This window comes from Antedon mediterranea, chromosome 1 (assembly GCF_964355755.1).
Source record: "Antedon mediterranea chromosome 1, ecAntMedi1.1, whole genome shotgun sequence".
Classification (NCBI taxonomy): Eukaryota; Metazoa; Echinodermata; class Crinoidea; order Comatulida; family Antedonidae; genus Antedon; species Antedon mediterranea.
In genome coordinates, this window is record NC_092670.1 from 6,230,212 (window position 1) to 6,518,569 (window position 288,358).

General features: G+C 32.0%; 9 protein-coding genes across 17 annotated transcripts; 5 read left to right on the plus strand and 4 right to left on the minus strand.

Annotated features, from left to right (window-relative positions):
* Window positions 1–404: 404 nt before the first annotated feature.
* Window positions 405–29,835, plus strand: LOC140054820 (solute carrier family 23 member 2-like). Its single transcript, XM_072099916.1, has 14 exons — window positions 405–491; window positions 1,932–1,983; window positions 3,822–3,974; window positions 5,997–6,154; window positions 9,589–9,680; window positions 12,103–12,164; window positions 12,457–12,638; window positions 14,714–14,834; window positions 21,382–21,792; window positions 21,984–22,113; window positions 23,355–23,498; window positions 25,455–25,550; window positions 26,819–27,004; window positions 27,357–29,835. The coding sequence occupies exons 2-14, from the start codon at window positions 1,972–1,974 to the stop codon at window positions 27,431–27,433; spliced, it is 1,824 nt and encodes a 607-aa protein (XP_071956017.1). The 5' UTR covers window positions 405–491; window positions 1,932–1,971; the 3' UTR covers window positions 27,434–29,835.
* Window positions 29,836–29,895: 60 nt separating this feature from the next.
* Window positions 29,896–100,455, minus strand: LOC140054871 (rap guanine nucleotide exchange factor 4-like). Of its 2 annotated transcripts, XM_072099973.1 has the most exons (23): window positions 100,271–100,455; window positions 92,951–93,093; window positions 89,929–90,017; window positions 86,739–86,885; window positions 70,502–70,580; window positions 68,327–68,379; window positions 66,988–67,050; window positions 64,995–65,229; window positions 57,482–57,665; window positions 52,254–52,283; window positions 45,585–45,730; window positions 43,406–43,742; window positions 42,956–43,117; window positions 42,550–42,700; window positions 41,923–42,142; window positions 41,505–41,651; window positions 41,208–41,305; window positions 40,750–40,875; window positions 40,103–40,281; window positions 39,655–39,745; window positions 35,054–35,257; window positions 33,993–34,102; window positions 29,896–33,264 (listed from the first exon to the last, which is right to left on the minus strand). In XM_072099973.1, the coding sequence occupies exons 1-23, from the start codon at window positions 100,303–100,305 to the stop codon at window positions 33,195–33,197; spliced, it is 3,099 nt and encodes a 1,032-aa protein (XP_071956074.1). In that variant the 5' UTR covers window positions 100,306–100,455; the 3' UTR covers window positions 29,896–33,194. The 2 variants fall into 2 exon arrangements, with proteins under 2 accessions (XP_071956074.1, XP_071956083.1); XM_072099982.1 differs by lacking the exon at window positions 52,254–52,283.
* A 186-nt stretch (window positions 100,456–100,641) lies between these two features.
* On the plus strand, window positions 100,642–138,565 carry LOC140054830 (sorting nexin-13-like). 3 transcript variants are annotated; one of them, XM_072099927.1, is made up of 25 exons: window positions 100,642–100,771; window positions 106,063–106,178; window positions 107,108–107,222; window positions 111,513–111,602; window positions 112,205–112,326; window positions 113,236–113,354; window positions 114,770–114,880; window positions 121,088–121,260; window positions 121,821–121,968; window positions 122,571–122,686; window positions 123,276–123,369; window positions 124,514–124,710; window positions 125,697–125,804; window positions 126,201–126,365; window positions 126,860–126,974; window positions 127,457–127,707; window positions 128,102–128,212; window positions 130,729–130,860; window positions 131,274–131,297; window positions 133,811–133,858; window positions 135,898–135,957; window positions 136,487–136,632; window positions 136,896–136,964; window positions 137,500–137,612; window positions 138,096–138,565. In XM_072099927.1, exons 1-25 carry the CDS (start codon window positions 100,769–100,771, stop codon window positions 138,383–138,385), a joined length of 3,036 nt encoding a protein of 1,011 aa, XP_071956028.1. In that variant the 5' UTR covers window positions 100,642–100,768; the 3' UTR covers window positions 138,386–138,565. The 3 variants fall into 3 exon arrangements, with proteins under 3 accessions (XP_071956028.1, XP_071956035.1, XP_071956041.1); XM_072099934.1 differs by having other exon boundaries at window positions 107,108–107,216; XM_072099940.1 differs by lacking the exons at window positions 131,274–131,297; window positions 133,811–133,858.
* Window positions 138,566–143,388: 4,823 nt separating this feature from the next.
* On the minus strand, window positions 143,389–149,637 carry LOC140054852 (NADH dehydrogenase [ubiquinone] 1 alpha subcomplex subunit 10, mitochondrial-like). Its single transcript, XM_072099950.1, has 9 exons — window positions 149,356–149,637; window positions 148,765–149,005; window positions 147,821–147,952; window positions 146,641–146,727; window positions 146,244–146,365; window positions 145,582–145,716; window positions 144,980–145,065; window positions 144,531–144,639; window positions 143,389–143,932 (listed from the first exon to the last, which is right to left on the minus strand). The coding sequence occupies exons 1-9, from the start codon at window positions 149,491–149,493 to the stop codon at window positions 143,852–143,854; spliced, it is 1,131 nt and encodes a 376-aa protein (XP_071956051.1). The 5' UTR covers window positions 149,494–149,637; the 3' UTR covers window positions 143,389–143,851.
* Window positions 149,638–151,355: 1,718 nt separating this feature from the next.
* LOC140054860 (ceramide synthase 6-like) lies at window positions 151,356–180,640 on the plus strand. Its single transcript, XM_072099961.1, has 9 exons — window positions 151,356–151,525; window positions 159,461–159,697; window positions 160,172–160,280; window positions 167,428–167,520; window positions 169,327–169,455; window positions 169,782–169,888; window positions 170,658–170,814; window positions 171,792–171,891; window positions 180,045–180,640. The coding sequence occupies exons 1-9, from the start codon at window positions 151,356–151,358 to the stop codon at window positions 180,071–180,073; spliced, it is 1,131 nt and encodes a 376-aa protein (XP_071956062.1). The 3' UTR covers window positions 180,074–180,640.
* Window positions 180,641–187,737: 7,097 nt separating this feature from the next.
* On the minus strand, window positions 187,738–190,359 carry LOC140054884 (actin, cytoplasmic). The gene is made up of 4 exons (XM_072099994.1): window positions 190,224–190,359; window positions 189,767–189,926; window positions 189,016–189,502; window positions 187,738–188,890 (listed from the first exon to the last, which is right to left on the minus strand). The coding sequence occupies exons 2-4, from the start codon at window positions 189,890–189,892 to the stop codon at window positions 188,373–188,375; spliced, it is 1,131 nt and encodes a 376-aa protein (XP_071956095.1). The 5' UTR covers window positions 189,893–189,926; window positions 190,224–190,359; the 3' UTR covers window positions 187,738–188,372.
* Window positions 190,360–205,605: 15,246 nt separating this feature from the next.
* Window positions 205,606–233,645, plus strand: LOC140054892 (uncharacterized). Of its 4 annotated transcripts, none has more exons than XM_072100026.1 (8): window positions 205,606–205,795; window positions 211,169–211,226; window positions 221,395–221,641; window positions 222,315–222,500; window positions 222,750–223,625; window positions 224,242–224,346; window positions 225,699–225,756; window positions 229,729–233,645. In XM_072100026.1, the coding sequence occupies exons 3-7, from the start codon at window positions 221,458–221,460 to the stop codon at window positions 225,728–225,730; spliced, it is 1,383 nt and encodes a 460-aa protein (XP_071956127.1). In that variant the 5' UTR covers window positions 205,606–205,795; window positions 211,169–211,226; window positions 221,395–221,457; the 3' UTR covers window positions 225,731–225,756; window positions 229,729–233,645. The 4 variants fall into 4 exon arrangements, with proteins under 4 accessions (XP_071956127.1, XP_071956106.1, XP_071956110.1 ...); XM_072100005.1 differs by lacking the exon at window positions 225,699–225,756 and adding an exon at window positions 226,569–226,613 and having other exon boundaries at window positions 205,607–205,795; XM_072100009.1 differs by lacking the exon at window positions 225,699–225,756 and adding an exon at window positions 226,569–226,613 and having other exon boundaries at window positions 205,607–205,795; window positions 222,315–222,476.
* Window positions 233,646–233,776: 131 nt separating this feature from the next.
* LOC140054913 (leucine-rich repeat-containing protein 46-like) lies at window positions 233,777–246,631 on the minus strand. Its single transcript, XM_072100038.1, has 7 exons — window positions 246,505–246,631; window positions 244,103–244,193; window positions 239,404–239,512; window positions 237,390–237,546; window positions 236,931–237,000; window positions 235,799–235,971; window positions 233,777–235,578 (listed from the first exon to the last, which is right to left on the minus strand). Exons 1-7 carry the CDS (start codon window positions 246,623–246,625, stop codon window positions 235,412–235,414), a joined length of 888 nt encoding a protein of 295 aa, XP_071956139.1. The 5' UTR covers window positions 246,626–246,631; the 3' UTR covers window positions 233,777–235,411.
* A 3,353-nt stretch (window positions 246,632–249,984) lies between these two features.
* On the plus strand, window positions 249,985–271,182 carry LOC140046122 (NXPE family member 4-like). Of its 3 annotated transcripts, none has more exons than XM_072090674.1 (6): window positions 249,985–250,033; window positions 263,456–263,629; window positions 264,124–264,195; window positions 264,727–265,433; window positions 267,957–268,015; window positions 269,215–271,182. In XM_072090674.1, exons 2-6 carry the CDS (start codon window positions 263,564–263,566, stop codon window positions 269,982–269,984), a joined length of 1,674 nt encoding a protein of 557 aa, XP_071946775.1. In that variant the 5' UTR covers window positions 249,985–250,033; window positions 263,456–263,563; the 3' UTR covers window positions 269,985–271,182. The 3 variants fall into 3 exon arrangements, with proteins under 3 accessions (XP_071946775.1, XP_071946758.1, XP_071946767.1); XM_072090657.1 differs by lacking the exon at window positions 249,985–250,033 and adding an exon at window positions 251,690–251,850; XM_072090666.1 differs by lacking the exon at window positions 249,985–250,033 and adding an exon at window positions 259,083–259,111.
* The last annotated feature ends 17,176 nt before the right edge of the window (window positions 271,183–288,358 follow it).

A 288,358-nucleotide genomic window follows, 5' to 3' on the forward strand; every position in this document is an offset into this window, starting at 1 on the left:
TATGGAAATGTGAAAATCTTAATCTAATTTAATTTGTGGAATGCTTTTGTTGTAATTGTCACTTATAATATTGTTTTGGCGTGTTAAATCTTTGGGACCATGTTTTCACTACCCATCATTGTTTGAAGAATTTCCTAGTAACAGTATACACTAGTTTCATTTATGAAACATAAATGGTAAACCAATTACTGTACACGCCCAATACCAATGTTCTTACTTCGGCAATGGCCAATGAGAATCTTTGAACAAGTACGTCCGCCTTCTTATCCTTTATGGATTGTTCATTGACCAATCAACGATCGGTATTCCACGGTGATGTAAAGCGGGTGATTTGGGATTAATTGTACACAAAACAACTCGCGCCAAATAAACATCGTTTGGCGGTATACATTCATTCGTTGTGTTGTCTTAATGTTGTGTTGCTTATCAAAGCTGGGCGAACGTAACCCGAAAACTGTATTACTATTACAGTTTGGATAGATTTATTAAACGTAAGTATGTCGTTTTATGTATTATACTATAATATAGGCCAGATCCTAATAATAATGTTTATATTACACGAGAGGAAGAGGAGGTGAAACCATTATACCGTCATCATTGGATGGGACTTGTTATGCGCGATTTGAACGATTTGCGCAATTTGAAATTGCGCAAAAAAATCCTTGCGCAATTTGAAATTGCGCAAAGAATTCTTGCGCAATTTAAAATTGCGCAAGGATTTTTTTGCGCAATTTCAAATTGCGCAATCAACTTGCGCAATTTCAAATTGCGCAAGAAAATCTTTGCGCAATTTTAAATTGCGCTGCACAATTTGTAAATTGCGCAAGGTAGTTCTTGCGCAATATGACACCTTTGCGCAATTTGAAAACGAACTGTAAATTTTCCCATACATGGCTAGGCTAGGCCTAGGCAGAGGAGTTTAAAATTTAGTATTTTATTATATAAATAAGACCATTTCAATGAAGATAATGTTTAATACTCACTTTTTAAGTTTTTAATATTAGTTTAGCTAGGCCATGTAACCTAGTCAGTATCAGTAGTCCAGACCCTAGCTAGGCTAGAGTAGTAGGCTATAGCCGGCCGCCCGCGCCGCGCCCGCCTGGTGGAACACCACCGCTTCGTTTTCCTTCGTCGGTTCTTCGACGGTATGCTAACTTATAACAATATTTGCACTACTAAAATAAGGAAATGCAATATTTATCTTTAATTTTGAATCATTCTTAGAAATTACTATAAAAATATGGGTGTGCATGATTTCACAATCTGTCGAAAAACCTTGCGCAATTTGCAGATTACTTGCGCAATTTAATACGTTGCTTGCGCAATTTGAAACACATGTTTCAATTCAAATTGCGCAAGGATTTTTTTTGCGCAATTTCAAATTGCGCAAATCGTTCAAATCGCGCATAACAGACTTAATTCATGCATGGATGATATCAATTATTGTCCCACTGATAAAATAATGTTTAAAAGTTTTTTTTTGTTGTATATGCCTGTTTAATGTCTCATAATATTTATTTACTCTGACCAAAAATTTAGATTAAAAAAAAAAATTATTTAGTGAAAAACTATAATTTAAACAAAAAAATAGTCAATGGCTGGTTGATGTTTTTTGGTTAAATTTAACCATTTTGGCCTAATATTGTCTTTCGTAAGTGAAAACATTATTTTTCTACATTGTCCTATAAATTAATTGTGGAATATTTGTAGTGGAGTTCAGCACCCTGATCTTCTCCTGTTTATACCCCTGTTCACACCATGTAACTTGGATAACCTCCAGAATACTACTGTAGTAAAAAAATATGTTCCTTCATGTGTGTACAGAAGATTTATTTTATTCGCCGAATAGTATATGTTTGCAATGGTTGTATTTTTAAATACAAACAAACATTTTTTTGTAAACTTTTTAATTTTATTAATTGAATTCACAGAGTTGTTGATTGTATTAGAAGAGAAATACATTATTTCACAATGGAATACAAGGTAAAACCTATTTTTACTACATTTTACTTAAAAATCGTGGTTAAATACAAATTAACATTTGACATCCCGAAGGAATGATTTTTTTCTTGAGGCGAAGCTAAGGGAATATATACTTCCGTTTATTGTAAATTTGCCTATTTGGTAAAGAAGACAAAAAATGTTTTCTCCAAATTGGTTTACAAAACGCAGCATGGTGAATGGCTAACGAGAGTCTTTCATTATGTACTGTACTATTTGTGGTGTTCAGTAACTACAGTATTATAAATTTGAAATGTAACAATACCTAAATACACCCTTAGTAAAATGAATTCATCCTTTAAAGTTACAGGCGCAAAAATATGGAACAATTTACCAATTAATATTAAATCGGCACCAACAATTACGTCCTTTAAGGCTAGATACAAATCTCATTTCTTTTCATAAAAACTGACATGTATTATATTTAATTAAGTTTCTCTTTTGTATATTTTGATTAAGACAGGACCACAATGTAAAACAGATACACTGTTATCTGATTGTTTTATCCTGTATAAATATATTATTTATTATTATTATTTATACAGAAAACAATGCAAACAAAAAATGTCAAGTGAAATATAAATGAATGCGATTTTTACAGAAATAATGTCCAGTAAATGGTATATGACACGAAAGTGTCATTAATAATGAATTATAAATGGAATTAAATAGGGGGAAAACAATCAAAGGTGGTGGAGAGAAAAAAAACTACTATTTTATATGTTAGTTACTGTTAGTACTGGAGCCTAATGACTTGTTATTTAAATTTTTATAACATAGCAAATCAGCAGTAATTTTAGAAAAAGCAAAAACTACCTCGAAAAGAAGAAGCCCATCTCGAAAAAAAGTAAAAGTAATCTAAAAAACACTGGGTTTCTTTTCAAGATAGTATCGGCTTCTTTTCAAGATAGAATTTGAATATTAAAGCAAAAAGGTGATTTAATGCCAGATAACTTGTGATGCAGATATAAAATAGATATCGTGCAGTACATTCATTTTACAGTTTAACAATGGTATTTTGATCACAAATATGTAAAATTGGTAGGTAATGTTTCAAATATTATTAAAGTAGTACTTAGTAGTACAAAACAGCATTTTTATTTAAAAAAGAAGTCCCCCTCTTTTGTTTGCAAAAGTAATATAGAAAAATCCCATCTTGAAAAGAAGCCCACGGAGTACACTAAAAAAAGCTCATGGGTTTTTTTTTGGAGGTATTATGGTATGTTATACGAGGCTTCAATACAGTACACGGAAGACGGGAATCGACTGCCAAGCTAGTGTAATGATGTATTCAATTGCAAAGTAAACACGAGTCAGATTGTGCTAATTAAATTTGATTACAAGTGTGACATTCATAATTTGGCACGTGTTTGTTTTCCTTGAATTTCTAAGAAAAAAGAGTTGTAATAATTATAAATATTTATGTCCCTCTAGCCTTCAATTATTATTGCTCAAATATTTTTTATGTCAAACTTATTTTTGAGTGTAAACTTGATTTGCCTTGTTCGCATTGGATTTTAAATTTAATGATGTGTCAACCAAATCCATGTTTACATTTTGCACATTGCCCTTAAATTCATATTGTAGTTTTGGCTGTACTTTAACGGCATATGGTTGCCAACCACCACTATCGACATTCTGAAAAGAACCCCACAAATTAAGTCCAGTACAATCATAGTTTGAAAGTCTGTCTCTCATCAGTCTGATGGGAACACGTGAAAAAAGTAGCGCAATATTATTTGAAATATTTTCATTTTTACATAATGTAGGTGGTTCAGGTAATGAAATATAAGTGAAATATTTGCAAATAATCATTTTAGGAGACTAACGTTGATGGTGGTAGTATGGATGATGAGCATGAGACAACTGGAAAGCTAAAAGCAAAAGTTATCTTGGAGAATTTAAAGGGAGATTTGAGCTATGGGATTCAAGATGTTCCCCCTATTTCAACCTGTATGTTCCTGGGATTCCAGGTAAATTTCTTCAGGAATAATTATTAGCACATGTGACATAAATAACTTTAAAATAATGTTTTTAAATACTGTAGTATAACATATGTAATCGGTAGCGTGTGTTTGTTTGTTAGCAGGATTACTCAAAAAGTAATTACAAGATCTTTACCAAAATGAATATACATATAGATATGTGGTCAAGGACCATTCCATTAAATGTTGGGACCATTTGGGACCAAAGTCCCAATTCTGGACCACTTTTTAGTATACTTTTTCAGACCTGCTAGTGTTAAAAGATAGGACAGAATTTTTCAAAAGCCGGCGAGCAGTCTTAAAGTAACAAGTAAACTGTAATTGCATTTTCTCAAGAACTACTTGTCCAAAAAACTTCAGTTTTATACAAGAGGCAAGAGTTATAATTGGTTATCCGCACTTGGCGGATAACCTCTTGTTATTGTCAGGATCTTTTTTTTTTTTTTCTTTTTTTTTTTTTTCTATATTCTTCTTTCTTTCCACGAATTTTGTTCGCTGCGTATCTCTAATTCTGGCCAACATAAAGTTGTATAACTTTGTGAAAAGATTGCCCTGTAGCTGTAGATGTGCAAGAAACTTTTTTTTATGAATTTTGAGTCGCGCAGCGTAAGTTACGCGCGATTTTATGAATTTCAATGATTGATCATAGAATAAAAACTAAAAATCATTTTGTATAGAAACTTGGTGAAAATTTAAGTCATATTATGCGCTAACTTTCTATGGAGAGAAAATGGCATGTTTTATAAAAAGTTACGCGCGCACGCGCGTTTTAAATTTCAAATTGCGAAAAATCAATTTCTAATCAACTTTCTACGCGTTTCATGTCATTTTGAGCATTTCAAAAATTCCCACGCGTGCGCACTTTTTTTACGCGCCCGTGCGCACGTAGCGCAAAAACATCTTTTTTTTGCTTGATTTTTGTTTTTTCTGTCTTTTATAATATATTTACCAATTTTCAATCAATTTTGCCTTAAAATCTCGTCATACGAGCACGTAGAATTAAACAATTTGCGCGCAATTTTGATGAAAAAGTCCAAAAATTTGTCAAAATTATGCCTTTTTTTAAACAGTCATAGATTCTAAACTACGTGGTAAACTTTTTTATAATTACATATTCTGGTAGTAGATGAGTTGTAGATATCGAATCATGTATCAATATGGCTATCAGGACATTGTGACGTCATCGTATGGCCACTTGAATATAAAATATAGGATTTTTTTCTCTTTCGTATAGCTCATCACATTTAATAGAGCGCATCTCCACTTATCCGTATTCCATTGCCCTCCATTTCTTTATATTGTCTATGTCAATCAATTATCTTTCGCATGATTCACCATTTTAAAAATTGTTATGACGTCATCATGTGCAAAAGCGTCAATAACTTTGGTCACTTATTTTCACCTATTCTGAACTGTATGTAGTACGTATACGGTATATAGCGTATACCGTATACACTTTGACGTGACACAAAATAGAGAGCGCACTCACATTTTTTCAATGGCATAATCGTTTTTCTGCGCGCAATATTCCAACGTATGACGTGCACGTGGCTTTAGGACTGCGGATAACCTAACTCGTCCGTAGTGACGAGTTCAAATCTAGTTTGTGATTTGTTATTTTAAAACATACAGTAATTTGATTTAATGTGCATGTTTTTTGATGCGAGAAGTTTAAAAAACCTATTTTCAAATTCACTTGTTTGATTTTCGCATTGCTGTTCTATTGTTAGTCAACTGAAGCTATTGTTAATTGAAAGGCTTGTTACATAACCATTACACCAAACTCGCATACATATACTTGTAGTGAAATTAGCCTAAATTACACACAGCATTAAGACACACTTTCCGGTGACTAAATCTGATGTAGAAGAATATTACAGTAGGCACTCTCGGACGGGCTTCTTTCTAGTTAAAAATGTCATTTGTTTCACGTTTTTCGACTTTCCAATAAAATTACCACTGTTTTTTGACTGGCATCGTAAAAATGTTTTATGTTTTAATTTTTTTCAGCAATATTTGACGATGTTTGGCGCAACATTAGCCTTGCCGCTCTTGCTGTCAACCGTGTTTTGTATGAACAATGATCTTGTTGCCCTAAGTGAACTTATTAGTACAATCTTCTTTGTGTCTGGAATGGTGACTGTTTTACAAACAACATTTGGCTGCAGGTAATTTTTTTTAAATGCAGGGTATATGCACACCGCCTATGCTCAAAATTTGCTTTCTCAAAACTGGCGAAAGGTCAATCAGTTCGTCCAGCCCGTGTACAGTTACAAATAAAGTTATTTCCAATCACTCGTCTGTACAATTACTTCCAAACGGGAATCTTGTTTTTGATTTTGTTTTTATTCACTTGAGTGACGTGAAAAAAACAGCAAGTAACGCAATATCTCTACATTGTGATCGCTTGGGCTGGCGACAGCAGCGATGTTGTGGTTTACAGAAAACCTTATTCTGAACCAGGCATCACAGCCTAGGTGGACGAATGTTTGAGTTTTTAAATAAAAATTATTTTGCCAGTTTAGATATTTTTATTCTGCGTTATTTAAATGTACTGTGAATATGATGACGATATCATAAATTTGATTACTTAAGAAGAAACAAACTGGTGTTGTCTTTCGGGGAAGGCTTATTAAAATCCGAGCTGTTTAGAGAAATACTTCCCCCTCTTCATAAGCTGAGCCAGCTCGGTCTCTCAGATTCAACCGCTTTCTAGAAGTACCCCTTTGTAAAACCAGCAGACTTAGGTCGTCTCCAGTTCCCACCATGGTGGATATAAATAATAGGCACCACTAGCTCTTTTTTAGATATGTAATAAGTGTATGTTTTAAGGTTTTTTATTCATGTATGTTTTTTAATTTTATGGTACGATATCTAATTTTAATAAGATGTTTCTATTTTTATAGCAATTTTAACTAATTTTTATTTATTTGTAATACAATTCATTTCAGTCCTTGACTGTTGTTTTGTAATATATTTTTATATACCGAATAAAGGTAAAAAATTAAAATAAAAATTAATAACATAATTTTGTATGATATTTTGTACCATATGCTTCTCTTTAATATTTAGCATCTACTGTAAATGCAAGTGACACGTTCACAAAATTTACGGTATATACTATATATACAGGTAGCATACTGTAGTATGGTATAATAATAATAATAATAATAATAATATTTATTCGGTCATCAATGTAAAAAATAAGCAGGAATGAGAATAGGCTAAAGCCCAAACAGATTCTGCACTCACTCCATACAATACAAACAGTTAAGATAAAACCATATCCAAGAAAAATACAAATAAACTATACATAACATGAAATATAGTGTTTTGTTAAAGCAGCCTTAAATATTGAAATTGTTTGTGAATCATTTATGTCATTTGGTATTTGCTTACATAGTCTAGGAAAGGAAACAAATACAGAATTATGAAAAGTATTGCCTTTCGAATTCCAACGTAAAAGCCTACCCCGACATCTTTCACTAGATTTAATATACTCATGCATTTGAAATCAGCAAAATAGCAGCAAAATAGCATCAAAATGCTATACAGACTTAAAGACCCCTTCCCTGCAATTTTGGACGTTTTTTGGAAAATAATACATATATATCACTTTAAAAACATTAAACCATGTCATTCCTTGTCTTAAATGTACGTTTTATGGTAAATTATGATAAAAAGTGAGAAACAATGCACTACCTAAGTAGCTCGCGGCGATCGACCTCTCGTGGACGGTCTCAGGCCTAGCCTAGCTAGGCTTAGTTTTGTAGGCCTAGCTGGTAAACATCGGTAACGTACGAACATCGTACGCTAGCTATATACCTAGGCTGACGTTGTATAGTTGCTGCATTAATTGTCTTTCTATTTTTGCCAGACTCCGTTGATACAAATTGGGGAACACCCGGTATTTTCGCTGAAAAGTTAGGAGTCTTCCATTTGTTTTGGCTTCACGATCGATCGAAAAGTGGGCGAATTACAGGTGAAAAACAAAAATATCAATCCGCGCGCAATGCATTTTGGGATTTATAGCGGGCCGCTATAATTATTAAAATCGATTTATTTTTCACATTTTTAACCGTTTAAAGACGAAAAAAGTTATCGCAATAGGACCATATAGTATTATTTTTACATTAAATATAGTTTGTGATCTTAAATTAGATCTAAAAAACGTAGGGAATGGGGCTTTAAGTTTCCTAATTTCTTTCTCTTTCTAATTTACTGTAACTACAATAGAGGCATTGCTTAGTAATTTGTTTCTGTAAATGGTTGTGGTAACCTTAAAGAAAATTGTTGTACTGTAAATGCCATTGTACTTTTTAGAAACTGAGCTGAAATTTAATTCAGTCATTTGTCATTGGCTTTTTATCACTTCAGTTCCGTAGATAATTTATGTGATAATGTTTTTCAGTCATGCATCTTAAATGTTTGTAATTTATTTTATTTCACAAAAATGAAATGTTCTTAAAACTCATGTTGCACACATACAGTACACCATAGAGTATACAGTATACTGTATGTAACTCCCTGCACACACACTCTTACCAAAATCACTACGTCATTTTACCCATAAACACTAATTTGACAGCAAAGGAATTGCTTAAACTGACAGGTTACTGTATTAAAGAAATTGTGGTCATTTGGTAAACCATTGTGGTCCTGATTCTGATCATACGGTACTACCAAGATTGGTTATTCTTTTTTAAGTAAATACCGTACAGACAGTAGATTGTAAGCAATGCACGATCAGAGAAAATCCATCCCTGAAAATACAGTACCACTGGCGCAGTTTAGAAAATACAGTACAGTATTGGTATACTGTACAGCAATTCTCATACAGTAACCTGTACCAAGTGATTCAACCATTCAAGTTTACGTTTTAGTTATCTACCTATTACAAAAAAATATACAATCTCAAATATAGTTTACAGAAGATTTCTCAATGACCATCCTACATACTCAGTTAGTACAGTAATTCATGATGTGAATAAATTTGTTTAGATTAGGCCGGAAGAAAAACGCCAACAGTTGCATTTAAATTATCATTTTATTAGTGTACATAATGAATTGGCAAAAGATGTTTTCAAGAAAAGAAAAGAAAAGTAATTCATGATACCATAAATTATTGTTTATATTTATTATTAATATTAATATCATCAAGGTCCAATAAAAATGTATTCAATAATGGTTGACAATAATCATAATGGCTCGCAAAAAGTAAAAAAAAATTTAAAAATGTAACAAAAATTGCCCATTATTATTACAATCAAAATTAAAAGTACTTTGTATATACTGTATGTAAATTTTGGTTTCTCTTGACCTTGGACTAAATAGACACAATTATTGTTTATAATTATATGGGTATAATGTTTAATAATAGATAATTCATTTAATGAAACATGTTTCTATAATTAAAGTTAATTAATAAAGTGACGTGAGTTGACTTTGAGTTGACTGTAAATATAGTGATGAGGGTGGGTGGTTGAATGGTGTTTAATTGGCATTATGTCATCTTAATTACCATTGGTTTTCCCAATATACAATAAAGCTGTTAACTAATTTAATTAAAACATTTTGAAAGTTCTTTTTTGTTTGTTTACAGACTGCCAATTGTACAAGGAGGCACGTTTGTATTCGTGGCACCAACGATGGCCATTTTGAGTCTCCGTGGCGAGTGCCCTCAACCACTGCCTGGTTAGTAATTATTCAGTTGATTGATAACCGTAACAAAAAAATCACCCTTCCCTCTCCTTGGTTTGCAAAAGAAAAGAATCCCAGTCTCGAAATTAAGCCCACTTGGCTTCTTTTAAAGATAGTATGAGCTTCTTGTCGAAACAATAGGTTTATGTTAACATGAATGCCAAAGGAACAGAAATAAACAATTATAATACATGAAGAGTTATAGTAGTTGACTGAATTAATGCCAGATACTTGTGATACTGTACATATGTACATTTTAATGGTTGTGTTTATTATACATTTATTTTACTTTTGTCTCAAAAGTTCTATATTGTTTAATAGCAATTCACAAAATTGACAATTTATTTCAAAAAGTTAGCAAAAGTAATCTCAAAAAGAAACCCATCTCAAAAAGAATAAAACCAAACCAACAGTCCTAAAAAGAAAGAAGTCCATGGGCTTGTTTTCTGGGTTATACGATATTGTTGAACTTGTACAGTATGGAATTAACAATCAATATGTTGATATAAAGTTTGTGGTATATCATGTATACTGTAGTTCTGAAAAGAACTGTTGAGATACGTTTCTATCAATATGTTTTGTATAGCAATCAGAATTTGTTTAAGATTTTTTGTAATTATAAATTGACTGTTACTGGTAGTAGTCATAAACAGTAGGAGGATGTTTTGAAAATGATTGTCATTATTGTAATAATTCAATTTAACATATTGTTTACTCTCTCTGTGATCTCACAATCTATGATGCCCAATTACCTCAATAAGATAAATTTGCCATTGTTCAATTAAATATTAATTTTATTGATTATATTATCATTTAAGATACAGTATGCTACTGTATGGATTGCAATCATTTCATAAATTTATTCATAAATAATTAAATCACTAAAGTTTCATTCATACGGTGTCATTCTTCTTTCTTACAACCCAGATTTAATATTTAAACCTACTGTACCCCCTAACCTTAAACTACATGCCCATACTGTAGGCCTACAGTACATCTGCCTTTGAAGTACACTTGCTATTTGAAATCTGTACTAAAAAGAGCAATTTTTTAATGATGAATTCATGTGATAAAACTACCTGCAGTACTTTGTAAATGTGACGTCATATTATTCCATTCACATAAATTTTTAAACACTCCACGCAAATACAAAATACGTGCAAATTGTAAATGTTTGAAAGACTAGCCTTGAGCAACTTGTAAAGAAATGTTCATTAATCAAACACATGCTAATAGTCCAGAGAGTAAAATACAATCTTTGATATTCCTATAAAATTCTAATCAAATTTTATTTGAAAAAGAGAAAGAATGAAAATGCCATTGGAAATCTATAATTTATTTAAAATGGATTCAACAAACCATTATTTTTAATACTAAAATACATGGTTCCTCATTCATAACAGCATTGTCCCCTGAATGAATAAGGTTGTCCCCAGAATGGAGGTTTCCCAAAACAGGGGCTTTACTGTTGGCTACTTTAAATGAATTGAATTATGAATTAGATGTGCAATTAATTTAAACCAACTTTTGCAGGAAATATAATTATTTATAAAAGCAGGCCGTTTATCGCTAACAGTTAGGTTAGAAAATGGCAGTGATAATGGGAAAATTATAATATTAAAGAATAATTTAATGACATATTTAAATGATGTCACAGTGGCAACTTGTAAGATGTCCTTGAATTAGAATTTATTAAAAATTAAGCTATTTAGTATTTGTTGTCAATGTATCAATAATCAATGTGGGCGTTTGTGTACGTCAGCATGATGCGTCACAATATGCTTGATCATACACTTACAGTTTATTAAAATGGTGACAATCTTTAAATTGGCACCAAAACTCATCAGAGATATTCTTTTGCTGGTTACATTTTGTATTTTCAATTAAATTAGTGTATAAAGAAAAATTCATAAATGATACTGGGAAAAAATTAAATTAAGGGAAAAAGAAGGAATTAGGAAAGATGATTAGACAAAATCAGTACAACTTGCATTTAATTTTCATCAGTAGAACCCAATTCTACAGTAAGAAAAGAAGGTGGAGAATTCATTGGAAAGAGGGAACCTGTTTTTGTTTGCTCTTTATAGAAAAGAAAATAGTTTTTGTATTTCTTAATTGGTAAAATCTATATGAAATTGTAGTTTGTAATTGATGTAGGCCATTTCTAAAAAAATCCCCATTTCAGCTTTTTTGGCTGAGATATGGATTTGTATTGCTTTGAATTATTTTGATTATTTTTTATATTCAATTTTGAAATAAAGATAATGATATATAAACCATTCTCTCATTCAAGAAAAAGTTTAAAATATGACAATTGGTGAAGCATTTTTACATAAAAGATTAATGATTAAAAAATAAACAATCAATATTTTTTTTCATATCTCAAATTTATTATTCAAATAAACTTTCTTTTTAGAGAATGCCACACAATATGAGTTTGATACTGCTACTGAAATATGGCAGAGCAGGATAAGAGAAGTATGTTTTTTTGTCTATCAGACTTTTATTTAATATTCATAGTTTTTACTTATGAATTAAAGAGTATAAAAATACTCCATACAGGAATTTGGAAGGTGTGGGAGGGCAATTTTGAAATTGTGAGAAGAGCGATATGAAAAGTATGCTCCAAGGCATGTTTTAATTTTCAATACAGTGTCTTTGTGAGTGGTATTTATGGTGGCCATAGAAAACAAAAAGTGAATTTTACATTTACAATTGAAAACTGACCAAAAAAATTTACTTTCACTTTCGTAAATCAAAATCTTTTCAGATTCAAGGTGCAATAGCAGTGTCCTCTATCGTTCAAGTCGTCATTGGATTCTCAGGAATTCTGGGATTACTGATGAGATACATCGGCCCATTGTGCATCGCACCAACAATCGCCCTAATTGGTCTGTCTCTGGTTGAGCCAGCTACGTATCTGTCAGGACAGCATTGGGGTATCTCTCTACTGTAAGTAAATCAAGTGGTTTTAAGTAATAGTTGCAAATAAATTTATACAATTTGTTTTTGAAAATTAATTTGATATACCACGAAATCGATTAATATTTTTACCAGAGAAACCAGAAATCTCCAACATTTAAATTGAAAACTGACCTATACCGTTTCATTTCCTAATTTTCCATTATTAAACAAAACAGCACCGTGAAACTGAACTGAAGTGTGAATGTTATAACTTTCATGTGGTATAATCTGTACCTTTCAAAATACTATATTTCTCTATTCATGTTCATGAACTCTTTTAACATTAAGAAGTAAACAGTACATATAAAAAGCAGATTCTTAAGACATGATAGGCATAGATTACATACTTAGATGATTTACCTCATGTACTTAGCAACTAAGTTAATCGATTGCAATGTAGTTTGGTTGTGACGTCATCTATATCCTCATAATGAATGCCTAATCGTATATTCTATACACACTTTACTATGGATTTAAAAAAAATTAAATTCAATCATTATCAACTATTGTATAATTGTTGATGGTAAATAGTTTGTTGTTTTATTTGTTTACCACACACATTGTATACAAATAATAATAGAACTTAAAATGAAATATACTTTAAAAATAAAACAGTGTGTAGTACTGTAGGTCACCAAAATAAGATTTAAACCATTTTAAATAGGAGGAAAAGGAGAGAGACAGGGGTTGGGGAAGGAATTAATAAAAACAATATCTATAAAACTAAAATGTATATTTATATAACATATAATAATGGTATAAAAATAGTAAAAACAGAAAATTAATTAATTAAAGTCAAAACTCTCTATTTCTCCCTCCTGATTCTGAAAATGTATAAATAGTGATGAAATTACATTTAATGGCACTAGCTTCATCTCATTCATTATCAACTACCGCAAGTTGGTTAATGGACATAATATCACATTTGAATACAGCCTGATAGCTTTAGGTTTGAGACTGTTAACACCATTAAGCACTTAAAATGCTGTGTGAATAACTTTAATACAATCTACAATACTGTTCAATAATGTGATTTATTAAAAGAAATGGGGAGTAGCTATCATGTTGCTGAAGCGTTAGCAAATATCTATCTGCTTATTTAAAGACATGAATGGAAGAGCTTATATAAAGAGTGGGTGGAATATAGGCTTTGTGAATCTGCCCACTCAACACAACTACGTCTTTGAGAACATGTGACAAAGTAAAATAGACCAGTCCATCTTCAAATTCATGGAAATATTTTATCTATTGGATCACAATAAACATTCGTTATGTTAAATATAATTTCTCTTTCTGTGAAAATGAATAAAATTAATATTAAACTTGTCAACAAAATATGCCATATATTAAAAGTATAAAAAAAAAGAAAACAGAAAATGTATCAAATCAACAGAGCATCATTTCATCAAACATTTTATTTCATTTCATTTATAATTCATTCATTTATTTACTTATTTCGGATAGTACATGCATATACAAATCATACAAAAAACAAAAAGAGAAACAATTTCACCAGGAAATTAAAAATATAAACCAACCTACAATATCCTAAAATACCAATTTTTACCAATGCTGATGTAGGTTGGATTGTTGAAGTACGTTAATTATGGTTTGAATCAGACTATTACAACTGTCATGAATTCTGTTCATGTATAGAGTTCCTCCAATATTCATAGAATGAGGGAACCTTATTTGTTACAAACATCATGCTTGCGCTATTATTGTCGCAAACATATGTGAATGTGAAATTAAAACTAACAAATAATTATTCTGACAATAAACATTGGTAAATCTCATCCAGATACAGTAGGTCTGGATTTTAAGTGCTATTAAAAACAAATCCAGATCTGACTTGATAACGGAAAATTAACAAAATCCATATCATAGCAGCATTTGTATTGCGAGTTTGCTAGTAATATTCAGAGGCGTAGGCTATTAGGCTATTATGGGCGGGGAAGGGTATTTTTCATGGAAATGGGCTATTTAAAATCAAAATGCTCTGTTACATATGGTAATATCATTTCTTATCTATTATATATAATTCTACTGGATTTTTTTCACAGAACTATGGGATTGGTTGTTCTATTTTCGCAATATTTAAAAGAGTTGAATATACCGATACCAACCTATTCACGAGATATTGGTTTCAGCATTATTTGGTTTCCAGGATTTAAACTTTTTCCAGTAAGTATGAAAAATACTTCTGTAGTTTTCACTACAGTACCTAGCTAAACACATAAGTATACTTTGCATCTCCCATTCCCATAGGTGGTTCCAACTATGTCATCGTCAATAGTGGCCTAGAGAGAGGGTGGGTGTCAATAAACTACTTAACTCTAGAAATTAAAATAACACAAATTACCTCACCGAACCTCTTTCCTTTCTTCGTCATTAGGTTCGTATTTCTTGACAGTCATCGTGTACTGTGTGCTCAGCAATAATTATGGGCCCCTTACCAATAAATCTACAAATATTGGAGAAGATTTATGTTTTGAACCTGGCTGTAGGCCGTAAAATCAAATTTAAAATAGCATTTTCTACGCACATAAAAAGAGGCCAATGGGTATAAATATTGAGTGTCGATATTGAATAAAGATACATATAGTACTTTTAGGATATAGTACTTTTAGGATATAGTACTTTTAGGATATAGTACTTTCAAAAGTTACAAGCCTGTACTGTACAAATTGTACTTATTTGCAGATCATGTAATTTTCAAAAATTTCCTAAAGGTGACTAAAAAAAAAATATATATATGAATAGTTTTACCTATTAATTTAAATTAAATTAAATAAACAATTACAAAAATGAGGTCCCCATTTATGACTCACACCCTATAGTCCAGTCCCTAAGGGGAAATGATGTTACCATAGTGGATACAAGTGTGCCCTTTGGCATGTTGATAGAACATGATATGGAGATACCAAAACAAAGTTACTGGAAATCTGATTTGACCTCTGTGACCTCTGACCTCAATTTTTATATTTCTATCTTAAACAGCCATATCTCCGCAACGGGTTTGACAATTGAAATGATATTGGTGTCAAATAGATCAGAGGGTACATATTTATATTCGCTCTAATAGAACTTTTTCCAAAAAAACGACCAGAAATGTAATTTCTCAATGTTTTGACCTTTGACCTCGGCTTACTATATCTCAATAACTACTGATCAAAATTTCTTGAAATTTGTTTCAAATTGTTAAGAGCATACATATTTATATATACTCTAATTAAACATGTTCTTCCAAATCCACAGGAAATGTCATTTACTGACCTTTGACCTTTAATGTTTAAATATGTCTGTATCTCTGTAACCAAATGTCATAAAAAGTTCAACTTGGTGTTAAAATGTTCAAAATGTAAACATTTATATTAGCTCTAATAGAAGATGTTATCATATTTTTACTGGAAATGCCAGTTTGAGGTATGACCAGGATATACTGTTAAGCGTGCGTGTTTCATACTTATAATAATATACCTAAAATATAGATTTAATTGACCAGAACTACATTCAATATCCTATTTAGCCTTTTACAATTTTCTTAAAACTTAATGTTTAATTTAATTTCAATATATAATTCCATCGCATGGTAGGCCTACACCGTAAAAGCAACACTTAATATCAACAAAAAATTAGATAAACTTAAAAGTTAAATAACATTTTTAAAAAAGAAAGAAAATCAGGATCTTAAAGAAAGAAAAGAAGAATTAACCAATACGATTTGATACTCATAAAACATATGACCTAATTATCAATTTAATTGCTTGAAGTATGCTGAAAAAATAAAATGTTTGAAACAGTGAGGAAAAAGCGAAGAAAAGAAAAACATATGTTTAAAATATTAGAAATCTGAAAAGGATCAAAGACAAATTAATTACAAAGCTGATTTCTTTTCAAGAACATACTGTAGTGGAATATAAAAGGAAAACAAACCAGTGAACAGTCAAAATTACCATCTTGGCTTGATGAGGCAATAACACATCCAGCTCATAACACTATACAACAAAATCTTTGAAACCAGAAGAAATTAAGAGAAGCAATAATAATTATGCTTTAATCCACAAAAACATGACAAAACTGACATCAACCATTACCGACCAAACGAACATTATAACATTTACACAAATAATTTACAAAAGTAATCAAAAACCAAAATCAGAGACCGACTAGAAGTAAATAAACCAATATATAAGGCTTTATACAGTAGGACCATCTTATACAGTTTGTCAATCAACTAAAATAAAAAGGAAATGAATATAATAATAATAATAAATAACATTTATAAAGCGCAAGAGACAAAGGTTTCAAAGCGCTGTGTTTTCCAAGATCAGTGCAAGTAGTAGCGTGCGATTATGCTTCTCTGAAGAGATGAGTTTTGAGTTTAGTTTTAAATGTGATAACAGATTTTGATGAGCGTATTTCGAGTGGTAGAGTGTTCCAGAGTTTTGGGGCTGCGACAGCGAAAGCACGATCACCGTAAAACCGAGTTCTGGAACGGGGTCCAGGTTTTAGAAGAAGTCTGCTGGATGAACGAAGCGAAGAGTTGGTTGACGGAGTAATGATGTCACATATGTAGGCTGGAGCACATCCGTTGATGGCCTTATATGTCAGCAACAGGATTTTAAAACGAATGCGCTGATCAACAGGCAACCAGTGTAAGTCACGTAAAACGGGAGAAATATGTTCATGTCGTTTAGTGCCAGTGATAAGTCTTGCGGCGGAATTTTGGATTCGTTGAAGAGGAGACAGATAAGAAGTTGGTAGGCCGTACAGAAGCGAATTATTACAGTCCAGACGAGATGAAACAAAAGCATGAACAAGACGTTCAGTTGATGTTTTGTCAAGGTACTTACGAATCTGGCCGATCTGGTAAATTCCAAAGGAAGCACCACGGCAAACATTACGAATGTGTTCTTTTAAACCGAGGCTGTTGTCTAGTTGGACGCCTAGATTTCTGGCTGAGCTGGAGGTAGAGACACTAGTATCTCCGATATGGACCAAAGGAAATGATGATGCCTCACGGAACTTTGAATGAAAATGGATCATTTCAGTCTTGGAGTCGTTGAGCATGAGTTTATTTTGAATGGCCCATGAGCGAACATCTGCAATGCATGATTCAAGGCTGTTAACAGATTCAGAGTGATGTGTAGGTTTCATGATTAAATATAGTTGAGTGTCATCTGCATAGATCATATGACGAACTTCCGGGTGGGAATCAATGATGTTGCTGAGTGGTCCAGTGTATAAGATGAAATCGAGTGGACCTTTTACGGATCCCTGTGGTACACCCCAGGGTAGAGCGAACTCATCAGACATCGAATCACCCACAATGATTGCTTGTCTACGATTCTCAAAATATGAAATAAACCATTTCAATGCGGTTCCGCTTATGCCGTATCTTTTATGAAGACGTTGAAATAATAAATCATGATTGATAGTGTCAAATGCTGCGGAGTAGTCGAGTAGAATAAGTACCGCTTCATTACCTTTGTCTAAAGCAAGTAGTAGATCGTTTGTAACACGTAATAAAGCGGTTTCAGTTGAGTGGAAGCGGCGGTAGGCTGATTGGACTCTTGAAAACAGGAAATGTTCATCCATATATGCTTTTATCTGAGCAGTTGCAATTCTTTCCAAGACTTTGAAAAGGAAGGGAAGATTTGCTATTGGTCTATAATTTTGTAGGACGTTGGAGTCGAGATTTTGCTTTTTCAACAGTGGCATAACGAGGGACAATTTAAATGCAGATGGTACAGTACCTGATGACAGCGACATGTTGACGATTTTAGTGATATGCGGTAGTAGAGCGTCAATGCAGTTTTTTAGTAACCGTGTTGGAATTGGGTCAAGTCTACTGGACTTAGATGCGCTTTCAGCGATGACTTTGCGTACCGTATCTTCTGGTATTTGCTCAAATTCAGCGAAACTACTATTACATGACTCGTCGACGTTGACAGTTATTAGTGGAGTGTTTATGGAGTTAAGATTCTTGCAAATTTTCAGAATCTTTTCATTAAAGAAACAGCCAAACTGGTTTGCGAGATCCATTGAAGATGTGTGTTTTGGCAGAACAGGAGAAGAATCGACCGAGTACAGTTTACTTATGATGCGGAAAAGGTTCTTGTCATCCGCATTAGCGATTTCATTGCGATGATAATTGCATTTTGCTAGATCTAGCATATCTTTATATGCTTTGCATTCCAACTTGTACCTCTGTTTGTCGATATCCAAACCAGATTTCAACATTCTGCGTTCTGATCTCCGTTTGACGCACTTCGCTTCACGGAGTTCATTCGTGTACCATGGTGCCCGTGGTCTAATGGTGACCAGTTTAGTTGTTAACGGAGCATGTTGGTCAAGGATGTACTGCAATACATTATTGTATTGGTCAGCGAGATCGGAGACATTATCTTCCGGTGCGCAGACGAGCGGGGAATTCATTATATCTTCCACAAAACAATTTAGATCAATGTTACGAAGTTTGCGGTAAGAGGTTGTCCGCGTTGGTTGTTTAGGATGTGATAAATCCACAAAGCTGATGACAGCCATATGGTCGGATGGTAGTCCTTGTTTGACAGTGGTTTGTTTTTGTTTTATTATGTTGTCGTTTTTTCGAGAGATTAGAAGGTCCAGTGTGTGCCCGCTAACGTGAGTGGGGCCTTGGACGTGTTGATGAAGACAACTCGTGTAAAGCAGTTCATCAAATCGCTTGGTGTTGTTGTCCAAGAGGTCATTTGTGTGAATATTGAAATCACCAACTATCAGAAGGTTTTTGGTGCAAGAGACTGATTCAAGAAGTGATGAGAATTCAGTGATGAACAAGTCAAAGGTAAGTTTGTTTTTGGTCGATGGTGGTGGTCTGTAAATTGAAATCAAGTTAATTACAGATGAATTGGAAGTGATCTTGATATCCATATGTTCGAAAGACCGGAAACTTGTTGAAACATTTGGTGTTATTATCACCAAATCTTTGATTTAGAGATTATCAGAAAGCATTTGACTCAATAAAACAGGCATTACCATATATTAGAGGGAAATATTATACCTCAACAAATATTGATTACGATCGTTCAAAGAGAAGTTAAGAAAGATTAGTAAGACAAGGCAACACTTAAGATCTTCACTGCATTGGAAGAGGTGTTTAATCAAAGAGCTAATCTAAAAAATAGAGTAAATATCACGTTAAAGACAAAATAAACAGTTAATTTAACCAAAATCACATTGACTTCCAGCCTATTTTTTGCTTTGAATTACAGTTTTTTTGGGTATGCACTATATCATGTTTTTTCAATCCAATTTTTGGTGAAACTATTATGTGTGACATTAAAATTGCATATTCAACAAAAATATTTGTCAAAATTACTTTTGTCAGGGGGAAAATAAGTATATCTTTAATAGCATGTGATATTATTAGCAAATATTTCAAATGTAGTTTTAAAACTTTCCCATTACAAACAATTGCCATAATTCTGATAACATTACAATACACCCATCCTCTGGGACTTATTTTCAAATGTAGCTAAAAACTTTCCAGTACAATTCCGGCCATTTTGATGTGTATAGATGCATGCAGTAGCATTGGAAAAGCGAGAGAGGGGGAGGTGGTTGGGGTGATGGAGAGACACATATTTTTTACATGTTTGTCTACACTATAAACTAGTTTAACAAAAAAGGTGTGATGTGCCCAAATATGGTAGTGATATGTCATTCATCGTGTCCATGGGCACATCACATTTTTTTGTCGCATAAAAATGTTATAGTGTAGACAGAGTTTAACATTTGTGTAACATGTAACAAAAATATGTGTCTCTCCATCCACCCCAACCCCCTCCCCTCTCTCGATCTCTTTTTATAGATTATTAATTGCTAAATATATGCAAAACGATGGGTCATAGCTCAAAATGACATTTCCAATTGAATTCTGACAAAATATTTTGTTAGAGCAAATATAAATGTGTATATTCTAAACAATTTGACACCAAACTGAACTTTTTAGGACAAATAGTTACCGAGATATTGACATATTCAAACATTAGAGGTCAAGGGTCAAAAAAGCTTAATTTATGGTAATTTTTTGAAAAAAGTTTCTATTAGACTAAATATTAGATTTATTTTCTTAACATTTTGAGCCCATTCTCAAATCTCTGAGATTGCGTGTTATTGAGATATTAGGCAATCAAGGTCAAAGGTCAAACTGAAAAATAAAGCCTTTGCGGCCATTTTTGTACAATTTTTTTCATTATAGCGAATATAAATATATATCTTCCAAGCATTTTGAAAAAAAAATAAATGTAAAATGTCCATGCGTTGTCAAGATATGGCGATTTTTAGTTATATAATAGAAAAATATAAAAATTGAGGTCAGAGGTCACAGAGGTCAAATCAGATTTCCAGTAACTTTGTTTTGGCATCTCCACACTATACTCTACCAAACTGCTATACTGAAAAATTTGTATCCAGTCTGGTAACATCCCACCCCTTTTTCTCCCCTTAGGGACTGGACTACTACTCCGATCACACGCTACCCAGCCTAGAAAGTTTGTGCATATTTCCTCATCTTTATCGTTTCCAATGAATTAGTTTTCAGTATATCATCAGGCGGTTTAGAATTTATTCTGTGCCTGTGGTGTGTATATAGATATATAATATTTCGGTGGTCTAAAAAATGTGTAATATTTTATATTTGAGGCATTACTTAAACCTGTAATACTAATACCCAATTAATTTTCAGGTTATCCTAGCAATAATAATCTCGTGGCTACTGTCAATTATTATAACAGTAACTGGCGGTTTTCCCGATGACTCTAGTAGCTATGGTTACAGCGCAAGAACGGATGGTCGCCTTGGTGTTTTAGAGAGCGCAAAATGGTTTCGCTTCCCCTACCCTGGACAATGGGGAGTCCCCTCCGTGACTATTCCAGGTGTTTTTGGTATGTTAGCTGGTGTCCTAGCATCTATGGTAGAGAGCATTGGTGATTACTATGCATGCGCACGTCTCTCAGGTGCTCCGCCACCTCCAACGCACGCTGTGAACCGTGGGATTGGTATAGAGGGTATTGGTTGCGTGATTGCTGGTCTATGGGGATCAGGCAGTGGAACGACATCGTACAGTGAAAATATTGGAGCTATTGGTATTACTAAGGTAACGTTTTATTCACTTTTTTATTTTTTAACAAAGAGATATAATATTGATAAAAAACATTGTCTTTGAAATGTCTATATATTAACAGTCAACATTCTTTGGTTTGTATGCATATTTCGAGTAAGAAAGAAGTTTATTATTGGGACTGCTGTATAATGGTCAAATGAACATTTCTTTTGATTCACATCTAGGTTGGAAGTGTACGAGTTGTTCAAGTAGGAGGCCTAATTATGATTTTATTAGGTTGTTTTGGCAAATTTGGTGCTCTCTTCGTCACAATACCAGACCCAATTGTTGGTGGTCTATTTTGTGTAATGTTTGGTACGTAAAGTTCTTTCCAAGGTGACTTACTATACGTTTACAAAGATCAGATTCTTGTATATTACAGCAGAACAAAATTACATTATAGTCCAAGACAATTACAAAGCCCTATAATAAAAATATTGATATTTATTTAGTCAGCAATAAATAATAACAAAGGATGAGAAAAGGCTAATTACTTAATTAAGCTTGACTGTCTACACTATCAAACTTACACAAATATTTGGTGTGCCCATATATGGACATGATGATGTCATACCATTGGACATATTGAATTTTTTTTGTCAAACTAGTTTAATAGTGTAGACAGAGCTTAAGGCCCAAATATATTCTGCTCACTGCATATTAAAGTAAAACATTAAATTCAACAAAATAAAACAACATAAATAATACAAAGTGTAATATAAAAAAAAATAATAATATAAAAAGACTTCTACTTTCAAACAAGTTTTCATTTATTTTACGATTTTTATTTTACTTAAATTTATGTACAGTGCATTGAGAAGTTTATTATGCACTTAATTACTAAGGGGCTGCCTTAAATATTAAAATTAAAATAATAAAATAAAATTATTGGTAAACTTTTTTATGAATGATGCTTGCGAAATACATCACATTTAAATGTTTAATTTATTAACAAAAAATGTAAATAACAGGACTTTCTCAGTAATCCTCAGCAAAATTTAATGAATTGGAACACAATGTATAGCCAAGGTCAGAAAACTATATGTAATATATTAATTAAATTTTGTATAATCTTGTACAGTGATAACAAATTAACCAGAATTCCTTCAAAGCATAAATAATACTTGAAAATTATATCAATAAATTGATTTATTTCACTTTTTTAATCTAAAAATTATTTCGTCTCGCTTTTCCAATTCCTTGTCGCCATTTTGTTCTAATTAAAATTTATTAATATCCTGTTGATAAAATGATATTATTACATATTGTTGAAAATCTAACATATTTCCTGTGTTCATTTAATTAAGCAGAATTACTCCGGTGTTTTAATTTATGTCCTCAATAATTTCATAATGTTGTTATTTCAAGTACTGTATGTTATTGTTATTGAACAAAAATTTAATAAAACAGAAGGCAGCCAAGGCTAACAAATTAAAAATGTTATAACATGTAAAGATGTATTTGCCATCAAACATGAAAAAGAAAGTATAATAAAATCAAACTTTAAATCGGCCTAGACCATTTTGTAGTTTTAATAAAAGTTATCCTCTTTTCAGGTATGATAACAGCAGTAGGGCTATCAAATCTACAATTTGTAAATCTCAACTCATCTCGCAACCTATTTGTTATTGGCTTTTCTTTAATCATGGGTTTAATTATACCAAATTGGTTATCACAGAACCCAACTGCAATATCAACTGGTAAGAACTGTCAGAAAAATACAGCTTTAACATTAGTTAAGCTTCGTTCACACCTAAAGCAATGTAGTATACTGATGTGCGTCGCAACACAGATTAACATGTCTTGTGGCACAGTGGATACATGTGTCATAACACGATTTGACATGCCTCGTGACCGTGCATTGATATGCGTCGTAACACTGCGGATCAACATGCGCTGTGACAAGTTGGGTCCAAATGCACTGTGACACAGCGGGTTAGGCCAATCAGAACTAGCCGGCATAGGAGGAATTAGCCTAGAGGCCTTCATAAGTAAGGCCAATCAGAACTAGCCGGCATAGGAGGAATTAGCCTAGAGGCCTTCATAAGTAAGGCCAATCAGAACTAGCCGGCATAAGAGGAATTAGCATAGAGGCCTTCATAAATATGTTTGTACTTTAACAATCGTCCAAACTTATATTAATTTGACTTCCAATACCTTGTCATGCATTTTCACGAACATTGTCCCATCGATTAGATAAATGGTGTGTTACTATTAGAAAGGCCAGGTTACTACAGTATATAATAGAATGTTACTTATAGATGAGTGGTGGAAGCTTTATGGTACATCCATGAACAATTGAAAGGGAACAATAGTTTTACACCACATATCTGCAATACAATTCCAGCACCCTGTATTTAGGTTGATAGTATAATAAAGCTAACTGAACAGACATACAAAAAACAATGTCATATAAATCTGTTTGTTATTACTGAAACCATATTGACCATATAGTTATATATTTGATATTATTGCTCCACAAAAATCCTGTATAAAGTACAAAACTGTTCAGTGACAGCTTGCTAGAAAAGCCTTGTTCGCACTTGAGAAAGAAAGCAAGAAAAAACAAGTTAACTTTACCAAAAGCCGCACTAATTTCACATGATTGTCTATAGCAGAATTTAACTTGCATTAAAAACTGTGATTGCAGCCCATGATGAAGGTCATGCACTTGTGAAGTTGGGATTGGACTATTTACCTAGCATGGTAGCTTTACCGAGATTATGGTCACTTTTATCGCATTAGTCTTGGTTAATTTAACATCATCTTTCTACTAGTCTGTGAGATAATTTTATATTGTGATCTTATGTAATTGCTGTACCCTAGTACCATAGCCATGTTGTTTTATTGGGGGGTCAATTTTAAAAAGCAATGCTTATTTTTACCTCGCTCCTTTTTATTATACTATTATGATTACTCTGTATTCAATGTTTTAATTATGTGTAGAGAAACAAATAAACAAACAAACTTTAGTATTTCTTTGTAAAAAAGTCCATATTTTCGCCGATACGGATATAAATATGACTTTTTTTTTCTAAAAATGAAACCTGCGGTTCAAAAAGATATACATTAAAAAAAACCTGATATTCAGCTAAATCATTGATGTTTTTAAAAATGCTGGTACTTACTACAAAACAGATTTATGGAGTTAATAAAACAAAACCAGAAAAATTCACAATTTTATAGACTTAGTACTGTACTTAAACTAGTATTGTGCTGGTACACGATGTTTTACTATACACTTGTGGCCCGTTTTTTTTAAATCTATGTGGAATTCAATAGTTCACACTGCACTACCTTTTGCAGTGTCCAGTTAAAATTGGATGGATTGAATAAAATAATATGAACTTGATTGAATTTACTTGAATTAGAATAAATTTAGGTTTATTTCCTAGAAAAAAAAAGTCTGAAAAAGGGACGTTCTGCTTCACTTCTGTTGAGGAATAGAAATTTTAAGTCTAGAGCTACCATTTAATGACAAACTAAGTGTTCCTAAGAAAATATTGTATATTGTGTGAAACATTAATGTGTAGGCTATAGTCAACTGCTGGCATGTGGGTTAGTAAATTTACATCTACCAAACTAGTCCTAATGTACTAGCTATACTGTATTTTACACATACAGTACATTTTCAATGTTTTAATTTGTTTTTCTAGGTGTTACAGAGATAGATCAAATTATTACTGTTCTACTGAGTACAAATATGTTTGTTGGAGGTTTTCTAGGTTTTCTTCTTGACAACACCATACCAGGTAACATATTATTATTATTTATTTAAAAAAAAGCCTAAACCAAGAACCCTTAACACTCTATCACACTACAGTATGTACTGATATATACCATTATTTTGTAGCCACATGTTATACTTTTGCTGCTCCATTTCTTTCTTGGGAACAAACTTTCTGGACATTTATCATCTGCTCGGACTTACCATGAGCATCTTATTTTTTATGGAAACTGGCGCAATATAAGATTTCCTTATTATGATGATTTGGACAATCGAATAAGTTCCTTTTCTAGCCTCTCCGTAGGCCTGACCTAAGCGTCACTGTCTAAATTTATTCAACGATATGACAGAGTATAATCCACCCACTAATTTATAATAAATTTAAGATATTAAAATTTGGTAAATACATTGTTATTTCAACTCATGTGTAATCCTCTAATTTTCACCAAATTCCGTAACCAGGCTCCCTGGGACTATACTTAAAGTAAAAATGTTAGATGTGTCGTGTTCTTGACCATGACCGGCATTTAAATTAAGTTTTAAACCAAACATAGTTTCCCTTCTAGCTACATTGCAAAATCACTTTTCTTTATCACATATCAAGTCGGAGCAGAAATAATGGCCACCATCATATGCCTAAGAAACAATAATAACAATAATATATTATTGTTCTGAAGTACGAGGTGAAGTCACAACGACCTCTCTAAAGTCATTGATTATGAGAAAATAATCATAAAATCCTAGGACAGTAACAAATAACGATAAATAGATAAATATATATTTTTTTTCGAAAGAAAACAAAGAAATTAGAAACATTTTCATTCTATAAGCTATAGAATAACCATTCATACTGTCTTTGATGAAATAAAATGTTAATAAAATCCTATTAAATAATGTCAGTAAGAAGTATCAGTAAAAGAAACACAATATGTTATATATATTGTTCGATATTAATAGTCTAGTCATAAGACTCTTCAAAAAGTTAGTTATTTGGTTTTTTTTTTCATAAAAAATGTATTTTAATCTGTTTGTTGTTTATTGTGCATTTAACAGCCCTTAAAGGCCATCTGAAAGTTCATATTAAATAAAGAGGCAAAATTGTATACTCAATTTAGAGGTCGTAATTGTTCAATATACCTGTTTTTGTTTATACAGTAGTATACAAAAATTTCAATAGTGTGTACTATTTCATGCCATGTGACCCAAAATCATCCAATTAAAGGACAGGAATTTAGAGTAGAAAAGTCAAGTCTGTGAACTCTTCTCATTAGACAGACATTACTTGTTTTGCAGGAACTATTGAAGAAAGAGGTTTAACTAAATGGTGTGAACTGTACGGCAAAGAGGATGCCGACCCAGATGTGCTGGAGGAAGTATACAAATGCTATGAGTTTCCATTTGGCATGAACTACATCAAGAAATGCAAATTTCTTAAGTATGTTCCAGTCTCACCAACATTTACTGGATTTGCTAGAAAACGTAAGTACAGCTATCAGTTTCAAGGTTTTAGGTGATTGTGGCAATGGTTGCATTCTAAAGTAATGATTTAAAATCACTAAAAATTAATGGATTAGAGAGCTTTTGATTGCGACGACCTCGCCTATTCATAGGTCAGGTCAATTGATGTGTTGTTGGTCATCACCTGGACATAGGAACCATCAATACTGTGTCGCCTGCACAAGTGAAATGTTACTGGTGTAAATAGTGAATGAAAGAAGAACACTGTTTTCTTCCTTTAATTGTTTGGAAAAGTTGTGCAATGGTGTATAAATAACACTTAATTAAATGAATTTTCAATCTAACTATTTATTTTTCTTATATATCTTTTCAGGGTATGTAAAAGTGCAAAATAAGAAATCAAATAAAAACAACTGTATATCTCAAAACCAAGTTGAACATCAGGTATAATCACAATGTGACTCGTGCACAAACATAAATGTCTATCAAACACTCAATTAGAACATTACTTAAATCATGTAAAAACCTGTCTAGATGTATTATTGAAAAATAAAGACAATACGAAATTAATGTAGCTTCAATATATCTAGGAAAAAAAATGCATGATAAAAAAAAAACTCATCAGTTCAATAAAGTAGTTTTAAATTTAATTGACGGCGATTTATTTTAAAACAATTTGTCTTATAAATTCACTGCCCAATTTTAACTTTAGATTATTTAGATAAACGTACATCATTACTAATAATTTTGACCTGAGGTCAAACTGAAAAGAATGTAGGGATATTAAAATGTTTACTACAGTAATGCTGCAGTATATATTTATTGTTAGCTAATAATGTACAATATATAATTGCTCATTAAATAAAAACCTGGAAACTTGCAAAATCCAAATACCTTGCATCAGTATTATTATAAATTTCTTTAAAACACTGAATTATTAATGTTGTACTGTACTATAATTTAAATATAAATATTAATGGTGTATATAGAATATGTAATTGTAAACATTGATAAAGATGCATGGTATTAAACAAATATATATTTTGGAATTGTATCTATATATAGTAATCTGCAATAATTTTAAACACACTGGTTGGAGAGACTCGCCCCTTGGCGAGTTGTCTTTGCCAGCTCTTGTCTCTCTTCAGTGCTTCCTTTGTTTTGTATTAAATAAATAAGGAATGAATAAATAAAAGTAAGGTTAAGGTGATTGGGTTGTTTTTATTTCAAAATAAATCAATATAAAGGTCATGGGTCAATATATAAAATAAAAATATTCCTAATAAAATTACATACTAAAGTATAGGTTGGTACTATATAGAATTATTATAAATGAATTTTAAAATATTAGGGTATATTATGGTAATAAAAGCATTACAACATTGGAAATAATATTGTCCCTTGCTTTCCCGTTTTAAACTAATAATAAATATGGATTTTCGAAGCTGTATTAAATTTATGTTTTAAGTATTTTGAATTATTTTTATTTATATTTTAAGTAATTCATTCAATAGTGTAATGGAGATTTGGAAATAACCATAGTACTAGGGTTGTGTAAAAGATTTCTCATATTCACATATAGCTCACTTAGACTACAGTACTTTAGTCACAGCCAAACTTTAAAAATAAAGTGTTTAATATGTTTAAAAAAAACTACTATACAATGCATTTTGTCCCTCTTATATACATAGTAGTGTTTGAAAAGAAATGTTTTAAAGGTTTTAGTAGTACGTGTAGAAATAGGTTTGAGTGGTTTTACTTTATCTAGGCAGATGCTTTGATACCACACACATGTGACCAGGCATTATTTTAAAGTTAGGGTGAATACAATGTCATATGTGTCAGTGTTCCTAGGATGTTTTTAGATACAGCCAAATTTCACCCAGACCAAGATCAAAATTTATCATATGCAATATAAAGCACTATAAATGCAAACACTGTAGAGTATAGTTTCAATACAATTCTCCACATAGAGATTTCAATGTAATATTTACCTTGTTGCTGTCAGCCTCTTAAACTCCTGCTTGCAGAGGCTATACAAGCAGATAATAGCAGCTAAATGGAAGTTTGTCTTCAAAATTGTAATATTTACCATTATATGCAATATGGAGAACTGAATACACAAAAATATTATAAACTTGAATAATTAAACTAGAAAAGCAGGGTATTTTGTTAATTTGTGTGTATTTTATTTCTGTTTTATTTATATTTAATTTTAAATGTAAGTTTGCTATTTAATAGATATTTTATTATCCCAAAGGTTTTTTTATGTTGTTTCTGTTAATCATAAACTTTTTCAGATATTTGATAGACTTAAAATAAAAATGAAAGATTGTTTGGAAAAAGGTAGAAGACCATTGTGAACTATTAGTTATTATTTTAATTTTTTTATCCACATGGTTCAAATTTGTAAACGTAAGGTAAATGATAGACTGAAATTTGCCAAATCCCGACAATGCGAGGTCAAAGTTTATGTGACATCATGTTTCCCTCTCGCCTTGATTTAAGCGAATTAAACAGAATTTTGCTTTTCAATTACAATCTGTCAAATGCACAACATTTCAGGCTAAATTGATGGTATAGGTGCTCAGAGTTTTGCTCATATTTTTAGATTCTTCATCTAAATTGATGGTATAAGTGCTCAGAGTTTGGCTCATATTTTGAGATTCTTCATCGCACATAATATCCAGTCAAAAGCCTAGTGTAGATTTAGAGAGGTTTATTTATATGTCATAGTAACAGAATGCTTTGTAACTACAAGCCCAGTTGATACCCATATCTTAATTATACCAAATGAATTTATTTTTTTGTTAAATTATCAATTCAATTAAAAATCTATCATCTTTAATGTGCATGCATGTACTATTTTGACAATAAATAAATGAAAAAGCGAAATAAAGAAAGTTGTTTTATTTAATTTGTGTTTATTGCTTGCTAGAATAAAAAGCAAGTATCAAACAATTTGTTTTAACTAGAACTTGCATACTACGGTATTCTTAAAAATATTTAAACACAATTACAGATCACTGTCCTATCAGTAGTAATCCCCTATTACTATTTTCTGAACTACTTCTATCCCTCCACTCATCTCGAGTTGTTTGGAAAAACAAAAAATCATTTCGATACTGCATTTAGACTAAAGAGAGAAAATGCATTTCCAACACATGCATGCTCTTGGAGCACCTGGGATAGTTTTTTAAAAAATAGTAAAATTGAATGTTTACAGTTTCTTCCAAGATAAAAAAGTAATACGTTATTTCGTTCATAAAATCACCAAAGAAAAAATGTATATTTTAATACACAGGATTTAACTCCCAATTCTATTGATGAATTAATGATTTTTTAATACAGTATTGTAGTGCCATACACACTACTACACCTTCAATCAAATTCGAACTACAAACTTTGTACCTCCATGGATCTATTTAATACCTCCATAATGGATTTATTTAATAGCTCCATGGTATCTCTGATAGTACACCAACCCGGGAACAGTTCAAAAATTGAAAGTTGAATATCATCAATAAGATGTATTTAACTGTTCATTGTGTGGTCCGGGCACCACTATAATCCAGTTCAGGTTTAAATTATAACCAAAATAAAATTTTATTTTTTCAGAATAATGTTTTATTTGGTCAACAACATGATTCATGTTAAAATACATTTGCAGTACATGTGGAATTTTACTGCTTGATTTTCATGAGACATTAATCATTCTTAATAGTAATGTTTGTAAATAAATAATAGATTAATAATTATTATTAAACATTTAATCTATAAATAGGTTTATCTATACATAATTTTGAAATACTATTTTTATATAAATGGAATAATTAATTTAAAATTGGTTAAATTACATTTTTAAACAATGATTTAATATATAATAAATTATATTTACATTCAAATGTATATACAGTACACTCTCTTGATTATGAAACAAATTGCACATATATCATGCATACAAAGACTTATAATATATATAAATAAACATTGTTTCTGATATTTATGAATTCTAAACTTGTGTGAGTACCATAAATTGTCAAATATATATTCTTTGCGTGACCAAGGTTACTGAAAATAGCCGAAACGTAACAAGTAAGTACTTGACAACTGGTTTAAAAAAAAGTTAAATTTAAAAAAAATATATATTCTTAAGCTGTGTCTACACTATCAAACTAGTTTGACAAAAAAAAGTGTGATGTGCCCAAATATGGTAGTGATATGATATCATCATGTTCATATATGGCCACATCACATTTTGTCACATAAAGTTTGATAGTGTAGACATAGCTTTGATTGATTGATTGATTGATTGATTGAAATTTATATTTATACTGGGTAACCTCTTCAGTCAAAGACTGGTCTCCCAGAGGGTCCAGTTGGTGATCAGTGGCTGTGATGTACTAATACACCGGGGTAACCAGTCTGTCCACAAGACAAGCTCAGGTCTAGAAATAAATAGTCATTTTACAGTATAAGCTATATTCACACTTGTTCCTTTTCATGGAGAATGTATAAAGAACAGAATGACTCTATCTTCAGTTACATGTGTGAATGTGGTTTATAGTCATGTGTATTAATTCAAACAGTACACGTGTAGTCAAAGTGTATTAGCAAAGAATATACGTCAGAAAAATGAGCATTCTGTGATGTTACGCTTTTAACAGTTGGCCACCCTAAGGCAGGTGGATGTATAAGGACCTCAGACTTTATAAAAATTGAATGAATTACAATTATAATAATATATTTTTCAAATATTTAAACTTTGAATACTTTTTACACCACACTAAATTGCTTAAAAATCCTTATCAAGAAAATACAGAAAAAAAGGACTGCTCATTCTTCTGATACTTATTCTTTGTTAATATACAGTTAGATAAAAACACCTAATTATACATAACTAGAACTAAATAAAATCACTTAAAAAAAACTTAATAATAAAAATAATACACATGCAGTCATAATGTTAATTTATTTGGATGATTCTTGGTCCTCTCTTCATCATTTGTTGATGGATGTTAATTACAGAATCCAATATTTTTCGTTTGTTTGTATTTAAATGTTTCATATGATGCAAAATAAAAGATCAATTAAATTATATAACATAAATTATATACATTATATAACTTTATTAACATAGTATGTTCAAACAGCAACTGAAAAGATAGTTAATAGGCAAGTATAACATAGTATAATTTGAGGTAGAAGAGCCTTGTTTTAATGAGAGCCCGAGTTAAGCACATTTATGCTATATGTACAAATAGACATTGGCTTACTATCTATTTTAACATTATATAAACATTTAATTCATCAACTGTGTAATTGCATACTCCACAGATATGGTGCTTAAAATACAGTAAGCCAATTACTGTATACAGCATTGCTGAGTATACTGTAGTAAAATGCCAGTTCTGGTGTATCCTAAACTTTGTGAGCTCCAGTTAGGATACCATTCTGGTGTATCTTAACCTCCTTATGTACTCCAGTTAGCATACCTGGTGTACCCTGAAGTCTTGTCGGCTACAGTATGCATATAAATCTGCTTTGCTCCAGCAATAGTATTTACTTTGCATCTCAAAGTCAATCATGTGGTTATGTTGCCATACCCTAACGTCTTTTTAACTGTATTTAAATGTTCTGTTATGTTCTGTATATTTTGAACATTCCTGTACCTCATGTGATCCATTTAGCATACCAGAAAAACTATTCTGGTGTACTTTAAACTACACCATTCCGGTGCATCTTTAACCACACTCTCGATCATGCACCAGGTAGGCATATCATTCTGATCTTAAACAACATCCTGTGCCCCAGGAGGTATATCATGATCATAACCAGCATGGTGTTATCAAACTCTCAGTAGGAATACCTTGCCTTTCATCAATCTGGTGTACCTTAGACACATACCTCATACTCAGCTTCACTGGGCATACTGATGATTCTGCTGCTACTGTACTGCAGGTTTTAACTCTACTGTGTTCTATTGCATATGATGACTTTGGAGACTGAAGTACTGCATGAAGTTCCATATCGAAGAACTACACTTTCTTTTTCAGCTCCATCATTTACTCCATTTTGCTTAATATTTCTGAGGGTATCCATATTGCTTCTTGTACAACCCTGGTTTCTTTTAACTCCCTTTGCTCAATTCTCATATTTATTGCACCTTTAAGACTATACTCTGGTGTATAATCTAACATTCAAACCATCACTACCTTCGAGGCTCCAGTTTATGTGACATCTGGGTCAACATTCTTTGGTTGTCTATTACCTTTAATGACCTAAAAAAAACAAAAAAAAAAACATTTAAATGTGTATACATTTCTTTTTATTTTATATTGATATAAACTGTTGACTTTTTTTTATGTTTGATGAATTTATAAAACTTCTAACTATTATCAGAAGATTGTCCAAAAGTGCTTAAAATAAAAAATGAGGTTGAAGGAGAAAACAGATTAAATTACACAGAAATAAAAGGCTTTTTTTCTTCTGTTTAACATCGCTATTTTCTACAAAATCACACTATCTAACACTTGGTTCCAATTTATAACTATTTACAATAGTGAAGGTGTGAAAAGGGTATAAACTAAAAATCTGTATTGAAGGTGAACACTGAAACAAAAAAGCAGGGCTGGATGATTCTATGGAGACGCAGACACCTCTTTTGTTTTTGTTTGTTCTGATGAATCTTTCTTCATAGTGATTTAGTCCTTGTTATTATGTTTACTCTGTATTGTTTTGAATTTTCTGGAATTTATGTTTTGTTGAAATAGAATAAATTAAAAGGGGGCATCATGTTAATCTTCTATGGAAAGTGTGATCCATAAAAAAAATGTATTGTAGATGGAGAAGTATCCTAAATGATATTTAGGCTTAGAGTTTGCAGATGGTCTTTTTTCTCTTTCTGTTTGTACGTTTGTTGATATAGATGAATTTTCCGAAATAAAAGAAATTGAATTGAATAAGATTTAAATATATAATAAATTTTACAAATATTAAATAAAATAACCTTATGAAATGCTGTATTTCCATGACATTCTTTACAGGTTGTGGAGCTTCACAAATAAAAGGCTCACTCCGACAGTATTTGATTACACGAATTGTTGAAGCAATCATATGCTGAAAAACAAACAATATAGATCGTAAATTATATAGACAAAAGATATAAAAAACACGGAGCTATTGTTCAACATATTCTGCAGTTTTTGGTGAGCTCATAAATCAGTAGGATTATTTGATGGGTAGCACGCACCATATGGGCAAGCGACGGCTAGCACGCAATCTGTGGCAGAAGTTTACTACTAAACGCAATAATTGTTAATGAGAGTCATTGTTAAAACAAATTCCACAGTTTTAGGTGAGTTTGTACATCAACAGATATTGTTTGAAGGGTAGAGGAATACTGCAATATATTCGATGGCAAACATGCAATATGTAAGCAATAACTTTTAATGAATTAAGAAAAATGTCTTTAAAAAACTACTGTACTAACAATTCAAACATTTGTACTCCAGTATTTAAAAAAAAAGTTTTCTAATTTTAATTCTATCGAAGGGTGATCTTAAAAACAGGCTTGCCCCGCCCCTGCAGCTTGTCTCAACTGAACATGTTTTGGAAACTTGATTTGACTGGTTTAACCAGAGCTTTATTATGGTAAAAAGTTGTACGAATAGTTGTTTCTGTATTCATTTCTAATTCAAAATGTAAATGGTTAAAATGTATTGTCCCCCAAAAACATGAAAAAATTAAGATTGATAAAAAAAAAGACTGAATATGCCATTTTGTAGTTTTAATAGAGTTAATCACTTCTGTAGAAAAAGGAAATGTTTCCACTTATAATGACGCGGAGTACTGTAGAAAAGTTATAGATGGTGGTACAACAAGTTGATGTTCGAACAGTCAAAAACGTTGCATGGCAAAAATTCTTGAAATGTTTTCAGAAAGCTAAACAGGCATTAGACTAGAGCATGTTAATTATCACTATTAGATATCACCTTTTCGTGATGTGTAATTAACCAATCAAATTGCAAGAACACAATCAGGTGTAACAATATTTTTAAAATATATTACCATCTTTTCAAAATTTATAAGTCCATCAAAAAACGTTTTGTTGCCTTCATGTGCAAAGGTCATGTCTTTTGTGAGTAGCGGCATGAATGGAATGAGAGGGGATTCTAGCTTTGCAACTGCTAAACGATAAACTCGATGGTTTCTTGACGGATCCATTGTTGTCTCAAAATCTGCATACATTTTCCTGAATTTGCTTGGTAATTTCTACAGTGAAAACAGACGAAACTTAATAGTAAAAAATTGTAAAATATTTGTTTATCATTATATAACTTTGGTCTCTAATTAAAAACTAAAAAGAAATTGAAAACTCATTTTACTGTATACAGTACTATTAAGTATTTTTTATACAAAACGTTTCCACTATGAGGACGGGAGAACTACATTATATGGTTCACGTCGAGCACTCACTGTTGTATTTGCGTCATGTGTAAAAACCTAGCTATAGAGGCCCAGGGAAGAGTGGGTTGTTCTTCACTGAGGCAGTGTACACACAAATTAACAAAAAACATATAAATAAAGCATACAAATATAAAAAAAAATTATTTTATCTCTTTTAAAAAAAAGTAGTAAGTTTGAATTCCATTCTCGTGCTCCTCTCTTTCGTATTTGAGCAAGTCTTTAAAAGTGGAGTTTTCTTTAAAAACAAACTTTTGCAATGTAAGGAAATATTTTGGGTGTGGCTGAAGAGAATCTATTTCCAATAGTGTTAGATGTTATAAGGCTATAGTAATAGTAATACTTTACAACAGCAAGTTAAGTTGTAAAATTTTATGAGTGATCAATGACATATAACGTGACAGCGTAAGTTTATGAGTAAGTATAAAAAACAAGATATTTAATATCACTTGTTTATTTCTTATATTTCTATTAAATAATATAGTAGTACTTGAAAGCATTAATTTGTTCAATGTTTGACAGTTTTTAGTAACATATGATGATGCCATATTGTTATCTCTCACTGATGAAATATTGTACAAACAATTTTGATTGAGTTGGTAAAAGTACAATGCTTCCTTTTAACTAGATGGTACGCTCGCTTCGCTCGCGTACCATCTAGGTCGTGCCCACAGATGGTTCTCGAATACATAATAATTTCAGCGTTAAAAAACTGGCGATTTCAAATGTACGTACCGCAGGACAATAATACAGGAACGAATAAATAGACACTGTGATTTATATACTCAACTAAAATTAGCACCCTATTACTTCCGAAAGAGAAACTTGTCACAAAATAAGACCAATTGTTTAAGTCAAATTTAAACAAACTTAATTTGTGTTTTGTATGTAACATTAGGGTTGAGGGATGGGGAAGAGGATGGGTGCAAAGAGGAACAATGTTAAAATATATTCTTTATCCATTTAGTAACGAAATATTAATTGCTTTCATGTTTTACAAATAATATACCACTAAACACAGTAAAACATTGCGATGTAATACTTTGTTGAAACTATCACCGTCCTAGTCGATTGAAATAGTACAGCACATGTAACGATACATCACTACGACGTGTATATGTTTATAATATAATGTAAAACAATTTGTGAAAACCACCTCTATTCGGGGAAAATCATAAATTCGATTTAATCGTCAATAAATATTAAATTATCTAACTCAACTTAATTAGTAGGCCTAAATGGTTTTCAATTGTTTCTTAGAGCCAATTCATACTTAAGTTGGTTCCTACCCTACCCACCAAAGTTGTTCTGCGTTTAGGGCATGTGATGTACCGTAGGCCTATTTTCTACTGGTTTTACAACGCTACTCATGCCAGTGAGGGAAAGGTGATGATGTGGGTGGTTTAACTGCAATAATAAAAGATTTGTACATAATATACGGCGAGTGAAAACGCTAGCTCATTATCCGTTTAAAAAAAAATTATATCCAACCTCTGCAGCACAGATTGAAAACAAAAATGGATCGAATTTCGAGTATACAGTGCTGTACTTGCCTTTACGACGCCTGAGGGAATAGACACTTGTGAAACAGAGATTGGAATGTTCCATTTATCGCAAATCAATACATTTGTATAATTAATCGTATATTAAATCTATCAAAATAGTATTTTTTAAAGAAAATCGGCCTGTCTTCAACATTATGATGCTGTACTCTAGCTGTTCAACCATTTTTCAGCTATTAAAAACAATTATCGTAGGAGGAGATAGGAAAATGCGAAGCCTCCTCGTATTTTTGTGGCGGGTATTTTTCAAGATGGACATCCATTAGACAGTGTATACCACGATCGGAAAACACCCCTATTTGGGGCAAATCGTTGAACCTAAATTCGTTTTAATCGTCAATAACTAATTACCTAACTCAATTTAATTAGTAAACAGGGTTACATCAGATGGTTAAAATCAGTACCGAAAGTATGAACCAACTTTATATACCATCGAGTAGAAATTCTAGAAATAAACCGAGATTTACCGAATTTTGCCCTTACGTAAATTTATATATAGATATGTTCTTCTGATTTCTTGATCAATAAAATAACTAATAGTAATTCCATAGGATCCATTAGATTTCGTTATTACTAAAACATAAATGATTACATCATAGGAGATTACATTCCACAAAATCTCATTACTATACTGAATAATTTGTGCAAAATTAACCTTATATGGAAACATTATTACATTACTAAGACTAAAGCAGGGGTGCAGGCTGCTGATTAGTCAAAAAGCAGAAAATACTGTATTTTAACCATCATTTATCTCAGAAAATAAATTGTTTCCCTCCCTGAGACATTCGTTTGTTTTCCAGGCATTTTGGTAAAAGGTAACTGTAGCCTCTAAGAAAGGTTACCTTCTTTTGTGATTGCGATGTTCAGCGAGATAATGATAAACAAACATAACTGAGGTAGGCGTAGTAAAAAATAAACTCCTCTATACTCGGGGAATGGTGAGATCTCTGAACACTACCATTTGGATGGTATCCAATAAATAGTAAAGCTATACAATAATGATCACAATTTAAAGACCTGAAATCAGATGATGAAGCAGATGTTCATTCAAGAAATATAAGTGCCATAAGAAATATTTACGATTTTAATGTTGCTCCATAAAATCACAAGATGAAATCAATGAAATTTTAATTCAACGGTAGCAAGATGGCGCACTATATGAATCCAGCCTTGTATATGGAAAGGCAATAATGCTGTCTAAAGCTCTGTCTAGACTATCACATGGATTGAACTTTAAGCGGTGTACATGTAAAAAATAATTTGGCATCAATATCATCAATATTTTTTCTGAACTTTATACATTTAGATCTATGGTACTCAACAATAGGGAGGTTTCGCAACCTTACGAATACGATAATGAAAACGGATACGTCACACATTCTGAAACTTTTGAGCTGACGATCCCCATTTCATATTCGTAAAGCGTTTTCGTGTTGACAAATATCACCAGTCATATTCGTAACTACAAAACGAGTATAGTTTTTCCACAGTTTGCATTTGAATCATGAATGATTCATGATTATAATATAATTATAGATTTATTGAAAGTAATTTACTAAAGTAATTTACTAAAATGCCAGGTCAATTTTGATAAATAGCAGTTTTTAAAGTCCTCACTCGCTTTGATGTTACACTAGGCCTAGGCAGCCAAGCACCAAGCTTAAGCAACACGTACCTGCGCTTTGCTCAAATTTACCACAGTCATATTTTGGACGGCGCCCTCAATATTTTGTTGCCATGCGAAACAGATTTTTACTGGCTTACGAAAACGAATACGTGTGAGTGATGTATCCGTTTTCGTTATCGTATTCGTAAGATTGCGAAACCTCTCTATTAAATTGGACAATAAAATACACTAACATTTTTACCTCCGCCAAGGAGGTTACGTTTTCACCCCTGTATGTTTGTGTGTGTGTTTGTGTGTTTGTGTGTGTGTCTGTGAACAGCCTGGAGGCCACAGTTTTTATCCGATTCTCACCAAATTTGGCAACAATAATCTATGCCCCAAAAGCTCGGACGAGTTCGAATTTGAGGGGAAAAGGTCATAGGTCAAGGTCACAACTAACAAAAAACTATTTTACTGCCTAGAGACCACAGTTTTTATCCAATTCTCACCAAACTTAGCCACAATGATCAATGACACATCATATAATTGTGGTTAAATTTTGAAGGGTCAGGGTCAAAGATCAAGGTCCACAAAAAAAAAAAAAAAGAAATAAAAAAATAATAAAAAAAAAAAACCTCAGTGGGACTTGAACCAGCGATCTCAACTGTGAGAGGCTGGATACATAACCATTACACCTCACTGTCATCCACAACTTTGTAGTGTGCAGTTAACATATTTACACTTAGAACTAATAAAAAAAATGTTAAAAAAAAATATTCAGGGGGCATTTTATGTAGGGGAATTTTACAGTAGGCGGAGGTTTGTACTCTCGGAGTACCCTCTAGTTCTGGCTATAAATTTACGTTGCAAAAAGTTTGAAAACATTCAAATTGATAGTACTGTACTTTTGTTATATTAGGCTTAATATTATATTTTTTACTATTATTAAAACATATTTTCCTGGCTATAATTATTTTCATTATATTGTTTTGCAACTCAAAGAAATATCACACATGTTAAAAAGTAAAAATTACCTCCCACGTTTGAGAAAGTCTGCTAACTGCAATATTGCTAAGTCCCATTACTATTGCAAAGAATGAGTGCATGTTTTGATAATCTTTACAACTGGAAAAAAAGTAATAAAAATACATGTATATTATACGATAACAAGAAAAGATAACCAGAATATTTTGTGATATAGATCAAGCAAAACACATTGTATCCAGTGTTATGAGGCTCAGAGTCTGTGCCTGTACTTAAGCGTCAACACTACTTCAAGTGTTCTCAATGTACTTTAGTATAAAATACAAATTCATTTCAGTAGGGCAAACATCTCAGTAAAACTAACTAAGACAATTAAAGCGAGAATGACCAAAAGATTTGAATTGAATCCACCACTCTGTTAGTTCGACCAGGGAGGTATCGAACCAAAAAATATGATTATATTTAAATATATATATATCTAAAAAATTTAATACTTACTATGCAGCAATTTTGATAAATTTCTTAAGTAGTAACACTCGCTTATTAATGCTAGGAGTAAGGCACATTTCAGAAACAACCCAAAATTGCACTTCATTAAATCGCCGGATAAACATATCCAAGTTTGCAGTAATACGGCCAAATCTGTGCCGTCCAAATGTGTGATACACCAATTCGTACTGAAAAGAGTAAAAAAAGGATAATTTTTCTGATTTGTAGTGAGTAATACTTTTTAATAATTCATTATAATAAATTTTATGGAACACCATTGGAATTTCAAAATGTAGCATAAAACGCCTACAAATGTTGCAAAATACAGCTTCTCCTCTTTTTGCAGGAATTACATTGGCCCCCATGTCAGCCATAATAGGTTTATTTTAAAAATACTCCTGATCACTTTCAAGACCTTAAAAGGTAAAGGCCCAGCCTCCATGAGTTGCTCATGTGGTACTTCAACTCTATGGCCAAAATTGGAATACTGCCTTTTTCACAACATCTATTCTTCACCAATATTGATGAAAGCAGCGGAATTAAAGAAATGTTTTGTATTCATTAGATGGAGATTAAATATTCTATAAATGTTTTGTATTCATTGAATTAAAATATTCTAACCATTCAACTCCTAACATTCATTATTTGCATATTACCTCATGAATACAATTGAATAGTTCCCAGTCAAACAATGTCAATTGAAAGGCTACTTCTTTTGAACTCATCAGTTCAAAAGTTGCTATAGAACTTGTCTTTGGCCCAGCTTGTTCAGGCAATGATACCTACATTTAATAAAAGATAAAAACAAATCTTATTCCTCTGCAAAAGTTATAATAAAATAAATAACAAACAAACAATGAGTTTCTAAAATGGAAAAAGGTTCGTTCAATCCCTGGCAGTCAATTGTCCAATCAACTTGGATTGTGCTTACTTATTTGCTTAAACCATGCAATGCATCCTAAAGACGGTGGTACTTAAAAACCAAAACTTAGAGACATTTTCAACTTTACATTTCCTTTTGGAAATGTAGAGATACTTTACTACAAACTAACAAACAGTATGTAATTTATTATGGTCAAATTAATGGTCAAAAAGATGATCAGTTCTCACTCACCAGTGCGTCAATATGATCTCTTGAAGATATGAACAACTTGCCATTAAGACTGAGGTTAGAGGTCACACAGATATCAGATTCCTTTAAAACTATTCTTTCTGAAAGAGAAATTTATTAGAGCATTTAGATTGTCATCTACCTCATAACATTACAATGAATACCCCAAAACGAATGGACAGGAAAGAGTTATGAGAAATGCGCGAGGATAAAGCAACAGAGGATCGAAAGAATGGACATTCACGACAGCCAATCTGCTTTAAGTGGAGGACATCCACAGGTAAAAGTATAAATACAAACCTCCAGTAGATTTGACTTCACAGAGCACAAGATCATCTCCAACACACAACTTGTCTGAGGCGATATGAATAATGTGAGAACAAGTACTATCCATGGGAACACGTACTGTTGTGTACGTATGATCAGCACAGTAAACCTTGAATATATCTAGATGGAAACAAATGTAATTGTTAAAATGATACGATTACAAATTTATGTGCAGCACCTATAATTATGAGCAGATTGGCATACAAATCCTCATCTCTTTTCGAATAGTATACCAAGTTCTTTAACATGCATACAGATTGTGCAAATTGTATACTATGCTTTAAACCAGGTCTCAAACCCATGCCTCTCATGTGCTAGTCTTATTCCCTTTAGCCATTGCCCCATATCTATCATGTACAAATAAACCTTATTAAAACAATGTGATACCCACTTTCATGGGATGCCTTGATGGGCTTTCTCATTGGTGCACGCCCTTCGGATGCACAATAGTCGTTACCATGATGACTGTTCATAAAATGACGTGTTTTTCCACGTGAAGGTGATGCTTTGACGTTGGTTTCTCGAAACTGGACGATTCGTTCTACATTACTTAACTCAACTAGAAGTAAAGGGTAAGCTTTACTGTCTTCTTCAACAGCTGCATAGAGAGTCTGTAAGAACAAAGAAAATTGAAAAATTCAATACTGTTTTATTTTATAGTGGAGAAGCTTGGTAGTTCTATTTAGAACAATTTCTACTCCACCTCCTAAGTCTCAAATGAGACTTTATATTAGATAAATTATAGTTTTAATGTGAGTTTCTTGTTGTATGTACAGTATGTATATGAATGAGAAATAATAATTTGATCTTTGCAAAATTTTGTATATAGGAAATTCCTGTTTAGACCATCAATCTGAAAAGATTCTTCCAAAAAGTTGCAAAATCTTCCCTTATATTTAAAATGCATTTTCAAAAAAACTCCCACAGGCTCCCAGAAAACCAGTCCAAGGCTGTGCATTTCATAAATGCTTTAATGTTTATTAATAAAGTCTATGATGTTGAAAACTTTATTGAAAACCTCAAGAAATGCCATAATAGTAGCGTCCTCTTTGAAAGCATGTCCAGCTACGACGCTCCAATGCCACACCAGCTTCAACACACGTTGCTTGTTGTTCATCATGTAATCATGCTTCTCTTGTTCCGTGCCTAACACCATTAATGAATGATAAGTGATCACAAGTCAAGGAAAAATAAATGTTAATATAATCAAAAGGAAAAAAAATAAAATAGTAGAAGATCCAGGTTAAGAAGGAAGGTATTGGACGAGTCTAAACTGAAGAAAAAGATTTTTAATTTGAAAGTTCAGTCACAATAAAAGCAAATTTCTCGCTCATGCAGCCATAATGAAAGATCAGAGCAACTATTTCAATCTTATTGATGCACAAGGGAGAAAAATACTTATTGCCAACACTTGTAAAGGATATTGTTCCATGAGTGCTGGACACAGTTGGTTACTAGGCATAAAGACAATGTGCGTTAAAAGGAAGTCTTCCAGGAATGTATCCGTCTCATCCTGGTGACTATCAATCCTCGTTTCTAATAAATGCTCCAACATTTTTTCAGGTGTGCCTGCCATCACTGAATACCTGAAAAAGATTATTTAAATTTGGTGTATTTGGGGATGGATTTATGAATAACATATGATTGGCTTTTTTTTTTATAGACATTTTTTCTATGTTTTTCAATAACTTATATTTACCATACAATGTGATGACTTTTGGAGACTTATTTGGCTTATTTGAGTATCCACATATAGAACTAGTCAACCAAGACAATGTTAAATTTAAAGTTATTTATTATTTTATGTGAAACAATAAAATTAATGAAGTAAAAAAATCATTTTAAATAATATCTTTAAATCTAAACGTTCATACTTGTAATGTGTAGGCTTCCCTTCAGCTGCTTTCAACCTATTAGTTGGGATTTTCTCAAGAACTAGTACATCTCTTCCATGCTCCTTGAGCCGCACTGTGTTTGCTTCAACGTCTCGCAATATTCTATTAAAGTCATCTTTATCAACACGCAAAAACTGACAATTGTCTTCTCGTAAGATAATGGAAGCAGCACGTGGTGAGTCGTTTACAAGAGCTAGCTTGCCAAAGTCGTCCCCTTCGTGTAGAGTACACACAACACCTTTCCCGTAGATCTCAACATTTACAGAACCGTGCAAGATTATATACCAAGATTTGCCATCATCTCCTTGATTGAACACTGTAAAACCAAACAATAATACAATTTATTTTGTAAACTTTAAAAATGTTATCATTTAATTAATATTGTTTTTTTTAGAGTAGACTTAATAGGTTGTGTATAGTTCCTAGTACCCTTCATTTGTTTTACATGTATACACTGTTATTGGAAAAAGACAAAGAATGAAAAGAAACGAAGAAAAAAATAACACTAATTTTTACAAATGTAAATAAAAAAAATAAACAGTTTTAAAAAGCGGGAGAAGTAATGATAAAAAGAAGATAAAAAAGAAATAAAAAAAGAATGATAATAATAAAAAGGAATTTAAAGAAAGAGTAAAAAATATATATATAAATGAAAAGTAAAGTATTTTGAAAAGGGGGAAAAGTAATAATAAAAAGAAGATAAAAATAACAAAAAAAGAAGAAAAAGAAGATGACAAGAGAAAAGGAAGGAAAAAAAGTATAAGAAAAAATAGAAAAAGAAAAAAGAAGAAAAAATAAAGATGTTTCAATATGTTTCACAAAACATCAAACTGAATATTCACTAGTATGCTATTCCCTACTAAACATCCATTTATAAATGTATACACAAAGAAAGTCTATTATTAAAATAAAATAAAATATCCCTTTGTTCATATATGTTTCAAAGCTTTTAGTAAATTCTTCAGAACAGTGAATAGTAAAAGAAATTGATTCTTACTTAAAGTTATATGCTGCCATCTATAAATTAATGGCAATTACATTTGGTAATTAATTTTAGTTGTCAAGATAAACTATTATCCTAAACAGTATGACTTGGCTATTTATAGAATATACCGATTACTAAAGACTTAATTTAAAAAACGAAATGCATATTATGGATTTTTTCCTATGGCTATGTTTCTTTAATCATTTTTTTCTAAATATTGTTATATTCTCTAGTAGTATATGAAATATAATATTTACTTTAAAATAACTAAAAACACACTATTTGTAGTTATTAAATCAAAATTCTGCAATTTTTAAAAATAAAAAATGTTTTTGATAAAATATTTTTAGAAATGTAAGTATAGTTTTTTTATTACTTTTATTTTTTACATTTTATTCAAATTATTCTTTGTCTCTAGAGTCCTATAGCTTGAAGTGTTAAAATAGAAGTGAGTGATTACCTGGGCCCTGAAAATTCTACAGAGAAAAGAATACTATTTAAAAACCTACACATTTGATATATGAATAGCCGTCAATGCCATATGAACACCCCTTGGGATAATATGCTTAAATCTGGACAGAGAGTAGATGCATTTGCTTCAGGAACTAATGTTTGTAATGTACATTATTATTTAAAACTGCTTATGGACAGCCTTAAACATAGACAAATATAATCTAGACATCAGAATTTTCTCTAACCTAGCACTTTTCACATACTTACCCGTGATCGATCTACCAGGACAGTACAGTAGGAGATTAAAAGTGTTATTAAGAGAACCTCAAACCACTGAAAGCCTGGGCTATACAAAAGTCATGACATTTTCAGATAATTTTAAATGTCTCATTTTCAACTGCACAATGAAATTAATTAATTTAATTTTTTAACTGTTTTAATATTTGGAAATATGTTATCTTGTATAATATAACATAATTATATAGTTTGTAGCACAGCAAACAGATGGTAGATAGATAGACAAAAGCTGTACAAAAAACAGCAGAAGACAACAAGAACATACGGTAATAAACAGTTGGAGAGATCTTTCTGTAGATGGTTACAAATGGCAGTTCTTGAAATGAGAGATCATGGATCTTTGAGAAAAAAACATGTTATACCACCTAAAATGAAAGTTATGATAAGCTAGTGTTTGTCTCGACAAAATGAAAACAAACTTACACACTGTTCCTGCATTTTGATGCGATTCAAAAACAAGAACGCTTGCAAGTTCACGCTTTACCATCGTTGATAGATGTGCCAAAGCTTTGATGTGAAGCAACTCTTCGTAAATGATCTCCAGATCATCCGGACTCCTCTCCAGTGGACTGCAAGACATCAAATATCAAGGTTAAGAATTTATTTTAAATAATCAAAAAAAAGGTAACATAATGAAAATTTATCGAAATGTAATGACCAATTTAAAGAGTAGTTCTGGGTATAAAAAAAACCCTTTGCAACAACATTGATAATAATGACTTCACAAGCATTGTGAAATAAGCCTTTTTGACTTTTGTATGATGTTTATTATGTAAGATAGGAAATTCAGCAAAATTGACTGTCATTTCTTATGTAGCACCATCTTTGCAGAAACACTTTTTTTTTTAATGGAAATATTTCCATAATGATTTATATTCTTCTTTACTTAGTTGGGTTAATATCAATGTTGTTGCAAGTGTTTATATATTTTAACCAGGAATTACCCTTTAATCTTAGCTGTCCTTTACGATGCTTGTCACTGTGGATGGTTTTAAAATTAAAGATGCTTAACAAACAAAAAATGTTGAGTGGTTTTGTGTGTGATATGAATTTCTTATTTATTAGTTTTATTAAAATAAAAATTGGATGGATATTTTGATAATTAATGTTATTATAGAATGACACAATAGCAAAAATAAGAAACAATTAAAGCATGAAAAGCGAAGAAGTTACCAAGAAAGCAGATTCTAAAAATAACATTCAATCTATAAATCAAAGGACAGATTTGGAATTTGGTAAATATATCTGATCTGATCTTTGCTTAAAATTACAAATTTAATTGGCATTTGGCGTGAATAGGAGAGATACAATGCATTTAATTTTACCTGGTTTTACAACAATATTAGCAACAAATTAATCATTGAAATAATCAGACTACACATTCAAGAAAAAATGTAATTGCCAATTACTGAATCTAAAACACATTTGATCATGGGGCCCTGGGTTGTTTAACTGTTTTCGACTTGAACAGAAATTCTAGTACCTGTATATGAGATTGGAACCCAGTATTCGATGATTGGATCATGTTTAAACCACTGAACCACTTACAAAAAAAATACAAACACATAACAGAATCAGAAAAATTACGGTAACCAAATAAAAAGTCAAAATTGAATACATTTATTGCCTGTTTTTGCCTTTTAAATAAAACGAGTACAGTTTTAAATGAAGTGCATTTCAAAGTGAGTAAGGTTGACAGCTGGAAAGAGATGCTAAACGCTATACAAATACAACGTCTTCTACTAATAGCTTTCATGATATAAAACCAATTGCTTAAATTGAGGTCAGAGTAAAACAGAAATTGGCAAGACACTGCAGGAAACTAAACTGTAGCCAAAGGGGTAAAATGCAAATAAACAGCTTTAATTAAATGTATTAAATGAAATTAGGTGAGGGAAATACTAGATAGAATGTGTAATATATTATTAAACAGCCTTTAAGTATATATTTAATGTGACAAGGTGATATTTGACACTGAAGGAAAGATGGGTTAAAAGTCGTTACATTAAATGTTAGTTATAAACTGTTCAACACTTACAGAAAATAATTATCAATAGTACTGTAGGTTAAAAACGCAAAACGTGGGTTAAAATTACATAATTTCCAAGTAAGTAAATTCACTTGAATTAACACCACAAAAGAGAGAAAGGCCCCAATAATTTAACTTTTTTAAAAGTGTGACAACTTAAGAAATACATGAGGTTATTTTTTAATGAATGTAGCAAAGAATCAATAGTCTGCAGACTGTAATATTATTCACAGGAGTTAAGCTTTGGTTTTCTGATAATTCCATTTATGAGACATTCAATACAATGTGCGACAATTGAGAAATGGGGTCAGCTTCTGCTGAAATCTACACTGATACTTTCTTTTTGAAAACAACAAAAAACAAACTTTGAAATACATTTGACATGGCATATAAGAAAAACCTGAATAACTGTTTAAAAATAAGTTGAAGTTGATATAATCCAAAAACAGACCGCGTTTAAAGATGTATTGTCCCCCAAAAACATGAAAAATAAAGATTAATTAAATCAGACTTTGAATAAGTTATTTTGTTGTTTTAATAAAGTTAATCACTTCCGTAGAAATAAAAACTGAAAAAAATAATGTTTTCACTTATAAAATAACATGATAAATGGTTAAATTCAACCAAAAATCCTTTGGCTGGCAACCAATTTGGCTGGCAATCTATTTTTTTCAGGTAAATAAATTTTTTTCGATTCAATTTTTGGTCGAAGTCAATAACTATTATGTGACATTAAAATGGCATATTAAAAAAAAAAAATGTAAAAAAATTATTTTCAGGGGGACAATACATCTTTAAATGCTAAAAAAGCCTATTTTAAATTAGTGGGTTAATGTTGTTTTCTAAGATGCGATGAGATCAGGCAGTAAAAGGGTAAAGATACTAATTGACCTGATATGATATTAATAATAACTATTAGTGTTGTATTGCAGATAAAGGTTACATAACACAAATGATTAAGTGTTTTAAACCATTATTTTGAGAAAGCTATTTAACTCTTGTCACGAATCTGCTGCCAAGAAAATAAGGCAATTATTCTACTATTGGACCGACTATTTGCTCGCAGGTGAAATGTTCTTGAATATGATCAATGTTTCAGGCACCTTTTTAATCCTGGTTAAAAAGGAAAATGTAATTAATGTATTTTTCTCTAGGCAAATTGTGGGCGATGACAAGGAACTAAATAAAAGTATTTTCGTGGAAGCTTCAGTGACTGCCTAAAGGCTTGAACGTACGACCTAATGATTGAAAGCAATGAGACTTTACTAGTAAACCAGATGCTTATAAATACTTCAACAATATATCATTTCTTTTGTTTGTAATTCTCATAAAGAAAGATTGTTTGGGAAAAAATGCTTACTGCAGTCAACTAATTAATTTAAATCAACTTTAGATAAACAAAAAGAACCATTACCATAAGAACCACAGAATAGCTTCAGATAAAATCAAACTAGGTAGCTAGCTCAAAATAAATCAACATTAACACATATTGAGAATTCATCATTTCGATTTATATTGTATTCTTGAAAATGATCAAATAGATCGAAATGTCAAAACTGCACTTTTTGCTCATTTGAAACATCAGGAAACTGCTAAGAGGTCTAGCATAGTAGTAATACTAGTAGCCATGGGAGAAACACTTCATGCTATTTTCAACTAGAGACGAGCAATGAAACTGCTAGTAAACAGGCCTAACTATAACTTTTTTTATTTATTTTCATTACCTAGGATAGGTTAAAGTCTATCCCTTCTTCAGTTGCTTTACACTTCTATTGGTGGCCCTATTTGCAAAAACCACCCTTTAAAAAACCTGGCTATAAGATTGGTGTCATTGTTCAAACGACATTTACATTGGAATGAGGACAAATTTGGATATGAGGTCTCAAAGGCTAAGCCTTAAATTGTATTCTCATTAAATTATAATACAAAGTGATATTAATTATGAATGCAGGAGGAGACAGTTTGCTGTCAAAGTTACAAATTAATAAACATAAAATAATCAAATATTTACTACTAAATTAAAAATTGATTTGTAGTAATATAGACAAGAGTTTGCAGTTCTAGGCCTACTTTGTTTTATTTTTGTATTGATATAAAAAAATCATGAACAATGGTCAAGGCTTGTGTTATTAATATATTAAATATATCACCTTCATTCAATAAGTGTGCCACTGTTTCAAAAGTGTAGCTTCAAAATAAATTATTATTATATTAGCGTAGAGAATAGGCCTAGATATAAATGGTTATGAGTATGCTCTTTGAATTGTTAAACAAGACTAGATAATGTAGAACATGTTAAAACAATTATGGGCATTGCATGTTACAAGAGCAACAGATATATTGTACTGTAATTCTGTGAGATTAAATGTATACTGAAACAATTGCAAGCAATGTTCAGTGAATTTGTATATTAGTTCTCAATGCGTGTTATCAAACATAATTCAATGCCCATGTTGCTATGTTAGAACAGTCCTTTTGCTGGTATGCAATACACAGGCACGGTTATTATTAGATGCTATCCAGGAAAGAGTGAAAATTTCACCTGTATTGCCTAGCTCAACCATGTCATTTGTATGTTTTTAAGACCAAGCAGAAGTGCTAGTGAGTGAGCTACAGAGAAAATTCTCTTTATGTGTACAGGCTCATTGGAAAATTCTCTTAAATATCGCCATATTTTATTTATGAATAGTTATGACAGCACATTGGTATGAAAGGAACAAAGTAAAAACAGCATTACAGCATATTTTGTTTATTTATATTTTTAAAGGTATTTATACATCAATGCTTACAGCATATTACGATTTACTGTAATGCAAAAATCAATAAGTTCAAATTGTCAATTGGGAACAGTATGATTAAGAGAAGATAAGTATGAAAATTACTTAAGCTAAGTCAATAAATATTGAATTGAGAAGTTAATAAAGTGTGAAATTAATTTGTCAGAAGGGAAGATTTTTTAGAATATAAGGAAAATAATGTGTTAAATGGTAAGTTAGTTAAAATGTAAATGTAAAAATAAATTACATCAATAACAATTTTATTAGGAAATAACTTTTAAAACACCGCGCTATACTTATAGTAGTGGATACTGTGTGCAGGTGTGGATGGAAATACTCCATGAATTTTCCAACCCATCAACCCTACAGATTAAATTGTATGGAGCTACTGTGATATTCAAATTGAAACATCCTTCCCTCACCAGTGAAAGCTGTAATCACTATAAAAAGTGTTATTATGTTTACTCTGATTAGCCCTGGGCTCTCACTTTACGCTATCGCCATGCATTAGCCAGGCTTCTGATGAATGGCACATGATGGAAATTAGCTTTGAATAGCTACCATGTCCTTTCACTTGGAGTTTAAGGAGCTACCATGTCCTTCTACTTAAGTTTTAAGGGGCTACCATGTCCTTCCACTTGGGTTTTAAAAGGCTACCATGTCCTTCCACTTGGGTTTTAAGAGGCTACCACTTGTCCAATGACTAGTTCAGTAAGTCCCATAATATTTGAACAGAAAGCAGTTTTAGTTTTTAAAATTGCTAGGGTCAAGTACAACTTTAGCATCTTAGCACATAAAAACAACTCTTTATTTTAGACATCAAAGCAAAACTGGTTCCTACCTACCTCGCATTACTATAAATCCAGCCAACACAAAACAAAAACAGTATACAATTAAACAGTTAAGAAATTTAGTAACATAAAATCTGTGTTAATACACTGAATAACAATACTACAAAAGGTAAAAAAGGTCAAAGTTTAAACAATATTAAGCTAAAGATTAAAATAAATCAATTAACTAAGTGTTACAGTAGAAACGACAAAAGCTGTACAGTAATTCAATATAAAGCTGAAATATTCTCACAACACATGCACATTTGTTATTAATGAACTAAGCTCTACAGTAGAACAAGAATTAGAAGTGGAAATTTCTTGAAAAATCATACATTATCATTTCTAAAAAATGTTCAGATTAAAGTACTGTAGTTAGAAGGGTTTTAAAATCTGATAACATTCTCAAATTTTAAGAAAAAGAATACACTACATTAGGGTCAAGGAGGATAACTATGATTCCGTGCCCATCTATGTTTAACATCAAGAAAACATTAGCAACAAGGGTTTTATAGGTACTGAGGACAAACATTTCAGCTTTGGTTGGCCTACCAACATGGATTATTTCAAATACTACTCCAGATATGGAACTGCCATCATATTACTACACTAAAAAATAAAATTTTATTTATTGTATTCAAACTGCTTTTGTCCAGGGGTTAGAGAAATTTGTTTTTCTTAATGACAAATAATTAATTAATATAGAACCACATGGTATCTTTTTATATAATAAAAAAACATTTTAAATATATTATAACTGTATTATTTAGTTTAAAACTTCATCAAGGTCTAACTCTATTCATTATGTTAATAGCTGTTTGACGTGTTAAATCAGGGAGGTATAAAAATAAATAGCGTTTAAAATCATGCGGTACGTTATCCTTTTGCGTAATTACCTGGGTACCTGATGTTAGTAGAATGTTCACGTTGTTAATGTCTATTAATCACCAACCTCTCTTTCTCAAGAGACATATTTAAGAAGTTTTACGAGAAAATGTTAGTTTAACAGGCATAACTCTTAAAAACAAAGAAATTCATGCATTAGGACAAAAACATGCAGATACAAATATGGAATGAAGTGATTTGATTTTTCATGATAACTAGGATAACCTGACATGGCTGGTCAGGTGATTGGTCATGTGGTTTGCTAGCTGGGATCATACTGTAGAAGTAGGGGGATCTTTCATGAATTCAGTTTTTCAACTATAATTGGTTAAATTTGTTATATAAAAATTAACATATTAACATGAAAATAAAGATAAATATAATATAAATTATTTACAAAAAATAAAACTTGAAGAGAAAAATAGTAGTGCAAAATAATAACATTTGAAATCTGAGGAAGTGGGCCGGAAATGGAAAAACCATGCACAGAACACAACATGCATTTCACATTAAAACAAAATTGTAACCATGCAGGGAAGGATTAAACATGCATTTATTTGTTTGTACTTACTTCTCATGCTGCCATACTCTATGTGAAGTACTGAAGTAGTGAACGGAATAAATATATTCTTAGCATTTTTTTTAGATGTTACATGCAATAGTATCTGGTACATGCAGTGTATAAAACGCTGTGGACCTAGGTGCACTATTTTTACTTAAGAATTGCCAAAACAGTGTCTCAATTTTGAAGATATTATTACAATAAATATAGCAATTATATATATATGTTAATATTAATAATAGTTATTTAGAAAAAATAATCATTTAATAAGCATTGATTAATAATCTTACAATGTAGGCCTACCTGAAAAAAAAAACGAACATACTATCTGTATGAAGTCAATGTGTTTGAATGTAATTTAATTTTTATAGATATTATTTCTAACTATATTTTTTGTATTATATTCTATAAATAGAATGCAGGCATTGATATCCTTCAACTTCTGATAGTGGCACAGTATAGCGGGAGAAAGATATACTGGTTGTAGAAAAGAACGAGAGCGAACCATTATGGTTATAGCTAGAAGCATTTTTTGCATGTAGAAGACAAAGATACTGGTGATGAAGAACCATTGTGAAACATTATGGTTCTATAGCTAGAAGGCAAGCATTCGATCCTTTCAATAGTGGAACTATTTAGAATGAGAAAGATACTGGTGAAGAAGAGGAACCATTGTGAAACATTAAGGTTCTATAGCTTGAAGGCAATCATTTGATCCATTCACTTTGAATAGTGGCACTATTTACTATGAGAAAGATACTGGAGAAGAAGAGGAACCATTGTGAAACATTATGGTTCTATAGCTTGAAGGCAAGCATTCGATCGTTTCACTTCAAATAGTGGCACTATTTACTACGACAAAGATACTGGAGAATAAGGGCAACCATGGTGAACCATTTTGGTTCTATAGCTAGGAGACAAGCACTTCAAATAGTGGCACTATTTAGATTGGGAAAGATACTGGAGAAGAAGGGCAACCATGGTGAACCATTTTGGTTCTATAGCTAGAAGACAAGCACTTCAAATAGTGGCACTATTTAGATTGGGAAAGATACTGGAGAAGAAGGGCAACCATGGTGAACCATTTTGGTTATATAGCTAGGAGACAAGCACTTCAAATAGTGGCACTATTTAGATTGGGAAAGATACTGGAGAAGAAGGGCAACCATGGTGAACCATTTTGGTTATATAGCTAGGAGAAAAGCACTTCAAATAGTGGCACTATTTAGATTGGGAAAGATACTGGAGAAGAAGGGCAACCATGGTGAACCATTTTGGTTATATAGCTAGGAGACAAGCACTTCAAATAGTGGCACTATTTATATTGGGAAAGATACTGGAGAAGAAGGTCAACCATATTGAGCCATTTTGGTTCTATAGCTAGAAGACAAGCATTTGATCGTTTCACTTCAAATAGTGGCACTACTGTATTAACTATGAAATAAAGATATTAGTGAAGAATAACCATAGTGGACCATGGTTCTATAGCTACCATAGATAGAAAGCAAGCAATTAATACTCCTACCATAAATTTATGGGTACATTTATGAAACTTTCAGGAAGTTTCAGGGAGGTCAACAGATAATTCCAAACAAATTTGTAGGGTACACGTCACAGGCCCTTGGCACTGTGTATTTTAGAAAACACAGGATCTATGCAATTTAGCTAAGCTAACTAGAAAAAAATTTTAGACTTTAACCTTGCAATGTGGGATGAGCATAGATCATGTATATTTATACAGTAACACTGTCTAAAAGCGCAGTTGACTAGATGTCGCATTCAACAACTTTCATCTCCCCTAAGGATCCCTTCGTGTCAAACAGCTGCCACCAAACGGCGCTCATTCGTCTGTCCACAAAAACACCAAGTATCGATTCTGTGACAAATTGACGAAAAAAGGTGGGGAACTTATCTATAAATTGTCTAGCCATATGATACTCATTTAGTGCATGTACTTTATTGTTATTAAATCTTTGCTAACCTGGGTTCAACAACTCGGTCGCAAACTGATCAGGATATAAAATATCACACAAAGTAATTACATTTGAGATTAAATTGAGTTTAATGTGAACAGACGAATTGCCATTTATTATATGTCATAATGCAAGATTTAGTTGAGTACAGGGATAAATCACTGGCTTACGTACACTGTCAAACTGCATTAAGGTCTGGTTCAAATCAGAGCGTGATGCTATCAATAGTATGCACGTATGTAAAAACAGTCTAATATCTTTAACAAATTTTAATAAAACATTTGTTTTCATTTGTAAAGGTATCTTTGATTTAATAATTTAATAATAACCCGGCCCTCCATAGATAATTTGAACTATTTGTAATATTTTGCTTTGTGAGGGGTCTGATTGCGACAAGTTTATTACTTGTAAACCAGATCCTCACCAAAAAAAAAAGGGGGGGGGGGGTGGAATGTTATATTAAAATGTTGTATATTTATGGTACTATATTACACTTGTTTTTTCTCCTTGGTTAAATAAATATATTAAGCTATTACCTCTATTAAGTAGACACTTTCCCATGAAATAAATAAGCGACAATATGCTATTTTAATACTACGGTACACCCTTATCGAGACACAGTCTTAGGTACCAAAGGTGTCCAATTATCGGTGTTCTTGTAATGATCTTTGATTTTTTATCAATGCCTCAACATTTATTGGCTGGATAGTGTTCATACAGTACACTCTAATTAGCTAAATTTTGGTTCAAATAGTAAAATTACCAATTTTATGACATTTCTATCATAATCATCTTTACACATATTTCACAATTATATATGCACATATATATTGTGTTCATCGTTGGATGGCGTCGTAAAAGTTTGATCAGAATATAAAGCTCTGTGTATACTATCAAACTAATAGTGTTAGTTAGTGTTATTTGCCCAAGTACTGTATGGTATTGATATGATGACATCATCGTGTCTATATATGGGCACATCAAATTTTTTGTCACATAAAGTTTGATAGTTAGTGTGGACAAAGCTCAAGAGGCGCTGATATTGCTGTGTAAATTTATATGTTTTAATACAACCATCAATTATTATCTTATGGTTTCATAAACCAAGTTGAAAAAAAGGATAGTATATAATTTATAGAAAAAAAATCACCGAAAATATTTGCAGTTTGGTTGTCCGCTTTACTTTTTTTGTTTAGATTTTTGCTAGTTGAATAGTTTCAACAAATAAGAATTGAGTCAATAAAATTATCTTCTGCATATATTTTTATACTGGATTCAAGGTTCTTCCTAATACAAATATAAAACCATAAGTAGATCTTGAAGACGTTATTACTAGTTACTATTCCAGTAATAAAGAAATAATCTAACCAAAATTGTTTTTAGAATTAATATTCATTATTTGGCAATACAATTTCTGAAAATTGTTTTATAAGATAAGAAAATTTTTATGGAATGAAAATATCAAAAGAGACGATGTATATGGAAAAACTATAACTAAATTACTTGCAATAATATATCAATAATCTATTGTAATGACCAAATTGTAATATATATAATATATAATAATATATATATATAGTCTACTGTATTTTTTCTAAAAAAATATTAGTGTATTATTTATCACTACCATATAAATCTTAAATGTTTTCCAAAATGTTTGTTTCTGTTTTCATAGTTTTATTTAACGCTATTATTTTCTTGGTTCATGTATTTTATATATATTTATTTCTTACAAATCGTGGGTGAATTTTTTTAACAAAACTGAATTGAATTAAAATAAAAATAAAAATACAAACACAAATAAACTATAAAGGAAAGTATATTATTTAAATCACTGGTTATGCCAAAATAAAAATGTAAAATAAAAAAAAAATGAATGTAACATTTAAAAAAAACAGATACTGATCATATTTCTAGTGCATACTGGTAACACCTAATATCATTTACTTTTTTTTCAATCAATTTATGCAAAAAATGTACTTAATGTTTTAATGCTAAAGGGCATTTTTCATTTTAAAAATCCGGGTAGGTTCATTTAGCAGGGAAAAAAGTCACATAAGATTTGCATTTAAATGAAGTTATTTAGAAATCATATATTTCAATTCTATTGAGGACTGAAGTTCACAGAAGTTATCTTTCATACAAATTTGTAATTTTGAGAATCTTAGAAAACCTCACGACTTTTAAAGTAAAAAAACAAAGTTATAGCTTCAGATGTTAGATAATGATAAATGTTCAAGCAAAAATGTTATTTGTGATTGTTATATTTAACATTAATATAATCTAATTATAAATATATATATATAATTATCCATTTAATTATATTATTATTTCATTACCATAAACCTTAATCATATTATATCTCTTGACCTTTGACGTTATACTAAAGATTTACAAATAGTTTCTTTCCAGGAGGTATTATAGCCTTAAACATCATGTAATGTTTTTGTTTTTGAGTTTGTGTCGTGTCGTGTCCGTTGGATATTGTGCTCCGCCAACAGAGCAAACAGAATTTCTATGTTTTTTTTTCTTAAAACAAATGACAATACTATGATACTTGACTTGACTTGAAGAGAAGCTAATCCCTGCACAACTGAAAATACAGGACTTATCTAGCTCTCCTGTTCACATCATCTCTATCCATTGTTTATATAGATGTTTTAATATTGATGTTAAAGCTTGGCAACAGAAGTATGTAAGCGCACACCGCAAGTACTAAAATTCCAATGCTAGCAATACATTTTTAAAAAGTGATGAATATTCATAAAAAAAATGTTTGGGCTACAGTAGTGAACACCAGGATCAAGAAAAATTGTGTAAGTATATAAGAAAAAGTTTTTTAATCAAAACAAAACAAATCAAATTTGTTAAAACTAGAGATGTTCAATTCGTGTTTAGGCAAACTTTAAAGGCATGGAGATATTTTTTTTGTTTCGTTCACTGTTATTAGATTATATTACCAAAAAGATAAAAATGTTTTGTAGAAGAAAAATACTACAACATAATTTCAAAATAATAAGTATAAAATGTTAATAAAAATAGTAAAGTATACAGTAGTTTTTTTTTTTTTATAGTAATAACAAAAATAGATCATTATAATAATCATTATTTTAGTACAGTATTATTACTGTGTGATTCAAATATAAACAAAATTAGCAAATGTGCTCTGTTCTATGTGATGAGTTAATCACATCCAGTCATTAAATCACACTCACTAAGTCATTAAATCACACCTTAGTATTAAAAAAATGATGAAATACTTACGGTGTTCTTAAAATCATTCTCATCATTGCGTCCGGTCCCATCTGAACCAGCATTAATAGAACTTCTTGAAATTCCTCATCAGCTTCTCGTTTATCTTCAGTTGTTGGGATCGTACTATTGCCTTCGTCGTCCTCTCTGAAACGGTAGAAAAGTTCCCTATCACGGAATGGATGCTCCCAACAAACTGTAAAGAAAATAATAGTTATATTGCTAAAAATAGCTTTCCAATTTACATAATATTATACAACATTCAACTTTAATTTCAATTTTAACATAAAAAACACATTATGGATTAATGTTTAATGTAAGAATGTAACTTATATAAATGGATTTGAAATTTCAGACTCTGACCAATCTCAAAATAATTTAACAATTTTATTGAATACGTATTGAAATTCAATACAAGTAGGAATAAAAATAGAAAACATTGAAAATATTTGATTTTATATCTTATTCTACTTTAAAAAAATGTATTTATGTGATACAGAAATATATGTGTCAGCCTTTAATAAGTTACAAAAGTAAGGCACACTAAAGTTTCTCAAAAGGTATTCTACGTAAAGTTATAACACATATTATAATGCACCTGAATATATACTTTTACAGTGGAAACATAAGTGGATCATTTTGATTTATTAATATTTGCATATCACAATACATGTGTTACGGTCCGCTGAGACATACAAAACAATGACATATTAAATATATTACGGACTTGTCTAGAATATTAGTACTCCTATAATATAACAGTAATAACTATTATAGGAGATACAATATTTTACGAACTGACTAGATTATTAGGTACCCCGGGATCGATCGTACCCCCTATAATATAACAGATACAATATATTACGGACTGTCTAGAATATTAGGTACCCCGGGACAGATCGCACCCCCTATAATATAACAGTAATAACTATCAATCATAAGAGATACAATATATTACGGACTGTCTAGAATATTAGGTACCCCGTGACAGATGGCACCCCTATATAATAACAGTAATACAATATATTCTGGTAAAAGTTTGATCACACACACTCTGCTTTCTATAGACATTTTGAAAAATGTTGTTTGACATGAGGCTTTTTGTATGTATACAACCAACGTCGGATTATGAATCCATGAGTTGAAAGTTTCACACTCATGCTGTCAATGATAAATTGCAAATTTCATCCATCCATCACCCTATATTTTTTGCCTTAATGTTTCTCTACAAGTTTATCAAAACATTTTTATTAGAAATGAACTATCATTTTTTAGTTCTTCTCATCATACACATCACCATATTTATTAATAAACATCACTGATTCAGTTGTCACAAAATATAATTTCATTTGAATTGCCTCAATCATAATTTAATAGTAGATATTTTTATAATGAATTACGTTAGTTTTCTAATGATATTTCATATTATTTTAGTCTAAAAAATAAGAAAGTTTTATGAATGAACATTATGATTACTAAATTATTGCTTGATGCCATTGCCACAATCATTTTATCTGTGTATGGTTCAATGGTAATATTTAATTAAGATACAAAAAAAAAAGTTTTGTATACAGGTACACTTGGTTGGTAAAATGTTTATACTCTATTTATGTTCGTAATCCCCAGTTGTATTTTTGTCTGCTCATGCATTATGAATTTGAAATGAGTTTATTAAGATACTATTTTTATTATTATTCAATATTAGTTTATAGTTAAAATTAAAAAAAAAAAATTTTTGAAATTGTGTAATGACAACTATGCTAACATTTTTATATAGCATTATTGTTAATGTGATAAAATTGTATACCATTATGCATAATTATCAACAGATAGTTTAACGATAAATCAAATCATTACCCTGCAGACACTTCCAACTTTTAAAAAACAAAATGTCATAATTTGCTCAAGTTAGCCTTTCTTATTATTATTATTTCTCATCACACATAATTCTTCAGTGTTTTTATACTTCTCATCAGCGTGCTAAAATGTGTGTATAAAGTGCAAGTATAAAAATATTTTTTTTAAAAAACAAAACCACAAATTTTTGCTTTGATAATATTATCTCAAGTTATTCTTTTTATTGATTTCATTTCATTCATGTCATTTTCTTTATTTTTCATTTCTTTCATTTTCTTAATTTTTCATTTCTTTCATTTTCTTTTATATAAGACAACAGCAACCAGAGAGCATGAGTGAAAAAACAAAAAGAATCAAGAATTGTGAAATATAACCTTTAGCTAGGGAATAAAACATCATTGAAAGTAATTGTAATTTTTTTTTAAATAAATTACTCACTAGTTAAATAATAATCTGTTTATTTATATATGCTTCATGGTCCAATTTAAAAAAAACAAGATTAATAATAATAATATGATAAAATTCACAATAATCATCTCATCATCTTTCATTTTTTGGCTTTTGACGTTGTTTTTAAATGAATAGTGTTCTTTTACACAATTTGGCCATCTGGTAATTATTATATTATTATTTTTAAAATAAAGAGAATATACATTCTTTGTCATCTTTTATATCTCACATATCACATATGTCTTTATCATTTCTCCTTTAATCAATTTGATGAATGACCTGACACCTAATATTTTTGTAATAAACGAAATATACATTCATCATAATCATCAAAGAAGATTTATCATTGCATTACTATATTACTTTGAGTTATGATTATGTTGTCACTGCCAGTTATATGCATATAAATAGCCAACGTTAAGATGATGAATGAGCTTTACTGGGCTAATTAAGGGCCTGTCAGTATACAGAGTTTTGTATCGTACGCAGCAACGCATAACCCACGCATAACTCTCTAAAGTATGAAGTACTAGGAAAAGTATAAGTCACCTCTTACAATACTGAACTTTCGTTCGTTATGAAAAGCTCAAGGTACAACGCTTATGATAAGAAAATATATAAAAACTGTACAAACAAATCTACAGGTCACTGATACACATTTAATACACAAAACATACATCACTAGATACAACAATGTTGTGTTTCCTTCCAAGAGATTGTCCTATACATTGTATATAAAGTGAGTGAGTAATCCATCCATCTATCAGCAAGGGTTAAAGGCTCACTCGTTCCATGGTTCTGGTGGTATAACCAGTCTTCTCAGAGGATAAGGTCTATAAACCGTAGATCCAGTGTACACAAATGCTTGTGTGCACTTAAAGAACCTGTACATCTTTAAAAAAACGAGTAAAGGGTTACTCCGGTGTACTGTACTAGGTCACACGTCCACTGTCAGACGAATGAGCGCTAGAATTGGCAGCACTGAGATGATGTATTATGTAGTTGAAAAGTGTAACATCTAAGTCCACAGCGCCATGAGCAGTGATCGTTGGAATGTCGCTACATAAATTGAAATTATTAATATTATTAATTGAAATATACAAAAGATGTTTATATTTTACCTTGTTTTACTAGATTAACAGTTGGTAATCACAACATAATAAAGATGGTTTGAAACGGTTTAATTGCTTGAACCCTTGACAAATCCACAATGATCTATTTAGCTAAGTCAATAAGTAATTAAAGCTCACTTAAGTTCTACAACAAGCTCACTTCACGGACGCCAATCTTCTCCACACGAATGATAGAAATCTATCACGCACTTCCCAACTAGACGAAAATCTTGCGGGCAAAGACCTGATTGATTAAATCTTCTACCTATCTCAAAATAATATCAATACTAATAAATAAACCCATGATACGAGTACATTAGGACATTGCTTTTAGAACTGGATGGATATTAGTAGTAAGAGACAAGGATCTCTGGGGACCTCTCCAATGAACCAATTACAGTGAAGTAATTAAATGTCGTTTGCCGATAGTGGTCGGTCATTCGATATGCTGTTAATAATATAGACTCTGGAGGCGGCATAAAAGCAGATCATGTTTAAATAGAATCTCAATAAAACAAAATGGTAATAGAGATTCCTAAAGTGATAAACTGAGCATGTTCAAAAGTTATTTGTCAAACAAATTTAGCATTCCAAATATGCCACGACTTGGACGTAGGACTTTAATTATAGTGTGAAAGCGAAAAAGATTAAGGTCAATGGCTGCATTAGACTTAATCGTACAGAATCCAAGGTCAACGCCAACGCCATAGGAACGTGCTAAACAAGCACCTTTTCAATATTTATAACACATAAGTGTGCCATTTAATTACTAGTTGATTGATTTATGTATCACATGCCTTGCATTATTTCGATCCATCCTAACGAATATGATAGGTTACATTGCACATTCATGTGGTACATTTAACATCAATATTTTGAGAAATATGACAAAAAATGGTGACCATTGAGTCTTTGAAAACATGTGGATCTAGGATCTATAGTTTTCGACATTCACAGAAGTGGTGTGGTATATAAAAAATATTTTTTTTTTATATTTATGGAAATACAGTATTTTATTTGTTGAAGAAACTCGTGAAAATCTTTTCTATTTGTAGTTTATTCAATGTTTTATCCAACTTTATACAGTATATATTATTTTTACATGTAAACAAATGAGTTAGAATGAACCGAAAACATTTTTGTTGTTCAACTATTTATCACAGACAATCTTTCAAAAGTTATTCATTTATTTATATTATAATTTTTATTATTTTGCAATAGCAGGGAATTGTTAACAACTCCCTGGTATTAAATACTGCAGAACATGAAAACGTTTCACCAATCAAGGCCATCTAGAGAAATCATAATGCCATTATAAATTGTTATAGTGAAAGTACAGAGACACTACCTTATATAATCAGGTACTTTATTCATCTGTATTTAAAAAAGGACATATATTATATTTAAAAACTCATTTGTGCAAAATAACATGAATTATTAAACTCAATAGCACATCATTATTGATCATCAAATTGTTATGCTCTACTAACTAATTGCTATAAATAAACATTACCTCTGTGTATAGTAACATCAAGAAATACATAATTAACTACAATACTGAAATTTATACGCTTCAATTCTACATTAGTGTCATTTTGTTTTTGTACTTGGGCAATATGATTTACACCTTACCCCTAGATGGGGCATTAAGCTGTTGGTTTCATGTACACAAAGGAATGGATGTTACGAATAAGAACATACATACACTATTCAAATGGATTGTTTTCATCTTCTTCACGCAGACATTGCTGCAATATTACTGTAAGCAAACCAGCATTATGGTCATAGCCCTATTCACACAGAAAGTAATTTTACTGAATAGCTTATTACTTTAATACTGGATAGAAAACGAATATTCACCAGAAACAGGTACATGCTTCGAGGGAGAAGTGGTTGAAATGGAGAAACCAAACTTTTCATAAACAGGCCTATAAACAAACTTGCCTAAAAACGTGGCAAATACAGGTGAGACGGGTGTTGACGAATAACATTCAAGAAGAATTAACACTATATTACTACAATACATTAGAACCCAATTAACACACCCTTAATAAAGTGTGAACCATTTCTGCAAATTTTCAATGATAAAACCTTTTTGTTCACTCTCCTTCTCAAAAGTCCTATAGACAAATATACTGTATACTGTCCACAAAATTCACTTCTAGGGATATTTTCTGACTAGGGGTAAGGCCCGAGTATAGCATACTACATAATATTGCCCCTTGTTCTTGGGAAAGTGTTTCCGTAATATCGGTGTTAATATCTTTTGTGGTGTTCTACTATAATAATGTTCAACTTTAGAAAATTGTCTGATCCCATAATCTATATCTGTTAGGATGTATTACCGTTTAATTGTTATATTAAAAAATATTATTAATAATATGCAAATTTATTCAAACATGTGAAATAGACAGGATAGCTGTTGGGTAAATCCAAAATGCATTAAAAATATTTCGGCAGCACTAAATGCTAATAGGTAAATAGCAGAGATTAACAGAGACAGTAGTGTATGGTGCTACGCGCAAAGTCAAAATTGTTTTGACGTAAGAGCTAAGTGCTTTAGCCCAAGTGCTCTCTGATTACGATGCGTTTCAACATAAGTGGTGTAGGTAATTATAAACCTCAGATGCTTTAGGACCTGACTATCATTATACAATATTTGTTAGATATAAGTTCTGGCTTGCATTTTAATGTATTTTCAATTTCTTGTTAGATTTTAAGCAAACAAATTATGAAACTAAATACTATTTTTTTTTATGAATAATATTCCCTTCAATTAAAGATAATTTTTTGGACTCAGATTTTAGTGGTCTTTAGTAGCTTTGGTGTGTACTGCATAATTTTTCTCAATTTCTTCAAATTCTCGATGGCTGTTCTACCTTAAAACGCATTAATTTTAAATGTTTATTTTAAAGTTTTGAAGGGAAATGTTCAGTAGGTTTCACCCAAACTCTGGTCTTTGAGGGAGTCTTTAATTTTGGACTGAGCGACTAATTGTAGAAGAAGGCAATCATCCAGGGCCGTAAAACAGCGGTCTTTAACTTGATCAGGCAGCCTTTAATTGTATGGGTCTTTAATTGAGACTACTACTACTAAACCTTTCCACCCAGGTGTACAAATGGGTACCTGGGTAATGTAAAAACGCAACTACGCTGATTACTAGTTGCAACATGAAAGTATGTTTTCATCAGTTCAAATCAAATCAAATCAATCTCTTTTTTCATCAATACAATTAATCGTGTATTGTATTGTATTTTTTAAACAATGACCGGTATAATTAAATGTGAAACTCTATAGGCTTTATAGTATGTGCTATACAAGTATGATGTATTATTATTATTAATCATGTGATCTCTCGTCATGTGATTAAAGTTTGTTCTCTAGTCAATATTAATGGTAATGAGATAACTACATACTATAACCAAATCACACTATAACCTGACGAGGTCACCTATCCTATTTTTAAGGCTATATTACACATTTTAAAGTATGAAAGTCATAATTAAGTATGAAATTAAACAGTGTTTTTGGATCTCATTTATAAAGTATATGAGTAAATATATTATTATTATATACAATGCTGGCAAGGTCAGTTTATATTTAGGTTTATAATTTATAAAGTCATTGACCTTTACTTTTTAGTTCTACAGTAAAACAAATGTTTGTAAATATTCATAACTCACAAAACAGTTACACACTACTGTACATTTAGAATAAAACCGACACCACTAGAGTTATCTCCATTTTATGGATGATATAAACGTTTAGATTAAGTGGACATTTACATTGACATGCCAGTAAACATATGACGTAATGACCCTTGGGATCTCTAGTAGCGCTTAGGAAGCTATTCCACCGCTAGCGGTAGTACACAGGTTTAGGCCAGGCTATGCGTGTAGCTCAGGCCTAGCGTAGATCCCTAATTTTCCAATGCACATTATCATAAAAAATATGTCATATTTAGGACTACAATGGAAATAAGTTTGCTGTCTCGGTACTTTAATGTGTTTTTATCCTATGATTTTATGTCAGAATAAAAAAATAAATAAAAAGTGACAGTCGACATAGGTAACATGAAAATCTAAAAGTCCCTAATAATAACATACCATGAACAACAACCCCTTCCTCCAACAATGACTGCCACATCCCAACTGCTTGCGTTCGTGAATGTATCAAACTTATAGGACTTTGCTGGATCAACCAATCGACCATCTCTGAACCAACAAGACATCGTCTGTACGTTCTTAAATGGAGCTTGCGGTCGCGGATTAGTGTAGGAGATCGTGTAAGAATTGATGTGCGGAGAATGGATCCCGCTCTTGCAAGTTTATCTGATGGAGTCTACAATTTATGAAAAAATTTAAGTAGAAGTTAAAATGTCATACAATATCTAAAAATTTCAAAATATACCATCTAAAAAAAAGAAATTTTGTTCAGGTCCGAGCGATAAAGTTCTTTTACATATTATCATTATGACCGAATATAATCCTATTCATGAGTAATCCCACCCTTTTAATTAGGCTAAACTCAAACACAAGACTATTTATTTTCTTTTTTTTTCCTGTGACTATATTCTGCCATACAGTAATTGCTATATCATGTCATTGTTATGTTATGTTTTAAAAAATTGAAATTGCTCTCCACACTCAAGACACCATTACATGCACACTCAGGTTGTCTGAGCATACAAATAATATTCTAAACAAAAGGGCTTCTTATCAAGGTGTTATGGTGTGTGGTTCTTCATAGAACAATTAAATTTTAAATATCTGATGTCTCTTGTCTAACAATATTGGTTCACTGTTTGCCTAGTTCGCCCTCTAGTGTTGAATCTATTTGCTATTCTGTTAATATCTATAAACCACATATCATTTCAAGTTCAAACAAGTAATAACCTAAGTGACATTGAAATATTTTTGACACGCTAAAAAGAAGAAAGTATGAAAAATTTAAAAGATTAGCTATTAATATCTATATTTAACATAACACCCTCAGGATACCATAAATGTCATATCACTTTGTCGGCTTTTCTTATTTAGATGCTTCCAATTCAAAAAATCCTTCAAACTTAACCGGAGGATTCTCGACGGCTCGTCATTTTAGCTTAGCGTGAGAAATGAAAGCTCAAGGCAAATTTCTTTATGTGATGATATTTAAAAGATCTTAAAGTAGTCTGCAATAAAACCTGAATCTCAATGTAGAAATTTTCAAAAAGTAAAAATATATTTAAGAATCCTTTTTTTTAATTTATAAATATAAATAATTATATTGTATTATTTTGTCTTTCTATGTTATGTTGCTGTTGGATGATGTGGAAATAAAATTATAAAAATTTAAAAGCAAGTTAAGGTAATTAGTTTTGTGTATGAATATGTATGATATTGTGTGTTTTCTTTTGCAGACTTTAGCGAAAAAGCTGACACACAAGAACCATTGGTGGCGCTAGACAACATCGACACACGATAAGTGATGATAAACAATCAACTTTGAGGGTGCAAAGTATTTTCAATCCAAAAAATAATGCATGGCGTTCAAATCGCCTGAAATACTTCACTTTTCTCACTGAGTGCAAAATAATGTTGTTTTCGCAAATACAACAAAAGTGCAGCTGTTCTCAATAACATGTTTTAATATCAAATATGATTAATACGGGCCTCAAGACATAGCGTGTACTAAAAATAAGTACAGTATGTTATGTAGGTTCTATATTTGACAAAATTGAACACTTTCTTATCATTCACTGTTGTTTTTATTTCAAGCGGCATTGGTTAAAAGATGTTATTAACCATGAGTTAAATTTAAAGATTACATAACTGCTATACATACTTTCAAGACATTGTATCAGATCTCCACTAAAAACTTTTTTTTTTATTTGTAGCTTGTAAATGTGCAGTTAATTGTAAAACAATAATATTAAATACATTTTTGAAGAATTTTGTTTGTACATTTGAAAAATACAAATGTTCACTCTGATTTTGGTTTTCTTGTATAATTGTACATGCAAACATCTAAAAAAAAATGTTTTGCTTTATGATCAGTATGGCTATTATTTGTTGATGGATGCGATGGATGTATACCTCTAATGACAAAAGATATTACCTGGACAAGTGGAAGTGCCGGGTGTATAGGATTTGATCCTTCTTTCCCTTTTCTTGACGTATTCTAAAAAAAAAATCACAAAAGACAGGCATTTTATCTAAATGTGTTTTCAAATTGTAGTACAAAAAACAATTTTAATGGTTTGATTCTTTTGAATGATGTTGGACTAACACAATTTATTACATTAAAGAAAAATAAGGAATACGAGTCATGAGGCACTACCAAGACGACAGGAAAAAGGCGGCCAAGCCAGCAGGGCTCAATATTTGTTCTAGTTCAGAGCAAAGCAGATCTTTTTAATATGAGAACACCATACATATGTCAACTTTAAAAAAAATCTATGCTAACATTTATTTCTACTTAAAAGATTTAATTATTCTCCATCAAATGTGCATTATTAAATCTTTATGTCATCAACTATTCATTTAGTCATTCTATTATTCAATGTCACTCTTTTTAGTACTAAAGAAGAACCCTTTTTTTAAATCGATAATTATTTTCAATTATAACATTTAATTAGCATTCATTAAATCTGCGTTAATTAATCTTTATGACATTTAACATTTAATCACAATGTCTTTGTAATCTTTTAAAGATTTGATTTATTTCTTCTCAACAACTGGGCGACCTTTTCAGAGTACATTACTGTTCTCTCAGGCTTGTATACATGTTTATCATGTTTTTTAGCATAACATTGTACAATTTATAAACAGTAACCACATCGATAATTTTAAATAACCACCTGTATATAAAAATAAATGCTACAATTTGCATAACAGCCATAAAATTGAGTAGTGGTTAAGACAGTGGAATTGTAATAGATAGCCATACTATTGGCAAGGATCCGAGGCTCACTCATTCAATGGTTCTGGTGGTCGATCGAGTCTTCTAGGAAAAGATTATAAACCATAGGTCTAGTGTACAAGTGTGCCCTTTAAAGAACCTAGTACATCTTTATAGATGAGTAGATGGTTCCCCTGATGTACTAGTACACACACAGCCACTGTCTCAAGTGTCTTAAATGCTTGTAACACTGTTGGAACAGTACCATGAGTACCCTATATAAAGTGTACTTAAATGTAATCATAACATTAACATTTCAGTCTGCCTATATTCTAAAATTAATGTAAGATTAGTCATTCATTAAGCAGCAATATGTTTAAACCAGTCACCCAGCCAAAAGCTTTGTTATGGTGTCACTGGAAATACAGTTGTTATATAATTTGTACACATAGAAGCAATTCTTCCAAAAGTTTACTTAAATGTAATCATATCAACATGTTTCTTTACACAAAAGTCTTTGCATTGCATCAGAAAAACGTAATGTTTGATACTGTACCTGACTACTCATTCTTGTGATATTTTGACCAGCTATCCAATGAATATTTGTATCTGTAAGAAGACAACCAAAGAACAAGTTTATTTTGTATTCATTTTTCCTAAATCATCAACCATAACACTTTTGAACTTCTTTCAGAATTGTTTTGTAAAGTAATACAGGGTCACAATGAAGGATATTCGGGCTTAATTGTTATTGTATTTACAGTATGCTGTAGATATTTTAATTTTATAGTTTGAAGTTATTTCAACTTTGCGGTTATTGTTTAACTTACTAACTATAGTCCCTTTCTGCTGAAAGAAAATAGCTTTGATATACAGTAGAACCTCCTTTGAGACACCCTTAATCAAGGGACACCTCTAAAGGAGACACTTTCCTGTGGAACAAGCGGCAATATTATGTTTAACACGTTTTTAAAGTCATCCAGTCAAAAGCTTTTTAAGTCCTTCTCCTGTCTCTGGAAATACTGTTATTTATTATCCTTTTTACACTTAAGCCTAGTACTTTGAACTACATCCCTTTAGCATGATAATGGTAACAGGCAACACTTTCTTTCTATGAGATTTTTCAATAAAAAAAGATGGTCCAACCCAAAAGAGTAGGACTACAGTTTCAGCAGAGTAGACTGCAGCAGGACACTCCATCCCCAACTTACTGTACATAAATTACCTTTTTTAAAAAAACACCTGGCCTAAACCATAAACAATACTTCATCCTAGTAAATTACAGGTAGTATGACAAAATACTTTATCAAAATGATCAAAGATCAATTCCATGTTAACAACATACTAGATAAAAATTATTAGTTCCTCTTTCATCTCAGTTTTTCTTTCCCTTTCTGTTTGTTTTACACTTTAAAATATGAGTGTAAATATAACTATCACATCAAAATCACTATTTACAAAGATAGAGATATTTACACAAATCAGGAATTTGATAATTAGGAAGTAGTAGACATTAAAATGGAATGCTATATATATATATATCCTCAGTTTAAGGTGGAGATTAGTTGTTAGGAAAAGCCTCATTGGTGATAGGTTACTGGCTTTCAATTTCTGTGTCAAGGAATAAAATGAAGAAGCACATTCCAACTTCTCTTTATGCGCACAATGAAATATGGTTTATTTCTAGGTTGTTGCAAATCAAAAGCTTTCTATGTAATGTTCTGATTTGGTCTAATAAATTTCAGGTTTTTCAAAAGGAAGTATAGTTTCTTTCAATACCTCTGCAAGAATATAAAGAGTATTAAGCAGGACAACACGTCTCTGAATAAACTTTTTCACCTTTAAACAAAAATTCTACATAAGTAGATAAAGTTCACAACTAGAATGATCAAAGTGACCGATATTTCACACAATGCATTTTAGTTAATTTACAACAATCAACATTATTTTATCATATGTACATTTGTTCGTGAATGTCATAGGTTAAACAACAGGCCAATTAACACTATGGCTTCAAGTCACAATTGCTACAAATCAGAAAGGTTATAACTACTATTTTATGAGTCTATCACTAAATTGCTATTATACTTTGTACTCCAAACCACTCATTTTTTCCCTTGTAAATTTGTACCTAAAATGTTTTTTTCATTTTTAATCACACTAAACTTAATTTGGTCAAATTTGGCTGAAAAGTCCAATCCAAACACTGGCAATATAATTAAATAAACACCAAGTACTGTTGTGCTTTTACCGACCACCGTCTGTCCAGTTAAACTTCATCCATCATGATTTTGTTAAACTAACCAACTGCTGTTATTCCAATAGTGTTAAAAAGTGCGAAATTTTAGTGCCTCTGATTTGCAAATTAGTGATAGATCTTAATTTAGAATTGCAGGGTAAATGAATAAAATGAAAACAAAAAGTTTAAAAAATCTGAATAGAAAGATAGAAAGTAGAACTCAGATGTCATTATGACGAGTAACATTCAGTAACATTTAACTAAATAAAGAAAAACATGAACCAGTTCTCTGGTTACTATAGAACATGAAGCAGACACCAGTAACACTGATGGTACCTTATGCCATTGAACAGGGTCAAGCTTTGAGCATTATTGGAGGACCAACGAGCAGTTAGTTTAAGCAGTTTGCATACAAATTTACCCGAAAGTATTGATTGAATTCATGTACCACATGCTTTGGTCTAGTCTATAAAATAAAAACAATGCACCTACCTCTATCCCCAGAAAGATCGGATATAGAAATCGGAAGAGTACATGGTGTGAGCAGTCCTTCCATCAACTGCTTATTATTCTATAAAAACGCAAACAACAAAAAAATTTTACGCAAATGCTGTTATGTACGTCAGAAAAGGCTAGATAAAATCACATTGAAATATAAATTACACCCATAAGTCGAAAACAATCAAACAAATAAAGACTATTCGTCTGCTTACCACTTAGTATTCAAGATAAACATAATTCAAAACGGCACATTTTGCGTAACTACTTTAGATATAATTATATCGATTAGATAAAAATACTGTCTCCTTGTTGGGTAAACAAAAACCAGGCAATAAAAACGAATGTTCTCAGCTGCAGATGGCCAATGACACGGCAGGAAACACTATTGCTAGAAACATATGACATAAGGGAAGAAATTTATTGTCTTTCTGACAGAGGCGATAAGAGAAAAGATTGATTCTGAACCGATATAACTATGACGCTGCTTGATTTTAAGCACAAACTACTGAACGATTGTAATTGACGAAAATCGGATCACAATGATAACATTTGTAGAAAAACAAAAACAAATGGTTTTGATTAATAGCATACTTACACTTGTTACTTAACCTCATTTATACTGATTTTGTAAACATCTTAAGGAGACTTTCTATGATACTTGTTATTTACGACCTATCCTTTTCGACTATATCTTTTATATTATAATTAAAGGTTTACCTATTTTAAATTTATAGGTAATATAAAAATCCAAGAAAATTGTTCTATGCTAAAAATAATACATTTTCTAATAAAATTTATTAGATAGAACAAATTTCGAGATGAGAAATATTTTGTAATGTCCTACAGTAATTTAGGAACTTTTAGAAGAAAGCAAAAATAGTAAAACCAGAGATACTCAACTTTTAAAAGCCAATATTCAGAAAGTTTGCTTTATGGAGATTTTGGGTAAAAATAACATAAATTGATATTATTCAAATTATATTAAAATAAAGTGATTGATTTTATTAAAATAAAATAATGATTGGATACTAAAAAATATCTCATTATGAAGTATTTTAAGATAGGTATACAATAGTAATTCTTACCTTTTTATGATAAATTACTTTAAAATTTGAAAGAAATTATAGAAAATGTATTCAGTAAAAACAATAACAATCCTTTTGAAATCTATATTTCCACAGAATCTATAATTATTAAGACAACAGCCAAACCATCATATACCCGTTTGAATCTACAATCAAATAAATCTACTTTGATAACTGTTTTCTGCTTTCTCTATATCTGTGACTGTGCTCTTCCTAGCCTGACAGACTTCTGTTCAGAATTGCAAGCAGCAGAATTTGATGTTTTTTTGTCGGATATACTCAACTAATCTATCGATCATCAATTAACAATAAAAAAGTCATTGTACCATTTAGAAGAACTTGAGTTTAAGTGTATACGAGACAACAAGGGGCCATGCATATTTTATAAACTTTAAAAACATGTTCACAACTTGTTCTGAAATGACCTTATAAAAATTCTTAAAAAGATCATTTTATTTATTTGAACTATTTATAGATGTTCAAAACAAATTATGATTCATCAAAATATCATTTGAAAAACGTCATACACCGCATTTATCAATTATGCATTAATTTAGTAAGATATACCTCTGACGTAAAATTCACTGAGCATGTTCAAGAACAAACTCTCTGATTGGTTGCAATGTTTGGTTTTCATATAATTTATTTACCCAGAGAGTGAAAGTTAAAATAGATAACCTACTTATGTCTTATGAAATTCAAAAACAATGTGTTCAAAAGAATAAATGGAAAAAGAAGTATGAGTGGGTGTTTAAGTAATTGATTAATGGAATTAAAAGATGAAAATGAAATTATTTGAGCAAAATCAAATCAGGTTTGCGGTACAGTTCCAAGTGTTTCTGAAAAAGAAATAAAGTAAAGTAGATTTTCCTTGATTACTCGTCCATGCTACAGAAGCATATAACATGAATTTATTAATTGCATCAATTATTGTACAATTTTCTAATTTAAACAAAAAAAATCTTTCTGACCCATGACTTGGCCATTCAGGTTTGTTGATTATGTTTATTAATTGTGTTTAATTTAACGTTCATGTATCATAATTTTTTATTATTATTTTTGTTTCAATTTTAAATAGATTGTAATTTTATCTTGTAAATTTAATCTGTATAAGATGTTAAATCAAACTAAAATACAATCCATTAAAAAATAAATGTTTTTTATTACTCTTCATATTAAATTACAAATTTATGACTTGAAAAACATTTTAAAACCAGGTTTTTAGTTTAAAGTGAATTTTTAATGTTATTATCATTTTTTTTAAATAGAAACTGACAGCATCTTTAAAGTGAATTTTGAATTTTAAATCGAAAAGAAATATTTGGTATTTGAAAAAACAATGTAATACAAAAAGTACAAAATATTTTATACATATTCAACTCATTTGTCGGACAGACCTTAAGGAAGGCTGTCTCAACTTAACTTTAAATTACCAATACCATCCTTAGAGCAAGATTACTACTGGTTTATCCAGATATCTAGCCACTGCTTCTGCATCAAATGACCGGCCTATATAATTATAATTTTGATCTTTAAGATTTCAGTTTTCTGGGGTAATCACTGTATCGGCTAAATCTCTTGAGAACGCTCATACAAATGTACTCAACTTCTCGGCCAATTCAAAGCTCCTTTGTGAATAGTAGTTAATAGTAGAAAATTAAAAATTGTCATCTTTTGAAATTTTGCTGGATTATGCAAAGAAATTATTATTATTGTTAATGTGAATATCTCATGAGAATTATTTAAGATCTTATCTTTATTTCAAAGGTTAAAGATGTATAAATTATCGTAGGAAATTATTTAGAATAGATTAAACTTATTTAAATATATAAAAAAAGACAATATTACATTGATTTGAAAAGATTTTTAAAAATGAAACCATTTATAGGGTCCTGAAGTGGTCCCTTTTTATGTATTAATCTTGTATTACAGTATGTGGTGTCTGTTGGATTTGTAAAAAAATAAAGAGACGGACCCTCCAGACATGAATGAGAAATTGAGGTGTTGCAAGTCAGTATTTTAAATTTACTGCTACAGTACATAACCTTTCAAGATTCACCAACAAGAACAAGGGTGGATCCAAGGTTGGGGGAGGAGGAACAGCAGGCCTGCCTCCTCGCCCTAAATTTTGCAAATTGTAATGCAAAAGAAGGACATCAAATTAAGCTCAGCCCTTCATTTCACCATTGTTTTTATTTAAAAATCCTAGATCCGCCACTGAAGACGATATTAATTTCAACATAATTGTTGACAAAAAATGAGACTGTAACATGAGTTTACAAGGAACCCATGACAATAAACAAATATAAATATAACATAATTTGGTAACATATTAATAACTAAATTGGATTATATTTCCAAATTATCAGATTATGTTTAGATCAATTTTAAACAAAAATGAGTTGCTTAAGGAATGGATTACTAATGTGACGCAAATCTGAATTTCATGGTACGGTAAGGTAGCTAGATGTGATATTGCTAAAGATGAGCCGAAAGCTATAATTACAAAGTAAAAACAGCAAGAAAGTAAGACAATGGGTATTGTTTCTTTTCAAAAACAATTTACATTTAAAATAGCGATATTGTAAAAACATAAAATACATTTGTTACCCAACTGAGCCAAGACTCTTAGGAATATTTTTCTGAACACAAATTGACTATAGCCCCACTATGATTTTTTTGTCCCAGTTTAGCAAGACTACAATAATATTATCTGTTGTTTTATTTGTTTTTGGACTACCTGGTCTAGGTCTAGCAACTAAGACTTACTTATGGGCTTGTTTCTTCTGCGAAAAAAAAAAATAATTTACACCTAATTTCATGGCAGAAGAAACCGGACAAAATTCACGTTTTAAAATAACTGTTAATTAAGTAATAAATACCCAATAAATTTTCAAAAATTAGGACATTAAAATGTAGAGGGCTCCCTCTAAATCAACGTAAGTAAATCTTATTAATCATAATAGATGTTGAGGGCAGTTTTCTTAAAGTACTCTATCAATGCGTATTTGTTTCCTTGTATTGATTTTACCGAGCATGCTTACTCATTCTACAATGGTAATAACGATGTGTACAAAATGGCAAACACAATCAAGATCTTGGTTTACTCAGGCATGGAGAATTTGATATAATTATCAATTTGCCTAATGAACTTTTGGCTAATTGCTAATTAGTTTTCCATACTGTATCAAACTAGATCTATTACTACTATAATAACATATAGTTTATTGAATACTGTATATAATATTCTGGCTTTTATGAATAAGAATATTCTAGATTTTGGATTGATATAAGATATAAAAATAATTTATGTCATAATTCATTTAGACATAGTAACCTGAAATTTATTTACCTCTTAAACTGATACGCATAGACGAGTGATACGCATGCACAACTGATACGCATGGACGAGTGATACGCATGCACGACTGATACGCATGCACGACTGATACGCACGCACGACTGTACACATGTAATTTTGAACTTGGACAGGATGTAATTTTTATTTTTAAATATTAAGCTACGTGTGGCATAAGATTTAGTTTTTATAGGTACAGGTTGATACAATGCCTTTTATCATTTTGCTATTGTAGTATTACAAGATGATTCAGCATTTTATACCATATGGAATACCTGCTTTAAACCTACGTGGGAAAACTGTTCCTAAATTATAACTGTAAATTCAAATTGTATATTATTACAAATAAAATAAATGTTATGCTTTTTGATGTGTATTTTTACTATTTCTATCTTCTGTTTGCCTACACTTGGTCCTCCAAGCTGTTACCTGGGATAATTGTATTTTTTTAAATAAAGAATGATTGAAAGACATTATAATTTTACTATGTTTAATTGATGAATGGAAGACAGGAATGTTGTGTATAGAAATAGATTCATTTTTATTTTATTGGTAAGCTGATACAATACATTTTATTTTTACAGCTGTTGGGTTCATCATAAATAACACAAGTAGGGATGCATCTCAAAAGTATGACTTAATTTAATACTAACTGTTTCAAACAGTATACACATAATCTTTATCAAACTGGTAATAATATAATTACATAATAAAAGTGAAAATTGTTTTCCATGCAGACTACTTTATGCTAATATACTGCAGAGCATAAACGTAATCCATATAGAAATCCATCTGACGTGTTTAATCCCATATGAAGTTACAGGCGATTGGTGCGTTGATTAAACATACGTGATCTAGAAGACTTGCTGACAACCGATATGTAACAGGATTATGATATCAATTGCGTTAGACAGTGGTTTTTTAAGACAATACTTGAGGCACTGATGCTCATAAAAATTTCACACTTTGCCGATTGATTTTCGATCGAGTTCTTAAAAATACACTTTCTTCTGTCATATGGGCATACTGTATGTCCTCAATACTAAACACCTTCTGTACATAATGGTGTCCACAGAATAAGGGTTGATATAGACACTTGTTCATTTCATGGGAATTTGTTTCCTTAACAGGTGATAAAACTTGGATGTAGCCAATCAGACCCGCTGAAATGAGCCATGTGTGCGCTGTTATTGTTTCACTATTATGCACTGGAGTACAAAAAGTGCGTAGCAAAAAACATAGCGTACTCTGCGTGTAAATAATGCACAAGTCTAAATTTCGTACGTTAGTGGAGATGTAGCACGTACACTCTAGGGTATTCACAATGTTGTGCAACATACACTCAGCTGCACCTTGTGTTTGTTGCAACATTGTAAATATCCCCCAATATCCACTAATGCACTCCGACTTGTGCATTATTTGTATACTGTAATATTATAATAGTGCCCTTAATTTTCCATGAATAGAGGTTGACAGTAGTGCTAAAACCTAATTAAGATAAACTCTTGTTGTTAATTGTTTAATAGCTAAATTTGTATAATGTCTTATGGCCTTGTCGAAAAACACCATTGAGGTGAACAAGTGTTACCGTGATTAAATAAAGTTTTTATTATTATTATTATAAGTACTAGAGGGTGAGCTCGCTTCGCTCGCTCCCCCTCTAGGAAGTGTAGACGATGGTTTTCGGAATGATAATGTTCTCCTTATATGTTTTCTGTCTGTTACCATTATTGAAAATGCTTGACATTCGTAAAACTAAACTACTTTGTTTCACAGTGTTTTAGATGATTAATAACATTTTAAAGTACAGTTTTTATTGTTTGGTAGGGCCCTTTGGGGAGGCGGAGGTCATTTGAGGGAGGTGTGTTGAACCCACAAATGTGAAAACGCCCACAAATGTGAAAACAACCACAAATGTGAAAACAACCACAAATGTGAAAACGCATCACCCACAAATGTAATAAAACAGCGCCCACAAATGTGAAAACGACCATCGCCCACAAATGTAAAAAAAAATCAAATCAAATGTTGTGCTAGACTCAAACAAGTTTGATCAAGTAAATACATTATATCATGTGTATTGAGTTGTTTCAATAATTGTGTGTTCACAATACGTCTGTTAGGGTCGTCATTAACGCGTTGGAATATTACCATGTTCGATGTTTTTTGCATCGACTTGGAACTATACGTACATCTATATATAAATTTACGTAAGGGCAAAATTCGGTAAATCGCGCCTTACTTCTAGAATTTTTACTCGATGGTATATAAAGTTGGTTCGTACTTTCGGTACTGATTTTAACCACCTGATGTAACCCTGTTTACTAATTAAATTAAGTTAGATAATTAGTTATTGACGATTAAAACGAATTTAGGTTCAACGATTTGCCCCAAATAGGGGTGTTTTCCGATCGTGGTATACACTGTCTAATGGATGTCCATTTTGAAAAATACCCGCCACAAAAATGCGAGGAGGCTTCGCATTTTCCTATCTCCTCCTACGATAATTGTTTTTAATAGCTGAAAACCGGTTGAACAGTTCGAGTACAGCATCATAATGTTGAAGACAGGCCGATTTTCTTTAAAAAATACTATTTTGATACATTTAATATACGTTTTTACAAATGTATTGATTTGTGATGAATGGAACATTCCAAATTATTTGGTTTAACCATAGAGGTATAGATTTAGATTTATGGGCCTCCTTGGAGAATAAACATAAATAGTATTGCAATGCTGTACAATACTGTTAAGGTATTAACCACTTTTGATCGCAATTTGAATCGCAAATTTCTTACTGTGAGTGTTGGTACTGTTAGGTGTAATATAAAAATATATACAAATAAACTTTATTACTGTGAGTGTGGGTAGGCCCTACTGTTAGATTATAAACATATAATATACAAATAAACATTCCAAATTATTTGTTTTAACCATAGAGGTATAGATTTAGATGTATGGGCCCCCTTGGAGAATAAACATAAATAGTATTGCAATGCTGTACAATACTGTTAAGGTATTAACCACTTTTGATCGCAATTTGAATCGCAAATTTCTTACTGTGAGTGTTGGTACTGTTAGATGTAATATAAAAATATATACAAATACACTTTATTACTGTGAGTGTGGGTAGGCCCTACTGTTAGATTATAAACATATAATATACAAATAAATAAACGTTATTACTGACAGTTGCTTCTCAACGTTTGTATTAATTAATAATTTAAAAATATATAAACGTCGTAGTGGTGTATCGTTACATGTACTTTACTATTTCAATCGACTATGACAGTGAGAGTTTTAACAAAGTACCGTATTAAATCGTAAATGTTTTACTGTATTTAGTGGTATATTATTTATAGGCTTATAACACATTAAAAACAATATTTCGTTACTGAGTGGATAAGAATATATTTTAAAATGTTTCCTCTTTGTACCTATCTTCTTCCCCTATCCCTCAACCCTTAATGTTACATACAAAACACAAATTGGGTTTGTTTAAATGAGTCCAAATAAAAAATTTTGACTCATTTTGTTTCTCTCTCGGAAGTAATTCCCAGGGTGCTAATTTTGGTTGACTACATAAATCATTGTGTATATTTATTCGTTTCTGTAAACGACAATGTATTATAGTCCTGCGATACGTACATTTTTTTCTCGCTGGAAATACTGTGTATTCGAGAACCATCTGTGGGCACGACCTAGATGGTACGCGAGCGAAGCGAGCGTGCCATCTAGTCTATTATATAAATTTACGTAAGGGCAAAAATCGGTAAATCGTGCGTTATTTCTAGAATGTTTACTCGATGGTATATAAAGTTGGTTAGAATCTCGGTACTGATTTTAACCACCGGATGTAACCCTGTTTACTAATTAAATTGAGTTAGATAATTAGTTATTAACGATTAAAACGAATCTAGGTTCAACAATTTGCCCCAAATAGGGGTGTTTTTCGATCGTGGTATACACTGTCTAATGGATGTCCGTCTTGAAAAATACCCGAAGACAATAATACGAGGATGCTTCGCATTTTCCTATCTCCTCCTACGATAATTGTTTTTAATGGCTGTAAACCGGTTGAACAGCTCGAGTACAGCATCATAATGTTGAAGACAGGCCGATTTTCTTTAAAAAATACTATTTTGATAGATTTAATATACGTTTATATAAATGTATTGATTTGCGATGAATGGAACATTCCAATCTCTGTTACACAAGTGTCTATTCCCTCAGGCGTCGTAAAGGCAAGTACTGTATACTCATAACAGAAATTCAATCCATTTTTGGTTGGATTTTGAGGTTGGATATAATTTTTTTTAACGGATTTTGAGCTAGCGTTTTCAGTCGCCGTATATTATGTACAAATCGTTATTATTGCATTTAAACCACCCACGTCATCACCATTCCCTCACTGGCATGAGTAGCGTTGTAAAGACAGTAGAGGATAAGCCTATACGGTGCATCACATGCCCTAAACGCAGAACAACTTTGGTGGGTAGGGTAGGAACCAACTTAATTATGAATTGGCTCTAAGAAACAATTGAAAACCATTAGGCCTACTAATTAAGTTGAGTTAGATAATTTAATATCTATTGACGATTAAGTCGAATTTATGATTTTCCTCGAATAGAGGTGGTTTTCACAAATTGTTTAACATTATATATAAACATACGTCGTAGTGTATCGTTACATGTACTGTACTATTTCAATCGACTACGACGGTGATAGTTTCAACAAAGTATTACATCGCAATGCTTTACTGTGTTTAGTGGTATATTATTTGTTAAACATGAAAACAATTAAGATTTCGTTACAAAATAAAGAATATATTTAAAAATTGTTCCTCTTTGCACCCATCCTCTTCCCCATCCCTCAACCATAATTCAAGTTCAAAAAACATTTATTTATTCAACAATGGCATTATACAATAATATAATTATAGGTGTGTACATAAGTGAAAACATAGTAATAAGCCATCATTTGGGGTCTTCTCTAGAAGAAAACAAGTTTCTTGTCTCGAGAAAGACCCCAGAAACAATACACATACATTTAAACTAATACAATTTACTACATAAAATAATAAATAGTAATGTTACATACAAAACACAAAATAAGTTTGTTTAAATCTGACTTTTAAAACAATTGGTCTCATTTTGTGACAAGTTTCTCTTTCTCGGAAGTAATTCCCAGGGTATTAATTTTAGTTGAGTACATAAATCACAGTGTCTATTTATTCGTTCCTGTAAACGACATGTATTATTGTCCTGCATTATTGTACATTTGAAATCGCCAGTTTTTTAACGCTGAAATCATTATGTATTCGAGAACCATCTGTGGGCACGACCTAGATGGTACGCGAGCGAAGCGAGCGTACCATCTAGTAATAGTAAGTAAACCAGTTAACAACTACACAACTACAAGCAACAATGATATAACATGGCCTTGATCTGGAAGGAAGTATCGTGCATGCGCGCAGCAAATATCGTCTTGAACTATACGTACATTAAACCACCAACGAGTTAACATGAAAATATCGCGCGCACGAGCAGGTAAATTGTAATAATCCAACGCGTTAACGACGACCCTAACAGACGTATCGTGAACACACAATTATTGAAACAACTCAATACAATGTATATACATTAACATTAACTCGATCAAAATTGTTTGGGTCTAGCACTAAATTTGATTTGGATTCTTTTTTACATTTGTGGGCGACAAGATCTCTCTTTTTTTCACATTTGTGGGCGCTGTTTTCACATTTGTGGGTGATGCGTTTTTACAATTGTGGTTGTTTTCACATTTGTGGGTGATGCGTTTTCACATTTGTGGTTGTTTTCACATTTGTGGGTGATACGTTTTCACATTTGTGGTTGTTTTCACATTTGTGGGCGTTTTCACATTTGTGGGTTCAACAAGGTGCTTATTCGAGGGATATATGTTAAATTTTGTAGTTTTAATAATATGGTAACATTTATAATCAAATGAAATCCTCTAATAGATATGAAAAGTGCTAAAAGAATAACAAATGCTTGGTAAATAGTAGATAACAGTGCGGTGAATTCTACTACAAATAGTACCGTATAATTGTGTTGTTATAAGTATGTGGATGGACGTTTATTAGATAGTTGGGTTGGGGGGGGGGGTTATTATTCAAAGTGATGTTTTATTGGAGAGGCGTTTATTCAAATGAATACCATCCTAATAATTATTAATACATTATTTAATTTAATCATCTTTTGAAACTAACTGCCGTGACAGAGTGGGCCCAAGAAAGAAGACATTATGGTACGGCTTGCAACATGGGCAGACATCTCGGTCCTAACGGGACACAGGAAGATAGCCTACAGTTATTCCTGCAAGCTTACTCAATAAAACTCAGCTATCGGGATTTCACTCGAAAAATGTCTTATCATCAAATCTCCCTATGTAATTTTATAATACTATTCCCCACAATATATTCGGATTCTTTATGGCGTATATTTAATTTGATCTTTATTAATTTGCAGTATAATTCCTATTATTTAACTACTGTACCTTCACACACGCGCCGCGGTATGTTTTAAAATAAACAAAAAACTGAAATGGCTATGATTAATGGCCTATATCTGATTTTTCGTCTTCCAAAGGGACACTGTATTGATTGATGGAAAGTGCCTGTTTCCAGTCACCTTTAGGGTCAAATCTATTATTTTAACTGCTCCCTTGTGTATAAAAGAGAGAAAATATTTGAAACCAGGTTGTTGCAAGGTGAACTTATCTTAAACCCGGAAATTACTTTGACCGGGGAGAATTGAAATTGAGATGAAAATCTAATGTTGAAATCATAAATTGTGTTAAAAAACTCTTTATAATATCTTCCTAAGATAGAAATATGGAACAATAGCGTCGCCGTGAACACTAATGTTATCAAATCTACGTTTCGCGGTACATCTCAGATAGATAAGGTAGGTATCCAAGGCGGAGATTTGTACCGAAGTTTTTGCATTGTGCTCGCCTATGTCAGAATTCACCATAATTTATATATAGAAGCACAGGATGTTTGGCCCTCTATTGGCTTGTCACTTATAGCTTCAAACAAAACATAGATGTGCCGTTTTCCGTCCCGAGCAGTTTGTCAATGAAGTATTTTTAAATATTGTATTATCTTGTTGTTGTGACTGTTTGAATGCGTATGACACAGGTGTTAAAGGTGTTCTTGTCAGCTTTTCATTGATTATGTCAAACTAAGTGCTTGGATTAAGCTAAGCTTACCATTTCAATTATTCAACACAAAGACAGCCGACAGGAGGCGTTTCAATATACAGTACAGTAGTAATTTGAGAAATTTATATCAGTTTCTTACATGTATAAATTGTATGTTTATTTTTGAAGTATTTCTGTTTTTCAGAGAATTTGGTCGGGGGGAAAGAGAGAACAATTTACGGTAGTGGCATATCTTTAGAAACTTGTTTTCATACCAAGACAACTGTATTAAGGGTAATCTATATAGGGTAGTTAGAAGCCTGTTTTTATACCAATACAACCATAGAGTAATCTATGGGAGAAAATTTCAATTGCATGGTTTAAATAACGAGTGGAGGTGATCAAAGTACTTAACAACGTAATCAATAGAAATCAAATGACAATCAACATAACACCTGCATCACTTAATCAAATGTAAAGAGTCAGAGTCAAGTCGCAAAAACAACTAACAATCATACAGTACGACTGACAGTAGATCAAATTATATGCCAGTTTGAAGTCATGCCCCTTACTCAGTAACGGTAGCCTATATGTTGAATGATCGATGTGAAAACACGTTCTTATGATGTTGATGAACATTTTTGACCGAGAAATTGATAATTTTATTGTCATTTATAAATAAAATGTGGGGTCAACCAAAACCCTTTCCACATAAGTATAACAAAGTTGTAACCAGGTTTGCATGAGTGTGAATACAGTTTTATGAGGGTTCGAATGAAATCTTGGGAGAAAAACACACAGATGAGTGGCATGTTTTTTTGTTCTGAGATTTCCCTGAGTTGTTACGCACATGTGTTTGCCCTGGTATTAAACTGACCAATAATAGTATTAATCAAATAGTGCCGGGCCCACTATACTTTCTCCTGAAATTTTTAAAGATTCGCATGCGCGTATGAAAACGTGTAATAAATCAGAAGATCAAACTTGTAACAATTTTCGCACATGGTTGCAATGGGGTATAAATGAACCTCATGAATACATTTTAAATAATACTATAATGTATGCCACAGAGTAGTTAAAACCAACATGCTTTTCCTGCAAACGAACAATTTCAAATTACAAAAAGAGTGCCCTCTATTGAGTAATCCAGTTTGACATCAACATGTAGACCGTAATTCCCTCGTGGATAACCTCTTTCATAATCCATCATTGTAGTTATCATTTGTTAAAGTTTCGTTAAACCAACGACAACCAAATGTGCGATAACAAACCTTTTAATAAATAATACTCTGAATAATTGAACATAGTGAACATCATGGATTTTGAATTCTCGTCTTATGTTCTATTTTTACATTGCTACTCTGAGTACTAACACATTACTACATTATCTGTCTTACGAGTCCGAATGTAACCTTTTTACGACGGCCTGGAGACAGAGAATTTAAGCTATAAGACAGAAAAGCGACGGTTAATTTAAAAAATGACAGATCATTAATGAATTTAACTACACGGAATGAAAGATGAAGCTGTATTAGAAATGAAATAAAAATTATATTACAAAATTAAGTTTATCTAGTATAACATTTTAACAATAGCAATAATTGCAAACTAAAGGTGGAAAAATACATGACTGAATGTTTGCTATGTAATAATAATAATAATTCATAAAGCGCACATATTCACTAGAAGTGATTAAGGTGCTACCAAAGTTGACCATGGGTTATGACTTATCACAGGCAATAATTACATCTATACACATAGCAATTTTTATTATTTATATTTTTACATAATTAAAATAACAGATTTCCACACAGAAACAAGAAAATATAATAATTTTAAGATAATTAATTCACACAAAATGAAACTGAGAAATATTAACTTTATACCGGGAAAAGAAATACAGTAACTGTTTAAAATTGTCTTGGAGCAGCACATATGCTTCCGGTCCATCAGAGAATGATGCGTCATGGCTTTTGTACTTTTCTGTTTTTGTATTGCATAATGTTGTAGTCTCATAAAAACCCAATTTATTATGTATTAATTTGCAAATGATAAATCAAATTAAATGTTTATGTTGAAACTGTTGGCTACAGCCCTTTGTAATGCTGTACTGTGACACTTTCTATGTAAAATAAAATGCACAAGAAAAGTTCATTCCTCTATGTTTTTGCTTATAAATAGCTCTAGAAGCTTATCTAATCTGTCTTTTATGTAATGTATGTTGATGGCAAGTTCTGGGCTGGTTCACCCTGTTACAAAAGCCAGTTATTTATTAGATATAATCATTATTAGTTATAATTAGAGAACATCGTTAATACGAAAGGTCTCCATTTAACTGGAAGCTTCTATTAATTAATATTACGAATGAGCATTCTGTGTACTCTGTACTCTAGCCCTTGAATGCGTAAATTGAAAAGGTACAATTGATTTGCATTATATACTCAGAAAATCTGAACTAGATTGAATTATTAAAATTAGACTCGTAACCTGAAGTGGTTATAGGATACGAGTAATAGAAAAGACCGTGAGGTCGTGACCCTAAACTAAAGTACTCAAAATAACGACAACGATCAAGAAGATGATGATTAAGTGATGGGTAAATTGAATAATGGATAATAATATTTGTACGACATTCAGTTGAGTACAATCCTAGCCTGAAGTACGATTAGAAAACGACTTAGACAAGTTGCCGTGAGTGGATTAATGTATATGTTACCTCAAGATCAAGTTACGGTTTATGTAATAATATAATTCAATGCAATTTATAAATTTATGTACATTTAATCGGATGATACTTTAAGAATTTACATAAATAAATATTAAGAGAACTGCTCCCTGTTTAGGAGACACTTCTATTTAAGGGGACACTTTCAAATGAGATGAACAAGAGGAAAAAATAATGTTTCAATGGCCAAGCTCTATGTAGGGACACTGATATCCTATTGTTGAGTCCCGAAGGGCTACTGTATGTATATTTAATTGAATGATACTCAAGAATTTATATATGAATATATTTTCTTCCGAAGCAATGCAACGAAATTCATGTACTGTATTATTTTTTTCTTTAAAACTCTCCAAATCACTAAATGTACCCATCAGTTGAAAGTTCACAACTAAATATTTATTTCTGCTTGCTGAGTAAATGTTCATATTTTTTTTAGGTGCTTATTCGAATGTTGTGCTAATAGGAAAATATAAAAAAAACTTCAATTTTATAAGGTGACATCGATAATATTAATATCGAGTTAATTTTTTAATGAGTCCAGTTCTCATTGCTAATATAAAAATATTGTAGGCAAAGAAATAATAATAATATAATATTAATAATCACAATTAAGCTCAGGGCATTTAAATTTGAGTGGGATGATGAATTCCGGTAGGTCAGGAGGGTGAAGGAGAAAGAAAGGGGGTAGTGGAGAGGTATTTATGCAGACAGGTTGCGCTAACATTTCTGAACAAAAGCTGTTGTATGATAAATTTTTCTTGTGTACGCGTTTAGTTCAATGTCATCTTGCTCATTACTACAGCAGATCAATAAGTTATATTTTCATAATTTAATTTCTACTTCACTTTTATGGTCGTTAAAAACGCATAAATGATAAATGATATTTCCGGCGTTTCCAGTGTCATGCAAGTGTTGAATCAATGGCTTGTACTCTAACTTCATAAATAAAAAGTCACCAATTTTAAATTCATAGCTATTTTTACGCATCATTATTACAAACTATTAACAGGATGATCAGACAAAATATTTAAAATGGCTGTCTGTATTCATGACATGAAACGCCAGAAATATATTTATTTGTAAGCACCTCCTCCGTCACATTTTCACATTTTCACACTATTTCCTAAAAACTACAAAAAAAAAATGATTTATCTGATAAAACCATAATTTAACGGGGAAAAAAGGATTACCTATATTTTGTTGTTGTGAGATTGTGGGTATAAAAATATGCTATCTAAATCGAGTACTGCAACTTAGTTTTGCACATTTTGTTGTTACACAGTACATCTATAAGTGAGCGAACACGTGAGGCTGATGTTGACTAACCATGTTCAATCAATCTGTAGTGTGCACAATCAGCTATACTGTAGTTGTTCTATTCCAAATCCAAAATTGAAGCCCTGCCTTTTTTAATGGTTTAGGCTTTGACATAGCCGCTCGTTAACAGTAGGTGTGTTATAAAACAAATTATGAATGTTTTATATTTGTGAAATTATTTGAATCATTTCATTCATAAACATAGTTCATCATAACACCTGTAAGATAAGGCAATTTGGAAACAGAAACTAATGAAACTGTAATTGGTCAGATGTTTACACCACTCTGACATAATTTGTACTTTGTACTAACATTTAGAAAACTTTCCAGTTAGTAATTCTCGGGTGGAACTCGAACCCACAACCTCCAGTTTACTAGGCTGGCGTTCATACCTAGACCACCAAGCAAGTATTTTCGATGTACTTAGTATAAAGTACAAATTAAGTCAGAGTAGGAAAAATATCTGACCAATCACTCAACACCCTGATACAAAGCTACAATCACAAATGTAGGCATACTGTGTTATTTATGGTATTTTGCATACCGTATTTTACTTACATCCCATAAGATTTTGAAGTCCTTCTGTTCGATGCGAAGAAGCTCACTATACTCGCATGTGACAACTGTTGCGTTTCTTGGTGAGTCATCCAAGACCGATTCCCCAAAAGCTGTGCCAACTCCGAGTGTGCATATTGACAGAGACTCCTACAGGAACAAAATGACGTATATCAAACTGTAATCATCAATCATATTAATAATAGCGCCATAAACGAAAGATGAAGTGGAGCAATTCTCTGGCATTTTGAAGCTCTTATCAGAGCTCGCTCAAACAGAATTCACAGGAGCTTGAGTGAAAAAGGCATTTGTCTATCTTATCCTACCAAAATAAAAGAAAATTATACTAGAAAGTTTTTTTTTTCTTTCTGTTACATAATGCACTATTTATGCCCCTCTAAGTTACAGTAGTATTATACATACATTGGTATTGGTGGGGCAAGGATTCAACCTGGGTCCATGAGAATTGGTAAACAAGCATACCCACCAAGCTATATTAGGCCTACAGTTATTCATTTTATTTATTTATTTATTTATTCTTTCTTTATTCTGCAAGCACTTTCAGTACTATAGTGCAATGATTTCCAAAGTGGTACAGTAATTGAAAATATAAAAAAAAAAACAAAGAGTAATTGAAATATACATTAAAAATAGCAATCAATTTTAAAAAGCAAAAAATTCAGTTAAAAATGTTGAGTACTAATTGTATTTTAGAATGAAGTTATTTATTTTCATGGTTACTTACACAATACACAGTTCCATTTAAGTCTAGTGGCTTTAATATCTAGTGTTTATATTACTATTCTTCAAGTGAATGTTGAATAAATATCTATGACCTAGTTTAGAGCATTGGTGTATTAATCAAGAAAACAAAGTTATTTATAGTAACTTGTTCATACCATAATCTTGCAGCAGATTCAAACGATTTAAAGTCAGACATTTGATTGCCTTTACAAAAGTTTTCATACTGTGACAATTTTCGAAGAATGAACATGCAGTATTTAGGTACATCTGACTTATCCAGTTGTATATTAAAGTAAACCTTCTAGTGCATGTTAAACTTTATAGGTACACTCAGCTTTAAGTACCACTCTCAAAACTTCAGGTGCAATTTTAAGTTGCACTCAGTACAACTTAAAACTGCAGGAACAGGCTCAAACCCTAAGGTACAATTTTAAGTAAAACTCAAAATTTCAGGTACAACATTAATTAGCACTCAAAACAGGTAGAGTGCAGCAATAGTAAGAGCAGTCACCATTTCAGACATAATTAAAAAAAACACTTCAGGTAAAATGTTCAATAGCACTCAGCAATTCGTTTAAAACTTTAAGTAGAACTCAAAACTTCAGATACAACATTAAAAAGCACTGACAACTTCGTGTACAGTGACATTTTAAGTAACACTCAAAACTTCAGTTATAACTTTCAGTAGCGCTCAGCAATTCGTACAACTTTAAGTAGCACTCAAAACTTTTACAGAGCAATTTGAAATAGTACTCAAAACTTTATCAGACACTCATGTGCATGTGCCGTGTGTTCCACAAATTAGGAGTGGGTCCTGTGGGGTAGTGCTAGGTGAACATACTCCTTCTTTTGACAGGTAAAATGAATTTCTGAACTTTTCTTATTATTCTTTTAAGGCTAATAATATTATATGTTAAACTTTTTGTTTAAAAAAGTCTGGATCTACCTCTGGGCTAAACTCAATTCCACCATGGATAATTAAGCCTGGACTTGCCATTTCCAATCCTAATGTGTTTAAATGTGTCCAGCTGTATGTGCTTTAAAATAAAGCGGAGGAGGGAAAAGTAAGCCAACGTCTTGTGATTCTACTTCTTTTCTCTTTACCTCACCTAGCCAAAGTTTATCTTTAAATCTGCAACTTGCATCCGGCTCAATTTCTTTGTTTGTTTTGTAGACAAATGAGGTCTTTGGCCGCGGTACTTCTCTTAAAGTCAGATTTAACTGTAGATTTTACTGATTCTGTGCATAAACCTGAATTATCTATCCTACGCTAGCACTAAAGCTTAAGTCTTTTAAGCTGAAACAAAATCTGCAAATGTGAATAAACTCACAAAATAAATCACTAACTAAAGCCTGATAATATAGATTAAAGACTGCTGACGATTGTGCACATCTAATATATTAATATGATATTTCTATAACCACAAAATATCATAATTTGTTAAAATTTACAACAATATTATTGTAACGATACACAAATGTTATTGCTTTTATTGATCTTATATCATTTGATCAGAATTCAAATACAGTACATTTATTCTATACAGTAGTTAGACAGATTTAAATGAACGAAAAGATTTTTTGATTAAAACATATTTCATAATATATTTTATGATTTGGGTTGATTTGTAAGGTTTTCTGTTGATTTTAGGATTTGTGAATCTAAAAAACACAAGTCACACAAGTCACAAATCAATTTATTTGATCCATAAAGAAAAAAAATACAAAGAAAAAAACCAGGGAGACTTCCATTAAGGCCAAAAGCCGCATGCATGGAAGCCACCCAAACATTTTAAATAATATATAATTCTGTTGACTGTAAAATGTTGAGCTATCCATAAATAAATATAAAATTAACAAAATCATATCAGGTCAGCTACAACCCATCTGTATATGTTTCAATTATAAAGCGCCTATGTATTTTAATATGATTCCTAAAATCATTCGACAATATGAAAATATTATTTCCTTTAAACGTGAACTTAAAGAATTTTTTTCCAGTTAATATTGTTTGTACTGTGTATATATATTTTTTATCTTTCAACGATTTTAACTTCTATATGAATTTTATATAATCATTGTAAATGTATAGACCTATATTATGTCATTTGAATATTTAATATTTTATGTGTTGTACTGTATGTTTGTTTTATCGAGGGCCCTAAATGATCAGTTTGAACTGGATAGGCTACCCTCAGTAAAGATGGTAATAAATAAATAAAATAAATAAATTACATATAACAAGTTTGGATATAACATACATCATCATATGCTGAAATAAGATTATTTTTTAAATATGTAGAAAAATTTTAACAAATTATTTAATTGACTATTACCAATAGAAAAAAAAATCTTTTGTATATTACTGAACGGAAATACTGATATGTGATGTGAAATACTAATATTTAAAGAGGATCTAATTTAAGAATCTTGAATTCAAATACTATACCTTTTGATTTCCAGTTTCAGAGAAGTATACTTCCAACGCACCAGACAATACAGCGTACCAGTTAGTGCCAATATTTCCTTGTCGATATACTTTATTGCAGCATAAAAAAGTAAATAAAAGTTATTGTTAATGTTAAATTGTTTATAATTTCATTACTGATTCAACAGTGTAATACGCCAATTACATGACACAATCAATTATCTTGACGACGCTCTAAAAACTCGAAACTCTCCACAAAAATTATCTCATGCAGAGTATTATAAGAGTTACAGCAAATTAAGAACATAAAAGCTTATTATATTAAATCCATTTAAATCTTGAAACTGCAATTGAATTGAGTAAACATTGTTATAAAGTAACAATGTTACATTTTTACACAATAACAACAACATGTAATTGTAATAATGTTACATAATGCATGCCTAAGTCAACTCTCTTAATATCAGATTCTCTGAAAACTGGAAAATTCTGTTTAAAAAAACCCCTTTTTCTTGCATCCAGAAAGTCTCAAATTCAAATTTTCCATTAAAAACACATTTAACCAGACTTTCCAGAAAACCTTCTATATTTTAGGCCAGCCCAAGGGTTTCTGGTATTGGGAGAGCTGACCGTAAATTTAAAAATCGCCAAAATAAGTACTGATGAAGAATGACAATAAACGGAAAAGCTATCACATTTACTAATTTCCAGTGACATGAAGAAGCCACATGTACAATGTACTGTACATGCATGTCATTATAATTTGCATCATTAAGCAAATGGCTTTGAATCAAATAATAATTAATGAATTTAAAATTGATAATTAAATCAGCATTTCTGACTGACCAATAAGATTGTTTTACACAGAAAAGATTACAATCAAGATTGGATAGAGTCACCTACAGTACAAAATCTGATTTCTTCATTTGGCTATCTTATTTGATATTAAAATCTTTTTAATATACTGTAGATACAAGCATGCAATGTTATTGAAAAAATGTTATTGATTTAATCATTAACATTTTTTCAATAACAAAATCACTTTTTGCCACTGATTGCTATGGTGGGTTACCTGGGCCTACATACTGTATTGTGTGTTCATGTTTTGTTGCACTGATGAAGGGCTAGTGTTGCCCGAAAGTTCTGCTAACTTTTCTGGCTGTTTTAACTTATCGTTTTGATTTAGCTTTTCGCTTTTTTTTTGTATTTCCATTGAGATCCAGCCACTGATACCTACAGCATTGTCATTTTTTCAGTAATTTGCCTTTGGATTCATGTTTTGTAATATATAATATAACGTCTTTACTCTGTAGCCAAATTTCAAGCAGCATTATCTTTTGGTGGAAATACAGTAGTCAGTAGCGTAATGCAGAGGACTGAGAACCTTGGATCAGGGAGCCTAAAGTGGCCCTGCGACGTTGGAGGCCTTGGACGTGTTAAACATTTTTTAAAGCCTGTTGTTTCCTCTGGGCCCTGCTCAGGGGCCCCTGTATAAGCTCTGGGGCCTCTTGGTTAAACCAGTGAGAAAAAAAAAACAATGTTTGAAACAGAAACAAAAAACAATCAACATAATTCTAAGTATTTAACATCGATTGTTGTGCCATGGTATCGTTTCATAATTTGGTAACTGTATAACGACTAATATCTCCATTTGCCTTGAACAGTTATTCAATTTTTGTTATTTTGGTAGAGGTTATTTCAAGCTTTTTTGAAGAAAATTTAATGATAAGATGAAGCATGTAAAGAATGCGCCAATAAAAAACATTACCTAAATTACACGTTCTATTGATCATGCCGATAGCAAACCGCAACCCACGTTTATACTCTATTTTTGTTCAACTATTGATTGATATCATCATCTATTCATTTACACAAAAGGAAAACGAAACAATGATTCTTACAGTCAGCTCAAATGCAGGGAAGAGAACAAGAGACAATATTAATATTGACGAGCTATTTATTACATTTGTTGTGCTTCAAGGAGAGAGCAGCAATTAGTGTATACCTCTTAATATTTATGCTAAATCTATCTATAGATCGTAAATTTATGGAGTACTAAATTACTAAGTAATTTATTGAGGTTACCACATTGTTAATAAGTGAATGTATCCTTAAGTATTAATCATTATTATGGTTAAATAAGGTCATTTTAAGATCTATGCCTATTATTTTAAGATTGACAGATACAATTGTAACATTCATAATATTATCATGTGTGTGCCTTTATTTATATTGATTTTTTGAATTTATAATCAAGGTTCTGGTTGGTTTGATATTTTGTTTTCTGTATTTGTTAGTAATATCTTGTTGTAGTTATGCCATATGTACTGTACTACTATACTGTAGCAAAAGATTAGCAGGGAGCATGGATACAATATTTTGCAAAGATTTAAGGGTAGGATTATGAACTTCGATACTAAATTTTAGGTTAGGTTTTTACTAACTGTACATTTAATATAGTTAATACTTTTGTTTTTATCTTTCAGGTGAGTAATCCACCTTTAATGCATTTGTGTGTATACATTTTTGAAGAGGAATAACATGGTCAGAAATGATATATACCGCATTGTATGTCTACCTCTTTCTGTTCACATGTCTAACAGATTGAGAGAGGCCTCTTGCGAGTCATAGAATCCGCACTTAAGGGGTTAATCCTTCTTGCTAGCAAATCATTTACTCGTGAGTAACCCAAGACGTGTGAACATGGTAAGGCAACGTGTTCACCAAGCAGTTAGCATCGTTGAAGCTCACCACACACCTGTGTAAAGATGGTGGTATAGCGTGCTAACACAAGGAAGTGGTTGGTGGGTGTTGTCCATTAATCATACTGCAGAGGGCTGAAATCATTTACAGGTCTCTCTTGGGATAGCACAGGCCATTATCAGTTTGTCCAGCAAAGCTACAGTAGGTCTAAAATATCCTTAATGCGTGTTCTCATTTACAAGGTACTGTATTATAATATAATAATGTTTAGTATTATAATTCAACAATTATTGGCTGTGAAAATTCTCGCATTTTTGCGTGACGAGCTGGTTCTACTTACAGGTAACACCAGCCTCCAAATCCTCGTAGTAGCCATAGTAACATATCTGACGCATGAGAGATGGATGGAACTTTTCAAAAGCTTTTACGCCCTTCAATCGTGAATAGATAATATCTAAATCTTCGCCAGTTCGATCATACGGTCTGCAGGGAATAAAAGAATGAATAGTAGACATTATTGTGGCTATATAATTTGTTTTCTCATGTCTAAACAACATTACAATGTTAAACTGCTATAAAATTTAATGTTTTGCTAGTGGTACGGGATTTCATATCTTCTGTACTGCATTTACAGTAAGTAAATATCTTTGTTTTAAAAATGACATGAACTTAAAACACACTATACTTCAGTAAATCGTCAATAAAATATTGAATAATATGATGTAAAATAGTGAATGATGGAAAACAGGAGATTTACCTTGTTTAACCGCTTTTTTCTACTTTTTATCATAAAATAACAGATTACTCATTAACATTGAGTGTATTCAGGCAAAACAGTGTAATAATCTTATTCATAATCTACAGTATACAACACTTTGAAAGAGCAGCTATTGTAGCTACTACGGACGGACACTTGTGTTATTATTGACAACGCATTAATTGTTGATGCATAAAAAGCAGCGTAGCTATTATATTCAGGTGTTGATATAGTTACCAGCTATTGTGTAATATGCATCTTGACATAATATCCAAGTTAATTGGTTACGTGCAATACTTTGTATCTAATAATAGCAACTATAGGTTTAATATAATATACAATGTATCTATTACCTATAGTGATCCCTCTTCTTATACAGTATCTGGTTATTAGGGCTTATTAAGGGTTCAAACAAGTCATTTCTCTACTGTACTGTTTTTTTAATCTTATATTAAATTACAGGATATATTGTTTTCCATGAATAATTTTGTAGAGTTTTTTTATGAGAAATCAGGCTGTGATAAATACCATACTCTATTTTGTTATATATATAGGCTACTTTAAAACACACCTAAATCATTTGATTGGACGATTTGATTTGAATATTCTAATGGACAACGTCTTTTATATATTTGATTACCGCAATTTCATTTTGCAAGTTAATTTTTGTCAAAAAGTAAGCAACCATTGCAACACAGTCTATACTAAAAAAGTGGAAGTTGATACAAAGTGATGTACTGTAGGTAGGCCTGGTATACGTACATTCTGAACCTCCAGTTTTAAAGGCCTTTCACACCTGTTCCGGCACGGTTCTGGTCCAGCGAATCAAATGCTATTGTTTCATTTTCACAACGCTCTGCGCGGCTATGCGCCAATAGATGCGTGTAGCCGCGTAAAAATGAAACATTGACAATCATTAGGATTTTCCGGCGCTTGACCCGTGCCGGAACAGTGTGAAAGACCATTAAGTCTATCAGACAATATGTTCTACAATGCGGCTACCACCAGCTGTATGGTCGAGAAGAGCCTTGAACCTGTGTCAATTATACAGTTACCTTAACCAGCAGGCCACTCGACTCAACATATACAGATACCATAGTACTACAGTTAGTAGAGAAACTGTTATGTTGAATGATACAAAGAGAAATGCTCTCAACAAACTCAAAAACATCTTTAAGAATCTGCCAAACCTCTTATTCAAAGCAATGTCGTACAGTAAATACCATCATCGTCGTAAACTACTCAAGCTATATAATCTCTTCACATTAGATTATCTAGTTTCATTACAGGTAAATAAATTTGATGTCTCTCCTGCTATCTAGCATTCAAATGTAGATTACCGTATGACAGAAACTAACACTATGTTAAAGCAGTCATTGCTATAGTCGGGTCAAAATATGATAATACAGGGCCTAACCCCAAACAAATTGCAAGAAATGTTTTTTGATGTATTACAATAAAATATGGTTTAAAAAACTCAAATCAGACTACCGCAAATGCTTTATATCCACAATGTATCAAAGGTATAGTATAGTATAGTAACTTATTAATTAACAAAATGACCAGAGATAAATTAACCTGGAATTGTCTTGATTATTTATCATGTAATCAATCATGCATTAATTACAAACCATAGGATATCAATTTGTATGAAACATTCTACAGTCTACTTGTACAATACATTTATAATAATTAATTGGCAGTGCTTATAAATATGCGCTTAATTCTCAGTCTAGTGACAAGCAACTACGGTACAAAGGGATGGGAGGGAGAGGGGGGCAGCTATGATTATTCATTTTTTTCTCTTGCTTTGTCTTTGAAATGATTCTTCCACAAACTATGAAAAAAATGTGTGACATAATTGAAATTTTATAAATGTCCTTAATTTTAAATTACAGCAACACCTTCACAATTAGACCTACTGTATTTGTGCTCTTATTTAAAGCAAGGCAATCTAACATCAGGACACTGAGCTCGCCTTGCCAAGATAGGAACTCATAAAAGTCCTTTGATCTTACAGTAGGTCTGGCTGCGACAAATACCAACAGTACTGTACTACTATGTACATATTATCCGTGGCGTGCTGAGTCTGTAGGGGTTTGAACTGATCATGGCACAGCCACAGATAAACCCTTTGATCTCCGGAGCTCAGCATCCTGTTGTTAGATTGCCTTGTTTGAAGTTTTTAATTGCTAATTCCCAAATTTTTATTTTATTTGTTTGTACCTTAAGTAAGGGTGAGAAACATTAATCCTACAGGTATTAACCACAATGTCTTCTCACAAAGTCTATTTTATTACCATTTAACTATCTCCTTCCTACTGACCCGGATCCTTTTCAGGGATATAATAATAATCAATAACATAATATCTTCATAATATGAAAAATCTTTCCTCTGATTTTATAGCTCAGAAAAACATGAGCTTTTGGTAAACACATAGTGTACAATATGCTGCTTGTTGCATGCTTGAAAATCTAAAACCCAATAAAAATATTATTTTCAAATATTGCTGGACTTGATTACGAAAATGCTAAAAATATCATTAACTGTAGTGCATTAAAAATGATAAAGCTTTTCATTGACTCGCTGATAACAAAAATAAGCAATATGAAGGGATTATTAATAACTATTATAAAGTATTAGTCCATATGGCGCATGTACAGTTTACGCTCATACATTATCAGACAGTCTAATTCATTAAAACAAAACAATACTCCCATTATTTTTAATTCCGCAGCTGCGATTCAATAATTTGATATCAATAGATTTCATACTTAAATTGACTATAAATATCTAAATTTAGATGTACAGTATTAGATGCAGGTTTTAAGAAAATTGTCTCTTTTGTTTTCGATTTTGTAATGTTAAACTCTAGATAATTTAAAAAAAATATATATTTGAAATGTGTTTTTGAGAGGAGCTGGTGTCTATCCCTCTATTGGTGCCAATGGTCTCAAAGTTTTTCTAGAAGTATGCCTTGTATTGTAAAGTTTAATATAATAATAATAAATAATCCTGCAACCAAATGTATTCTCCTTTTATTCCTGAAGTAATAAATTACTGTGTCTATAAATATAAGCCATTTTTTAAAATGTGTTTAATCTCTAAATGAAAATTGTAGTCATTTTATAAATTAACCGGCTGTTGGTCTTATTAACGTATTTTATTAACTCTACAACAACAATGGAAAAAAAAAAATGACATCTCTGTTTTGCTATAGATGCAATGTACAATACATGGCTGAAATTAAAAGAACATTTCGACATTCAAAATTGCTTGCTAGTAACGATTATCCTAGTTATATTTCATTCTACATTTTCTGTAAGCTTTTAAATTAACACAGATTCTTTTTTGTACTAAAACAAAGAGTGATGCATTCATTAAAATAGATTTAGCAATTAGTTGTCAACTTTAGAACTAACACACATTTGACCTACTTTTGGACATACTGTGTGATTAACACTGTACATCTATGGAATTCCAAATGATATGTAACCTATACTGGGTATGACATTTTGATAGTAATTTATGTTATTTCTAGTAAACGTGATGGTTTTACTAAAAATTTATTTCATTGATTTGAATTAGCAATTTTATCATCTTAAAGCTTTATTTATAGATTTCCTGTGGCTTTAATTATATGAAAGAAGTATAAAGACAAAATCACAAAATCAAAATTTAAAGATACTACTCTACTCTACTGTACCTACCAAGATTTTAATAAAAAACTACTCTGTTTAAATTACCAATCTTAACAGAAAAAAGTACAGTAATTACTTCTCAAATAAGCAACTGCAAAATATTGAAAACGTCAGGGTTGTATAGGCGTGGTTTGTCCAGTTGAGTGTGGGGTTTGCGGGGTCGGTAATTATTTACAGAAGGCTAATTTTTTGGTACCATGTAATTGTAAGGTAGGGTCCTGGTAAGAAACAGCGGTAATAAAAATATACACTGAGTAGAATCTATTTACACAAACCGCCTGTACATTCTAGGCCGTCGATCATTCACTGACTATCGGGCGGCATACACGCTCTCGATATCATCGTCGTGTGTATGTGACGTCGTGAATATAATGTACATGCGTTTTTTTACGCTCGGGATAGATACAGATTCTATGTGGGACAAACTAAACATCTGTGTAAATTGGCCTTAAAATGGACCTGAAATGGAATTTCGATTTTCAAGAAATTCACACATGTTATTTAAATGTATCAAATTAACACAAACCCATACAAATAAAAACAAAATGTATAGTATTTTGAGTAAAAACGAAATTTTAAGATACCATGGTAAATTAGCGAAAATTACTCACGCCATTGCAATATTCTATTTCATCGGCCGTCGGAAGCCTCTATATTCACGACGTCACATACACACGACGATGATATCGAGAGCGTGTATGCCGCCCGATAGTCAGTGAATGATCGACGGCCTGGAAAGATACGCGAAGCGTTGACACTAATACTAATTTATTCAATATCTAATGTACTTCGTTTGTTCTAAAACCCGAATTTAGAAGGCCTACCTCCCAAACCTTTACTAGGCCTAGGCCCCCAATCCAGTGCGCGGAGTCGATCCACCACCCACATCATGCGGCGAGGCTCCGTTTCATGTGCATCCAAGGACCAAAGCGATATCAAAAACTTGCTGCGCTCATTGTCAAGCCAAAGTAAAATATGAATAAAATTCGTTTTCGAACTGCCTGATTCGTGACAAATAAATTATCATCTCATATTACTAATTTAATTCTGCTAAACTAAAAACTAAAGAAACTAACACATTTTAGCAGTATAAATTACGAACGATACAAAATACACGAACGGAAAATATGGATACGCATCATTGCGCACGGAGCTGTATCCCGGACAACGTTGCCAGGCCAACTTCGGTATTGCCAGAAAAAAACCGTTCATTTTAAGATTTTAAATCGTCATTTACTCGATGAATAACCGTTTATATGGTAATAATTTTATCTAAAAAAATTCTAAATACGTTTCTGCAAATGCACAAGCATTTTTTAGAAAATACTCCATAGATTTCAAGAGTTATAGCCAAAAAACTGCAAATTGTCCATTGGAGGGATAGGAATATATTCGCAAAGTGACGTCACCCGCGAATTTTTTTGATTTTCAAATGGGGCTTTCCCCAAAAGGGCCAATTTATATTTTGTAACAATATACATTCTAGCAACACCTAATAGCCCCCAAAACATCATTCTAAAATGAAAAAAATCGAAAATCCATTTCAGGTCCATTTTAAGACTTTAAACTAACTACTCTACTCTGTGATTCAAATAAATTCCATTAATTTTTTCAGGAAAATCTCTACAATACAGTATTCAAATTATAGGTGTAAGACGCACAATTTAATAACTAATACAGAGCACCAGGGACACTTTTGGGACCAAACAATATGTTTCCCCTTAGGGTTGACCGTCCGTAATTGTAAAAATATTGACCCTGGTTCATTTCTCAGGAAAATATGACAATAACAGATACGTAAAAGGTCGTACTGTAAGTAATACCTGAATGTATTTAAGCTTCTCTATGCTTATCGCCCAATAGAATTGAATGTAACACAATATTACTTTCATCATGAATAACATATGAGAACATTAATAATATTATCATAAAACGTGTTTAAATCTAATCATGTAAATATGATCTAGTCACGGAAATTAACCAAGACCTGATCTTTTTCGTAATTATGTAAATTTATTATATATAATAACATATAGTTGGATCTTGATACTAACTGTACGTTACGTACAGTAGGCCTAATGCAATACTACCAATGGGATACGGCAACAGTGGGATTGATTACATAATGAACATATTTTCAGCATGTTGAATCTATAACAGGAGTAAAAAGAGCAAAATGATCACGCATCATGATAAAGATCCGCCTTGTAGCTTTGACATACGGCCTAAAATTATTTAAATATTATAATAATAATATTTAATAAAAAGTAGTCCAAATTGGGATACTGGTCCTGATTGCCTTCAAAATGTAATGTAGTAGTTATGACCAAATACCTACTCTATCTGTGGTTTAGATTAGATTAGTTGGTAAAGATCCATCTTGTAGTTTTTATGTTATCCTGCTTTAACAACAGACAAACATCAAACATACAGTACACATACAGTACATACAAATATATCAATAACCTCCAAGGCGGAGGTAAAAATGGGTCATAAAAAATGAGTATAAAGCGTTATTTGTAATTTAACGTCTAAAACTGTAAAAGGTGTTGTGGTGACCTTACAGTACAGCATTTTCAAAGGGGTAGGGCTGGGGTAAAAATCCTTGACCGTCATCAAACATCACGAACATAATGTTTATTAATGCTAGCCACTTTATGGTAATACACAATGGGTAGGTTTGGCCAGTATGTGTTCATTTTATGGCTAGTGGGTGTATCTGATATTTTGCAATATGGCAAGCGGACATCGATTATTATTGCGCAATATTTTTAATACACGAAATATGTAATGCGACAGAGGCCGTTATAGCAGCGTAAACACTTTGACATCATTCTGTGACTCTCTCCCATATACCGCACTGTAGTACGGGCCGCCCCGCAGGGTCCGAAGCTCAAGTCTCTCTCACACAAATTTAAATATAGGCCTAGGCCTACAGTATAGCCTATAAGGCTATTAGTATAGTGCCCTCTTTTTTGTACGTATTTTGTGTACGGACCGTACGTTGTCATTGAAAATATTGTGCAATAATTTAACGCCTGCTGGCCATAAAAATGAACACATACTGGCCAAACCTACCCAACCCTGTAGCAACTGTCACACACTGTATCATCAGACTTCTCAAGAACCACCTGTGTCACACAGGTGCCAGCCTCCTATTTATAATAGTATTTTGCATGTATTTTGCTGTGTTGTACCTACCTTTTATCAAGGCAGACTATCCATTCGGCCACCATTTTTCCAACTGTAACTAAATCACCACATAAAACAGGTCAAATTGTGATCATTGCCATTCTAGTACTATTGTACGCTTCCTATTCGTTTTACAAACACGAATCATTCATTTTATGTGGAGACAGAACTGCCTTTTCTATCACGAGAGTATGTTTATGTTTTTATTTTTGATAATTTCCAAAATATGATTACCCCCTCTATTTACATTATGAACTTTATTAGTCGTTATATCCAGCTTGTCATAGTAAAGCGTTACTGGATCGTCAAGGCCAAAAAACAAAACACCACAAAATTATATTGAGGGCTCTCGTTCAATTAAAAGGAAGAAGACTGGTGGGTCAGTCACTTTTTAATTTCGTGTACAGAACGATAAAAATGACAGTTTTTGAGTATTTTAATAATGGATTACATATGGAAAATTAGTTATTTTTGTGTAAAATTTGAGAAATTATAACATCCGAGAGAATGGTGAGTTACTACGTTTTAATAACAGTTATGTCACAGTGTTGAATCTTAGCCTCCCCACCCACTTCATCAGCTGGCTGTTCCTTCTCTCTACAGCTGCTGGTGAGGAGCCGGAGTGTGGCCTGCTTTCAAGAAGTAGGCTTACGCCTAGGCCTAGTGCAATTTCATGAGTGTAGTTGGTACAGTAGCTTATAATTAATTAGGATAGCTAGTAATGTATAGTAGCTAGGCCTAAGTAAGTCTTAGTAAGGCCTACTAGAGAGTAGGGTTAGGCTAGCTAGTAGGAGACCTATGACATGTAGGCCGGCGTAGGTAGGCCTACCTCTAGCCTAGGTTTAGTTAAGCCCTAGCCTAGTCAATATACTATACTATAGAGAGGTTACAGTACATTATAGAAGGCTAGTAGTAGGGAATGTAGAGAAACAGACAGTTGAGACCATGAACTAGGCCTATGCATATAATGATAATATCACGTCTCCTCTGGATATTTAATAAACTGTACAGACACACACAGGTCCTGGTACAGTACATTCGTTATGTTTTTGGACGCGCCCCTTCATCAATAATTATTGGAAAATGACATATTCATGACGCACCTCTCCCGGGGTCGTATAGTGGGTCATACAATTGACAAAGTGCATAATATGTTTCACTACAGTATATATAAAGTACCAATCAATAATTGCTTGATCAATAGTTTTTCAACCAATGACGTAAAAACCTCTATTTCATTTTTCTTATTGATTCTTATTTCATTCTATTAACACTTCATTAGCGAGATAGACACAGATATCCTTGAATTGACAGTATTTAACACTTATAACCCATACAGTATTATTAAAGGTTAAATAAAAAAAAATATGTACTTGGTTTATGTCCAGGGATGCACTACCCTTGATTTTTTTGCATAACGTTTGATAACATTTTCTTTTTCTTTTTACTAACACTAACAGAATACAAACCGTCTTAAAAAAAACCATGAACAAAAAACATTTTTTGGAATGGATCTAAAGATAGAATTTCACTTCCTTGCTGCTATTTAGCTGCTAATACTATTATTAGTGTTCTAGATTTTTCAAATTTTAAATAAAGATTGAAACTTTCAATATTCATGGATTGTTTGTAACATCATTTTATTGTTATTGCTGACAAACTGCTTAAACTTTTTTTGAAAACCAATTATTGATTGCCATAGTAATTAGTTTAAAATTTGGGTCACAAATTCAGCCAAATAGGCTTTGGTATAGGAATAATGTTCATCACAACACTAACTACCAACCAGCAACAACATTTACACTTTATAAAAAAAATTAATTTTAAAAAGTAATAAATTTATATAATAAAAGGTTACAATTGGAGATGTTTAAATTAAAAATGTGTAAGTGTACAATACTAACTACTAAAGAATAGTGATAATCTATGGTATGTTGAGTTTGTGCTAACTAATACAAAGAGGTAAGTTTTTGACATACAGGTAATACTGTAAACAGAAACTCTGTTATGTCTGTGCTAAAAGGCTTTAAATTTAATGTTAATTGTGGTTTTTTTTCAATACAGTAGTATTAGTAGGCCTACTGTTACTCAAAATTCCCGAGTTGTGTTTGAAGAATAAAGAGTAAATACTATAAAACTATAAACTGTAATGATTATTATTAGTATTGGGTTACTGTTAAAGTGATTTATTTAAACATTTTATAAATTTCCACTCTTATTTGAAATGAGATACTAATCTTTTTTAGTGTTTTACAATCCTATATTACTTGCACTTACTAGAGTAATAAAAGCAAGTTTCAATACAATTTATTAATTTATGCCTCCTTCCTTCTTCCCCAATGCACTTGATTACCTTGTCATACTGTACTGTAGTTCCAATGCATTAACTGTTATCTCATCTAGTTTTTATTAGGGAATTTAAGGACACAATAGGGGGCTTTCGATTTTCTGCAAACAACCTACTGTAGGACCTAGCTAAACAGTACATTCAGATAGATAGATATATACCTTACAGTATACTGTACAAATTCCTTTTATATAATCCAATATAATGGAAATTACAGCGCTCATATCTTGGCTTACCTTAAATAAATATAAAGGAAAAAAGAACTACTGTACAGTATCTTTTCTAAATTTTCATATCCCCTGGGTAAAACGAGTACTTGTAACGGTTTGCCTCCACATTCACTGTCCATAACTTCTAACGATAGAGTCGCTAATTTCGCCATGTTGATGAATTCCAATATGGCATGGAAACATCAGCAAGAAAGAGTCAAGCGTTTGCACAGAACCTTCTCAATTCGGTCTTTATTCCCCTTACCTACACTGATATTCCCAGTCCAACATACAATATCTTCAAATACAGTAGACTGGGATACTGCATTTATTATACGCATGCAGAATGGGCTTCTACATGGTTTTGGTGTATTCTCCTGTCGGATCCAGGCAAAAATCAATGACACAACATGCCTACAGTCCTAGCTCGTTGGCAGAGCGGTACATATGACAAAATATTATTGCTGATGTGATTGCATGCCATATCTCATCTGTGCATTGCTAGTTTAATATTAACTGTACACATACTATTGCAGCTACAGTACTATAGAGCAACCATAAAGTATTTTTATACAAAACAACCTCAGATTACAGTATGTTTACATCATTACAGTATAGCACTGTACAGTACGACTACAAAATAATGCTGATCATTTGATAAATAGCATACATTACTAATAATATGATCGTTCAAACCCTGTATATTGTATTTTTTATATTTGCAGTTTATTTTAGCTTACCTCAATAAACATTTGCCCTTACCGTATCTCATAATATGATTTAATCAAATCTTTTGTTTGTACCAGCTCAATGAATTTCCACGAATAGAAGGATGAATACATTAAATAAAGTCTTACTACTAATAGAATTGATTGTAAAACCAACATAATCAATGCACTGTTATTAAAACTAATCCAATAAACTGTTATAAAAATAAAGATTCACTGTATATTAAATTTAGATTGAATTTGTAATATATCATTATTACATTGCCTATGTAAATACATGAACGCCATTGGTTGAAATGCCATCACGTGAATATCGCTCAGAGGATCTTGTTATAGTTCTTTAAGCAGTATTATTTTGACTTGATGTTTGTGTCTGTAATTTTGTGTCCCTGTCATTAGATACAGTAGAATACTATATAAAATCCAGCGAATATTTTTCTCGCTAGTAATGTCTGTAGAAAACTGTACCGGCCCTGTGTGACGATATTTTATACTAGAAAAATGACCTTCAGTTCGGTAATTTTCATACAGTGTATTTGTCCAGGGATTGCATGGTGGTGGTATGGGGATACAGTAGTTGTTCTCTTGGGTTAGAAGGAATTAATTTTCCTACTGTAAGACTAGATGTATTAAACAGTATTGTCTGGAGAGTGAAATTGTCCAGTGGGTAAATCATTCAAACACATATTCCATTGAAACTACTGTATTAAATCATTGTAAACAAACTGCAGTCAGTGACTTAAGTCAATAGAAAAATGTTGGTGATCTTATTTTACTGAAAAAAAAGTACTGTACTGTACCTAGAAAGGATAAAAGACTTATTTTAAAAAGATGAATTATACTGTATACTGTACTACAGTAGCGATACATTTTAAACAAAGCTATCATTATTTTAAATATTATCGATCAAAGTATTGTATTAGTTAATATTTTACACAAAGCTATCATCATTAATATTGATCAAAGTAAATTGTCTTTGTGAAAATATTGTTTTGTTATACTGTATTGCATAGCAATTCAATGTGAGACTAACTGTCTCTTCAGATATTAAATGATAATGATGTTGATAATGGTAGAATGGTCATTGTGCATACAAATCACCTAATTATGCATACTATGCAGTCTCAAGTGCAGTGCCTGGATTCCAGAGTTTTGTATAGTAAAAGTAGTAAAGTACACAGTGCAAACTAGACATTATTAAGAGTACAAAAGTCTAGTTCAGACAAAAAAATATTATTACATAATGCTACTGTACCTAATAGTGCTGTTAGTCTATTTAAGAGAACGTGGATAAATTTGTAATAGTTGCCTAAATAAAAACGAAATTGGAACAGGGTGAAAAAAAATTCTTTTGACATGCAGTAGGTGTTGACACTTTTGTCGAGACCTTATCCCATTTCAAAGAGTCGAGAGGATGACACAAAAACTATCATTAGTTATCATCATTATTTTTAATTTTTCGATAATTAACCATGTACTGTACAGTACTGCACAGCATAATGTTCAATGGTATTGGTAAATCTCACTCAAACCAGCAGACAGTACTGTATCTCAAACTTGACATTGGTAGTGATACTATATTACCTTACTGTACAGTAGTTTTTGACTTTTCAAACTACTGTATATTGGTTTCAAATGCACTGTGTAGTAGTAGTTAAAACTAGTAGCAGATGTGCAGTACATCTTGAAGAACGAATTTGTCAAAACTGTTGTATTTTATTCAAAGCTGAGAACAGAAAAACACAGGGTTTAGTAACTGCCAATGTCAAGTTACCACATTGATCATATGATTTGAAAGGTCAACTGCAAGTCAGTTGCTTTTCCTTTATTTGATTACTTATGACAAACTATGCTAAACAATGATCATCCTCTCTACTGTATGGTTAAGATCAGGAAAGTTTCTTTGAATAAAGCTGCAGATTCACCAAGGCCTTGATTCTGCTGCAAACAAATAACCGCTTATAAACTGTGTGAATAAACTAACCCCAATTTCTTTTCAGTTTCCAGTTAAGATTGCGGACTAAGATAATTACAGTACCTTTACCTTTGCTGATAATATAGTGTTTTATTATAATACAGTAATGTAACACCCTGGATAATTTCACATTAAAGGCGTGTGGCTCAGTGTGCTGACTACTGATCATGAGGTTGTGAGTTTGAATCCAATGCTTGTTACATTACTTGTATCCTTATGCAAGACACTTTACGTACGTTTATCTCTCTCCACCCAGGTGTATAAATTGGTACCGTACCTTGTATTGGTCAAAACACAATTGCGCTAAATTACTACAGTAGCTGTGTTATGGGCGTATGTTTCCATTGTTTGATCCAAAAAGAGTAGGGTAATAATGCGAAGAGTTTAGAAGCTTTGTGCATTGGGGCTATATGTGAACAAGTTTGAGAGTTAAATCCAATTATGCATCAGTTTCTCACTCTATACAATACATTTGGATTTGTTTGTCGTTGTGGAAACTCATAATACAGTGAAATAAATGCTTGTTAATTTCTTGTTTACAGGGGCAGCAGCAAGCGTTGTTGATGTGGACTGGTTTGGCTTTTGTGCTCTTTCTTCTAACGTTTGGCTTCTTGGCACCCATTCTCCTTCTGGCTTATATTGCAGCATTTATAGGAGGGTAAGTTTGTTTGAGATGGTACTGTAAAAGTGTAATGTTCAGATTACAATTTTTAAACTACAGTATGTTTAAAATTATTAAACTACTAAAAGGAACTTTCAATTTTGTGAAAACTTGAATACTGTAGGAAATGCACTGTAAGAAATCATATCAGTAGGTGCAGTACATACTATTCTCTCATTTAATTGCAAGTTTAGAAATTTGTTGTTCAGTTGTCTACAGTATTACGTGACTAGCTTACCTGGATGAACCGACATACGCCTTTTCCCATTCAAGAGGAGAACATAACCCTATAGTTTAACCCAATTTTGTTGATCCTAGATCACAGACATGCGCATTTCAACATTTGTTGATGTTTTAATGACAAATTTGAAATGAGTTTTCAAGATCCTAACTTCAGCCTTTGAAACCGAAAAAGCTCCCTCAAACTGGATTACATCTTTAATGATGCCATAGCGATATTCTCATACTGTAGGTACATCAGTAAATATACTAAAAAAGGCTGTTTTTTTTGCAGCAGAAATCATTGTGATTGAGTTTAAATTCTATTAAAGTTTTGTACGATACTGATATCATCTTTTAAACATCAAAGAGGTGTTTACACATGTCAACTAAACTATTACAGTATTTCCCATTTAGAAATCTCATTTCCTTGATACTCTGTATGACATCAATGTCATTCTGTACATGGTGCAGTTATTAATTCTGAAGAACATGGAGATATGATCTAATTGCTAACCTTTGACCTCTAATAATCTTTGGTACATACTTATAAGACAGTAATTTTAATATTGAATTATTTATTCACACAGGTTTTTTTTATTATTATTTTCAAGAATTTCAATTCCAGATTTCAAAACATGTTATAATCATGACATGTAACATATTAATTTTTTTAAATATTTTTTTCTCCGTTTTACTCTTTTCAGAGCATTTTTAGTTGTTTACAAGCTGCATGCCATCAAAGAGTCGGAGACATTGTTACATCGTATAACACCAGTAACACAACTATACAGTGCAATCAATGGTATATCTCAGGTAAAGGTAATAACATATTAGTAATGAAATAGGGTTCATGTATTGTAAACCAGTAAAAACTTACTTAACACAACTATGCAATCAATGGTATACTGTACAGTATCTCAGGTAAAGGCAGTAAAATACCTTACTTAACTTGATAACTGTCAACTCGACCCAGAAACTCAACTCAAAATCAAATAACAGCTTGTATTTCCAACTAAATGTTGACACTTATACACATAATCTGATTTATTTCTAGAAGTGATTAAAAGAAACATTAAACAATTTGTTGCATTCTGCAAAATGCAGATTTGTATTAGACCTAGATTTTAGGTCCTACTGTACTGTAATATCTAAAAAGGCTTTTTAATTTAATTAATAATGGTAGTCTTATATAGTGTCTAATACATGATGTTTCTATAGCACTTTACACACAAAAATGATCCATACTGTATAATCTCCTAAGATAGCCGCAAAAAAAACCAGAAAAAAAAAACAAAGGAACCATTTACAGCACTCCTTTCTTCCACCAGAGCTACAATTTGTTCAACTGTATGAATATTTCAATAGCCGCTGGTATAATTAATAACTTTAGGTTGAACAATGCAAACACAAGAAAAACTCATGCCATATGTTAAAATTGTTATTTCAACATCTGGGAATAAAAACCATGATTGAAAAAATAAAGTTACCAATTTTATTACTGTATGTATAAAATCCATGCAAGCCTAGGTAAATATGGTAGTCTGTGAAATGTTTGTACTGTATAAGTTTGCTAGCTACAGTATTTTAATTTAAATACCATTAGAGAACTGCAGTGTTTTTCAGAGGTAATAATAGTATAAATAAATTATGAACGTTTATGAGTTGGATGGTGAGAATATTTCATTTGAAATAGAGCAGTCAATTTTTCATCGAATGAAATATTCTCCATTCAACGAATACAAACCATTCTTTATTTTTTTTATTCAATTTATCAATCGTAAATCATTAATGAATGCTAGGCCGGGAATCTAGGCCATTAAAAAGGCAGCTTTAGACATGGAGTAGCAATAGACAGCGCGCACAACAATTTGATTTTTCTGAATGTCATCAGTCATCAGTCAAAATCTCAAAATGTTTACTGAAAATGCATTAAGGTGCGTACAATCTGGTGTGTTATAATATAATACAGCATACAGTACAGGAGTTGCCATAATAATAGCTAGTTACAATAAACCCTAAAAACCTTTAACAGTAGGCCTACCATGTACCGTGATCATATATAAAAAAAATTTGCCTATTTGAAGTTTATAATTAAACTCCAAATATATTGGCACCTTTGCCAATATATTTTAAACCACAATCTCAATGTATACACAGCTTAACTGACTAAAGTCAATCATAAATGTTATTATTCACATTCTGTTTTCTCAATTATTCAATCGTTATTCATTATAAATAATCAGGATCATACTGTATTTTACATACTATTATTCTATAGATGAACCTGAATGATTTCCTGCTTTCTAATTGGTTGCATTGGTTAAATCAATAAGCCAGATCACCAGGCACTGCTAATAAATGACAGTTTAAATTATTTCTCTTTATCAAAATCAATGACTGGTTTCATTGCTATTGTACAGTACACTATCGTTTTTTTGTTTAAACTGTTGTTAGTTAGTTAGTAGTAAGGTAGTTGATTCTCAGTATCCGGTATAATTTGTTCTGTTGTACTATTCTGTAAATAGTGTCACATTGTGTATCACATGTGACGCCTGGTTCATAAGCCTACAGAAATACCCACTGTAACCTTTACATAATACAGGTACCACATGTGATGCTGTACATGTGACACTATATCATGAAATTTGCCATGATACAGTGCATATAATTCCATGTAAAGTAATGTGGAGATGCAGTTAGAGAATGAGTCTGTAATTGACAAGGATTGTTGATAACAAATTTAATCAACATCACAGTAGGGATTCTACTCTTGTTAAACATCCTCTATGCAAACATTTTTTTTTAGGGGAACATTTTGTCATGAGAAAATTTGATTGGATTTGAACCTGGGGTTAATGCAGGCACAAAATGATTTTTAAAAATATTTTAAAATACAGTCAATGGAATTTATATAATTAAATTTAAATCCTAAGCAAAATCTGATAATTGTTATTAAAATTTGCGCTATATTAATAATTTGACACTGATACATTAATGAACTGTAAAAATAGTGTAATCATCATTTATTACAAATAGTGAATTCTTTTTTTAACTAAAAACTATAATATCAATATAAAAACATGTTTGTATAATATCATGTTTTTAAAACTTTAAACATTTTAAAAATTATTCAAGGTTCTGGTATTTAGGGTTAAATTGTATAGAGTTATTAATATTAATAATTAATAGTATCATGCTTTACTAAGTTTTTAAATGTCAAATAATAAATCTTTATAATTTCCGTTCAATTGTAGCTCACAAGAGTGTAATTATATCTTGTGCTATATCGAATTACCGCACTTTATCCTTGCTTCATTAGTCTTGCCTTCCTAAATTCAATTTATGCCGCAGATTCCATGTGTCAATGGTTATGTTTTCGTTCTTAAGAACATACTTAGATGTTGATTATTGCATTAAAGAAAAAACATCACTGCATTCGATTTGCAAAGTAATTTTAGTTATGGTGATAATAGCATAATTATTACTTGGCATCATGCCTAGTACACATCTTATGTTAGTTTTGTATTGTACAATAACATCTCAAGTAATATCCATCTACTGTAACTGTTAATATGAGGAAAAATTTAAATATTATTAGTACGCTCTTTCATGTCCCAATTATTTTGTTAGGATTTTCTTTTTTATGGACCCATTACTGCTGCCAAGGAAAAAATCATTGAAAAGAATGATTTTGAATTTTTAGCTCTACAAAATAAGATTTAGTTTACTGCAGTAATTTATTATTATTTATTACGTGACCATATTCAAGTTCATTCTTGACTTTACCAACAATTATGTGTTGCTCATGCTTTGTCATTGCAGACAGTAGATCTACAGAAATACCAAAACCATTTTTTTAAAATTCTATTCTTCAACTAAACAGGATGTCCTTATGGTTTACACTAAAAACGTTTTAGTTTCCTTTTAAATCTTCAACTTTTTTTTCAATTTCATTTTCATAAGAATAAGAATCCATAATATTTTTCATGTAGTTTATTTTGTGCCTAGCTTGCCTGGACAAAACGACAAATTAGCCTTTCTCCTCGAAGAGCAAGATAAACTTGAAAAGCTCTTTGAGAAAAGAAATAATGGTGGTTTTTGGGAAGAGCATAGTTCATGGACTATACCATTTGTGGAGAAGGGTATTCAAGGGTCATTCAATCATGTACTACAGAACTGTAAATCATAATACATCACATCACATACACAGTATGTGTTTAACAAAAACAGAAACTTTGATATTTAATAGTATTGCACATGTATCCAATCAGTATGTTAAGTAGTCTCACTGGCGCAGATCACTTTTGACGAAAAACACATCAAATTTGTATAAATCAGCCCTTTCATCTTGTTCCTAATATCCCCTACCCCCAAACATATTAGAAATTTATCATCGCCCTTGAGTAGGCTTAATGTCTGGCAATACATCAAGTGATGATATTAATTATTACATTTATTTAATGATTTCAAAAATTGTTCAATACCCCAGCCATGCACATTTGTCAGTAATAATATCTATCTCCATTTGATGAATGATAATGAAAGTGAATCTTAACATTTTGCTTTTACGAAGGTCATTAAAATATGACCTTCGTTTTTTATACGCAAGCATTAGGTCTGAACATACCCTTATCGATGTATAGTATACAATTACTACCAACAATTATGAAGTGTGAAAGGAGGTCAACCTAAACTTGTTTCAAAGACTGACCACCAGCATATGTATTTTAATATCAATCTATTAATAAAATTATTGGGTACAAATTAAGATAGTGTTACTGTTCATGTTATGTGTGGTTTAATCCCTAGTATTACAGTAGATGGAATGAGAATTGAAACCATAGTAAAATATACTGTACAATGAAACATTGTTGGATGCAACTCCTTCAAAATACAATAGCCAGTGAATAATTCTTTGTTTCTTTTATTGTTTATAGTTTTATTTCCTTAGGACGATCAAAGCATATTGATCGAAACGTTGAGAAACTCAACAGTTTTTTTTTCAGAACTAATATACATGGTGTACCGCAAACTTTATTTCAAGTAGCACTATTATTATTATTATGTGTATTTTTTTTTAAAATAAATTAATTTGTATCTACTGTATAGGTTGTTAAGGGTCTTAGGAAAGCTGATAATGACTATAAGCGTGATAAGCGACTAACAGGATCAAATATAATTGATGAGCAATTACAAGAGGTAAGTTGATGCAGGGTTGTTTTCAACATCTTCCCAAACCATCAGCTGTGCCAACTATCAACTCATCAACATCTTCTTAAAGTCAACCATACTGTATCAACATCTTCCCAAACCATTGGTATCTTCTCCAATCACCAACCATTACAATATTTGCAAACCAACCATCAACCATATCATTGGTATCAACATTTTCCATTACCATTTGTTTCAACATCTTTCCAACACTTTTAATTATATCATTGTCAATATTTTCCCAACCCATCAACATTTTCTCCAACCATTAACCATACCATTGGCACCTTCTCCAATTATTAATCAAACCTAACATCTTTGCCAACCATTGTTATCAGCAACCTATCCAACTGATAATCTGTACCAGTTAATTAATATCTTTCCAAACCATTGGCATTTTCTCCAATCATATTAAACCACACTAAACATCTTCCCAATCCCTTAGAATCATCTCCAATCATCAGCCGTAACTCATAAATCTTTGCCAACCATTGTTGTCAATGGCTACCCAAACTATTGGTATTTTCTATAAATATTAATCATATTATTGCCAACCATAATGTTACATTAACAATTTATTTTCTCCCCAGGTTTTTGAGTTAGCGTTTAGAGATTACATTCACGACTGGTACTTCCAACTAAGTGATCACGAAGAATTTTTATACAATGTCAGACAAACAACACAAAGTGTTATTATAACATTTGCCAACAGGTACAGTATGCTATGGAATAATTTCTAAAGAATTTTGGTATAGTTCAGATATCCACTCTCCTTAAATTGCTCGCTGTTGAATGCATGATTTTTGTTGAATGCATGATTTTTGTTAAATGTATTTTCTACTAAAATTTGTTTGTTTATGATTTTTTTTAATGAAACATTGAAGAAATACATTCCTATTAGCCTAAAAGATCTCCAATTAAGAACCACTTAAAATATATTGAATGGTTCTAATGGTGTTATTAAATAAGAAAATAAACTGTAATTAAGCCAAGTGATTTAATGATAACCAGGACAGAGTTGAAACATTTTATATAATCAATATTTTCTAATTGGGTTAAGCAGTTGTTATAACCTACAAGAGGCAATTCAAGATTTCAATATTTTGTAATGAAATGTTTATAACTGTTCTGCTTGAACTTTGACATTTGCAATCTATAAAGTCCAATCTGTAAATCCAATCAGCTGAATGTAGACTTACAAATCCTGATGATAGCCCAAAAATATTAATTAGTTTGGATGAAAAGAGTATCTGCAGTTTTTTTAAACAATATTGTTATTTCACTTATGAATAATTTCATAATGGTAGCCAAATTGTATGTTTTTTTTTAAATGTTATAATAATTATAATTAGATATTACAATACGATAGATTTATTAATACAATTCAATAAATGCAAGTCTATATTATAGATGTAAAAAAAGAAATACTCTTTCCAAGTTGATCTTTGTTCTTATAGATTGTCTCACCAAGATTGCTTTATGATTAAAACAGTAGACCAGTTTATTAATTCCTCAATTATTCATAGATTTCAAAGTCTTAATCAGAAATATTTTAATTTTGCACAAATCATATTTGTTATTGGTAGACATACAGTACAGTCCTTTTTTAAATTGCTTGCAGGTCTAAAAACGTAGATTGGGTTGATTATACTACAAGAAAAATAGTGGATGATTTTGCGTCACATCTGAGGATTTTTCGCAAAGCACAAGATAGACTGAAACGACAAAGACATAACGAAGGTATGTTTAATCAGAATTTTAATCATAAATATCTTTTTAATTTTGCTCATAGCATCCTATTGGCAAAAGATATAGTGTAAGATAAATATCTGTCGATATTCTATAGATAGAAGAATGGAAATTTAACATTCTGTTTATGTACTGTATTATTACTTGTCGTATTTACTGTACTTTTGCTGTAAAATAACAAATGCTGTGTTGTCACCATACGGGTGGGTCCCATCTGGCAATTAGAATGCAAACAGACTACCACTCAGACTAAGCTCTGTCTACACATCAAACCTTATGTGATGTGCCCATATATGGACATGGTGATGTCATATCACTACCATATTTGGGTACATCACACTTTTTTAGTTTGATAGTGTAGACAGAGCTTCAGAATACAAACGGGCTACGAACAAAATCGCACAAATTATTATCTAAGGCTAGCCTAGGCCTAGACAAAGTACCTTCATGTAGTTGACTGTTGATGAGGGCACATATGGTCTATTATTCAGCATATACACTGTAAAATACAATAAACAAAATAATTGTGTTTATATTATATTAAAAGTACAATATTTTTAAGTGCTTACAAAAAAGATCTTAAGAAATAAAACATTTCATACAATCGATTATGTACAATAGAAAAATAAATAAAAAGCCTATTTATAGAAAAACTATACAATATAATGTAATTATAGAAATAGAAAATGGATTAAAATTAATCAATATTCTGCAAACTAAACTAATGCTCTTAAAATCTAGATTTTTACTGACATTTTTTGTGTATTTGCAATTTAATATGGTTGAACTTGAATGTAACTACTAAATGTAAAAAGCAAATTTTTTTTTCACTGATTTTTGCAGTCTGTTTTAATTTAATTTACTCACCATATGTGTATAAGATTTACAATCAATAAGTCAACGAATTAGTTTCCATAGCAACAGTTATATAAATTATGAGAAAACATGCACTATATTTAGTAAAGTTTTTTTAGTGCTTTTATCTCTTATTTTTAAAATATTTTTATGTCTGCAAACTATCAGCCTGTTTCCAAAAATAGATACAATATTTTTCAAGTGATTAAAAATTCTCTTCTCACTCAGATACATTTTCAGCATTCTCCACCAGAATTTGAATAGTGCAGATTGTACCTTTTATTCCTAGTAGTTCCTAATAGTTTATTTATTTTTTCACTGTGTGTACTATTATGAAATAAATGTTAAAAAGAAAATTATAGAAGTATTTAATGCTAGCGACATTAAACATCCTGCAGTATATTTAATGGTAAACATTAATTTGGGACCTTTTAATTAGTAAGCAAAAAAAAATTCTAGTTTTGGGAAAGTTTTTGTCCGGTTCTCTGAGAGCTGATGTAATTTGTTGTTCAATTTATTTTAAAAATAAACAAATATATTTTTATTTACAGATTCAGAAGATAAGGAAATTAGTATAGAAGACATCTTCTTTGATTTAGAATTAGAGATGGAGAAAGATCTATGTAGAGATCGGATATGTACCAAAGACGAACATGAAATAGGTAATTTTACAGTATTATCAGAAATATATTATTCACTAAAATGGCACTTAGAGCACGCAAACCACTGCCTAGGCATATGAAAATTTAATTTTGTGAGTAACTTTGTGAGTAATCCTGCTAACTAACAAAGATAGAAAGAAACACACACATACCTGATCAACCAAATAACCACTCGCCATTCTGGCGAATGAAACAATATTACTATCATATCAAACAGATGCATAGAATTTTATTATTTTGTTATGAAAATGTGCAAAGCACATGTTTGTAATGAAAGATAAGATAATGTATTACATGCAATCTATGCAAACAATTTGTAACATTAAAATTCAGAACAATGGAAAAAAAACAGTGATGATAAAATTGCAAATTTGTAATCATATTAAATTTCAATTTTAATTTAAAATTATATTACATAAGGTATGGTATTTATTATTCCATAATAATACAACTGGCCATGCATGGGAAGAGCTAAAGTTAACAAATCATCATTCTTGAAATGGTGTATGTTTATTGCGTAAATGCCCTACATCCTAGTAAACTAGAATAATAATCAGCAGAGATTGTTTAAGGCCCCGTTTCTGCTGCCAAAAATATACCGTATATATACGGTATATTTTATATACGGTATATTTTTTGGCAGCAGAAATGGGTCTCATAAAAAATATACCGTATATATTTGCGGTATATATACTGCATAAATATCCCCATCGTTTATGGATATTATACGGTATATTCCAAAATATACCATATATTTCGTTCCCCGTTTCTGCTGCACTCAAAATATACCGTAAATGTGACCCGATCCATGACACGAGGTCAAAAACTAACAGAGTGCGACGCGTTTGTTTTGGTTTTTCTGCTGCATTGAAAGTTGAAACACACGTGTAAAAGCAAGCAACAGATCAAAATGTCACTGTGGACCGAACAAATCACTATTTTTGCAATTCAATTGTGGGGGGAAGCGAAAGTTGGGGGGAGACTGCATGGCAACAGAAGAGATACCGAGATTTTAATTACAATAAATCGAATGTTCTTACACGACAATAACGTGATGTAAAATCATGGTAAAATACTGTATAATAGAAAATGGAAATTAAAACGGCAATATAGGATAATATAGCATAATATAAACTCAATTTGAATAACAGAGTTTATTTATAGTGACATTTCTAGATTGTGCTTGTATGTGCGGTGTAAATTCGTTGCCGCTTCTGCTCATTAGATTTAAAATAGAAAGCAATGCTACGACGTTTTGAGAAACCATCATTGTTTTGTTTTTGTCAGCATGTACCGGTAGGTAAAAACCTCACTACACGAGGTCAATCCATACTTCCGTCTCACGAAATGCATTTTGGGTAATGAAAGCCAACTTTTTTACAACCCACCCACGAAGTATGTGCAGCGGAAACGGTGCACGAATTTCATATACGGTATATATACGGTATATTTATACGGTATATTTTGGGTTGGCAGCAGAAACGGGCCCTTAGATTTAGTTTATGAATCTCAAAGTAGACATATTCATGCTAAAGTACGGTATACAGTACATATTTTCACATACATTCTTACACAGAAAAACTATTAAGAAAATTATTGAGCTTTGAAAATTACAAGAGGCAAGCCATGATTCAACGTTTCAATCTTTATTTGATCATCAGGAATGAAAATTACAAGATTTAGAATTTTTTTTTATGAGAGATATGATATATGTAATTATAATATGATTCTTTTTTATTTTGTCTTAAATACAACTGATTACTAATTAGTAACAGTACTATACAAGTAATAATAAATTGTGGAAAATAAAAACAATATTACTCAACCATGTCTCTACTGTAATAACAGGTTGTTTTTCATTATAAAGATGAGCATAACAAAAAAATCTTTATAATATTCTGTGATTTAATAGGCAAATATGCATTTAATATAGCTGCTACATTCATTCCATAGAGACATAAACTACTATTGCAATAAGTAGAATAATAATCAGAATTTTTTAGATTATATACACTAGTTTATGAATCTAATTCGGATATACTGCTTCTGATCTCTGACAAATGGCAGACATGCTAATGAATAGCAACATCATTGCGCCTTGAGCACCATGTGAATAATTGACTGGATTGAATATTAGAATTTATGATATCAATATATAAACTGAAATAATATTGACTTGGATATTGGCTATTAGTTGAGTTTGAAGTAATTTTCCGATTTCCAAGATAATGTTACTTTTAATTTTCTCTTTCTTTCAAAGTATAATAAAGGCCAACATATTATTTTGCTACTCAGACAGAAGGATATTAAGCCCTTTGTCTCTATCCTTTATTCTCTGTTCACTGGGCCTTATTTTAGTTTTATAACTTTCTTTAAGCTGTGTTTTTTTACAAACTATTTAAGCACCTGGGACATGTTCCATGCCACTTTTTCAAATATGGTGAGTCATTCACAGAAACCAAATATATTTTATTATATTAATAATAATATTATGTGAGTTCCTTTTTCACTTGGTTTGAAACAATAACTTACTTTGAAGTAGAGACCATCATTTATGATAAAAATTATTTCATTAAATCCTCCATTAGACCATTCGTTTAGACTGGGATAATCCAATCTAAGTGCTTATTATGAACTTGAAAGGTGCCATATCCATTCACACCTAAACTATAATACAGTATTACTTTACATTAATTAATTATTTGTAACATATACCAATAGTCTTATAATATCCATGTGACATCTTTCTATTAATTCTCGCTGTTCGTTGAACCTACAAAAATATTTAATGCTAAATTTCGACATATTCTTACTGTCCCCTTTTTATAAATAGTACCTATTGATTCCTGTGCTCTTTTTTAACATCCAGTCAACAGTTGATTTGCAAGCAGTTTTATTCACTCTGGAACATTTTTTTTTAATAAATTCAAAATGTCGACATATTTAGTTGTTTCATTGATGCCAGAATAGAATAGAACATTTATTGCTTGGTTTGTACAATATTTGGATTGGTTTTTGTGTGTGAACCAGAATCAAGGTTCACACACATGCTTATTATTAGTCAAGAGTTAATGTGCAGGGCAGGTTTTTTTGGTTAATTAAGCGTGGTTCCCACTAGCGACGCAACACAAGGACGTAACGCAACGCAAGTGAATTGACCAATCACAAGCGATGGCTTATTCGCTTGTGATTGCTAACTGTCTGTAACTTCGCTTGTCATTGGTTAAAACACTTTCATCCTTGCGTTATGTTCTAGTGGGAACCACGCTTTAAGTTTATCTACAGAATTACTGTATAGTATTAGCAATACTGTGCAGTAATGATGGGCTGTTTGAAATGCTAATTATAGACAGACGTAGTAGATATAATGGTTAAACAGTATCATCAATGTGGAACCGTTATGCTTACTTTGTTTAATAATGATTGACTGAATTTGTACATTGACATCTGTAATTATATCAAAATTATGTGGTTAGTATTTAAGCCTGGTCTACACTATCAAACTTTCAAAAAAATGTGATGTCATATCACTACCATATTTGGGCATATCACTACCATATATGGGCACATTATTTTGAATAAAGTTTGATAGTGTAGACAAGGCTTTAGTTGGTTAATTACAAACTTACACACCTCAAATTAAACTACATTTGACATTTTTAGCTTACCATTCTTTTATACTGATATTCGGCTGCTTACAACATTTAAATTAATTATTAATTATGTTTAAAAAATTAAAGTGTTTGACTTTGCTCTATGAAAAATATATAATTATAATATATCGACAGACAATTAATGAATTAGATACAGATACAGCTATATAATGAACATGAAATTTGATTTCTTGTAGCATAAAACTCCATTAAAAATTAACTACAAAGAAAAGACATAGTATGATTAGTCCATACTGTATATCTATTATATTGTAAGTGTTAAGTTCCCCTATAGTTAGAGGCAAAACACAATTCTATCGACTTATAGAACAAACAGATATTAGTATTCTTCTCATGTTGATTTATTTTTTCCTCTTGCATTCAAAATGTTTACAAACATGTTTTTCATCCTATCAGGGTGCGTTATCATTATAATATAAATTATGAATAAATTTAGCTGGAGGCAAAAAAGAATTCTATCAAATTTACAAACGTTTTTTTTATTTCAGTGTGTGTTTAGCATTATAAATTGAAATACATTTTTTACTATTTTTATGTAATACATTTCAGAAAGGATCAATAATGAAACAATTAATGTATGATATTTCAATTTTATGTTACGTTTGAAAGATACTGTATCTTTATAATAATTTACTAAGTATATTAATAATCCGTACTGTAATAATAAAGACGTGTACACTGTGTTGACGTTTTATTATTAGATAATACTAGTATGAAAACTATATTAGATTAAAAAAAAGGTAAATCCATGAAAATTATGATTACTGTATACAGTTACAATTAATTTAAGATCAATGAAGCAAACACCATTGTTAATGCCTAAATGATGATGGTGGTGTGTTGGGATATTCCCACTTGAGGGCAGGGTTCATGGAATGTACCATTTTCTGACAGGGGTGATTCATAAATATTTTATATATTTGAGTTATAGCTCTCTCAATGTCGGTTTATCCCGGTAAGCTAGCACTTATACTTATACTGTAGACTACCAACACCACTTTTGGTTTGTGTAATTATTTATTAGGTTATATGCATGATATGCATATAACCTCTTGATTCTGTCAAAATCTTTATTTATTTATTTATTTATTTATTTATTTATTTATTTATTCTTTCCTTAGCACTATTTGTCCGTGAATTATCTTGGCATCAGTTTCATCTATCTAAGTCAATTTTTCAGAGTATATTCCTTATGGCCAGGAATCGATGTGGTTATGTTTTCACGATGCGCAATCAAAAATTACGCGGTCTACGCGCGATTTAACGAAATCACGTTTGTAATCATATCTTCACAAACATGAATCACTTTTAAACAAAATTTGGTACTCATAAATTTCAGGTCATATTTCATCATATGGCAATACAATTACGTGCGTAGCGCATATAACGCATGCGTACGCGCGCTTAAAATGTTGAAAATTGTCAGAATTTATTTTCGATGAAATTAGAGTACGTTTCAGGCAATTTTAAGCGTTTAAAAAATTGCCATGAGTGCGCAGATTTTTGCACGCGCACTGCGCGTCAAACGTTAATGCGCACTGTTTGTGTCCGATTACTGTTGTATAACCTTTCTTTAATAATATCATCATATTTTATTCACTTTTCAACGCGAAACAGCGTTATACGAGCACGTCAAAAGTGACGGGCTACGCACGTGTAAGTTAACAAAATGGTGAAAATATGCTAAATTTTAAAATTAATATATATCGTTAGAATGCTCGGGAACACCTATTTTTTATTTAATTTTCTTGAAGTGTATGTATCATATGTATGATTTATTATGAAATTAGAAAAACAAAAGTTGATTAAGTCATCATTAATGGCATATTAAATTTAACAACATTAATTTCGACAATCAAACAAATTATAACATTTTCTTAGGCCAAAATAACAAACTTAACGTTAACTTTCTTCCTTAAGAAGTTCATATATTAAAGTTAAAAGTATATAGTTTGACAGTGCATCATTTTTTTAAATTTTTAAAGATGTCATCATAGTAAAACATTATAATTCATTGCGGTATGTAATAATCTATCTGCACCAAAGTGGTTACTGCATAGTAAATACACGGAGGAATTTTTCTCCAACTTTTAGTCAGTTGTGTATGGCTCGATGGTCTGTGCTCGTGTCAATGGCATTTAAGGTACCGAGTTCGAGTCTCACCTTGGGAAACGAAATAAGATTTTTTTTTTATTACCCGTATTGTTCAAATTTATTTCTTAGTGTATAGATTATACACATGATTTATAATGAAATCTAGATAAAAAGTTACTTTATGTCTTTATTATTATGTAACAACAAATGCGGTTTATGACAATATACGCAGAGGGATCTTTGATCGGATTGTGATACCGGCTATGGTGTTCGCGTTAGCAAGGTCCTATCATATATTATAAATAATTAAAGATTCTGAGAAAATCAATCAATCAATATATCTTTTAAAAATCAATTATCTTTATTTAAATCAATGCATATAACCTATAATTCGTCATAGTGACGAATTAAATCTAGTTTTGGTTATTTTTCTTTTCAGAATATCTTCAAAGTATCTGTGAGCTTCTTTTATTCTTACTTCTACCAGCTGATGACTTTCATAGCAAACATTTTAGGTTTATAATTCGCGAGGTGCTAGTATTTGGAGTCATTCGGCCGATTATAGAAATGGTCGTGGACCCTGATTATATAAATCAAACCATTGTCTGGTGGGTGAGTACAATTAGTTGTTTTTATTATTCTATATTATAGTAATAATAATAATAATAATAATAATAATAATAAGATTTATACAGCGCACATATCCACTAAAAAATTAAATTGCCAAAAATATTTAATTGACAATCCTATGGTTCCACCTAGGACAATCCAAAATACTGTACTTCACGCCAATACTAGAGACTTCAAGTTTATCATCGGACTCGGAACCAATCATTGTAGACTCTGGGTCAATTTTTAGAATCTATTTCAAATCACATTGTAGTACAGGTCATTCATGGGACGCTTGACTAATTTTGCAAGGTCAATCATTTACTGTACTTCATTTAAATTTCGGGTATTCCCAGGTCAATCCTGGGGACTCTAAGCCAATTCTAAGACTTCAAGCCAACATTGGAGTTTCCAAGCCAATGATGAGAAATCCAGACCATTTATGAACAATGCTGTTTTAGACATTCCAGGCCAACATGTATACTCAAAACTCAAATTGTAATTGATAGATCTTCCATTATTTCACAATCATTTGTATTCAAGTTTGCTCTATTTTATTTTAGTGTAAAGACAACACATTTACAACTGAGGCATTCCTAACAGTCATTAAGATGGCATCGACAATCGATGAACTACAAGCTGTCAATCAAATATTAGACACAGAAATTGCCAAGCAACGATCAAAAGATGCAAATAAAAAGACAGAAGATGGTATGATGGATATTACATTCATTTATATATCACAAATTCCATATACTTTATATTCAAATGATGCTTTCACTTTTCGGTTATTTTCAAACACGTATGAAAAGAACAGTATTTCATAATATTGGAACCAGTAATCAGCGCAGTTGGTGCTTTAACTTAACCCATAATGTACACTTGGGTGGAGAGAGGCAAACATAACATAATAGGCAATGTGACAAGGCATGCATTGGACTCAAACTCCCGATCATGTGATCAGAAATCCAACTTCCACTATACTCCAGCAACACTATTATAATGTTAAAATGATGGAAAAATTAGTACATGAATGAAAAAGAAAAGTTAAGAGACCCTGTCAACATTGTTATGCTGCAGTTACTCCAGTCAAATTTAGTTTACTCTTTAAACCTGATAAAGATAATAACAATCATTATTTTACAAACATTGTTTGGATATTAAAATATACACACAGTTTATTGAAGTGAATGCTTCATAAACTTCTTCATTGAAACATTTTTGCAACAGAAGATTGCTGCAGTAACTGCAGTAGAATACTTTGGTCTTTAAATGCTACCTTTTTACTCAAAAGTTGTTTTATTTGTGTGTAGGTTCAGAACCAGATGCTAAGCAACAATTAAACAGTCTACAGTTTGTTAAGAAACTTTGTCTGCAAACGATACAACGCAGGAATGATGGCGACGATTACGAACAGGCAATGGAGGTGGTATGTACTGCTACATAAAATTATTTAAAAAAAAGAAATTATAATGATAATAATAAGAAAAACAATAGGGAGGGTTCTTAACCTTACAAAATTCAATAATGAATGCGGATACATCACACATTTGGTAAACTTTTGAGCTGATCCCCATTTGATATATGTAACCCATTCGTGTTGTGTTTATCACCATCATATTTGGAAGTACAAAATGAATATATATTTGATCTATTTTATCACCTTTTTGATGAGTGTTATAATAGTAAATTTAACATGCGTTTTTTAATTTCTGATATTACGCTAGGCCTAGTCAATCAACATGTACCTACACTTAGTTCAAAATTTACCGCAGTCATATTTTAAACTGGCTTACGAAAACAAATGTTTTTGTAATGTATCCGTTTTAGTTATTATATTTAGAGGTTGTGAAACCTCCCTATTGGATGGATGAAAACCTCAGCATTTCCAACACAAAATTAAAAAAACAATATTGTTGGAAAGTTGAGTCTGTTGCTTTGGATACTTTTCACAACTTACATCTTTAAGCAAACTACGTATTCATTTTCAATTTTCTGTCTGTTCTTATCATTTTTAGGAGGTTGATGGAGAAGATGATGATTACTCCAACCTGTATTCATTACCATTCAATGTTGTGCTAGTAAATAATATAGCATTATCCCATTTTATAGGTAAGTTGGTTTTTTGTTGAAAATTCATATTAAAATAAAAAAAGTTATTTTTGTACAATAACATTTATTAGAAGTAAACTTTTGTTAGTATAATTTAAAATAAAGGACAATTTGAAAGATGTCCTAGAAATGTAAGTATTACATTTATTAGCTATTAATAAAATAGAAATAGAAACTTTTACAATGACATTTATTATAAAACTGATGTTCGTAATTTCCTGAACTGTTTACTGTTTCAAAATGCTTTTGTTATTTCCACCTGCTTCTTTGAATATATTTTAACTCTGTCAAGTTTCAAATGGATTGATCTAAAATGAGACAGTGTTCTTGAGTATTATAGGGAAAAATCACTTTAGAACTTTAAAAGATGGATTACCAGAATGAATGGACAATACAATCATCAAAGAGAAGCAAAAATGTTAATGATTTTTCTTATAGGCATGATCAACACACAAGAAAACAATTACTTACTCTTTCTAATAGATGTTCAATTAAATTTTATTCCAAATTTTGTTTTTTCAAAGTAAATGTATAGAATATATGAAAAATGTACAGGCCAAATACTGTGAAAGTAAAGTAATTAATTAATTGAAGCAACAAGGTACAAGATGACCCTATAATAATCTGTGTCTAGTTTTCTACTGGTCATCGCCTAATAATCTAATTTAAAGAAGTGTCTGTAATGTGTGTCTTAAAATTCAAATCACATTAGCTTGTTTCTGAATGTGATTTAGTCACGTTAGTTAACACATTTCCTAACATTAATTCTTAATCTATTTTCAAATAGTCTAATTACAATACACACTTATGTTCTCTTTCTCGCATTAACGTTCGCTGAGTCACCAGACAACATATCACTAATAACTTTATTATACTTTTTAATATAAGTTTAGTAGGAAATTATTTATTTCTTCTACCATTACACTGTACTGTACATTATTATTATTCAAGCCAATTATAAAATTAACTGTTTCACAAAATGATCTCATACTCTGCAGCAATATGACACATATGTTCTTTGTACATTAGTAAATGCTGATAATAAATTGATGTTCATTTACATTTTATGATTTATTGATTTCTGAATTATTATTATTATAATTTACAGGTTATATTGAGTAATCTATTGATTGTGTTTTCACAGAGTTTATGGGGTCAATTAATGCCCAATCTTACCTACATTTTTACCTCACTGTTGAAAGCTATAGAGTAACGGCAGAACAGAAAATATCCGCGATTCACTTACAGCGAAAGCATCCGTCCAAAATCGCATCATCGCACGAGTTAGAAATGTTACGGAATGAAGCTTGGAGTATCTTTGAACAATACCTAACTGAGGATGTGAGTAACATTTATTTGATCTATATTCATAATCAAAATTTCACAACAAAGTTTTAACATTTAGATTATATATCCGAGTTTTCTTGGTATACACATATATGTTGATATAGGTTTGTGGTACACCACGTATAATAATTCTGAAAAGAACTGTTGAATTTCTCAACGTTCCATCAATATGCTTTGATCGTTCTCAGGAGTGAGAATGCAGAAAGTCTAGAAACAATGCTCTTCTATAGCTAGTTTCAATCCCTCCCACTGTGTGAACTTGCTATTGTTTCTAGCTTCATACCAGTCCCACCCTTTTCCACTTTTATACCAGTTTCCTGGACTTTTTGCATTCTCACTCCTGAAAATGTTCAAAGTATAGTAATCGAAACGTCGAGAAACTCAACAGTTCTTTTCAGAAGTAGTACACGTGGTGTACTGCAAACTTTATATCAACATTTGATTTCGCCATGCAAACCTTCAAACAATATATTACACACATATATACATATCATATTAATTCTTCTGTATTGATACGTTTGTTTCTGACATAGTTTATTTTATTGTACATTAATAAAAACAAGTAATACTGTAGATATAAATTGAATAAAATGTATGAATTTATGAATAACGAAAGAATGCATGTGGGTTACAGAAAAAAGCAATATTGTATTTGTATTATTGATATTTGACAACAAATAGATAATAAAATTATATCTTTCTTGTGTAAGAAAGAATACATTACAAGTTGCTGTACAGTGTTATTACAAACCTGGACAAATCTTGTGTGAATAAATTTTGGTTTGAATTTTAATCATGTATATAAATGAATTGTTTTCAAATAGAATGCAGATTAAATTTATTATAATTTTTCTATTTTTTTTTTCTACTTCTAAATTAATTTAATACTGTTGAAACTTCAATTAAATGAATCTGGAGTTTGTGTAATTAGACTATACTATTATGTCTATTTATTTTAAATACAATTCTGATTGTTTCAGGCATCCCATCGAATAAATATAGGGGATGATACGGTGTTAAAGAGAACGCACCAAAGGATTAAATTAGGAGAACCCTCTGAGAAAGTGTTTGATGAGGCTCAGAAACTGGTAAGTTAAAGTTGCACTACTAAATTTAAAATCTTACCCATTTGCTTGTTCTAACTTCTAGCCAGATTGATGAAATTGAGATTGATGAACTATAGTACTGTAAGCTCAACATTTTACTTTAAATTGAATAATTTTATGGGGCAGAGTGGACTGTAGTGGGTGCAGTTGAATTATGTAAATTTGAGCTAGGCCCACATATACAGTAGGCCTCGCATCAGTGTGAGCTGATGATTTTGTCTGCTGTGGTGGTTGCAGATTAAGAGTGCTGCGGTGAGCTGAAGGCCTGAGACTGTACTTTACTGTACTCTCTTGATTGTTTTTTCTTGAAATCCATTAGGCCATTATTACCCATTATGTATTTTTACTTTCATGATTTGTTTTTCTCTGTTTATTTAGGTATATAGGATCCTTCAGGAAGACCATCACTACTTAGCATTCAAACAGAGCTCATCCTATCGCAGATGCCTGGCTGAGTTAGACCTTTTAACGTCTAAGACCAACGGCAAACTCGTTGACGATGACAATCAGTTTGACTCGTCCCCAGAGAGCAGTATAGCTGCGGTAATGTCTAATTAAATTTATGTTTATTGGTAAAGTTTAAGCCTTTAAAAGCATGACATTTTGCTTATAACAAAAATTGATTTCAAATTTTTGTAGTGTAAACATTATTGTTTTATTAAAACAAATTTTGTAAACTTCATACAGTATGTCATACAACTGTAAAATTATAAAATGTTAGGGCAAGAAGTTTCAACCAAAAAAATAATATTAGTGTTTTTTGTTTTGTTCAATATCTCTACAGTAACAAAGTGTATCCTTAATTGAGATGTGCACTGTGTGATATACCCAAATATAGTAGTGATATGCCCAAATATGGTAGTGATATGACATCATCATGTCCATATAGGCACATCACATTTTTTTTCCATAAAATTTGATAGTGTACAGCCTTTAAGAAATATTGGTTTCTATGATTTACAGTTTAATAGAATCTACTGTAAATGTTTTGTATTTTTTTTTTTCTTATTTTAAAATATTTTATTTCTTCTTTACAGTCATCTGAGGATCTGTCATCACTAGGCAGTGCTGACTCAATGGATAACATCTCAATGGAATCTGATCTTACACCAGATGCATCAGTTAATATCAATGCTGAAATATCAAATGCAAGTAAGTAACACGCATACATGAAAGATATATTTATTATATCCTGAAATTTACTATCAGTTTAGTATTCATATCATGTATAATAAATCAATATTATTTAAAGAGTATAGTAATGTTTTTAGTAGAGTCTGAGCCTGTAACTTAAAGTCAATATTTATAAGACACAAAACAGTCATGATATATAATCTAGGTTTTATGCAAAAGAAATATGTTTTTTTCTGTTGTGTATTCAAATTTTCACAATGATGTTTGTAATTGTTTATATTATAATTTTTTTTTCCATATTTACCACATTTTATATATTGTATTTCTATGAGAGTTTTAAGGCTCAAATTAATTTCTTGACAGATTTGGAATCCTTAGGACTAGTAGAATACATTCCATTTGGAGGCCATTTCTAGACTCTATTTTGGCCGACATTTTCAATTTTAAATTGGCGCGTATTTTTTAAACGACTTTTTAATTGCTCTTTCGTTGTTCTTCAGTACCCAGTAAAGACGTAACAGGAAAGGTGTACACCCTGTACGTGATTCGTGTAACGCGCACCGACTCAAACGAGCACACAGAGATTTGGGATGTGTATCGTCGATTCAGTGACTTCCACGACCTGCATATGCGACTTACGGATAAATTTGACAGCGTAGAGTCTTTACAATTACCAAGCAAACGAGCGTTCTTGAACACAAATAAAGCATTCTTGGATAAACGCTTTAAGTCATTGACATCGTACATTGAGGTTTGTAAAGAATTTTGAGTGCTGTTTCTGTTGTTATTGTTCAAAATTGTACAAGTATTTAAAATGTAAACTATTTATTTATATTTACAGGCATAATAAACTCTAAAAAACCCAGTGATATTCTATACTATTAATTAATATTTTAAGATGAGAAAATGCGACCCAATCCAGATTTGAACTTGGAACCTTCTGCTTGATATGCAGACATCAAGCCATTAGAGCACTTAGGCTTTCATGCTATAGTTCAAATTTGGTTATTGCATCTATTAACATATACTTTTCGATAAGATTTCTATATTTGGCAAACCATTTCTCATGATCCTCTGAAACAATTTCAACAACCTACTGTAGATTAAACATGTTATAATAATTATAATTTTTTTATTTGATGTAGAAATTATTATTACATGAAATGTGGCTGAAATATCCAGGGATGCTGAATATCATATTGAACTTCTTAGAACCTGGGGAGTACTCACGTGGGAAGAGCAAACTAGCTCGCAAGGTAAGGAAACATACAGCTATTGTGAAGTCTAATGATCTGCCATACTCTTAAGACCAATTCACACAGACGAGCGGTAACGGTAATATATAGAATCTATGTTATTCCTTATGACCATTACGGGTACACATTACGCGGAGTGGACGGGTGGTTTCTGGTCAGGATAGATACAGATTCTACATGGGACAAAATAGTCTTAGATCATCGAAAAATTGGAAACTCCCTATCTAGTATCAATGGTATATTCCTATTTTTGTTCTTATGATACAGGTATGGACCAAAAAATAATATGGAGACCAACAATCAAATGTCAAACTCTATATCAAACTAAAGCTCTGTCTACACTATCAAATTTATGTGTGACAAAAAAATGTGACGTGCCCATATATAGACATGATGATATCACATATTTCCATATAAATTATCACAACACATCACACTAGTTTGATAGTGTAGACAGAGCTTTAGGAAAAACCAAATATTTTACAATGTAGTTTTTGTCCCTATATCTGCATGTATACCGCTTTACAACATAAATAAATTTGTATTCATAATTATTACCTTACTTTGCCTCATCTTATTTATTCTATTAGAGTATACCACCTTCTCTTATGTCTAGTACTAAGTACTTGGTAGGTTCTATTTGGACATTTCTTTTTGCATGTCCAATCATTTTATTTTGGTTCAATCATTTTTAGTTAAGCTCTGTCTACACTATCATACTTTATGTGACATTATATGGACATGATGTCATCTCACTACCATATTTGGGCATATCACTACCATATTTGGGCACATCACATTTTTTTTTGTCAAACTTGTTTGATAGTGTAGACAGAGCTTTACATTCTGCTCAAAATTAACACTTTATGGCGTGACATTTAAACTTTGACATCTGACCAAATTCACATTCATTTAGAAAAAAATTGTTACTGCATGGTTTTCTTTACCTTTTGAAACAAATTTTTAATTCGAGGGATTTTCTCTGGTTTTTTGAGATTTTGTAGTACTTTAGATCCAATAATTAAAAAATCAAAAAAAAATCTCTTCAATAAAACTAAATTTAAACTAAATATTGTGTTATTTTAACAAATATTTTAACAACCTAAAATTAACAATTGTTAAATAATTTACATTAACTTTTTCAGTTAAATTTATGTTTGATTTATTTAATAGGTCCATTTCAATTTAATTTGGTTTCATTTGTTTAAATTTATTTTATTTTTTATATATTTTTATTGGAATAAATAATTTTATATTATACACAACACATGTATTAAGGGTCTTTTACACCTGCTTCAGTCCGACTCTGGTTCAGCTTCAGCGAATGAAATTGAATCTCAGTGACCCTCCACGTGTCTGTGTACCAATTATTTTACTCTATATGCACGTAGGTGCTAGTCAGGCCGTGAAAAAGAAAGTCACCAATGCTGTACACGCAACTGAAGGCAAACCAAGGCAGGTGTAAAAGACCCTTTATGCCAACAAAGCTTTAAACATAATATATAATATATAGAATTCTTTTTAGATTCATAATACAGTAGAACACATCTTTGGTACACCTCTTGTTAGGTGACATCCTACACTAAGGGGATACTGTCCTGTAAAACAAATGAGGAACAATATACAAATACTGAATGTTTATGAGTGCAATAGTACAAATAATTTCATTCGATGAAAGTAAAAATGTTCCATTTTCACTAGGCTTCATAAAATTATTTGTACCATTGCACTCGTAAACATTCATTATTTGTATAACAGCAAAGGCCTATACAGAAGACACTTTGTTGGGTCCCAAATTGTCCCTTTAATAGGAGTTCTACTGCATTTATCATAAAAACTTCATACAGTTGTTCATAGATTCGCATACCACTTGCACTAAGCTTGTATACTCAATAAAATCATAGGCCTGCTTTCATAAAAAAACAACATAAAAAACCTAAATTGTTCATAGATTCTCATACCACAAACACAAGCACCAACTTTTTTTCAGCTATATACTCATAAATCATAGATTACCTTATTTATCATAGACATTTATTTGACATTATTTTAAAATTTCACACTTTTAAATCTCTATCAACATCAATTTTCAGTATTGAAAAAAAATGTTGAAATTTCATGACAATAATATTGATCTCATATCCATAGTGAGACTATTCTAATTGTTGATAAAACATTCTTTTTTAAATTATATATAGATTCTAAGGTTGCTTTGAAAGTCCTGTAGAATTTTCTTAGAATTTTTGGATTTTTTATAAGTAGTTTTGAAGTACAATTTGCTATGGCAAAATCTTGGAGAGTTTTGATGCTATAAGTCTGAATTGTTGGGAAATATATTTAGAGTATTTTAAATTAGATTGGAAAACAATATTGTGGTATATTGCAGACCCTCATTTCAATAATGATGTACAAAAATGTGATCTGCTTATATATGGACATGATGATGTCTTATCACTACCATATTTGGTCATATTACTTTACTTTACTTTAAACATTAATTAATTTTTACTTGTCAGATGGACCATATTGTGAACCCTCTAAAGAACGTAGCCCATTCTGTGAAGTCAATGCCTGGCAACCTGGTGGATGGCGTGTCTGCAGTAGGAGACAAGATGTCTGACAGCCTAAACAAAGTCATCTTCAGCAAGGTAAGCAAACAATACCCTTGTTACAACCTTCAATTGTACTTTTGGATGACAGTTTTTTTTTACAGTAAACTATCCCAAATCTAAATTATAATACATGGGTCAGATTTATCATTCATGCTTCATGCCATAGCTGACTTGTCAATGTATTTTACAGCCTTGGTAGGATAAACATAAAAGTGTCTGGATGTATACGAGTCGGGTTTTGACGATCTAGTCTTACTTTATGTTTACATTTTGTTCCATCATAGATTTTTTTCCCAAAATTTATTTATGTGTAACTTGGTGTTATTTATTACAACCAGCATTGCAGAATGCTGTTTGGTGTTTTTCTGTTCTAATGACTGCAGCATTAATATGCTTTGCAATAAGTATATTTATGTTTTATTTTTGTTGCTTTTACTTTTCCTTCCTAGCCCCATCTGAAAAGAATCAAGAAGGTTTGTACAGTCTAGTCTGTGTGCAGCAATTTATATGCGTACCTCACATAAAATAATAATGCAAACATTTACAGTGCCATAATACTTATTTCTAGCAATACAGATAAGGTCAAAGGTTATGATTTATTCATCTCCTATGCTTTACTGCTACTATTGTATAATAACTAATATTAATTACAAATTTTATTTATATATAGTAGCTGTGTGTTTGTGAACTAACCTTTATGTTATTTTTAACTATTATAAATAATTATATTATTTTAATCTGCCTAAAACAAGCTTTTTAAATGTCTGCTTTATAGAAAAGTTTTGCTAACATTATTTGCTTAAACTTTATTTAGTCATAGTAACCAAAAAAGCATGCGAATTTAATGATTATTTAAATATAATAATTATTTAAGAGGTTTTTTAACATATATTTATTTATCATAAGAATCATGAATATTATCTAATCTCTCTCCAGATAATTTACAAAAAATGTGTAAACAATCCACATTATAGTGCAAAAAGTGCACTATCAATGGTTAACTAAAGATTTGGTCAGAAATCATGGGTATTGCTAAACACCGCAAACCCCGCAAACCTCCAAAAAAACATAGCAAACCCCACCGAACCAACATAAAAGTGATTGAATCATGTAGTGTACAACCCACTGGGTATATCAATGTAAAAAAAAAATTAAATTTCTACTGTTAACAACTTATTTTTGGGGTAAAACATCATTTTTTGGTCAAAAATGATTGGTAAACCCCGCAAACCTCCAAAAAACCATAGCAAACCCCACCGAACCAACATTAAAGTGATTGAATAATGTAGTGTACGACCCACTGGGTATATAAATATTAAATTTCTACTGTTAACTACTTTTTTGCGGATAAAACATCATTTTTTGGTTAAAAATTAGCAATCATTTTTGACCAAAAAATGATGTTTTACCCCAAAAATAAATAGTTAACAGTAGAAATTTAATATTTTTTTTACATGGATATACCCAGTGGGTTGTACACTACATGATTCAATCACTTTTATGTTGGTTCGGTGGGGTTTGCTATATTTTTTTGGAGGTTTGCGGGGTTTAGCAATCATTTTTGACCAAAAAATGATGTTTTACCCCAAAAATAAGTTGTTAACAGTAGAAATTTAATTTTTTTTTTACATGGATATACCCAGTAGGTTGTACACTACATGATTCTATCACTTTTATGTTGGTTCGATGGGGTTTGCTATGTTTTTTTGGAGGTTTGCGGGGGTTTGCGGTGTTTAGCAATACCCGAAATCATTAGTTCCAGACTCTTGTTTTATCTTGATTGATTCGCACCAGTATTGGTTGTACACTCAACATCATGACTTAATTAACATTGGGCATAAAACTAGCAACAGCATAATTTAGGTACTTAATTAAAAATGTCAGCCAAAAATGTAAAATAAAGATAAAAAAATCATACTTTGAATATAATCTGTTGTAGTTTTCATAATTTATTCACTTTGGCAAAAAAATAAACAGTAAATTTAACCAGAAACCCATTTACTTGACTATTTTGGTTTTATTATTATTATATTATAGGTAAATTAAGTTTTATGTAACATTAAAATGGCATCTTCAACAACAACATTTATTTTTTTATTTCTCCAGGAGGATAATATATTTTTAAATCATTTATTTTGTATTGTATATATATATATTAACACTTTCACAATGGCGGAAATATATATAGATATATTTCCTCAATGCTTTCACCAAATTTACAATATATTTATGCTATATTATATTATTCTGAGTGCTATAATGTAATTCAAATTTGTAATATACATCATTTGTTTGGTAAAATAATGTGGTGTACAGTTTAACACATACAAGATTGGTTCACACTAGGATGCATCAAAGGATAGATTTACCCTATAAGAAGCGACAAAGCTTTGTTTTTATGTGTGCGTGTGTGTGTGTCCTAGTGGGAACCAAGCTTCACTTGACATAGCTAACTGCTCAGTGCGTTTTACAATAACAACAAGGATAAACATTAGATTGTCTGAATGTATACGAGTAGGACATTGATGATCTAGTCTTACTTTCTGCTTATACTTATGTTCCATTATGGATTTTTTTCCAAATGAATCTTGTTGTGTAACTTGGTGTATTTATATTTAAAGTTTATTACAACCAACATTTCAAAGTGCTGTTCGCTGTTTGACCATAGGTTGAAATATAAACACAGTGGCCTAACGCTTAAACCTTTTATTCAATGACCCATAGTTCGAATTTCAGGTGTATTTCTCTCCATTGATATCTTTTTTGGGTGTGAAAGTATTTTGTGTGGACTATAAAGAAATGTAAATGGTAATGAATATATCGTATCAATCAATAATTATATTTTCAATATTATTTATTGTTTAACACTTTCATTTTATTGTTTTTCTTTACTATTTGTTTTGTTAATATTTATGTTTATTGTTTTTACACATTTCATTTGTATTTATGTTCACTGTGATCATTCTTTTCAATTTCATTGCAAAAGCCGAGTTTAGCGAGCTTCAGGAATCTGAGTTTCAGACGCAAACAGCAGGTTGGTTTTTGTTTTCACATTTTGATGCCAGCTTGAGGAGCTCAAAGACTCCTTAACTGCTTCAAAATGAAATGTTTTTGTTGGTATTGGTAGCTTAATGATAAACTCTTCAGTCATCTGTAATTTACTGTACTAAAGAGTTGGTAAATAGTGTGTGTGTGATTCTTTGTAGTTTATCTTAAGCTATTCTATACAAGGACTGTACATGGCAACATATTGCAGAAGAATCCGAGATTACACTTACATGGAGATTGAATAGTTTTCACTAGCTTTTCGAAATCTGCAGAGCCATAAAAATGTGAATCCTCTATTTTCTAAAGAAGCTGTGGTTTAGAAAGAAACTGTGCCTCTAACAATTTGCTCTTGTGCTACCATTCAATGTTTCTTTCTCTGTTTTTGTACAATCTTCTGTATTTTCACTATTTTTCAATACCTACTGTGCTACATTAGTGTTGCAGTATGCTATCCTACGTTGTGAGTTCACAAACACTGGTCTATTTTCACAGTAAAGTAGCTTCACGAAGCTTAAATTTAGCCAGACATCATCTTCACAGTTGCCAAAACCATCACCATAAACACAACACCAGCATAGTATTACTTCAAATAAAATACTATTGAGCGTTGATCTTTTTCTTGAGGAATTACTGATGATTGTAGACATGCTCCTAAAAAACAAAGTCTTGTCTTCCTCTATTTGCATCGTACTACAATAACACTTTTGCTAAACCACAATCTGAAATATATGCTGCTGACTTTTACTTTCTCTCACTTCCTTTGTTTCTATGTGTGCCAATTAGCTTTTTTACAGGTCAATGACTTATGACCTGGATACTAGTACTCTTTGTATCAATGACCTTTTCATCTTTCCATTATTCACTGTGATATTGTTTATGTATTCTGTAGTGAAAAGTGCAATATACTATATTATTTTTCATTTACACTAAATAAGGATGATAATACTTGGCACAAAGCCAACTTTAATAATCATTTACTTGATGTAATGGTTAATTCAATGCACTGGACGGCATATTATACATTGTATATAAGGGTTATTTTATTGTTGTACATTGTGATATGATCTTTGTGATACTGAAGTTTAGTAATTTACAATACTTTTAGTCTCTCTCTAAAATTGAGGACCTTTACTGTATTCATAAATCACCATTAAAATTTAAAATTCATTTTATAGGGAATACCACCTTAAGGGAAATCCTTAAACATTTGTTGACTTAAGTGAAATACTATAATTATATTAATTTAGGGTGATTAAAATAAGTGTGATTTGTGAATAGTGCCACATGTTCTTACCTATTACTATCAATTCTTGCTGTTGGTTTATTTATGACTAAAATAATTTTGTTAAGAGCATCACCGGGTATATGTTCATAATAATCAAAATCAGTAGGTCTAAACACACCACTGTTATCCTAGCTTTTGCACCCAATACCCTAATTATGTATGTAGGGATGCATCGTTCAATCATTTTACCTTTTAATAATGTAGTATTGCAAGAATATATATGCATGGTAGAATCATAGAGATATAGTACACTCATAAAATAATATTTCTATGGTAGAATTAAATATTGTAAGATGATGTTTGATATAAAAAACAGTCAATTATAATATTAAAATTATTATAATATTAGCAGCTTTGTTGTATTTCAAAGCACAGTAACGTTTTGCATGATATCAAAGACTATAGCAAGCAACAGATTCTTAACAATCATATGCTCATGTTTGCAAACCCATTGACACTGTAACAAGGCATTTGGAAGCTGAATTATTGATACACAGATGTAATGTTCTGGTGCACTGTGCTGGTGATAATCAATGGAATTATTAACACATCTGGTGAGATAGGGAACGGTTGGTCATTGTACATGTGCGTATTAAAGAACACAGTGCACGCACAGGAAGTTGGGATTGTACTGTATGCTGGTTCCCAATTTTTCATCAGAAGGATTCCAAGTCCGTGGATGGTCATTGGTGTTTTTGCACTGAATATATCCAATAATTCTAATAATACTTTTATTTCAGTTCACCCCAAGAAGCCCATTAATGGAAACAGGAAAGGTTTCGGAAGTCCTTGATATGGACGTAAGTTGAAATTATCATTCAGTTTTTGAAGGAGGTGTACAGTGATTGGGAATATGTTAGGGGATGGAAGGATAGGCCGTCGTTCGAACAAGAGATAGTGTCGTGCAAGGCTATGTTGTGGTTGAAAAGGGACAGTTGTTGATAAAAAGTAGAAGTGGTTTGCAAGATTAGATAGGCAGTGGCTACCAAAACATGGCATTGGTTTGCAAGATGGTCATTGGTTCCAAAAGAATGGCATTAGTCTGCAAGATGGTCAGTGGTTCCAAAAGAATGGCATTTGATTGCAAGGTGGTCAATGATTTAAAAAGAATGGTATTATTTTGTAAGATAGTCAGTGGTTCCAAAAGTAGTGATCTGAACAATAGCCAATGGCTGTTTTGAAACTGTGGAAAGAGATTGACCTTAAATTTATTGTATATGTAAATTGTTGGAGAGAAAATACTCAGTGACTGGAAATAGGAATGAATATGTGACGCATCAATTATAATCCCTTAGTCTTGCTGAAACTATATTTACTTTGTATTTTTAGGAAACTGAAAATATCCCACTTCGTATCATGTTGTTATTAATGGATGAAATCTTTGACCTTCGTTGCCGTGACCAGTGGTTGCGGCGTCGTGTTGTGGCATTCTTGCGACAGATAATTAAGGCAACACTTGGCAGCAAAATCAATGGGTTTGTATACATTTTTTGTGACATTTAGAAAGGATTGAAGGAGTTTACCATGCATTGTATTATTAGCTAGTAATGGATAGAAAAATAGTGTTACGGCAACAATAAGATTTGTGTTTTCTTGTGATAAATTAAGGATCACTTTATCATGCACTGTCTCTGTAAATCCGAAGTATATCGACAACAAATTAATTTTAAAAATTAAATCAATTTTAACTTCTAAACATAGTGGTAAAATTGCTTTAAAAAATGTTAATTTTATATAGAAAAATTGTTGAACAAGTTGAGAACTTAACTTCACCAGAGCAGCTAGCCTACTATGTAAAACACTTCAGGTAAGAAGAACAGATATATATATATATATGCAAATATTATTGGTTCCTTGGAACCTTCCATCCTACTGTAACTTCTTTACCTACCTTATTTTAGTTGGTTCCTTAGGTCTTCTACCCTACCTACCTGTAGCTTATTTCAGTTGGTTTCTTTGGTATTCCATCCTACCAACCTGTAGATTTTTTTAGCTGGTTCCTTAGGTCTTCCGCCAAACCTACATTGGGCTTTTTGTAGTTGGTTCATTAGGTTACGTCATCCGCATGTGAATTTAAACTTCTCCAGTAAACCAATCTCTATTTTCCTCTTCTCTGAAGCTGTAGTCCAGTTAGAAGTTCCAACATATTTCTTGATGCTCACCTTCTTCTACTTCCTCTTCATGTTATTGGATGCTATTCACTAATTCTTTTTGTCCACCAGTTGTCTGTTATTTTTGAACTGTCTTCTTTGATTGATGGGAACTATATTATAAATACAATTTATAGTATGTACAGTACTTTTAAAAACTTAATTTTGGTTGTTTTATTGTTGTTGATTTAGGGATTCATTTTGGCCAAATGGTATTTTGGCTGAAGAGCAGCCTGAACGAGATGAACTAACCAAACTGCGTACAAGAGTAGCCGCCAAGACAAAGCTACTAGGAAGTGTATCCGGTAAATGTTTATTCAATAAAAGTTATAACTACAGTTTGGTTTCAACAAATAGCAACTTAATTGTTTTTAACTATGGTTGTTGAACATAATATTGTAATGGATTTGCTGTTGGTTAGCATTCTAATTCTTAGTCTAAACCATGATAAAAAATATTGTGATTTTCTACAGAAATTGTGTTTTCTATGGATCGGAGTGAAACTTAATTGTATTACTGTATTTATATATAAATATAAACCTTATTTATTCGAAAAAACGCCCTGGTATATTATTTTTCTATAGAATATTTGTAAAGAATTTATATGGAAAAGTGAAATTTTCTATAGAAATTATATGATTTTTAGAATAAAAAATGTGTACCTTTCAAAGTTTTTATGTTTCTATAGACTCTATTCTATCTAATTCTATAGTACATGTTAATACAGTATTATACAATTCTCTCTTGTTTTGTGATCTCACTTTCTTTAACATTTTCTAATTTTTCAGATGATCTAAAGAGTTTCATTGGTGCTGAAACTACTCGACATGGAATTCTACGAATGTTTGAAATGTTACAAAACGAAACATTCAACAAACGATTTGTTTACGTTTGTCTTGAAGGCTACATTGAAACCGTTTTTCCTGAAAACAAATTTCCAGAGACATTTAGAAAATTACACTCTTTATCACAAAGAGTGCGTGATCGACCAAAAGAAACAATGAAACGTAGCGAATCTGCCAGGTCACGTGGGAACTGGTTAATGCGATCGTTTAAACGGAAACCAGAGGTTAGGTGACGAAAGCGAATGAACATTATTTAGAGAACTAAAGAACATTCTTTTTAGAAATGTGTATACATTTGCGTCATAACATACAAAACTTTTATTTGTAATATTTATCATGAAATAAATTATACAAACTAAAAGATAACGTAACTGAAGCAATATGGGAAAAGTTTTATAAAATCACATCAATTTAATTCACCAAATCTATTAGACCAAATTCAAGACAAAATCAATATTTTAAAGTATGTGTACTAAACCCATTAAGACTATTTTAAAAGGTTTTTTTTTATTCTAATAATTTTTATATCATCATCTATATTATTTTTGAATTAGATTTTTGAAGTAATGGAATATTATTTGTTGTTATTTATTTGATGAAACCCATTTAGTCAACAAGGCTCTTGTCTTGTCATTGATGCCAGACTTTTTTGTCTGCATACTGAAAATATACACTATATAAGATAAAATTACACAATACTGTTACTCAATTATTTAACTCCATTCTATGTAACATAATCAGCCAAGTAAGGGGAAAACATCTCTGAAAATGCTAAAAAAAAACAATTCTAATACCACCTAACAATTAAGTCATTTTAAAAGTACTGCAATATCTTATTCAATATTCTTTGATGATTTAGAAGGCTAGAGAAGTATAGACGCATCTCTGTGCAGTCAAGTGTATCACGTAAACAGCGATTGACAACAATGTGTATGATTTTTTAGAGAGTTTTTACAATTCCTGATTTTTTAACATTATGTTATCTTTTTTTAAATACTTTTTTGTGTTTTTTTTATGCATATTATAAATATAGTTTAATAATAACAATACATTTAAATTGCCTAACAGTAACCTTGTTTATTTCATTACCTTAATTTTAAATATATACAATATAAGTCGTAGTTATCATATTTGTTACCAAATTCTATAGATCTATTTATATTTGTATTCATATATTATTATATTCCACTAAAACAGATCAGCTATCAGCTACTGAATAGGAAAAAAGTTTAGCTATAAAAATGTAGTATAATTCAAAATATATATCATTGTGTTTAATTTTTATCTTCATGTTTCTCATTCCATTTATGTTGTGTAAATGTTTTTATTCTTCAGATCTTGTATTTTATTTTATAGCTATTTTTTCCCGCAGTCCTAAATTTACGTGATTTTGCAATTCATTTATAATCATAATATAATTGATGATCATTTGAAGAATAATTATTTGTAATTATTTTATTCACATTTTTGTTCATATCAACTGTTGAAGGTCTCTAATAGACCTTGCCTAGGGTTTATGAGTGACTGTGAATAAGCAAACTGAGCCTACATCATTCTAGCTAGGCTGAAGTGTCCAACATAGTTTGACAAAAAAAAGTGTGATATGCCCAAATATGGTAGCGATATGACATCAACATGTCACATTTTTTTGTCACATAAAGTTTGATAGTGTAGACAGAGATTAAGTTTCGTTTGCTTTTTAATTTTCAACAAAAAGGTCAAACTTTGAAATCGTTTTTGTATCGAAATGTTTCTGGAAATTCTCTGGAAGTTAACCCAACTCATTTTGTTTTATAATGACAAGCACTAAATCTCTCGATAATAATTTTAGGGAAAAACCTAGAACAAGAGCTGTTTAATACATATTTTGATAGTGCCGTCAATTTTGTTTTATGCATATCTTTATATTATAATTTAAAATTGAATTATCTATGCATTTTTTTTATATGAGCTATTATGTATGAGATTATGCATTAAGCGTATGTATTTATGATATATAGTCATATGCATTTATGTTAAATACATTAGCTATGTTAATCAGTATGCATAATTTATGATAATTTATAGGTTTACTTAAAGTTGCTATACGTTGAATATAATTTATATAGGAACATGTGCAATAAGATATATAATTTGTATATTATTTGTTTTATTTCAATGATCTTTGTACATAAAACTGAAAACACTGTTAGTAAAGTTGCCTATGTAAATATATTTATTCCATGTGTTTGTATGAGACGTTTTCTGTCAAGTTTTAGAATGGAAAAGGAGTTTTAGAAACTTTTCATTTATTTTTTATTTCAGACTCTTCGCCATATCCAAAACTTTCAGTACACAGGGCTAGCATTCAAGTATTTTACCTCTTTTCATATCACCTTACACACAATGTGGCACGCACCATACAAAATGCAGATGTTGACACATTGAGGTGTATGTAAACTATAGAGTTTTACTAGGCGATGTGAAAGTTAACAGTTAATAACTTTAAAGCAAAACTACACACTAAATCAAGTGTAATGCCCAGTGGCCATATTCACCATTCACACTTAGACTAAAAGAAACATTTCAATTTTAAACAAATCTAATAGAATATTAGATATATAATTAGGGAAATACTTGAATATTATTGAATTAAGTGAAATACTTAGTAATTAAGAGACATATTTTAATTCTCACTTAAATAGGATTGGTGTGGCCACTGGTCAATAATACAAGTTGATTACAGTATATATTTAACATTTTCCTGTGAGAAACAATTGAGGGGCAATTTTAACACTACAGCGAATGCCTATTCAGGAAACACCCCTATTTAGGGAAAGTGGGAATACTCTTTATATTCTATCTGGTAAACTCTACAATGTACACAAACTTCATAATGGTAATGTCATTTTAGATGCTAATATCATGTATATACAAATAAATTCCATTATGAGGATGTGAAAACAATTAAAATGTGAATAACGGGACGATTTCATTTTGGGAGAAAATATTGGTTATTGACAGTTCAAGTTCTCTTTAATTATTCTTCAATTAATTATTTACTTTTAATTGATTATCATTTCAATTAATGAATTTTCAGGAATAATATATCAGATTACTGCCATTCTCTCAAAGAATTTATTTTTAGATTTTTGTTTTCTGGAAACCAGATTGTGGGTTTGAAAATGGAATTTTTAAATAATGTTAAATCAGGGAAGAGTGTAATTTAACTCCCTGGTTAAATTCAATACATTTGGTGTGCTTAATTCTATAATTACTAATTATCAATTATATAATTAATAATTCTTAATAACAATTTATATGATAATGAAGACAAGCCTCAGGAAATTAATGTTCCAATTTACGTAGGCATCCGAGCGAGTAAGGGGTGAATCATCTTTTCATAGGGCTTGGTCCCACTATGTTACACGGCACCATAAAGCTGCAACAGTAGGCCTACATCTCTAATATTGGCTTAGGTTTCTTCATGTCAAACAAACTGCATGTCTTATTTGGTACATTTTTTTCACTCGTAAGATTTTTTTTCTTTTTTTCCCACATTCAATAATTTTCAAGAGCCTAGTTCCATAGTACCCAATATCAAAAATAGATAGCAATCATAATTGTAGACAATCTCAGACTGTACGCTAAAATAGGTAGTCTGCCATTTTTTGGTTATTTAGTTGTACTTAAATTTTCAGCGCTCATATTGTAAGTAAATTTCTATAATTTCCTTTTTTTTTTACTTGCTTTCAATCATCGTTGGATTTACCTAATTTTGGCTTTTGGTTTTTTTTTTTAAAAACTTTTCAAAGTCTTTTCAAATTTTTGTCTGTAACCGATTCCAGATCAAGTATACATATGACACGCCATGTGTGCCAAAATGTTTATCTTTCTATAAATATTAAGTTGAATCACCGTCTAGAGAACTAGTAGGTGTCTTCCTATTACCTTGATTTAAAAAAATAGGCATTCTGTTTTTTTTTTTTTTTAAAGCTGGTTGCATGTTATTGCTTGGTTTAGTATTTGCAACTAATATGTTTATTTTCAATTAAAATTTACTAGGAATAAACAATTCCATCTCAATTAATTTATATAGTAGATGCTTATATGAAAATTATTACATTTTTTGTAGTTTAAATATTATGTATTGTTGTGGCTCAATCTACTCATATGTTTATCCAAGTACATTTTGTAATCAAGATTTTTGCCAATTGCCAATATTTTGTTTTTAATTTATTTATAATTTAAAACATATTAATCAACATACCCATCATGTTGCATTGGTGTCATGACCAGAATCATTTGTTGTAGTAATAAAGATTTATTAAGAGCTTTTTAGAATGTGTATTTATGATTTCCTTAATATAAAAATGTTTAAATTATTGAAGCATAGCAATAATTGTATGTACTGTGTTCCAATCTATTACTGAATTAGAAGTTAATGCTGTATTGTAAATAAAAGTTAACTGTTGTGGTCATAGCGCCTTGTATATAAATCAAAGGAAAGAATGGTTAAATAAAATATTTAGGTTGTATAAACACTATTGTGGAATTATATTTTTATTGTAACATGATCCAACCACAAACTTTCCCAGTATATTTTGTATCATTTTGAGTGTATACAGATAAATAATATTACTGTAATAAAACAATTTTGTTTCTGATTTTTTTTCTCGATGCAGTTGTATTGTGAATTTATGTGCAAATCAATGTCACAAAAACTGTGTGGAGGGCTAGTCTAGTAGGTTCTAGATGGCAAATCAACTTTTTTTATAAAAAGAAAAACATCTGGCACAAATGGTATTACATGCAGTAGCTATACATTAGCTTGAAGGTCCAATTAAATCCTGTTTCTAAAATGAGAATTATTTGCCCAATTGCACTCTTTAACATTCATTATTATCACTATATAGTTATTCTATCCGGTCTTCGGTTGGTTTACACTCTTGCTGCCTAAAGATGGACACTCTTGGTTATATGCGGCTCCAACCTTTTCTAGCATTGCATAACATATTCTTACTTTTACAATTGTTTTATTCATTAAATTTTATCTGATCATTACGCCAGGATTTTCCCCATCATTTGTTGTAATAAATAAATCTATTATAACACGTAGGTATAAAAGCCATATTTCTTTTCACAAAAAGCCAAATCGCCACCTGGAACTAGACTACATCTGGCCTGTATGTGTGAATTGAGACAAGATATGCTTCATTTTTATTTTATAAGATAAAAAAATCAATTATATTTTGAATTTATTAAATTAGTTTATTGAAATCCTGCCAATGCATTACAAATAAACCTGTGGTACTGTATTTATCTATATATATTTACAAGTAATTTTTAAACACAACAGCAAAGCCTGGCTAATTATGGTACACTGCACCAATGTACAGTAACACCATACAGAATATCAGTATCAACTAGACAATAGAGTTTGTATCTTTTTCACAACCTTTTCTCCAAAATGTCTGCATAAGTTCCATGAGGACCACCTTGTTGAAAGTACTAAAACAATATGCATTTACTGTATTAATATTAATAATAATACTAATAAAACATTTACATAGTAGCATTGGCTTCACAAGAAAAACAGTGTAAAACCGTCTCGCCATACTGTACATAGCTAGCTGTGTGAATAAATTGTTATTGTGTGTTTCAATCATCTGCTATTCACTGAAGCGTAACATTACGTAATTAATAAGATCAAATTCAATCTATTTAAACAGCATTTTCCAGAGATCTTTCTCTCCATATTCATTCTCATTGAAACCTTTCTTATACATGTTGCCAGGAATCTGAGATAAAACAAAAAAATGGAATATTTTTTATATGTATTTCTTATTTCATACACATCTACAACTGCAAGCAATGCGCCAGTCTCACATTGAAAAGAGTGATATAGAAACAATCATGCGTTACAAACCCTTGACCTTTGGATTGAAGGGTAAAACATGGTTTCCACTAGCAACGCGTAGTAGCGATGCATCAATGCAAAGTGTTGTATTACCGTGCTACAAACAGTCTAGTTACTATGGGAAATTCACTTTAATTTCATGCAACAATGTGAGACAAATGCTCAAAAGAAACATAGTACAGCACGTAGTCAAGTACGCAGGCTAACTAAATCAAGGTCTACACAGCAACATTAACTCAACCAAGCAGGGTTGATCTCTCGCAGGCGTGGGAAAACACATTTATTGGAAGGGCATCTTCCTGCGTTTCGTCAGTTATGTCTGCATGGCGTCGCTAGTGGGAACCATGTTTTAACCACTAATAACAGCTCCACTATTTCTGTACTTCTACTTACTTGGACAAGGTGTATTTTTTTTAAAATTATTTTGGCTAATCATTTTCCAACATGAATGATGGACCAATAAAATATATCTTACTTACCTCTTTCCATTCCCGAGCAAGATCTGCTATTTCATGAGCACCGAATGTGACTTCTGGTAGATACTTCTCCATATCTAGACATCTTGCAACCTTACCTTTATGTGAAACACTGAAGAAGAAAAACTGATTTATTTAATTTATAAATCCAAAGGCAAATTACTGAAAAAAAAAACAATCTGTGAGTACTATCAGTGGCTGGATCTCAATAGATACAAAATAAATGTTAAAAAAGCTAAATCAAAATGATAAAGTAAAACACCTTGACAAATTTTCAGAGCTTTCGGGCAACAATAGCCTTTCATCAGTGCAAGAGAGAATACTTAAGATAGAATATATTTCAATTAATTATGAAAATATCTGTTCATAATAATAAAATTAATAATATAAAAACAGATTACAATATTATGATGGAAATTCATGAAGATTGAAAATTCCAAAAATAAACTTACAATCTATATAATCGGTCCAGAGTAGCGTTTGAGAGCCCAGTCCATGAAGTGTTGGCAAACTCTAACATTTCAATGTCTTCAATTATCTAAAATATTAATGTAAAAACAAAGTTTATTAGTGTGAATCTCTATCTACACTACCAAACTCAAAATTTGATGTGCCATTATATGGACATGATGATGCCATATTACTACCATATTTAGGCACATCACACTTTTTTGTCAAACTAGATATATGATATGTCTGATATATCATGATTGTATAGCTGACGTCATGTTTATGTCCAAAACTCATGGCTTGACTTATTTCTCATATGTCTCGTAACAAAACATTTCATAATGTCTTTTAATATTTGAATACCTAGGGTGCACAGTAAAACATTTCTCATTAGGGATGTGTCTTTAACATAGAACAAAATAAAAAACAAATACCCATCATTTGAGACACCCCTATTCAGGGGACACACACCAAGGGGACACTTTACTGAAATGTTCCATGCTAATAATATCTATGAATGTCAAAATATAATGCAATTTAACAACATAGAATATAGCATCCTTCAAACTCCCAGGGGGCATGCTGATTCCTGGTTGGTGTTTACCTGATCTACATCTCCATATATGCTCCAATCATACGTCAAAATCTCGCTTGTTTCTGCCATCTTTGGAAGAAACTGTTCTTTGTAAATTGTTTCTAAATGTTGTAAGTATTCTTCTGGAATATCTGGAATATTGTCCTTTATTAATAAATGAATAAAATGTAATTAATACTAATAAAATACATGAAGTGCCAGAAATACATACATTCTACAAAAAATCACTCTTATTACAAAGGGAACTAAAAGAAACATTTTATATAATGTATTACCTTCTGTTTTGAAAGAATGTACCAATATTAACTCGTTTAAATTTAATTTTAAAAAACACATTTTATCGTAATTGTTTAATTGAATTTTTATTATATAATTATTTTTTTATATAATAGTTTTAAATTTAAATGTATATAGTAGATTCGTATTAGTTAAGTATAGTTTTATATATTTTGTCATTTTCAAGAGGGCCCCTGAATATCAGCTGGCCTGCGGGTTCAGCTGGAAGGGTTACCCTCTATAAATAAAGTTGAAATAAAAAAAAAAAAAAAAACAGAGCAAGTATTGGTTATGCGGTTTAGGAGATAGAGCAACAAATTTTGGGTTAGGGTATATAGATTATTTATTTATTCATTTATTTTTTTTTTTAACAAGAAATTAAAAATGTTTCTTACTCCTTCACGTTCCTTGAGGCGTTTCTTAGCAATATCAACGGGCGTGTCTAGGTAAATCACTAGGTGTGGTTCACGAAGCCGATACAGTGATATTTGTTTGATTTCATTGTAGAAATCATAACCTGGAAAAATAAAAAATGTTAGTTTAAATGTTATTCATTTGCTACTCTCCCAATTCCAGACAACTTGGTCTAGCCAAAAATATCTTAATTTTAAAGAATGTTATGCCTTTGGAATGTTAAAAGTCTACATGAACTATTGATTCTCCTTATTACTGTTGCACAATTTCATTACTCAACTATGAATGCATGCCAACACTGAGGGCAGTAGAAGATATTACATATTATTACTGTATGTTAAGTTAAATTTGAATATGCAGTGTTTAAATGGTACTTACATTGTTTTCTAAAGTAACCCATCTTGTACATAGCTTCCATAAACACAAAGTCACTGTATACTGACCTATCCATTACGATACCTTGACCTACAAAACAAGAAACATTCAATGGAATAAAGAACAACTATGAATGCCTTTTGGTGGCCAAAAATGTTTTAAAAAATTTATCAAAACAGTTCTTATGGAATGGGCGTATAGTCATTTAAAATTTAAAGCCTTGTCTACACTATCAAACTTTATGTGTCAAAAAAGTTTGATGTGCCTATATATGGTAGTGCTATGCTTAAATATGGTAGTGATATGACATCATCATGTCCATATGGGCTGCGCACATCACATTTTTTTGACACATAAAGTTTGATAGTGTAGACAAAGCTTTAGAATATGTTGTTTTGACGGAAATTTCCGTCTTTGGCTTTTTATTGCACAATTTGTTAGAGCAGGTATATATGGACCGTATGTAGAAATTTCAACATCCAAATCGATCTGGACCGCAAATATTTTGATACTTTATTAACCCCTAGGTCAATTGACCCCAGCTGGCCTACATCGCGTCCTATCCGTAAACAACAAAATGTGCTTACTGCGGACGAAGCAATTGCAGAAATATTTGCCGACTCCGACTCTGAAAATGAGTATTTATTATCCCCAGATGATGTAGGTATATTTGTACCTAAATCTGGTTTATAAAATGTAATAAATAATTGGAGATAATTTAGCTAGCCTGGCCTAGGCTAGTTTGTAGAATTGGTTGAGAATCGTGACACTGACAGACGGTGCAGCAGTCCAGGCTAAAATCCTCATTATCTCTGCTTTGTTCTCCGATTGAGCCTAAAGTGCTAAAAGTGAGCCAAGTTCTTTGTACAGTTATGTGGTATTACAGTTTTATTTCAATAAAGTGTTTGGTACCATTGGAAAGTTTATTTCTATCTCATTATTTGAGTGTATATTGCATGTCTTTCTGATTACAAACACCTTTGCTATGAGCTTTGAAAAACAGGTAAAGTTATCTAAAATGGCTGGCGGTGAGGGGTACTTCCTTTATTGAATGCCTGGCGGGGAAAGTGTTAATAGAGGTCATACAATCACTTATGGTCTTTAGCTACATCTCTAAACAACTGTATGTCGCTCTAATACTATAGAAAATTAAAATTTGACATTTGCATAATCAAAAGGTTACCTGTATTAAACAAATGCTCAAGTACATCAGAATACATCATAAACCGAATACCATACATCATCATTTGCATACGAAATGAGTGTCCATCTTTTGCATATGGGTCCTTGTAAAACTGCTCCAAAGAAACATTTCCTAACAATAACAAATAAAATTCATTCAATCCAGGTTCCTATTGTCATATTGTGAATTCTCAAATACAAAAACTTCCATCTTTTTTAAAGATGTATTGTCCCCCAAAAACATGAAAAATGAAGATTAATTAAATCAGAATTTGAATATGTTATTTTGTAGTTTTAATAAAGTTAATCACTTCCATAGAAAAAAAACGAAAAAAATTATGTTTTCACTTATAATATGACAAAATAAATGGTTAAATTCAACCGAAAACCCATTGGCTGGCAGCCAATTTGACCATTTTTCCTTTTAATTACATTTTTTGTCAGGTAAATACATTTTTTTTCGATCCAATTTTTGGTCAAAGTGGATAACTATTATGTTACATTAAAATGGAATATTCAACAAAAATTTGTTTAAGAATTATTTTTTCAGGGAGACAATACATCTTTAAAGCTTTGTTTACACAATCAAACTTGTTTGACAAAAAAAAGTGTGATGTGGCACATGTGGCACATCACATTTTGTTGTCACATAAAGTTTGATAGTGCAGACAGAGCTTAAAGCCATATACTCAAACAAGGTTCTGCACAGTGAAGAGTTTTTCAAACCTGCTCTGGTACGTCCACCACCAGTTCAGATTAGCATAAGATTGCGCATACAGCATTAGACCATTTTCGTTTTCACGACACAGCAACAGTATGCATATATTGAGTAAAACAACTGGCACATAGCCGTGTGGATCGTCGTGAAAACGAAATATTTAGATGAGATTTTATTTGCTGGAGTTGGACTGCAGAAGGTGTGACAGACGCAATGAGCATAATTACCAATAAATTTTTTGTCCAGCTTCTTTCCCTCGCCTAGTAGTTGTTCATCAAGATAATGCAAATGCGCCTCCTTCATGTATTTCATTCCAAGTTTATCTGCTAATGTTTTAGCCAACTCAGACTTTCCAGACCCGATATTGCCATCAACGACAATTATCTTGCTTCCCTCATGGAACACATTGTCAAATTTAAATCCTGTGAAAAAGGTCCATGGCGTTTCACGCAGACCACGACTTGGTACCTAGATTTTTTAAATGGTAACAAATTCGCTAATTGTGAGTCTAATACTTTCTTATTTATTAACTGAGTGAGATCAGATTATCTTTATTATAAAATATAGGCCTACGCTAGCCTAAATTTACTACAATTATTTCTAGGCCTAGCCTAGCTAGTAGGCCCTATTTATTTAGTAGCCTAGAGTATTATAATATGGTTATTTATTAATTCAAAATTGTAATGTAGGCCTAGCTAGGCTATATATAATAAATTAAACAATAATAATTCATCTTCATGTGTTATTCGTCTTCAAGTCTTGTTTGTACAGGGCAATATGAACGAATGGGACTTTTAGGCCTAGGCCTACATACTTACCGATTGAGACGCCGGTACCACCAACCTGGACCTGCTAGAAAACTGGGATAATTTTGCTACAAGAACGTAACTCGAGCAAGCCTGCCTACAAGGCCGAAGCGTTCTATAGCCTAGCCTACAAAAAACCGTACTGGCCATATCTCAACAACTGTAGCCTAAACGGATAATTTATGTATATTTTTTAACAAGATTTATTTTTTAGAAATACAAAACACAAGAAAGTTTTGGGGTTTTATTTTGGATTCTGCTCCCTCGATTCTGATCCCGTCTCGTTTTCGCTCGACAACCTCGCCCTCTATAGTTACCGTAAAACTTTCACCCACCCCCCCCCCCTCCCCCTCTCTCCATGGTGGAGCAACAAAAAAGGAACCAAAAACATCCATGGACCAAGCATGGACCATGAATCAATCAATCAATTTTCTAAATTACAAAAGTGGTGCATTCATACTGACACAAATACATAAAAATGTGATAAATATTTAGGGAAATAATAATATTATTAGTATTACCCGAAAACTCTGCTAAAATTTCTTTGACGTTTTAGTTTATTATCGTTTGAATTAGGCTAGCTTTTTGCCTAATAGGCCTAATATGTATCTCTATATATGATACAGTACATCGACCCACAGCATTGTCGTTTTTTCAGTAATTTGCCGTTTAATAACATTTATATTGATGATTATTAATAAACAAGATGGTTACTCAAATTAATGCTTTGAATGTCATTTGAAAATCATTAACTTATTTTTTTTGGAAAACAATAAATATTAGAAATTTTTTTGAAAAACTATAGCTTACCGTGAAGTTCTGAAACGCATTTTATTGTTTATTAATGCACTCTTCCACACCAGTGTTTTAACAAAAAACAGTTTATTAAAATAAGCTGTTTTTTCCGTCGCGCTCGACTCCATTCTCTATCATCAATCTCTTTCATTATTTTAAAGAAATGAATACCTATATATGGAAACTTGAAGTAACAATGCAATGAGCAGAATAAATCCTTTACTAGTGTACCTTTCCAATTAAAAGTTTTGAAAGTCAAGCTTCAAGAATTGTGAAATATTTAAATGTAAGCAAACCTGATGCAATTATCAACTCTTCTTTCTTGCCGGCCTTCACATAGAATTATTATAAATTGTTTTGACCATTCCACTGGTTTATACAATGAACAAACATAGGTTCGCACCATTTTCTTTATTTTCTTTATTATAAAAAGTCACAATTTATTCAAGCAGTGGACATCGGAGACTTAGAAAATCACACCTTTGGGATTGGTTTCTTGTTATGTCTATCAAGGTTCTTATTTTAGGACTTGATCGTTATGTTCTTGCAAACTTAACTGATACTTTGAAGTCTGTCAAAGACTCCTAGTTTTGTATAGAGAAGTTTTAGCTGGTCATTTTGTCTATGATCACGTCCAGTGGCCGTCTGTATGTTTTGATTTGGTGTATTAACAAACCTCAGTAACTAAACTTTTGTCAAACGAGTGCAAGTAGGCCTATTCAGGTTGCCTTGCCGTTCAACTATACAAAACAAGCAATTTGATGAAGTAAGACGTGCATCATCTTAGTGTCAAACTTTGTTTTGTTTTCTCTCTTTACTTGAGTGTAATATTTTTCAATTTGTACTGTATTTATAGGCCCTATTAGTAATTATTATTATTTTTGTTTCTGGGCATCACCGTGATAGTGTCCGATGTGATTTCAATTAGTATTCAGTTTATTACCATCCCTATATAAAATAACTAAATTGAGACCTATTCGTGATATTTTTTTACATTTAAAAAAAATATAATTTTTGGGGGAGATTTATGCGAATTATTGATGCCAATTATGGATCATGTTTTTACGTTACGCATGGTGGCGCGCTACGTTATCAAATCTCTGTTGTGTTTCGCGACACGCCCACCACCTCTCCAATCAATCGACCAATCGTGGTTGTCAAGAAACACTGGACCGCTTCTTCGTGTATTTTTTTCGTGAATGAGCTACACATTGAAGATGGCGGGGAAAATATCTTGGTTTTGGAACGAACGTTTCTGGCTTCCTCCAAACATAACTTGGGCTGATATTAGATCTACCGATGAAGTACGTTATCCTGCATTAGAGGATCTCTATATTGTGTTTCCATATGCAGTCCTATTGCTTATTATAAGACTATGTTTTGAGAGGTGAGTTCGGCCAGGCAGGCCAGGCCAGTGATGTTATTGTTATTGTATGTGAACTGTTGGTGTTCAGCACCACCCCCATACCGCCTAGGCCTACTATTAATATTATAGATAGGCCTAGATAGGCATACTCCTGCTAGGCCTGGCCAGGCTTCTATAATATGGCCTAGGCCCTAGTGGTACTGTGTAGTTATTAATTTAAAGATTTCACCTTTGTTTTTCTTTCAGGAAATAAAATTGAGATTTTTGATACAAATATTATTATTGCGATTTATAAATTCTAGGCCTAGGCCTATTCCATTTTTTTGTCTTAAAAAAAAAATAAATTTAGAAAACAAAAGATTGACTTCAGTTAATTATTTGGTCTAGCCTGGCTAGCTAGAATAGGCCTAGATGTAGGCTATCTAGGCTAGGCCTAGAGGTAGGCCTACTATCTAGGCATAGGCTACGGTAGTGTACTATCTAGCCTACAGTAAATTCACACAATACTATTTATTGTATTGATCATAAATAGACGATTTTCGTGCTAAGGAAGCCATCTTGCAGAGATGACCAGCTGAGCGTCAAAACCAAAATAACATAGCGTTTTCATTGGATTTCAGGACACCTTTTTAACAATCATAAAACAAGTTACTGTAAATAAAATGTTCTTAAAAGATTGGACTACTGTACTGTACTTAAAATCCTTCGAAAAAAACACTACAATTATTACTTGAACTGATATAAGTCCCTCCTCATAAAATAATAACAGTGCTAGATTGCTGGTAGAAAATCCTTCAGAAAAATATACATAAATAAAGAAAATCAGCAACCAGTAGATTTTGGCAATTTTGTTTATATTATACTTTTTATAACATTTGTTTGACCATTGCATTTAAACAATTTATTGTACTATATGTGACTGAATTATTTGAACATCATTTTCATTACAAAGAATTTAGTTAAACAAGATTTGAATCCTCATCTTTATTGCTGTACCTATGCTGTACTGACCATAGTAATGTCACTCCCATCCCAAAACTATTATGTCAGAGGTCTGATACTAAAGTAACCAAAATCGGGTTGTACAGTAAGATGCCAAAGTTCAGTTTTACAGTTTTTTTTATTTCTACATCCATTCTCATCAGATAGTTCTTTGGTTATTTCTATAAAATGAATTGCTAACTGTGAAGTATGCAGTGATCATCAAACATTATTCATGGCGGCCAAAAGGCATCTGGTCTACAGTGTATTTTAACTGATGACTGTTGCATAAAGTTAAGCCTTAAATAATGATGCATTTTGTTTGAAAACAAATTATTATATGCTCAGATATTTAAATTAATGTTGGGGTAATACCCAAGGGTGCCTCATTGTCATTTATAACAAGAATTATATGAAAAGTAAAGGGATTTGTGTGCTGCTACCTGAGGATGGGCTTATGGGGGATTTCCCAGTTGGTGTGCTGAGGACAGGCTTATTATACCCATGTCGGTACACTAGTTGATTTCATCAGTAAAGCAATTTAAATTATTTGTTAATCATCATCTTTAGGACAGCATTGGTGACTTTTATTGTGTGATTGTCTCCTTGTTTTATGATTTATTACATGACTGTTGTTAATTTTACCAGACAACAGCTAAATTCATAGTCCATTATTGCTTCTCTACTGTGTCCATGTGCATAAAAGCAATTTCGTGTCTCTTGTATTTTGTACTATAGCGATATTTTAATTTTATCAGTAATTACATTTATCACATGTTAGTGATGTTAATCTCGGTCCATTATCTGTAGTATTACTACAGTAAAAAACATTAATTATAACATTTGTGTACATATTATCAATGAATCATAATTGTATTCTCTACTGCATTACAGTGTAAATTCGGTATAAACTATAATTAAAGATGTATTGTCCCCCAAAAACATGAAAAATGAAGATTAATTAAATCAGACTTTGAATACCTTATTTTGTAGTTAATATAAAGTTAATCACATACGTAGAAAAAAAAACGAAAAAAAATAATGTTTTCACTTGTAAAATGACAAAATAAATGGTTAAATTCAACCAAAAATCCATTGGCTGGCAGCCAATTTGACCATTTTTTGCTTTAAATTACATTTTTTCAGGTAAATACACTTTTTTAGACCCAATTTTTGGTCAAAGTGGATAACTATTATGTTACATTAAAATGGAATATTCAACAAAATTTGTTTTAAGAATTATTTTTTCAGGGGGACAATACATCTTTAATATGAATAATAGAAATATAAACTTTTGATTATCAATATTTAGCATAAAAAAGTAATAATTTCCTTGCTACTACTAGGCAATTGTCCTGTAGGCTTAATATTTAAAAAAATTTAGTTTATTATTAAAAAGGAAGCCGTCCTCCATTCTGTGAAATGTAACTTTAAAAAAGTCACTAAATTGTATTAACCAATGGTTTCCTACCAGTACCAGTTAGTGATTAGATAAAACATAGATGTACGATAATTGTTAAATTTCACCTGTAATGATAATGGAATATTCCAAAGAAACAAACTGTGTGTAAGAAGTGCATTGTCCATAATAATATTGAATGGTATTTGAGAGGGTATTGTTATTAAGATTCTTAATCAATCAAATTCCATTATGTACCAAACTACAGCAAACATTGCTACTTTGAATCTATTGACTCAGTGTTTCCAGTCTGGATAAATAGCTGGAATGCAATAATATTAGAAATTCAAATGAAACTAAAATATTAAATTTAAATATAAACATAATTTAAAAAAATTTTTTTTGTCTCAAACTACAGTACTGTAATAGTACAATACAACTATTACTATTCTCCGAAAGAAATCAAGTCCAGCAAATTAAGAGGAAATATACCAAATTATTGATACTATAGAAACTAATTTACTATACAAAGTCAAAAAATAATACTGTTACTTCCCCTATCCAATTGACAAAATATAGCCTTTGATTTGATTGCTGTTGGTCTATGTTTTTAATGGCTACTGTAGGTCCATAGTTTTAAGTTAAAACCTTGTGTTTTAATTATATTGACACCATCAAATTATGTCATGATCTATCATATCAATGGTATTAAAACTAACGACAGGTGTGAGATTTTTTTTTTTATGGAAATATCAACCATACATGAATTAATATTTAACAAGATCAAGCATATTAACCTATTGACCTTTAGCCATATTATTATGGATGTTCAATTTGTCATTTCTATCAATGACACATTAAAAGTGGCATTTTGATTTTAGATTTGCTATACACTTCAAAATTTAGTGAACATTAGCGGAAGGGATTGCAATAAAAATGGTTGTGTACAGTAGTAGTTGGGTGACTACGTAGGAGGTGTGATGAATGGTCGATTGTAGTTGCCATCTTGTTGGTTTCTCCATGAAGAATAACTTTGATAATAATATTGAAGTCCGTTTTCTAGCCAATCTCTTAGATTTAGCCTAAATTAGTGGACTATTAATGATTACTGTATACTTCAAAATTGGATATTATACTCTTGTCAGGATGAATTGTCATCAGTATCATGTAATAAACTATCATTATCTATGTGTTCTATATTTACACTTTTTACAGGAAGACTAACTACTGTTATTTTGATTTATTAGTCACTTTAATAAATGTCTAGGAATGTTATCATCAGTCTTTATGTGTAGTTTTCAGCAGTAAACATTTGTAGGGTTCTTATCATAAGAGGTCCTGAAGATACACTGATTTGTTGCCTCTTCCCAAAGCACATTATCATCTCATTAATATAACCTTCGCTGGTTATTATCTGTGCTTGAAGTTTTCATGACATAGTTTTGGATTCGGTATGTGAGGATGATAGTCCTTGACAATTTAGCCGAGAATCGGCAAAAAAAGAAGGGTACGACAAAACACAGATGTAGGGATGACATCACATCTTATTACAGAAACAACTTGGGCCAGGACAGCGCAGAACAGGAATGGCAGATGCTTGAGGAGGGCTACAGTACAACTGACAGGGGATTATGGAGCAGAGGTTGGTTACAGTAGTTGGTTATGATGATGGTTGTCCCAATGCTTCCAAATAATTATAACACTACAGTACAGTTCTAATGACAGTTGTCCCAATAGTTATCATTAACATTACAGACAGAACAGTAAACTAAAACATTTGTAATGGTGTCTACACTCTCTTTTAGTGTCATCTCTCGTTTTAACATTCTGGTCAAACATCGAATACATCCCCAATGGGTGGCACAGAATTGAATTCACATAAAGTGCTACAGTATAAGATGTCACCAAACGAAGGAGAAGGTTCATGGTTCCAGTCTCTGGTTATACTATAGTATACTGTACAGTAGTCTGAAGAAAAAAATCAAACTGATTTTCATCATTCATAAACATTTTCTAATTTATCAGAGAGTTTATTTTACTCTATTTTAGTTTAGAGTTTTTCTCTCATTCTTTCTCAATATTGTATATTTATTAATATTTTATATTGTTAATTTTTCAATTGAATTTTTTTTAAATAACTACTTAAATCAATCTGCTAGAAAATGCAGATTTTCAATTTTTGGGAATGTTCACATGAAATCCTCTTAAATAACACCTCCCATGAAAATAACTGTCAGTCAGTATTTCCATGGAGGTGTTTCAATATACTATACCCATTGAAAGGTTTGACTTCATATAACATACATAATCTACTACTATTCCCCAGATTGTACTTTAAAGGTTTTAAAAACAGATTTCGATTTTTCCTAAATTGTAATCATGATAGATGTGCAATGGCTACCATTTCTTTGTGACACTGTTCTCTTAGTTGACCCACTTCTTTCAGAGTTTCTTTCTGAAATCGAATATGGCTATTGTCAGTACTTATTATTTTCTGTAGTTTATATAATTTTTTCAGCAAGCTACATTTAGCTATTTCAGGTAATTTACACGTCCATGTATGTGTGTATCAAAAAATACAGTAACTAAACCTTCATCAATTCTGAAATTGTCTGTCGGTATACTGTATTGAGTTTCAACGACAACATTATTATAGCGTTGCCGTTAAATGTTAAAATTATGAATACTTAGTAGAATTGATCCTCAGAATGGCATTATTCAAATTAAAAATATAGCATGCATCACAATATGAAATGAAATCGAAGATCATTCAGATACTGTCGATTATACTGTGCACTACAGTATGTTGTATTTCATATTCAAATCTTAATACTGTAGTATTACGGTACTAACATTTAAAATTGTTATTCTTCCATCTCCTTCTTCTACTGTAACTTTTTATTAGCCTCATTCTTTCATTTTGTTTTACGCCAACTTTAGTTTACTCTTCCTCCATCTGATTTTTTGTTGGATGAAAGAAAAACAATTTACGCAGCACAAGGACGTAAGTGAAGTGCAAGTATTACTTGATTATTTAATTTGACCAATTCTGTCAACGTCGTGATTAGTAAAATAACTTTTATTGCGCTTGTGTTGTTGTGGGAACCATGCTTTAAAAGCGAGATCAAATGGGGGGAAAGAGAAAATGTACAGTAATGTACAGTGTAGCCTTTCTTTCCTACTACAGTGTACTTTGCCAACAACATTTAGGATTTCATGTGAACAGCATATTCCAACATACTGTAAGTGCATCAGTAAGATAAATATTAAAATTCCTGAAAATGAATTAAACTTTTCAGTTCGTCAAGGGGTGCCACAGACTGCGTGTTAGTATTGACAAATTTGAAGCATGGGTAAATTCATTGATTTCGTAATATGAAATGTATTGTTATTCTGTCAAATTTACCAGATACATTATCTTGAGTGAGTAATAGGGTTATCTGTCAGTATCAGAAGTACAGTGTTTGAAATACATACAGTAATCTGTGTTTGAATTCAACCAGCTAAGACCAGTTACTGTACACAAATAACAATCTTATTTATCATGTTTGTTAAAGATATAATATTATTTATAGAAGATTTAAATTGTTTTTACAATCGATTTTGTAACCTACAGTCATGAAAAAGAACATAGGGTCCAACACTTTGAATGCACAGTAAAAAGTCATAAAGACTGTTTTGTGCCAAGTATACTGCTGTAGAAACATTGTACAGTATTTCTCTTGTTATCCACAATACATTGCCTTATGATATAGAGAGAAAATCAGGTACTGTAATGTTGCTGTCCATTGGGATCATTCCTTTTCGTGTTGCCCTTACAATCACATGTCTGCTGTGCATTAAATACTTTTGAAGGAAATGGACTGCTCCTTGTAATATATACCACTGTTTAATCATTTTGAATTAAAAAAGAAGAAAAAAACAGTGTGTAGCTTTTGTAAGCTTTTGATGTCCTTATCAATCTTCCTGAAACTCAGTGCTGCTGCCCAACAAATATTTTCCAGGGAAAAAGCATTTGCCAAATAATATAGACGATTACATTATTAATATTTCATCAAAATTTCATTTCATTTCATTATTTATTTGGTCTATTTAAGTATACAAAACAAAAAAAACTGAAATTGGGGAGACCAGGGTCAACCTAAGTGAACTTAATCACTGTAGCTGAGCCGGTTGACCCAACCCCAAAGTCAGTTTACACATAAAAGACGTAAAGACAAAAAACAGTTACAGCGAATCAAAATGAATATGAACTTTTCTAATGAAGGCTGATGGGCTTTCTAGGACTGCAGCATCTGTCAACGGTCTGGGAAGCTGGTCCCAGACACGGGGTAACCTATTATACCTCATAGTATAATATGACAAAATTCTTGATTTACAAAAGCATTCATGCCAAAATCAATGTTAAATTGTTTGTCTGACTTTACTACTTTACTGTATTAATGTATGTTTAGTGTAGCTGAATTAGGTTTATTGCATACAGTGTGCCACTAGTTAGTTGATTATTACTATTATCGATGTACTGTATCCTATACCTCTCTTTCACTAATAAATCTATAGAAATAAACAATTAATGTGTAGTAGTAGTTTAGTAACATCCTAACCATAAGTAAATCATTTTTTTTCCATACAGGTATTATGTATTTTGATTTTGATATTTAATTGGGCCATGTTTTCCACCCAAATTATCATCACTATTATTATTCTCCAACAAATTACTCTCCCTGCTCTACAAATTTTATTGATTAACCTCTATTGGTTGCCATGCCAATGTGGTCAACACTTTTAAATAGACACATGAACAAACTGGTTACAATGATAAACAATTATTTGTTCTCTTGATACAACAAAGGAATTTGAAAGGAATATAAAGAAATGTGTATTTTTTTAATTTTAGAGAAAGAATAAATTAGGGTACTTTAAATGAAAAAAAAATTGTTTTTAAGATAAGATACTGTACTGTAGAACCTTCTTTAGGAATCTTGAGTGTGCACTTCATTTTGATGTATGTGGGCTTATTTTGTCCGAGATTTAGCAAACCAAGAAAGGAGCTTCTCTTCAATATGGGCTTCTTTTTGAAATTTAAAGTTTTACAGTAAAGATTTAGATACAAATTTAATTGAAATTCATCATCAAAAATTAAAGAGGCAAACTTGAATCTTGTTTCATTCAACAATCCTAAATAAACACAAATAAAACATGTGTCTGGTTAAACTAAAGACAAGTTGATTGTAGTACAGCAAAAACAACAAATTTTCAATGACTCTATTTTGGATGTTTGCCCTATTCTGATGTAATCTATTACTTCATACTACTGTAAGTACTGTAAATTGAGAACAAATTTGCAAATTCTTGGGCCCCACCTGAGAATTGGTATTCAAATTACACTAAACATGTGACCAATTACTCAACTCCCTGAGGTATAGTTCAGGTACTCCATAGTAGGTAAATACAATTATGACTATTATACTTTAATATTAGAATAGAGAACAATTTTGTATACTGCATGCAACCTAGTTATTAACAATTTAACATTGTTGAAATTAAATGAAAACATTTGTTGTGTCTTTTTGCAGGTTGATTGGTATGCCATTTGGCAGACTCCTTGGCATCAAACAGAGTGCCAATCGAAAACCTGAGCCAAACACCATTTTGGAAAAGGCGTATAATTCTGTCACCCATAATCCAGATGAAGCTAGACTAACTGGTCTTGCTAAACAACTAGATTGGTCCGAAAGACAAGTAGAAAGATGGTTCAGAGTTAGAAGGAATTATGGGCGGCCAAGTACATTAACAAAGTTTTCAGAGACAAGGTTAGTACAGTAGAATGTCTGTCAGACTTAATATGAAATACAATTTTCTTGCTTTTTACTCACTTTGATTGATATTGGGATTGATAACCAACCATGCCAACTTTCAAGGAAGTATAGTACCTGAGCGTTTATGACATAATTGCCAGCCATAATACCGGCAAGAGTTTCACAACTCGCTTACTTTGTTGTCCTTGTTAGAACAACAAGTATTCTTGGATAAGGACTACAAACTGTAGGTCCAGTGCACACAAAATAGTCGTGTTCTTTAAAGAACCTAGTACGTCTTTCGAGACGAGTGGGTGGCAGCACTGACATGAATTGCCCATTGGGAGATATCTGTAGTGTAAGCATGAGTGTCCATGAGCAATGATCCTTGGAATGGCGCTATATAGGCATTAATACATTGTTAAAGCAACATCACCCAATACAATGTACAGTATTCTATAATTGCTAATTGTTTTATGAATCTTGCAGTTGGAGGTTTTTATTCTACACTGTAGCATCCATTTATGGTTTGATGCATGTTCCATCTGAACCATGGTTCTGGGACACCAAGAAATGCTGGGAAGGATTCCCATATCACGTACGTATTATGTGTCCATTTCTCTCCGCAGATTTTTATTTATTTGTCGAGTTGGGCGTTGTTCACATTGAGCAGGAAATGTGATTTCCGGTGAGAAAATATTGAAGCTAGGCAAGCAAGTTTGTATTCATACTGTGATAGCAAATATAATTTCAAATTTAACTATATTAATTATAAGAAATGTTGTAAGTGTAAGCTACAGTACAGTACAAATAGGCCTTTGCTTTCTTGATGAGGAATTTCCTTGCATTCAGTGAAACGGACTGTTGGTTAGTCGCTGTCACACAACATACACACCTCAAATTTGATGAACATGTTCACATCCCTGATTAAGGGGACCACCTTCTGGACCCAACAACTAATAAGGCCAGGGTGTTAGAACATAGCTATTTTACAGGAAAGTTTCTCCTAAATAGGGGTGTCCCAAAGGAGGGGTTTTTGATGATATTAGTTTAATACATTGCAACACACCTTTGTGCTTCAATGATTTTACTGCCTACCCTTTGATTGTGGTTTTTACAATAAAAATGCAATATATCGTTATTATTAATTATGTCTATCCTGGTACAAGTACTATACATATTCCACATGATCACATCTTTTAAAAAATAGTATAGTAGTAGATAAAAAAGTTTATATAATGTTTATTAACACCTAAAATAGGACCTGTTTCTATTGAAGAGAATAAATATATTTTATATATCTAAGACCGTATTTTGAAAGAACTGTATTTTCTTCCAACAGAAATGGGTCCTTTCCAAAACCCACAAAAATGAGCCGACCTTAGATGGTTTTAAAAATCCAAATTGATTCTTGTCTCAATTGTCAAAACTGGTTATAAAAACGCTTTCTTTTAACTGCAATGCAAATACAGTATTTACTTGACCTGACCTCGGAAGGTCACTGATACAAGCATTTGACTATGAGTATATGTTTGGTTTGACAACATTGCACAACAAATAATTAAAAACCTAATTTTCCAATAAAACTATTCTTTTGGATTTTTTCTATAGAAACAGTTCCATAGTAACATCATTACTATTCTGTTGTTTGGTTGAAATATAATATACATAAATTCATATGATATTTTATTAGCAATGAATAATAATTGGCCACATTTCCCTCTGTCACTACCAACATTATAACGTTATTGTAGGCTTTAACAAACAATAAACATCCGTAAAGTAACAAAGCCTTTAATATCCTTAAGACCTGTATATTAGGCAATAATTGTGCAGCTTTTTTATGTAAAGCCTACACAATACAGCCTACACAGTACAGTACATTGAAAAATAAATCAGTCCCAACCAAATAAAACAAAGCAATGTACAGTAGCCTACTGAAACTGCTAATTCAATGCAACTATTTTATTTTAAAAAAAATGAATATTAAACAAAATATTACTTCATCAGACTGTAATATCAGGCACCACAACCTAAAATGCACCTCTAAAATCAATTTTTAAATTTAGTCACAAACGTACATTGTAATTCAAAATAATCCATCTATAACACTAATAAATGTTAATTTGTAAAACTATTTCATTACTGGTTGGTACGGTTACCCAGTAGAATTATTCATTTTTGTTTTAAAAAAAAAGCTGAAACCATAAAATATTCTCATAAATGAAAAATGATGGCAGATATTTATATACTCTACCATGATATTTTAAAGTTTTAAAATAGGAACATTACATAAGTAGAAGGAAACACATTCATACTATAATGCCCTGTTTAAATGCCCAAACGTTTCAAATTAAAATGGTACACAGTGCAATATAGTTTTGTTCATCGTATGCTTGTAGCAACCCATTTCTAGTATTATCCTAAAATATGCTAGAAGTTGTTTCTTTAACTTCTTCGGCTTGACCCAGGATGAAACTGAATGAAATAAATTCGCTTAATTTTTCAATGGGTTACAATAATTTTCTAGCTTGGGCAAAGAGTATAACTATAAAAAAAAAGCATGAAATTTGAGTTGTTGACACATAATCATAGAGAATAGAGAGAAATGGCGAACCGCGATGACGTCACTCAAATTTCACCGAGTGGGTATAGATTGTAAACAAACCATTTCGTCACATGTTTTTGTATGGGAAATTCCGATGGGTTGAGTTAAAAAGGTAGGTAGAAAAGAACGTTTAAAACACACATAATAGCAGTATCTTTTTTTTTTGCAACACCCTTAACAATTTTAATGTTATATGGGCAAATCTTAACATATTTTATTTTGATTTAGATTGAATTAAGACGCGTTTTTGTTATATACTGTACCCAGCTCTAGGCCCTAGATAGTTGGCCTGTATGCTGTAGTACCTCGAGTACTCGAGCCTAGCACGGATTATCGGTTATTATAATAATAATATTGGAAATTCGTTATTGCATACTGTACTACTACTAATACTTTAGCTAGGGTGCTGCTAGGCCTCTCCTAGCTAGGCCTAGCATTAGTTTCAGCTTGACAACTGCCATTCTGTTATGTGGCTAGTGATGCTACCTGCAGCAGGGGGCTACCGCCAGTAATGAATACTTGATAACACCATTCTACTATAATACTATAGGCCTAGTCTAATGTAGACCTACAGATATGAGATATTTTTAGGAATATGATTGTGAATGATGGATGACTTTTATACATATTTCATTGTTTTATTGGTTTATTTTCAGTTATATAATGCCACACTACTGTATTGCATTTGGTTGCAACAATGTGTCAACGCCATGATTCACGTGTATAAACATAGGAAATGTGCCGCCCTCAACGGTTTGTTATGATTTTATACCCACTCGGATTTTAGGCGTCGGTTCGCCATTTCTCTCTATTACACATACAGACAAATAAAAAGAACAAGTTACAGTAGTATGAACATATTCTATTATCTTTGGAATTTTGAGTTAAAAATATGGACTGAATAAATTTCCTGTATGTATTTGTTTTACACTACAGTAAATTGCTACTTAATGTTCGGCTAGAATTTTATTAAGATGATGACAATTTTTTTAATGACTAAACAATAGTAATTACATACAATTGGTCCCCGGATAACACATTATTTTCAAGTTTTTAGTAACGGTCTGTCCGGATTTTGCAGGGGTTAAAGCTCTGTCTACACTATCTAACTAGTTTGACAAAAAAAAGTGTAGTGCCCAAATATGGTAGTGATATGCCCAAATATTGTAGTGATATGATATCATCATGTCTACTGTATATGGGCACATCACATTTTGTTGAATGTCACAGAACTTTAGAGTGACAAGTCAAATTTGCAGGATATAGTACAGTGTCGGCCATTTGTGACTGTAATTGTAATGACCTCTCAAAAAATGTTATTTGATGTTATTATTCAGTTTTAGACTTTAGATTCAAGGATGCTCCAGTTCTCTGGTGTTCCAACTTGGAAAGGTGAAATTTTGGCAGCGAAACAAGAGAGAGTTCGCTATTTAAATTAAAGAATTTTTAAAACAATCTGGAGCATCAGCATCTAGGTGCTTTCCAAACATAGAAAACAGAAAATTGGTTGAGATGCCTTTTCGGAAACTATGGTACAGTACTGTAGTAGAACAATAATTTAATTTAGAAACAATAAATTAAAATATGTTTCTTCCATAAAAAATAATCAGGAAAAATTGGGCCAGTCTGCAAGTGCTTGAAATGTTGTATACCAAACCTTATTAAAAGTACAATGAATAAGTTGGGACGATTTACCATGGAAACTAATAATATGATATACGGCTTTGTAGTTATCTGTATTCAAAGCTTCACTGCTCTTTGTTGCTAGGTTACCATACATAATTATCCACAAACAATGCACACTTTGCCATAATTAGTATTAATTGTATTAATTATGTATAACAATAATTAATTGTTTTTTGGTGAAAGAAAGCCTGTGAGAATAAATGAAATTTGTTGGAGTGTGTCTAATTTTGTGTTTAAATTAATTTTCATTTTCAGTATTTTCCATCTAATTCAATTTTTATCATCAATAATGAGAATTTGTTATTTCCCCAGGATCTAAAATTGGTATTTATAATAATAATTTCTGTGGAAACGTAGAGATAAACCTCATTATTAATACTATTGAATTAATAATTACAGTATTAATTTGAATCAGGTCCTCCTAGGTAAGTTCTAAGGCCGGATTATCCCTATTGGAGCACTGTAATAAAACGGCAATCTTTTTTAAATGAATGTATTAGTATTAAGGAATAAAATTTTAGATTTGGAATTTCTATTAATAATAAAGACTCTAGACGGTTCCCTTCCATTGGATGGTTAAGGGCAATTAATAACCTTTATGTTACCTGATTGATTGAAGAACGAAAATGACAGAACGCAGCATTTCAGTCGTTTTGAATTTGTCAAAACAACAATTTTCCATTTTTAGATAAGAGTTGAATTAAAAGAAGCCCCAACTTAAACGGTGTTAGTATTGTCTTAAGTTTATGAGGAGATAAGGATGAGAGTAATAATAATTATAGTAGTGCTATAATGAATTACTGTATAATTACACTGTCCTTTCAAATTACATAACCAAACTAACCCCACAATAGAACAACTCATTTCTTCTGCTTCCTTTAAGACCATCAATACATCAGCCAAAATATCCATTCATTATTTAACACAAAGGGGCAACACTATCCAACATCTGTTGCTTTTATTAATATTCATTAAGAATTTATGACGTATCAATAATTCATTGTCTAAAATACCGAATTATGTTTTCATACCAATTTCAATATAAAATGTATGACAATAAAGAGATAAATAACAGTCATTTACTTTTCAATAAACGTTTATCAATTGTGACATTGTATTTATATCGTATTTGTTATTAATACAATGATGTAAACAAGCTAGTGACATTGACAATTTAATATGCAAAAAAACATTGTAAATGTAATACTAAGCTTTTGATGAGCGACGGCCGATGATCAAACTACGTCATCATTGTGCGCATCCAGATTGGGACGCGTGTCCTTGATCTCTTCCTCGACTCGTGTTTGATGGACTGGTTTAACCGACAGCCAGCGAGATGTAATAAGCCGAAGGCTAGTGGGTGTACTCCAGACTGAAAAGTGATTCCAAAAGGAGGGGAAACCAACAAGATGGCGGCAGTAAATGTGTTCAAAAACATTATTTAATATAAAAAATCATAATCTTTTATAATACATTAATACCACGTAAATTACAACACATATTTTTGTCAAAGGACAGTGAAGTTTTTATAAAATTATATATATTGTTAACCGCAATGGAATGAATAATTTCTTGGTAATCTAGCATTTTTTGGTATACAAGGATCATATAGTATGCTTTCGCGTTTATACGCTTAACATGCTGCATTGCGTATCGTTCTCATGCAGATATGCTCAACACAGGCATACTGTATAGCACTAGCAGTGGGTACTGCATGGGGCATATCTGATGGGTCGATTGCAGCCGTTATCTTCGGCTATACATCACTGCAAACAGCACATCAATCAAACCTAGGTCGGTCGTCGCATATCAAAATCTCGCTATTTGTTGTTACAAGTGGTGCTAAGAATAATTGACTTAGTCAATATTAAATATAATACCGGTATTGGTTATTACGATAATAACATTGTTGTTTTATACCAAAATCTTGGAAATATTATTTAATATCCTGGTGCTGTAGCTCATCAATCAATTTATTTTTTCAACTATAAATGTATTTAATAACTACTTTCTGAAACATAGTCAACTACGTAGTCATAATACACGTAATGCAAATGATTATCTTTTACCTAAAGTGTATAAACAATTTGATCAAGAACTCTATTAAATACCAAGGAGCTAAATTATGGAATTCAATCCATGTAGTTATTTAAATTGCATCTACAACTTCTAAATTTAAATTAGTATACAAGAACTATTTACTTTCAAGATATGATGAACGTTAAATATATATATTTTATAAGACCAGTTAAGATCGGATAATATGGTTTAAATAGAAATTGTAGCTTTGTTTTATTTTATTTTTTATTAGTTTATGTATTTTTTTTTTTTTTTTGTATATAATGTTATGTCTTTGGGTGGGTCAAACTTAAAGTCTTTATGACTCTCCCCACATAATCACTTCATTGCATTTATGTATGTATTTTATTATTGTGGGAAAAAAAGGAAATTGAAATTTAACTATAATTTCCTGGTATTTAGCATAGTTTTGTTCAATTTAAAATTCAAAACTTGTTAAATAATTCCAGCTATTGTTTATTGTGTAATTGTTTCAGCAACTGAGAGTTACATTTATTTGATTAATATTAAGTTGAAATTTTGTTTATCTTTTTTTAATGTGACTGCAAGTGGTTAGTTTCCATTGTTTTCAACACTGAATTTATTTTTATCACAAATTCTTGAAAAACGTAAGCCAACAATTATTGATGCTCTGTCTTTCGACAAGAAAGCAAAGAATTCAATAAAATGCCCTTTGACCTTATTAACAAAAACTATTATTTTAAGGCCAGTTTCTATTGCACAAGTTTTGTTGTACGGTAGTAGAAATTAGTTTATATTCAGAAGAAGAAGGCCCTACAATTATTTTAAGTGTTATTAAACTGTATAGTTTGTTTATGAACTATCTATTTGATGAAACCGTTGAAGTTACGCTATGTATTGTCCAATTCAACACTCTATTAACTTTCTAATAATCTACAGGTCTATTTCACAGAAATCCTAACGATTTTCCATTGGTTGATTTTTCATTAATATATTCATAACCACAGTAAAATATGTACATGGTTTGAAATTATTTTTGTTTGTTTAAAATCCACATTTTGTAAAATACAAACAAAACACATCATTTAAAAATAGAGATAAAATACCTAAAGTTTAAAATACAAATACAAGCAAGATTGGTGTGTGAAGATGGTATACAATAGCATAAAATGATCAACGTTTCCAAGTTTCATTGAATTGTCTAATAGGGAGAAACGAGTTTCTCATTCTATTGGTTTTCCATCTTGGATACACTAAACGCCCTGACTAATACTAAAGACAAGTGTAATGGTGGAGAGGGTGATTTGTGTTTTAATTATGAACAATTACAACCTTTTATATTATTTTAGGAATGACTACTTTAATAATTTGATTTTTCATTTGTTAATTATAATTTGTTTTTTCTTTACAGGCAATAGAACCTTTTATGTACAATTATTACTTTATGGAGTTGGTGTTCCATTGGTGTCTCATCATGTCTGTTCTGTTTGATATTAAAAGGAAAGTAAGTATTGTAATGCAAGTTCGTTAAAATCGGTGGGCAACATTAAATATGTTAGCGCCTTCTTATTTTGTAGCTTATTTTGATTTTAAATTGTTTAACAATAATTATCTATGTAAGCTACAAAAAATTATAACCAACCAACGCCTTGTTTTTAGGGCACCATAAAAATCAACTAACACTGGCTGAGTCAACCTGTTGAAGTATTGTGAAATAAATAAATAAAATTTAAAAAGCTAATAATATGAGACTCAAATGTCATATTAAAAACATACTAACTGTAAATCCTATCCTTGTTGAATTTAACCTTGCTTTTGGATTTCGTAACATTTGCATGTAAAAACAGTAATGATTGAAATTGCATGAAATGTTGTTAATATCTGAAGTGAACTGTAGTGTAATCACATCCTTCTCTTCTAAATAATGCTCATGAATAAATCATTCATATTATATTTCTTACACAACATTTAATAGTCATTTTTCTCATTATTAAAGCAGGGCAGTGTCCTAAGAAATGTGTTCAAAATTTAACTTAAATATTTTTAATATAAGTTTCAATTCATTTCCATAAAAATATTCAAACAAATATTAAATAATAATAGGTGCATTTTGTTTACTTATTTTTCTGTAATTTTGTTGTGCCGAAATTTAATATCAAATCAAGAACTACCATGAAGTATATAAAATGTCTGATAAATAATAAAAAATTCCAAATTGAATGCCAAATATCTACTGTACTGTAGGATACAGGAAACTAGGTATTGTAATACTTCAACAATCACAGCATGAACAATACAGTGTCTAAAGCCATTTTCTATAGAAAAATAACCATACAAGAATTAGGGTTTCCTACACAGCTATAGTACAGTATGTATACACATCCCACCAAATGAACAATGAATACAAAAAGAGTGGCATTTTTTCCTCTTTATTTTCAATAAAAGATCATTCCATGTTGAAAGCATTCTTCACATTATTGTGAACCGATCAATTCAAACCCGATGATTCATCATTTGGTAAATCAACATATAAACATGATTGAAACATTTATATTTAAGTGCATATTATATAAATCCATTTCGTCTTGCTTGGCATGGGGTAGTTCCAGAATTTTCCAACATATGTCCTCCAAAAATTGGTATTTCTCAGAATGCAACATTTTAATCTATTTATCAAATGAGAAAAGACAGCAAAACCGGATAATTGTTTGTAAAAAAAATAAAGCATATTTGTTAGGTATAATTTATATTCTACTGCAGTTATTGCAGTAACTACATTTTTAAACTGTAATGATATTATTTTGTTCCACATTATAGAGGTTTTTGAGTTTGAGTCCATAGTTTTGTGGTGTTTGTGGATTAGAAAGCCTGGATTACAGAATAAGCAATACATTACATGTTTTAGGTCCTAGCCACACCCTAAACATATTGTTATTTTAAAAGATAATGTGGTTTTAATATTCAAAATATCAATAAACATTGCTTGTTCTTGGAGCTCAGGTACAGGCAGGAATTTTAAATATAATATCTGGTTAATTGTACATAAATAAATTATTTGTAATAGAAATCAAGACAAAAAAAACATGAATTTCCCTTAAAATGGTCAAATACAAAATTTGGAAAAATTCTGCTATAAAAAACATATAAAATTCTGCATAAACAGTGTATAAACCTTGATAAATAATGTTAAAAGGTTCAATAGTAAAATTGTAGTTATACTGCAGTAACATGCTCCCTTACACAATGGAACGTAAAAATATGTTATTTTACCATCATCGGCAAAATGCTAATTGTAACCTTCGTTTTACAGGATTTTTTACCGAACATCATTCATCACTTCGTGACCGTTATGTTGATTAGCTTTTCGTGGGTGTGTAATTTTGTAAGAATAGGAGGACTTGTGTTGACCTGCCATGACCTGTCTGATGTCTTCCTTGAGGTAAATATGCAAATATGTTTGTCCAAAAAAAAATTACCATATTTTTACCCCTAAATTACAGTATTACCTTGCTACCTTAAAACCGACCTCAGGCTGTAAAAATTGCATCTATGTAACAGCAGTACATGTGCATGCCATTCATCTTGTGTTTTTTTTAAAAGCTGTATTGTCCCCCAAAAAATTATGAAAAATAAAGAGATTTGAAAAGTTATTCACTTCCATAGCTAAAAAAACAAACACAAATTCTGATTTAACTAGCCTGTAATTGACCGAGTATTGACTTGCATTAAAAAATAATAATTGTGTCTTTTTTTTATATTTTTCAGTCAGCCAAGATGGCCAAATACGCCAATCGAGAATCTTTAACAAATGTTCTATTTGCCATATTTGCTATTACATTCTTTTTTTCCAGAATTGTCATGTTACCTTATAGGTAAGTTTTGGGCAGTTATCCCAACAGGCTCTTTTAAACTAATAGGAAAGACCTGTATATAGAATGAAAACATTAACCCCTAAAATCTCTTTAGTGGAGAAATGGTCTAGCCCTGTGGAATGAGAGACAGAGTCAATGCCCTCATGTAAGAGGGAGAAGTGGAGAGATGGTGTAGCCCTGTGGAATGAGTGACAGTCAGTAACCTTTTGTAAGAGGGATAAGTGGAGAGACAGTCTTGCACTGTGGAATGAGTGACAGTTAGTAACCTTTTGTAAGAGCGAGAAGTTGAGAGATGGTGTAGCCCTGTGGAATGAGTGACAGTCAGTACTTTTGTAAGAGGGATAAGTGGAGAGATAGTGTAGCACTGTGGAATGAGTGACAATCAGTTACCTCTTTTAAGAGGGAGAAGTGGAGAGATGATGTAACCCCATGGAATGAGTGACAGTCAGTAGCCTCTTGTAAGAAGGAGAAGTGGGGAGATAGTGTAGCCTTGTGGAATGAGTAAAAGTCAATGACCTCTTGTAAGAAGGAGAAGTGGGGAGATGGCGTAGCAGTTCAAGTTCCAGCTCAATGCGATGCACGTCTGAGAATACAGTTAACTCTCCTAACTAATCCTGAAAACCAGACACTCTCCCAAAACCAGACTTATTTTGTTAAAAGTTTTCCTAATAAAGTATGTAAAAAAAAACAAAACACTTAAGCCTGTTTAGAATGCATATATGCTAGTTGTAAAGTCTTGTGTGCTAAAAATTTGTTTTCTTATTTGCAGAATCATCTATAGTTCTATGGTGGAGAGTCATGCGATAGTAGGCTTTTTCTATTCTCATATATTCTTAAATGGTTTGATGTGTGTGTTGCAAGTCCTTCATTTTTACTGGTTTTACTTAATCAGCTGCATGGTCTATAGTAGCGTTGTCAAGGGAAAGGTATTTATCGTCTTTTCAATAATTGTTTCTATTACTTTATTTCATAGAAAGAATTTAAGGACTTGCCTTGACCGTAAGATCAAAGGAAAATCTGATCTACCAGCCTATTCAAAAGCACTGCTGTCAATAAAGATATTCTCTTACCATTTCCATCTATGGAATTGTACCTTTGATCTAAGATCGTTGCAAGTCCTCTTTCCTTTCGGTGTTGAGGTTAACAATAAAAGTATTTTTAGACAGTGGAAACAGACCAATTAAACTAAAAACAACAGTGTTAATTTTGTATGTGTAACATGTACTGTTTTTTAAATGTAATTTTATTGAAAATTTAATTGGAATAGTAATTTACTTTGAGAGTATATGTATCACACTGCCCTCTACCAACCTATTCTTATTTGCCAGTATCTGATCATCATATATAAATAATTTGCAGGTATAATAAGTAAGGTTATTATTAGTTGTTGCTTGGTGGTTAAAATGCTCAGCTACTAATCCTAGATGACTTGTAAAAAGATTGTGTTTAAATAGTGTAGAGTATCTTGCCACCTTTGTGAAGGACAATGAATGAACTTGCTTATGGCTGTTCTTGGCAAGCAATATTCCTAAATAAATAATAATCACCTCATCCCACTACTCAACCACCATCTGACTTGCTACTTAAGCGGCTCTTCTGGCCCTCTACTCAACAATTTGCACGCAGGGTCAGTGGCCGTATTCACCAATCACACTTAAGTGAGAGATTTGAGTATTTCACTCAATTCAATAAATATTTAAGTAGTTTATTTAAGTTCCCTTAAATTGTATTCAATTTAATAGATTTTTTGTTGATTTGTTTAAATTTTTAAATGCAAGTGTTTCCCTTAGCCTACGTGTGAATGGTGAATACAGTCACAGAGCTGAGAGTCTTGTCGTCCTGCTCAATCTCTATTGCATTTAATTTACAATACCATTAAACAATTTGATTTACTTTTTCGCAGGTTGGTAAGGATAACCGAAGTGACGATGAAAGCTCTGGAGAATCGGACGAAATTGTCGAGAATCATTTAAATGGTAGTGCGAAAAAACATGCTAACAATGGTATGGAAATCAACAGCAACGTTTCTTAGATTGCTGTTGTCTGCCAAAATGCTCATTTCAATGCCTTGGCGAACTTTCTACCTGACATCCTTACAGATGTATTGTCCCCCAAAATCATGAAAAATAAAGATAAATCAAACTTTGAATAGGATATTTTGCATTTTTAAAGAAGTTATTCACTTCCATAGAAAAAAAATAATGATTTCACTTATAAAGACAAATAAACTGTTCAAATAAAACCAAAAACCCATGGTTTGACAGACAATTTGGTTTTAAATATTTTTCCGGTAAATAATTTTTTTGCTGATCCAATTTTTAGTGAAATTATTATTTTGTGGCATTAAAATGGCGTGTTCAACACAAATATTTTTGAAAAATTATTTTTTCGGGGAGACAATATATCTTTAAATATCTCTACTTGACAAAGAAGCATTTTTTTAGATTCTATGCAGTGTTTATTTTATCAAACGTAGTGTTTATTTGTTTGAGAAAAAAATAATTGTCAAATCTTTTTTAACATTGTAATTGTTGTATATTTGGTCCTATTCGTCAACGTATCAGGCTTCTTTTTTTCTCATGTAAAAATATTTTACACAGCAATATTTGATTGAAATTTAATTTTGTTTTTATTCCAATATATATATATACTTTTATTTCTATTCATTCATTTGTTTCAACTCTCCCAATTGAAACAACATAACATTGCACAGTACACTTTTCACTATAGTATATCCTAAATATACCAATGCAACAATATATTATGCAAAATTTACCATGTGTATGAAATACTAAATTATCTAACACCTTTCCACTTCCAAAAAGAAATAAAACATATTCAAAAAAGAATAATATAACATACAATATTAATTAAATATTAATATAATAATGGTAAAGGTTAATTCATCTCCTTTTTAATAATTAAGAATATACTCTAAATATAAAATTGTAAGGAATATACCTATATATAGATATACTGTATACTATTACTTATTAGATATTCATTTAACACATCACTGTACCTCAAATTGTCCTTAGATTAATAAACATCATAAGAATAAATTACATTTAGAAAAAGCAATATATGGTGTGAGACCGGGTATGAATGCTCATCAAAGTTTGAGTCCCTAAAATTGTTTCCCACTATACATCAAGACAAGTAAATTGACCAATCACTAGCATTTGATTTTCAAAACTGTGTCTTGTGATTGGTCAGATTACCTATGTTGCACATACGTCCTTGTGGGAAGTGTAACAAATTATGAGCAAAGAGTAACGATTACTATGCTTTTATATTCCAATACTCGACTGATTCAATATTTGTATTAGCATCAGTTTCACAATACCTTATTTGGTAATGTAATAACGACTGCATATGTACACAGAAGTATAAAACTATAATAATAATTATATGATAATATGATACTAGGATCTATATATAGTTTTATTATTATCATTTATATTGATATATCTTCCTTTGCATTCCTTTTATTTTTTTGTATTGAATACCATATTTCAAAATATTAATTTACAGTGAATCATATACATTAACCAACAATTATTTAATACTTATTATACTTGGATTATTATTTTTAGTACATTTAACAATTATTTATAGAGAAAAAACATTTGTAGACCATGTAGTATTAAGTTACTATACTATACACTAATGAAAACAATAGTGCCTTAAATAATTATTCAATGCCTGCATTTTAAATTATTTCAAATTGAATTATGGGACAAAAACTTTATTTTTAAAACCTTATTAGCGATGTCATCTTGTTGCGATATTGAGACATATATTAGGCCTACCGGTACCTAATAAATCTTATACAATAATCTACTATCATGAATACATTACATACATTTTTAAACATCCTTCCCAACCCATATCTTACATATGTACCCTATCTCTTATGTGAGATGAATAAATTGAGAGGGTTAATCACAAATTAAACTCCACAATTTCATTAGGAAAATATTATCATGTGCATACTACTTGCGTATACTAGGCTGAAAAGTCTACCTTGAATCATGGAGTTTCAAATATATTTGTTTTTGTTGTTTTCATCCATGTATGTCCTTGCTTTGTCAATTTCCTTGAAAACATAGGACGCCTTGATGTTTTGTCTTTGGCATTGAAAGGTAGTTGCTAGCACCAATGCTCATATTATGCAATCTTAAGATGTACCCCTTATACATCCTTACTGTTAATAACATACACCTTTGGCACTGCCGCAACAACAGGATTGAACTGGATATTATTTGACCCCGCCTTTTACTTAGTATTTTTAATTTTGCAAGGAGTTTTCTCCCCACCTCCCACTAAAGGAGCAAATTCTCCTGAAAGATTAAAAAGTTTATTTTATACTGTACTGCTAGACAGTACAGCTAGACAGTACAGTAGTTTGATAACTCAAGGCGAAAAACACATGCTTTTGTTTACCATTGCCAAGATTTCTTAAATAGCGCCCTCTATGGTTTCAAGTATTATCAAAATGTATACTGATTAGTCATGCTTGCTAAATGTTTGCAGATATCTTTTTTTTCCCACTCTAGATAGAAGTAGTATTAGTGACTGTAGCTTGGTGGTTAGCATACGTGCCTTCTGATCCTTGGGCCTGGATTCAATTCTGCACCTAAGTACCGGGATTGTCCAAATTGGTCACAACCAGTGCCACTACTTCCTTTCATAGTTTATATTAAAACACATCTTTTCTTCTTTAACTAGTGGGTTAATTGCTGTTAAATACATTGGCATTAAAGTGTCTCCTAGCCTCTAAAACATTCCAAATACTGTACCAAAGGGTACAGTACAATTAAAATATCACATAATTCCACTAAATTAGTGGTTTAGTCTTTCTTTGCCTGTATAGTGTGTGCATTGTCTGATCCTATGTTATGCCTACAAATGCAGTCTATTTGTGTCTTGATATTTGGTACCTTGTTATTTAGTTAATAATGCAGTAACATCTCTCAGTTGTTTATGTATGTAAATGGAAGGGCGTTCCTTGGCTTGTAACTTTTATTTTTACTGGGTAACCAAAAGAAGGTTAGATTACTATCGGAAGTAGATATAGGACAGATAGTTGTGCAATTCCATGATGCCTTAAGCTTGCGTTAATCCATCTTTTTGCTTAAGTCAAGATAGTATCAAACCAGTTATTGTTATCTTATAGTTTAGATTCAAGGAAAACACATATTCTGGAAACTTACTTAAGCAAAATTATTGACTTAAAACAAAGTTTTTGTCTTAAGCAAGTTTGAAAAATCTGACTCTGTTGTATCCTAGGATTGGCACTTGGAGACAAAGAAAACAATAATTTGGAATTGTCACTGTATAATAGATTTCAATGTATGCAGTTAGTATAGAATGGATTACAAATCTTTGTTTAGTTTGATTTCAGTAGAGCTGATTATTTTGTAGATATGCACCTATAGACTGGAAATAATTCTGCCTTTAAATAACAATCTCTTATGTGCTAGATACTGTGACATTTGCATAACCATCTGGAAAATGATAATGGAGGCTGCATCTAATTATGCAAATCATGACATATCTTGGTTTGTTATTGGTTGATATCATTTGATTATTATGCATCCTATGATAAAATCATTTTTGTTTTGATTGGTTAGATTATGCAACTAATTATAATTATGCACATTTCATGATACAAATCATTCTTTGATTGGTTGATTTTGCTATTAATATGCATACAAGGTATGAATCAGTCTGTGATTGGTTGATGTTCATCTGATTAGCATTTATTGGAGGATGTCTGAATGTTTTGTTTAAAAAAATGTCCTGGATGTTATTTAAATGAGCATTCCATGTTACAAATTGCTCTCTGATTGGTTGATTTTGAATTCGTTTTTAAATTCTTTTATTTGCAGTAATCTGTATTTTCATTTTATATGATTGTAGTTAGTTTTGAATTAGTACTGTTGAAGTATATTTGATTTAATATTATTTTATATGTATTTTCTTTTGATAATTGCAATTGTCTACTTAACATATCTTAATTTATAAATTTTTATTGTAATTTCTGTAAAATCAGCTATGGACAATCTTATTTTTAAAGCCTCGATCGCAATGGACCTATTTTGGTAAAATTAACCGAGTCGCCGGCTAAGTCCAATCTAAACACTGGGTACAGTTCCCTCATGGTTACTTGTACTGCCTTCCCATTAGAACTTACCATGGTCCCTGTTAAACTAACTACGCTCGCTAGAAATGTGCAACTCATGTAAACAAATGAACCAACAATCATAGCTTTCAATGTCACGGTTAAATGGTTTAAAACCATGGTAAAACTAGCTGCAATCAAGTTTACCGATGGCCTTGTGTAAAGTTACCTTGGTTAAATTTATCATTTTTAAAGTCAAACAAGATTTAAGACAAAAAACATAAATATAACAATTAATCGTCTGGTTGCAGTTTTACTTTTTCTGTTGGATGAAATATATTTTATTTTTAACAAGAAATTCTTTTTTATATATCAAAACCTTTCTATCACTAGCGTATTAACAAAAGTTAATACCACTTCCACCTTATAACAAATGTTACCTCCTGATTCCTACACGATTTTTGAATGTTTGAATCAAGTTCTCACCTGCTAAAAATATAGTATACCGCCCTCTATTATATTGTTTTTTAAACTGGACTATTGCTTTTTAATCCTTTAAACCATCGATCTATAATTATTCACAATTTCTAAATTTCTTAGATTTTTATATCGGTGACTAAAATAAAAAATGGCTTTCTATTAATTTTTAAAATATAGACATGAAATATAAATTTTCCTGCTTTCTGCCATAATTTACATACAAAAACTTTTTGTTCATATAAATCATATTTACTGAAATATTATATATACAGATAATCTATAAAAAACCATCTAACAAATCATTACTTACTGCAGTAAATGCAGTAGAAATACTGCAGTAATTGATACTCAGCCTTACTTAACTCTGTTAGTGCATATATAATTCCATAATCATCTTCCTCAGTATTAATGTTTATTTTTATGTAAGTTTATTTTGATATTTTTATTTTTATATATTATTTTATACATAGCAAAATCATAATCAATGTTTTTGTGATAATTCCAGCAAAACAAAAGCCAAAAACAACTGCAATCTTGGGATCATGTAAAAAGTATTCTACTAGAGTTACTGCAGTAACTACAGTACTAGATTTGTTTTACTGCAATAATGTATGATTTCAGTTTGTTTCATCTCAAAGTTTATGAAAAAGTTACTGTAATAAACAGATTTACAGGTTAAGCTTGGTTCCCACTAGGACGCAACCCAAGCGAGTTGACCAATATACAAGCAACTGTTTGAATAATCAATCACTTGTGACTCGCTTACGTTGCGTCCTTGTATTACGTCTCTAATGGGAACCAAGCATTAAAGAGTAGTTACTGCTGTAACTGCAGTAGAATAGTGTTGTGACAGTCCCTAAAGCATTCATTCCAAAATATGTTATCTCTCGAATTTCCAATTAAATATTGATTTTTTACATTTTTTTCCCCCGCTGCTTTGAGTTTTGAGTTTTATTTCGGGCTCTTTTTATGACAATACATATGTACATTAAATGTGTGTCTGTTTGTATATCAGTAGAGATTTGGGGAGGAGTGGTTATTCTTGGATAAGCTGACATTTCTCTTGTTTTTTTCTGTTTGATAATTTGTATGGTCTCGTCACAAGTGAGTCGCTTGGTTGGAAATAGTAAACATAATAAAAAAGAAGCTTTAGTGTTGTCTTTGATTATTTCAATTTTTTCATAATTAGATTTGAAATTTGAAATAGGTTACGGAGTTGAGGAAATCAACTTCAAAGCATGAAGGAAGTAAACAACATCTTACTATTTCGTTCAAATTAAGCTGACAACGAATAATAACATTAAACCTGAGCTTCTTGAAATGTGCCTAAATAACATTGTACTCTTGAAAATAATAATTCAGGACTCTGTCTTACACTATCGAACTTCATGTGACAACAAAAATGTGATGTACCTATACATGGGCATGATGATGTCACCTCACTACCATACAGTATTTGGGTATATAACTACCATATTTAGGCACATTACACTTTATTTGTCAAACTAGTTTGATAGTGTACCAATGAAGCGACTCATTTCGTGGCGAAACCTCAAATTTAGTAGTTAAAAGTTAATTTTTTCTTAGATAGCTAAGCTTATGAATTGTATACTGTTTGTGTATGTTTAATAAATATTCAATATTGATGACAATTATTGGAGTTTTTTTTCCCCAATGTCAATTTAAACAGAGATTTTACCGATCACATGATAAATTTTAATGTCACATATTGTCACGTTTTTGTCTTAAGGGAAAAAAAATTGTAAATTTTGTTGCTTAACAAATTAAAATGTGATTAAATGAAATGGAAATGCTACTCAGTCTTGTTTTTCGTCAAATTTTGTTCCTACTGTAATCATTTCTTCCACTGCTTATTAGTTTTGCTGTAAATATTAATAAATATAAATATTTTGGCACACATGGCGTTTCATACATATGATACTGGATTAAGGCCAAGCAGACAAGCAGTAAACAAAAAAAAAACAAAATATAGAATCTATGTAATTTCTTATGACCATTTACACAAAACAAGGAGCGGATGGGTTGGGTCAAGGTAGATACAGATTCTACGGTTTTCCGCATACCGTTACCTCTCGTCTCGTAAATTAGCTTTTGAAGACAAAAAATCGAAATGCGGACCAGAATACAAACATAGAAAAAATAACTACAACTATGACTGGTTAAGCGGTTGCAATTTTTTTATATTTTTTAGTATCATTATTATTAGAATAATATAACAATAACAAGAAAGAATAAGGAACTAAATGTTTCTATTGCCACAATAACATTTGTTCATTTAACAATAAACAGATACATTGTTTTTTTGCTGAATTGAAATGAAAGAATTATAAATATTGTACCAAGAAAAGTATGGGGAAATACTGATTTTATTTAGGTTGCCTAAACAATAGCAAACAGTTTGATGGTGGTTTTTCGACTTTTAAAATTTTTATTTTTTAGATAATATTAAAATATTAGTAAAAAGATAACATTTTGGTACATATGGTGTTTCATACATATATCTTGTAGTTTCCAGACAAAAATCGAAATGGACTACAAGACAAACTGCTTACTAATGCTTAATATTAAATGTGAAATACCAAAAAATGTATGAGGAAATAATTAAAATAATATTTATAAATGTTATTTCTGCATTCATTTCTTGTTATTTTGTATTATAGCCAACCTACAGTACCCTTTGGCTGGTCCAAAATAATTTTCCAATAGTAAGAAAGAGTTTATGAACTTGTGGACTGAAAACTCAGGTTTTCAGAGTGACTTTGAGACAATTGAATAGATATAAAATACCATGGAATAACCAAGGTAAACTCTCCCCAGGACAACTCCCACAAGACAGCCATCATACAAAGACAATACTAACATACCTAAACTTTATGGGGTGATATTTGTAATTGTACTAGGGAGTCCCAGATTGTGTTTTCTGCATGGGGGTAATTGTCCAAGGGGTAGTTTTCTTAGAACCCAATTCTCATTCAAATTCTTTGTTAGGCCCTCTTGGCCAAACTTGTATAATAATGTATTTATTTTGCTGATTAATCGTAGTAAGGTCTTATGTCACATGTGTGTGAGATTTATCATAATATGAACAGTAAGTTTTGCTGGTATATTTGCAGATGATGATTTACCATATACTGTAGATATATAAGCGAAATTTGTATGATATGAGGCCTTGTTTTACATACAGACTGCTTACACATAATACATTCTCCAACAGCTGTTGGGTATAACCACAGTATATCCCTATCCCCTTCCCAGGTCACAAATTAAACACTACAAATCTATATTTCAAAATTGTTGCCTCTTGTTTCTAACTTTTTATCCTAAAGTGAATTGTAGGATCCAGAAATCTTTTTTTCCACATGATACAACCTAGGTGGAACTCTACCTATCATTGTTCATGGTATTTTTATTTCTACTTCGGAAGTAGAAAAAAACAGTAACATGGAAATTGATACCGAAGTCCCACCCATTTTTCACCCTTAAATTTGTTAATCTATCTATAATCTAAGTATACAATTAATCTACTAGAGTGTTATGCAACAGAAAAAGTCCCCTAGAATACAACGCAGTAAGCCTACAATTGTTACTGGTACTTGTCCAGGAAGTAGAAAGCAGCGAAAGTCTAAAGAACATTGATAAGATAGGTATAACCCCCTATAATAATAATAATACCACATTTATATAGCGCCCTTTTCAGGAGTAATCATGCTCAAAGGCGCTTTACAAGCATTATTACCCCAGTATTTTTTGGGATCAAACACGTATGGAAACATACTCCCATAATGCAGCCGGTAACCAGCGCAAAGTTGTGTCTAGATCTAACTGGGTACCCATTTATACACCTGGGTGGAGAGAGGCAACGTAAGTAAAGCATCTTGCCTACGGATACAAGCAATGCGGCGAGAGTTGGATTCGAACCTAGGTCTGACGATCGGTAGTCCAACGTCCAACACACTGCGCCACGCGCCTATACATTTTCTGCATGGATGTAACTAACACACAAAACTTGTTTTACTGGTATGGCAAGATTTGTCCAGGAAGTAGATTATAATAAGGAAATAGAAAAACTATTTCATCATGCTTAATTTGTTTTTTTTAAGGGCATAAATATTTGTGTTTAAGTACTGAATAGGAATTTTGCTTGGAATTGTTTTTGTGAATTGGTTTTTCAAATAATCATGTGTTGTATAATATAAACATGTTACATTGTATGATAGAAATATAGATTAAGAATTTCGCCATTAAGCCATTTTTGATCGACATTTTCAATATATATATGAAACTCGATTGGATAATGATTGACAAACCATCGAGGGGAATTTCCCCTGTAATTTACAACCAGGGTTCTTGTAAAGTAAAGTAATGCCTTGTGCAATACTTGAACAGGAAATAAGCCTTTTGATACCTTGGTTGTAACATGCACCTCCAATGGTCCAGGGTTCAATCTTTTGTTAGAAAGAGGGACAGATTCTTCTAAAATAAAAGTTAATTTGTATTTATAGTGTATCATGATTCAAAATCATTACAGTGTCAAATCATAGGTTTCTTGATTCTTTTTTTTATGTTGTCAAAAGCAATAGGATTAATAGGCCCTACAGTTGAATACAAAATGTTTAATATCTTGAAATTCACCATTGTTACAACAAAAACCCAGCCTGTGGTTCATTAACCACTTATTTACTTTATATACACATTTTAGAATGCTTGATTTAGTAAAGTTGACTAGTAGCACCATACAAAATTGGTTTATTATTATTTATTTTTTTAAATTTAGTTTAGTTTTAATTTGGAATATAAATTTCATGTTATAAATTATTTGACCACTCTATTGTATATGTGTTCTATCTTAATATTACATTATTAAAATTGAATAAAAGAAAGAAAGAAATTATACCTGGCAAAAAAAAAAATAGATATTTGTCAATAAAATATGTGTAATAATGTTTATGTTGGCCTAATTATTATTTTTCTTCATATATTTACAATAAAGAGATAATGTCAATTTTTCCATGCTATAACCATGGACCTAAAAATGTATTAGGTCCATGGTCCCTATATGTCCCTATGTTTGCTATAACAAACATAGGCCTACTGTGAGTACAGAGTAATCTCATTCTGTATCTATATAGTGTGTAGGGTGCAGTTAAATGTTGTTTGCTCTGACCAAAGACCATACTTCCTGTGTGCTATTTGCCTAGCCTGTACATCGCCTTATATGTAAGCAAGAATATCTTGATAATTTCCTGAACAATCCAAAAATGAAAACTTGTGTAGAGATTGTTTTTGTCCATACATGGTGATATGAAACGTTCTTGACTTTATTATTAGTATCGGCGTTGTCAACAACTTTACTACGTTTTAATTACTGCACAACTAAGTTATTAATCATAGTTTTATTATATCAGTTATACACAGTAATGGACAAAGTTTAGCTATAATAATTGTGATTTGGGAGTGAAATTATTATTAATTAATTAATTAATAATTATTTTTATATCTGTTTCATTTTTATTTTACTTCTTTTATAATATGCACTGAATTTTGTTAAAACAAATTATTTTGTCTATTTTTTCAGGAATATTATAGCATTATATATAGCATTATTTCCGTTTCATTTTTATTTTACTTCTAACATACAGAATAAAAAAATGCATTTTGTCTATTTCATAAGGAATAATGAATATTGTAGCATTTTTTATATTGAAGGCTAGTACATAACAAATATTTAATATCTAAAAAGTAAGTGGTTTTGTTTTGTCTTGTCCTCTTTCTTACAAAGCTACAAATGAAAAGGTACAAAAGAGAGCATTGCGTATCATGCTAGGTAACAACTATTTGTGCTATGATCATGCATTGTCTGTTACTGGTTTACCTACTCTTGTTGAGAGAAGAAACAAACTTGTGTTGTCTTTCGGGGAAGGCTTATTAAAATCCGAGCTGTTTAGAGAAATACTTCCCCCTCTTCATAAGCCAGCTCGGTCTCTCAGAGTCAATCGCTTTCTAGAAGTACCTCATTGTAAAACCAGCAGACTTAGGTCGTCTCCAGTTCCCACCATGGTGGATATAATTAATAGGCACCACTAGCTCTTTTTTAGATATGTAATAAGTGAATGTTTTAAGGTTTTTTATTCATGTATGTTTTTAATTGTATGGTACGATATCTAATTTTATTAAGATGTTTCTATTTTTATAGCAATTTTAACTAATTTTTAGTCATTTGTAATACATTTCATTTCAGTCCTTGACTGTCGTTTTGTAATATATTTTTATATACCGAATAAATAAAAAAAAATAAATAAAAAAAATTAGAAAAAACTTTGTGCAGTGGACCATGACCAACAGAAATACAATGAACTGTCTGTATCAATCAAACATTCATTTCTTGTTTCAGTTTCTTTCTCATGACATATTATTACTGTATTTTCAATTGTTATTTGTTTGATATTTAGAGTATGAATTATCAGCCTTTCAATACATAGATTATGAATTTTCTAAATTTTTTTGATTTATCATTTTTACATAATAACTTCAAATTCTGTTTAAAAAAAACTTCCTTGTTGGCAATTATGCAGTTGCTTTGTTTAAAATATATATGATATTATTGATTGTTTTGCACAATAACGTCCATATGTAAATGTATGTATGTATATAAGGGAGTGTATTGATTTTCAAGAAAATCGATTTATCGATGACGTCACAAAAGCTTATTGCAATCTCGAGTTATCTGTATGTTTAATATGAGCCGAACTATTAAATCGCGCGCCCTCTGTCGTTTTTCCTTTTTTACAGGTTCGTGCATTTTCTGATCGCTTTACTACATACTTACTACCACTGTTATAGTAGTAAACTCCCTCCGCAAAGCTCATTCAATAATATACAATCCTATCAATTTAAAAGTAGTCATAAACAAGTGAATTAGTCAATAACTTCTAATACGGTACAAGGTTAAGCTATGCGTCGGCCCTGAAATTGTTCAATTTTAGCATTTTGATGTCGTTTTAAGGGGTTTACCCATTCAAATAATTAAAGGAAAGGAACAGATTTTGAAAATTCCCTAAACTCCTCCCCTTTTCTAGTAATTCTTATAATAAAGCTATAATCTGTTAATATACCATTCCATTTTTGGTAATAATACAAAGGTTCACTTCCCTGGATAGAATTTACCGCTATTGTTCGACAAGAGTGGAATAATAAGTATGTATCAACTGTACCGTGATGTACTCAAATACCAATACCTGGTGGGAAGTTATATAATTGTATTTGTATAGTAAAAGAATGTCGAAAGCTTTCACTTCAAACTACACTTTCAAATAAGCAAAATGATGAACGTTAAATATATATATTTTATAAGACCAGTTAAGATCGGATAATATGATTTAAATAGAAATTGTAGCTTTGTTTTTGATTATTTATTATTAGTTTATGTATATATAGGGCCTAGGCCTATATATTTTTTTACGTATTCGTATTTAATAATATTATATCTTAGGGTGGGTCAAACTTAAAGTCATTCTGACTCTCCCCCCACATGATTACTTCATTGCAATTATTATACTGTATGTATGTTATAATATTGTGGAAATAAATTGAATTGAATTGCATTATTTTTTCTAACGGTGTTCAGATTAAAGATTTGATATTTAGATTGTTTTCGTTGCAGAGGCTCCTCGAGACTGTGCCTTGTGAGGCGCCTCTGGGTGAAATATTGAATTAAAAAAAACTATTTTAATAAATAGATATACTGCTGCATGTTATTTAAAATCTCTTCTTAAACTTTGTTGCAAAAACTGTCTTCTCGATCTGCATAACTACACAATTAACACTATAGGCAAGGCAATCAACATAGGCCTTTAATAACTAAAGATTATTCCTCTATGTAGTTATAGGCCTACAGACAAATATTAAATTTAGTTGTACAGTAATATAAAATAATGTTCAATGGAAACTGAAAGTTTTCGTTTCAGCAGAACACTTGTTTTCTTTAAATTCCATAAAAGGTGATGCTATCCGGGGTTTCAGCGGTGATTAATGCCTTATATGGTAAATTTGCCAACAAGACGAGGTTACAAATCTGCAAAATTAAGTCATTTCTAAACTTATCTACACAAAATTCTGTTTGTCAATGTAGTCTTGTCCTTGGCCTTGCTTCAAAAAGCTGTGAATAGGACTGCGATTGAGGGAATTTCCCCTTACGCAATGTAATCTGATTTCCTTAATAAAATATAGGACAGTTGTGCACTTTTTTACGTTCACAGTTTTTCGTGAAAAATGTAAAGCCTCCTTCCTGGCCGATATCTTTCTAATTTTGTATAAAGATTAACAAAGTTACGGGGTCCATGTCTATCAATTCGAATATACGTGATCTTGAATATTCGAAATGATACTGTACTATGCCTATTCATAATTGGATTATTTTAAAAGCATTTTCTTTTCTAGTGCCAAGTCAGAATTAGCGCCAAAATCTATAAATTAGTTAGGCCTAGGAAAAAGTCCGATCATTCGCCAATTGACCTGATGGTTTTTACCTGTGCTAAGCATCGTAAAAGGTTCTCTTGCCAACCTTTTCGTCGAGAAACACCATGATCATCTTCATCATCATTTCCATCACCAGTTGTCAACTACTGTATTACACAACGTGATCGCTCGTCATTACCACTAGGCCTAGATAATTTCGTCCGTTACGTTATATTATTTAATTTTTATACATTTATTTATCAACAGTTATCAATATTATGTTGAACATGGCCTAAGCAATTAAAATCAATTTATCTGTTCATATGAGAAGTTTAATGACAAAACAAACGAAAATCAACAAAAGGTATATAATATGCAGAAGCACAATCTAAATACAGTAATAGTGACCACATGGCTTATTATAGGGTATACTGACTATACAATAGTATTAGTGACAAATTAACAATTTTTGAAAAGGGGCAGGATCATAATCCGAGCGGCTTCCCCATTTATCGTTTATTATCGTCATTAGCTTTGTTTTTTCTCATCAATTAATACCGTCACATGTGAACGCGTTAGCTGTCGTTGGTTGACGCGACTGAAACGAGACATAATTAATATTGTAGGCTACATTATTATCATCAAGAAGAACAAGACTTATTGTTTGCGAGATTTATGTCATTATGACGGCTTAGACGAACCTGAGTCATCGTCAGCCGAAATAAGCTGGCAGATGGCAGATCGACCAAACACGGTCGGCAATTTTTAGAAATATTCATTAGGCAAATGTTTATTGTGGAAAGAATTGTTTTACCAGGATCACAGCTAAATAAGATAGATAGAAATATTATCAGACTTGTTTAGCCCTGTTGATCGTTCATTGCCGTCTGAAATATATTTAACACATAGCCATTCCTATATTAAAATATAATTTATGTTATGTTATGTGAGTGAGTGTTCTATCTTCTCGAATGCGATTTTTGCTGTTTAGGCGCGCCTATTTTCAATGTGAATGATGATGTGATGTTGCCTCTCACCAAGATGAAGCATTGCAAAAACGATGTAAACCGTATCAACCGTTCACAATCCAGTCTCTGAAATAATATATCTATAGTATAATTATATAAGATGCTCTCCAAATGTTACTTTCCTGACCAGAGATTCCTAAATAAAATATTGAATTAAATAAAAACATATATCCCCGTTATGTATGTATATCTCAACCATTCCTGATTTTCTATTATGCTCGTGGTACTCGGCTCAGATTTGAACCCATAACTTTGGATGGAAGTCACACTTGCGACCAAGATTAGCTGTCATTTTTTTAGAATCCTAACATCATCTAACCAAGACAATCTAACAACTTGATCTAACATCATCTTTCATTGACTTGATTGAACGCGATCAATAAATGAGTCAACGTGAAATTGAACGTGAAACGTCTGCCGTTTGTATTCGGGGAATACCTTCGTATCGATTCTTTTAAATAGTAAACTAGCCTTTGAATTAAATTAATTAAATTGCATTAAATTAGGTGAATAATTGCTGCGGTTGGAATACCTGTGAAATAAATCATTACAAGCCGTTTCCACAATTAGTGTCGTACAGTATTAAATGATTCATAATTGTGGCGGTGGTTTGAATATTGTATCCATATTATCATAGGCGGATCCAGGCCTGGGTCCTCATCCCCTCTCACTTACTACATAGTACAAGATGCATTTTCTAGGTCATATAGTTATTATTTTATTATTATAGTATTTGTACTGTATGTGTATAACCTAATTAAAGATGTAAGCCTATTTTATCTAAAACAAACATGAAAAAGAAGATTAATAAAATCTTTTATAAGCCATTTTGCATCTTTTCTGAAGTAATTCTCATTTCACTTCCGTATAAAAAAACGAAACAAAAATATGATTTAACTTATAAAAAAATAAACTCATTGAAAAAAAGCCCCGCATTAATCGCAGTTTACAGTAGTGTATATATATATATATACATATTTATGTGACATTAAAATTCGGCCAAAAAATTTAAAATAATTTGTTCAGGGCTCTAAAGCAGACAAATTGGTTTGCTTATTGCAATGCGCAAACACAGTTCTTTTTCTATAGATCTCCTAAAAATCCTCCGAATCCACCCCTGGCCTGCATACATAAATGCCGAAACAGTGAAGCGAAGGAGTGATCGGGAGTGGTGGCGAGGGGTGACCATTTGGTTCCTACTTTCAATGGTTAAGACCATTCGCCCCACCCGAGATTCGAACTCTTCTGCAGAAAATAATAATATTTTGAAGAAAAATAAATACTTTAAATTTATTCAAACAGAGTTTGTATCTGTCGTTCAAAAAGTGCATCTTCCATCTCTTCGTATACTGTAATTACTATACAAGTGGAATTATACAGTAGTAGTCGGTAAAAAATATTCCAATACAGGTACTATACAGGCATATTATAAAGATCCTAGACCGAGTAGTATAAATTGTATGCTGGATTATAAGGCAACTCAAATTCAGTAACGATTTTATAGTTATTAATAGGATCATGGAGCAAAAGGAAATGCGGCAATTTCAAGCAAAGCAAAACAAATCATTTTATTGCTTCGTTTTTTTCTTTTCAATACAGTTGTTTTGTAAAGTCAGTAATACTGTATTCAGTCGCAACTGTGTGAAGTCAAGTCAGTAAAAGTTTGAAGTCGGTCAGTAAAAATCCACAACACCATCAACACTTCGAAACAAGTCAAAAATAAAAACAAGACAAAAGTATTTCAATTTTCTCTTGGTCCCAAAGGTGCCGTTTTAATTGCACTGTTAACTCTGGTGTTGCATATACAAATTAACAGAAATTCAAAAATTACAGAGTGACATTTGCTAGATTTTTTTATAAATAGAAAACTAACGACCATTCATTTGGGGCCATGCAACGTAATGAAAAATAAGGTCCTTTTTCATTATTGAATATTTTTCGTCTTATTTAGCAAGTACAGTATACAAAATTTGTTAATAACTAAATTTACACAGATAAGGATGGCTTCCATTAATAGCTTGAAAGCCCCGATGCAAGTTTTGTTAGAAAAAGAATCTAAAAATAGCCTACGAAGGAATGGTATTATTTGTGTTATAAATTTGAAGGCCCAAGTTAGGGCCCATTAGTGGCCAAAGATGTTACAGACCACGTATTGCCTGAGGTTGATATGAATCGAGTATAAAACTGTTGATACAATTTTAAGGTTAATTGTTGATCCATTAACCAGATGTTAAAAAATTAACCGATACATAATCTAGTTATCTAGGATAACCCTACAGTTCATATTCAATTGTTTTTTAATCAACTGAAGACTGGTTTGGTTGAGCTTTGATGTTATTAAGCCAAATTCCATGTGTCTTTGGTTTGGTCCAGTTTAGAAACATTTGCGATGGACAATTGATGGACCAGATTCATCGTACTCTTGCTTGCTGATCCACATCTGTTGGAAGGTGGAGAGGGAGGCAAGGATGGAGCCACCGATCCATACGGAGTATTTCCTCTCTGGTGGAGCAATGATCTTGATCTTCATGGTTGGTGGGGCAAGGGCAGTGATCTCCTTCTGCATTCTGTCGGCGATTCCTGGGAACATAGTTGAACCTCCAGACAATACAGTGTTAGCGTACAGATCCTTACGGATGTCAACGTCGCACTTCATGATTGAGTTGTATGTGGTTTCGTGGATACCAGCAGATTCCATTCCAAGGAAGGATGGCTGGAAGAGTGCCTCAGCGCACCTGAATCGCTCGTTTCCGATGGTGATGACTTGACCGTCGGGAAGTTCGTAGCTCTTTTCCAATGAGGAGCTGCTGGCAGCAGTCTGCATTTCTTGTTCGAAGTCTAGGGCAACATAGCAGAGTTTTTCCTTGATGTCACGGACAATTTCACGTTCAGCTACAAGATGAAATAAATTTGGGTTAAAAATTAAATTAAAAACAAGGAAATTTTGGTAAAGTATAGAAACACTTGTATGTAAAAAAAAAATTTTAGCCATTTCCTGAAAGTATAAATTATCTTACCTGTGGTTGTGAAAGAGTAGCCACGTTCTGTCAAGATCTTCATGAGGTAATCTGTAAGATCACGTCCAGCCAAATCCAGACGAAGGATGGCGTGTGGTAGAGCATATCCCTCGTAGATTGGTACTGTGTGGGAGACACCATCACCAGCATCAAAGACGATACCAGTTGTACGTCCGGAAGCGTACAGTGATAGGACAGCCTGGATTGCAACATAGAAAGCTGGTGTGTTGAAGGTTTCAAACATAATTTGTGTCATCTTTTCTCTGTTGGCTTTTGGGTTGAGTGGAGCTTCTGTGAGGAGTACTGGATGTTCTTCAGGTGCTACACGGAGTTCATTGTAGAAGGTGTGATGCCAGATCTTTTCCATATCATCCCAGTTGGTGACAATTCCGTGTTCAATGGGGTATTTTAGGGTGAGGATACCTCTCTTGCTCTGGGCTTCATCTCCAACGTAGCTGTCTTTCTGTCCCATACCGACCATTACGCCCTAAAAATATTTAACAATCATTAATATCTTTTTTGAATATTGTTTTGATCCACAACAAATCTGTTTATGCATTATGCGCTTAAAAGTTTAAAGTTATTAGTATTATTATAGCGTAATCAAACATTTTGTAGTTGCGCACATCTTAGTAAATCTGGCATTATTTAGCAAACAATAGGTATTTGTTGTTCATTGAATAAATATATTGTAATCTATATTGTATAATGCTAGCAACCTAAATAAAAAAATAGCGAAACTTGAACCTACCTGATGACGTGGTCTTCCTACAATGGAGGGGAAGACGGCTCTTGGTGCATCGTCTCCGGCGAAACCGGCTTTGCACATACCAGATCCATTGTCGATTACAAGGGCGGCTACATCATCATCACACATTTTGATTGATTTATTTAGTACTTGCTAAAGTAGACTGCAATTTAAAATAAAATAATTTAGTAACTTACTATGAACTAAAACTTAGCACAATTAATTTAGCGTACTTCCGGCTTACTGAAAAATCGGGTGTGTTCTCAACTAAAAAACAGCCGTACAAATTTCACGAATACAAGTACAAACTTTCAATTGAAACAAGCAGCTAGCTAGGCCTAGTCATGGGCTAGCATTGCAACTGTTAGACAGTACGATTGAATTCTAAGCACCTTTGAGCTAAATGTAGGCTCAAAGGAAGAAATAATTAACACTAAAAATGAAGGGTGTGACTGCTTACCGAAAAAGAGATGTATAATCAGGTCCGTTCGTTGAGAAGCTCAGCAACCGAATGATGCCACCTGTGAGAAAGCCGGGCTTTAAATTCAAGCAACGCATGCTGCAAGCAGCGCAAGAGACATTTCCTTATATGGTCATGAAAGTAACACTTGTCGATTCATTAGCATAACATTAACCCTTAATCATTCTCAGTCGACGACCTTTCATACCGAGCGAATAAACACGCCCACTTTATCTACACCACGTGAAATTGTATGGCGTTATACAAGATTGGTACTGCTACTGCTGTATGCTATATTGCAAAATACTACTGAAAAATTAAGGCGTGTGGAAGTAAAAAAACTTAAGTAAAGGGTGTAAGTAACTTAGTTTGAAACAACGTTTGTGGGTGTGCTATAGCATTAAATTGTATGACTGTATATGGGCCTAAAAACTCAATTTCAATCAAGCAAACCAATGAGTCTTTTTTTTTTGTAAATTAAGAGGTGTGAATCTCTGATTCAGAGAAATTTAGGCTTGTTTGCAGAATTAGTCCTACTGTAAATTATTATTATTTGGGAATATAGTAATAATTGGAGATTGAAATATGAATAATAGTGAGAAGTAGGAGGCCTAGTCTTTATTAAGAAATTCCAATGTGTTATTTATGCATATCAAAATGTACTGTATTTTTCATTTTTGTCAATATCAAAAGTGAAACCCCCGGTGAAACCAAACCCTAAGTTATATTTAGTAGCTTCTTATGTGTTAGTATACCCTTGTTCCTGTTCCTCTTTGCTACAGGCCTAACTATTGAAATAGGCATTTATTTGATCCCGAAAGAAGGCCGATTGAGTGATTTAGCCCCTCCGGTGGTGGGTAGGCAACGTAGCTTTTTTTGGCAATGGCGTTTTGGGGGAGACGGTGGTATCGAGTGGGCGTATATAGGTAAGACTGGTCCTCCAAACTTACATACGCCATGCATAAGTACGGTATTATTAATTTTGTTTAAACGAAGGTGGGGTAGGGTGCTATAATTGTTTATCACCCTATTATATACACAGTATATCATTATGTTAGTGAAGCTATTGCATTACACAGTAACCCTGCAGTGGTATTGGGATACAGTATCTACAACATTATTATCGTTGTTTTAACCTCTAAATGACCCGGTTTAAAAAGGCTGACAATCTACTAATTACGAGTTTCTCATTACTGTAGCCCTGCAAGTTAATTCATTACTTTTTTTATTTTAAATGAATATTAAATATTAATATTAATGTTATTAAATATATATGAGAATGTTGTAATATAGGGCTTTTAAAACGAGGAAGTGATAATCGACCTTTAACGTGACCCTCGTTTTCAGACGACCAGGAAGTTGATGTTTTAATACGTAACGTATGATTTTCAGTAAAAATATTTATAAGCTTAAAAACAGATAAAAAAAACTCATATACTTTTTAATTCTATATCGCATATTTGCTTTGTGATTATCAAATTAATTTTAACAGAACATCGTAGTCCGAAGTTCAGTCAAACCGCTGTATTTTATTGCACTGATTTATGAATATGTATGAGCTGTATTGCCATGAATGAAAATGGGAGGGGCTGACCGTAGATTTAAAATTTCAACGATCCTGTTCACTCGAGCTAGTAGTAGCTACTGTATATCATCAACTCGTAGGCCTACGTTTATCTCTGCTAGCCCAAGTTTCTACATGTTGTTATCGAATATCAAACTTAATGTATGATCAAACGTAATTTAGATAATAATTTGTGTTTTCCTGGCCTAGAAATGCGTAGGAACAGGATATTCTTGCTCTTCGACATCCGTTGGTTGCTGTAACTCTGTTGGGGAAAAATCGTGTTACCGGTCTCTTTCTATGCTTCAGTGTACTTTTAACAAAGCCATGCTCACACTGAGCCGACTACGCATCATTTGAAGTTATTTGAATTAAACCAATTCAGTTAATATTATGCCCTACCTAATTGTTAATTTAAAAGCTTTGTTGCTTAAAAAATTCAAGTACAGTGATATTAAGAATAAGAATATACGAGGCCCTGGGATAGTGGATTAATACCTGTAAGTCTATCCGATTATTGGCCCTGCTTTATAGCTGCTCACTATGGGAATTTTTGGTCTCTTTCAATACATGCTCGAATATTGCCAGACCATGAATTTACAATATCTACACCTAACCATTTAAAAACAAGGCCTGTGCAACAACTAATCTATAGAAATTCCCAATTCCCAATCTTTGTTGAAAAATTCTGCCATATTTGTTTCTGCTTCCGGGTCTGTATAATAATTTAACATGGTGAAAAACCATACTTTTCTAGCGTATACTAGAAAATTATTTTATAAGATGGACATACTTAAAAAGAATTTTAATACATGTTTCAAAAGAGAAAGATACTTGAGCCATCGCTCAGTGGTGATAATCTATCACCATTGATTTGTTGACCCAATTCTACCATCAAACAAATAAAATAAAATCTGAAAGAATGTTTTCGTCATCCCATCGTCTAAATCGTATCATCTTTATTCTCATTCATTTTGTTTGTATATATCACCTTACTTATACGTCAATTCGTAGGCCCTATAATGTCATTTTTATACCAGAAATGCGATATTCTTGGTTTAATTTCCTTATATTTCATACCGGTGTTTTCGTCACGACCCCTAGTTCTCGGAAGTGGTCGACCAACCCACTTTTCGGGGACCTTCTACAATTCTAATCCAAGAGCAAACCGGCTTCAAAGTTGGGGAATCGTGAAGGAATTAAACACTGTATTGTTTGTAATGACAATGATTGACAAAGAAGAGCGCCTGAACAAAAATACTGAACTTTAGTTATAGCAGGGAAGAGTTAAACTCTTCCCTGGTTATAGTCAGTAAATGGACAAAACGACTTCGACTGGCGTAGAAGAAAAAGAGACAAACTAAAGGAGAAATTGTTTGAGAAGTTGTGTGTCATGGAGATTTACTTTTCTGTTCGTCGAATGTTATTTTCAACAATTTCTGAAATTCCTATTCTATGGACATCCGTACGTAATTAAGCCAAAGAAAGTTCATTTTTTATTTCTTCCGTAGCAAATAAAATGATATTCCTATTGTATGTAGTGCCTAAACAAAAAGTTATTTTTCCCTGTACAATTTTGAAATTCAATTAGACCAGTATTATACATGACATATATTGTGGATTCTGCTCTTATTCAATTATACTTTAGAAAAAATATAATGAATAAATATTTTTTCTATTAGTTGTATTGTTTATATTAACAATGATGTACCCGCACATTGTTATTATTTGGATTTTCAGCGAAGTAAGTTCTTTAGAAATGTATATATGCCTGTATCCGATTGTATTTTCTGGTTACGTTTCCGGGAAGTAAAGTTCGGAATTTTGTTGAAACGATAATTAAATCAATGAGTTTATAATCAAAACCACTGTTTTTACACAATTCAAGGGGAAATCTGTCGTAAATCAATCCAACTTCAAGCTATGGATAAATTGTTTAGCCATGAATGGCAGTTTTGTATATAGCGAGCCAAGGACGACGAATTTACTAAACAAGTTTTGCAGTTCTAGCAACGACAGGAAGCTACAGCATTTCTCCATGGTAACAGTTACAGTACTGTACTAACAAAATTCCGATACAGATTAGTCTGAATCTATTAGTTTGATATCTAATTTAAAATAATATTTAATTGAATGTTTTGAAGAAATAATACTGTTTATAACATTCATCATTCATATCTTTTGTAAATAATAAAGCGTGTTTTTTATTGCATTAATCTCATTAAAGGTCAAAGATTAAGCCTACATTTATAGGCCTTGTGTGATGTGTTTAACAAGTTGTCAACATTTTTAAATGGCATATTTGTATCTGTATGCGACTCGTACAAATACCTTCCTATAGGTTGTCGTTTTAACCATGGATTTTTAGACAGTTTTTCCCATGCTGAAGTTTTTTCTTTTCAGTTAAAAAAATATTGGATTATACAGTACTAAGTAGTCTCAAGTCTATTCGTTTATTTTTCAAACCCGATTGTGTTTTTTTGTAATTCTACAATGGAAAGAGTTATATTATTTTAGACTTATGGACAGCTACCACGTTTACAGTTCCGGTTCATTGAATTCCCAGCACCTGATGTCGAGTGTCACACCCTTTTTCAAATCAGCTGATCACAAAACAACAATGCCTTTTTATACATACGATTCCTCTAAATCCGACCAGAAAGAGGCCCTTAATCTGCACGTCCCCTCTTAATCTGCACGTCCCCTCTTAATCTGAATGTGGTTATTTAAATAATATGATTCTAATGAAGGACTTACTAAACACTATAGTATAGCATTTCATTATTGTTTCAGAGATGGTCCGTTAATAAAGACATTAATTTAATGAAATCACCAACAACGACACTCTGATATGGACTCTTGTGTTTCAGTTTTAGAATACGAAATGTTGGTTTGTGGAGGTTTTACATGATATATTTCGCCATTTTCAAACATTAACCAAAAGCTGTCGTACCCGGAAGAAGGAAGCAACTATTTCAAGTCCATCCCTATGAAAACAGTCCCAATAACTTCCCTCGGCAATGGTTGTGTCCTGGCGTGAATCAAATCAAATCACCATATTTGGTTATTGATAACTGAGCCCAGAGGGCTTTAGATCAATGGGTGGGGCATATAGTGCGCAAAGTTCAAATATCAGGTGGTTTTGAAGTCGAGCGGATTCATAAACAAGTCAGAACAGCAAATAACATAACATCAACGTCAATTTTCTCGGTCAAATTGTAGCTTACTAGACACCTTGTTTTGGTTTTTTCCCCGTTTTTTTTAAACGTTTTTGTCTGTTTCAAAAGTGTTAACTTACACCTGTTTATCGTTTGGTTAGAATGACGTCAGCTGGATTATGCTTGGGTTAAAGTGGTTAGAACAAGTTATGATTTACTTTCAACCATCACCCCGCATTTTGTAATTTTTAAAGATTTATTTTCAGTGTAGACATAATGACAAATAAATTGAATCATCATGTACGTCTAAAATCACAAACGCACAAATTATGCAATCTTCGGTAAACTTATCGTGCAAATTACTAAACTAAAGCCGCATCTCCAACCCCATTTCAAAGACCGTACTCTTTAATTAAAGCTATTTGTAGGCGCGGCCTATTGATGAAGCAAATGAAGGCTTAATCATGAGACTATACCAGGCCTATACGATATTAATCAGTCGAGACAAAACAACGTCACGTGCACGTCCAAGGATCACTATCGCAAATGTGCCTCTCTATTTCTCTCTCTCCCCTAACAATAATCTTGAAACGCCTAATTTTGTTGTAAATCATGTTTTCATCTTGTTTAATAATAAGATCTCATTTGCATCCACCTCAATGACATAAAAATAGTAAGATTTTGCATTCTAATTTGAGTATCAAAACAAACCATTCTATTATTGTGTTCTTTATTATTATGAGGTATGCGTAATTGGCGTGTCACCATACTCAAAGTTATTACTAATTGTAGTGGGCGCACTTCATTGCATACGTCATCGGTATTTATATTGTTATCTCTTACTGATAATGATAAGGTATTCAAAAACAAATATCAATCATTCGACAAATCAATTATATCGCTCCTTAAAAGGTCAATAAATTTATCGATTAATGTCTGTTTTAAAATAGATATGAATATATTATGATAGGCCAGTATAGTAATTGTGTCAACTGTGGCTAGGGTGTCACACACTGACCTCCCATTTGAGTGTGCCCACTCGCACACTACCCATTGTGGGGTGTATATTTATGATAACTCATCCACGTTTTGAAAAATAAAAACATTTAAATAACAATGTATTAATCCATCTTGAGATTAGAATAATTTCCAAAAATCCAAATGCCCAACGTTCGTCGTTTCTGGAAACTTTCCGATCCTGGACTCCGGCCGCTACATTTTATTCCAATCGCATGATAAAGGTAAACATGACACGTGATTATAGCAGCTATTTATGATTGCGAATCGTAAAATATATCAAAGTAGGCCTATATCACGAAAGTGAAATGTTGTCGATGACTTTCCACTCGCATAATTTAATTTCTCTTTTTCTCTCTTCAAATATTAATAATAACCATAGTAGACCTATTCCCAAGTAAGTAGTCCTATACCCATGGCGGATTCAAGGATTTTGAAATAGGGGGCCGAGGGCCTAAAATTTATGAATGTTAGGTGCCGAACTGAAATTAGTGTCCTATCTTTTGAATTACACACAATGTAGGTGGGTCGGACCAAACCCCCTCCACTTGAATCCGCCTAGTATTACCAAGAGTTGTAGGCTACTTGTATTGCTCGTTAGCAATAGGGATATGGGTTTGGCTAACCAACATAGTACAGTACTTCGAGTAGGCCTAAACCTAAAAAGCGCGTTATTTATCTCAGGATCTCATAAATAAAATAATCTTGTATGAAAGGATTAACCAGAATCAAAGCACACCTTATGCATATTCATAGATCATTTACTAGATTGCCTTATATGGAAGGAAAAATACAGTACACACCGTAATCAATGGTAAACAAACAAATGTTTATAGATCCTTACGATCTTTGGTTCTTCTAGATAGGTAAACAATGACTGTACTGACGTTTATAGAAGCTGAGAACTGTATCTGTTCCCCAGCCCAGCTTAAGTAGGCCTACCCTCCCGATCACCGACAGCCCAATGGAGAACGGTACGGTATTCAAAGATAAAGTGGCATTTTCATGCCCGGGATTCTCTCGGCTCCCCCCAGGAATCGAATATGTAATATCATATTATTCAATTCAGACAATTGTCATGGTATAATACATTACACAAAAAGAAGATGAAGGAGAGAGGACGAAAACTTTTGTCTATTGGTATAATGCCTCTCTCCATTTGTAGTACATGTTTCAAGAATCCATCCATCAACAAATATTTATATATACAAATTAAAATTGTGTTTTCGCTTTTCATTATTCTTGTAAGAAATCGGTAAGTCGAAATCCTCAAATATTCATAAAATGAAGGAACATTTTTTTCCACAAAAAAATTCAAATCAAATCTGGGTTGTTGTCCCAACAACCTCCGGAAAGCATCATTATAACAAACTTTAAGTCGGTTGATATCTTCTTTTTAAATGGTTAGACCATAAAGGAGAACAGTACATACAATATGATCTGACCAAAAAACATTTGATTGATTTGGAGCAGTATGAAAATTTCCTACATAAAACATTACCTCTAATGCATAGAGATCTATATTGGCGTTTTATATCTGCCTCATCTCTTAGATTCGAAGTTAAAATATGGCATAAGTACGTAAAATGATCAACATACTCCAGCGCCTTATCACCCAATACTGTTTTAGGAGCCCCATTCTACGAATAGTGGGACAAAACAGCATGTAGTTAGACTTTTTATTATTATAAATAATATCATGCTTTAAATATGTAATGTTAAATACTTTTGTGGTACCTGCTCAGTTTTACTCACTATTTAGAATTTGTAGGGCAAATGTTCTGACGTTAAATTTGGTTCCACATAGGACCCAACGCAAGAATAAGCCGCAACGCAAGATTATTCCAAATGTCACTTTGATTGGTCAAATAGCTAGCGTTGTGGCTGCTTACGGCCGTTCTTATCTTGCGTCCTAGTGGGAAACCAACGCAACAAGAAGACGTATCACCAAGAGGACGTAGGCTACATTTGGTGTAGGAATGAATGGAAATTCGGCCTGTAAATGAAAACCTTAGGCCTATAAACTAAACGTTGTGTGCATTATAAGATCGACATAATTCGTAAAATTGAATCCAAATAACGAGAGGCAGGCCGGCCATGATTGATCTATTATTCTATTTGATCATCAGGGAACCAAGATCAGATGATGTACAAGCGCCTACATTATAATTTAGGCTTATTCGATTACATACAAAAAAAATGCAAACATTATTAATATTAATGTATTCTTAAAATTCTCAATATTCATTATGCCCAATTGCGCATGTACTTAAGAAAGTATTACCATATTTGGCTCGAAGATCCTTAGGCTTGAATCAACATAACAGGTCGTTGTCTGTCTGATGACGTCAGCAAAGCTCAAATTCCGTCGTAAAATTACTTTACAGTATAATGATAGGTATGTGGCCAATAAACGATGTTTCTGGTCAAGAAATTATTATTATACATAATTTAGCGATTTATGTGTTTCTAATGTTTTTTTATTTTGGTGCCACCAACTAAATCGCGCCAAACGTGCATGTGAGCGCGTGAATTCACGCCAATAATTATTTGTATTAGTAAAATAAAATAAATTCCCTGTTTGAAATACATTTAACGAAGAATTAATAGCTGTACAGTATTGTACAATGGTCAAATCCATTTACATTTCAATTGTCTATGTAGGTTATTATAAAACAAATCTGCAAAAATTAAATAGGCCCAATGAAAATTTAAAGTACTTATCTTATTAAATACATAGTGGTTTCTAGGATCGGATCCTTAGCCTCGTTTTTGTAATGAGACGTATATGGCGCGCCAAGCTGTCATTTATTCAAGCAATATAGATATCTTATGTTTTTAATAGAGATATCTTATTTGTTAATAGAGAAATCTTAGCTTTTAATAAAGATTATCTCTGTTAATATCAATCTATTGATATATACGGTTTAAAACTAATCATAACTTTATTTCCGAATAAAGAAGGCTTGGCGCGCCATAGGCGTAGATTGAAAACATGGGGACTGATGGCCGGATGTGTTTGAAATAAAAATGGTAACAAATGGTAAAAATAATACAAATTCTGATAGAATTACGCCAGACAGACCTACGTAACATTATCCGTTCGTAGGCCTATACACAGTAAAGTAATGCTGGATCGCCATTTTGACATCATTAATACTGAATAGTTTTCAATATGACTCATCACACGTCGATCACATTTAATGTGGAAGATTGTACAGTACTTGTAGTCGGGAAATACCTCTTCTATCAGATTTCTGTCTTGTCAAATGACGTCATAATTACGTTTCTCAGTCAAAAGGAGGTGGGTGAACAAACTAGATTATTTTCAAGTATTATAGAGGGCGCAATGTAGGTTTTTTAAAATAACATTTTAACACTACTATAAATGATGATAAAACCGGTTCATAAATATTTTACTTTTGTATGCAGTTTTTGTTATCAGCACTAAAAAAAGATCATCTACTTTATGAAAAGAAGAAGGAGAAGAAATGGTGAAACGTAATAAATTCTCAAGATGAACCACTATGGAAGTGAGTAGAAGAAGCGCGCCCTCATGCTTGTAAACAAGTTCGAAACTTTTCGCTACTCACAATGCCATAATGACAATAACATTATGAGTTACGTAGGCCATAAATTAGTGATGTTTCTAAAATTCAATTGCCCGGTATAATTCTGATATACTTATCAATGTACGGTATTAGCCAGAGCCTCGTTTGCCTTTATCATGTTAGATAAAGTTTCCCAGGGTGCACTGCGAGGAAGTGAGGTTGGCAAGTCAAGATGACTTTTTTACACCCCAATTTTTTTTTTTTATATTTTGGTTTTCGTAATTATTTTAAATATTTTTTTATACCATGGTAAAATTAAGTATTATTTTAAGATAATTTATATATCTATTGTTATATGTTTTCATGAAAAAATGTTGTATTATGTAATTATTATGTAATTATTATGTAATTATTATGTTATTATTGTTTTATTTTGCTGTATAATTTCAATCACTTAATTTTTCTATTTCACGAATGAAAACTATTTGAAATGTTATTTTGCGATAATTATTGATTTTAAAATATGTTGTTTAAATTAAATTATTGTAATTAGTTGTATTATTAATTCAATTCCATAACTTTATTTTTAATTTTACGATTGGATATAAATTGAATTATAAATTAACTATGAGGTTAGTATTTTTACGATTTAACTTTTAAATATTTGTAGTTGTTTTATGTTGGTATTATATTTCTTATTGTTTATACGTTACAATTATTTTCTTAATTTTTATTTAAAATGTTTAAAATTGTAGATTATCGTTTTACAATAAAAATAATGTATAGATTAATTTGTTTATATTGTTGATATTATTAAAACAAATTATGTTATTTGTTTTATTACATCATTTCCATCACCTACAATACCTTTCGTTTTAATAATTATAATTTAATAAATGATAAATAAATTGGAGAAATCTGTTGTAGAACTTAATTATTATACTGTGTTATGTATTAAATTACTTTTCACTATTGTATTTATCTATATTTTATACCATTATTATTCATTATCGTGTGCTATTAATAAACTATTCATTGTAGTGCAATATTAGGCCTATATTATCACATAAGTTATTCGTTACACGTTACGTTACATGTATTAGTATTTATTACCGTGTATTTATTGCAATATTAGGCCTATATTATCACATAAGTTTATTCGTTACACGTTACGTTACATGTATTAGTATTTATTACCGTGTATTTATTGCAATATTAGGCCTATATTATCACATAAGTTTATTCGTTACACGTTACGTTACATGTATTAGTATTTATTACCGTGTATTTATTGCAATATTAGGCCTATATTATCACATAAGTTATTCGTTACACGTTACGTTACATGTATTAGTATTTATTACCGTGTATTTATTGCAATATTAGGCCTATATTATCACATAAGTTATTCGTTACACGTTACGTTACATGTATTAGTATTTATTACCGTGTATTTATTGCAATATTAGGCCTATATTATCACATAAGTTATTCGTTACACGTTACGTTACATGTATTAGTATTTATTACCGTGTATTTATTGCAATATTAGGCCTATATTATCACATAAGTTTATTCGTTACACGTTACGTTACATGTATTAGTATTTATTACCGTGTATTTATTGCAATATTAGGCCTATATTATCACATAAGTTATTCGTTACACGTTACGTTACATGTATTAGTATTTATTACCGTGTATTTATTGCAATATTAGGCCTATATTATCACATAAGTTATTCGTTACACGTTACGTTACATGTATTAGTATTTATTACCGTGTATTTATTGCAATATTATGCCTATATTATCACATAAGTTATTCGTTACACGTTACGTTACATGTATTAGTATTTATTACCGTGTATTTATTGCAATATTAGGCCTATATTATCACATAAGTTATTCGTTACACGTTACGTTACATGTATTAGTATTTATTACCGTGTATTTATTGCAATATTAGGCCTATATTATCACATAAGTTATTCGTTACACGTTACGTTACATGTATTAGTATTTATTACCGTGTATTTATTGCAATATTATATTCACACAAGTTTATTATTACATTATTACTTTAGAGTACCGCACCATAATAAATATTTATAATTATTTAAAAAAATGTATTTGTTGTATCGTTGTATTTTATTACAGTTCTAAATCTATTATTTTCCATTTATATCAACTATATTTTGTACATATTGTTCATTTTACTACTATAACAATTATAATAAACTATTATATTTATTACTAGACCTTATTACATTGTCATTATATTTATTAAATTATTTATTATATAGCAAAATTGTATTTATTTTATTCATTAAACTAAACTATGATTTATATTACGTTACTACCATTATGTATAACTATATTACCCTCATTTCACAATTATATTTATTATAGTTATATATGATTATTATTTATTACACTACTACTGTATAACTTCCGTATTATTATTATTTGTACACTATATTGTGCCTAATGCCTACTAATTTATTACATTATTTTGTTGTATTCCACTATATTTAATATAATAATTATATTTATTATACTTTAGGCCTATTATGCTATTATCACACTACTCATTATGATATATTAACTATTCTATTTTATACACAGACATATTATTATCATTAAAATATATTACATTATTTCTTATATTACACTATATTACATTATTAGACAAATTCAACTAACCTATTCTACTGTTTTCTGAAGACAAATCTGAAAGAAAAGACTGAAAGTTGTGTTAGTAAACAAGTAATTTAATTACAATGAGAACTGTACACTGGCTTAGCTTTGTTACAAATTATGTTATCATGATGAACACTTCGGAACCAGTTCATTGAAACGTTAATCTCTCGTACTTCGTCAACAGAACAAGATATTTGAAGTTCTGGAAAGAGTTTACCAACGTTCTCTTTCATGAGGTCACAAGCAACCAGAATGGCTGCAGTGGCCAATCTTGATGCATAAGTCTGGGTCATTACAGTATAGCTGTTAGCAGCCTGTACGATTAACCTTTGCGCTTGGATCCCTACCTGATCCATAGAAAATAAAACATCTGGATGGTGATGTGGTCGAAGTACAACCCACTTTTTACAATGAGCATTAAGAACATCTAAAGCAGTCGGTGCTTCAAGACCGTTGATGCCTAGAGTGGAATCAATCAAATTAGTAAATCTTTTAATTTCTGGTATTTGTGTGTATCCTAAGCCTAGTAAAGTTCTGTATAATACATTTATTTCTCTTCCAAGTTGGGAGACAGCGGTCAAAACAAAAGCACCGATTGTCACAAGTCGGATATTTTCCGACGTCATAGCATGTGTCGTCTTTGACATGAAATTATCTAAGAGGCATACAGCATTGAATCCGAATCCATGACCATAGTTAAACTGACGAGACATGGTCATTAATAAATCTACTTGGTGTTTTCTGATGTTTTTAGAAATTAATGGATGTTTTTTCAGCCAATCATGTGGAGAAAGTTGCTCCTTCCTTAGCCGTTCAATGTGAACTAAACTTCCGTCACTGAATATCGATAATGGAACTGACTTACCTGTAGACTTACCTGCTGACGTCATGTTGTACGGATCTTTAGCCAGAAGTGGAGGGTAATCCTCGTACAGTTGTTTCTTAGGAGGCTCAAATTCTGCACTACTAAATGCAATATCCTCCCAATAATATGACTTCACTTTGAAGCCACGATTCCAGAAGTGATCATGTAACTTATTACCCCTTTCAAGACAAACTTTTTTCCGGCGTAGATATTCCTCTCTGCCAACACTAGGAGGCTGAGTGTCAGTCGGCAACCTAACTGACTTTGATGTTGATGGTGAGGTATCGTCAGGTTTACTATCAACAATTAAAAGAGGATCTTTCCTACCTGGAATGCGGCCACCATCCAAGCTGTACTTGGCGGGTTTTTTAAGTGCAGCGTCAAGAATCATTTTAGCCCTATATGTATGTAAAACATCTTTCATTTATCATTATTATCCTTCTCATAGTTCAGCCATACAATACAATCGGTAGGCTAGGCCTTTAATTTATTATAATATATTATTATTGAATGATGATTAATTTGTTTAAAAAGTAAATGTTTAATGGCCCCTACCTATTAAGAGGCTGTCGTTTCATTGAACTCCCGGGTACTACTCGTGTGTAGTTGGGTTTTGGTCTTCGGCAAATGTCAGTAGATGGACTCTTCTTAAGTCCAAACATCATTTGCCTTTCAAGCTTAGCTAAAACACTCAAAGTATCCTTAGCTTGCTTGGTGTTTGGTCTGGTAGGAGACATTCTTTGTAACAAATATATTACAAAATTGATGATCGAAGAAAATAAAACTCGGTGCGTGAGTAAAATGTTTGCTGAGTAAAAGCTTTATGAGAAAGCAGTTTGATATCAGAGTATCAATTTTTTCTCCGATATCGCATCCTTTTATACAATTTTTAAAGTGTGCGTAAGCCGTTGCTTGCGCGCTTCGTTCGAAAAGAACGTGACGCAGTACGCAGCATAACGTAAGTACGCGACTAAGTACAGTAGCACCACCAAAGATAAAAGCCACGTGGCCAAAGATCGTACAGCGCCACCGGCGTTGCGCTAGCATCTGTGCCCGTACGTAAGCCATATTTGCGCTAGATAGATCTGGCAGCACAACCAAAAAGAGCCGGAAACAGTATAAACTGTTTTTGTCGAATACGAATTTTTAAATATTGTGCAATTATATCGATATGCGTTATCATAGTTTGATTTTACGTTAGCTATCAGAGTTGCACAAAATATACAATATAATAATTTAAGAAAAAAGATTTAAAATGTAGCATAACTCAAGGATTTTAAGCGTAACATAACCCGTCCCCACCTCTAATCAATAATTATTATGATTGACCAAAAAAATCATGGAACAAAGGAGTATATTACAAAGTATTAACATTTTTTTAAATATAGAGGATTACGTAATTCAGAAATAAGGTAGTAAAAACTACTACAATTATGGTCCCGTTTGTAAAATACAAAATCTTAACTAAAAAAAGAGACGCAAGCTACAGAACAATGAGCTAAAATATCAATATTATATATAATAAAGTTTGAACTTTTAATGGAAGTGCATTTTTGTGTTCAATATAGGTATTTTCTTCAACGCCTAATATAAACTATTGAAAATAACGAACGCAGTTTGGGAATAATAGGCCTAATTATACCATTAACAATTTTTGTATATTATCATCATATTATCGTATAGGGCATAGCGATAGAAACTATAAATTACTATAAAAAAATGTTAAGAAAATCTTGCCAATATGGTGAAAGCTGTAGAAGTAGCTCGCATCTCCTACTGGTTGGTGTCAGGATCTTGGATGAGTTCCTTACATTGAAGCTGAGGTGATATTTCGTTCATTGCATTAGGCTATTTATTGTACAGTAGCTTTTAAACCTATACTATATCTACTCCTTAAAAAGTAATTTTTTAAAATAGTTTTTCTAAATGTGCAGTAGGCCTACTTTGCCACTTTTAGAAAAAAAATCCTAAAATTGAATACAGGATTTTGTCGAAAATATCTTTTTTGTATACGATCAATATGTGATATACATATACTGTGTATTGCGTTTCATGGAGTCCGCATAGTAATCCAATTGTGAACATTTTGGCCATTCCACGTATTTGTGTTATAGTCAATTTATGATTTAAGATAGGACATTATAATTATTCAATTTCTTAATTTACCCTTATTATAATGCATTGTTATTTATATTTTTATTTTATGAATCTTCTTTTCTTTGCCTTTCCCCTCATTGTTCATTCTCCATATTAACGGTTTCTGTCCCTCATGTGTGGCAGTAAGTTAGAACAAACCCTTAACTTTGACTAAACTAGTTAATACTATATTAATTTTGTCTTTATTTCGAAAGATGCGTTGTTATTTTGATAACGAAAGGTTCATGCACGACAGTGACAGTTTTTGTAAAATTCATAATAATTATAATTTTCATAATAAAAGTTCTAGTAATAGCGTCCTCTGTTGTTTTTGAGGGTCTTGTTTATTTCATTATTTGGCTATACCCTCTATGCCATCGAGGGATTCCACCAATCAGCCATTTTATCAGGAAGTCGAACTGCGAACGAACACACACAGCCGAGTGATTTTTGTCGATTTCCGGGTTTTGGGTGGACCATCAATGCATCCGTAGACGTTTAGCATGATATCATATCTAGGCTAGGCCTATGGTTAGCATCAATTTACTATACGAAGTCTATTTAAACAAAGTTCTATAGGTAAGGCATTGCTTATATGGATAAGAATTAAAGAAATAACCGACATTTGTAATTTCGTTCTATTTTCTGACGGAAAATCAGTCTTTTTGTAGGAATGATCTTTAAAAATATAAGGCTTGGCTAGGCCTAGGCCTAGCTCCTACTGGTCTAGTAGGCCTATCTAGAGGGCAGCACAGTCTCTAGTAGGTCTAGGCCTAAACGAGACACCTAGGCTAGGTGTCTCGTTTAGGCCTAGTCTTGTCAAGGTACTTAACCTTAGATAGCTGAGCGAGAGCTTAGGTCTTGTCTACTAGGCCTAGGCTAAACTAAAGTAGTATGCCTGGTAGCTTATCTCTCTCTGACCAATCCAATCCAGACCAAATGATAAAATAAAATAATTTTTTTATTACTCTGTACTTTTTATAAGAGTCTTTTGACAAAAATAATACTTAAACATTTATTAGGGTTAGGCCTAGCCTATCATTGTTTTGATTTAATGTGTGGATTATCTCCCAAGGGATACGAAGTAGTACTGTTCAGTAGCCTCAATATATACTGTAAGCCTGATCCAGGGATGGGTTGTTATATAGGCCTTCACTAGGTAAACAAAAGGAGTGTCCTTGTCACTACCAATTGTTAATTGCTAGTCACCAGTGTCCAGTATTAACGAAAATGGAATTCTCTTTAATTTTTTTTAATTTTTAATGCCAGTGTGTTGAAATTATATTGTTCTTGATGTTCCTGCTGTGTATTCTACTTTTTGAATGTTTTTTTATTTTCTACAGTTAGTAAAATTAGTGTTACTGTGGGTTTAGTGAAGATGGGACTGGTACCTAGAGCATAACAGTTGGGAGGATATCTGCTTGAATGTGGGTGGATACTGTACTTACAATATACTGTGTATGAGTGGTACTATATGAAGCTTATTGACACTACTTAACTGGTGTATTGTTTTTGCAGGCTTTTATTTTAGTAAACAAAATGAGAATTCATTAATTTGAATTAAAGTAAATTGTTTAGTTTCTCTAAAACTGTTCAACCCCATAGCCAGAGTGGTGTCGGGAGAAAACTTTTGTGGAAAACGAACCTTTCTTTAAAAATCTTTGCTACTGTACGTGCTTGGAGCACTGCTTTCTCAGTGTGTTTCGATTGGGTAAAATGTTTAACAGTATGTCTTACAGTATTGATATTCTGACAACTAAATATGTGTGTTGATGTGTACATTAGGAATGCAATGGTTTTTACCTACCATTGGTTGGCACTAGGTATCGTACACTGATTTCATATAAACATCTAAAATATTCTGTTGATTGAATACAGTTAGTAGAAAAAGGTCAACTTGTGGAAACAGATGATGAACCTGATTAATTACAGAAACAGAAAGAAACATGGATAACTTAGAGAAACATGGTTACCTACAGAAACATATTGATACCTTACACTTACAGCAAAAGGACACTTTGCAGAAACCGACCTAATTTGCAGAAACAGATCTTGAACGGATGGATACCTTGCAACATGGATACCTACTGTAAGTTGCAGGAAGAGATCTTAAACACATAGATACCTTGCAGAAACAGATCTTGAACAGATGGATACAGATCCTGCAAACAGATCTTTAACAGGTTGATACTTGACAGAAACATATCTTGAACAGATGGATACAGTACCTTGCAGAAACAGATCTTTAACAGATGGATACAGTACCTTGCAGAAACAGATCTTTAACAGATGGATACAGTACCTTGCAGAAACAGATCTTTAACAGATGGATACAGTACCTTGCAGAAACAGATCTTTAACAGATGGATACAGTACCTTGCAGAACAGATCTTTAACAGTTGGATACAGTACCTTGAAGAAACAGATCTTTAACAGATGGATACAGTACCTTGCAGAAACAGATCTTTAACAGATTGATACAGTACCTTGCAGAACAGATCTTTAACAGATGGATACAGTACCTTGCAGAACAGATCTTTAACAGATGGATACAGTACCTTGCAGAAACAGATCTTTAACAGTTGGATACAGTACCTTGCAGAAACAGATCTTTAACAGATGGATACAGTACCTTGCAGAAACAGATCTTTAACAGATGGATACAGTACCTTGCAGAAACAGATCTTGAACAGATGGATACAGATCCTGCAAACAGATCTTTAACAGGTTGATACTTGACAGAAACATATCTTGAACAGATGGATACAGTACCTTGAAGAAACAGATCTTTAACAGATGGATACAGTACCTTGCAGAAACAGATCTTTAACAGATGGATACAGTACCTTGCAGAAACAGATCTTTAACAGATGGATACAGTACCTTGCAGAAACAGATCTTGAACAGATGGATACAGATCCTGCAAACAGATCTTTAACAGGTTGATACTTGACAGAAACATATCTTGAACAGATGGATACAGTACCTTGAAGAAACAGATCTTTAACAGATGGATACAGTACCTTGCAGAAACAGATCTTTAACAGATGGATACAGTACCTTGCAGAAACAGATCTTTAACAGATGGATACAGTACCTTGCAGAAACAGATCTTTAACAGATGGATACAGTACCTTGCAGAAACAGATCTTGAACAGATGGATACAGATCCTGCAAACAGATCTTTAACAGGTTGATACTTGACAGAAACATATCTTGAACAGATGGATACAGTACCTTGAAGAAACAGATCTTTAACAGATGGATACAGTACCTTGCAGAAACAGATCTTTAACAGATGGATACAGTACCTTGCAGAAACAGATCTTTAACAGATGGATACCTAAGTTGAAAGAATAGCTCTGGCATAAACCGATACATTTTATAAATAAATTTTGAAAAAAGCAGAAATTAAAGGTAATTTAGTAAATTAGATGGAAGATGGACATTCCAGTACTTGTTTACAGATGGATATGGTGTAAATGTACTTTTTACAATGTTCAGAACAACTGGTAGAGCATTTCAGTAAACATGCTACTGTACTAATAAATGGATAACTACCTTATATTTCGGTGTATAAGTCGCACTTTTGACACGCAAATTTGACCTCTAAATTAAGGGTGCGTCTTATACACCGAACATAAATGCCTCACTACACAGAGTGTACATATCGTCACCTCGTTGGCTAGGCTAGGCCTAGCTACAGTGTACTAACGTAATGGCAACCTGCTTCTGCCTAGTTTTCAAGGCATTTTAGCGTGATGTTATACTAAATATGATGAAAAGATTTGTTTATTATGGAGCTGTTTTAGGCGCTCCGATAAAATTTCATTTGTAAACGTTTACGATTGGAATAGTATTTATTTATAGTTATACGCACGATCGCCGACCGCCGTACCCCCAGCGCAAGCCCTTCTTGGCGGCCACATCTTGTACGGTATTCGACTAGTATATTCTCCAGATGATTATAGCATGGACCTAGCGTACACACTTCTCGAATAAATAGATACTAATCGAATACGATTGTCCGTGAAAACGTGCGCCCTCTTGAAATGATCGAGCGTTACACACACGGTCATGCACTCGATGTTGCGGGTGCGAAACTCATGAATAACAAGTTAGAAACAACTTGTTGAGGCTGGCCGCGGCCGAGCCTAGGTAAGAAAAACCCTAAATAAAGGACGCTGTTGTAGATATAACAAAATATATTATTACAATAAGATTGATTACAATATAAAAAAAACATTGTTTTGATGAAATATAAGGTGCGTCTTATACATCGACGATATAAAAAATACCGATATTTTACTCTCAGTTAGGGGGTGCGTCTTATACACAGGTGCGACTTATACAGTACACCGAAATATACGGTACAGTATTTGCCAAACAACATTTTTATGATTTAATTTATTTTCTGTTTTTGCACTGTCAAGTTAGTACAGGAATATTTTAAAAATGTGAATTTCATGGTGGTTTGTTTCAGCAAATGGTTCATTAGGCAAGGAGATTTAAATATTGTCTGCTACATAGCTGCACGCTACACCAGAGATCAGATCACAATGGGGTCAACAATATTTGATTGTTTAAACTGTTTTGGTTGCTAAATGTCCATTATGTTATTGTTAATGATGGATATTTAAGTGTTTACCACGCATGATGTTAATCCTACTGTAGCAATCAGAGGGGGTGGGTGCTACTGTATACAGTAAGACAAACAGTAGGGTTGATGCTAGCTATGAATTTGTGTGGGTGCTTAAAATTATGAGTGAGTACAGTGTTGAAAGGTTTTAAGAGTTTGGGTTGTGCTTGAAAAAACATGGTATGCATACAGACTATTCCATAAGAGTACAGTACACATTGCAATTTAAACATTGTTTTTGGTAAATTAGAATGTTTTACAGTAGGTCACCTTTTGAGATTTTAACAATTGCAAATTTATTGTTTGTCATGTTTCAACCAGGCAATAAACAGTCCTACCAAAACTTTCTAAGGAACATGGGGCCTGTTCGTAGGGGTTGAAAATACCAGCTTATTCCCGATTTCCGTTCGCGTGATCCAATTAACTTTTGCCTCAGGCTACAAAAAATTCGAGGTAAAATGTTCACCAAATTTGCAGGTTATTTCAGCGTTAATCCAATTATACTAGGCCTTCGAGGATAATAAATCTCCGATAGAGGCAATGTGTCAAATTTTGACAAACGTTCGCTGCCTAGGCCCGTTATTTCTCCTACGAAGCTCTTCCATACACGCTTCGAGAGCGATCGTCAGCTGGTGCTGTCCTTGTTGGTGTAGACAGACCGCTTAGTAGGCCTAGCTGGTCGGGGAGCCGCTGGTCGGTGGTGTTTCCGTCGTGTAACATTGGGCTCAAATTCTTCGTCAATGAGTAAAATAATGGTCGTCAGGAGAAGGCATATTTCGGCAGGATTATCGGCGTTAAGAGGCATAAGGTTTGTCGCAAGGATAAGCAGTGTAAAAGGTAGTAAGTAATTGTTATTGTAAAGAAAGATCGCGAGTAAAAAATATACAACACGAAACTAGCGTGCGAAAATGGGGTCGTAGGTTGTAAAGACAACTGACCTTAAAACGTAATTTCCGGTTTGTGATTCGTCGATTAAGCATTTAAGCGGTTAAATATTTCAAGTACGAACAACGCTCAATTTATAACCCGAGGCATGGGTGAAATTAAGCGCTTATTTTAACCACCGTACGAACACGACCATGGAGCCTGATACCGACAATAGTCTCCTCCTGTCAACAATAGTCTCCTCCTGTCACATGTGTTAATTGGTTCACTTGATGTGGCAACTTAAATTCTATAAGTCCAACCTCAAGCAACAAACAAATTAGCATTATATTATAATGATGTATCTTCACAGTACAGTGTATGTTACAGGGTGGAGTTTGATTACTTCCTGAGACTAACTAACTGTTGTATTTTATTGTTTATTTTAGAATGGTCTGTCATCTAACATAGTGGATTGTTGACATTGAGTTGTGTAAGAAGTCAAAGGTATAGTAAGCTTTATAAATATTGTTATGTATTTGAGCACAGTAAATGTAAAGATACTGTAGGGGAATTTATTACGATACACTATATTCGGCTTATCATTTCTCTTTTCTTTACGGCATTGTTATAAGACAGCAACACAATTTCCAAAAATGGGATGAATAACGTTTCCTTGTATCCTTGTAATTTGGTCGCATTAAATTTACAGACCAATGTGTGCGTTTTCTTATGCTTTATAGTCCTAACTAACAGTACACTATTTTTAAAATGAAATGCATCATTTTAATGCATTAAACATACTGTACAGTACTTAAACAAGTTTATAAAGGTCAGCGAAATCCTCTGAACAGCGGCTATTTTTTTAACCAATTCCCTACTCGTCTCGAATAAAGAACTGGTTTATAATATCCAAGAAAAACCACCTCCAAAATTAAAAGCGCATCCACCTCGAAACCATGCCGATATTTTTGGCTCTTTAAAGGCCAGGTACTGGCAAAAAATTTCTATTGATCATACATTCCAATAATTATCGATCTATAGTTTCCCCTATGTTTCATAATTTTTGGGATTTTATTTGTGTTAACAGGAGCTTTTTGAAAATTAGCACTTTCATATCAGTGGGGGGATAGTTCAAATTACACAGTAAAATCTCTATTCTTTTGTACACAAATTTTGAAAATAGAGAGGCATTTTAAAAAGCTATGAAAAATAAACTGTGTGGTAAAAAATGTTATCAGATGACTAAATATAGGTAATATAACTTGAATTTTACATTTCTGGTATTTTTATTCAACTTCAGAATTTTATTTTCATGCTATAGCAAAAATTATCCACCGTATATCCACCATCTTTTTTTCACCTTCTAGGGAGTCACCAGACATGTTATTACATTATGCTAACTACCTAACTACTGAAAAAAAGTCTTTCCTGTTTTTTTTTGGCAGAATTTTGCCAAATTTTGTATTTGACCATATTAGGGAAAATTCATGGTTTTTCGTCTTGATTTCTGTTACAAATATTTGATTTATGTACAATTAACCAGATATTATATTTAAAATTCATGCCTGTACCTGAGCTTTAAGTATGGTAACCAGTGCCCCTGCCTTAATCGCTCGGCGATTTTACTCGCATTGTGGTTGCAACATATTTCTCATATAATTCAAAGGAATCCAACAAAGTCTCTCCTTATTTGTACAGTAGATGTGTAGGTGTTAACTATACAGTAGGTTAAAATATATTACACTTTGTATTCATGGAAAAGTATAGGGGTTTCCTCTGAATAGAGGTACAGTATCGGTCTTTCTATAAGTATTTAATACACAATACGTATGTTGTTATTGTTAATTAATGTTTTCAACAGTGAGGAAATGTAAGAGTTTGAAATAACCAAATGTATATAAAGGGACCTTTGTTATATATTGTTTACAAGTTAGTATTATTATTAAGGCAGTTTGATATTAGTATTACAGGAAGTGATTATTAGTATTGTGTACTGTACTGTAGTTATTTTCTTTTAAAAAAAATTTAGTTTTGTTTAAATTTATAAACTAGAAAGCCACTCCGAGAGTGCATACCTCTGCCTACTGTAAAATTCTCCTACATAAGATTTCTCCGGTAAAAAAAAAAATATATATATTTGTGTGTGTCTTAATGCTGTTTGTGATTTAGGCTAATTTCACTACAAGCATGTGTATGCGAGTTTGGTGTAATGGTTATGTAACAAGCCTTTCAATTAACAATAGCTTCAGTTGACTAACAATAGAACAGCAACGCGAAAATCAAACGAGTAAATTTGAAAAGAAAATAGGTTTCTTAAACTACTGGGGCATAAAAAAACTTGAACATTAAATCAAATTATGTTTTAAAATTACAAATCACAAATTATAACTCTTGCCTCTTGTACAAAAATGAAGTTTTTTGGACAAGTAGTTCTCGAGAAAATGCAATTTCAGTATACTTGTTACTTTAAGACTGCTCGCCGGCTTTTGAAAAATTCTGTCCTATCTTTTAACACTAGCAGGTCTGAAAAGTATACTAAAAAGTGGTCCAGAATTGGGACAATGGTCCCAAAATTTAATGGAATGGTCCTTGACCACATATCTATCTGTATATTCATTTTGGTAAAGATCTTGTAATTACTTTTTGAGTAATCCTGCAAACAAACAAACAAACACACGCTACCGATTACATATACCTCCTTGGCGGAGGTAAATTATTATTGGTTTTAAACAAGAGCACAACAATCAATATACTTAACTTAGGATTCAAGAACTATCTACATTTGCTCGCCACTGCTGGACGGCAAGGAAATCAAAATATTACAGAAACCAAGTATTGTCGATGATATTAACAATAACATTATTAATATAATTTTTTTAATGTAAAAATATGTGACTAATAATAATATTAAGGCAATTAATATTAAAACGGGAACTTTGGCATTTTTTGCTTATTGTCACCCAAGCTACAGTACAACAAGTTGTCTACTTTACCATGACAATCTGTTGCACTGCTTTTCAAAAAGAATTTTATTTTTAGGCAGAAATGTGTTTTAAAACACTAGTACTACTGTATACTAGTACAGATATAAATTCAAATTTGATAATTATATGAATGATACGATAGTACAGTATTTATTGTAATTTGATTGAAAACACAAACTCAAATCACAACATTCACGGTCAGTGTAAAGTAAGCTAAATGTGAACTTCAATATAGTTACGGTAAAGTTATTTCCTGGTTTCAGCCTATACTGTAGACTAACCACTTACTACTACTGTACTACAGTAGGTAGTTTTAGTTTACAATGGTTATCTGTTTGCTAGTCTTTTGTCGCTAACAGTAACACTTACAGTTTTTGTATGCTGCTTCATTGATCATGATTATAACTTGCATTGATGTTCTGACTGCGATTAAATTCAAAATCTTCTTCTTTTCATTCAAGGCAAAACACAAAGTACTGATACCAATGAACCTAATAATTGGTAATTCATTGTGGTATATAACTTTTTTGTATTTTGCATTTAAATAATAAAACTTCCATTTACAGATACTTAACTTCGTAGGAATACGATAGCTTTTCCACAATCTCCATGGACTTGTTCCCAGTTGGTATTGTTTTGAGAAAGCAATATCCAGGAGACAATATTTTGCAATGAGTGTTCTGTACTGTGCTCTATTAACAATGTAACAAGCATATGACATGAATCGACCGACGGCTAAACTTCTTAATTGAAGGACTATTTACTCATGTTTCATAAAGGAGTTTAAGGAGTTGATTCCTCAAATTTCATTTATTAGCAAATTCAAACTTTCAAAAGGTTCTATGATGTTCTAGGATTTTTGAATGCAATTTTGATGACTTAAATTTTTGATTGTACAACATGGTTACTGTACAGTTAGTGATACAAGTCGTACTGTTACAATTCTGAAAATAGAAACTACATTGTACTTTTGTTATATTCAGTTATGATCTTCTGTTGATACATCAATATACAGTAGTACTGATAGCGAGTTGTATTGAAAGGAAATATTAAAAACCTTTCTAATCCAGTCTAGGCTGCTATTTTACCATCATGTACTCTAGACAAGTCAAGATGTGAGAGGATTATTGTACCACAAGAAATCTAATAACAATTATAATCTTTAGAATCAAAAAGGCTTGGACATTGAAACAATCTGTGCCTTGACAAAAAATTGTCATTGATTCAAAATCAGAACAACGATTTCATGTGAATTAATAAAATTTTAACGACATCCATTGAAGTTAGGTTTACAGTTTTTGGCCGAAAACACTTTATTGAATGCTATCAGCACTTTATTCCATTACCAGTAATCACAAATAAATATTTGATAATGTTGAATATTGAATTCAAGTGTGCATACTGTACATTAAATAGCGTTTGTTCAGATTAGTTTTTTCTAAAATTTAGATGACATTAATTTCATCTTCAATCCGTGATGAATTGGACATTGCTGTTAGTGTTAAAATTCTTACAGTAGTTGACGTCAGTAAGCAATCCGTTAAGGATGATCTGTTTAGAAGAAGTGCTTTACTTAGTTACAAGTACTCACTTAGTATTAAGTTCCATTTTTGATAACATTTTTAATGTTCCAGATAGCATTAATTTATTATAGAAACTAGTTTCCTTGGGAGGAGGTTTGTAGAACAAAGCTAAATGGTCGTCGTACTGTACTGTACAAATCTGTTCAAAATATTATTTAGTAAGAGTAAGACCACATGAATCAGAAAACATTTTTGTTATTGTTTGTTTATCTCAATAACAATAATTTTATGGGATGTCTAGCAATGTAGAATCCTAGAAATTACGTTCTTGCATACAGTACTCTCTATATGATGAAATTTAGGTGTAGTAGTGCGAGTAGGACTACAGTAGCATATCAAATGGTCAATTTCTGCGGCCATATTCCTTGTTGACCTACCGTATATTTCGGTGTATAAGTCGCACTTTTGACACGCAAATTTGACCTCTAAATTAAGGGTGCGTCTTATACACCGAACATAAATGCCTCACCACACAGATTGTACATACTTTATAGGCCTAGGCTATCGTCACCTCGTTTGCTAGGCCTGAGTAGGCTAGTCCTAGCTACAGTAACTAACTAACGTAACGGCAACCTGCTTCTGCCTAGGCCTAGTTTTCAAGTTATTTTAGCATGATGTTATACTAAATATGATGAAAAGATTTGTTCATTATGGCGCTCCGATAAAATTTCATTTGTAAACGTTTACGTCGTACGATTGGAATTTACTGTATTTATACAGTAGTTATACGCACGATCGCCGTACCCCAAGCGCAAGCCCTTCTTTTGGTGGCACATGGTGTACGGTATTCAACTAGTATATTCTCCAGGTGATTATAGCATGGACCTAGCGTACACACTTCTCGGATACATAGATACTAATCGAATACGATTGTCCGTGAAAACGTGCGCCCTCTCGAAATGATCGAGCGAGGCTAGCCCACACACGTGCGTGTTACACACACGGTCATGCACTCGATGTTGCGGCGAAACTCATGAATAACAAGTTAGAAAGAACTTGTTGAGGCTGGGCGCGGCCGAGCCTAGGTAAGAAAAAACCTAAATAAAGGACGCCGTTGTAGATATAACAAAATATATTATTACAATAATATTGATTACAATTTAAAAAAACATTGTTTTGATGAAATATAAGGTGCGTCTTATACATCGACGATATAAAAAATACCGATATTTTACTCTCAGTTGGGGGTGCGTCTTATACACAGGTGCGACTTGTACACCGAAATATACGGTACATGCAAAATTGAACTGTGTTGGAGTCCACTTTTATCCCATCTATTAAAGATAACGATTTAAAAGCAACAGTCCATTTCACAGTATTCTTGTTGGCTTCTCAACTTGATGTGGTCACTTGAATGAAGTATAAAAAGCTATTGCAACAATCACGGGTGAGCTGATTAAGGTACCTGTACTGTAAAGTCAAGCAAAGGCTTACAGTACAGTTAGTACTCTGCCTGTACAGTAGCGTCAAAATGTTCAAGGTACACCGGTAAAAGCATAGGAAATTACTGGTAACAGTTTTCCTGTAATTGTTTCTTTCTACCTGTTTAGTTTTAGCATATATTACATGACAATTCATTATGGAGTATTCTTCTACCTACCTTTATGACAATTAAATTACAATTAGGCCTTGTCTGCACTATCAAACTTTTATGTGAAAAATTTGATGTGCTGATATTGACATCATGATATCATATCACTATCAGTATCATACAGTATTTAGGGATATCACTACCATATTTGGGACATCACATTTATTTTGTCTAACTAGTTTGATAGTGTTGACAGAGCTTTTGAACTGCTCATTTGTCCCTTCATTTACATCATACTGTAAAGTTTCATCTAACAATTGTTCATTCACATATTGTGATTAAACTTAAATGGTGCAAGTCACTACTAATACCATGAATTTAGCTTGACTGCTTTGAATTTATTCTCGATTAGTACATTATATGATTATTTGAATTGATAAAATCAGCATGATCGGATAAGTCAAGCAAACCCACTCGTCTACCCAGCCGATTACAGTTACTGTTTAAGCTTACTGTATGTGTTTGGCTTATTTCGCAGTGTTATCATTAAATATGCATCATTCATTACAGATAACAATTGAATTATTTTTATTGATGAATTAATAATTTGTAGCTCTGTAAAATTACTACTACTGTATTGGGAGTTGATAAGAGTGATTGTTCATCTTACTAAATGAACTTTGAACCTCGTACAGGCTTACAGTTTACACAAAGAATATCCATTCTAAGATCTTTATACAGTCTCTCCTCCCATGAGTAGTACAGTCTGAGATATTAAACCTGATGGAGAGAGATTAGTTCGCTAATATCTTATAGGTGACCAAACCTTCTAATCTATTGTCTTTCCTGTATGGCCAACTAAGCAATATATTCTCAACAATAGATTAATAATTAGTACTTGAATGTAATATTCTCAACATTTTAGTGCGAACTTTGTTCCAATAAGACTTAATATACTATACAATTAAAAATCTCACAAAAAAAATAAAATATTGAATGCAATTGTTTCCAACACCACTCCTATCCCTTATCCATGTTAGCTTCATGTTTGTTATTATCCTGGCCATTTTTTGAATCAATCATGTATGGAAACATACTTCCATAATGCAGCTAATATACAGTAGTATTAATCAGCGTTGTGTCTTGACCTACATAACCGGGTACCCATTTATACACCTAGGTGGAGAGAGGCAATGTAAGGATACAAGCCATGTGGCAAAAGTTGAATTCAAACTCACAATCTTAGTAATCCAATAAGTATGCAGTAAACAATTTAAAAGGGAAAGATAGAAACTGGAAAGATAGAAAACAGCAATAATAATTTTAATAAAAAGTGCAAATGTACTATAGTATATTGTCAATAGATTAAAATTACATTTACATAAAATGAATTGATTGTAAAGTATTATGACTAAAGGGAAGTAGTCATAACACCTAAACCAGTACTGTACCATTAAAAGCATACTGGTATAAACAAATACATCCATTTTTAAAGTGTTTGATCTTGATACAACTCTCTTATTAATGCTGTAAATTAATTTCACTTAATAACCTATACTTGTTGAGTAGGTGGTTTGCATAGTTGCCGATGATGATTTTATTTTCTAATAGAGATGTTTATTTTGATATGCACTTTAAAGTCACAAACGCTGACATGTTGTCAATTCAACGCTCTCCCAGCTAAATTATTTTAACTGTGGTGATGTACAGTATTGTGGTTGGAAATACTGTATAGTATGGCTATGATTTGTCCATTTTGTTTGGTCATTGTCTTGAAATCCAGCTTTACAACATTTATTTACTGTACCTACAATGAAAAATACTGCCCTCAATAGTTTCTTATGATTCTACAATGAGTACGATTCTAGACGTCCTTTCACCATTTCCATCAGTCTATTCATGAATTGTGGCACATGCGGCATTCCATACATTCAATTGTGTTTTAGTCGGTGGCAGTTTCAGTTAAAGATTATACAGTTTTCTATTTATCTCACAGGATGTGTAATGACCCACAGGAAGTAAATCAGTAAGAATTTGACCCAGAGGAAATATTAAACATGTTGGATTACATGTCTGTATTGATAGTGTAATTACAGTTTCTACAATCCAAAACTATTTTCACATTGATTACTAAATGTTTTAAGTTTCAATTAACATGTAACTGTATTTATACATTTTTAGAAATAGAGAGTGAAATGCGAAGATAATTAGACATAAATAGCATAACATATATTACAGTATTGAGTAAAATATTATTTAAGCTAAGATATGCTGATGGTCACACTTTTAAAATAAATTGAGATAATATCTTTTCACATTTCAACTCATAATATTTTAATCTGAAAAGCTATGTTATTGTTTTCACACAATTTTATTGAATTCTGGCTGAAGATGTTGTCTACAGTATCATTCTCTGATATTATTGGTTAGTCCAATACAAGAGTGATCTCACACACTCGGGCAACGACCCGGAATATCTCAAATTTACCTCATAACACTGAATGTTTGTCAGTTGACGAAAATTACGATGACATAACCACCAACCGATTTTATTTTGAGCAATAATTAGGATGCAACATTGTCATTGTTTACTAACAACCATTTTTCGAAGAATAGGCCTACAGTATTATTCTTTATATACAGGTAGTTACTGTTTAGAAATAATATAATATAATATAATACAAATAAACAAAACCAATACCAGATAAATTATTCTATACATAAATATATTAATATTTGTTATAGTCTACTGTATTGTACAATAGGGTCAATTATAATTTGAAATAGTATACCTAGGTAGTAGTATCCCTATTAAGGGCATACTTTTGAGAGCCAACAAAAGTGTCTCCTTATTACAAGCATCCCATGCTTAGGGGTGTCCCCTGAATTGGAATTGGCTGTTACGTATTGTTAAAAAAATATTTCCCCTCATTTCTTTCATGGAAAACCCTACCTAGGGTGTCCCAAAGGAGGGGTTCTAGTGATACTAGTTAAATTACATTGCAACACCCTGTACTCGAAGCCTTGTCTTTAAGGCGCGCGAGTGCGATCACTCACTTAACACTCCTCCTAAACTGCCCTTGAGGAGTGCAATTTACAACACGCTTAATTTTGGTAAACTTCTACTACACACCAAAATATAAAGAGCACACCTACAGCACCCCTGAATATATTAAGGAGCGCAATTTGTAGCACACCTATAATTTTCAAAAGACAAGGCCTGTACTTGAGCAAGTGTACATACAGTATGAGTATGACAACTGTTCAAAAGACAAGGCCTGTACTTGAGCAAGTGTACATACAGTATGAGTATGACAACTGTTCAAAAGACAAGGCCTGTACTTGAGCAATTGTACATACAGTATGAGTATGACAACTGTTCAAAAGACAAGGCCTGTACTTGAGCAAGTGTACATACAGTATGAGTATGACAACTGTTCAAAAGACAAGGCCTGTACTTGAGCAAGTGTACATACAGTATGAGTATGACAACTGTTCAAAAGACAAGGCCTGTACTTGAGCAAGTGTACATACAGTATGAGTATGACAACTGTTCAAAAGACAAGGCCTGTACTTGAGCAATTGTACATACAGTATGAGTATGACAACTGTTCAAAAGACAAGGCCTGTACTTGAGCAATTGTACATACAGTATGAGTATGACAACTGTTCAAAAGACAAGGCCTGTACTTGAGCAATTGTACATACAGTATGAGTATGACAACTGTTCTGCTTCAATAATTTATTATTAATTATTCTCCTAATCTTCTGTACAACAAAAATAGAAAAAAAAAATCAATAATTTGCATATTATTAGTTGGTTCCTGTAACAACTTGTGGTTATTACTCAACATTATCCACACTTGTATTTCCTGCTTTTCCTACTGATTATAAGCTTAGGTCATGTTTTTTATTAGGATTAAACAACTGACATTAAATAGCTTATTATTAAAGTTGGTAGCACCTTATGTAATTAGGATTGTCGTGACAGGTCGCTTGGCTGAATAAACAGTAGCAAGGTAAATACAACTAATATCGGTGTTAGTCTGAATTAATTTACCTACCCTTCTTGAAAAGTAAGTGTACTAGGTTTCAAATGAAAGTGAAAGATAAAAAAACTTGTTCTATTGCAACCAATTTTTTGTTAAAATAAAACTGGCGTTGACATTGAGTTGACCTCAAATTCTACCTTCAAATTGAGATTGTTATTTTGATGGAAATTGTTTAGTGATGATACTAAATAAATTTGGGGTTTTAAAAACACTTTTTTAGAGGACATACAGTATCAATTTGCAAAAAGTATGTTTTTAAAGGATTTTGCCAAGGATTAGAGACTCTACTTCAGTGGTTTGGTATTAAACAATAATTTGTTTGGTTTTATCAACTGTAAATATAGGCATGTCAATACAACACAAATTCACCTGTAGGCCCATAAGTTTGAAATTTTAAAGGACTTTATTTACTTTACTATATTGTATAGTAATTTTAATTTCTGAAAATGCGTTATGTTGTGTCGTTTTTTATTAGCAATATAAATCACATTTAACAAAATCCTATTTTATTTATTCTTTCAGATACACCAACAGGGCTGTATCAAGTGAAATCATTGAGGCAAAGGTGACCGCTGGACGTGGACTATGCCACCACCTCCTCCGCCCCCTCCTGGACCTCCTCCGCCCCCAACTTTCAAGTCGGCAAATACAACTCCCCCTGTATTAAATAAAAATGAAGCAAAAAGCAGAAATAATTTATTAGGTGAAATACACAAAGGAGCAAGATTGAAAAAGACGGTGACAGTGGACAAAAGTAAACCAGTGTTAGGTAGGGCAACTTTGAGCTTGTTCAAATCACAGTTAGTATTCTACACGGCATATATCAACTGACTGACTATTTTGCAGAGGTCGATTCGTCCCAAAACAGCATTTATTTGTCAAGCAAAGCAAAATTTTAATTGTGGGATTATTACAAACTGGGCTAGCTTTACACAAGTATACATAATGAAAACAATAATTAACCAAGGCCTACAATATATTAATTGTTTTCACATTGGATCGTGGGACTGTAAGTTTTCTAGTCTAACATTCATCGCATTACTTGTGTTCATAAGCAAGACAATATTTGTCTCTCAGGGGTAAATGGTTACCTCTTAGGTTACTAGCTACACGTGTATGTGAGCCATGTTTGATCCAATACATAATTATTTAGTCTAGTTTTAAAAAAATACTACAGTACCTTAAGTTTAAAATATTAACAATAGAGAGCACTATTGAAATGTTCTCATGCATTATCATGCAATTCCCTGAATTGATTGGTCGATTTTTAAAGGGCTTAACAACATTAACATGTTTCTTTTTATCTATACAGATAAATAAATGTTCCTCCTGTTAACATGTTGTGTAATAATATTTTATAATGTTTTTTTAAAGAGCTTTTCCTCTTGTTAAGATTGAGTCCTCAAACAATCATTGCTTTAATTTTAAAAATCATTTTTCAGGAAATGCAAAACCTTCAGGAGGAGGCGGTGGAGGCGGCGGTGGTGGTTTTGGAGGCAGTTCAGGCAGTAGTGGTGGAGGCGGAGGCGGAGGTGGTTTTGGAGGCGGTGGTGGAGGCTTAGGTGGTCTATTTGCAGGAGGCATGCCACAGTTAAGAAAAACGGGTAATTTACCAGCAAATAGACAAAGTAATTTATGTTTTCTGTTTATATTATTTTTGTTTATCAATTATAGATTTAATTTTACAGAATTTTTATTTTTGGTTTATGTATTATTTTCTGTTTACATTTTATGTTATGTTACTTAATCTTATGTTTATATATTGTTTTTTATTTTAATTTTATTAAATCAAAACTAGCTACAGTCAAAATTTTAAAGCAGTCAAAAGAAAGAATAGATTTTTAAAATTGTTGCAAAATAATTGTTAATTTTTTCAGGTCCAGGCAGTTCTCCAAGGTCAAGAGGGCCACCTTCAGTTCCACGGTCAAACAGTAATGCTAGTACTGGGCCACCTGTTCCACGGTTCAACAGTAATACTAGTGCTGGGCCACCTTCAGTTCCACGGTCAAACAGTAGTGCTAGTACTGGGCCACCTTCAGTTCCACGATTCAACAGTAATAGTGGGCCAGCAGCACCAAAAATGGCTAATGGTCCACCACCTCCTCCTCCCAGCAGTCGTAGACCAGTGCAGAATGGAGCTAGGAATACAGGACCAGCTCGTCCTCCTCCAACAAACCGAATAAATAACTCTGCACCTCCACCACCACCTCCACAATCAAATAAAAATTTCCCACCTCCCCCACCCCCAGATAGACGCCCTATTTCAACGCATAATCAACCATTACCCCCACCACCTCCGCCCCAGGACAAAAAAAGACCAGTGAATGGTATAGGAAGGCCGCCACCACCACCTAGTAATCGAGGTCAGCCACCTCCCCCTCCATCAAGAGGATCATCAGTTTTAACAAATGGACCAGAAGTACCAAAAAGAGACACAAATAGGGGGCCTGAGAGGAGGCCGCCTCCAACGCCATCAAGAGCAAATGGACCCCCTCCTCCACCTCCACCATCAAGAACAGTGTCTACGGCGCCTAGGCCAGTAAACATGCCTCCACCCCCTCCCCCTCAATCGGCACGCCCGCCACCTCCCCCTAGCAGAGGCAGATCATCATCAACGTCTGGTCCTCCGCCACCCCCTAGAGCTAGGCCCAATTCTATAGCTGGACATCCAAATACAGCACCCCCACCTCCACCAAGTAGGGATAGTCGACCGCCTTTGACGCCTGCAACAAATAATGTAATGAATAATAATCGTGAGTATATTTATTTTGCTAGTTATACAATAGTCACAGATTCAATTAATAATGTACATGCATATTTTTTTAAGTCTTTATTTGGTCATTTTTATGAACACTATATTGACCAATCAGAGCTGAGATAATGTGATGATTCATGAAGATTTACAATGTACTGTAATACCATACTTTAAATTTTTATACCAGATTTATTCTTTCTAGTCATTTTATCAAGTGTCATGAAATAAACCTTTTTAAAGAAAATTGGACTATAAGACTATAAGTCTATTAGACATGTGTTAGGAATTTTTGTATCAAGTTACTGTAACTCTAAATTATATGGAAAGAAAGAAATTGTCCGGCCAATAACAACATAAAAAAAAGACAAACATTAATTAAAATATAACTGTGTCACTAAGTCTAAGAATTTGGATTTTAAACAATGCAATACTTTTATATGCAATCACTATAATGTTCCTTAGTATTTTGTAAATTGTAATAAAATGTTAAAAAAGAAATACTGTATGTTAAATGTAGATTTCAATGCTGTTTTACTTTAAAAACATGATTGTAACGAATAAAGTTTGATTTGAAAATGTGATTTTCTTAATACATTTACATTTTTTTTTTCCAGATCCTTTTGAAAGTCGTTTTAAATTCCGCTCTATAAAAGATTTACCACAACCAGAAGTTTACAAAAGTGCAGCAAAGACCTATCCTAGCAAATCAAGTAGACAAAGTTAGTATTGCATGCATGATTGTTTTATAATAAATGCTTCTATAGCCTATTTTACTGGATGAGGTAAAATAATATATATATATATATACATATGCATACATAGTATTACTTAAATTTAAACCATCTTTAAATTAATCGTCTAAAAATATAGAGCTAGCAGTAGAAATTAGTTTTATTTAAATTGTTAAATAGCTGCACCATAGTTAATTCTGACCAGTTACATACTTATAATCGGTAAACGTTTTCCCTATGAAATCTGCAACCAGCTTAGGGTTGGGCTATGTTTATTAAAAGGGATAAAGATATACAGTTAAACATGCTGTAAAGTGGACACACTCAGGGGCCCTGAAAAAGTGGCATCCTGAGAGTTTGCAGCTTACAAAAAGTTTGGTGGGAGTTCAAAGGTCAAATTTAGTTTCAAGTAAAATTTTTGCAAAACACAGTGGAAACTAGTCTTAGAATGATTCGATTGAACCGTGTTTGAATTCCAATTAATTGTCAATAATAGTTCTATCTGAAAGGTCAGTAAGAATAAGGTTACCCCTGAGTTTAAAATTATATCAATATGAAATGCAAGCATTTCAAAACTAAATTGATAAAACTTCTTTAACCCTTGGTAAATGGTAATAAGTAGAGGGTATTATAGCCTAGGATGTTAATTCCCCCATCTTAAGATTATAAAAAGACTAAAAGTCCTTCATTTATTTGTCCGGAACTTCAGAAGAAACAATGCTCTTGCCTATTTTAGTAGTAGCAGCACTGTACCTGGTTTCTAGGTTTCTCTAAGTCATAGCACTCTCTATACCACTACTAGCCTCATCAAGACTTAAAGCTCTATCTACACTATCAAACTTTATGTGACAAAATAATATGATGTGCCCATATATGGACATGATGATGCTATATTACTACCATATAAGCATATCACTACCATATCTGGGCACATCACACTTGTTTTGTCAAACTTGTTTGATAGTGTAGACAGAGCTTAATGAGAATGCATACGCTTATATTAGTGCTAGTCCTACAATCACTGTATACTATATACTAAATGATTGAAGTTTAGACTAACATTTCATACCATGTATTGTACAATAAAAAGTACTTCATACTATACATACTATTAGTGCTTCCTATACAGTATGTAGACTAACTACATTATATACATATTAAATAACCATTTAGTGCACATTAATTACTTACAAAATACGAGAGTAAATTTATTTCATTACAAGAAATATATATATCAGAATCTGTGCATATTATTATATTCTTTTAATTCAATATTTTACTAATTTACTTTATTTTGCTATTTACAATTTAAATATTTTTTTAACCATCTGTCTATTTAGCCGTTTCAGGATTAACGGTCAGCCGGGTTTGAACTTTGACATGGTTAACTGAACAATTGTAAAGCAAATTGTTTTAATTTATTATTTAAATATTTTTATTCAATTTAATTTTTTGTTTTTATTTCAACTAATTATTATTTTAAAATTTAATTTTATTTAAAACTTATTTTTTATTTTTGAAAACAAATTATTTGGCATGATTGCTTACTTTCACAAATTTTAAATTTGTTTCTGCTCAATTTGTGTTTAATAATACAATAAGTAATTCTATAAATATTTTCATATTATTTTGTTTGGGTTTTACCTTGCACCCATCAGAACCTCCCAATGAATTCCTAATAGATTATTATAGCTACCGTACTTGTTTGAATATGGGCATTTTGTGGGCTTCTGTTACTTTTATTCCATGAAAATCACAACACAAATTCACTCTAAAAGCTATCTAAAAAACTATTATTTATTAAATGGTATTCAAATAATGAATGTTATTACGAATATAAAACATTATTTGCGTTTCAGCTGCTCATGATCTGGGCCCTAGGTTTAGCCAGTGAGTGGTCATAGCCATTAGGCTACAAAACTAAATTAGACTAAAACAAAATTAACCAATCAGATAGTTCAGATACACAGTGTGTTATAATAGTTATCAGCACCCTTTAAACAAGCTTTTTAGTAATACAGTATAAGCTTCACAACAATTTGCTCGATATTCTTCAAGTGGGTAGGGTACGTTGCTAACTAAGGTAATGGTTTTTTAAAAATGAATTTATTTCTTGCTCATCTATGGTGCTCTTCTCAAAACATTGCATACATTTGTGGGATGACATTTCCTTCTTGTTGACTGGGAATCACTTTTTATCAATGTGTTAGGCGTTATGAGTGATGAGTATATGCCTTCTGAACTTGATATGAACGGTGAGTTTTACGTCGTCTATGTGCATGCTTTTACAATAATTGATATTTTTTTTTTGAGCTCTCATTGTAAAATTAGTCACATCTTTTTAAAAGGAGGGTCAAATCTTCGGTCGATGCCATGGAATACAGATGCATCATTTAGGAGTGGAGTTGTGGCTTGGTGGTTATGATGCTTGGCTACCACTCCATCACAAAAAAAAGCTGTTTGCTGTCCCAACAAGACGGTGATTCGCGGATTAAAATCTCTATTAATTATTTAAGATTTAAAAATCAGGCAAGCCAAAGCCATTACACAATCGAAAAAAAAAATTGTTACAAACACCTCAGTAGGCTATGTATTGCTGAATAGGTGTTCGACTCTAGCTCTACAATGTAGAAGAGGAGAATCCCATATGATGTAATGTTGTATGCGTCTTTATTTATTATTCTATGAGTTTGTTAATTGCCGAAGTCTCCGAGTAGCCAAATGATATATGTAGTTTGTTCGTATTTACCGTTTCACACACCGTTGAGTAAAAAACAACTTTATAGTACTTTCTCCTGATAATTTGTGTACTATCAATCTATGCGACAAAAACGATTGGTTCGAATAATCTTCTGCTTTGAACCAATCAGACCTAGAATCTATGTATGCCATGATAATTATTATTGTTTGTGATGTGACTTAATTTGCAATGAGGCCTCCTATACAGTAACCCATACAGTATGTTGCATGCATCTATATTTTTCTTAGTGTTTGTGCATCCATTGCATGTATAATAGTAAGTTTGCATGCTTTTCCACATGTTTTGTTGATTTTACTTTATCAGTCCATCTATTTGCTAAATTAGTTTTAATGTTGACATTTTATTGTACAGTATTTTTAACTCAATGTAAAAAGTTTACTGTAAAGACCTGTGAACTACGGTAAACATTCATTCTTACAGAAAATTCTTAGAAAAGTTTTCATCATGAACAGTAGAATAGATAAAATGTATAACAAAACAATTGATATGATACGGTTTTATTATTTATCAACTTATTGTTGATCCTTATCTGTAGTATAAACAGGTCCCCAAAAGACATCTACACATCCCTATCCATTGGTTCATAAACCCAATTTGTACCACAGGGTGAAAAGCACTTTCTGCCTAATAGCCATGCCATTGGAACGTCCATAAAAATAGATCATCGACATATTAAGCAGAATATGTGTGTCTTGATTGGAGTGAAATTTTTTAAAGAGTAATACTAGAATCACTTGTTGATGTTAGTTTGCTTGCCCTTAAGCTCTATATGCACTATGAAACTTAATGCGACAACAAATATGATGTGCCCATATATGGCCACGATGACGTCATATCACTATCACGTCATATCACTATCACTATATTAGGGCACATCACACTTTTTTTGAAAACTAGTGTCAACAGAGCTTTATGCAATGTACACATGTATTTACAATGTTGCCATACCTTCACATACAGCCAATGGCAAGGCAAATATTGCTTTTCCCACCAAGAGTAAATATATTCAAATCAAAGTGTTATCACTGTATTACATACTGTAACATTAGCTTTGACATAACATGTTTGTACAAGTATACTGTAGTATCGCGTGACTATGATAGCGTTTAGTTAAGGGAAAAAATAAACAACCTGGGCCATTTATTCAAGGGTGTGGGGGGGAGGGGGGGTGTATGTTCCAAACAATATTCCATGAGGAAGAAGAATTTTTTCAATGCAGAACATTTATGACAGAGGACTTTTGTATGACCGAAACAAAATTTAAATTTGTTTACAATTGCAACACAATAAGCCGCGATCTTAAGAAACTAAATATCCAGACAGCGACTTATAACAGTACACACAGATTTAGAGAACCTAAAAGAAATTGCAATGAATAGGAATCATTGGAAAACCCACATTGGGGAAATAAGCGGAGCAGCTGAAGGGGAGATGTCTGATATGAGGACTTCTCAGCGGAACTTATTAAGTCAAGTCACTAAGTCATTACATAAATTGGAGAAAAGAAAACCGCTGTAGCCCCCTCTATAATTTTCTCCTTTAATAACTTTGTTTATGAAATACAGACTTTGTCAAAGCATTATGAAATAATTTTTAGATATAATAATTAGTTTCATTAATATATCCTTATTTTACTAATGATAAACATAAACAAATTTCTTATGGCTTATAATTTTTTATCTAAATTCACTTCTATTTTAACATGTTTTTTTAAAGTTTTAATTTATATAATATAACAAACTAAAAAGGTACAACTGTACTTACAACTAATAGTAATACATATAATTGTAGATGGGTATTATTTCCAATCAATATTTGAACTAACTTAGTTTTTAAAGTTTTAATCTAAAAATTCATTAACTGTTGAAAAAATTTCCTGATAAAAATAACAATTACTCTGTTCTCATTATCAAGTTGCTATCATGACCAGCTGTGACATTTGACCTGTTTTTTAATCATGTGACTTGGATTTACAAGGGTGGCTACTGTTTCTTGGGATCTAAAACATGATTTATGTGTTTGCCATGGAAAAGTAAGGGCGATGATCTACATCTATGTTGGTGGACATGTTTCTCCCATCCCTGGATCAGACATGTTTCTCCATCCCTGGATCTGCTCCAACTGGTTGAAAGCACTTGCTTTGTAAACAACAAATTTCTGATCAGTAGGCTAAAGTTACTGATTAGTGTACCTAAAATAAAGTTCAATAAACTCAACAATATATTTATTAAAGGGCAATAAATCAATAATATGAGTAGTATTAAAACCTAAATATTTTTTGATTACATTTAAAAAAGAGGCAAAAAACTCTTTCTTTGTAATTTTAATTTACACACAAGTGAGATAACTATCTATTAAGAGGTAGTAAAGGTTGTGATTTAGCTTATTAATTATAAAGACAAGCATATTGGCACATATGGCATGTCATACCCCTAAATCAGAGGATAGATTTTTTTTCCACAATTTGATCCTTCAATTGACATACAATTCTCTGTTGACCCACAGCAAGTTATTCTTATTTTGTATCAGAAATTGATCACTTACCCTCGTTTTTTTTCTTCATAATAGTATATTGTAAATGATATTAAAGTAATACTGTTTTATTTTAGGTGTAAGACGAGGTCCTCCACCACAGCCACCAGTTCACTAGATAGTCGAGCCTGGTGTATGTTGGCCGTAGTGAAGTCTGACGTCACTCAAAAGCTTTTAGAATGAACTTTGAACTTTGAAGGGGAGCTGGCATATTTGATGCATGTGTCTGATGGACTAATGGTGGAAATGGTTGCTTCAAATTGCAGTTTGGTTCTTGACTATGCAGGTTTAAAACTATATCACTGTGACCTGCCATATCCAAAACTTATTTTCTACTGAGCTAAAACGATTCAACGAGGGAACTATTTGCTGCAAATGTTAAAAGATTCACTACTAGACGTTTTCGTCGATGGATTGGAAGTAAAATTAGGAAAACATTGTTTCGTTGCAACTTCTATCCATCGTGTAAAGATACAGCCACGCCCGCGGAATTTTCTACCGTGAAATAGTGTATACTACTGCAGCCTAGTTGCACATTTTGTATACGAGCGTAAGATGACGCAAGTCTTAAATACGTAGATCAATCACGTGATGCGGTTGTCAACTGCTCTGTCGTCATAACACTGGACAACAGAGCGTGCTTCAAATCAAAAATTTTGCTCAAAAGTTAGAATAATATATAACACGTTTTGAAAATCATTATTTTTGAATTGATTTTTTTGTAGAAATATATATAATAAAAATACATAATTATATATAATTAAAATATATAAAGAAAGAGAATATTTCTCTTACTAGCCTGCATTATATGTAAATATTTTTGGAAAATCACTGTATATTATTTACTAAATTTCTGTTTTCTTTTGGTTATAATTATTATATATATTTTGTTTCTTCAGTTTGTAGATGGGACAGTTTTGTTGGATTTAACAGTTTTATGATTATTTTTAATTTATTTTGGTAAACACTTAAAAACACTAATATTATGGACCAAAGTTACACAAATACCGTAAAACATGAATTAGTAAATCCAATGGGTTTTTTTTTTATTGATAAAATCACTTACAGTCTAGTGTCCTTTATATTTTATATTGATTTATGTAATATAAATATTATTATTTTTCTTGAAAAAAGGTTTCTTAGGCTTTTTGAAATTGTAGGTTATCAGATTGAAGGGCTTCTTTCCAAGATTAGCCCCACTGGGCTACTTACCGAGCTTAACCCCACAGGACTCCAACATGAACCCCATTAAACTTAATGCTGAATGCAGTCCAGTCCACTTACCTGAGTGGTTCAGTGATCTGGGTTGATTTTTATGCTATTTACAGTCCAATTCCACATTTCTGTGTATCCTGGTATGTCCTGTGTTACACAGTTCCAGATCAACTCCACTTTTTTGCTGGTAGTGTAAAAGGGGTTAAAATGTCTTTTTGGGCTTCTTTTGAAGGTTTTAAAATAATATACTTGTTAAACCTTTAGACTATTTTTGTGAGCTAAGAAAGTGAAAAGTAATACCAGCAGCCAATGCATGTTGTGAGTGTACGAATAAAATACAATTTTACACAGTATAGTGCAAGGTAGTATTTTATTGTACATTATTGTAGTGTACTTATAATTATGTCTGACATTAAAGGATTATAAAAAAATGTTATCGCTCACAACAAATTTCACAAAGTAACACATGTTTTTAAATCAAGGGTGACTTTTATTTTGATAGATTGCATTTCTATAGAATTAAAGGTAAAAGAAAAGAATAAACTATGTAGGACTTGTCACAACGACTTTAGATAGTGACTGATATCAATACAATATTAAAATAATAGATATACATAACATATTTTCATGGAGATTTTCCAATTAGGGTATGAAGGTAAAATGAAGTTAAAAAAGTTAAATTTATAAATGAATAATAAAACTATATTTGCCCTCTAAAAGTTAGAGCAGGAAGTCAAATTATTAGTAATAAATAATCTATATATTTTATCTTTATTATTTTAAGCCAATTTCATAAGTAGCTCTTAGTTACTACTTACTATTAAAAGTTAATAATATTCTATAGTGTTATTTTTTCAATCATGAAGCCAACTTAATTTAATGGGAGTATTTTATTATTCCTTAACACAACACAAACCACTCTGTAACAGATTTGTTTTGAGTGAGGCGGCCCGAGTTCAAATTCTTTCTCAAGACAAAAACAACTCCCAAACAAGCTCCGCAGCCACTGGAGACCAGCAGCGCACATTCTAGTAAGTAGGCTAAGCTTGCATAACAATTTGGCCAATCCTAACAGCATATTTCATCTACTAGGCTAAGCCTAAAGCAGTAGCATCCCCTTTTTTCCACCTAGTCCATAGTGCTAGTAACCCTGTAGAATTCTTGGCTACAGACTTGCTCAAAATCTTGTTACAAAAAGTTGTTATCTTTTGTAATGCCTAAAAAATAATAATTAGATGTCTGCTGTCTGTTTCATAATGTCACATGCAACCACAGTCCCGAATATGAATTGTGGGGGAGTAAGGTTTAATTATGTGTGTAATGTTTTTACTATGGGCTTCCAATTTCTGGTCTTCAAACTTGCTACAACTGCTTATACTCACTTAGATTTTTAAACTACTCTGTATTTTTCCATGTTTATTTACTGGAGTGAAATTGGTGGAACATTTATTGAAACTGAAAGAAATTGGTTAATACCGCACTAATGTCAGTATAATCAACAATTGTAGGAATTGCAAAGATTTGTCTATTTCGTTCATTGATTTGCTGTCAGAGGGTGCAAATTTTACTCAAGAACATATTTAAAATGTCTTTCACACTTGCTCTGGTCCGTCTTCAGTTCGCATCAGTTTGTGCGGACGGCATTAGAATTTTCGTTGTCCTGACGTGCATATCGAGCAGAAGGATTGGCACATAGACATGTTTAGTGTCATGAAAACGAAACACCGATATGGGATTTTATTTGCCAGAGTCGGAGGGGAGCAAGTGCCAGAGACACTTTTTACAGAGTACTGGTGTTGAGACAGTTGACAATAAACTTGTTGACAGTGAACATGTTGACAATGTTGAATATGTTGACAGTGAACATGTTGACAATGTTGAACATGCTGACAATGTTGAACATGTTGACAATGTTGACAGTGAACATGTTGACAATGTTGAATATTCAACAAAAATTTAATGAGTATGTTTGGATATAGAAAAACACTGAGCCTTTAACGGAAACATGTAATTAATTCATTCTTCACATTGAAAAATAATTTCAAAATAAATAGTATTGTCAACCATTGTTTCTAAAATAAAAATCTGTTTATAACTGTCATTTTGAAACTTGCATGTTTAATCTTATTTAAAGGATATGCAATTTGGTTGCAAGTTCTGGTGGTGAGAATTGCAATGGCCTGGTTCATACTAGACCATTGGGGTAACTTTTAACCTGACAGTTAATCATTACATTTCAATGCCGTGGTTCACACTAGATTCTGAAGTAGATGTTAACAACAGTTAATTGGGTAACTGTTAACCAAACAGTTAATCAGGTAACTGTTAACACAACAGTTAATCGGGTAACTGTTAACACAACAGTTAATTGGGTAACTGTTAACCCAACAGTTAATCATTATGTTTTGATGGCCTGGTTCACAAGATCCTTGGGTAGTTAATGTGACAGTAGACCATTATTAATTTTCACATTTTGGAGTTTGCGTTTATTAAAAATTATTAAGAAATAAAAACAAATGTATATGTACAGTTCATGGATTGATTATTATTATTTTTATGAACTGTTGAAATTATTTTTTAAGTACTTATAATAATTTATTTGCAATTATGTTGAATAAAAATAAATTGCACTTTGATCTCCTACAAAGTCTAGTTTGTTGTGATCAGTAGTGTTTTAATGTATATATAAATAAATTAGTACATTGGTCTAAAATAGTGACCTTGTTGCCATGGCGAGGGAGATTTCAACTCAAGTTTAATTAAATTCAATACAATTGAACAGTTGCTTTTATTGTTGTATTATTATATTTAAACATTTTATGTAGCAATTTTATAAAAATGCAAGAATCTACAGAACGCCTAAACGTTTTCTTTTTTTAAAATGTATTTATTTTTTTTTATTTCCACATCATCCAACAGCGACAAGGTCGCCCATAACAGGATTAATACATAGAAAGACAAAATAATACAATGTATGTATATAATATATACAATAATAATAATAAAAAAAAAAAACCATTAACAAGTGATATTAAAAATAACAGATACTTTTTACGAAAATAATACATGGAAAGGGGATGGAAACAAGTTTGTTTGATTACATTTTCCACACACATCAAATAATACAGTTGTACATTCTAATTTTAACCCTTCACGGCGGAACCCAAAGGGAGGTCTCCTGAGACTATGCAAATGGCAGTAAACACAATGAACCTGGGTTGTTAAAATGTTTTTATTCAATCATTTTTTCAATAAACCTGTCCAACACCCTAACATTAATATACATTTTACATATTTTATTAAATTTCATATGCTAATTTTTTTTGGTTGTACAGTTTTTTTTGTATTCATATGTGACAGTACAATAAACTGTTCTTCACTCTTATTACATTAATTTATCTGCACATCAATGGAAAGCTCCAATCTGAATACTGTAGTTTATGAACAAAATAAGACCCTATTTTTAATTTTTTTTCTATTACTAAATACATAGTTTCTTGTTTATGAGTATAAATAACACATTTTATGCCCAGATTCTTAATTTGAAGGCTTTTCATATTTGCCACAAACTTTTCAAATAACCGGGTGTGAATATTTGTCATTTTTCTACAAGGAATATGTAGGGCCTGTTTCTGCTGAGAAAAATAACCAGTTAATAATCGGTGAATAAATAAACAATGGTTATTTGATTGACCTTTAGTCAACTACTTTAAGATCTTCAACCTTTGACCACCACCACATCGAATGTTGGTTTTGATGTTACCTTTTTTCGTCAACCACCACCTACCAAATCACGAGCAGAAATTAAGCAATAATGGGGTTGATGCAGCATGTCACACAAAAACACACTAGGTATAAACTTCAGTTATGTCAAAATCTATGTACAATTTATACATATATAACAATGTACAATGAAATAGCTCCTAGCAGTGAAGGATAGACGCATGCAGATTTTATGTGAATAGTACTTAATCAGCTAGGGCCAGCGACTTCAGGTGACAGTCAGAAAATGTTTAAAGCTTTTTTTTGTCGTGAGGTGGTTTCCCGAATGATCGTAAAATCAAAACGGTACTGGGTATGACCAACTAGCGTTATTGTCACCGGCTAGTCATCCATTCATAGAAGTACTAATGTAGTAGCCTACCTGTACGGTGACCCGAGGCATGACTAACTACGACTTTTAGATGATAGAAAGTTGAGAAAAAATGTTACGAGTAGTTGTACGTCATGAAGAGTTGAGTTAAACACTTTTTTTTTTTACATTCTTGTAAATAATCTAGACTGCCCGAAGAAAAAAAAAACCAAACATACAGCGAGATGCTATTTCTGAATGATACATTCTTTGGGGTAAGTACTGTAGGCCAAATTGGGTCTTATGAATGGTTGCAATTGTCATGAAACTGACTTTGGCTAAGAACTTTAGCGCAGACCAATATAATAAAATAAAGCGGGCATTGCATGGATTCAAATGGTGTCGTTTACGATGCAAACTCGCACTGGATCAAGGTAATGTATTTAACAGTGTTATTGAATACATTCCGACTTCTAATAATAGGCTGAATTAGCTCCAGCAGCTCTAGTCGTATTCATACCAAGCTCTGATTGGCTGCGAAATGTTTCTAGTTCGTCTAGTACGGCATCATGCTGAATATTATAGCCTTTCATTCTCTCTTTTGATCTTTGGATAATTTCTGTTGAGGTTTGAAACAAATCTGAAATAAAAAATTAATACTACTAGTTCAAAAATAGATTTCAATTTCTGTTGAGGTTTGAAACAAATCTGAAATAAAAAATAAATACTACTACTATAGTTCAAAATAGATTTCAATTTCTTCCTTTAAAAAATGTCATCTTTCACCTCATGAATTTATTTGTACCATCGCACTCATAAAAATGCATTATTTGTTGTATAATATAAACATCTAGTCTTACCGTTTGAATCACCTGATAATTGAAGATTTCCAACATAAACCTGTAATTCTTCATCTTCAGTCTCTTCTTCATCACTACTTGACACCTCAATACCAACATCTTGTTTTTCTTGTTTGCTAATTTCAACATTATCTAGTTGTTTTAAGTTTCTTAGTGACTTGATAGTGTTCGGCCTATTAAGACAAACAGAATTTGAATGACAGGTTTATCAGAGAAGGCTCCTAATTCTGAAGCGAAGGCATATTTGTGAATAAAGTCTAAAGCTCTGCCTGCACTATAAGAATAGTTTGACAAAAAAAGTGATGTGCCCAAATATGGTAGTGATATGCCCAAATATGGTAGTGATATGACATCACCATGTCCATACAGTATATGGGAACATCACATTTTTATGTCGCATAAAGTTTGATAATGTAGACAGAGCTTAAAAACTTCTATTTTCAAATCTGTCAAACAATTAAAAGAAAACCTACTTCATCTTACAAGGGATAATGTGAAGGCTAAATCATTTCAGTTTGTGTTCCAATTATTAAGAAATAAAAACCATGGAAACTGTGGAAATTATTTTATAAGTACCACTTATAATTTATTTGCCATTATAATTTAAATTATAAATATATTAGTATATTGCTCTAAAATAGTAACATGGGGAGGGAGAAGTCAACTAATTAAATCCAACCCAATTTAATAATCGCCTTTCTTTCTTTACTCTTAAGAGTTTATTAAAACCATGGTAATCTCTACTGGGCAGAAAAATGGTCGGTAAATGTAACCGACGTGGTTAATCAAATCTTGAGGGAACTGTAACCAGCTTTCAGATTGGAATTTTCTTGGTCAATTTAGCTGGTTAATTTGACCAAGTGCTACTGAGGCTTAATGGCTAACTGTCATTCCCAAAAACATGGTAAGCAATTGCGTTTAAAACAAAAACACCATATTACTTAGAGAACACCTTCTGAAACAAGCATTCCAGCTTAAAAAGGGTTCTGCTATGTCATTTTTGTGTTTTTTTTCCTGGTGTTAAATGTTTATCAGTATCAGTATAACATAGCATTAATAAATATTAAAAACAAATGCTATTACTATTAGTATTATATTACAATTGGTATTTTTTTCATTATGAAAATACTACCTGTAATTATTTTCTTTTGTGCATTCATTTCCAGACATGTTTAAAATGATCAAAGAAGGCGGCAGTTCATCTAGAAATAAAGAAATATATCATTTTAAATGTTATTCTATGCGTACAACTGGTTGATGGTATCACTCACCTTCAAGGTAGGCTTAAGTTGACTTGGAACTAAAAGTAACTAGTCGAGAGCATTCATACAGTATCAACTGAATAGAACTGAAATTTGAGATCCTTGCCATTTTAATTTAATTCCCAAGGTGAATTTCAAATGTTATAATACCCCGATAAAAAAGCAGTCAATATCTGTATAATAACACCCTTACTCTTCAAAGTAAATTGTTGTTGCAACGACGCAATTCAATGGTCAGGTCATCAGTTGGTTATCGTTATAACCGACTGATCAGTCTGTAATAAGTGATGTGATTCCATTTCGACCAATCACGTTCTTAAATAAATTACCTATGTCCAGATGAACTATGAGGTTTTCAGATAAATCCAGAAACATGAGACTTTTGATTGAATGCAAATTCTTTACCTTCTCAATTTTATTTCCAGATAAAACAAGGAAACGAAGATGACAAAGAGATTCCAAGTTTTCAATTCTTTGAATCATATTCTAAAAGGCAAAAAGGAATTTAACATTATATAATAATAATAATATTTATTTCCACAAATAATAGAGCAAGATACAGAGTAACATAATAAATAAACAACCGATAATGAACATATATAATGCAAGAAAAGAAATATATAAGTGGAAAAGGGACACCACGGCCAGCAAGCTTTAAATTGGGCGCCCTGTCAATATTGAAACAATTAGAACTTTAACATTTTAAAAACAATTTATAATTGAATTATATGTGATTACAAATTATACAATTTTCAGATAAACACATATTTACATTGTTCTTATAAGTTATATTCAATAATATAAAACCTGTTTTTCTTTTTAAATTATACAAATTATTACTTGATCTAATTACGTTACTGATATTATTCCATATTCTTGGTCCTTCATAAAATATTCCTCTTTGTCCAATGTTTGTGTTTTTTGGCAATGTACAAATTATTTTTGTTTCTCGTATCATGTACCTGTACAGAGTCATATGTTTGGAAAAGGGAATTAAAATTTGATATACAGTACCAAAACGATTTCCTATTTCTGCAACTTGAATTCCTTAACCTCGAAGGAAACTGCCATAGCTTAAACTTAAAGTTGGTATGTATGATGCAATTTAATATAGGTATAAACCTTATGTTATTGTGAAAGGTATAAACGGCCTTACCATGTTTAAACACCAAAGTTACAGTAAGCAACGTCGGGCATGATTAGAGGTTGGATGGGAGACCATCTGGGAATATCGGGAGCTGGGGTCCCATTAAGCATTGGAAATCAGCATTGATTACATTTATGGCAGCTAAAATCTGCCTCAGACATATTGGCGTATGCCTCGCCTATGGTCAAGGTTGGCACTGGACGAGAGAACCCTTCGTCACTAGGACCAGCAAAAAGGTTTTTAAAAATAGAACAGTCAATTTTTCAACTAATGAAATAACCACCCATAACATTCAATATTTGTATTCCAATTTATATGCATGTGTTATGCGCGATTTGCGCAATTTAAAATTGCGCAAAGACTTCCTTGCGCAATTTGAATTGAAACATCTGTTTCAAATTGCGCAAGCAACGTATTAAATTGCGCAAGTAATCTGCAAATTGTGCAAGGTTTTTCGACAGATTGTGAAATCATGCACACACATATTTTCATAGTAATTTCTAAGAATGATTCAAAATTAAAGATAATATCGCATTTCCTTATTTTAGTAGTGAAAATATTGTTATTGTTAGCATACCGTCGAAGACCCGACAAAGGTACCACAAAGGTGGTGTTCCCGGCGGGCGGCTAATACTACTCTAGCCTACTGATGGCTATGTTTTGATAGCAAGTCTAAACGTTGGTGGCGGTAGACTATGTTGTGTATTACTACATTAATTTTTGTTATTTTTACATTTATTTTGATTTATTTTAAGTTGCAATGAGTGATAATATTATTTAATTGTGTATGCCATTGATGTTGTGTATTATACACATGTTATCTTCGCATTTATTATGTTTCATTTTGAGTTATTAGTTTCTAATAAATTATCATTGTTAACCGATCGTCGACGTTAGCACATGGTTAGCATGCACGCGCATTCTGAAGAATTCTGCTGCGCAATTTGACAATTTTACAAACTGTGCAGCGCAATTTGAAATTGCGCATGGATTTTCTTGCGCAATTTCAAATTGCGCAAGAATCCTTTTCGCAATTTCAAATTGCGCAAGAAATTTTGTGCGCAATTTCAAATTGCGCAAGGAATTTTTTGCAAAAATTGCATAGTCGACTGTGCCTATATAAAACTTTAAATTACATGCACAGTTGACTGTCCACCACTGAGAGCGACCACGCTTAAGTGGCTATAGACACTCACCTGCTGTAAATACAGATTGGTTACTGGTCCTAGCATCTCCAAGTTGTCTATATGCTCAATGTTTTCTCTATCCAATCGTACATGGCTAATTTTTGTTAGCGATTCAATACTGTGTGAACAAATAAATTACAGATTATTAGTAGAAATATTACAAAAAAAAGGGTAGTAACAAAGTGCGAGGCAGCGAGGCAGGGAAGGCATGCGAGGCAAGTCAGAAATTTATGCGAGGCATCGTTTTACCATCATCAAAAAATGCGAGGCATCATTTTATCCTTTCTCAAAATTGCAAGGCAGGAAATCACCGAAATTGAAGTAGCCTAGGCCTAGGCCCGCTAGGCTAGTTTCCTTTTGCACCTGCCTTGTATTTTAACCAACTTTATCCTGAATACCACAGCTTAGAATTAGTAGGCCTACTTTAATGAAGAAAAATCACATAAAAGTAACAATAAATCCATTAAATTGGTGATTTTACAGACGATGTTTTTCTTGCATTTCGCACACTCAATGTTCAATATTTTGGTTTCTATGGAACGCCAAAAGAGCAAAATTAATTAGAGGGCTAAAAACTCTGTGGAATCCATTTATATTTAACGCATTATTTGGTGAAAATCAAGTACAATTTCAATAGATTTTGTCACTGTCAGTAAGGAAAAATGTTACTGTTGATAATGTACACGGTTTCGTTAACATTTTAAAGAATAAAATAGAAAAATTCATCATAATATCCTTAGTAGGATGTCCTAGGTCTAGACTAGGTAGTGATGTTGATTTAGGATCGATTATTATTCTTTGAAAACAGAACAGTATCAGCAGTAACATATTACAGCATTTTTATTGACAAATTAACAAATATATTGAAATAAAATGTGTTTTTCACCAATAAATGCATGAGAAATTGACGCATTCCACTGAGTTTTAGTCCTCTATTATCGTTGCTCTTTTGGCGCTCCATAGAAACAAAAATATTGAACATTGAATAAGTGAAATTCGCGAACAGTGTGCGAGAAACACGCCTGTAAAATCATTAATTTAAGGATTTATTTGTTACTTTTTATGTGATTCTTTCATTAAAGTACTCATGAGGTATACTTCTAAGGTGTGGTATTCACACGATAAAGTTAGCGAAGGAAACTAGCGCCAGGTTTATTAATACGTACATGGACAACAATAAATAAAAATCGTTCGTAATATACCTAGCTTACTAAAACAGGAATAGTGTATCATTATTAAATATTACACCAATTATTATTATATCAAAATTGATTAAATTATTTTCTACATAGGCCTCTTATCTAGGTTAGGGCTAAGCATATTAGCTAAAGTTTAATGTTAGGCCTAGTATTACAATTGTCGGACGTAAGTCTTTTTTCACACGCGCTCCAGAATTCTGTCGCAATTTTTTTCTTTGCGGCATGTTATTGGATCGCCATATCAGTTACCTTTTATTCACCGCCAGTTATTGAACTTGTCCTGGCAATCGCTGTTCACCTTATTTGCGAGAGAGGTACACGTGTTGTTCCTAGAGAATGGAATGTCAAAAATGTCTTTGGCACGCCGCTCAGAGAGAAGTCTGTGCGTTGCTGCTGAAACCACGTGCTATAGGAGGGGAATGCACCACAATCCTCTGAGCTGAGGGCTGAATCATTCCGCTACCTGCTAAATAGTAAAGAGGGATTTTCCATCTCTCGGGTCTACCGGATCTAGGCGCAGGGGTGTGACAAAATATTATTTTCACTCTGCTATGTTCGAGAGACATGTGAGTGAACACGCTCGAAATGCCAACAAACATTGCAATCATTTGATGAGTGTGTCGCTATAACAATTATTGTTTATCGAAAGTTAGAGACTGTCGTTCAGATTTTTGAACCGTAGTTTGGGCACTTTTGACACGATATGACTTGAATGAAAAAACAATCGTTACATAAAAATAAACAACATGATGAGTGTATACACGAATCTATTTAGATACGCTTGTATCGATTGATTATTAGGCCTATAATATAGCATAATAGCACGTTAAGATATGCCTCGCACCTTTTTGAAATTGTAAACTATATGCCTCGCACTTTTGGAAATGATAAAATGATGCCTCGCACAAATATTTGGCATGCCTCGCTGCCTCGCACTTTGTCAACACTCCAAAAAAAAACGAAGTTACAGGCCTACACTGCAAGCAAATTAAATTTTCGCATGAGAATTTTAATGGCCATATGCTCGTAAAATGTGTAACAAAAGTTTTTTTGTATCTATAATTAATGTAATTCTTGCAAATGTTCATATTTAATCAGTTTAAGATGGAATTGTTGTTGTTATAGTTTTTTTTATTTTTGATTTCATGTACTTTTACTATTATATATTTATATTTTAGTCTACTCTGTAGCAATGTTAGTATACTTATAGGCATACGGGGGTCACGACTTAAAGTTCAGTGAACTTACTGTGACCTCCATTCACCCACATTTAATATGTTGTGTAAATTATATATATATATATATAAGTGAGTGGAAAAAATAAATAAACGAAACGAAACCAAACCAGTACTACTACTTCTACTAGGCTCTAGGCCTACTGAGCATTAAGTCATTGTTGTTGTTTGCAGCTACAATAATATTTAAGACCTCCTTACCTAGGGAGTGTTGACAAAGTGCGAGGCAGCGAGGCACGCGAGGCATGCCAAATATTTGTGCGAGGTATCATTTTATCATTTCCAAAAGTGCGAGGCGTGCGAGGCATATAGTTTACAATTTCAAAAAGGTGCGAGGCATATCTTAACATGCTATTATGCTATATTATAGGCCTAATAATCAATCGATACAAGCGTATCTAAATAGATTCGTGTATACACTCATCATGTTGTTTATTTTTATGTAACGATTGTTTTTTCATTCAAGTCATATCGTGTCAAATTTTACTTTTACAAAAGTGCCCAAACTACGGTTCAAAAATCTGAACGACAGTCTTCAACTTTCGATAAACAATAATTGTTATAGCGACACACTCATCAAATTACTGCAATGTTTGTTGGCATTTCGAGCGTGTTCACTCACATGTCTCTCGAACATAGCAGAGTGAAAATAATATTTTGTCACACCCCTGCGCCTAGATCCGGTAGACCCGAGAGATGGAAAATCCATCTTTACTATTTAGCAGGTAGCGGAATGATTCAGCCCTCAGCTCAGAGGATTGTGGTGCATTCCCCTCCTATAGCACGTGGTTTCAGCAGCAACGCACAGACTTCTCTCTGAGCGGCGTGCCAAAGACATTTTTGACATTCCATTCTCTAGGAACAACACGTGTACCTCTCTCGCAAATAAGGTGAACAGCGATTGCCAGGACAAGTTCAATAACTGGCGGTGAATAAAAGGTAACTGATATGCCGATCCAATAACATGCCGCAAAGAAAAAAATTGCGACAGAATTCTGGAGCGCGTGTGAAAAAAGACTTACGTCCGACAATTGTAATACTAGGCCTAAAATTAAACTTTAGCTAATATGCTTAGCCCTAACCTAGATAAGAGGCCTATGTAGAAAATAATTTAATCAATTTTGATATAATAATAATTGGTGTAATATTTAATAATGATACACTATTCCTGTTTTAGTAAGCTAGGTATATTATTATTACGAACGATTTTTATTTATTGTTGTCCATGTACGTACTAATAAACCTGGCGCTAGTTTCCTTCGCTTGTATTTTTACTCCAAATTTGATAACTAACTTTATCGTGTGAATACCACACCTTAGAAGTATACCTCATGAGTACTTTAATGAAAGAATCACATAAAAAGTAACAAATAAATCCTTAAATTAATGATTTTACAGGCGTGTTTCTCGCACACTGTTCGCGAATTTCACTTATTCAATGTTCAATATTTTTGTTTCTATGGAGCGCCAAAAGAGCAACGATAAAACTCAGTGGAATGCGTCAATTTCTCATGCATTTATTGGTGAAAAACACGTTTCATTTCAATATATTTGTTAATTTGTCAATAAAAATGTTGTAATATGTTACTGCTGATACTGTTCTGTTTTCAAAGAATAATAATCGATCCTAAATCAACATCACTACCTAGTCTAGACCTAGGACATCCTACTAAGGATATTATGATGAATTTTTCTATTTTATTCTTTAAAAGGTTAACGAAACCGTGTACATTATCAACAGTAACATTTTTCCTTACTGACAGTGACAAAATCTATTGAAATTGTACTTGATTTTCACCAAATAATGCGTTAAATATAAATGGATTCTACAGAGTTTTTAGCCCTCTAATTAATTTTGCTCTTTTGGCGTTCCATAGAAACCAAAATATTGAACATTGAGTGTGCGAAATGCGAGAAAAACAACGTCTGTAAAATCACCAATTTAATGGATTTATTGTTACTTTTATGTGATTTTTCTTCATTAAAGTAGGCCTAGTAATTCTAAGCTGTGGTATTCAGGATAAAGTTGGTTAAAATACAAGGCAGGTGCAAAAGGAAACTAGCCTAGCGGGCCTAGGCCTAGGCTACTTCAATTTCGGTGATTTCCTGCCTTGCAATTTTGAGAAATGATAAAATGATGCCTCGCATTTTTTGATGATGGTAAAACGATGCCTCGCATAAATTTCTGACTTGCCTCGCATGCCTTCCCTGCCTCGCACTTTGTTACTACCCTTACCTAGGCTAGGTCTAGCCTAGCTATGCCACAGTACTTACAGTTTTTCGTGTGGTCCATTGGCTACACTTGCAGCAAGGTTCCGTTTTGCTATCAGAGAAAATGAAATTCTGGCTGGGTTTGAAACATTTTCTTTGAGATCCATGTGGTGGGCCAAAATGTAAAAAAAAAAAAAATTTTAATGACAATGTTAGTAGGGAGGTAGAGGCTCAAGTTGTGTAGGCCTAGCCTACTTAGCTAGGGCTTCTTCATAGCTAGGGCCTAGCCTAGGGGTGTGAGATGAAATCGGTCGCGTTTGAAAATCGGTCGCGATAAAATCAACTTCTGGTATTTTGTATGGCGCGCCGCTACAGCTATACTTTTGGTGATATCGGTCGCGCTATTTTGTATGGATCGAGCGGGATGCATCCTAGAGCGGGATATACATTTTTCGTTTATATAGATTTAATTGATATTTGTTAGGAACTATATTATTTATATGGATATTTTTTACTTGGTTAATAAATATTTATTATCAATCATTAAATTAATTTTTTTTTGTATTTCACAGGTCTCGGAGACTAGACTGTGTCTTTTCAAAATTGCCATTTCTAAACACGTTTAAATATTATATTAGGCATATTGTTATATTAGGCATATAATAATTTACCTCTATTTATATGTACTGTAATTAATATATTCTATAGAGAATAAACGTCTGTCGTGTCTTTTATTATGCAAACAATTACGTATGGTTTTAGGATATTAATAAAATATATAGATAATATGCCGTTATAAATCATTCTACCGGCCTACAGTAGGACTATGATGTACAATGATAGATGTGAGAATAATAATGTATGGATAAAGGACACGATTCTCAAAAGAGGTAATCTGCACCGATATTTAAACATTTAGATTTACGAACGGCGTATGAATGTGAGACACTGAGTTGCAGTTGCAACTTAATTATTTACATTAATTGATTATTATAAATGAAGAAATAAAAGATATTTAAATTAAAATCTATGGTATAGTATCACCGACATATATGTAAATTATATACTGTATAAATCATACTGTCAAATTATAGAAACAGTACTTTATTCGGAATTATTATGGATAAGCAAGCCTGTGAGCTACAGCGACTTTAATTGCTTTTGCTTATCCTTGCCTCCTTAGATTTCCACGTGTCTTTATTTTGTTACCTATGTTTTAATATTTTGATTTTAGAGGCTAAATAAAGAATGAATGAATGAATGAACATGATCTGGGGTTTATTTCAGTAACTCGCCTTTTAACCATCCACATTATAATGATCATTTTACTAAAAACTATTTTAAACATTAGAAATAAAAATATACACGTGATTTGCCTCAACAATAATCATTATAAATACATAATAGAAAAATAACGCTTAAAAAAGAACGACGTTTCGACTCCATCATGGGGTAATTTTCAAGTCCAATGAATAAAATTTAAATAAACAACTAATTAAATAACAAAAGCCAAGGGTCAAAGTTTAAATAACAAAAGACCTATAATCATTACACTTAATATTATCCTACATAACGGATAGAAATAAAAATAAGGTGATCGAATAGTATATTGTTAACGACATGGATATGATATAATCTGCCACAGTATGCATAAGTATAAAAATAAATGGATACGTGGCTTTACGGGCTATATTGTAAAAATTATTGTTTTAAAATAAATTGTTCTCTTTTACGTAGGTCTAGTTGTTTGCATAATAAAAGACACGACAGACGTATATTCTCTATATAATATATTAATTACAGTACATATAAATAGAGGTAAATTATTATATGCCTAATATAACATTATGCCTAATATAATATTTAAACTTGTTTAGAAAATGGCCATTTTGAAAAGACACAGTCCTTCTCCGAGACCTGTGAAATACAAAAAAAAAAATAATTTAATGATTGATAATAAATATTTATTAACCAATTCAAAAATATCCACATAGTATAGGCCTAAATAATAATATAATAGGCCTAGTTCCTAAAAAATATCAATTAAATCTATATAAACGAAAAATGTATATCCCGCTGTAGCATGCATCCCGCTCGGTCCATACACAAAGAAGCGCGACCGATTTCAAACGCGACCGATATCATCAAAAGTATAGCTCTAGCTAGGCCTAGCGGCGCGCCATACAAATTACCGGAAGTTGATTTTATCACGACCGATTTCATCGTAAACCAGCCAAGGCCGCCTCCCTACTACTGTAGGCCTATCTACTCTAACCTACTAGCCTAGGCCTAGCGCTACGTACCTACATAGACTAGAGGCCTACCACACTGCACTACTGCCGGCCTAGCCTACCTACTACTAGCTACTAGGCCTAGGCAGGCTAGTCCTAGCTAGTAGGCCTCGTAGTCCTAGCTATAGGCGCGCCTATCTTCTTAGTTAGTAAATTCAAATTAAATACATTTACCAGCTGTACCAAACGTCAATCCTTCATACTGATTTATGTACTCTTCTTCTAATTTCTTGTTATTTATAATCTGTTGTTTTTTAATTTCTTTAATACTACTTTTGGAGCGTCGATTAGCCATGACAACTGTTACAGTAATAACGCCCTCTATAACTGATTTACTTACCAGAGCCATATAAAGAGTTACGACATTGAAAATTAGAAGCCATTTTTGTGTCAAAGAATTCGCACGCTGAGGGCGCGCGCGTCTCTTTTGTATAGCGTTTTCCTGTAGTTCCATGCATTATTTTTAGATTTTTTTGTCAATGAAATAACGCTTAGATTCCGTTTTTATTTTAGTAATTTATTTTATTACTTGTATTAATTTGGTAACATATATATATTGTGTCTATAATAACAAAAGAATAAATGCTAGGGCCTACATGCAAGTCAGGATACATCAAAGCATGAACCAATACAAAAAACACACAAATTCACCCCTCTTTTTATACATTATGCTCTCCGTGTGTTTTTGACACAAACTTTCAGAGACTCGTTCATCATTTCATTTGTAATAATTTGCCTTTATTATTTTAATATTGTTCATACCCTATTCAATATATTAACAAATATATCCACGACACTTTATTATTTTATTTAGTCATCAAAGCATGCATTATGAATTGAAAATATTACATAATTGTTATTAATAGGACGTAGTTATGGGATGTTTCGTTCCAAAATCAATCAATCGAACTTTATAATGTACTAGCGCACGCGCGCGCAATATTCTTTGCAGCAAGTACTTCTGTACGCTGTGCACATCGATATTTCACCGTAAAATGTGTAATTACATTTTTTTAAATATAAGAAAAAGTTTAAAGTATTTTCTTGCTCCTGTACTTTACATGCAATAACGGAGACAAGTTTGATACAAATTGATCTGCATATCACGTGACTATAATCCAATGTCGTAACTCTTTATATATATGGCTCTGCCCCCCCCCCCCCCACACGTCGTGCACCCCCTCTATCTCTCTCTAGCATGCAGCTCTCCGCGTTCGCGCTCTGCGACGGAAATTATCCTTAGGCTATTTTATGTATACCCCTTTATGATGAATGGATTAACCCACAACTTTTCACAAAATTGTACCACACTTGTCAGCGACCTCCTCTCTCTGTGTTTTATCAATATTTAAAGCATGCTGGTTATAAAAAAACCCATGTTGTCAAATTTCTAAAAATAATTCATCTTTGACCTCTGACCTCAATTTGAATATTTTGACCCATTGAAACAAAATGGCCATATCTTTGCAACTAATAATAGTGTCAAATTATTTGGAAGATGCATATTAATATTCGTTTTAATGGAACAGTCCAAAAATGGCCAGAAGTATGATTTTGGTATTTTTAACCTTTGACCTACATATCATAACTCGGTAGCTAACAGTTGGACAAACTTTAAAAAGGGCTCAAATTAATCTGAAGGTATAATATGTTTCTATTTAGTCTAATAAGAACTTTTTCAAGATTGCGATAGTAAAACCGAATTTTCTCACAATCGCTTATCAAAACAATAACAACAAAAAAGGCATAGGCTTATAGGGCCTACAAACACCTCACTATTCAACTTTTGTTGTGAAGTGCTGATCAAAATGAGTTAATAACATACGTTGTAGTCTGATGACACCAGTCTTTTTGTAGTGTGCCATTTGTAATTAAAATAAAGTATTTAGAGTTGTGAACAATTTAAGTGGATGGCGCCTGACATTACAAAACATTCATATCCAATGATAAAATGAAAGGAAGTAGGCCTAGCCCCCTATATATGCTTCAATTCAAAATCAATAATTCATTTCACGGTCTCGGTCGCAAACTTGTTATTCACCCATAATATGACTATTATTCGTTTTAACTGAAATCTATATTGACAATTTCTTTTTCACAAAATTTAAATTTCCTTTGAAATTTTATAATTACAATTCCAAACACCGTCGTTGCTAAACACCCAATGTGACATAAACAGCGAGTTTTTAGAAATGAATTAATTTATAGAAATCTCACGAAGAGAACACAGCTGATTTTCCGGAGATGAATATTAATTATAGAATTCCTGGCGCTCTTTATTCATTATTTTCAACATATTGATTAATAAAGAGTAATAGAATAAATAAGAGTTACTAATATTTATGTTTCAAATAACAAGCAATAACATGAGAAACATGAGTCTTGCCTGATTATGAGTAATCATCTTATTATCTATTTATTGTGAAAATTGTTAATAAATGCTGAATAAATACTTCTGATATTAAGTTCAGTTTTTTCCTATGAACTTTTTACTTTGTCTTTAAAAAAATATATCTATCTATTTATTTTTTAATAGATTGGGAAAATATAATGTATATCGGTCTTGTGGTTTAGGAGGACCCAACGAACACCATGGGTTAGTGTTCAATTATACAGTAATATGATGAATATAATATGTAGTAGGGCCTAGCCTAAAATGAGGTTAAAAAAGAAGAAAAAGCTGAAAAAGAAATAAAGATTAAAACTTATTATACAATAATAACGAAAAAACAAAGAACCATTCAAGGTATAACGGTACAACAATTTCCGTAAGGCGTCAGGATATGACAATTACCAAAACAAAGATTCTGAATAAATACTTTTAATTAGATTTACCCAAACTATTAATACAATTTCCTCAAGTTAAATGGGGAGTAATTGGGCCTATTATTGTTAACACTCTCTTATACACTTGTTAAAACGACCTAAGTTTAAAGAACCAGAGTGCATCTTTCGAAGCAGTAATAGTTAGGCCTACCTGTACTGGCCCATCTCAGTCCCTGCCACTGTGGGTGGTGATGAGCGCCGTTGGTCATGGTCAATTATTTTCATTTTAATATCAACTTGAGAGCTGCCTAATTAAATATTGATAATTTTATATATCATTGAATCATGTTTTTTGAATGAAGTGAAATCAGCGAATTTCTATTCATCAAAGGACAAATACAGAGATTGTTGGTACATAAACTGATAAAAAGACACCCCTGCTATTATGTGTTATGAATATATTTTGATACAAATCTCTAAAATGTACAAGTCTAAAGCTCTGTCTACACTATGAAACTAGTTAGGACAAAAAAAAAATGTGTAAGCGAAGAATATCATCAAGTAATACAAGAAGAAACTGACATCTCGAATTAAATTTACATTTACATTGATGAACTTAAGATAAACAACAACAACTTTTTTACTATAGGCCTACATTGAAATTAAATTCGCTTTCTCTCATTCATTATGAACGCGTAGCTTTGTCCTTAAAATGCTATTTCTAGTTTACCTACGTAATACGACTTTCAGATTTTCGAATATACAGATGTAGACTATAATTATAGAGTATATAAGCAATTTAATGTTTATTGTGCGAGCGTTTTGATGTGTATCCGGCCTATTTAGACCTATCCATATCCTTCCCGTGCACTTCAGTTAGTCATCTTCCTTGGCGTATAATGTGACTGATTGAAATGTATATTGGGCTTGAAAAAAGGTAAGTGCGGCTATAAACTTATACACATTTTTAATTGGATCATTACGATGGTTGAGAAAACATTGTGACGGTACAGGGCGTGGAAAAGTTTTGTTTTTTTCTGGTTTACAAAAAGCAATTATAACTGTAAATTATTAGTTAGGTAGGCAGGCAGGTAAACAAGTATTTATATACTGTAGTATACAGTTTGGAATCCCATTAATTCTCCTGAAAGGATGTAGGCCTATAGCGTACAGTTGTTCAGGTCTAGGCCTAATTTTGTTCAAACGTTCGTACAACAGCAGTTGTGCTCAGTAAACAATAGTCAGAATCTTCAGCAGCAATTAATATAAGCTGGTAGGTTATGATCACAGTTGACATAAACCATAATGGCAGTATTAAAGGCTCGCATTTTAGCTTGTAAAAACAATCACCTTGGTGGAAAAGTACGCATTAGAAATCTTTATTCGGGCCTATGATTCATATTATTAACAGGTAGATTTAGTCATTTATACTGGTTGATGTTAGGAGATACACTTAATTATTATATTATTCGTATATTATCACATATTATACTATTACTGTTTTGTATATTGGTATCAGATAAAGTTCAGTAACCAGGTTGCACCTAAGTTGTTCCTCATGCTCATAAATCGAGGTGGTAAGATCTGTCTAGACTATCAAACTTTATGTGACAAAAAATGTGATGTGATGTGTCCAAATATGGTAGTGGTATGCCCAAAGATGGTAGTGATATGACATCATCATGTCCATATATGGGCAGTTTGATAGTGTAGACACAAGACTTTATAAGTGTCATATTAATGTAAAATAATCTACTTACAATGTAGTAAAACATCCAGCTAATGTACAGTAGAAACACCAACAGCTTATGTATAGTAAAATAAAACCACCACCTAATAGGCCTAAACCTGATTTTAACCACCTGGTGTAACCCTGTTTACTAATAAAATTGAGTTAGAAAATTAGTTATTGACAAATTAAAGCGAACTTAGGTTCAATATTTGCCCCAAATAGGAGTGTTTTCCGATCGTGGTATACACTGTCTAATGGATGTCCATCTTGAAAAATAGCCGCACACAATAATACAAAGATGTTCCGCATTTACCTAATATCTCCTTCTACGATAATTGTTTTTAGTAGCTGAAACCGTTTGAACAGCTCGAGTAGGCCTACATCATCATAATGTTGAAGACAGACCGATTTCTTAAAAAATACTATTGATAGATAAAAATATAAACGTTGTAGTGCTGTATCGTTACACTAGCTTACTATTTCAATCGACTATGAGACAGTTTTAAAAAATCAAATCGCAAATTTATAGGCCTAACCATGAACAAAATATTTCGTTTCGAGTGGATAAAGAATATATTTAAAAATTGTTCTTCTTTGTATCCATCCTCTTCTCCATCCCTCAACCCTATGTTACATACAAAGCAAAAATTGTGGATTATAATTGTGTTTTAAATTAAGTTTCTATTATATAATTCATTTATTTAAAACAGGTGGGCTCGTTTTGTAAGTAAAAAAAGACCGGCATGCCCCCGGCATGACCATGGCTATTCGATTTTTAAAAATTATTTTATGTGCGCTTTCATTGGGGATACCTGGTGTGTACGACGCTGGTTACGTACGTAAATGCGTGACGCGTGACAGTGGAAAACTGTTTACACTACGAAAGTGTAAACGACAGCCGCTCGATCTTACAGCAGTCAGATATTCTCACATGATCTTCTCCCTCTAGGCTTTGACCAGGCAAGAACCGATGTTTCAACCTGGTAAGGCCATAAACAGGACATTAAATCCGTTCAAAATAGGTAAATATTTTTTTCCTGTAACATGTGAGTGAATGGCCTATTTGGTACATCATAATACAGTACTAGCCTAGGCCTACTAGCCTAGTAACTACTGATACTAATACCTTCAACCGTACTAGACTAGGGCCTACTACTCTAGGTTTAGGCCTGGCCCTAGCTAGCTAGTAGTAGTAGTAGGCTAGGCCTATACTACTACTCCTACTACTAATAGTTAACTACTATTAGTATTAGGCCTAGTGTTTAGCCTAGGCCTAATACCATTGATATGACTTGGCAAAGTGTTATTAATTATCATTCCTAATTATTGTTTCAGCGCCACATAATAGTCCCAATATTCCGCATGCGCGGCCTACGTACTAACACGAACAAAAAAAACTATTGTCCAAAATAAAAACGTAAATTGTTATTTCAATTTACAAGATGTATTGTTATACATGGTTTAGTACGAATTATTGCTTAACTAAACATCTTTAACTAACTATATATATATGCTATTCATTGTATATTCATCTGGTTTCGAATACCCCAATAGGCCTAATTATTAATAATTATACTATGTCCCAATATTCCCCGCGTGCGCCCAAGGCCTACTAACACGAAAAAACTATTGTTCAAAATGGAAACGCAAATTATTATTAGTTCAATGTATGAGATAGATGTTTTGTTATACACTGTTTATAACGAATTATTCTTTCCATTTCCTTTTTTCTAACGATTTTTTTTAGTCCAATTTTAAGATACAGTAGATGTTTATTATAATTTTATACTGTTATCAAACGAATTATATTTTATCTAACGATATTCCATTGTTTGTAAATATTCATCTGGTTTTGAATACTATAAATAATTTTTGACATTAATCCAATTTACAGGATAGCCAGTATATTTTTCATTATAATTTTATCGACATTTACCCTAGACCTTGAACGAATTATGTTTCAACTAACGATGTTTCATTGTAGGCCTAATTGTTCATCTGGTTTCGAAGAGTACTCCAATTATTAGTTTAATTTACAAGTAGCCTTTATCACTTTATTGATATTGAGAGCGAATTTTAATTTAAATAATTAGCCTATATTCCATTGTAAATATTATAATATGGTATCCGTATAGTAATTTGGAAGGCTAGGACGAAAAACCTTAACAGAGACGAAGGTGAGCACCAGGTAGCCAAACTGTATTAAATGATCCTTATTATTAGACACCCAGAGCTCAGCTGTTAATTAAAAGCTGTTCGTGTAAGAAACAACGAATTTACTGTCACGGTAACTTTTTGCTATTACATAGCACTGTGGCTATCAAGGTTTTAATACGTTATCCCATAGAGATGATTATCCACACTAGGCGGATAACCTGCTGTGTAGTGTCCAATCATCAACATGTTTTGTTTGGAGTGTTCAATAATCTTAAAACTAAACCAGAGAAGAGTGAAATTATACTCTTCTCTAAACAGAACATTTGTGTAATTTGCCCATTATCAGAATCACGCGGAGTAGTTACAATAGATTGTTAGAAAATCTACAGTAAGATTATCCATAAATATTTTTGAAAACCAAACGACAGTTTTCAGTTAAACGTAACATAATTATAATTATATAAAAGTAAATTTTCATGTTACACAATAAACGTCACTCACACTCAATTAAAAAAAAACTCCCGCACAATTAATATTAATATCAAATTAGTATAGAGGTTTCGGGCAAGTTTATAAAACTAACTTTGGAAGCTGTTGCATTGACGTGGCCTATGAATGTGCCTGAAGAATGACGTCATCATATGGTGGGTTTCCTAAAAATATATTTTATATATATAAAATATATTCATTTTCATCGCGTGCAAGATACCGCGCATCTCGCTTTTACGTGCCCGATTTTCTTCCAAATGTTAATATGTTCTTCCAAACATTCTTCCAAACATGTTATCTTTTATTTTGATGAAGTTATCGTGTTAGAAATTTAGGATATAAATGGGTCTCGTCACATACATTGATGTACTAAAGACGGATACTGGTATGCAGAGTCACAAGGGCAGATAGAAAGTTATTGATAAATCTAGTCATATAAGTTCGGGACGGTATGTCCCGAACTAAGTAAGTAAGTAAGTAAATAAGTAAGTAAGTAAGTAAGTAAGTAAATAAATAAGTAAGTATGTAAGTAAGAAGTAAGTAAGTGAAGTCGGTATACGCAAAATAGTAGACAGCCTGGCGCACAATATAATTCTGCTGTAATAGGTGCTTTAGGTCATAGAATGGAAGAAAATAACTTTCCGCGCTCAAATTTTAACGTACGTGGATGCTGCGATAACCTATAACTTACGTGTTTTAATTCAAATTCAAATAAATCTTTTATTTTGGTATCATACTACAGTATAGAAAATAGCATAATTACGTCTAAAGTAAGAAAAAATAAGACGGCACTGACTATTTATAATAAGACTGCTCTCATCTCATGATGCCAATCCAACTGGGAAGCATATTTGACTTAGTTATACAATGCTTAATATGTAGATAATAACGTCTTATAAGACGTTATTATCTACATATATTAGTAGGTCTCAAAGAAATAGTGGTTTTTTTATTGTAATGTTACCAATTTCCATTTAAAAGAGCTGATTAACATATTGATTTCCTTCGCTACAGGATGCAATGAAAACAAACAACAATACAAAAATAATTACGTTTCATTGGAGCAACTATATATTAAAGTATATTAAATATTGCTGATTCAGGTTTCATCAGTAGTTTTTACTATTATTACTATTTAAAGATGTTTTATTGTCCCACTGAAAAAACTTAAACTTGAATATGTATGTATATTAAACTTGAATATGCCAGCTTCCGCTGGCTGGGTCACCCTCGTGAAATATGGTTGAATAAATAAATAAATAAATAATGTCACATAATAGTTATCCACTTTGACCAAAAAGTGGATCTAAAAAGATTATTTAGGCCTACCTGAAAAAACTGTAAATTAAAGCAAAAAATCGTCAAATTCATGGGTGCCATCCAATGGGGTTTAGGTTTATTTCCACAATTTATTTTGTCATTTTATAGGTGAGTGCATACTTTTATTAAAGCTACAAATTAACCTATTAAAACTAATTTGATCAGTTTACTTGCCAATACGTAATTTTTTTCAAACGTGCTTTTCTAATTACGACTTCGGGGCTGCTTATGCTGTGCGTTCGATAAGAGGACCATTTCGTAAAACCCCCGATGGTTTACGATGCCACAATATTGCACATCATCGCATTTGATTATTTTTATTCAAAAATTGAACATTTGGTAGCATAATTGTTATGTTTTATTATATAATATTAAATAATTTAAGTGTTTGGAAAAACTATTTGGTATCAAATGAAAGCCCATCAAATATTCCTTTTTTCCTCGTTTTTAGTCGCGTGGACGCGACTCTATAGTTCACTATGTCGGTCGGTCGGTCGGTCTGTCGGTCCGGTATCACTATGCGTTTTATCGCTTTCTGACCTTATCTTGATATCAGTTTAATCTAGCTAAGTCAGTATATTCCTTATGGCCAGGAATCGATGTGGTTATGTTTTCACGGTGCGCAATAAAAAATTTCGCGGTCTACGCAAGATTTAAAAAAATCACGTTTGTAATCATATCTTGTGTGATAAGTGAAAGATTAACTAATTTCATTAGCACTGGAACTATTACAGGAGCGCAATCCCTTAAAAGCTAAGTTGGAATAGGATCTAGCTCACAAGATATAATCGGGATGCCTTGATCAATTTCTCGATCTCCTCATCTGTGGTTGGTTCAAGAATAGACAGTTGACAGCTTAAAGGAGCACTTGTACTTGCACGCATGTAACGCATGCGTACGCGCACTTAAAATTTTCAAAATTTATTTTCGATGAAATAAGAGTACGTTTCAGGCAATTTTAAGCGTTTACAAAATTGCCATGAGTGCGCACTCTTTTTGCCCGATTTCTGTTTTCTTGACTTACTTTTCAACTCGAAATTTCGGTCAGTTGGTAGGTTGGTCGGTCGGTCGGTCGGTAAACACTAATGAGCACGCGACTGCAGCCATCTATATGGCCTTGTTTTTCTACAGAAGTGTATAATTTTATTAAAGCTATAAATTAACCTATTAAAACCAATTTGATCAATGCTAGCCAGTTTACTTGCCAATACGTAATTTTTTTCAAACGTGCTTTTTTAATTATGACTTCAGGGCTGTTTATGCTGTGCGTTCGTTAGGAGGACCATTTCGTAAAACCCCCGATGGTTTACGATTGCACATCATCGCTTAACCATTGTATTATCGCTGGAAACTTCAATTTCGTTCTTTTACGATCGACTTATAAATCGCACAGATGCAAAACGAATAATATATCAATCTCAAGCCATAGGCATAATTCATAGCTTTAACCAATCTGCCCTAACCTTAATATAGGCCTAGACCAACAATGCAGGGAATTTTTATCGGAACGGGCACCACCTAATATTATTATTGAATTATGGTAACCCCTCTGGATCTGATTCTCGTCCAAAAACACATTTTTTTTTGCAATTGCAATTCTAAGATGGTGCCACAGCTCGAATAAATGTCGTGTTTGTTGTTTTAGTCTAAGACCTGGGTCAGATTTGTATGCATTTAATTTAGGAGAGAATATCTCAACTGTTATAGGATAATTTGACCCCAACAAACAACATGGAATGTGTGTCAAATTGTTCAGAATATACATATTTATATTCGGTCTAACACAACTTTTAGCGAAAAAATGACCGGAAATGCTTTTACTGACCTTTGACCCAAAAATGACCCAAAACACATTTTCGGGTTAAATTATTCTTTGAAATTCCAATGGACAAACTGTATGGTATTAAATGAAAGCATACACAATATGCTACCCATTGATACCCAACTTGTATTGACAATTTTTAATTATGAATTGTATGGAAAATGTGCATATTTTGATTATTTTTATACAAAAATTGAACATTTGGTAGCATAATTGTTATGTTTATTATATAATATTAAATAATTTAAGTGTTTGGAAAAACTATTTAGTATCAAATGAAAGCCCATAAAATATTCTATCCATTGCTACCCAACTTGTATTAAAAATCTTTAATTATGATGCTAATTTTGTGAAAAATGTGCATATTTTATTGATTTTTGAAAAAATGAGTATACTAGATAGTGTAAATTTATTTTGGTTTATTTATAATATTAAATAATTCAAGTGTTCTTTTGGTGTCAAATTGTTCAGAATATACATATTTATATTTGGTCTAACACAACTTTTAGCGAAGAAAATGACCGGAAATGCTTTTACTGACCTTTGACCCAAAAATGACCCAAAAACACATTTTCAGGTTAAATTATTCTTTAAAATGCCAAACTGTATGGTATCAAATGAAAGGATACACAATATGCTACCCATTGCTACCCAACTTGTATTGAAAATTTTTAATTATGAAGCTAATTGTATGGAAAATGTGCATATTTTGATTATTTTTAAACAAAAAATGAATATTTTGTAGCGTAATTGTTATGTTTATTAATATAATATTAAATAATTTAAGTGTTTGGAAAAATTTATTTGGTATCAAATGAAAGCCCATAAAATATTCTATTCATTACTACCCAACTTGTATTAAAAATCTGTAATTATGATGCTAATTTTGTTAAAATTGTGCATATTTTATAATTTTTTTTACTAAAATGAGTATATTAAATAGTGTAAATTTATTCTGGTTTATTTATATTTTTTTTGTTTTTTTTTTGTATTTTGTATTAATATTTGTCCTCAGTGAGGAAATTCGGATTAGGCCCTCCACGGACCCACGGCAGCCAGCAGTGCAGCGCCTACCAGATTAGGCAATGAGAGTTAAAGCATCTTGCCTAAGGATGCAATTAGTATGGTACAGATAACCTCGAACCCATGCCTATCACATGCTAGTCCGATATTACCATTACACCATCACTCTCCAGTATATACAGCACCCGCCACGATTTCTAGACGGTCTCCCATCCAGAACGCAACCGGGCCCAACGTTGCTTAACTTCGGTGATCTGACGAGAACCGGTGTTTCAACGCAGTATGGCCGTATCTAATATTAACTAATTCAAGTGTTCTTTTGGTGTCAAATTGTTCAGAATATACATTATTTATATTCGGTCTAACACCGAACAAATGTTTAATTATGAAGCTAATTGTATGGAAAAAAGGTAGCATATTGTGTATCATTTTTTAGTCAAAGGTCAGTAAAAGCATTTCCGGTCATTTTTTCGCTAAAAGTTGTGTTAGACCGAATATAAATATGTATATTCTGAACAATTTGACACCAAAAGAACACTTGAATTAGTTAATATTATAAATAAACCAGAATAAATTTACACTATTTAATATACTCATTTTAGTAAATAAAATTATAAAATATGCACAATTTTAACAAAATTAGCATCATAATTACAGATTTTTAATACAAGTTGGGTAGTAATGGATAGAATATTTAATGGGCTTTCATTTGATACCAAATAAATTTTTCCAAACACTTAAATTATTTAATATTATATTAATAAACATAACAATTACGCTACAAAATATTCATTTTTTGTTTAAAAATAATCAAAATATGCACATTTTCCATACAATTAGCTTCATAATTAAACATTTTCAATACAAGTTGGGTAGCAATGGGTAGCATATTGTGTATCCTTTCATTTGATACCATACAGTTTGTCTATTGCCATTTTAAAGAATAATTCAAAGGAGATTGTCGAGATATAAGAACCACACATTTTTAACCATTGACCCCGATTTTGGGCATGTTCGTCCAGGATAGCGAATTTGGCACACATTCCATGTTGTTCGTTGGGGTCAAATTATCCTATAACAGTTGAGATATTCTCTCCTAAATTAAATGCATACAAATCTGACCCAGGTCCTAGACTATTTTTATTCTTCATTTAGGCTTAGGCCTAAGGCAAATTTGGAAAAGATAACCAAGTGAATGTACTGATTCACTATCCTTCTTTAGTACTCGAAAAATGTAAATATACGTACAACTGTTACATTGCATTCGGAACTACTTTAACACCATTTAAACCAATTTACATTGCATACGATCAATAGTAAATAATTAACATACGGATTCTGGTAAAAGGAATGTATTATTAAAACTTGCCTGTTCAAGTTGGTGACAGATGTAGAGGTGCTTACCGTATACAAGTAGGCCTATACGTTTGTTTTATACACAGCTAGCATAACGGGTCGGTGGAATGGGAGAGGTGAGTATAGACGCAAATTATATTTTAAAAAGATCATAGTATTTTAGGATTAAGATCTGGCCTATTACAGGTTTGCTTTTGGAAAGTTCAGTCTTTCTATTTTCTTTACACCACATGATACTAGGGCTGTCGTCGGGTGGTGTATAATGTGCATTGATCTCCAAATCACCTCTATATCTGCTTCTCTTCTTTTCGTTATTAAACACTTAATTAATAATAATAAGTATATGGGCAATTTCACAGTAACCTAGGCCGCAAGTGTCTCACAGGGTCAAAAATTCGAAGTCCTTTTTTTACACATTTTCAATTAATTTTGAAACATACAGGTTTATATTTAATAAAAAATAATATTATAAAGCTACAACTATCCGGACATTTTCACAGTAATAGTAGGAATTTAGTAACTGGAAGAATTTTATTGAAAAATTTGGAAATCTACATCTCAATATTTTTTATTATAACACAAAAGTCACTGCTTATTTGGCTAATATTTAATTACTAGTACAGAGTATCAATTAAAAAAATATACTCGCGCTTTATTTATATAAACATCATATGAGTGGAAAAATTGAATTTGTCTGAGAATTTTAACAATAAATGTTGAATAATTAGCCAACATTAGACTCAAATAAAAAATTTGTGGTATTATATAGCTACAAACACCATAAAACCAACTAATTGCCACTTCTACAACTTACTGTGTTAACATTTTGTACTTTTTAAGCTTTACCATGATATAAACTGTAGTTTAACAAGGATTGTTCATTTGTGTCGGAGTGGACATTTTTGGACATGAATAACAGTATAAATAACTTAAAAATTTGTTATTATATTAAGCATGAATTCAATTTGCTATTTTATGCATAAGTACATGACACCAATTGACACAAAACCAAAATGTACAACTATAACACTCATGACCACGCCTAAAACATCATCTGAGTAAGACAAAATTTAATTTGTCAGAGAATTTAACAAACGTTTTATCCAAATGAAAAAAATAATGGTCCTACTATTCCATAAAGACATTAAAACCAACCAGTTGGCACTTCTAAAGTGTACAGTGTTAACATTTTGTACTTTTTAAGCTTTACCATGAAAAAAACTGTCTTTTAATAAGAATTGTTAATTTGTGTCGGAGTGGACATTTTTTGGACATGAATAAACAGTATAAATAATTAAAAACTTGTTAATTTTAAGCATGTTCAATAAATTCAATTTGCTATTTTATGCATTAGTACATGTCACAAAAAAAATGTACAACCATAACACTCATGACCATGTCCAAAACATCATCTGAGTAAAACAAAATTGAATTTGTCAGAGAGTTTTAACAAACGTTCTATCCAAATATAAAAAATAATGGTCTTATCATAGCCAAACACCATAAAACCATCAGTTGGCATTTATCCATAAAGACATTAAAACCAACCAGTTGGCACTTCTAAAGTGTACAGTGTTAACATTTTGTACTTTTTAAGCTTTACCATGAAAAAAACTGTCTTTTAATAAGAATTGTTAATATGTGTCGGAGTGGACAATTTTTGGACATATTAAACAGGACATGAAAAACTTCAATATTAAACATGTTAAATTTTTTTGGTGTTTTTTTTGCATTAAATACTTAAATTGATCACCTATAACAACCAGTATTATTAGTAATTCATAACTTTTGCCATGGTGGCTTCAACTAGTTTAAAATTATTTTCTGAGAGGCTAAAATGCCACCTCGAAGCAGGTGCCGGTGGCTCGTTAATAATACTAAAAACACACTTAAACAAGATTATTTTCACTTAAATAGCAATGACACAAACAGATAGAAATAAAATAACAATAACATTGTCTCATAGTTGTTACAAAATCAGCCATTTTACTTTGATCAAATATGTGTGTCGGAGTGGACATTATGTGAACACCATATTAGAGTGCATTACAGTGAATTACTTGGGTTTAGAGACATTATATGTGCATTATATTAATTGTAGTATGTCAGCTTATAATTTTTGCTGTGAATATTCAACTTTTTATATTATTAACATAAAAATTGATAATAGTTTATGAGGTGTCGGAGTGGACTTTTTTTTGGACGGACAGATTTCGATTCCCCGGCATTCAGCCAAATTGTCAGTTAAATATATTATTTAAGTTTTAATGTATGGTCAATCTTATTAGTGTTGTATATAGATGAAAAACAGTAGACTTGCTTACTTATTTGCTCTGGATATAAGCCAACGTGTCGGAGTGGACATTTTGGACGGACAGAATTACAATAATGAAAACAACAAAAAAGTTAAACATGTATACATTTCACACTCATTGTTTATACCTTATACGTTTGGGGGTAGATCAACCAATTTAAATGTACATAATTCATATAAATATATATACATACAAACAACAACAATGCATTTCATAAAAATGATTTTTTGCAATGAGACACTCAATTTTGTTAAAAAACATGACATTTTTGGCCGCTGTAACAAAAGTTTTCATCGTAGCTCAATAAAATTTTTTTTGTAGTTTGCCCATCAGGTGCTTTATCAAAAATTACAAACTAAATTAGACAAATACAACCTGATGAAGAGCTATTTGCTTATTTCTCAGTTATTACCGACGGCCTAGGTTACTGTGAAATTGCCCATATGTTATATATATGGGTTACCAATACAGTAATAGGTTCATGGTTAGGCTGCTTCTTCTTTCGTGAAAGGTTGAGAAAAAGCCTTCAGCCGTGTACTATTGTACACATGCACAATAGGCCTACAAATATCTCTGACGCCATATTTTATGCCTAACTAATGTGTTTTTGTTTTCATTTCAATTCATTTAGCTGTTATACTTATGCATACAAAAAATATGAAACAATAACAAATCTTTAATATTTACGATTACCACGCTCCCGTAAAATAGTCAAATGAGCTTGTACGTGTATATATTTTTCATTACGAACATTTTAAGCATATTAATAGTATAGGTTCAATGCCATTTTTAAAGGATTTATTTGTTACTTTTTATGTGATTCTTTTTCATAAAGGTTCTGATGAGGCCTAATTCTAAGGTGTGGTATTCACGATAATTTGCTTTTACAAATTTTGAGTGGAAATAAAAGATAGATACGTACGAAAGGCAACTAGTGCCGTATTTTGTATCAATAATATAATAAAGAAATATGAAAATTTGACTTGTAGTTTTGTTAATACACTGTGCTCAAGTGGACTCAATTTGGCGACAGGGGAGCACAGTTATATGAAATAGAAATAAGTCACTGAATTTTAATATCTTTTTGTACTTCACTGGTGTCAAATTTGGTTCACTGGACCGGTTACCGTAGTACTATTTCCTCTGCCATGAGTACTACGTGTTGTTGTCTTAAAAATGTATCTCTACATATTGTCGATTTTAATTCTCCTAATCGAACACTTTTTTCCTTTTTCCTGAACTTTTTTTTTGTCTGTGATTTCCTCTACCACCGGAAGGAAATATGAACACAGGCCTAATACAAACGTTTCAAATTAGAATACAATCAATTACACAAACGTTAGAAAAGGATTTATGGAATTGTATTTAACTGTATTTTTGTTTTATTGCTACTGAAAACATCATATACATAAGGGATCATGTCAAAATGATTACATTGTAGTTACTGCAGTAACTATTTTGTTTTTTTTACTGCAATCGTATTATTTTAGTTTGTTCCAATTTTTGGGAATCAGTCACTGCATCAATGTATGTTTATCCCCAACAGATTGCTTATTTTGTAATCTTATTTCAATGAATTGTGTAGATACTTGGGTTAATTTTATTTCCGGTGACCTATCTATTAATTAAGATTCAGTATGTCCTAGGAAGCATGTTATTTCATAAAAATAACTCAGATTTATGCTGTGCTTGACAGTTATTGTAACATTTATACAAGCCGTTCCTTGAAACGAAGAAATGCAATTCTATCACAACTTTTTACTGTTTTATTTTAAAATGTGTTTTTTTTCTTTTCAATTGCTGTTGCAAAGTTAGTACTTGTTTTTGTTTAAAAATAAGGTTTGTAATAGCGTTGAGTCAAAACACTGTTAAAAAAGTGTTGTTCCAAATAAATATGATTATTATTATTATAAATAGTGTTTTATAAAGACTACAGTTATTACCGCGTAAACATGGTAACGAAAAAAACACGGTAATTTGTTTCTATTGATTGTCGTTGTATTTGTATTAACCAATGCATTAATGACAACTATAAAGCAGAAATAAACCACTTTTGAAAATAAGGCTTAACGATCATCGTTCATACTTTATCGCAAATATCAAAAAACATAATATCTAATTCTTTTTTCAATCTCTTCCCAACAGATGTTACGGATAAAAAGAAACCTGCCACTGCTCATGCATTTAAATTAAATAAATCAATAATCCGTCCGCCACATGACGCCTGATTGAGTGAACCATTATTATCAAAAAATGGCCTGGAAATCGAAAATTGTTGTTGTATTGATCATAGTTTGGTTTGCATTAATTGTCCAATACGTAAGTATGGTTACATCGATAAAACATTATTAATAGGCCTATTATAATTGTTTTCTAATTCTTAATTAAAGTAATAAAATGTAACACTGTGTGCCCACTATTCCGTCCCTATCCACTTCAACTGTTCATTTCAAGAATAATAAGTAATGATACGGTAATCAATTTCGTCTTGCCAGATTTTCTTTATTTTATATATTCATGTTTGGTTTATAAACCGAGGTAAACATTGTTGTCAAAATTAAATTTGGTTTTTCCGGTTCCTGAAAGAGTGACTGAATGTTATTTTAAAGATAACTTATTGTAAATACTTCTTAAAACGCCAGTAAATTACGGAGAGGTTAGAAACAATAACAGTTTAGACAACAATGGTCAACGCTTTAATATTATATTTGTCCAATTGCATGTTAACTTCAACCAATCGAATTTAATTTTTACCTTATTTAAGAATGATATATTATACCATTTCATAATTATAGTTTTATTATTTTGATTAGAATACCAACTTCATTATACCAGGGCACATATCATACATCATTCCAAAACCAAAGCATTACAATAGTAACAGAGTAAGTAGTTTAAACACATGTTTATTTGTGTAGTAGTACTAGTAATTAATAATTAATAATTAGAAAATCGAAATTAATAACCGCTATGATGTCAAATCGGATCTCCCTGTGTTTTTGTATAGAGTTAAAAAAAAAGTAGGACCTACATGGGCCTAAAGTGTTGAATTATTAACCATGTACACAATAGCAGTAAGACAATTGTTTATAATTTCACTTAAATCTTAAAGCTCAGGTAGAGGCATGAATTTTAAATATAATATCTGGTCAAATGTACTTAAATCAATATGTGTCACAGAAATCAAGACAAAAAACACATGAATTTCCCTTAAAATTACCAAATACACAATTTTGGCAAAATTCTGTTATAAACGCCAGACAGACTTTTTTATGATAAATATAATATAATTATGTTTTTAAAACATAAAAAATACAACATTTAAAAGTACGAAAATTAGTAAAATAACAAGACACGAGTCTTTGAAACCTCTAAAAACTACATCTGATGCTAATTACATTTTATTAATTAAACAGATCATTTCAGAATCAACTTTGAAGAATTATTCTGCGACGGAAGTGTATACAAATAGGTCTGAGTTTAAACATGCAGTACTAACAACAAATAAACCCAGAAGTACTATTCGTAACCTTATAGTATCCCTGACAGAGAACGTAGGAATGATTGATCTTATTAAAACCACCTTTCAGCTGAAGAATCCAAATAGAACTGTTAAAGTCGGTGATTACTTTAATGTGACTATCGAGGCCCGTGATAGAAATGGTCGCCATCGCAAGAAGGGAGGAGATTTCTTGTTTGCAAGTATCAAAAGTAATAAAGGCAACTCGGCAGGAAAAGTAACAGACTTCAACAACGGGACATATGAAATAGTTTTCTTTGCCGGTTGGCCTGGCATTATCAGTATCGCGGTTGTCCTTGTACACCCGTCTGAGGCGGTAGATTATATCGAACAAGAAGTGTGGCCTATGAAGGAAAGAATTGTATGGCAAGGGCGTTTCCAGACCGCCAATGCCAGTCAAATAACAACGTGCAGATTTCGTGATGATGTCTTGCTGAATTCATGTAATTATAGCTACCCATTGGCTATTGGAAAGACGGCTTTCTACTGTGATAAGCCAGATCAAATTCCGTGTAACAAACTGATCAATCTTAAATCAGATGGCGATTACGTTAATAAAAAGTTTTCCAAATTCTATAACTCTCATCAAACTCTTTTCAACGGGTAAGTATGATATATTGTCGCTTCGTTAAATATAACAGTCAATCTTTCAACTCATAACATATTTTCAACAATCCACCTCATAAATATTCATTATTTGTATATTAATGTATGGTCATGATATGGGACCGGTTTAGACTTCGTTATTTATACGGATAAGTCCGTTTCTACCAACCAAAGGTAGCGTTAATGATGTCCAAAGGCAATCTAAAAACAGGATGCTGAGCTCCAGAGATAAAAGAGTTTATCAGTTTATCTTGCAAAGAGAGGAACTCTTAACAGTCCTTTGTTCTTATATCCGGCTGCGACAGTACTATGTACATATTCTCCGTGGCGCGCGGTGCCTGTTGTGGTGTTGGTGTGTAACTGATCGTGTCACAGCCAGATATAAGATCAAATGACTGTTACGAGTTCCTATCTTGGCAAGGCAAACTGAAATGTCCTATTTTTACAATATCTTGATGAAACCCATCAATATGCTGATATATAAAATGGAATGCTATGGCATACGTGGTATTGTGTTAGACTGGTTCAGGAGTTACCTAAACCACAGAACTCAGTATGTTACTATTGAATCACACAAATCAATAAAAAGAGAAGTAAAAGTTGGTGTTTCACAGGGATCTATCATTGGCCCATTGCTATTTTTGTTATTTATAAATGACATATTTTGTGTAAGCAAAGTTGTCGAACTTATTATATTCGCGGACGATACAAACCTATTCCTCAAACATAATGACCCCATAGTTGCATGTAATATACTAAACTGCGAATTACAACGACTAACCACTTGGTTTAGAGCTAACAAACTCTCAATTAATACAAATAAAACTAAATATATAATCTTTAGAGGGCGCCAGAATTTAACCGACTTCACAGACATGCAACTATACGTAAATAACACCACACTCGAAGAAGTAACCCATATCAAATTCTTAGGAGTTACCTTAGACAAATTTTTGTCCTTCTGTACCCATATTGATGGCATTGCAAACAAAGTTTCAAAGATAATAGGAATTCTGAATAAATTAAAGTATTTTTTACCATATATGACTCTATTGCAAATTTATAAATCTATAATCCTTCCCCATTTAACGTATGCAATAGTAGTATGGGGCTCCTTCGGACCAAGTAAATTAAACCGACTTCACATCCTCCAGAAAAAAGCACTACGAATTATATGCAAAGTCCACTATCAACATCCTTCCCAACCGCTATTTATACAAACCAACACATTAAATATATTCGATCTTTATGAAAAACATATGGCAATACTACTCTTCCAATTTCATAATAAACAGCTCCCAATTACGTTTGACACTTACTTTCAAACAATTGAATCAACACATAATTATGATACCAGGAATAAAAAAAACTATACCACTGTACTAAAAAGAACCAAAATAGGACAACAGAGTATATGCTATAGGGGTGCCAAGACATGGAATAGCCTTGAAAACTCAGTAAGAGAAATCAGGAGTATAGGACTATTTAAAAAAACAATTCATACTAATCTCCTCAAAAAATATTCTAATACCTAAAATCACAACGTATTATGAACAAAATATTTATCATTATCGATTTTTTTGGTGATTTTTTATGAATGATCTATTCTGGTCATATTTTTGAAATTGTTATTACATGTATAATAATATATATATTTTTTTATTCAACTGTCATTTATGATTATTGCTTATTGTCTCTATTGTTTACATATATATTTACTAATTGTTATTTTTTTTATTGTAATTTATTTATTTATTTATTTTTTCCAATTTTTAATTGTTAAATAGGACATAACATTTTAAAGCTTTGCTTATAGTGATGCTCGATTCAATCAATCAATATATAACTTTTGCTTAAAACCATGTTCAACTGTAGGCCGTTGCCAATATACAGTAATCTTCCTAAACACTGCTACTTTTAATACTTACATAATTATATGTTTTCATCTTTTCCATTGATTGTAAACCTCTAATTAAACTTTCCAGTATTTTATTATTCAACTTCTGTTTCAAATAATAGTCAATATAAACAATTAATTTTTATTATTATCATTACTGTAAATAATCATTGTATATATTTTATAATTAATATTTATATTGGTCTTGTTTTTTTGTAAAAATCTACTGTAATATTATACCTTATTGTGTTTACCATTATAACAAATGTACGATTGATTGAATAAAGTTCACAAAGTTCATAAAGTTGCGGTACACCACGCATATTAGTTCTAAAAAGAAAGAGTTTCTCGACGTTTCAATCAATATGCTTTGATCGTCCACCTACGTGGTGTACCGCTACTTTATATCAACTTAGAAGACAATGGTTGTAATAGAAAACATTTTAAACTTCGTTTGTTTGTTGTAGGAAAAATTGACATATCTATCATCTATTTTCTTTTTTAAATATATTTTTGTCAATTACCGGTACAGTATATATCATATTTACCATTCAGACGTACCTACAAAAATTGATTGCTTGATATCATAAGCATAACGTATATTTTTTGTTTGTTTTTATTAGAGACGTGGCGTACAAACTTTTGATCAATGGAACGACTTCAGTCAATATAAGTCTTGCCGGTAAGAAAACTATACAATATTGTATACTTAAGCTCTGTCTACACTATCAAACTAGTTTGACAAAAATGAGATATGCCCAAATATGATAGTGATATGCCCAAATATGGTAGTGGTATGACATCATTTAATTTAATCATTTAATTTTTTATTCTAAATTGTTTGTGCTTTATTTTATCTTTATAAATTACATTTATTTTAATGTTATTTTGATTGTTACATGTTTACGTCTCATCATGATGTATTTTTGTGAGGGTCCCTAATGATCAGCTTCGGTTGGATGGACCACCCTCGTAAAATATTGTTGAAATAAAATAAAAATAAAATCATCATGTCTATATATGGGCACATCACATTTTGTTGTTACATATACTTTGATAGACAGACAGGCAGAGTTTTAAGTGTATTATTCAAAAAGATCATACCATCAATGTGACATGAGTACTTGTTGCCTTATAGTAAACCAACAGAACATAAGTAGGGTGGGTGAACTAAAAAACGTAGATTTTATTCTCGAAATACGTCCATAAAGCAATATAAAATACGCTAATCTGTCCAAAAATTAAGGACGGAAAGCTTTTTCAAAATATTCTCCCCATTCAACGGTAACAGAATATTCATTATATGTTTTATAACACATTTACTGTTCTTAAGTAATTGTTTTATTCAATCTATCAGCCGCTTCCTTCTATTGCGTTGTTCAATAATTTAAAACAAAAGTTGACCGTGCAATAGTAACTTCAGTCGTTAAAATGGAAGAATATAAGGCAAAATACACGGCACGTTTATACGAAATCAACCAATCTATAATAAACTTAGGTGTTGTCAAATGCTGTTAATAATAGGATTATTTGAATTGCGACGACCCACGACCAAATTACGTCATGTTAGTACAGCATGCTGTAATTTTGTGCCTTCGTTCCTCACTTCGACAAAAGTTTGATGGTTTCTGGATCCAGGCGACGACTGACGAAACATCTATTGATATCTGACATATCGCAAATCGAAAGCTTCCTATTGACTTTCTAGATGTGTGCCTAACTGTACAGCAAACTCATTACATTTGGGACTTCACAACTTGCAATTATATTTGTACAAAAGGTTTACACAGATTAACCAAAATATTTTTCTAACACAAAACTAGTTACTGAGTAGCTATTTATATTGTTATTATTAATTTCGTCTTAATATCCATACAACAGATAACCAAACATCTTTGTTTGCAAACATACCTGAGTGCAAGGCTGATTTACCCATTCCTCCTAGTGATGGATTCTGGACTGGAGCCACATGGAATTCCTTAAAGTGCAAAACAAAACAATGGACAAAACCCGAAATTATCGAATGTATAAAAGGAAAACATATTATATTAATGGGCGATTCTACGACAAGACAATGGGCTGAGGGATTGCTGGAAATCATGAAAGTCTCAACTAATGAAAACACGAGTAGACCCTCTGTCAAGCATTATCTACACCATAGTGATATTATGAATTTGGACTTTTATTTCCATCCATATACAATTGGTAAAGCTGGAATGCCATACAGACTTGGAAAATGGGAGTATGAAATTCTAGACAATCTTAACTATACTTCGTGTAATTACGTCATTATGGCGAGTCCGTGGGCTCATTATAGTCAATGGACAAAAAATAATGTTCTTAAGAGACTACAGTTGTTGCGGGAAACGCTCTTGAGATTTAAGAAACGCTGTCCCAACGCACCAGTACTCATGAAAACACCACACCCACGGGAACATAAAAACCAAGCTACACGAATTTACATGAGTGATAGATTGTTGTATGATATACATGAACTTTATTTTAATATTTTCTCCGGTTTAGGTATACATATAATCGACATCTGGGATATGAACCTATCCTATCCACGTATAAATAATGTACATATGCCTATGCAAGTTATTTATCAGGAACTTTTTATGATGTTTTCTCATATATGTCCTGTAACTTGAAAATTACTGACGTTAATTACATTTATTTTAATTAGAAAATAAATTATAAGAAATTGCAATCGATCGCGTGTTAAGTTATTTCATATACAGGAGTTTCTAAATTTGGTAATTCGGATCGAAACGGCACACTCTCGTCCATGCTTACCTTAAGTGAAAGAGCAATCGATCGCGTGCTAAAGTTATTTCCGATACAAGAGTTTCTAAATTTCGTAATTCGGATCGAAACAGCACACTCTCGTCCATATACGTACTAATTATTTATAAAATAACGAGGCTGATTGTCAATGTTTTATTCCAGCTATCTAGGATTTAGAAATCTTATTCTTGAAGAAAATAACAAGATCTGTTGTCACAAACAACTAGAATTATAGATTGTACAATTTCACTAAAATACTTGTTGTGATCAATATTTTGAAACTTAAAACTTTTACATTTGTTCATTAGAACATAAACCCAGTTAAAGGAATTTTGGAACCTTTTGACCTTTTGACCTTTTGACCTTAAGCTTAACCACTTACATTGAATGGATTTTACGAATAATATATCATCACGTTTATTGCATATTCCGTGGACCTCCTGTCACAAAATTCCGTTATTTTTAATCTACAGGTAGTAGGCCTAAACTATGATTTATTTGTAATTAGTATAAATTAAAAGAGAGATACCTAAATAAAGGAAATAGATTATAATTATTTCAATAATTTCTGCACATTGCTTTCAAATATATGGGTTTTATCAGGTAAAATCAAAGCAGGAACATAGAGTTATAATTAAATTAAACAAAAAACACAAGGACACAATTTTGTTACACATTGTCTTTAATTATTTTAAGGGTATTAAATTAAAACAAATATTGTTTAGGTTTTTATGCAACTGAGCGCCACGACGATTAAAAAAATACTGTATTTAGTAAGATATGAATTCCGTATGAACAAACATTTAATAGCCATCAAATGAATATTGTTGAATCAAATATTTTTTTAAAAGAAAGTATGGTTATATAGGCTATAGGTAGGTGTCCAAAAATGTCTAAATATAAATCATTCCATATTTCAAAGGTCAGTTTTTCTCGACAGCAGTGGAATACGTTTCGTAATAAAATATTTCTGGGTAGGACTGGTTTTATAAGCATGGATCTAACTAAACTTTGTAAACGAGTTAAATTGAAAGGAGAGGTTTAGTAACATGACAAAATAAACACAAGAGTAAAAGTTTTTTTTTTCTCTTTTGTGGTTAACCACCACCTTTATTCATTCAATATTTCATACATATTTCGTTCACATTTCATTTTCATACATTACATTTCCGTTTTCTACTTTTTTCGTTTTTTTCTGATTTTTACTCTTTTAACCTTTATACATTATAGTGTTTTGATTATATGCATACAAAAACCATAACAATCTACACTTCATTTTGTACGTGATATAATACTGTACATTTTAAAATACAAATATGGATGCCACTTATAAGTTACAACATGCCTAGTGTATTCATATCTTTTAAAATAGATTTAAACTGAATCCAGGGATTCTGGCATACAGGTTTTTTAAGTTCAGTTTTAATTTTAATTATGTATATGACGTACACAGCTATTGGATACAATTGATTTTTTAATTCCTAACAGGAGTTCTTTGAACAAGCTACTGCTGTTATCTAGCTTTTTAAATATATTGTCAATTTTTTTTCCACAGTATTTGATTACGTCTACAATAGGCTAGTCAATCTAGCATTTTGAGTGAAACAAATTGCAAACAGAGATTTTTTTTTTTTAAATGGTTACATATGATAAGGTGATTATTTTTTGAGCATCACACCTCTGACACTCATCTCGAAGGTATGCAAATTAGCTTAAATATGCAAATTAGGGTGAAATTACAGGGTTACCATATCTTAAAAACTACTAATCGTAGAGAGTTCATTTTTGCACAGTCTGGTTCAGAATATATACATCTATATTTGCTCTAATGAGACATTTTACATAAAAATGTCCGGAAGTACCAAATTTTGACCCTTGACCCCATTTCTCAATATTTACATAAATATGTGATTAAAATGTCTGTAGAGACTTTATTTTGGACTCAATGACTTGGATATTGTTTTTCAATACCCACCATAGAACTGTATTATAATTCCTAAAATCACAACTTCGTCATGCACCTCGAAAGTATGCAAATTAGTAGTACAAGTAATATTAAATATGCAAATTAGGGAGTGAAATTACAGCGTTGCCATATCTCAAAAACCGCTAATGCTAGATTGTTGATTTTTTCACTAAAATATTTAAAATGTATATATTTATATTTGCTGTAATGAGACATTTTACAAAAAAATTCCGGGAACTATGACATTTGACCCTCGATCCCATTTCTCAATATTGCATATATAATGAAAACTAAAATGTCTGTAGAGACTTTGTTTTGCCCTCAAATGACTCGGATACAGGTTTCTAATAGCCAACATAGAAATGTTTAGTAAATCTCAAAATCACACCTGTATCACTCACCTTCAAAGTATGCAAATTATTAGTACAAGTTACATGAAATATGCAAATTAAGGGGTGAAATTACAGGTTCCTATATGTATCGAAAACCGCTAAGGTAGAGATTTGATTTTTTCAAAAATTTGTTCAGAATGTACATATTTATATTTGCTCTAATGAAACATTTTACGAAAAAATGACCGGAAATACAACAATTGACCCTTGACCCTATTTATCAATGTTTGCATACATAATGTGACTAAAATGTCTGTAGATAACTTTTTTGGACTCAAATGACTCGGATACAGTTTTCCTTTTGTCAGCATAGGACCGCTTTGTAATTCCCAAAATCACATCTTTGTCACATACCTTGAAAGTATGCAAATTATTAGTACAAGTTACATGAAATATGCAAATTAGGGGTGAAATTACAGTCTTCCCATATCTCGAAAACCATTAATGCTAGAGAGTTGATTTGAATTCAGAGTTGATTCAGAATGTACATATTATTTATATTCGCTGTAATGAAACATTTTACGCAAAAATTGTCATGATTGAATTATGACATTTGACCCTTGACCCTATTTCTCAATATTTTCATATAATTCAAATAAAATATCTGTACAGACTGTTTTGGCCTCAAATGACTCAGATACAGCTTTTCTATAGCCAGCATAGAACTGTTAGTAATTCTCAAAATCACACCTTTGTTACTTCCCTAGAAAATATGCAAATTAGTAGTACAAGAGGTGAAAGTTGCCATATCTCTATCGGTATTAGCGTTTTTCGAGATACGTAAGGCTGTAATTTGCATATTTCATATAACTTGTACTAATAATTTGCATACTTTTGAGTTGCTTGACTTTTTGGAATTACTAAACGATCCTATACTGGCTATATCAAACCTGTATCCAAGTCATTTGAGGCCAAAACAAAGTCTGTACATACATTTTAGTTACATTATATGCAAATATTGAGAAATAGGTTCGAGGGTCAAATGTCATACTTTCGATAATTTTTTTTTCAATAATGACCCAGATACAGGTTTTCTATAGCCAGCATAGAACTGTTTAGTAATTCTCAAAATCACACCTCTGTTACTTCGCTCGAAAGTATGCAAATCAGTAGTACTAGAAAGTTGCCATATCTCTCTCTCTCTCTCGGTCATTAGCGTTTTCGAGATACATAAGGCAATTCACTGTAATTTGCATATTTCATATAGCTTGTACTACTAATTTGCATCCTTTCGAGGTGCTTGACTTATACTGGCTATATAAAACCTGTATCCGAGTCATTTGAGGCTAAAACAATGTCTGTACATACATTTTAGTTGCATTATGCAAATATTGAGAAATAATAATAATAATATCCTGGATTTATATAGCGCCTAATGTTGTGAAACCTCTAAGCGCTGTACATAAATTAATACGAAAAAAGGGAATTCCAACCATGCCAAAATGAAGGCGTGATTTTGGGAATTACAAAGCGGTCCTATGCTGACTATAGGAAACATGTATCCGAGTTATTTGAGTCCAAAACAAAGTCTCTACAGACATTTTAGTCGCATTATATATGCAAACATTGATAAATGGGGTCAAGGGTCAATTGTTGTATTTCCGGTCATTTTTTTGTAAAATGTTTCATTAGAGTAAATATAAATATGTACATTCTGAACAAGTTATTGAAAAATCAACTCTCTAGCCTTAGTGGTTTTCGATATATAGGAACCTTTAACTTCACCCTCTAATTTGCATATTTCATGTAACTTGTACTAATAATTTGCATACTTTGGAGGTGAGTGATACAGGTGTGATTTTGAGATCTACTAAACAGTCCTATGTTGGCTATTAGAAACCTGTATCGGAGTCATTTGAGGGCAAAACAAAGTCTCTACAGACATTTTAGTTTCATTTATATATGCAATATTGAGAAATGGGGTCGAGGGTCAAATGTCATACTTCCGGTCAATTTTTTGTAAAATGTTTCATTGGAGCAAATAGAAATATGTACATTTTGAATACGACTGTGAAAAAATCAGCTCTCTAGCATTAGTGGTTTTTGAGATATAGGACAACTGTAATTTTCCCCCCTTATTTGCATATTTTATTTAAATTGTACTACTAATTTGCATACTTTCGAGGTGTGTGACAACGGTGTGATTTTGGGAATTACAAAGTGATCCTATGCTGGTTATTAAGAACCTATGTCTGGGTCATTTGAGGGCAAAATAAAGTCTCTACAGACATTTTAGTCACATTGTATATGCAAACATTGGGAAATGGGGTCGAAGGTCAAATGTTGTACTTCCGGTCATTTTTTCGTAAAATGTTTCATTAGAGTAAATATAAATATATACATTTTGAATAGATCAGTGAAAATATCAACTCTCTCGGACTAGTAGTTTTTGAGATATGGTAACCCTGTAATTTCACCCTAATTTGCATATTTAAGCTAATTTGCATATCATCGGGATGAGTGACAGAGGTGTGATGCTCAAATTTTGATCTCCTCATCATATATGACCATTTAAAAAAGAAAAATCTCTGTTTGCAATTTTTTTCACTTTGGGCTGTTTTTTTTTGCTAGATTGACTAGCCTACAATAATAAAACATATGTTTTTCGTCTTCAATGACTCCACAATTGTAACATATGTTATTATTTTTAAGTTTCTAGTTATACAGTTTTAGATTTGTAGGTACAATTCTATTTAGTAATTTGTAATTCAATTGGCCAAATTTCTTAATTTTTTCTTTTTCAATTTTCTTTTCCAGACATCACACCACTTAATTATATTGTTGATATTGTATTCCAGATCCACATTCATATATTGGTTCATATTTGGCACATTATGTTTAATTATACTTAGAGTAAAAGTTTGAATATGTTTAGCTGTTGTTGGGGGGGGGGGGGCTGCAAGGGGGTCCATGTGCAAACCTTTAAAGCCTTCAAATCACTACCGTATCGTCTGCATAAAGCATTCTTTCCAGAAAAAAGAGTCCTAGTAGCCCTAAGTTTGGGACACCTCGTGAAATGTTAAAGATTTTTTATCTATGGCTGTAGTAAAACAAGAGAAGAAGAATTATTTATCTTCATCGTCATAAATTTCCACAATTATTTTGTTGATTAATCACGGTCCGAACTTGTCAAACAACAAAAGTATAGCAATGAACTAGCAGGCCCATACCACAATGAATTAGCAGCCCCATACCACAATTTAAGATACAAATGATGAATGTTTGAGTTGAAAGATTGACTGTATAATAATACCTACATAATTCCTGTCATTTGATTGGATGGTAGGTCACATGACATGTATTAGTAGGCCTACGCACTATTTAACAATAGTTTGAACTATGGAATATTATATTTTTACTCGGCTGTCGCCTTTCATCATTCACCTCATGCCATTATTTGTACCATTCCACTCACACACATTCATTATTTGTATGCTATTTCGCACGGCATTTCAGTTTGAAAAACGAGTTTAAAATCAAGGCTGAATATGGTAGATATAAAAACAATTATAATCCCTTATGTAAATGAAATGAAAACACGAAGTAACGTAACCATATTGCATTCGCCGCAAAATCAGAATATCAGATAATACTATAAGATTAGAAAACACAAACACCCACAATAAACAATAATAAAGATATAAATCTTACGAAGCATAACAATATTTTTATGAAAATATTATTATTCGTCTTAAAAACAAAATTGTAAAAATGAGATTCTCTTGGAAAAAAGGTTGTTTCAATCAGTATGAGTACATTAATATAGCCACCTACGTAAGAAGTTAATTGTTGGGAGACGCCCATTCTCTACAACTAAAAGTGAAAGATATTAAGGCAGTTTTAAGCCTATCACTATTAAACATTGTTTTCAGATTTTAAATTATATTGTATTATCCTTGTGGAAAACATGTTACTAGCACTACACTTTAGGTAAGCCTAGCAACATTATCAATCAGTTGTTATAGCACACCTCCACAGATGTAATAGTTTTTACAGTGTGGTTAGACCATAACATACAGCAGTACCGGTACAGATTAGTACAAAAAGACCTGAACAAATGATGTTTTGTTTCTTTGTTTAATTGTTTCAATATGGTATTTAAATCTTCTTAAAATTTATATAATGTACACTTATTAAATAAAAAGTGTGTCGATGCATGCAACCAACGCAATCTATGAGTCAAATGGCCAAGCGGTTAAGGCAGGGGCGCCGTTTACCGTACCTAAAGAGCCAACAACATCGGCAAGGGTTCGAGGCCGACTCGCTCCTAGTTCTGGTGGTGGAACAAGTCTTCTCGGATAAGAACTATAAATCGTAGGTCCAGTGTACACAGTTATAACCTGTGTGCACTTTAAAGAACCCAGTTCATTATTCGAAAAGAGTAGGAGGTTACCCCGGTGAACTGGTTCACAAAATAGCCCCTGTATCAGGGGGATTACCACCTATCTCATAGGACAGTGATTAATTCACTATTGGTAATCCTTGGCCACATTGCCTAAAGACATAAAATAAATAAATAAAAATAAATAAAAACAACAGGACACTGAGCCCGTGTTGTCAATATAGAAACTCGTAACAGTCCTTTGATCTTAATGTATGGCTGCGACAAATACCAAAGTTCTGTACACTACGTACATATTCTCCGAGGCGCGCAGTGTCTGTTAAGGGGCGTGGAACTGATTTTGTCACAGCCACAGCAGATCAAACCGAAGATCAAACAACTTTTAGCAACACGCATTGAATCATTTGATCTTAACGCTACATGAATGAATCTAATCAAGGATTATCGTTACGTGTATTTTCCAAAAAAAAAAAAACAACCCCAAAACTTCGCTATATATCTCGGATTCTTAATGATGTATTTTTTCTCCTGAATATGCAATTTTAGTATCACATAATAATTATCCACTTTCAAGTTTATATATGTGACATTAAGATGGCACATTCAACAAAAATATTTGAAACATTCTTCTCAGATATAATATATCTTTAAGTTAATATAATGTAAAGATCCAAAAACAGTAGGAAAACATCACATTAATTTGTTTAACATTAATATATATTTTTTTTAGGTATATTTATTCATAAAAAGACATCAAAATACAACGGCAGCCAAAAGGCTGAAAAGTAGTATTTTACAAAATTTGATAAAAATATATAAATACATTATGTATAAAAGGTAAAACTAGTTTTAAAAAATTAACACATTAAAATTGGTCCACCTGTAAGTTAAAATAGTGCCAGCCTATTCAATATTCATCATTAATGAGTCGGACTAAAAAAGAGACTGGTGAAGATCTAAATCTTTCTGTACGACCAAACGGGATTTCGAGTAGAGGCTTAATAACAATTAGAAGTTTGATGTTGTTTATGGATTATTTTTACATCATTTCATATAACGTCTCGAAGATGGTACCGTATAGCCGTACTTGGTAGAGAGGTTATTGATGTGTATGTGACGTCACATCCCGTCTTATGACGACTGATAGGCCGAAAACGCGACCGAAATTACTGGAACCCTACCCTAGCCTACTAGGCCTTGACAGTAGTGATCCGTAGTACCATGGAACTATAATGGTAGTACTGTGTAGTATAGGCTAACACGTCTGGCTCTACGAGGCCTTCTTATGTTCATAGGATGGCTTTTTTGGGCGTCCGTCCCAATGTAGGCCTATGCCTATAGCTATGCCAGATTTCCCATTCCTGCAGGCCTATAGCCTATGTTCTAGTAGGGCGGCTAGTGGGTGTACCCTGGTAGATTCACCCCTGGTCGACTCGTACCCATGCCATACTTCCCACCCTAAACTCGTACCAACCAAATAGTTGGTTGATTTCCCGCTAGACTAGTAGGCCAAGCCTAGCTACAATATTCATTATGCCCTGCTGAAAAGGTAGATGAGCTACTAAACTAATTACGTAATTCGTTTAATCAATAACAATAATTGACTAGAAGACCTAAAAGCGGCGGAAAACACCTAGGCCTATCTATTCTTGCATGGCAGTACGAAAACATGCCTATGGTTGTACATCATTTTAAATTGTCAACAGACACTGTGATACAGGACAGTGTTTTAAAAGTACAGCATTTATGCAGACAGCAACGTGTATGACTTGCTATAGTTTTACAGATACCACCTATTGACAGTAACAGAATCGGGTGTCAGAAAACAATTTTGGTTGTGCTTTGCCATTGCGATTCCCATTTTTCGTTATCGTCAATCCATACTCATCGTGAGAGGCGCCCTATCTCGAATCTTTGCTACAGTGTTATTGCTTACTCAGTTTATATTGTACAGCAAGAATTCAGGGACGTCATCGTCGTTGTTCGACAACACTCATTTGCACGTCGCAGAATAGAGCATTTGACGCGAATGTTGGTAAGTTTCACATTTATTTACAAACAGCTCAGTTTATTACAAACTGCAACAGCTCAGTTTACTACAAACTACGACAGCTCAGTTCATTACAAAGTGCGACAGGTATGAGAAATTTCGACAACGTTGTTACAAAGTGCGACGATTATTACAAAGTGTGACATAACCAGCGTTCTAGTGGATTTTGAAAAATAGTTTTGTCAATGGTTATGGTACATTTTCCAAATGGACATATTCCAACTGTCCCTCTGTTGGCATAATTGTTCCGCTTGTTGATGTTGTGTTCAAAAATTTCCCCCCTTATTTGTTATATTGCTATTTGAAATAATTTCCCTTGAAAAAAGGTTAAATATATTTAACTAACAAAAGTGTAACTGCCAGCAAATTGGGGTATGGTTGAATTGAACCGTTTTTGTTTTTTTTTGTGAAAACATTTTTTATCCTGCGGAAGTGATTAACTTCCGTGGAATTATCTGCAGGATATTAAAAATCAGATTTTACAATATTTTTCTTTCTTCAACATTTTTTAATTTCATTTCCACAACAAATTCCTGTGCTCAATGAACACAAATTTTATAAATCTTAATATTTCATGTTTTTGGGGTTGTTTGGTTGTTGTTGATTTGGCATACATGTTGTATCGAATGTATAGGGGGGATTGAGCTGACTTCTATTTGACAGACTTTTTCTTTTTCTTTTCTTTTTTCTTCAGATGTATACATTTTTTGATGGGCTTGAAAATCAAAATTCATAAAGATAAAAAAAACAAAAAACAATAGGCCACATTGAAACTTGTAGCAATGTTGGGCCCATTGGCTAAAATACTAATTGATAATCATTATGCCTACTCTACAATCAATCATTATATATATTAATATTTACTACCTTTTAAAAAAAAAGGCAGATTCTTTTTTATTACTATAAATATTACAAACAACAAAATATATAAAAAAAATATGAAGGCTATTTTGACATCGGTTGCCACACCCCCTTATAATGAAAATATGGTTGGGTCGCCTCTTAATTCTTCTATTTTATGTCATAGGACAAATGTCTACCACATTTGGTGCCTTTATCAAAAAGTGAACGATCGACGTGACTTGTTTTTTAAAAGTTTTTTTAAGAACCCCTACTATACAGTTAACAATGAAACTCTAACGTAATCCAGTGTTTATACTGAAAGTTGGGCTGGGACGGTGTAGTGGGGTTTAAAAAGGACCGAGATTGAATCACCCTGGGAATAGTTTTCTAGTGTTAATACGGCACACAATCGAAATCAAAATCGTAATATTATTGTGTACTGTAAGTGTAATGTAATGAAAACAATATTGTATATAATTATGTATAGGACCTATGTTTTATTTTTGTACTTAACAGGTGTTCCGCCATTGAAGATTTTAGGAAAATGATGAAATATAAAAGGACAACTTTGTTTTGCTTGATTGGTTTTGTTTCTGTAGTTCTATGGGTTGTAAGTGTTTTTTTAAATTAACATTATTACCTATAGTAGGCCTACGGGTAAATTTTTTCCAACATTATATTCCAAAATGTTACAAATAGTAACTATAGGCCTAAACTGATTTAATGGCCAATCATAATTAGGCCTCTAACAATTATTAAAAAAAGAAACACCATTGCTGGGGCTGAGGTGGTACGATTTAGTGAATATGTTGTAATTGTCTGGAAATTTCATTGTAGCAATATTTAAATGTTTAAAAAAGTAAATAAATTGATGTTCTGGCTAAATGAATTTAAATTTAGAATAATGATGATTGAACGCGGAAAATATCCGATGTCTTTTTCTGATTCCCAAACATGTCATGTCATAGAGAACGATTGCATTGTGTTTCTCCCGCCGCCGTGATAATAGGGAGCGGCAGTGTACGACCCACAAAAGTCATCCTTCCCAGGAAACGCTTAGTCGGACAAAACGCGTTGCCTGTTCAACGGTCCGCGGAAGTTTATTTGTATCCGTATAATCCGATCCGCCGCACTGTAAAGTTCACGCTTGGTTGCGCTTCGCACACTGCCACATTGCCTGTTTCGAGGGCTCCCTATTAACATGGAAACCTCTAAAATATTGTCATGGAAAATAAAAACTAATTCTAGTTGTTTGGAATGCTTTCATATTTTAAGAATAGAAGAATGGTAGCATTGTCAGTGAAAAGCACCTATGCGTCTACATCTTTAAACCGACCACCAGTACCGATGATTCATTATAATATAGTGCAGAGTACAAGAATAACAGATCAAGTGGGAATTGTCAATACATTATCGTCAGCTATAAAACGAACGACCGTTCCTGCAGTTCCTGTAGTAGCAGATAATGTAGGAATGATAAATGCATCAACATCTTCAGTTCGTTTGATGAATCCTGATAGGTCTATCAATGTTGGTGACTACTTTAGTGTTATAATAGATGCTCGAGACAGCAATGGTAATAATCGTACAAAAGGAGGCGATTTAATCTTTGCAAATATAAGAAGTAAGAAAGCAAGTACCACTGGAAAGGTAAAAGACTTCAACAATGGAACATATGAAGTGATTTTCTTTGCTGGTTGGCAAGGAGTTGTTACTACTGAGATTATTCTAGAACATCCATCAGAGGCAGTAGATTACATCGAACAGGAATTGTGGCCAATGGAAGAAAGAGCTACGTGGTTAGCTAATTACCAAGTATCTAAAGTCGCGGAAATAAGAAATTGCAGATTTCATGTTGGTGTTTTACTTGATAAATGTAATTACAGCCAACCATTGGCAATGGGAAACGCCACTTTCTATTGCGATAAACCAAACCACATATCTTGCGATTCGTTGAGCTGGATTTCAATTGGCCAAAAAATCATTGTAGCAAAATTTCAGAAAATGTATGGTTATCATCAAACACTTTTTGCTGAGTAAGTATTATATTATCCTTTTTATAAAAACACTTCATAACACATAAAGAAGTATCTTAGATTATATCAAAGAATATATATCACAAGAATGAGTATTCCGCGATTTTTGCACGAGAAATTTGTAACAGAGAGCTCCAGTGAGTGATGCCCGCCCTCATAAGGGCGGATGTATACATACTAAATAAGACTTGATTTAATAGATATTATACATGTCACATTAAATAGAATTATGATAATAGTTTTTGCAATTGTAAACTATTTTATAATACATATTTATTAACAAACTAGTGTACATTCACTTTTACAGACAATTATTTACTAACATGCTAAGTTAGTTCACAAAAAAGGCCTAACACAGCAACACCAAAATCAACGAATCGTTACTCAGCACGGCCTATTCTTTACCATTGCCGTGTACTACTCTACGCCCGGTAAATTAAGTATTGTTTTTATGATATCAATTAGTATAAAATACATATTATTAATAGGACAAAATGTTAAATGTTATTAACATTTATTTGTTTTACCAGAAACAAGTTAAATATAGGAATATTATTAAACTATCCTTCGTGAAAACGCGTAAACAGCAACACGCCCGCTCACGCTATCGTAGCGTCCGGTTGATAAAGCAAACTGTTTATACGGCAGTTTTTACTAAATAAATTGCATAAAACGAACAATTAAATATCCAAATAGTATTTAACATGATGTTGGCATGTAGTTGATAACATTTTTTATCATGAAAATACTCACCGGTGGTCCAGCCTTTGATTAGTGAAACCGTCACAAAAAGTTGTATACATCCCAGATACATCCACACTTATGGCGGCGCCCTACCACATGGACAATATTACTGTTACAGGGAAAATCGCGGATTACTCATTCTTGTGATATATATTCTTTGATTATATGTATAGCCTATTTAATAATGCAATATAAATTTGAGAACATTACAGTCACGTGCTTTGTTACTAATAATTTATGGTGCATACGAATACCCAGTTGACTAGTTTCAGTCGCATGAAATTGGCTCCTCACTCGAAATATTTTAGTATTCATTTATGGAAATTTAAGGAAAAACCAAAATTACCTCTTTTTTATTGGTTGATTCGAAATTCATATTGCATACCAATCCGTCCCATTTAGCATCGACGTCTTTCTTATAAGACGTTTGCGAAGTATGGGTTTTACAAGTTAGTTTACGGACAAAAATCGAAACGGCTAATGGAACGTAAACAAGACCAACTACCGACTTGGTGAAAATGTAATGATGAGGTGGTACTTTCATATTCGCGACAAACAACCACCCGGAATTTGTCATTATAACCATTACGTCTGAATCAGGAACAATAAAAGCACTCCGAGTGTACATACCTCCGCCTATTGTAAAATTCCTGTGCAATTGTCCAATTTCAGTTTACTTTACGTTAAGACTGCTCAGTACCAGCCAGCTTTTGAAAATGTTTTCCTATCTTTTAACACTAGCAGATCTGAAAATAATAATAAAAAGTGTTCTAGAATTAGGATTCTGCTCTAGACTGCCTCCAAAATTTAATGGAGTGGTCCTCGACTACATTGTAGTACAGATCTGGCAATAATTGTAAATTGTAATTTCGCTTTTCCCTGGTTTAATCAAAAGCTGTTTTAATCGTCAATAATGTGGAACGTTCTGCTTAATATGCAGATGTCCTAACCATTAGACCACTGGGGCTTTCATGGTATTGTCAATACATCCTATTTTTCTTCTTCAAAACATTTGCACAGTACTTAACAATAAAACATTACTTCCCAATAGGTCTTTAGTAAGCCAACGACTGACCAATACTATAACAATCAACATCGGAAATAACGGTAAGTATTGTTTATTTTTGTTTAGGCCTAGGCCTTAAACCATTATCGTTAACCAGATTCATAACTTAAGATAAACGACATTCATTAGCTGTAAACAACTTGATAGAACAATAGAAAACTATTTATTCGTGGTATATTTGTATATATAATATTTGTTGAAACCTATAATAGAACACATCAATTAATACAATATATTATTAATATATAATAATTTTCTATTTCAGGTAAAAAACCAGCGCCAATTTCAAATATTTCATGCACGTCAGATTTGCCAATACATAGTATTAGCAATGGATACTGGATTGGAAACATCTGGTATTCTTTAAAGTGTAAAACTAAGCAGTGGACAAAACCCGAAATAATGCAATGCATTCAAGGAAAGCACATCATATTATTGGGTGATTCCACAACAAGGCAATGGACTGAGGGACTGTTGAAAATAATGGATGTTACAAAAAGCAAATATACGACTAAACCCAATTCTATGCACATTCAACATCATAGTGAGAACATGACTCTGGACTTTTATTTTAATCCGTACATGGTTAGCAAAGCTAAAACCGTTTTCAGAGTTGGGAAATGGGAATACGAAGTTCTGGACAATCTTAACTTCAGTTCGTGTAATTACGTCATTGTGGCGAGTCCATGGGCTCACTATAGTCAATGGACAAAAAATAGTGTTATTGAAAGGCTGCAATTGTTGCGAGAAACGCTATTAAGGTTTAAGAAGCGGTGTCCCCACGCGCCAGTAATGGTGAAAACACCGCACCCACGGGAACATGGCACGTGGGATATATTTTTTAAGAGTAATCGACTCCTTTTAGACATATATAATCTTTATCTAAATATGTTCTCAGGATTAGGTATACATATCATTGACATCTGGGATATGAACGTAGCACACCCTGCAAACTTTATACACATGCCTATGCCAGTTATTTATCAAGAGCTTTATATGATGTTTTCGCATATATGCCCAGTAAATTGATTGACAGAAATTACAAATATAAATGTAACATATTGTAAGTTTACACGTCTACAAGCGTCCATGCGTTACCTGGAATACTCACTTTCTCTCTACATGTATTTCCCCCAACATAAGACAAACTACAAAGGGCGCTATAATTCTCCGTACCTTATTTGCATAATTAATTAATATGCAATAACGCGCGACGAATACAACTAAAATTCCATCGAAAATCGATAGGTAATCTCATCAAACCAATTGGATTAAACGGTAAACGGTAAGTTACTTCATGACAATTGTTTCTTCTTCAGAAAAGAATGTCTATCTGTAACATACTGACTTCTATATAGCCAATTCTGCCAGGATCATCTGACTCAGTTGGTGTGTGATTGGTTCATTGGAAAGAAATGTGCTGCTTTATTAGTATTATTATTTTAGGCCTGGGGGCGTACTGTATATATATAATTTATTTATTCCCTAATGATCAGCAATTGCTGGATGGATCACCCTCATTAAATATGGTGTAAAAAAAATTTGGATCATGTATTATTCATTTTCTCACCTAGAGGCCAGATAGCCACATAACCGTTACTAAACGTCAAGTGACGAATTTAATTAATTAAAACTGTTATTTGGGGTATTTTGGAAAAAAAAAATTTATAATAATTTTTGTCTCTCTTTACTGTATTATGTATGTATGTTTAATAATAATATTTTATATCGGTTATATTCAATGAATGTTCAACTGCATTTGTTTTAAAATTTGGATCATGTATCATTCATTTTCTTTTCAAGTCTCACATAGAGACCAGATAGCCACATAATCATTACTAAACTTTAAGTGACGAATTTAATTCTCGTTAAAAATGTTATTTTAGTTAGTAAAGATAAGTTTATTATTATCTATACTATATTATTTATAGTAGAAAAAGAAATAAATTTACTATAATAATTTTTGTCTCTCTTTACTACGTTTTAAGGGTAGTTGTTTGGGGTATTTACTTAGTGGGTAAACTATTTTGTGAAAGGTGCTTGTTGTCCTTCCAATTTAGTGAAAACTTCAGACTTGAAGGCTATTAGGACTTTTGTTGGACATGGTGCGAGTGAGTTAGTTTTTGTAAAGAACCCCTCCCCCTCCCACAAAATCATTCATTCGTTATGGAAAGGTATCAAACATTAATTCTAGATTAAAGTTAAAGATGTTTAAATAATTTTTCCCGTTTATGCTTGCTTAAATGTTATGTTTTCTGATTTGAATGGCACATTAGATCCGATATCTTTATTCAAACAACTATCTAGTTTCTGGTTGCTAAAGGTACGAATAAAGGTGACGTCATCGACTTAAGGTACGAATAAAGTTGACGTCATCGACTTAAGTGGTTGGCGTTGGCGTAGTGTGTAGTGCCAGAGATTTCCAACATTACATGGTACGTGGTAATTTACTTTGCAGGCATTGATCAAACAGCTAAATTCCGAACAGGTATGGCTATATTTATTAAACCTCTATTCTACTAATGTATTTCTACGTTTCATACAAGCACGTAATTATATTGAGTTATTAAATGTTGATAACATTTTTGTTCTGTTAAAATTTACTGTTGTATATGAATTGTATATTAAATTATAAACATCTAACATATTGTATAAACATTAACATTAAAACAGAAATTGTATATTTAGATTTATACATTACATTTAGATTATCAAAGTAAAAGATATAATATAGTTATAGCAGCTTTGCATTAAGTATTTGTTATTTATATTTATATAAGAAATTAACTGCAAAATATTACTTCTGAGCCAGTAACTGATCATTATGAGCATACCGAGGAAAGGATTTAGGCCATCAGCTGTAGCCTGTATTGTTTCATCCCGTTCCAGTGGAAATGGCACTACATAATTTCACTTGAAACATAATATTGTAAATAAAATAGGTAAATAAAATATAAAAGTTCTTTTTACGATAATAATAATTATTGTAGTAAATCACTAATCACTTTTTGTTTTAATGAAGAAGATCCCTTGTTTAGTTAAAATTTGAATTTCTTGCATGGTTAAGAAGGTCCCCTTTTTTCTTATATTAAGACTTCTTTTGTTCTTGTTCCATTGTTTTCATCCACCTGTACAAAATATGCATAGCCAAGTACTCTAGGTTAGCAAGGCCTGTCTGGGAGAGTAGTACTGTATAAGGAAGGAGCTCAGCTTGTTATATATACCAGGGAAGAGTTAATCCGTGGATACCTTGTTAAATACTACTGTAGGCCTACCTTGTTGAATAATACCTTTTTGAATAATACCTTGTTGAATAATACCTTGTTGGATGCTTATATACAAAGCCAGCAATGCAAGTTTATTGTATTGTTATCATTATTTTAGTTGTACATACCGTAGGCGTATCCCTTATTGTTTATACTGTTGATATGTATTTGCTGTTTTGTTTACTAGGAATGTTCCTATTTTGATTTCATATATAGTAATTTAAACTATCTTTTCGTCATATCGCCTACGTCATAGAGAAATGCAGTTGCACGCGATTTAGACATAGCTTTGTCAAAATATATTTTGACAAAGTATTTTTTTATATTAGCTGGCGATTGTAACTACATGTAAACTGTTGGTGTGTTTCTACATTAGCTGGTTTTTTTTTTACCACATTAGCGGTGGATTGTTAACGGTTGTTTCGACATTAGCGGTTGTAACGTATTTTTGTTTCCATACTTTTACAATGAAATTCCATAAGTAATAAAGCCAATATTTTACTCTACCAATTAGTGACGATGATTCGCTGTTGGTATGGAATGAAATAAAAATAAATAAATGAATGCGATTACAGTAGTTTTGGTTAATTATAAATTGTGTTAGTAAGATCGACCAATGAATAAGTTTTACAAGCTTCTATATAATTTATGCTTAAGTCTGACATAGGCTAGCACAATGGAAAAACTTTGGGAAAGATCTCAGCCTTAGATACCTACCTCATCTATCTTGGATGTACCGCGAAACGTAGATTTGATAACATTAATTCTCACTATTACGATATTGTTCAATTTTTTACTTTTGCAATGACAAAATTTAGCGTTTCCGATCGAATATTCTGGATATCACATGGTTATTTTTATATAGGCCTACTCGCGCGGTACACTTGGCTTCCGGGTTCCCTGACTTTCGGTAAAATGGTCGTTGGTGGCGACATTCAATATTTTTAATCCTCGATATGTTCGGAAAATAAGGATATAGGCACAATGAATATCTCATTGCGGGGCTGAAATGACTGGCTTTTACTTTACGTGCTAATTACAATTTGATGTTAGTGATTCAACTAATTATTTATTTAAATTATTTAAGGCCGTTACTTTTTACGAACTACTATGTGCTTTTAGTGATTAAACTAATTATAATTGTTAATTGTGACATCCTTTAACAAGGCCATATACATGGCTGCAGTCACGTGGTCAAGTTAGTATTTTACCGACCAACCGACCGACCAACCAACCGACCGACATAGTAAACTGTAGAATGTAGAGAAAATGGCACAAACAATGGCATGCTTCCATACATCAGGAAATCATTCGGTAGAAATAGTTAAATCAAATATTTTTTTTTAATGGAACATAAATGGGAGCTTTGTGTAAATATAACTTGCTAATATGAACTGCATCAGACAGCTACCGATGAGAGATTGTCCAAGGGATACTCAGGAAGATCAAAAGCATCAGAGTTATACGTCTGGAAAGAATCTTTATAAAATGAATTAAAATAAGTACCAACATCACTAGCTGTATTCAGAGGCG

Coding starts and splice junctions, on each gene's coding strand:
- LOC140054820 (XM_072099916.1), top strand. Junction 21,793..21,983: donor GAGCTATTGGTATTACTAAG/GTAACGTTTTAT, acceptor ATTCACATCTAG/GTTGGAAGTGTACGAGTTGT. Junction 23,499..25,454: donor CCCAACTGCAATATCAACTG/GTAAGAACTGTC, acceptor TTGTTTTTCTAG/GTGTTACAGAGATAGATCAA.
- LOC140054871 (XM_072099973.1), bottom strand. CDS start 100,305: ATGGTGGCCGAATGGATAGTCTGCCTTGATAAAAG. Junction 90,018..92,950: donor TTTGGAGGCTGGTGTTACCT/GTAAGTAGAACC, acceptor GCTGCAATAAAG/TATATCGACAAGGAAATATT. Junction 43,118..43,405: donor GGGAAGCCTACACATTACAA/GTATGAACGTTT, acceptor AATCTTTTTCAG/GTATTCAGTGATGGCAGGCA.
- LOC140054830 (XM_072099927.1), top strand. Junction 121,261..121,820: donor ATCAAACCATTGTCTGGTGG/GTGAGTACAATT, acceptor ATTTTATTTTAG/TGTAAAGACAACACATTTAC. Junction 137,613..138,095: donor GCTACTAGGAAGTGTATCCG/GTAAATGTTTAT, acceptor CTAATTTTTCAG/ATGATCTAAAGAGTTTCATT.
- LOC140054852 (XM_072099950.1), bottom strand. CDS start 149,493: ATGGCCAGTACGGTTTTTTGTAGGCTAGGCTATAGAACGCTTCGGCCT. Junction 149,006..149,355: donor TGGTACCGGCGTCTCAATCG/GTAAGTATGTAG, acceptor TAAAAAATCTAG/GTACCAAGTCGTGGTCTGCG. Junction 145,717..146,243: donor GCCTCAAGGAACGTGAAGGA/GTAAGAAACATT, acceptor TTATTAATAAAG/GACAATATTCCAGATATTCC.
- LOC140054860 (XM_072099961.1), top strand. CDS start 151,356: ATGGCGGGGAAAATATCTTGGTTTTGGAACGAACGTTTCTGGCTTCCT. Junction 160,281..167,427: donor GGGAAGGATTCCCATATCAC/GTACGTATTATG, acceptor TTTTCTTTACAG/GCAATAGAACCTTTTATGTA. Junction 170,815..171,791: donor GTAGCGTTGTCAAGGGAAAG/GTATTTATCGTC, acceptor ACTTTTTCGCAG/GTTGGTAAGGATAACCGAAG.
- LOC140054884 (XM_072099994.1), bottom strand. CDS start 189,892: ATGTGTGATGATGATGTAGCCGCCCTTGTAATCGACAATGGATCTGGT. Junction 189,503..189,766: donor TAGGAAGACCACGTCATCAG/GTAGGTTCAAGT, acceptor AAATATTTTTAG/GGCGTAATGGTCGGTATGGG. Junction 188,891..189,015: donor CTACTCTTTCACAACCACAG/GTAAGATAATTT, acceptor TTCATCTTGTAG/CTGAACGTGAAATTGTCCGT.
- LOC140054892 (XM_072100005.1), top strand. CDS start 221,458: ATGCCACCACCTCCTCCGCCCCCTCCTGGACCTCCTCCGCCCCCAACT. Junction 222,501..222,749: donor TTTACCAGCAAATAGACAAA/GTAATTTATGTT, acceptor TAATTTTTTCAG/GTCCAGGCAGTTCTCCAAGG. Junction 223,626..224,241: donor TAATGTAATGAATAATAATC/GTGAGTATATTT, acceptor TTTTTTTTCCAG/ATCCTTTTGAAAGTCGTTTT.
- LOC140054913 (XM_072100038.1), bottom strand. CDS start 246,625: ATGGCTAATCGACGCTCCAAAAGTAGTATTAAAGAAATTAAAAAACAA. Junction 235,972..236,930: donor ACAAAAGAAAATAATTACAG/GTAGTATTTTCA, acceptor TTGTCTTAATAG/GCCGAACACTATCAAGTCAC. Junction 235,579..235,798: donor ATTATCAGGTGATTCAAACG/GTAAGACTAGAT, acceptor TTTTTATTTCAG/ATTTGTTTCAAACCTCAACA.
- LOC140046122 (XM_072090674.1), top strand. CDS start 263,564: ATGGCCTGGAAATCGAAAATTGTTGTTGTATTGATCATAGTTTGGTTT. Junction 263,630..264,123: donor TTGCATTAATTGTCCAATAC/GTAAGTATGGTT, acceptor TATTTTGATTAG/AATACCAACTTCATTATACC. Junction 265,434..267,956: donor CATCAAACTCTTTTCAACGG/GTAAGTATGATA, acceptor TGTTTTTATTAG/AGACGTGGCGTACAAACTTT.